This window comes from Chironomus tepperi, unplaced genomic scaffold, assembly GCF_022539635.2.
Source record: "Chironomus tepperi strain 1889 unplaced genomic scaffold, CSIRO-AGI_Ctep_v1 contig_161, whole genome shotgun sequence".
Classification (NCBI taxonomy): domain Eukaryota; kingdom Metazoa; phylum Arthropoda; class Insecta; order Diptera; family Chironomidae; genus Chironomus; species Chironomus tepperi.
In genome coordinates, this window is record NW_027226283.1 from 212,315 (window position 1) to 497,015 (window position 284,701).

Consider the following 284,701-nt stretch of genomic DNA (forward strand, 5'->3'; position numbering starts at 1 on the left):
AGATCCACTCCTCCCCTAAAAGTTGGACGTCATAATATAAACAGCCCCAATGATATTTTCAAGATATGTGCGTACAATTCCGCTTTCTTACTGGATTATGTCTTCGTTATATTGTTGGAATGGCAATCAAATTAATCGATTTTTTCTTTCTTTCCTACAAACAACGTCTGTTGCTACTCTTTATATCCTTGACGTACAAATATTTCTATCAGCTCCAACATGCTGGGATTTATTTCTGATTATTCGTGAATAATTTGAATGAATTTATTTAGCTGATCTCCTAAATATTGATTTTTCTTCATCCAAAAATCTAAGACTGAATCAATTGAATGGAATCTTTAATTAATTATTACATAAAATGCTAATAGCATGCTTAAAAAAATTAGAAAGAAATTCATAAATATTTAATAAATATTTCTTACAAGACAACCCTATATTTATTTGAAAATAAGCCAAAAGGAAGAGAAGAGTTTGACTGTTCTATTGACTTTTATAGACAAGCAGATTTAATATTCTCTTTTTATTCCTTCCCCAAAAGTTTTTGCTAAAAAGAAGCAGATAATTTTCCTCAATTTCTAATTTTAAGGTTTTCTGTCTTTTGAAGGAATTTAATCAAAAAGAAAAACTAAACGTGAACTAAATTAAAATTATATCTTTTGATTTAAGAAGGTATCCTCACAATAGCATTCATGCACCTTTTTAAGGTACACACAGGTATACAAGGAACATAATCTCAGAAGTTTTAAATTAAAAAGGGCAAAATGCTTTGAATTGAAATTTGCATTCATAAATTTTTCACTTTTTCGCCGAAGATATTAAATGAATGCCAAATTTTGGATCTTCTTTGACAATATTTTATAGAATTTAAATTTTTGGAATTAATTTTTCACAGTTCCTGCATATTTCAATTTTGCTTAAATACAACAAAAGAATGCAAAAAAGCTTGAAGGATTCTACGTAGCAGCAATTGCTTTAAAAGTTCAAATTTAATAATTTTAAACGTTTCTGTTGCTTTGTCATTAACATTAGGGGTAAAACAAGTGTGTGTAAAATATATTACAAAATGATCTTACAGTGGGGTTGTCAAGAATGGTTTAATAATGCATTGTGCATCAAAGAAAATTTTTTTTATTGTAAATTGTACCAGAAAATAGTGAAAAATGCATCAGTATTTAATATTATGCAACTCCTTGCTATCCCCCTGCATGAAATGATTTAATTTCAACACAGTTTTTTTGCTCATTATGGAACTGGTTTGTTTACTGGAAGAAGAACAAACGATTCTAACGTTTGTCACTTTTATTAAATTTTAATTAGTCATCAAAATCAACAAATATTAATCATAATTAAAATTGTAAGTTTAGTAAAGTAAGAATGATAAATTAGTGGAATTGTGCCAACATAGCAAATTTATATTAAAAAATTACAAAAGTCCTCGTGCTATTGATCGAGGGACTTAAGCGCATTTTTGTCCCAGCGATCAGTAATTGACTAATAAATCAGTTCTCGATCTACAAAACTAGATCCAGTTCACTTCTAGACCCACAAAACAAGATCCAGTAGGATCCAGGTCACTTCCAGATCCAGTAGGATACATATAACTTCCAGACTCACAAAAACAAGATCCAGTAGGATCGAGGTCACTTCCAGACCCACAAAACAAGATCTAGTTAATTACAGGTCACCATACTAGAAATTTAAGAATTTCATAATTTAACGGATTTTGATAATTTAAACCATATAACGGTCAAAAAAAATTTAAAAATTGATCAGTAAACATTGTTAAAACATCGAAGAACATTGAAAAACATTCAAAAGCAATGAAAAAACGTGTTGATGTTTTTGTTGTTGTTGTATATGAAAATGAAAAATTGTTAATTATAGTATTTATGCTTTGATTTGGAAGTTTTAAATGGCCGGCGCCGCAATAACTTTATGGAACTGATCTTTTAAAACCATTCCGAGCTCTCTACGATGTCTAGTTAAAAAGTTTTTAGCGTCAGCCGAACGCCCGAACAGCCGAACGACAGAACGAACAAAGTGATTTAATAAGCTACCTTTTTGAAAAAAAATTCAAAAATGCGCTAAAAACCGTTCATACTAACAGGCAAAGAGATCGTTCTTAGTTATCGTAGTGGACTTTCGATAATATCAAAGCATTCAATTGTCAGTTAGGGTCATTAAATATGTTACGCAAAAAACGAATTATTATTATTACCTATCTTATTCTTCCCTACTCTGGTTACAAATAGGTGACTGACTCTAATTTCATTTACCCCCGAGAGGAACAGGCTTTACCCGGCTAATCAATACAAAACCTAGCAACAGGCCAGCATTTAACATCAAGCAAAATCCGAGTTGCCTTCAAGCTCTGCTTTTTTAACAAAAAATTATGGAAAATGAGATAAAAATTTAATTTTTTCCAGCACATAAAAATTATTACCAATTTTATTCAAAAAGCACAGCTAGGATCTAAAACAAGACACAACAATAAAGACAAACATCGCAACTGTCTCATCAAAAAGGGAATAGATTGACATCCTACACTTTAACGTAAAATTTTATTTTATTTCAAATATTTGAGCAACAGGAAAAAGTTTTTACATTTAATGCCTCTTTGACTTTGTCACCGAATACCGGCATTTCATACATGTTGTCCATCAATGATAAATTTGTGTATTCATATTTAAAAAGAGCTTAAAATTCATCGTAGCTCATAAAAATTTCAATTTATCGGTTACTAATTTTCAATTGATGAGTATTAAAATCAATGCTGAAACCAAGCTGAAACCCGAAAAAAGCTTTTAGAAAAAAGAATATAAAATCCATTTATTTAATGTTAATTTGATTTTAAAACTAATTCTGTATGAAATCCACTTTAACACTTCATCCTCTCATATGTTATTGCAACGACTCTGAAAATGTTTATCATTCGACCACATGACATAAAAACTATTCTAAAGTTATGTATATCAGTTTGAAAAAAATTCAAATAAACTTCCAATATCCGGATACGTTCTAGCATATCTGATTTGATTGAAGAAAATAGTAGAAGGAATTTCCATTTACGCTTAAGGACGTTCAATAAATCTTTCATTTCCTTTTCTCGTTTGGTAGATAACGTACCGAACTTACCGATTGCAAATATGTCTTCACTTCATAAAACTAATCTTAATAATGTTTGATGAAAGAAAAGGATTTAGGGGCTGATTCTAAATTTTGAATAAAAGCTAGACTGCTTCCGTCTATTAGATGCTGCGATTCATTTTGAACAAGCTCAATGTCAATTCAGTAATGCCTTGATATCCATCTTCTTTACCACCTACCCTTATTTGGTCCCATAAATAGGTCAATTTGATGTATGTACAAATAAAATTGAAAGATTAATTTAGAGTCTTTCAAACCAATAAAAGATTGACGCTTGAATTTTGTCATATCACAAGGAAATACTGTGCAGCAGTAAGTCGGCTTAATGTGAACAATTTTTCTTTTTTCATCTCAAAATTAGAGTCGTAAATTTGAGAAGAGAAGAGCCTATTAAATTAGATTTTTCTATGGAACCCCATATAATGATTCCACAGAAATTTACCCATTAATAATTATTATGTTAATCTTATCCTATTTACAGTGAGCACGTTTAATGACAAAAGCTTGACTAACCACTTCTGTCTACTTTTTGATTAATGAAGACACAGGGGAAAATTATTTGTATCTTTGTTTAAGGATGTTGTATAAAGTAAATGACCAAAACAGAAAGCACATCGGAAAGTTTCTTATTTCTTATTGTTAGGAACAAAAAAAAATACTTTTAGTTACAAAACTTATGACTCAAATGATATAATCGAAAAACTTTTATCCCTGAAAATGAGTTTACCATGGTGACTGAATGATCCGTAAAAAGTTCGTTTAATTTTAAGACCATTCAAAAGGAAAATTTGATGAATCTGAATGGAAAAGAAAAATCTCATCACATTTATTGAATGGTTCTCGGAATGTAACAGCTGAAATGAATTTTTCAAAAGAAATTTGAAATATTTCATCAAAGTTGTTATATTATCAAAATTCTTTCAGAGATGATATGATGACGTCAATCATAATGTTTTATTGGAATTCTGGGAATTAATTTTTAAAAAAATATCATTAATATTTATTTATTTTGTGCCGATCAATAAAATTGGAATCAGAAATTTTTAAGAGGATTTCAATTATTCTGTGATTTATATAAATTTTGGGGAACCAATATTGCATAGAAACCGAAGAACAATCCCTCGGGAACTGTTCCCGAACAGCACAAATCGGTTAATTATCAAAAATCCGGCCCTAAGCTGACGTGATTATTAATTGGCGTCGGATTAGATTTAATTTTGGCTCCGAGCCAGATGCTGACATGACTCTTACTTAGTGCCGGATTCAATTTAACTTACTCCATTCCGCATCATTTTAGATAGGTTGACCAGCAAATTTTTGCAGAAAGTCTTGACTCTTTGAGGCTGTATCGAGCCAATCTGCTGTATCACAGCGGTAAAAGAGAAAATTATAGCAGCATCCCGGCTAAAATACAGTAGAATCACGCCGGCCTTATGCTACACAGGACATAATGATTTCGAAATGAAAAGTGACTTTAGGAGATGATGACTTCAAGCTTCCTTGACGGCTGTAATTTATGAATTCACATATAGCAACAAAAAAATCCTATTATGATGTTCATCTCTCGATATTGTTCAAAACAGTTAAATAATAAAAATAAACATGTCCATGTTCAGTTGGAAGAATGGGAATCAATACTCTAAAGATTAAGGATTCTTTCTGGGAAGATTAATGTTATATGAAGTTGACAGTAGTGATAAATTGAGCTATGGTAAACGAGAAGAAATATAATCCACATCAAAGAGACTTTTTTTTCCTGTCAGATGCATGAAATTTTCATGTGTGAGTAACTTATCAAAGATTGAAGTAATACATACTTGATGTGCCATAACATGGTGTCTAGATCTTCATTTACAAATTGAGAGCTTTCGTGCGAAAGATATTATTCAAAGCTTTTAAAATTTTGTTGTACCTTTAGGCTTCCGCATACTCTCTTCTTGGAAGCACCTCCGGATATTTCCATAAGCACCTTAAAAAGTTGTTGTATGCAAACAATCTTAAATGCTAACCCCGTTGTATATAACATTGATTCATTATACAACACAAGTGTCAAAAACTGTCAGAAACATTTTGCTATAGGAATTAGCTTTGTACCATTGCAGACATTCTTATTTTATAATTATCAAAAAATATCTTAAAAGTTCTTGTTGATGCTATCAGGAAAATTGAGCGGAAAATAATTTATTTATGGATTTTTAAGGGTTGTATTATTTTATGATTATACTTTGTAACTACTTTATTATCATTACGGTACGGATTACATAGCAATATATTATATCCTAATAAACGGATGTTTCTCTTCCATTTACAGAATAAATTCTTCAATGTCATGCTTTGTCATCAAACTGTCCCGAGTATGATAAAGATTTTATATAAATTTTGTTGTTTTTGAAAGCAAAAGTAAGTAAATGGAATGGAATGGAGGCACACACGCAAGAGGACGACATATGAAATAAATCAGCAAAAAGATGATTTATGCTTATTTGAAAGCAAACACCTGTTTGACATAAGACTTTATATTGTGCAGAGTAATTCCTTTTCTCAATGACCTTTTTTCTTGAAAATTCCTTTTTTGATACAATGTATGAAGTATGGAATATTATATAAAAATATTTAGGTATAGATTATATGGGTCATTTATTTTTGATGTCTGATTTTAAATTGAAGAAAGTGTGTAAATTGTCACTTGTGGTATGTTTAGACACTTGTTTTTGATTCATCATATGTCATGCCACAAAGATTGTCCATTGCTTATCTAGAATTACGCAAATGACATGACACATTGTGTTAAACGTTATTTTTGAACTATCCTACACAAATATCAAACCAAATACTCGGTATTCCAAAATTAAACTTATATATATCATTGCTTTCTTCTTATTTATATCGACCATAACTCAGCAGTGAATTTAGATATTGGATATCAAACCATAATTAGCCATTAGCAAATTCTAGATACCTATAATCCAAATCAAAGGTTAATAATTCAATTATGCAACCCGCAACACTTGATTGTACACACATTTGTGTAGGTGAGCACTGCTCATCACTTAAATATTCTATGAAGAGAAGACTGGAATTCATATGTTTGTCATGCATCGTTGAGCACTGAGCAGGGAAACGTCGGAATAGAATTAATGTAAATTATCATATGATGAAAATGAACCACAAACATGAACTCATGCAAAATTTACGTAGAAGTGTATTAAGCGTGATGATTTGTGTGAGGGTTATGAAGAGAGAGATTTAAGGTTCAGTGCTTGTAACTTCCGCCGCTGAATATAACATAGAAATGCAATTAAACTTCATTTATTTACTTATTTACTTTCAAAAACCCCGATTTCACTAATTGCATCTACAATTTTTGAATGCTGAATACCGCAATTCAAAAGTTTGTTTCGCTTAATTCTTTATGAAATTAAACAAACGAATGGTTTATGGAAATATTCAACTTGACAATTGCAACCGACACTTGTTACTATGAGATTTTATACTTTAGACAAATTATAAAGTTTCAAGGCAAGTGCTATCACATTTATAAAAGAACAATGGACGACCCATATAAACAATAAAATGTATTATGTACCACTATACAGAGGCACTGCGAATATCTTGAATACTTAACAAACTTTTCTTACATGTGATGCTAATCCAGCAGAAACCCTGTTTTCTGATTTTTGTCGAGAAAAATTAAAATTAATTTATGAAATTCTCATCTTGTGTACAAAAAGACCATAAAATACAGCAAGTATGAAAGCTTCCCTTTGAGAATTTTCAAGCAAAAATTCTAAATCAATTAGTTACATTAGATTTTAGTTCTTTATTTTGTGGTAATTTGATAACCACACCACAGGCCATAACATCAAAAATAACACCTCATACTTCTCTTTTTACTGAAATATTTTGGAAGTAACTTTATTGATGTTTTCGGTATATTCAGCACGGTTTCAAATTCACAATAAATCACTGACGACTTTCTCATGCCTAAAAAAGTCAAGAATGATTCAGGTTTGTTTTCCATGAACATCATTTACTGTTGGAGTTTCCAAGTATTCCCGCATCAATGGGAAGGATCTAAACATTGTCATTCAGAGCATAATAATATTAGTAACCACGATAGCTTAGCGGTAAAAGTATTCGGCTGTGAATAATGGGACGTGGTTTCGGAATTAGGATTCGGATAAGAACCGCAGGCTTGCGTCTTAGATGCACAAACTTGCTGTTGCTCACTGTCTCTTGTAGACTAAGGCTCCAGGCCTTCATTTCTAGACTAACCCCGTTCGGAACAAGTTGTTGCCAAAAGAGTTCGTTCTCATTTGTGCTACATATACAGTCAAGTCCCAAGATATTAAGTATCAAAATGTTAATTCCAACATTTACTTTCTTAAATAATCCGAAAGTAAAACAAAAAATTCAAAATTCATAAGAATTAATTATGTCTTCAAAAAGTCTGACAAAATCTCACCAAAGTACTATAACTAATTAGTAATTTGAAGACATCCCATTTATCTTTTTTTTCTAAATTATTTTAACAATAAGAAATATTAAAAGCTATAATATTTTCACTCAGGTGGAAGCAAGTGGTATTAACTGAGTTTCAAATTTTTTGTATGAAATGTGACACTTTGTAAAAATCGTTTCATCGGAAGGTATTTTATTCAACAGCACATTAATTATTCTGAATAAATAAATTGGAATGAAGACGAGTCTTTTCTTCTTCCCTCTGGGGGATTAGTAAAAGACGGACAAAATGCCTAAAAATAAGACCTTTCATTCTTCATTGTCAAATACATTAAATATTCATTTATTGTTTACAATAAGACATTTCTTGGCCTCAAGTGTTCTGCTTTTCTTTTAGTTTTCATGCAGTCATTCGCACTTGATGTCTAACAATATAGAAGGAGTTCCAATTTTTTAAATTATATCCAAAATGACACGTTGTTGCAAATTTTAATCCTACCTTTAAAAAATGGATCAAAAACAGCAGCCACGATGCCCTCAGGGCAGGTATACGTTTTGTCATCATCGTGGAAACAAAGCAGTGTCCTAGCGACTAAAATGTGCTGCTAGGGAGTGGAGATAAACAATATATTGTTGTTATTTATGGAACTCCAAAACATTTACAAATTCACAAGCGCAACAGTTTGTCTCTCAGTCCAGCTGTTTGTTATTGTCGTCACAGAATCGAATGAATGAATTACATTATTTTAAGAATGAGAGCGATCTTTAACTTTTTTTTTCATAATTAAATGATCTTATAGTGAGATTAGAATAACAAGAAAGTATATGTATAGATACATACTTTTTTTCCATTATTATGGAGATGAATGATTAGCCTATTGAATAATATAATAAAAAATAATGTGACAGGATGAAGTGGAACAATAATTACATCATTATGTACACTGATCACGTGCATATCTTAAAAAGAATTAAAAAGACACAATCACAATACATGTAGACGTAACTTTTTATGTGTATTTTAATGTAAATTTATCAAAAAATCTAAAAAAAATATATAAAGTAAGAAAGCTCCACAAACTGTTTTCTAGAATTATTGTCTTTAGAAATAGAGACGTGTAATGAGTTTATGCAGTGGTGGGCAACCTTTTTTTCCTCTGGACACCTTGATGGCAAGCCTCAAAAACCGCATATATCATGACATTTCCAAACAGTTTTGGCGACGCACTAGTGTACCGTGGTATAAAGGTTACCCACCCCTGCATTAATGTATAAAATTCTGGGAGAGTCAATGTGTTGATGAGTCAACAGTTTGTGCCATTGAGCGGAGGTCCCTCAGTGCAACTTACTCTCTGCCTTCTCTTATTTGTTATGTTTTTACCATTTTTTTGTTATTTTTTTCTTGTGCTGCTTCAAAGACTCAACGCTTTAGTTTTTTTATTTTTGTTTCTTTTATTTTCAATTCAGTTTGTGTGTTGAATTCGTGTGCAGCTGACGGAATATTTTTTTTTAATTTTTTCTACCTTAGTAAAAAATTAGTGAACCGCGAAATTGTGCAGTACTTCACTTTTATGTTGATGTGTTAAACAATTGTTTCGCTTTAAAATTCAATAACTAAATGTTTGCAGTTTTCATTTTCATAAAAAAAAAGAATTTGAATGACACAGAATTTATGAGTGCTTATTTAAATACCACAGAATAGGAAAATAACACGAAGTTGATCCTATAATACTTGTTGAAGTGAATATATTGGAAATATGAATAATTGGGAGATTTCATGGCTGTATAAAATGTTTAATTAAAACCAAAAATGGTGTTTTATGATACTGAAATTAACAACGAGCAATTACCACCAATAGGTAAGGACATAAACAACAACAAAAAACGTACGAATAATGAATACTTCAATCAATCGAAATAAGAAGCCTTCCCGTCATTACCTCTAATATGCAGTTAATTAAGAAAGGGGAAAAAAATATTCATTCTAGTCATTGTGAGGTTTCATTCATTTTTACCATCTTCAGTACAATGGAAGCATGATAGGAAATAAATTACAAAACAAATAAGAGTAGCGCATATTTTTATGTAGAGCGTATCACTAATGATGTTTTGTACTCCATATGTTTTATCTCATTGTGTTTCGATCCACAAAAATAGAATTGAACAAAAAAGAATTAATGAGTGTGGTCAGGATCAATTGGATATGAATGAAAGTCATACAATTGTATGAGATCATGTAGAAAATTAAGTGCAAATTTGACTTTTGCTCATTCACGTGTAAGACAAATGATATTGTTCAACAAAAGAGCATTCTGTTTACATGAATTTCAAACTCTGCAGGTTGTGACTTAAAATGTCAATAAATGCTATGAACAAGCATTTAACGTGTAGCTACAAGAAGTGTGCAAATACCATCAATTTTCAAAAGAAATTTTTTTTCTAAAGAAAATAAAAGACTTCTTCATGTCACTGTCGACTGTAGAGCAGAAATTGTGATGAAAACTATTATAAACTTTTAAAAGAAAGGTTAATAATTTTTTAAAATACAAAAGAAGACACGTCGCTTTATCAATGAACACTTGATGAGCAACAATTTGTGTGGCAACTTCTTTTCGGAGCAATTTAGTTTGCTTTAAATAATTACCATCTTTTGTTTAGAGAGTTTCTTCTTCTTACATTGCAAAAGATCTATTTTTTACTTCTTCTTTGCCATCATTTTCTTCTTCATTTTAAAGAGCGTGAACACACTTGCCAGGAGTTTTTAATCTTTTTGTTACGACACATCATTTGAATATAATGTCTAATATACCCGAACAGCAAAGCGTGTTTGCTAAGGCATCGCTTTTTTGTCGCATCAACACGTAAGACATGAAATTGCACTCATGGCATCATGATTGCTGATTTTGGTCCATTATTCTGGCATGAAATGGTCTTGTCTATATTTTGCATCTTGAGATATCTTTTCACTCAAACAAGAAACTATTTACGAGTATCAAAAGTCAGGTTTCGATATAAAATCTGCCGTTTTTTAGCCAAATCTATGGTGCCGTATTAAAGCTGAATCCGGCACCAAATGAGAGTCTTACCAGTCTATGGCTAGATTTTAGATCTGACTTGTGCTATTTGAGTTGAATCTTCAAAATTCCTCAAACCTTCCTCATAACTTTACTAACTTACTTACTTACTGCTTTGGTCAGACAGATCAATGACTTTTCACAGATGCCGCCTGAAGCTGGCTCTATCGCTGGCTTCCGCATGCCAATTTCCGATACCAAGCGCAATTATCATTATAACATTATTATACCTAAATATTTCCACACCACACCAATAAATGACTCATATGAAAAACTTGCTTCCGAAATTTCCCAATCCCATAAATTTACTAGGCATTCCTATGACTAAGACTAAACTATAAGCCAAATAAAAAGTTTAAGAAGCTCTGCCAAACACAATGTGAATTTTCAATTGTTTGCCACGATTGTAAAATTTAAATTTTTCAAAAGAAGAATGAAATATAAAAAATAACGATGTATATGCTTATGCCTTCCTTGTCTTCTTCTAAGTCATAATAAAATGTAAGTCGGCAAACCTTGCTCAATGTCGTGTCTAATCGAATGGGTGTGAATATTAGAATGATCAAAACCATTGATATTTATCATTCTCTTAATCCTCATTCTCGATAAAGTTTGATGGATGAGACTTGATTGGAATATTAAGCAACACGAAGAGTTTTGTCAGTAATTCCGAGAAATTATGATAAATTGATAAAAAAATATCAGATTTTCATCGCAGAAAAAAATATACTTTAAATTTCATTGTATTCGCTTTAAAGCATCAAATTGATGTATCATGACTCATGACGATGACAATTTACGTATGTTTCAATGTTACGTACACGCTCAACGAAAATTGATCTATCATAGATAGTTAATTATTCAATTGATGATTGATGATCTGTTTATGCACATGACTCCAAAAAAAAAAAATTAACTAGTAGCAAGCGTAACGATAAATTATACCAAGTATGAATATAAAATTGTTCGCAATAATAAAACCTGTGAAGCAGCATTGGAATTTATTGGGCGTAAAAATATATTATAATCTTCTTCTATGTCACTTCTTCAAGTATCATCCAACACAATAAAGTTCCGTTCTATACCAAAATTGAAGAGAAATAACAGCACAGACATATATGTGTTTATAGATTGCCATCTCATTTGAATTGCAAAAAAGGTACGATTTGGGAAATTAGCCTTCGGAATGCGTACTAAACTGCAAAAAAATAATTTATATTCAATTGCTTATAAATTCATCGGTCTTAATGAAAAGAATTATGTAATGTATTAAGGAGTGCAGTAATAATGGAAAGTTATTTAAAAAACAGATGTTATTGCATCTAGCGGTAAACGCTTTTATTGATGTACATGATTTCGAGATATAAACCAACCGAGTCAGAGAGAAAGAGCTTATTATTCAATTTTTAATTATATCACAAATTTTTTGATATGATACATAGTTACTGCCAAAAACAAACCGAGTGGGAGTGCTAAAATATCTTGTACTGGAATTAAGATAAATTGTGAGCCGAGCGGTAAAATCATATTGATGCTAAAATCTCCCATAAATTCGCCATTGGGTGCTTTTTGATTAAGGCTTTACAAAACGTTTCATTTAGTCTATATATGTCTGTACGGGAAAAGAAGAGATTTACTTATTCATTTCGTTGCTTTACAATATTGATTCCAAAATTTAAGACACTTGACCAGAGTTGTCACAGCTGTATCATTGTAGCATTTGCCTTTGTCAAGGAATTTGTCTACCCTCATTGCCTTATTGCTCTTGACACAAAAATTCTATGAGAAGTCAAATTTGTTTGCCATTCTATGTGTAATTTCTTTGAGACAATATTGATAGGTTACAACTCTGCACTTGACAATACAAAAGTTCTTTTCATTCAACTTCCTTTTGTGCTCGAAAGGACAATTTCAATTAGAGTCAGATGGAACAAAATTGTATTCTATTGTGACATAATTTATGATAAAAGACAATTGAAAGGAAAATGTTAAAAGCAGCAAAACTAAAGAAAAAATACATAAAACTGTAGAGGAAAAGGAATGTCGCTGTTTCTTGTACGTTTCTTGTTGAATAAATTTTAAGTTAAGTCATTTACGATTCAAAGCATATCGCGGGAGTGATTTTTCCAAATCGCTGGTCACCGTACTCATTACTCATTGGCAAGAATAAAAAGAATTTTTAATTAAGCACTCTATGTCCATTTTCAGATACACCAACGTCGAGTTTATCGAGGAAATGGTGTAAATTACGTCAACGGTGTGCTTCATTTCATGCAATGAAAAGTTTTGATTGTACATCGGGAGAAGGCCCATCTTCACTTCCTTATCTACATTATGATAATGGACTGACTGAAGTTATGCCTAATGCACAGCAGATATTTTCACAACAACAACATCATCATCAACATCAGCAAAATTTTATTCTCGCACATGACCCACACATGATTACCATTATGAATGAAAAGAAACCAAAGATAGTTGCAGCAATCGATAATCATCATAATGCTTATTATGGAAATAATCATCAAATCGTGTACGAACCTATTATGGAACATCAAAGAATGAAGACATGCAAGTGCAAAAACAAGTATTCCGCATCAGCATCGTCATTAAATTATGATGTCAAGTCAGAACCAGCACAAATTATGCACGTATTGAATCAACAGCAGACACGTTTACAATATTTCGATGGACAAGACGTAAAGGCAAAGCCAAAGACACGAAGGCTAAGTCTCTTTGGTAGTGAACGTAAGCCAAAGAAGGAAGTCGAAAAGAGCTTCGACTTGAAACAATTCAAATCTGTATCGATGAGATGCAATCATCATCATCAACATTTGATGTATATTAAGGAGCAACAAATGCTTCAACAGCTCCAACAACAAAAGCAAGCCGAAGAATTAGAAAAGGATTCTCAATTAGTCAAAAATACAATGAAGATGAAGTTTAATACCGTGGGTCGTAAAAAAAGATCCATTTATGATATATTTTTTAATAACAATAAGTCTTCCCCAATCAACGAACCTAATATTAGACAGCCAACATTTTACGTACCGCTACCTGAAAAAATAATAGCTGAGAATTCAATTCAGCATCATCAACATCGTGCACATATTTGTAATAGCGCACATCAAATACGTTCCCTACGTTCACGTTCAGTATGTGCTGACAATAGCAGTCGATTACTCTTTCATAATATTGAAGAGTCTTCAGGTCATCAAAAGAATTACGAGAAAAAATCAAATAGCTTCAATCCCCGTGAATCCCTTGAAATTACATCCTTTCTATTTAGTAAATTAAGAATGAACTCTAATGATGGAGGGGAAAAAAGTGCCACATTCTCTGGACGACGGGAGGAGCATTCTGTTCAACAGAATGAAAAAATTTGCAAACGAGTAAGTTATGATTTATTTCAATATCATCAAGTGTTCTTCATTTATAATTTCAATATCCGGAACATAAAAAAACTTCACCGTTCAGGTAGAGTAATGAGCGCTTCATGTACAATATTAATATATTTTGATTATATGGTTCTTGTCGAATACTCTTAGGTTACATAAAATGAATCAGAGAAGCAATTTGGTTTCATTGTTTAAAGCTGTTCAAAATATTTCGCATCCATCGAGCAAGCTTTTTAACCTTTGTGTTATTATCTTACTTTAAATGCTTACTCGTCGTAAAATAAAAAGAAATAAAAGAATTACATCATATTTTATAAATAGCTTGAATAGATTTGAATGTTACGATAATAAATACCGGGTATGTTACATCCATAAGTCTCATATCTATCATCCACAAAACGTAAAAGGTGTCGATGCTTTTATATCACTTAAAAGCATATTCAAACTTTTGTTGACATGATATCACTTTCATAATGTACATGATAAATGCTTTAAGGGATGTCTACTTATTCTGTGACATTCTTAGGTGGGGATGGTCGAGATTTTCTTACGACTTAAGGCTTTTTCATGGAGACTTTGTTATGCAGGGAGTCTGAACACCCCAGACAGTCGATGTTTCACGTTACTTCATAAGTGAACGGCCCCTTATCTGTTTCACATAAATATAAATATAAATATATTGTAATGTCGCTGCATTATCTTTAAAATTATTTCAACATTCTCAAATATTTTCGTAGCATTTCATGTGGTTGTTTGAGCAAAGGCTTGAATAGTAATGAGAAAATTTTCGTACATACTTACATACTCATCATAAAGTTTCACGTTCTGCTTTAATCACTTTCATTAAAAAATGTAAATTTTGTTATGTCAGGGAGGAATTACTCGTTTTAATAGTAAATCTTTTATACATCTTCATATTTTTAGCAAATGAGAGTATGTTGAGCTAATTACATCAAGTTTTGATTGATGCACACGATAACTTTATTTACGGGGAAATCCCATTAGCTCAAGATATACCAGATATGTTTATAGCAAATTTAAACTTTTTTTTTTTTCATTGAAAACAAAGAATGAAAACTTTATTTACCAATACACGGGATGACCTTCTGCCTTACCTTCTACAAGGTATACGTGTGCTCTAGTAGACTAAATATATAAATTAAAACAAATAAACAGTAAAATGATTTTCGCAGTAAGCATGAAGAAATATCGTCTTTACGACCTGAATATTCTCTTTTTTTGCGAAAATGTATATCTGTGCATATAGAAATAATGAAATCTAGCAATTCATAAATATTAAAAATACATTGGGGTTCTAGAAATGTTATCATTTTCGATGTGCAGACATGAAAAAAGTGAATGAATTGAAAATTTCCGTTCATGCATAATTCTCCACGTTTTCACCTCATAATAAGCATCTTGGAAATGTTAGCATTTTCATTATTCACCATCACTTCACATCACTTTTAATCTGATTTTCATCGTTATCGTTATCGCTCCTTTGCCTTAAAGAAATTAGAATAGAACGAAAAATAGGAATTTGCATAATGATTAAAATTTTCACAAATTTTCTTTAAAATAATCATAATACCTCCAACGTATTTCCGGCCAACACGAAAATCAAATGTCATTGTCAGCACATAATACACATTTGAAATTTTAATACCATCAGGATCTACCCACAATGATTAACTGACAATTTCGATCAATTTTTAATACTGCATTACTGGCGATAAGAGTTAATATGACTGTATATTTGAATGTGAGATTCCAATGTCACGACGTATTTGTTATATGGATCCGGTATCAAGAAGCCTTAACATGGGCGTAGACGGGAATATTTACAGAAGAAATCCGAGCAGACAAGAAGTATGGTCATGAGTATACTAACAAAATTGAGCATGATCAATTATTTAGATTGAGTATATTCATCATGCTGATTTAGGGGCTCAAGTGGACAAAAATACGTTATAACTAGTTAATGTCCATTTGATATTTAGATCTAGATTATTTTTGTCCACTTGGATAAGTATTCTCTGTTCGGTCTATCCTCAATTTGACGTGCGTTTCTTAAAAGGCGCAGTGGATGTTTGAGCTTCACTGGATAAACCTCTGACTCTTACTAAATATTTCCGGTGCAGTAACTCAATGTCGACGTTTTTCCAAGGTTGTCTAGATTTCGATCCAATAAATATCTCAAAAAAGTATTTATTCACTGCAACTTAAGAGTTCACAAAGCCGAGACCATGACTTTGAAGAATTTCGGTCTCAGTGCCAGTCCCAGTCCCGGTCTCGATAACTCGTCGAACGAAACCGATACTTTAGCAAGCCCTACCGCCACTGATTACAGCAAATATTGTAAACAAAAACAAAATAATCGTCAGACAGGAGCGGCATGATTTACAAACATTAATTCCCATAGCTCGGGATTAAATGTCATGTTACATTCACGTGTAAATATCCTGAAATAAACAAATATTAAATTAAGTTTATAAATATTTTTACAGCATTCATTAGAATTTTATCGCCCTTTTCCACACAAAAATTTAAATGCTTTGAAATTCAGTCATGAGGATATAATCGGAATTATTTCTATGATGGAAATGTTGAACTTTCATGTGCTTTAATGAGAAAATTGAATTTGCGTATGATAGGATGCTCAAGTTGATGTTTAGATTAAAGGAAAAAAAGCATAAACCCATTACATATTTGCATGATTTTTCTTCGTCTTGTTCTTTAAGATGTTTCTTAGTAAAGCATTAATCAATGAATTGCGAATTTTCATAGGAATTAAATATAAAATTGGAAATTCCATTATGCAAAATTTCTTTTTGAACTAAATGTAATGTATTGTTAAAAATAAAGGCACAAAAGTTGTTAATCTTGGAGGTCGTGTTTTGATGGCTTCGTCGGTGTATTTTTTAAATAATCCTTCCAACAATTGCCAGCCGAAATTTGAATTTCTCATTCTTATGACTTCTTTACCTTTTTGGCTGCAAGAATTTTATTTTTTGCGTTTCAACAAGAAAGGCAAAAGAATCGACGGAACCACATCATAGGCATTGCCATTATCTACCTTTCTAAATGTATAAATTACCGTTAATATAAAGCTCATAAATTAAACTAAGTGTGCATGACCTGAATTACTAATTAATTATTCTCTGCAATATTTATACAATTTACCTGTTGTCATTGCCAATGAAATAATGTTGTATTATGAATTTTTCATTTTTTTAACAGAAAATCTCGGAAGAAGTGGTCGTCAACTCAAAAGATAATATTAATGTAAAGGATTCCAACGGTAATTCAACATCAAACAAAACGGACTCTACCGTTACCCTACCGGCAAAATCAAATATTATTCCTAAGAGTACTTTGATATTAATAAAAGTACAGTTCATCAAAAATCCTGGGTCAAAAGCACTCGGATTTTCGATAGTAGGTAAGACATTAATGTTGACATTCTCTCATTTTTCAATTTAATGATTTTTTTCAACTTCAATTGTATCCCTTACCCATTTTTTGAGTGCTTTTGAAATAAATTTGCATGCTCACTTAATGAGAATAAAAACTGCTCCAAGATATGTTGAAAATGCCATAAAATTTGGTCGTAACGTAATGTAAAGAACTGTTTTTCTTTCTACAGGCGGTATAGATTCTCCGAAAGGAAAAATGGGTATATTTGTAAAAACCATTTATCCATATGGGCAAGCAGCAGCAAGTGGACAACTGAAAGAGGGTATGTAAATATACTTCCGCTTAACATCAACCTCAATATCAATTTCATACATATATTTTTTTAGGAGATCTGATCCTATCTGTGAACACTCAACCGCTGCATGGTGTGACTCATCAAGAAGCTATTAATGTTTTTAAAAGTATAAAGAACGGTATGGTTGAGATGATTGTTGGCCGACAGCAGAGTATTAATCCACAATAGAAAAAGCTAACACATCATTTCCTTTACATCAGTGGTGTAGCAAGTTGGGCTGGGTCGGCGATTGTTTTATGGAAGTGCGGTTATGTGGTTATTTTACAATTTTTGCTGTCATGTTTTTGGATATAACACTTAAAAACTACAAAATTTTCTCAATTTTTCTCAATGAAAAATTCAATTAAAATTTTCAAACCCGCAACAACTCGGTTTATCAACATTGTAGTAAAGATTTTTATGTATTTTTTGGTAACTACGGATCTTTACTTACATACCAGACTTTAATATAGTTTTGAACTAAATGTTAAGGCAAATTAGAGCAAAAGTAGCTGTTGACTTATTACGTTTGGCAATTAAAATGATTTTTTGACCCTCATTCCCACCCCATCTCTAGTTTCAAATCTTCCATTCATGTTAAGGTGTCACATATCCGTAGACCCCCTTCCCTCCCTAAAAAGCGGATGTAATAAGTCAAAGATCCCTAACCGCACCTCAGAAACCCTATTTTATGGAGCAAAAATCACAAATGAGCGCAAGTTCAATTTTAAGGGATGCAAAATTACATGTAAGGAAGCAATAAAATTTAGAATATGTCTCAAACACCAAAAACGCACTTGCTAAACCACTTCTGTACATTAATAAGAGAAATTTTTAAAGTAAAAAAAATTTATTTAATTTTTCGCAATTTATTTAATCATATTTCAATTACCTACATATTACCAATTTAAATACTGTATACCATGACTTTTTTTTGCAATATTGTTAACACATTGGATTGAAAGAGAAAATATATTTGTACATAACGAAAAGTAAATTTTTATCTTATTTAATAAAGATATACTGTTATTGAATTTAAAAGACATTTTCATCATGCGTGTTCCAAACACAATTTCTTAATATGATTTCGTTCCTCCACTTTTTACAGCTGACGAATGCAAATTTATTATCCATAATTTGCGCAATCAAATCCTCGTCTATATCCAATAAAACCTTATTTAGTTCAATGTAATCGAGACTTTGAGCAACTTGCATTAAAATTTCCACATAATCTGCGTCAACTGTGATGTTAGTGCCTATATCATCGACATGGATATGAGATAATTTTGGCTTATTCTCAAAAATAATGTTTAGTGCTTCAATATCCAGTGAAATAATATTTTTTACCCTCAGTCTTTCCAGATTTGGCATAGCATTATTGATGAGCGATAATAGCGACGATGTTGATTGAAATTGCTCTCTGGCAGGATTATTGAATTGATTGTCATAGAGATATAACTCCTTCAAATTTTCATTAACAAAATTATTGACGGGGAAATTTACGACCTTGACAGAATCTGAATCGCATTCAAAAATTAAGCTTTGCAGATGTTTGAAATATTCAATTATTGTTCCAATCACTCCAATTGATTGACCGTTAATTATTAATTTATTTACGTTTTTGCAATTCATCGATATTGCTATAAAATTTTCTGCAAAAATCTTCAATTTGGGAAATTCTATTTTTAAAGTTTGAAGGCTATTGAGGCATAATTTACTGATGATTGCGATATATTCTACCTCCAATCTCTCATAATTCAATGCAAGCTCTTGTAGTTTTGTAAGTTTTTCAACATTTCCAATTAAATCCCATGAAATTCTATCAATCCACAGCTTCAAAACTTTCAAATTATTCATTTTACATATCTCTAAAAAGTCTGTATCGGTAATGTGAGCTTTTGATAGATCTAAGCTTGTTAAACAATGCTGATTTTTTATTATTGGAGCTACGTTCCTGTTGCTCATTAATTTCAATTTGATAAATTCAAGAGCACTCATCAATGCAGGATCTACGAAGTATGGATCGAATTCAAGCTCTTTAATATTCCTCTGGTTTTGTAATATTTTTCTTAATGTCTGTACATCTAAAACAAGGTTATTTATGGATAGATAATAAAGCGTATCATTTGGAATGCGTAGAATTGTTCTCGATATAATAATATTACACAGCTGAATATTTAATAATCTCAGGTTTGGCAAATATAATTCAACATTATCTTTTTCTGTTGAACTAAACGAAACATCGTAAAGAAGAAGCCTCTCCAAATTTAAATGCATGCCTAGTAACTTAATAAATTGGCTTTCAGGAAGTTTTGAATTGTATATGCTTATAGCTTTAATTCTTTGGTTGAATTTCTCAAGAATATTTCTTAGTCTCTCAGTCACGTGATCATCGTCTGACCTCAAATTCATCATCTTTATTTCATCGAATACTCTCCCTGTATTTATCACAGACTCATATTTTTCAAGATCATCATCAATCTTAAATGGATATAATCTATTTATGAAAACTTTCCAGAAGTAAATCCAATAATACTTACATCAATCAGTTTTAATCGATATTTGTTTGCCTCAAATTTACAGATTAATTCATAAAAACTCCAATTGACCAGTGATAGATTCCAACGATTTGGTAGAAACTTGATGATATGAATGAGAATTTCTTCTGGAAGAACCGTAAAATCACCGAAATCACTGTTAAAATCCATTTTGTATTGTGGACAGAACTATTTGGTAACAACGTAAACAAACGACTGACAAACAGCTGATTTTGTTTACATGAAAAATGAGAGTTTTTCTCTCTGGAACCTTGAACCTCGAATTGTCAATATTTTGTGAATTTACATTTTTTTTAGATTTTTTCATGATTATTTGCAGGCTTAAAACTATTTTTCGTTGCAATTTAATAATTAAACTGCTGAAATTAATCATAAAATTTTAGCAATTTCCGTAACGGAATTTAAAAATTCAAAAATAACACATGATTTCCAAAATGTTTGAGAATCACAGGAATTCTAAAGTACATAAATTTATGAATGAATGTAGTATTACCAAATTTAATTGAAATACCTTGAACTCTTAAACTCGTGATTTTATTGATATTATTCCATTTACGATATTCCATTCGAAATTATCAATAAATTCCTTCAATCCCTAAAAGCTCCTTATATACTTTCGCATATGTACGTTATTGACAATATTATGAGAGAAAACCTCTCTTACAAGCATAAGAAAGTATTTATTTCGATTCTCTCTCAGATTGATTCATTCAGTTTATCTTCTACATCCTTTAAATACACAAAAACGAAAATCCATTTAAATATCTATTTTTGCGGCTGAAGATTGTTAAAAATATTGACAGTATTAATATTTATAAAAATAGGATTGAGTACTAACAAAAGTGTAAAAATAAAGCAATGCAAGTAAGTTGTTTGACATTTTCAAAATATTGTGAAATTTTGCCGACACTTATTGATTCATAAATATATCTCTGATTAATATCAATAAAGCTAGTTTGATCAATTGACTAAGAATATATAAGGAAGTCATCTCAAGATGACATACCAATGAGACATTGTCATTAAGGAATAAAAAAGACGTGATGATGTTTATCTTAGGATATTTTTAAGACATTATCAAGTTATGTCTTTGAAAAAGAAAGAAGAAAGCTTACTTCCTGCGTATATAAATAATGAAATTATTCAGGAGAGATCATTTTTCTGAGAGAAAATGTGTGTGTATATAAATATTTTTCTCATATTTCACTCTCTTACGTCAATGAAACAGAACGAAGTAATAACAACAAAATCAGAACTTTGAAGGAAAAGTTCCTTCACGACGGTAAACATACAGACTTTGTTTGCGAATACAAATTGGTAAATTAAATGCTAATATATGCCACCAGTGTCATCGTCATTAATTTAAGAGTCCTGGAAATAACTTTTTAATATCAAAGCGTCGCGACTGACTCATGCTGTGATTCTAAAAATGACGTCATATAAATAACTTTCTGCATACACAAAAACAAACTTTATATATTTTTGTCGATTTTCGCTCTCTATGTAAGAGAAAAACTTGAATATGAAAATGTGTATGTATGTAGGTGTATGTACATACTCTCACAGGCAGAAAAGTAAAAACAAAAAAGATTTTTCATTCAGCTGTATGAAAAAAATTTTCCAAGCGGCAATATACACTTTAGTTGATATTTGCTGTTGCTCAACATCACACATTTTATTTTATTTTGTACAATCAAAAAGGGAATAAATCTCATTCATCATTTTCGTACTCTGTTCGGGCTAGTTTTGCATATTTCGTAAAGACAAATCATCCTTGTTATTTTAAGTAATTTAATTAAATAAGTTTACTAAATATGGCATCATGGAGATATTACTCGGTAAGAATTAATTAATTGATAAAAATGTGACTTTAATTATAAGTTCCGAGCACGTGCAAATCACAAAAATATTGTGAAAGAGTGAGAAAGCTTAATAGCCACTTAAGGAATGACTGTAATAAATTCAATAACAGTAGAGAATTAAGGAAGCAACTTGTAAACAGCTTATTCTGTTTCTTCAACATCGTATTCGAAAACTAAGTGGGTGTTTAAACAGCTTGTCGGTGCACAATCTTGTAGTGATTTCCAGCGAGAATTGAAGCAACATTCATGCATGTACAGAAAATCATATGCTTGAATATTAAATTTAGGAAGGAAGAAAATTAATTCAAAAAAATTTCTATAAAAAGAACAACTTTCCGTAACTTCGTTGAGGCACATTTCTCTTCTTAAAAGAAATGAATATGTATACACAGACGGACGACTACATCTATGTCAAGTGCAAAAACTGTGTGAAAAGCATTTCATATTGAAATCACACAGAAAATATGGGCTTATGACTCAACAAAAAAGCATTATCCTTAAATGATAAATGGAACTAGTTTTTGCCAATAATGGCAGTGAAATTTTTTGCCAGAATGAAAAATGACGAAACTTTTTAAAGATTTGAATTCTTGAGATAGATTGATATTTGTATAGGCATTTCAAGTTCCCTAGATTTTCTTTTGGGGAATCATTAAAAATGAAATATGTAGGTGGAATGCATAAAAATGCAACAATTTTTCCAAATCAATTCTTTAATAGATGTTTGACATGAATGCTTGTTCCGATTTAGGGGTCATCTATAAATGACGTCTAATATTTTGAAGAAGTTCTTTGACTTAATGGCACATACTTCAAATGTACAAATAGTTGAAGTGAAAATCAAAAAAATTATGAAACATCATTGATGAACGCCCCCATAGTAAAAATACAAGCTCAAGCTACTCAAAATGTAGTAATTTTTTATTTCCTTTTTCGGTGCTACTTGCTGTATAAATCAGAACTGTTATATCAATAATTGTACATTTATAGAATAAAGTTCGTTGATACTTTCATCGTATCCTCCCCAATAGATTTACTTCTGTGTATCATAAATAAATATTTCATCAATGTGTAAATCAGGCTCATAATATTGTATGAAGCTTAAAACAATTTCAATTACTTTCAACAAAGAAATTATAAAATTTTTTTTACGAATACCTACACGAAAAAATACATCAAGATTGAAACAAAAAATAATGATGAGGATATAAATAGAAAAAATCACGAAGAAAAATTAAAAAGTGAGAAGAGTAAATTCCATTCAGATGATTAATATAGAAAATTAAATTAAATGTGCGCAGGTAACATGTCACAAGAAAGTAAAGTGAAAAAAACAGCGCTCACATTTTCGTATCAAGGTTGAAAATTATTCTCAGAAAGTTGTCATTATGCCAAGAAGTCTACATACTTTATAATGAAATATAAAAAAATATGTGAAGACATATAAAGAAGTTTTTTTTAAATAAAAACTTTAATACCAAGAAGCTCCACAAACTCGCGAGTTTCACGCTTTAATGATTTATGGAATTGTTATAGGCATGTAAACCTTATGTAAATTGTGAATCATTCATGCTTGAAATTCTAAATCCCATTTATGCAGTATATATAATACAATAAATAAATAAATTTAATGCATTCATAATATATTTACACTAAATGATTCTATTGTGTACATAGTCGAGTATATAAGTGGGAAATAACAAAACGTACGAAATAAATTCAAGTTCAAAGTTAAGCAATGAGAATATTACAATTAAACCGTTATTGGCTGATCAATAGAATTAATTTTGTCTATTTTTGTACATACTTATGTACAGCATCCAAACCTTATTCCTACGATACATTTTATTCATTATACACGTGTGTTTGATGTCATTTTGATAGACATATGGACATCAATTAGAACTCGTGCAATGCACACGAGACTGCATACTTGTTAATTAAAAATTCTGATATACTTTGAAGTAATTGTCAGCTTAATATTAAAATTTAATTCTTATTATTGTAATGCAAATGTAATTATGGATATAACAAGCTTTTGTTCTAGACTTCCTATTATTATTCTTTGAGATTGACAAACATTGTTGTAATGATAATTATCATCTTAAAAACTTTATTACGACTTAAACATTTTGTCCAAAATTGTTCATAACCCCGAGCAGAACCAAAAATCGAATCACAAAGTCATGAACGACTTGCCGTAAATTTTATACCCAGTTCAATACAGTCACTTGAATGTGATTAAATTTGTGTGCGTTTATAAAAAGGGTGAATGATGCAATGATGATTTTATATCCAACACAAAGGACAATATCCAATAAATATCTGTTATTAGATTTTTATGTCGCAGCATCTTATTTCAAAAGCGCTCGAGTCATTTGATTGAACGTTCCCCAAACTTAATTACATATATATAAATTTATTTAATTCATCAATTTTAAATTCTTGTGTAGGACGATCTGGAATTATGATGCTGTATAAAGTAATAAAACTGCAACGATTATTACAAAAAGTTCTAGTTCTGCTTGTAATCTTAAACAATAAACACGTTCGAAGACGAAAAATAAATAAATAAAAATTTAAAGAAAGTGAAAGTTGTTGTTGAATACAGACACGATGGCTCTATACCGCTTGGTAAAACACTTCCTTCAATTGATATAAAAATTGAAAATCTTGTTCCGAGGAAGAAGAGCTTGACGTGAAAATTTATCGATATTTTTTTTAAGAACTGGAATAATTTATGGATATTCCATTTAAACTGAAAAAAGTCTCAAGTGAATTTGTTGTTTTGAAGAATTTATCGATGATGTGCAAAAAAAAATTGAGAATTCCTCGTTAAACTTGCTACATTCTTTTCAAATATTTCTAAAAATAAAAGGAGATGAAAAATCGATAGCATCCAGTATCTTGAATATCTAATACGGGCATTAATAGACAAACCTTTTACACAGAATCTCTTTGAATATGCAAACTTTTATACTTAAATATTTTCATGTCTCTGTCTCGATTCCTTCACATTCCTATGTACATTAAAAGCTTTGTTTTCTTGTAGTACAAAAGCTTTTTTCAATGCAAACATATCAAAACAAATTTACACTAAAAAATACCGCTTGAAATATTGTTTGTCTGTGACAAGTGCGCATTTTGGTGACTCGAATTTATTATCATTGGTGTCATTTGTCAAATGTCCAGGGGAAGAATACCTCACTTAAAAAGTTCTACAATATCGATCTTTTGATTTTAAACATCATGATTTGCAATTTAAGTTTCAATCACCCTCTTTCATTCATGACTGTCATTGTGATAAGATGTTCAAAATTGGAACTGTTAATTTGGTCATTCTTGCTTGCTCCAGGCTCAAATTTAAGAATAACTAAGAATTTTAATAAAATACTAATCTTCGCTTGAGAAAACACGATCCAAAAATGCGATATGGAGAAATTTTCAAAAAAATTAATTTTAGAATACAATTGCTCTAAGTTTTATCATATTTTGACCAAAGCATTTTCATTAATTTAATCAAGCCTGAATTAATCTTCATATTAAGCAACTTGAAGTGAAATTTTCTATTTTTGTCCCCTATTTGATTCCCAAAGCGCATCAAAATACCTATGTAGGACACTCAACTTACATATTCGGGCCAACACTATAGAAATATGAAAATTTCCAATAGACACAGATTTAATTATATCAACCTTCTATTCTAATCGAAAATGCCAATTTTTTTGTGAAGCGTATCGATCAAAAGAATAATTTTCATAACGAAAAATCATGTCTCAGTTTGTAGTTGAACATGATAGAGACAAGTTCGTAGTTAGAGAACATGGCATTAGTAAAATTAACACCAGTTTTTGACCCAATATATTGAATGATGTTAGATTAAAGTGTACTTTGACGCATTACAAGTTAATAGGAAAAGAAGATGGGAAATGAATCGTCAAGAAGCAAACGTGTAGTGTATCTAAAAGCAATGAAATATTTATATTTAGTCTAATGTAATTAGCATATTGCTTCAATTAGTCAGTGAATGATATTGTCACAAGCATGAATATTTTATGATAGTTACACAATATATCATACATTAAAAAAGAACTAGTTTGATGGAATGTAGTGCTACAATTATTTTCACATGCACGACAATCATGAAATTTTTATTGACAATTTCTTTTTTGTCTTTGGTCGAAATTTCTAGTCTAAATGTTGATGACCTGACTTAAATTTTGAAATGAATTCCGAGGATATCTTCTCATGACACCGAATTTCAATTAAGCTAAAATGTGACAAGATTTCGTGAAAATTTTAATTCCCGAGAAATCCTGTCTAGTCATAAAACAATGAATTTATATGGCAGAAGAACTAAAAACTTTTGAATATTCCTATAAGTTAAAAACGAACTTTTATTTAATTTTTATAAAATTAGAATTTCATTTGCGTGCTCATGCACTTGAATAGCATCAATCGAAATAAATTAGGATACCGGAAGGGGAAAATTTTAATGCAATTTATATAAATGGACATTATAAATTGAACATTAATTCTATAAATATATTCAATTTTTTTTATTGCAGTATTCTGGAAATTACAAAGACAAAACTGAGGTTACAACAGGTACATAAAATCATTCATTTCCCAATAAACAAAAAATTCATAAACAATTTTCTCTCAGGCAAACAACTTCAGCGAATAATCCATTATTCAGTAACACCGTGTCGTCCATTAACATCATGCATACGTCGTAATGATCCAAACATACTATATGATGTTGATTGCGATGAAGTATATCCAAGGGTTTACATCGGTGATGCGTAATGATATAAAAAAAATGTAATTTTATCACTGAATAATTGAGAAAAATTATTGTTATAGTGCTGCTGCTAGGAATAAGCAATATCTACGTATGATGGGCATTACACATGTTCTTAATACGGCAGAAGGTTCTCGTTTTGGACAAGTTGATACAGGTCATAGTTACTATAGAGATATGAGCAATTTAAGGTAAATGAACTGAATGTTCTTATTCATATAAAATACAATTTTTCCTGTTTTGTATACCAGATACATGGGTTTTCCATTGATTGATCAACCTGCTACAGATATATCAAGATACTTTTATATTGCATCAAAATTCATTGAGAATGCTCTCAATAGTGGTGGTAAGTAATTGAATATTTAATATATATGTGAGAAAATCAGCATTCTATTCATGAAATTCACAGGAAAAGTTCTTGTCCACTGTATGGTTGGCATGTCAAGATCTGCTACATGTGTGTTAGCATATCTAATGATATCACGAAAGATGTCTGCAGCTGAAGCAATAAGAACTGTCCGAATGCACAGAGATATACATCCAAATGAGGGATTTTTACAGCAACTTGCAGATCTCGATAATGAACTCAAACGTGATCGTTCTTACTATTGATTTGATAATACGAAAGACGACAATTTCATCATGTTCACTTCTGCATCACATTACGTAATATAAATAAACCAAATCACGTGCATTAAATACAACATACTTTAGTAACACAATTAATACTTCCATGAGAGACCATTGACAGATATAAATCATGAAATAACAAACAAAATACTGTTACGGAAATATAAATTAATTATTTATTTATTTACCACTACCCCAAATTTAATCACATTAACATATTAACTTCCACGCGTAAGAATGGAAGCAATCGTGGTTCCTTTCAATACTCGTGTCAGAGGTCGAAGTTGACTTCAATTTTGTATCGAGTCGAGTCGACTCAGGTTGAATTTTCCATATAAAATCCGAGTCAACTTCGAGGTCTGACTTTTCCCGTACAATCCCGAATAGACAAGGGGCAGGCATAGATGAGTATGTTGAGTGTCTATAAGGGAACTTGTTGATTTTTACTTGTTTTAGTCTTAAATTTTAATTTTTTTAAATACATTCTTTTGGGGCAATTATTAAATTAATATTTAGTCAATAACCTTGTATGACAAGCCCAAACCAAAGTAAACTTGATGCACTGCTCCATAAAGAATGTACTAAATATGCAGCACGAGCCAAAGGAGTTCGAAATTTATTAAAGTAGATACATTTGAAAGAGATTAGTCATTTATATCTGTATAAATATGTAAATTTTGGAATTAATAGAGGAATTTTACAAATTTTAATCATAAAACACAAATTGAGGATACAAAAATTTTATGGCAAGTCATTTGATACATATTCAAATCCAGAGATTACATGCAATGGGAACTGTTGCAAATGATTAAGCAAAAAATATTATGCCAAAGTATTTTTATTGTCACTTGGTTTCAAAATGATTGCCGTAAAATTTGAGTTTCGCTCAAAAATCTACGTAACCAAATGTGCTACATTCATATTTTAAATGAACAAATTTTTCGATAAATAATGAAGTTGATTAAACATTTTATAAGTTAAAACAATTTAGTTAAGTTTCTCTAATCATACATCAAATATTTAATTTTAATATCACTTCAGAACACAGTTTTCCATTAAGATTGTTTTACAAAAAATTGTTTTAGGAATTAAGCATTCACAGTTAAGAATTTGAAAAATAAATGACTTTTAAGTTTTGAGGCTATTTTAAGAAGAAATTATTTAGCGATGGATGAATTCATTGATCATTATACTTGAAAAAAAAAATGAATATTCATGCGTCATTCTATTAATGAACTGACGTAGTGGTCACGTTATGCAATTTGGGTGACGGCATATTATACTAATTTTGTGGATCATACTCTGATTGATCCAAGTTCCTGCACCAGGCCAGTGTTACTCTAATATGAAGCCAGATATTAACCAAATCCTTTATCAAGCAAGAGTCAACGCGGCTTGGGGTCAGTAATAGATTTATAAATATTCAACCCTGTGTATGTTATATCACAATATGAAATATATTTAGAAATGCAGACAAAGTTAGAATTATAGCATAAAGTTGAGTCTGATTTTGTTTAAAAAAGTATGACTTGAGTCCCCTCGATTTCATTTAAAATTTGAGTCGACTTCGAGCTCTGGTTAGGATATAGGATGAAATCATAATCTTTAATTGATGCCATTAATGACCGTCTCATAGGAATGTCCTAATCAAGTCCTCATTTATTCAAATAATAATGTCTGGCCGGTCTAATATTTATTCATCCTTGCAAATTAGGAATGTTTTACTAATTTCTCAAAGTGCGACGGTCTGATTCCATAATGAGTAAAAATTGGCCACAACAATACTCATTTTGAGTTATTAAAACTAGCACTAATGGGTCATTTGGGAAGTCAGAACATTTTGCAAATATCACAGCATAAATCATTCTGATTTTAAATGTTGCGAATTTTAATATGCAAAGGTGCGCCAACATAATCGATAATGATCAAAAGAGTTCCATCTCAACATTTATTTTATTTTATGAGCAATTTTATATTTTATGATTTTGAAATGTTTTAAAAAAGAATTTGAAATTAAGCTATATCAATTGTGACACTATGTATTGTAACGATTTTGTTTTTCATTTTAATCAACAAGTTAGAATGTATTCAGATGTAGAATGAAAAAAACAGATGTAGAAAAAATATCAAAAAATAATTTAAGAAGATTTTTTTTGTTTATTTGTGTTACCTTTTCGTCATTGCTTTATAAAAGGAGTAAACATTCGTTGAATTGAGTCATTGTATTCAGGGATAAATGAACTTTATCAGCCCGAATTTTTCTCTCAACTTTCTCAATGAGTAGAAGCTCTCTAGTAAGATTGTGGAATGCTTTATTTTTGTGTGCAAATAAGATGATAGGACAGCATGCCCTATATAGTTTTATATTCCAGATATAAAAATAATTAAGATTCCCAAGCAATATTTATGATTCCTCAAAACTCAAAGTAAAAAGCTTAATAAATTATTTTTTGGTATATGTTAATGAATTTTAGTGTAATTCATGCTTGACTGTGATGAATACAAAAACGGAATCGAAAATTGAAAGATGTTTGAATATTATTTATGGAATTGCACGAACAAAGCTTTTCCAAAAAGCATTAAAAACTAATTCATAATTTGTAACAAAATAGAAACAAATAAAAATGAAAAATTTTCACAGAACATAAATGATTGATGCATGGATTTATTATTTATTTTTCAGCATCTCCAAAAATCCTTATCAGCTATGTAAATTAAATATTGTATTGACATTTATGCTGTCTATTGATAAGCTATTGACATGATAGAAAGTTTATAATATCTTGACAAATCTAGATTAAGGCGCATTTCCTCTCTTGCCTTCTTTAATTCCTGTTCCTTGGAAAAATATTTTGCACCATGCTGCATTTCCTTGAAACTGATCTTGTATTAATTAAGCGATGATCAATTCGAACTCATTAATTCTAAACAGCACTGATCGAAAAACAAAACAAAACCTATTTGTTAGTCATTAATGATTGCTCTCTCTCATCTACAAAACATTCACTTGTCACATTAATAATTCTCACAGATACAGACTTGAATATGTAGAATATAAGTGATTAAGATGATAAGGAAGCAACTGGTCCTTCAAATACTTTTAATAAAATCAATTTTAATAATTCTCATTTAGTCTTTCTTTAATCGTGGATGCCATCACATCTAATTAAAGTCTCTTCCTTCGGTATCATTGTCAATAAATTGTAATATTATTATTTTTTTGCATCTATCACTTGGAATGTGCTAAATTTGGAATTTATAAGACTTGATTAAAATTTAAGAAAAATTGATTTAATAAATAAATTAAATATGATTGCCGAAGTAGATGAGCCTAAAAGTGAACCTGAAATAACGGTCACAGCTGCAGACGGAAATGTCAAAAGTAATAGTTTAATTGTTGTTTCAAATCGCTTGCCTTTTGTTCTCAAAAAGGGTGAGGATGGGAAAATGTACCGTCAAGCAAGGTAAGTTGACTATTTTATTTTCAATAATTAGTGTTAAATACATTGAGTGCTGATGTGTGAATTAATTATCCCGACATGAACAAGGATTGCAAAAATTCCAAAAAATTGGTTTTTCGTGGTGGACATACCCCATGCATGGATGAAAGATTCATTTGATTCAAATGATTTTCTAATTTTTTTTTTATTTTTTCGTAACAATGCCAATGGGGTATACCAAATAAAAATTAAAACAATTAGAAAGGTCTAAGCAGGGAAAAAATAATAATTAATCGGCGACCAAGAAAAACCCCAGTGATCAGAAATTTTGAAAGTATGCAAGCTTGAAGCTAGGATTAAATCATATGCACAGACTAGCATAAAAAATAAAGAAATAAACTTGAAAAAATAGAATAAAGGACATAAAAACATTTATTTCCTTGAGCCTTAAGGTGTGGACATAATTATACATTTTATAGCTAGTGTTTTCAATGAAATTTCACCTATTTTCTTACATCGCTGTCCGTTCAGATACATTGTGATCCAGCCTTCAGAAATCACCAAAAACTGACCCTATCGCTAGCTACCGCTTGCAAATTTCCAATACCAAATGCCATGAAACGTATGTCATGTGCGGTTTCGGTCACTACCAAGAAGATTTGGCATTCTAATGATGTCTAACAGCTTCAAAAAAATTTATGAAAAAATTGAATTTTTTTGGATTTTTTGAGTTAAAAAATCTGGGAGATTTTAAATTGAAAATTATTTTAGATAATCTGGAACTACATAAATCACTTAATAGATTTCAATAATTAATTAGCTATAATTCAATAAATTAATTAGCACTGCTGATTCCAATATTTTAGGGTTAATAATGATTGATTAATTTTAGCCCAATCAGCCGTAAATGAAAAACTTAAATTTTCAAGATTAGAAAGCCTATAATACATAAGTATGAAGCTTGATGCTGTAGTATTTAGTTCTCTGCTTTGTAGATGGACAGAGAAAGAAATGATAATCAAAAATTTAGTACTTATTCTTGAACTTTGAATTTATTTGTTTCGATGAAAAAATTTCTCATCAGATTAAAGTCACCAAGTAAGAACTAGTTCAAAGATTGACTTCCCAGTGCAGTGAAAAAAAAATATCTACCTCATCATCATACAACCTTAATGTAAGCATGCTGAACGTTATCAAAAAGTTATTGTAAATAGTGAGCTTAGCGTGTGATGTTCACGTGAAATAGTTTATAGGATTTCAGAGATTATCATTTCATTTATAATCAATGTCATAAAGTATTATAATCACAATTTACATCGATATTAAGTAGAATGTGCTGTAGCTTATTACAAAGATCTTACAGCTTATTTCAAAGCTAAGCTTAATCAAGTAAGACATAGTTTCAAGTTATCAATTAAAAACTTATTGGGTACGGTACCAAAGCTATAAAACAGTTTTTATGTCCAGATTATTCTGAATGGAAATCAACAATAATCTCATATACCAAAAACATTGACTTCATACTTAATAAGTCGGTAAACAAATATTTTGCACAAGGAATATTGTAAGACACGTTTGTTTAATACGTCTGTGTGACCTATAATCATCACAATTATTATGATAGGAGCTTTACATGGGAAAGAAGAAAGATGTTTTTTGAACATTACGACCTTCGTCAGCTACGTCATATTCAATGTTTTTAATGTACTTATTTATTATTTTTGTTTATAAATGATACGAAAGTAGCGTCTCGAAAATTAAATATTGAACTTTTTTTTCTCTCATTCTTTATTTCTTTTCATTGTTTTGTTATGGATCAGTGCTGGTGGATTAGTAAGTAGAAAGTTTTATCTCTTCCGGTTCAATAAATTCTCATGATTATTTACTATTCAGGTAACTGCAGTTGCACCAGTTGTGATAAAGGGAAAGGGGCAATGGGTCGGATGGCCTGGAATACATTTACCCGCTGATTACAATGATGAAACATTACCCGAATCTGACCCAGCTGATCAGACTCCTACAGCTGGCTTAAAATCCAAACAAGTACTGATAAAAATTATTTCCGCTTACAAATTTTCAATTCGTTCTGTTATTTTTCTATTGATAACCTCAGGTGGTTACAGTAAATATGGACCCTGACCTTTTTGAAGCATACTACAATGGATGCTGTAATGGAACGCATTGGCCTCTTTTCCATTCAATGCCGGGTAAGATAGATCAACTTTAAATTATAAGTCAACAAACCTTGAGCTCATTAATCAATTTCGAAAATAAATAAATTTTATTCAATAGGTCGTGCCATTTTCTCCGCTGATCACTGGCGCGCTTATGTCGCAGCAAACAAACTGTTTGCTGATAAGACAATTGAAGCTATCGAACGTTGCACCACTGATCCCCAAAATCCCGGAATTCCAATCGTATGGATTCATGATTATCATTTAATGCTTTGTGCCAATTATATTCGTGAGAAAGCGGAAGAGAAAAATCTTCAATTCCAATTGGCATTTTTCTTGCACATTCCATTCCCGCCATGGGACATTTTCCGTCTATTTCCTTGGTCTGATGAAATCTGTCAGGGAATGCTTGCTTGTGATATGGTCGGATTTCATATTCGAGATTACTGTATAAACTTTGTCGATTGTTGCCAAAGGAATCTAGGTTGTCGTGTTGATCGCAAGAACTTACTGGTTGAACATGGTGGTCGCTCTGTAAGTACATGATTAACTTGACATGAAGGATTTATTATTAATATTTAAAATGATCTACAGGTAAGAGTCCGTCCACTACCAATTGGAATACCCTACGATCGCTTCGTCGAATTAGCAAGATCTGCCAAGAAGGTCATTAAAACTAAACAGAAGGTCATTCTAGGTGTTGACAGATTAGATTATACAAAAGGATTAGTGAATCGCCTAAAAGCCTTCGAAATTTTACTCGAAAAACATCCAGAACATAGAGGAAATGTGAGTTTCTTACAAATTTCTGTACCTTCACGTACAGATGTACTTGAATATCAACAACTGAAGGAAGAAATGGATCAACTTGTTGGTATGTATTTAATTAAATTAATCTTACTGGAAGAGATTAATTTTTATTACTTTTTTGTATATCAGGTCGCATTAATGGTCGATTTTCAACTGCAGTTTGGGTAAAGTCTATTATTCCTATCTTATTCCTACTTTGGTGCTAATTTATTTTTCGTGTAGGCTCCAATCCGTTACATTTTCGGATGTGTTGGACAAAGTGAACTTGCTGCTTACTATCGTGATGCTGCTGTAGCTTTGGTTACACCTTTACGTGATGGCATGAACCTTGTAGCTAAAGAATTTGTAGCATGTCAAATAAATGAACCGCCAGGTACATGACTTATTAAATATATCCAAAATTGTATTGACCCTTAAACTCTATACATGCATACTTAGGTGTCTTAATTGTAAGTCCATTCGCCGGTGCTGGAGAAACGATGCACGAAGCTTTATTGTGCAATCCATATGAAATTGGTGCTGCTGCTGAAGTAATTCATCGTGCCTTAACAATGCCTGAAGATGAAAGATCATTGAGAATGAGTCGACTTAGACGAAGAGAAATGGAACATGATGTCAATCATTGGATGAGATCGTTCTTAAAAGCAATGGGATCTGGTTTAGAAGAAGATGATATTGGAACAACTCGATTGCAACCAGTAACAATCGATGATTTCGATGACTATTTGCTCAAGTATGTTGAACTTTAAATCTGTTTCTCTGAACTTCATTAACCAGTTTAATCTCCTTCCAGCTACATCGGATATTCACACAAACTTGCTTTATTGCTTGATTACGACGGTACATTGTCTCCAATTGCACCACATCCTGATTTGGCTACATTGCCACCAGAAACAAAGAATGTTTTACAAAGATTAAGCAACATTTCGGATGTCTATATAGCTGTCATTTCCGGTCGTGGTGTCGAGAATGTCAAAAATATGGTAGGAATTGAAGGCATTACATATGCAGGTAAACATGGTTTAGAAATCTTACATCCCGATGGCAGCAAATTCGTTCATCCTATGCCCGTTGAATATGAAGAGAAAGTTAGCAACTTGCTTAAAGCTTTACAAGATTCCGTAAGTATTGATTACGTTTTTTGTGAATCATGACTCAATATTTTAAATTTAGGTCTGTCGTGATGGAGCTTGGGTAGAAAACAAAGGTGCTCTTTTAACCTTCCATTATCGTGATACACCAAATGAACTTCGTCCAGCAATGCTTGAAAAAGCTCGTGGTTTGATGGAATTCTATGGATTCAAGTCAACAGATGCTCATTGTGCCTTAGAAGCTAAGCCTCCTGTACCTTGGAATAAGGGTCGTGCTTCAATTTATATTCTTAGAACAGCCTTCGGTGTTGATTGGAGTGAAAGAATTAAAATCATTTACGCTGGTGATGACGTCACTGATGAAGATGCTATGATGGTACATTTATAGTAATTTAGCTTAATCTTTGATATAATACTTATTCTCTTACAGGCTCTACGTGGTGTTGCTGCTACATTCCGTATCGCTAGCTCAAATATCATCAAGACTGCAGCCGAACGCCGTCTTCCATCTACAGATTCCGTTTTAACTATGCTTAAATGGGTTGAAAGACATTTTATGAACAAAAGACCCAGAAAGATCTCGAATAATTCTAGACCAAAAAAGCCCAATGCTACGTTCCCAAATAATGTTGGATTTCCATTACACATGTCATTCGATTTAACAAGAAGTCCGTCTAGAAGTCCACGATCAAGTCCATTGCCATCACCATGCTTGTCTGCTGATCAAAGTAGTGCTGATGAATCGATAGAATAAAAATTTCATATTTCTTAGTTCTAGTTACAAAAACCGCATAAACATTTTTAATGAAAATACTTCTTCCTTTCTTTATTTTTCAAATTCCATATAGCTAGGCGCAATTTACACTTGAATATAATTTAGCATAGATTTTTATAATATTCATATTAATTTGTATGAGAAGCAACTAACCAAGATATAACAAAATAAAATAAGAACATTGGATAAATAACTAATGCTTTTCTTTTTGGTGGCTGACTATCTCCCATAAACATTATTGAAGCATATGTTGCCCAACAGAATCCAAGCATTGAGATTACTATTCTCAAGAAGAAGAAGAAGCCGGTTTGCGTAAATAGTATGAGAATAACTTTACAGCATACAAGACTTAATGCAAGCGGAGTAAGACAATATCCCAATACACATACTGACTGGAAAAATGATATTTGACCTCCAAGTAATTTTGAATTTAATGTCACAATTCCAGCTCCAAACCAGACGATTAAAAAGACTTCCGCAAATTCAGGTCCGCCGCTATCTGGATTCACATCTCCTTCGTAGGAAGTTTGAAGTATTGTTGCCATTGTTGTACAAAGTAATAAAGGTCCCCATAGATCCCACTCTTTAAGCATATTATTTTTCTGTTTAGGATTGAGGACGTGTCTGAACTTGCTGATTACAGCGTTTAAATCCCGCATCTAATAAATGATAATTTTAAACTCATTTAATTGCTTTAAATTCAAATTTAAACTCACAATTGTATCTCTAATTGGCTCATCTAATGTATCAAAGTTAGATGTTTTGATAGTGCCCCTGGAACTCTTTGAAGGAACTGTTAAATTGCCACTTAAGTCGTCACCAATCTAAAAATTTCAAAATAATGTTAAATCCTTTAATATTTCAATTTCCTTTAATACGGAATTAAAGAACAGATAATTGTCAATGCAGACAGCCCTACCTCAAACCTTTCGTCTTCACTATTCATTTTTATTTAATTAATTTTCTATTTTTTCTCTGCAAAAAATATTATTCACACGAACAATAAGAAAAACGTAAACAAATCAATTTCGAATTTTCGATTTTATTTTTCGAACATAAAAAAAATTCGTTTATTTGCATGATCTACAAAACTTATTATCAAGCCATTGTAAAACCTTTGTAACAGCTTCAGTGGATGGAAGTTTATAAAGTGCTTTGGTCTCAATGTTTGGATCTTTTGTTACTCTAAAAGTAACACCCATACCTTTCAATAATTCAAAGATGTCTTCGTCTGTAAATTTAATAAACTTTATGCTAGATAAATTGGGATATTAAGGAAGTATATGATTTACCAGTAGTATCATCTCCAGCGAAAACAGCCTGTGATGAAAAAATAAATGAATTCATGGTCAAATCTGAAATATTTTGTTTAACCTTACATGAATTTCATTTCTCCAGTTTGGTCCATATTGGTAGTTTAAGATATAGTCAGCAGCTTTGCCTTTATGCCATACTACAGGTGGTTTAGCTTCAATTGCGCAATGTGCTTGATTTGCTGAGTATCCATGAGATTCAATGATTTTCTTAGCCTCATCTCTTATGATATCATGTTCATCATCAGGCACAGCTCGGTAATGGAATGTTAATGAAAACTTCTTATTTTCTACCCAAGCTCCTTTTCTGCATATCTGACATTATTCATTTAAATTAATAAACACATGTACATTTATTTATTTAAGACAAAAATCTCACATTCTCTAGCTGTGATACAATTTGCTTGAAATTTTCCTTTGCGTCAGCAGGAATCTCATGGTTGTATCTAATTAAAAAATATTAATATTATGACTTCATACTCATGCATGACTTCATACTTACCGAGTTCCATTGGGGTATAAAATTTCTAAGCCATGATTTCCGCCGTAAATGATATTCGGAATATTAACCTTCTTTTTTACGTCATCAACTCCTCGTCCCGAAATAATCGCGAGAAGTACGTTCGGATTTGATGAAATATTTACTAATGCTTCTGTTGTGTAATCAGTCATATAAGTTAAGTTCGGATTTGGAGCGATTGGAGCCAAAGTTCCGTCATAATCAAGTAACAGAGCAAACGGCTTATCTTCCGAAAAATAATTTTCTAAATAATGATCCAAATCTTCCATTTCAGTCTCTTTATTCAGATCTAACTGTTCAACTAACTTGAATGAACTAACAAAACAAAATGTGAGGATGGGAATTAATAGGAGACTTCGTACGATTGTCATATTTATTTATTTTTTCAGAAAAATGATCTGTAAATGTAAACAATCGAGTAATTAAATATTCGTTATCTTGCCCCGAGCTGTAATTCTTAATCAAAACTTATAAAACGAGCGCCATTGATTGTAGAATAATAGAGCAATAAGATACATCAGTGCAATGTTTCGTCTTATAAATTTTCATTAATTAAAATTATAATATTTGTAGATTAATTGAATGTGTAGATTAAATTATATTTTTAATTCATCAACCTTACCGCAGGTTTGCTCTGGTTTGAATCTGAACTTAGACTAATCCAAAAAAAGATTTTAAAAAGTTCAAATACATAGCAACAATTTGATAAGTGTCCGAAATTATTTTTTGAATTTTTTTACATATATTGTCACGAATTAAGTAATTCGTATGTGAGTATTAACCGGTCAATAATCTTCCATGTTGATGATGCCTCCGGCAATTTTCGATTTAACTGGTACTGACTAAATGTTTGCGATTTATATGAGACTCAATTTTCAAAAACAACATGTTGAATCATTTGCCACGAGGAATATTGAGAATGCATGTAAAAACAGTTACATTAATTGAAATTACGTCTAGAATCACTTTAGTTGGAGATGATATTCGATCAGAGTTGTCATCACAAGTTTTATTAACTGTCTTAAAAAGTTTTTAACTTGTTTTCCAATTACTTAAAAGCGTCTGGAAAAATGCCTAATTTCTTACAATGTTCCCGCTCCGCTTGTCATGATTCAATGGGATTTAATTTAAGAAAAAACTAAACTAGCATGACACTAAGTGTGTAAAGTTTTAATCTTATAAATTAGAATAATTTGAAATACTTTAACAATTTAGGAATTTAAAGGATCTAAATAATTCCAACTTGTCTTGAACAATAGAGTTTTAATACCGGTATTGAAATCCCTTCACTTGAACTTAGCAACTAGCGATTAACAAAAATACGATTTTTATTTGTTTATTTTTCTAACCCCGTGGAAATTTCCCCTTGACAAAAATTCAAATTTTTTGACAGTTAATTTTCATTTTCACATAAATATTGATCATCCCAAACAGATTGACTCGAATTTGAGACAGTCACACTCTGGTCCCTAACATATTAAGCTGTTACGGAGTTCTTAAAGTTCCGCTAAATCTCTTGTACTGGCACCAAATAAAAGCCGTCTGGCTGTCAAACAGGCGGCTTCCCTTTGATTATTAACACCAAATTAGTTTTACCTTTAAAGTTCCGTGACGGAGTCTTTTTCATTTGTGTTGCTCGGGACTGAATCTTGATAATGGATCTTCTTGCGGGGAAGTGAATGAATTCATCTAAATTTATAGAAATTTCCCAGATTTAATGCTGAAATTGTAAACTCTTCCCAAAATAAATTCTTAGAAAACCTTAACAACTCTGCAATTTAAAACCTAAATCATACAATGAAATGAAAGAATCTCACTTAGAAAGAAAGTATGTGTACACATGTAGGCTCATTTACAAAGACACATTGAGACAATAAAAATTCCAAAATTTTAATGCGAATTCTTATGTCGTTCTATATATGCCAATCTAATTCCTATAAAAAGCTCTCTAACCGCATCGCATATAGAATTGAAATAATACCAAAAAATAAACAAATCTACAGCCTACCATAACATTGATCATATGATTTCAAATAGTGAGCACGTTTTGAAACAAAAAAGTATCTTATCAGCTCAGCTCTCATTCTTATGTTTGTTGCTGTTGTTTTTGTTTGAAAATAAATGCGGAATGATTTACATACAAAAATTTCCATATATTGATGCGGTGTCAATAATAATTATCAGCATTAAACTCTCATAACATCACATGTCACTTCCATTTAATTTGTTTACAATACTAGCGCACAATAAATGTGAGAATGTTTAATTTATTAAAATGTTACTTACAAATTTCACACATTCTACTCGACTACTTCTCTCATATATGTAGCTAGACTCTCTTTTCTCTCTACGTCCTTTCAGCTCTTTTCTGTTGTTACATTGAAAAACTTTATAAAGCATGCATGCCGTAAACGTTGTCAACACATTTTCATTTATTAACCGTTGAATGTAAGTCGCGGATTTATTTCAGAGAATTATTGATGGATAAGATATACTTTTGACTAGTGGTTCTGGATTAAAAGTGAACATTAAGCATGGCTGGAATTAACTTAAAAATAAACAATCAAAAACCAAAGACACCAACAAAATTAAAAGTTGTTGTCTTGGGTCAATCATTTGTAGGAAAGAGTGGCAAGTTGATGAACAATATTATTGTATGAAATGGATGTGCTTGAGTTATTTTCGGTGATTTTTATGAGCTATTGGATATGAAAATAAACAGATATAAATGTTTGCAATCTGTCTAAATGTTGCCAAAAAGCTACAAATTATGGTGATGCGTCATACCTAGCATGTAACGCAGTGATGGGCAAACTGTGTGTCGCGGCACCTTACTGTTCTGCTAAAATTGAATATGTCTTGTGGAATTTCGGTCAGGCTTACGGCCAAGGTATGCCGCGAAAAATAAAAGGTTGTCCACACCTGATTATAAAGAATAACAAATTAAATATCTTCAGAAAATGATTCAAAGTATTAAAATAAATGTTGTAGTGCTCGTACTTACTTTGTTAATGAACTGTCCATGAAAATGAATTTTATGATTTAATTTTTATTGTTTATATTAGAAAATAGAAAAGTTATCATTAATGTAAAGCGCAACACATGTCAATTTACTTTACTTTTTGTTTCAACTTCCTCATATGCTGTGAAGGTTCGAATTGAAGTAAAATTCTTTTGGTCTAAATTCAGTGGCCCTCAGCATGAATGTTCAATTCTGCATAAATTACATGTTTAGCTATTTTTGGTGATTTAGTGATTCGTCCGCAAATGAAGTTGATCTGAGATGTTTCGATAATTTTATTTATAAGCCATATCTCTGATGTGCATCTCTTAAGAAGTTATTAGCTTCTGATTCTAAATAAATTATAACAAGCCAAACTTGTTACCAATGCTACAGGCTTGCCCAAATAGAACAAACCTATTTATCAAGCCAAAATGTTGGCACCAGGCCGGCGTGATTCTGGCATGATGCCGGATTTAATGCTGTTTGGGATGATAGTCGTGAATTCTCCACATAATGGATTGAAATGAGCCTTTATGGGCGCATTAGGACAACTTCGCGTCTTACCGTTGCACGGTGACGTAGTGATGCATAGTAAATTCGTAGTGCTTCTCGCGAAAATGATAATTGCTTGACTTCATTATTGGACGGTCTCAAAACTTCACCAAATTATTTAAAAAAATGTCATTAAAAAACACACAGCCCTGCTAAAAAGCACATTTTAATGTTTCTAGCGATGGTAGTGCGATTCATAACGAAAAGATTTATAGGCGAATATGACTCCCAAGAAAGAATATACAATTTCAACACCGTCATTGACAATGAAACTGTTAATTTTGAAATACTGGATTCTTGTGGTATAAACAACCAGGTTGGCTTCCTTACTATATCTTTATGCAATTGTCTAAGTTTCTTAATATTTTATTCAAAGGAAAGTGAAAGCTTAATTAATCAGTTTGAGACCAATATAAGATGGGGCGATGCATTTATCATAGTCTATAGTGTAACCGACAAATGTAGCTTCGAAGAAGTTAATAGACTAAAATTTCTCATAAATTACATTAAGCGGAGGCGAAAGATAAATAAGGTAATTGGTATGAGGATATAGCATATGTAACACAGAATCCTTCTAACTGACGCGACAGTAATGAACCAAATAAGACAAATTTATCCAAAGATAGAGATTTTGTGATCCAAATTTAATTAATTATGTTCGATTAGTTCTGTAGCTTAAAACTTTTATCTATTTTTATCAGGATGGATTCATTGATGCCCCAGTATTACTTGTTGCAAATAAAGTTGATCAAATTTATGACCGTATGGTAACAAAAGATGAAGGCAAAAGACGTTGTGAAGATATTGGATGTGTCTGCTTCCATGAGATTACAACAAGAGAGAGTATTGATGATGTTCAAGGAGTTTTTCGAGATATGTGTCGATTTTGGCGATTCTTCTCGAAATTTCCAAAATTGAAAAGATCAAAGAGCGACAACATAAGATTATCAATGACTATACATTCCGATGTTGAAATGGTATTAAGCCCCGATAAAATTTTATCCATTTATTGCGATCTACAAGATGATAGAAGAAGATCAGTATTGCTATTTGATAGAACTAGGTCAACATGGAATGAGGATGAAGAAGAAGTTGATGAGTTTGATGAACTTGAACCATCGTCCATGAACAATGCTGAACCATTCCGGTCGAGAGCCAAAACTGATGGAAATTTAATGATGTCAAAGACTAGGAAATGGAAAATTACATCTCCTTTAATGTCATCATCAACAAAGTCCTTTTCAATGTATCGTATGGTCAACAGGCGAAACTCAATGTCTATGCGTGGTCATGTAAGCTATTAAAATTTGTGTTTAAACTCTACTTTATTCACAACATTTTTCGAGTGGTCACAGATAATATATATTTTGGTATATTGGTAACATTTGAAGCCATTTTGGCATAATGGAATCTTCTAAGAAGTTGCTTAAATTTTTTTTAAATGTTTATAAAGGCCAAACATTATAAATACCTATTATTTTGCAAAATGTTCCAACTATAACTCAATTCATTATTCAATATATGAAACAAGCTGTAACGTATTTATTAAATTTAAACAATAAATGTGCTGAATATCTGAATCAAAAATTTGAATTCAATATAACCGTTTATGGCTGGAATGTAGCATATTCTTCAGCTCTTAATGCAAGTTCCCGAATATTCTTTAAACATCCAGCGGAAGCTTCTTGCAATTCTTTGTCTTCAGATCCAACAGTTTCTAACAAGAAAGGAACAACTCCACTCTGAAAAAATATCAAAATGAAGTCATCACGTACAAAAAAAATTAAATGGAATACATACAGCATGCATTGTAATACAGTTTTGTGGATCTGCTGAGAGTTTTTGTAGAGCCATTGCCGTTGTTCGATGAACTTTTGGATTATCACTAACCATATAGCCAACAATTGGCGTAACAGTTTTCAATCGACCCAACTCCTGAGTATTATTCCCATAAGGAGCACAAGATGCAATTGCTGCAGCTAAATGCTCTCTCAGCATATCATCTGTCGTATATACCAAGCTTGCTAACATCTGAATAACTTTATGATCTGTTAAAACTGCAAGATTTTCTTTATCTTTTGCAATTATTGATATTGCAGCACAAACGGAAGCAAGGACTAAATTATCACGGGACTTTAAAAGACCAACAACAAGTTCCAAAGCACCAACAAAACTTCTCACAAGTTCCCCAGAATTTTTTGCATTCTTTATGCACGGACATAAAGCAAGTGCTGCATATGCTTGCACACGTGAATGTGTATTCTTCAATAAAGACCAAATTAGTCTAATTGCATCAAGCTCTTCCATTGCTTGCATACTTTCAGAATCACTTGCACATTCCGTTAATGCTTTTGATATGTTCTCTAACATTGGTGGATGTGTGCCATTAAGTAGATTTACGAGAAGTGCTAACCCACCAATTGAACGTAACAAGTCGCGATTATTTTGGAATTTAACACATTCCGATATTGCACCAGCTGCATTAGTCAGTACATCATCATTCTCATCACTCAATAATTGTACAAGAATGTGCATGATTTTGAGTTGATCTAAACGTTTTACATTTGCTGGTGATGCAGTTGCACATTTCCATATTGCTCCAGTTGCAGCTGCAAGTAATGCTTTATTTTCACGTATGGATTTATCTTTAACAATGGCAACAAGTGATTCCAATCCACCAGCTTCTCGTACAATATCACGAGCTATTTTATCACTTGCAGTTTTAAATATTGCAGAACTGCATTGCATTTTTAGATCAAAATTATCTGATGACAAATGAACTACGATATTATGGATCATTCCTTCTGTGGCAATTGCTAATTGATAATCTCGCTTTAAAATTAAAAAGCTATTAGCATCTTAACTTATAATAAAAGAATATAAAAAAAGGAAGAAGAAAATAATAATGTAAAAGGAAATACCTGTGAAGCACATTGTTGTACACATCCCATAATTGGAACAACAGTTTCAATGTGTATACTTTGAAGTAGACGAGCCATAAGCGGTATCACTCCACTACGCCTCATAATCTCTTTATTGTGTCTCGACTCTGATAACGACCATAAAGCCCTTGCTCCAGCTGTTGCCATAGCAAGTTGTTCCTTTTGGCTTTGAGTGAGATTTTCTTGTGGAGTTGTAAGGCAACTCACAGGCACATCTAGTAAATCAACAACTTTTTTTGTATGAAATGAAATTGTAAATTGTTAACGTTGAACAATGAAAACTTTTCTATTTTATATGCTACTTACTGCCACTAATTCCCCCGAAACGTCGTACAAGCTTTCGTGCTAATCTCACTTTACCAACATTTGCAATTGTTTCAGCCGCAAGTACTTTTAAATCCTTTGATGGTTCAGAGAGAATATTAACAAGTAAAGGAATGCCACCAAGGTCTACAATACTTCTGCGAATATCCAAATTTAATGAAATTGCTGCCAGCACAGACAGTGCACCATAACGACACTTTAAGTCATTGCTTTCTAATAAATTGACCAATACTTCTAATCCGCCGACATCCTGAATGGCAATTTGATTTATTTGAGTCGTTAAGTCATGATCTTTTAAACAGCATAATGCAACTACTGTTGCTGTTTGATTTCCAGCTTTCATATATTTTACAAGTTTCTGGATGTGCCAATATTCAGATGGAAGATCTGACTGCTTTAAATTTCTCTCCTTCCAACGATCTTCCTCATCTGATGATGAAACTACATCAGTTGACTCTGAAGATTCACTATTATATCCCCCACGATGCTTTTCACTTGTCCGAGTGGAACTTCCAGTAATGCTTTTCCTACGAATTGACGAACTACATACAGAACTTTTCCGTCTAACTTGCAACAATGGTGGCATTAAATTATTATCAACGTTGCCTTTTTCTTTTGAGTCCTTTGTCTTGTCCTTTTCTTTGTCTTTATCTTTTGAATTATTCCTAGACTTCTTTCCCTTCGGTGGCATTGTGAAATATTTACTTGAAATTTTCTTTTTTTACAGAATCGTAAAGTTAAGCTGAATTGCGATGCACAAGCTCTTTTTTTATGTAAAAGAATTTTTATTGAAAAAGGAAAACAAATAAAAAAAAATTTTTAGCTTGCTATGACGACAATGGGCAACAAGTCTCATAAGCGGAAAAATTATTCTCTAGAAAGTTGTTATGTCGATTTTTTTTATTGCCGGCTGTCATAGTGAAGCAACAAAAAAAAACAAGTAGCAAGGCATTAAAGGGAGAGTTGGACTTTTGCAAGTAAAAGTGTTTGTAATGTTTCGTACTTTTTTTTTTCAATATAAATTAAACTGTTCGTGCTGAAAATAAATTATTTCATGAATCATAACAAACATTTTAGTGTAATTTTTGCTCGCAGACACAACCACATGAATGCCTTCTTGTGTGCATTAAGGTATTCTTCTTCTCACGTTATGTTTTTGTTTCTTATACTGTACATACATATTTCTCCTTCAATCTCTGCCTCTTAAACGTGATTCTTTTGATTATACTTTTAAGATTTGATTGAAAAATACAGATATTGCTATTTTGTGCAGACAAGTTTACTGCACTGGATGTAGCAAGCCTGAGTAGAAAAACGAAAAAGTGTAGAAGAATTCGATTAAATGTTCTTTTTTTAGAGCAAGTAAGAAATATTGTCAAAGACATTATAATATCAAGGCACAGATGACCGCAAAAGAAAAATATAAAATAAAATATATAAAAATGCATTTAAATTTTCAGGCTACATAAGAAAAAAAAGACAAAATAACATGAAATAATAAGAAAACAATCAGAAACAGGTTTCACGATGGTTCAAGAAAAAGAATTTGGAATAACATACAGTAAAAATACCCTTGCTGCACTATACATGCAATTAATGAGAATAAAACTGATAGAGATTGGTCTTATCATTTCACATGCTATTCTTGCTTACAGGAAAGTTTTTTTTTTAAAAAAACGTTTAACAGCAATAAGAATCTTACCCACTTAGACATGCAAAAAGAATTCGATGGTAATGAAATAATAGAAGATTTTTAAGAGTTATAGTAATGGATATTGACGGTTCAATTTGATTCTAATCAGGCTAATTTTGATATTTATAAAATTTCATTGGTAGACCTCAGCATTGAAGTTTAATCCTCCTCCCTTTTTTGAACTGAATTATTCAATTTTTTAAGGGGTTTTTGAGAAGATATTTCAAACCTTCTCATTCCTAATTATTAAGGTTTCAAACAGGGCTCGCTTAAATTAGATGTACAGGCCTGTTCCAATAATTGATGGTGTTTCAAACAATTAAAAAGTCACAATTACACCATCAAAGAAATTTGACTATCAATACTTTTAATAAGCGCCATATAATTTTGTCCATGTGCAAGCATCAAAGGAGGATTTGAGCCAATTTTAGCTGCAATTTAAGAGACAAGTTGTCTTACCGATTGTTGAAATTATAATCTATATGGAAGCGTCGAAAATATCTCACTTATATTCATGATCGTCTTTAGGGAGAAAATTTAACCGAACTTTCTACCAAAAGGTTTTGAAATATTTTAAGATACTAGAGTTAAATCCCACAAAGCATAGAGATATGATATTGATTCAATTACCATTTTTATTCCGCCTTCTCCTGAAATTCCTGTCAAACATGACCAGCAGAATTTTATTTACCCCGTCAAGTGGGGATTCTATGGTTCTTAAGATTTTAAGATTCCTTCAAAGCTCTTGTATTAACATCCAATGAAATCCTACATTTGGCAGTCATATGGATGCCACAGAAAGGCGTTTTTTGGTGGAAATAAGGAACTCATTTTATGTCGCTCGGGAAATGAGATTTTTAAAAACTTCCGCAGAAAACAGGTAGACGATAAGTCTCAATGAAATATAATCCAGTTCTTAAAATCCATAATGTCAAATTTAATAGGATCCAACAAGCAGAATTACATATGTTGGAGTATTAAATGCAAATCCAAGCAATTCAAAAGCTCACAAAATACTTCAGACAAAACCTATAAAAAAATCACAAAAGTAAAGGTAAAGGTAAAATTGCTATATCATTATGGAACAAGATCATTACGCCAGTGCTTCATAATGTAAGAAATTTATTGAAAATCGGTAAGCAAGAAGAAAAAAAAATCTTTTTTTAAAATCTTGCTGTGAAATTAATAATTTAAATTTTCTCCCAATACATATTAAGAGATCACCAAGTGATTGAAAACAAAGAAAAAATGTATTTTTAATTTAAAAACGCTGTAAGAAGTTTCTCAATCACTGTATTCGCCTCCCGTTTCATCTCTTTTTCTTTTCATAAAGTATGTAGCTATTTGATACAGATTTCCTGCTCTCTCTCTGTCAATTTTAAATTAATGAATACTGTATTTTGAGGACTGATCAGAATGTAGATGTAATTTCTTCAGATGCCTTCTACTACTTTTTTTTCTTCATACTCCTCTTTCACTTTATGCCGTATGCTGTAATTAAAAACTTTTTTTTATATTCTCTTTGATCGAAACTCATTTTAATAATGATTGATCAGTGAAGGATAAAAATTTGAAATAAAAATAAGAATCTTTTAATATATTTGATTTTTTTTCTGCTTCTCCTTCACTTGCGTGATATTTCATGTATCATCACCGACATCACATACTATACAACCGTTTTAAGCACATAATGGACTCTCCTGCTCTCTTAGTGTTGCTACAATTTATCAGCATAATTTCAAGCGTTTGCAAGAGAGAAGAACATACATAAAAAACAACAAAGGTATTTTTCGAGTCCACAGATATATCAAGTTCTTTTTTTTTCATTTTAGAATATAATCACTCTAAAACAATCTCAATCTCTGCCGTTCTGCAGAAATAAATATATATAGAGGAATAAAATATTAATGATCTTTCATGTAAGTATCATTAATTTAATTTTTTTTTTCTTGAGTATGTTAAAAAAAACAGCATACTCAAATCTATATTTAAATCAAGAAGTCTCTAGTCTGATGTTTGCTTTTTTTTGTAGAGTCAATATACAGGAAAGTTATCTTATCATACTGTGCTTTGAAACTTTGTTTGAATTAGAAATTTACAGTCAAGAAATGATTGAAATTTTGCAGATTTTTGACCTCTCAGAAGAACATGAAGTCCTTTGTTGTAGATAGATAGGTCTGAACATGATACTCTAGGTTGTATATGCGAATTGATGACTGACTGACAGAGGTAGCTGGCTGTCTTACTTAATGGTAGCGAGTGGATAAAAATATGTTATAACTAGTTGATGGCAAGTCAATGTCCAGTTCATGACCAGTTCTAAAGTATTTCTGCTAACTAGGGAGTTTTTGCAGCATTTTAAACTAATTCCCTAGTGAAACAGGTTGTGATTAGTTGGCTGTATGTCCAGTTGTTAAGTTAATGTGAGCACCCTTCATTGTCAGTAGTTACCGGATAATGGTTATAAGTAGTCAAAGATATAGCATACTATGAGCAAAGTTTAAGGATAACTGTGAACCATTAATGACATATAAGGTAACAAAGTAAGTTTACAGACCACATATATTCGTAAATTAATCCCTGAAAAGAAGAAATCGATTATTTAATCCAATAACTTGCACCAGACCGATGTGATTCTGCCATGATGCTGGTCTCGGTTTAATATCATATTCACGAAGACCTGAGTCGATCTTTGATTGTTTAACAAGTTAGTTATACTCGTGAATCATTCGTAAATAAGACTTCAACAAGACCGACATAAAAATGCGCCTCAATCATTCCTTATCCTGAAAAGTTATGAATATACAACTCATTTTTTCCATTACACTCTACACATGTTTCGCATTTAATATTTCAGAGGAAAGATACATATGTGTAAAATCAAGGCGAAAATGTATGTCAGAAAAATAATTAATGCTATTAAGGCTTATTAAGTATTTTTCTTTATTTAATTCATAATCACTTAAAGTCTGTATGCCAACAAGTTTTAAGGCGAGTGCAGAGAAGATAATTTTAAAAAAATTCAAAAGAAGTTTACGAGTTAATTAATAGTGCCAATTAAATTTAAGAACCGAAGTAATAATTAAGTATGCAAAAAATATACAGAACGGGGTATGGGAGAGTTGAAAAGAATTAAATCCTCAAAATAATGTCCTTCGCTTCTCATCTATAGATGAAGTTGGCTGGAAGCAGGTGGAATATATCATACTGGAATGGAACCAAGAAAGTTGCTTAGTGCACATAAATTGTTCAAAAGTCATTGTGATTATGATAATTAAGAGTCATGAATGATTAAAATTATGACCATGCTACTAAATTCAAAGAAAAAAAAAACGCTATCGAATATTCAGCAAAGAAGATTATACGAGCACAGCACAAGAGGGAGAAAGAAAAATCTTGAAAATCATCTGCTACAATCTTCAAATGCTTACCAAATCCGATTATAGTCATAAAATTTATCTTCATCCAACAATTTTTTTTTGTCTGTTGTTGATTTCACTACGGTTTATAAGGTAAATCCTTCTCACACAATTGAATATTTTCATGATTTACTCATTTACATTTTATATGTTCAATTTTATCAGTAAGATTATATCCCAATTATATTTCCAAAAATATACTTTTATTCATCATTTTCTTTTTATACATTTTTAAAATTTTCTAATACTTTGATCAGCTACCTAGAATTATCCTCTATTCACTATCAAAATATGAAATTCTATATAAACACAATGAAGAGATCTCTCATTGAATTTATAATTCTATCCCGAGCTACACAAATGATGAAGGCTCCGCCACGGATCTTTAAAGGCTCAACTTAAACTTTTTTATTGATACCAAATGGAAGTTGCCTCCGTTTGGCGTCCATAAGGCTGCCAAAAATAGACGGCTTTTAATTTGATGTTCATAAAAGAGACATAGCTGAGCTGTAACGTAGGCAGTCCCCAAAAGACGTAAGCAAGCATGGATCTCAAGTTTATGGTGTTATTAGGCACAATCATAATTGAAACATTGGCTTGATCTTGATACTTGCAAACATCTTAAGGGACCGTCTATGCTACAAAACCTTAAAAGCTGGCGGAGTCTTCTTCATATGTGTTGTTCGGTCTTACACAATTCAATGATAATTAAAAATGAAAAAGGCTTATTATCGTGTACAAAAAAAAGTAGACAAAAAAGTTTATGGCATATTCTAATTAGTCAGTAATTCTATTAACTTGCGGTAATTTACCTAACTTAATTAACTTACATTTAACAAATTATGATCACTTAGAAAAATTTTATAATCCTAATGATTATTCTGCTTCAATTTCTTTCTTTTTTTCTTAAATAAATGCTTTCGTATTTGTAATGAAACTTTGACCTGGGTTTCTCATCTATCCTATCATGACATTAATGTCTGATTGTATATAAAAAAATACTTTTGTGTTTAACACAAATTTCATTTAATGGAAGCTCAAAAACAGTTAAATATTTTCAATCATGTCTTTATAAAGGCTTATCACTTAATATCTATCATACTTAATCTATAAAAGATAGTTTATATGAAGGAATGCAATGATTTGTACTGACTTACATATTAAAAACAATTAACTAATTAAAAGTTACAATTATCGACGCATGATATCTTCTATACTAAAACCAGTGCGTTTTGGTGGTGCTGCAACAGCTGAAGGTTGCGGATTTGTTGGTGTTGTAGTTGTTTGTGATGTGCTACCGGTTGAAATTGAACTTGATGTTGATGATGCTTGAGATGGCGATAATATTGGCGGAGAGCCCATCATTGATGAAGAATGTCCAGCATCTTGATTTGAATTACTTGAGTCAGATGGAATACTAGGAGCTACTAAAAGTTCTTCTGTAGATTTCAACAATGAGTGATTTCGATTCAAGTTATAAAGTCCAATATTACGTGATAAGGATGGTAAGTATGGCTCGCCATCACTACCAATAGGTCGTTTACGAAGCGGAATAGAACTTAAGAAATTCGGTGTAGAATGATCGACTAAGCCACTTGTTATTGTAGATGATGAACGATTCAATTTGTGATGCAAATCACGACGAACATGTAGCATTGGCATGAAAATATCGCCTCGGCTATTTGAAGAATAAATGTGAGCTGAATTTAATGAATCTTGAGATTGCGATAAATATTGCGATGAAATGAGATTGCTTGATCCACCGGGTGTCGGTGTTGGAGACCTGTAGCGTATCTCACGGTCATAATAGTTTTGTGGACGCATTGTGTATGGCGATTGCGATCCACTTGATCTTTCATGATGGCAATGTGTTATTGCCATTATATCTTTTTCTGTCTTTTCTGGTGCTGGTGTAGGTGGTTGTTCGATTTCTATTTCTTCATTTTCGGGATCAATATTATCATGTTCATCATTTTCATCTTGAAGTTCAGCCGAAACTGGCATATTCATTGGAGATGGAGATCGAGCACCGCCTCGAGGTGAATTGAGTGGTGAATCTACTTCTAATACTGTATCTTCTTCTCCATCACTTATATTATGTATATCATCATTATTTGCGTCATTATGCTCTAAACCTGGTACATCACCTACGGCATGAGTTAGTGCATGGCGACGCAAGTCACAATTACGTCTAAAAACTTTACCACAACTACATTCATAGGGTTTATGGTCTGTATGAGTCAACAAATGTGTTTTCAGATTCGAACGTTGATTAAAACTGCGGTTACAAACTGGACACTTGTGTGGTGACTCTTCCATATGAAGAATTTTATGCACAGCCAATGTACGGCTTTGGCAAAATCCTTTGCCACATTCACTGCAATAAATTAAAAAAAATAAATCGTTAAATTTTTTGGCTCAAAGTCATAATAATTCGTCAATAAAAAGTTTTCAATATTCAGACGATATCTTACCTGCATTTAAATGGTTTTTCCTTAGAATGGATGTATCTAGAGAGGATTAAAAAAAAGCAAAAATTGTTCATCAAAATGGTTGCCAAAATTAACAATTAATTTATCAAGATATTTAGTAAGTTAATCTCTTTCACATGTGTGCATGTATTTTATTTTTAAATGTCATGTCATTATATTTAAGCACATCGGAACAACTTAAAAGCAGATCATGAAATGGAATGAAAAAATCTTTATTAGCAAAATTCAAACTTTTAATTGCTCTTGACAATCACTTAATTGTCTTCATTATGTCTTATTTGTTAACATTGATTCGATTGATTGATATTAAGTTGAAATGAGACAGATGGATCGATAATATAAGAATTCTAAGTGCAAATACATGCACAACTACATGCTTTATCAACTTTTCTCATAAAAAAAGACAATGAATGAATCCCTTTATGCTTCTGGAACAAAAAAAATTTTATGAAATAAAAAAATTCATTCAAAAGTTTTATGAGAGACATGCAATTGTTACTAAAATTGCAATATCAGCTGTATCATATCTAATTTCGTACTCATTCAAGAGGCCAAAGACCTTAAAATATTTTTTATAACATCTGTTTGTTGATGAAGATTCAAGTGAGTGTATTTTTCAAATTTTATTAATAATTAACCATTTAAAAGCTTTCAGGATATGAGGCTTAAATGTTATAGATAAAATCACGTCATTTAATTTTGGCTGTAGCCGTTTTCTTTGATCCAGGTTAGATTACCCGAAAAACTCATAAATATTCATTTAATGCAAGAAGATAAGAAGCTACAAATGTTTCCAATTATATCAATTTCTTGTGAATATTAAAAATACTGCCTTATTTTGTTCAGCAGCAAAACAATCGTATATAAAAAAACGGGTAGCATCTTCTGTTGCAGTAGCATTTTGTCTCCATACATTCAAATAAAATCGCCATAAAATTTCCATGAATTAAACAACAGTTGCGCTGACCACAAAAGACAAGTTATTGAAGTATATAAAAAAGGAGTGACTATAAAAAAAAGTTATTCCTTATTTATAATTATTGCATTTTAATATTTTAAAGTGATATTTAATTTAATATATCATCTTCACTAACCGTTCCATACACGAACTCAAAAATGAATGATATTTACGTTATAAAAAAGCAAACAAAATTCCAGAGCGAATTTGAAATGAAAACGGAGAAACAAACAGAGGACTATAAGCTTCAGAGGAGTGATTTGCATAATAAAACAATAAATTTCGTGCAAAATTGAATAAATGTGTTCTTTATTTGAGATTTTTTTTTTCTTTTTTGATGGCAGGAGAGTATGATGTAGCAGCCTCTTAAAAAATGAGAAATAAAATAAATTTCAGAGATGAGTATTTGTTGTAAACAGGTTTGTCATCTCATCTTCATGAATGAATCCGAAATAAGAATGAAGAATAAAATATTTGAGTACATTCTTTTTTTCCTGAATTGAGTGATTATAAATTTGAAGATTAGAATAAATTGATAAGAAATTAAACGTTTGGATTAAAAATATAATCCTTATTTATTGACGACAGAATGCAATGCTGAGATATGGTTATTATTACAAGATATTCGTGATATCGAAAGAAAATTTTCAGCACATAAACATAAACAACATTTCGAGTTTAATGCAAATAATGTTTCCAACAGAAACTTTCATAAGCTCTTAAGAGCAGATAAATTGCAATAGGACTTATCAGTAAAGATATTCTTTACATAAATTGTCATGGCAATGTAGATGAGAAATGAAGAACAAGGGAAATTTATAACATTATGATTTATACATAAACTCTTCAAGTAATCAGCTCATCTGACCAAGAAATTCATTCAAGTATCTTTGTAGAATTTTCTACCTAATTTTGATAATTTCCAGAATAAAATTATGGTTTATGGTTAACCAGTTCACTCGACTCCCAAGCGACTATATATGAGAACATGAAAGTAGCTTCCATATAATGGAAATGGAATCATGAGGGAATTATTTCATTAGTGTCGCTGGGAAAAAGTTGCTGTAAAATTCAACAATTTGTTCCAGACATTTTTAAAGAAACTAAATTAAATGCTTAATGAAATTCATAGCCACAATCCTTATTTATCACAAAATATGAAAGGGATCATTCACTTGTTAGGTAACGGTCTTGGATCAAGGGTGGGGGAAAGGGTGTACATTTTCTACATTTCAGACAATGGACGTTTTTAGCTACCAAGGGAGGGGGGCTCATAAAATCGGTTTCTATCGTCACCTAACAATCTAACAGTCCCAAACCAAATTATTCCAAAAAAAAGACCAGACTCTGATAATCTTTTCTATTAGCCACATGACAATCATTTAACTGTCACAAAATATTTCTGTTGTTAGGATTTTTTTTTGCAGCCAGGCAGGAAACTCTTCTTTTCTTAATTTTATGACATTCAGACCAATTTATGTCGACTCTACTCAACCCGTATGGACTTGAATGATTTCAAATTATGAATTAAAATTCATATCAAAAGCTTTATCTTAAAAGAATCGATAAATAAGTGAGTCATATCACTAATCTTGTTTAAAGACTCAAACTGGTAGTTTATATCGAATATACTCGAAACAAAAAAAGATAGTAGCTGTATTTACCGAATTTATTTTATGGATTTAATTTATAAATTTTTTTTTTATTGTGGAAAGAACAAAACAAAAGAAGAAAATAGGAGATAGAAGAAATTCCAAATTATATTTTTAACATCAATTCAAAGAAAAAAAAAACTATCCCACATTCCTTTTAATGTATGAAACAGCCAAGATATATACACAAAGAAATTTAGAGAAAATGCTGTATATATAGTATTAAAAAAAACTTCCATCCATCCAGAGACTATAAAAACCGGTCACGATTTACATAATTAAACGATCTTGATTGTTATTATAACTTCTCATTTTGATAATTTTCTTTCAGCGTCCATGCTTAGCTTAACGCATTATACGGTGAGTTAATTAAATTTTCACCTCACTTTGGCAGTTATTTCTATTTGGAAATATTTTAATTAATTATTTTTAATAACTTTTTTGTTTATTTATTCAAGTCCTTTATTGGAGGAAATGATGCAGAGGAATTTACTATATGACATTATTTCTGTTGCTTATGTATCACATATTCTCTCTCTCTCCTATCACTTATCATCAATCTATATCATTAATTCCATAGAAACCGAATCGACATTCCAAAATGTACTATTTTTATGTATGCCTACAAACTTTATACCTTTCTGATTCGTCTACGTTTTTCAAGCATGTCAAACAATTTTAATACAGCACAGTATATGAGCTGATGAAATATTAACAAAAAAAAAATGTCACAGTCTGATGCAGTTGAAATTTTATTTGAAACCTAATAGCGGTAAAAGATTAAAGGATATTCAAATTGTTTACTCTTCGACTGAATTTTAACAAGTTTAAAATTATTGGAAATTAATCGCATGTTAAAAAAAGGTTTTAGAGGAATTATTTCTGCTTAAAAAAATACAGCATACGAGCAGAAAAAATTGATTTAATTGTTTTTGCAGTTGCAGACATTCTTTCTTCTCTAAACTGTTGCTATAGACTGCAACATGTGTATATTTTTAGATTCATGAAGATTTATATGGAATCTCATAATAATGATAACGAGATTTTTATTTAACATGATTTACAAATATATTCACATATCTTTACATGTATTAAATGTTACCGTAGAGATAAAGCATACAACCCATTTAACTCATCAAAAATTCGTTTACCTTTAAATGAAAAGATTTCTAAACGTTTTTAAAATCAATATTCTATGCTTTGCTTTTTCTAAAAACTTTTCCTACAAACTTATTGGAAATTTTTCGAAACATCATAAGAAGTTAGTAGCCAAAAATCAAAATTCATTCTGGCCAAAAGTGTATAGAAAGGCTTTGCAAATTCTTTCGAGGATTAAATAATTTTAATGATTTATAGATGAGGCATTTGGGATATTAATTCTTTCTCTATGTATAAACCTGACCTGAATTATCATCTCATAGGATACTTTCAAGAGAAATTTATAACCTTTATAGCAACACGTGTACGTACACAAAATTATGTCAATATAAATCAATTTGGCTTAAGACTACAATTTGCTTCCGCGATAGGTTGGGGTAATTCTAGGATGGTGCCAGATTCAAATAAAAACCCGTACCAAGGCAGAGTTGCGGTTAGCTGAAAAACCAGGCAATAATCCCGCCAACTTTATTCAAATACCATGAAATACCGCGAAACACCGAAGCCAGTTTCTCAGCCTGGGAGCTACGTCGGTTTGGTCCGGATTTTTGATCGATGAACCGAATGGTTGACCGTATCTTTGTTTTGAAACAAATATTAGTTTTACAACAGTTTCTAGCAAAAACCACGAGTAGACGAAAGTCACTAGATGTTGGCATGTTAATATCAAGTTGCTAGCCATCAAGCTGGCTAGTTCTAACATTTTGTCCACCCGATGTCTAAAATTACTAATCTTTAATTTTTTCATGTATACAAAAGAATTAAAACTGGCCCATGAATTGGTCGGAACAAAATCGTCCAATTCCTTAGACAATAATGTACCATGAATATGTAATCTTCTCAAATGGAAGCGATACATGGAAATTATATACGGATGTTTTACACGAAATTGTCTAAGGTCCCATGTAGTCAGAATGAACATAATATGACATCTTTAAGATTAAAGATATTCAGAATTTGTAAGAAAAATTAATTTAGGATATCTACATACATACTTCTAATATTTAGTAGTCAAATGGATGTAAGTAAATATGTGCACGACTTCTATTTCAATTAACCCATATTTTTATTGTTAAATACATGACGTGCCAAATTTGTGACTATTAAAATTCCTAACTTGTATTTTGAAAACTATTAAAAAAGTTCAGGAACTGCAACAGTTACATCGATACAGTCATACGTGCTTATAACTCAAAATTGCATTATTTCCCGAGTAGCAAAAGTCGGTTATTCAATCTAAACTCTGGCACTAGGTCGGCGTTACTATGTTATTGTGTCAGATTTAAACCATTTCTAGCAACAAGACATAGTAACGCTGATCTGGAGTCGTTTTTTAGATCGACTAACCGATTTGTGCAATTCGGGTTGTGCTATTAGTTTTATTAAGATATTAAAATCCTAATTTTATAAAATAAAGACTAAATTGCCGTCATAGGAATAATTTGGATGCTATTTTAGCAATAGCTCTCTAGTGCTGTATAAACTACATGCTTATCAAATTAAATGTCTCAATTATAATAATTCGTTAGTTAAAACTTAAACAGCCATGAAAATCTACATCAGATTTCACAGAACATCGAGGAGCATTGTGAGCATAAATTAAAAGTCTAAGTCAACTCAGCTTTTTTAAGGTTCCACAAAAAACATAACTCAATTCAAATATTGTAAATTAAACAGCAACGTTAACCATTATATGATTTTAAAATCTTTTTTTTTTTTTATTTGAAAACTCTTTTAAAAAATATGAAGAAATAAAAAGATCTTCGGCAAACATTTATTTAGCTTTTTAGGTATGATTGTTTGGAAATTTACAGCGCTAAAGAGAGAAGAAAAAAAAAACCTAATTTTTTCTTTAGCTCTCATGATGAAAAGTCAACAAAACAATTACACAGAAATGATTTTAGTATTAATATAATTTCAGATATTTGAGCGTTAAGTGTTACTCTGGGATATGCGACTGTATTGATTCAATATCTACATAGTAATTTCTGAAGGCATCAATAGTATAATATTCGTTTGTAAGGCTCGATCCCCATTTTCTTTTCATAAACATTTATATCATGTCTAAGATGTAATTATCAAAAAAATTCAAAGTAATTACAATTTAACACAGTCATTGTATATTAAAAAGATATCTTATTTCACATACATTGCATGTTGATAGAATCACTGTTTCTTTCCATTACACCAGCTTCCATCTTCTTCTTTTTATTCATTTCAATTAAAATATACAAATATTTCGTACCAGCCTCAAATCGATCAAGAAAGAAGAAGTAAAATATAAAAAAAATCTAAAAAAAATGATTAAAGCGATTGAAACGGGTTTTTACAGCGATATACATTAAAGATTCCCTCCAATCATTCATTTTAAAAGGCAAAAAACGTAACGCGACGTGAAAGAAAAGCACCGTCCCGCGTGCGGTTCGTGGAATTTCCAGGGGCTCAAGCACTAACTTACTATCGATACATTATAATTGAATTTAAGTAAGCGAGTCTGTCGATGCGACTGACCCTTCGATGTATTTCAAAACCGATACCAAGACATTTACTTTTCTTCTCTTTTTTATCTCTTTTTTTCTTTCTGCTTTTATTTTTCTGGCTCACCTCACAACACTCTACGTCCACGAGAGATGCTATTCTGTGTTGTTTTTTAAAGCAGCACTTAAAGAAAAATGATTACCATTTTATATTTCATGTACTAAGTAAGCAGTAAATTTCATTCTGCTGTTCTTTCATTCTTTATCTCCTTCTTCTTATTCTCCTTGACTTTTTTTTTCTACCTTTTTCTTGCTTCTCAAAAAACAAAAAAAAAAATACATCATTTATTGTATGAAGGATTATTAATATGAGATGGATATAGAATAATGTTCCGTAATTAAAAATTTTCGTCATGTCTTTTTTTTTCTCTATTATTTATATCATCAGACCTAATGTAGAGAACAATAATTAAAATTCATTTTTTGTGTTCTCGCTTTCACAATGGCATTAATTAAAGGATTTCGGTATTATTGAAATACACCCCGAGCTACACAAGCTGCTCATGTTAAAAGATAGCATTTAGTCAGTCAGATAAGGAATATGTAAGTAAGTTTTAACCCTTCCTGTTGTTTAACATAAAACACTTTGCAACCCAGTGGCTAAAGAATAAGAAATTATGTGAATAATTTATGCTTATTTAACTTTTTGAATTAGTCTTTTGAGTTAGGGAGCATTCGGAAATTACGTAGCGATAGAAGTAGTGTCTTCACACTTGTACTGGAACACTTGCGTTAACAGGCAAAGAGCATGCTTTCATGGTATAGAATTACGACTATGATACCTTAGAGCGGTCTCTTTGGCTGTTCAGGTTGGTAATGAAAATTTGTATTCCACGAATGTGTAGCTCACCCCTATCCCCTTATTAGGGTGCCCAAAGCTTCGTTTTGATGAATTTTCGAGACCGAGGTTGAGACTGGGACCGAGAGCAAGTCTCCAACCCATGTAACCTAAATGTTCCATATGTATTACATTGATATTCCTTAGGAACGTAATTCAAATGGACCACTTTGGCTAGCTTGGAAAGTGAATCGGCATATCTTTAGACCGAGACTCAAAAGTCTTAGTCTTGGTATTGAAATTCCTTACCCTATATGCGTCATCTAATTTACGAACGATCTCATATTCAGTTTATGTACAAGGTAGCGTAAAATGGTCAACTTGCGGTAAGAGGGTCTGAACTTTACAAAAATCTGCTTCAATGTCTTTAATTCCAAATTAATAATTGATTTCAGAGTCTAAGCAATTTGCCTATCGGTTAAATACTTAAAAAGTCTCTTAATTTTTGTTCATTTAATTTAAACAAAAAGGATCTTGAAGAAATTAAACTTTTTTTGGCATGACAAAACAATCTCAAGATGTAATAGCGAAATGCATAGTAGGCACCCGAATGTCAAGGGTTCTTGTATAAAACTCTTTACCAACTTTTTTAAACAACTTTTTTTTGTTCTTATCAACAAGTTTAATTTTATAAATGTTCTTGTTAAAATTTAATTACATTAACAAGATTTTTTTTTTTAAAAAAAAAGTGTTGTTTTTGTGTCTGAGAATTTATCATGACGACAAATGACACGAAGAGCATAAGTTTGCATTAGTATAAATATTTAAGACATCTTAAATTTCAAGCAATTAAGAAACATGCGAAAATTCAACAAAAATAAAAATTTTCCATTCCTTTGTAAAAATGCGCTAACGCTTTTTGGGTATAAAGCATAGTCGTCTTCTTGATTTCTTCTCCTCTTAATAATAATTTCTTACTCAATATTTCAAACTACACGGTAATTGTAATACATAAAAGAATCTCAACCTCTCTATAAAATTATAAGTTATATCGGTTTACAGCATGTGTATTGTATATGTATCTTTTTGTATATGAAGCCTCCATCTCTGACTCATCGTTTTGGAATCTCTCGCGTAGTAGATTACTTATTTCTCTAATTTCGTTTTTATTGTTCGTTCACTTTTTGAAATAGTTTAGAATTAATTTCACGTTGATGTAAGCCATTATTGTACGAAATCTTATTGTTCGATTCTTTTTCAATATCTTGAAATTCTTTCGATCGCAATCATAAGTTTGATGCCCAAGTGTCCCTAATTTTCAATTTCTAGACCGAGATTCTTACGACAATAAATTAATGCTGCCGATATAAATTTATGTACGTAGTTTCTTATGATTATGTACTCAGCATAATTTACGCATCATTCTAATGTATTCAGAGGATAGGAAAGAAACGGATACTTTCCGTTCTATCCGAAATCTTTCTTTCAGAATGTAATTTATGAGGAAAAGTTAGGTTCTATATAACTTTAATAAAGGAGTGTAATAAAATATCTACATACGCGTGCATGTGAACACATGTGAAATTGATCGATATCTTTAGCTGATATTTTGAAAGTATTTCAACTTTCCATTCGAATGGTGTCGTGTATATTTGAACTTTTACTTACCGATGGTCTCTGTAAGATAAAAAATAAAATTATTAGATTTATTAATATTTTTTCAATTATTATTTTTCTCATACCTTAAATGATCCTGTCTACGGAATGATTTGCCACAGATGTCGCAGGAATAAGGACGTTCGTCGGTGTGAGTTCTCTCATGAATTAATAGATTATATGATTTTGTGAATTGTCGATTACAAAATTTGCAAATAAATTGCTTTTTTGGTCTTGAAGCACGTCCAGGTGCTCTTAGCAGTCGACGATCGAGATTAGCATGTAAACCTGGTGCAACACCAGGTGGATATAATCCAATATGTGTAGGTGGGAATGTAAAGGAACCTGGTGTTGTAGGAGAAGGACCTGATGATAAAAATGATGGCGGATACATACTTGGCGACGGTTGTGAGGAATTACCATTGTTTTGATTTCTTGGTAATAACATCACAGCTGCTGCTTCTCTAATGGCCAATTCTTTTCGTTTATCAGCCATCATTGCCATAATTTCAAAATTTGTACTACGTTTTGATCCACCATCTTTACTATCCATAGAGTCTAGCATAGATGGATATAATCCCGGTCGGAGATTTCGTGATGGCAACACAGGAACGAAAGCTGATTGCTGTTCTCTATTCGGGAGGCCACTTATATGTGGGTAATTTATTTGTCCATCAAAACTTGATGTTGATGATGCTCGACCACCAGATGAGGAAGATCTATGTGATGGTGAGGCTCCTTGCATAAATTGTTCTATTCGTGACGATCGAGATAAAGCTATCCCGCTATGATCGTCTATTGCACCCTCTGTAGGCATGTTTTAAAACTCTGTTATTCCCTGAAAGTAGTCAAAATAAGCGGAATTAAAATCATTATAGGAGAAAACTTTGTTTAAATAAAAAAAAGTTTATGGACACCATAAAATTCGCAAATCAAGTTTTTATCATCGGGAATGAGAGGAGATATGTATCATAAAGTTTAAACCACTTGATTGGTGCAATATTTCTGAATTATAAAAACGAAGTCAAGAATTTTTTATACCAAATTATAGTTGACAAATTTCACAAATGATTTAAAATGTAAAGCTTTTAAATTTAGATGAGTTGAGACCATAATAAATATAAAGTGATAAATCTTAACTGCTTTTGATTACTATCGTGCAGAAACCTTTCGATTTTTTGTTAGAAAGTTTTTCGAGTATTAAATTAATTCAATTAATGACAGAAAATATCACATTTTATAGCTTTTTAAATCATTCGATAGTGCCTTACGTCTTCATTTTGATAATTTTATCGCAGTAAAATTATCATTTACGTAACTATTGCTATGATTGTTAATTAGTATGAGCAAATCAGGATCAAAGAGTCTTACTGAAAATCTTCTTTAATGCGCTATTATATTAAAGCTTACTGTAACGATTTCTTGATTCTATGGAAGCTAATCTGCATATAAAATCCATTGCACCATGTAATTATTAATAACTATAATTAAAATTCTAGTAAAATTTTGCACCTCAAAGCATCTCCCTCATGAATTTATTCATGCTACGGACATGTCGAAATTAGCCGTTATTTTTCGTTTGAATTTCAAAATAACCGTCAAATTTTCACTAATTTTAGTTAATTTTCGCCGAATAACAAGGTTTAATTGAACAAATCTTGTTTGTAGATCAATCTTTAGTTAAAATAGATGATTAATAATGTTAAAATTAGACAAAAATATGCAAAAAATTCCAAATTCGACGCAAGGTCGACTTTTTTCAAAAATGTCGACTTTTTTCGACACTGACATGTCCGTAGCATGAATTTATTATTAGCCATAATTTACCATTAAGTTATACAAAGCATATGTGCATATATCCACACCGAATGCTTATAATAGGCATGCATAATTTTCATACATTGTGTACACAACGACTTTTATACACAATCAAGGTGTTTGAAAGAAAAATTTCTTAAATTGCTTCAAGCATCTAATTAAAATTTAAGAAGTTCTATTTAAAATTCCGATTAACAATACGATATACCGCATACATCGTAGATGTATAGCATATGTAAATATATGGTAGACGAAATGCATAAGAATCAAAAAGAGTAGGAACCAAAGATTCAATAGGTAAAAATGAAACAAGTCATCTATCTTTATTATTCTGTCTTACACGCACAGTCAAACTAAATAATGAAGTAAACTATTCTATACTTCTTCTGGAATTTCTTTTGTGATGGAATAATGTAGAGAACACAAAAAAAATTTACAACACACACTGACACAAGTCAGCATCCCATAGATTTAGAAGAAAGATAAACATTCTTTTTTTTTGCTTCTTTATCTTTCCACTTTTCTGTGTTTTTTTCTTCTCGTTTGCACGATAAAATGTAAAAGTGTTAATGGTTATTTCCAATCAACTCAATTTAATTAAATCTAATTAAGAGAGATGTGTTTCGTTAAGAACACGTAAGAAGAACTTATTATCCGAAAATAATAAAATCGTCTCTCTCATTTAAATTCGCACTCAGATTTTCTGGATTGATAAATCCTCCGTTACTTCTAAATTTGAATTTTTGACTGACATCTTTAATGTCTGAAATTTGGAAATGAAGATTTACAGATAATTTCGAACTTTTTAAGAGACATTAAGTCTTATCATTGGAAATAAAATGAAATTTTCTGTTTTATGCCAAAAATATTGAAATTTAAGTATGAAACTTAATGCTGCTTTAAGTGACTCACTGTTCACATTGTTGTCGAACGGTGGCAAATTTCTTGGGTTTCCTTAAGTCTCGGTTTCGTTGAATTTTCGAGATATAGACTGAGACTGGAAATCAAAGCTCAAAGTCGACTCTATTTTTGTATGAATCCGAACAGACAAAAAGCATACACATGAGTACGCTTAAAAAATTCAACATGCTTAATTATATTGATCGATTATGTTCATTTAAGTTGGTCCATTCTCATTTAGATGAGGTGAGTTGCACCCTAATTTAGGTGAATAAGCTCCTTTTCTGTTAGGAGGAGTCGCCTCGACTCTACATAAAATTCTAGAAATTCAGGAAATTCTTCGAAGTCTCGGTCTCTAGAATTATTGATCGGAGAGACTTATTCTCGATATCGAGAACCCTTATAAATTTACTGACTGAATATTTCAATAATTTCTAACTCATATGTCAGTTAGCACATATCTCTAGCAAGCATCGAGCATGCTCTCAAGACAGTAAGCTAAGAGCACACACGTGAAAATAACTTAACTAGTATATTCAAGTAGAATAAGCTCATGGCAACATGCTCTTTGCCTGTTAGGGATGTAAAGCCATGTGATTGTCAATATGATGATGTTGATCCACTCACATAGCTAATTAAATTAAGTATTAATAAGCAATTTCAAAAAATTATAATAAAAAAATGTAGATTAAAAATTTTTTAATACTGCCATAATTAGCACGTTACTCCAGATGAGTTGAATTCTTATATATTCATGAACAGCGAGTTCTCAAGCATTTAAGACTATAATTGTTCACAAAAACAACAAAGATTTAGTAATGTATTGTATTCAGTAGTAATTTTTTAGACAAAAACAATTTTGAAGCTTCCGTCACTCTTGCCATTGTGAAAGGCGAAGTGAAGTAGCTTTAATTATTATTAATGACTCAAGCAGGTGTAAATTATATCTTTTATCTATTCATTAAAGATGCGAATATTTTTTTTTTTTATTTTTCTTCAATTTTATTTTAAAAAAGGCAACAATGAACAAAAATGAATAGGCAATAAAAATTAAAAAAAAAGACTTCCAAATTGTCAATGAATATTTACTATTCACACTATAATATACTCAGCTTGTGGTAAGCTAATTTATTAAATTTATTAAAAGAAATACTCTTTCGTTTCACTTTATCCAGTTTGGGATATGTTTATTATTAAGGCAGAAATAAACTATACAAATCGATTTAAAGAAATCGTTTATCCCACACATTCATAGTGACTCAGATTATAGACGAAACGGCAGCACATTTTAATATAATATTATATTGCAAATCGTTACGATTTTATGTGCATCAATTACAAGAAGCCACATAAGATTTAAATGTGAAAAAGGAGAAAAAAAACTGTTGCAAGTTAAAAAAAAACAGGTTTTTTGTTAGGCATTGCAAATGGATGTGCAGATGGAGAAACGACTATACAGTAAGCTGCTCAATTTAATGTATTACAACTTTTTCCTTTCCGCCGTGTACATATATGTATATATGACATATTAGAACATTTACTGTATCGAAATGGTAACGCGAACGTAGGCGTATGAATGAAATTTCTTTAAGCAACTACTTTATTCCTAAAACAAACGTTGGTGTCAACTCGACAATCTCGATACTAAAAGAGATTATTAATAAATAATACAGTAAATCGGCAATAGAAAATTTATGAAATTCGCTTCTGTTTTTTTGTATCTCCTTCTTTCTCTCTTCCATTCCTTCGTACACAAGAGACCCGATCGGCACAAATTATTTTTGACATTCAACCGGTTGCCATATGGCATGCAAGTCGCAATTTACATGTTAATTGCCATAAAAATTGCAACGTAAGTGCCATGTAAATGACAAGAAAAAAACATGTACAGTTCGGGTAGACTTAGCGCGTAGCAGTCAGTTGCAGTATTTCTCAAAAGTGTCAATATCTTTTAAGATTATCTCATGATATATGAATCTTATTGGACAATTCCATTTATATGAATAATTTAAGATTTTTTTTAAAGAATACAAAATTTACCTTTTTTTCCTTTTTCAATATAAGCTTAGTTGTTTCTGGCACGAAAATAATCCAATAATCCACTTAGTCTATTGTTTAATATTGTAAAACTGCCTTTGACGTTTGGTATTGTATAGATTTGTTTGCAGTACATACAAGAAACACACAACTTCTCTTTCTTATTCTTTTAGATTTCTTTCCTTAAATTTCTTTCTCATCTTTCTTTCACTCTAATGCTCTCTTGCTGAAAAGCCATTTCAATTCTATTTTTTTATTTACATAACTCATAAGCAATTCACAATTAAATAATCCTTAAAGGCAAAGCCAGTATGATGTTTTAAATCCTATTTAATTTTTGACAGGAAAAAACACTAGGAAATATTTTTTTATGCTGTTTTTTTCATCATAGGATGTACTTTTTGCATCTATTTTATCAGCATGTTCATTTTTTATTCATATTCATTTAGTTTACAAATTACAATACACTTTTTTAAGGCACAAATTTTAGCACACAATTTTTTTACTTCATGTATACATTTTTTCTATGAATTTTTTATCAATTTGATACACAAATGCACAAATTTAGTGATATTATACATGAATATTAATACAAATAGAATTTATTAATGCACATTAATTAATTATGTCCAATTCTTTTAATGGAAACGTTTTTTAATCCAATATTTGCACTCTTAAAATTTAGTAAGAATTTCACATGATCCGAGCGTAAAAATGCGCAATTCACATTGACTCCTAAAACACGAATGAATGAGTTAAGTCAGATACAAGTAAAAAAATTTTAAGATGGCTTAAAAAATACACAAGTGTAATACACAAAACTAGTTTTTTACCGCATACCATTAAGGCATTTCTATACGTGTGAGCTTTAACAACTACAGTGTGTCTTGTAAGATTTTTTTTCTTATGTCTGTACATCCACACACATAAAGAAGAGCAACGACATTTGAGCATATTAAAGCCTTAAAGCTCGTACTTGAACAAAAACGAGTTTTTTTTTTTTGTATATTGGAAGGAGCTTTTGGATTTATGCGAAGACGGAATACATCAAGTATTAATTAGCATCATTATTAACATAATTAAAAACATTGCTGCTCATAAGAATTTTTTTTAGTCTTCAAATTAAAAGTTAAAAAAATTAATAAAAAAAAAAAAAATCTTATAAAGTATTTGGTATGGATTACTTGGAGCCCACACATACCGAGGCGATACTATGTATATCCATAATGTATATATGTGTTCAATTTGAAGACAAAAAAAATAAGCAAGAAAAAAAACTTGTCTGTTAAAGTAGTAAAAAAATCGAATATAAAAAGGTCTGCTACTTCAGATGAAGCTGAGCTGCCTTCTTTTTTTATATTGTTCTTTTTCTCTTTCTTTCTCCTTTGCCTCGCATTCTTTAGCATGTTTTCTTTTAACCTCGTATTTCTCTTTTTTTTACTCTTCTTTGTGAAACAAAAAAAAAAAATTGTATATCCACATGAAATGAAATGCATTTAACCTTTTCGGTACATTTCTTTTATTTTTTGATTTAAAATATATATATTCATAATGTTAATAAAAATATTAAATACGAAATTGCTTCCATTCGAGCCTTTCTTTGTAATTTTTATTGGTCAGATTATAGTTTATCTATATTTTTGCGCGCATTCATCTGGATATCCTCAGACAAAATGATAATGTTGGTGTTTTCGTATAGTAAATTGGCTTTACATAATGTACATCTTTAGTGTCAATTTTTTAAGACATGAGAGATGTAGATTGGCAATTTTGGATGTTGTACAATTAAGCAGTCTTAGGCCAAAGCACCGACAACTTGTTTACAACTTTCTGATGAGTGTTTAAGTTTTGTCATGAGTTGTTTTTGTATGGTCAGTCTTAAGAGTTCCTTAGAATTGAATATAATTTAGGGTATTAAATGTTTAACCTCACCTTGAGATATTGTAGTGGTGTAGTTCGATGTATTTCTACTTACTTACTTACTTACGCGCAGAATATTGATGAAATAATGCCTGAGAATGTCAGTTCAACGTGCGGATGATAATTAGTACAAATTAGGGGACAGACCGAGCAACAGAGTCAGATGGAAAGCATTTAGTTGTAACCTGAGTTCCACATAGTAGCTTAGTTACAGCAAGTAAATGCTTACTTCCTTCGCTGGCCGTACAGATCAATTTTTATCCATGGCCTTCCTCAGATGTCTCCTGAAACTGGCCCTACCAAATATGAATTCCATCCGTAAATTCTTTGGTCCTCTTGATTTATTTCGATACACAAATTCAGGCAACCCTAAGCCGAGTTAAATTAAAACAAGAATTATGTCAAAAACAAACTGATACGGAAACCAAGTCAGAGTTGTGCCGGTTTGGTGCTGGATTTCACTACGGTTAACTGACTTGTGTTTTCCGGGAGTTCTTAAGATTAGTAAATTAACCCAGCGATCTCTGTAAAAATTACCTACAAATTTAATTTGAAGCTAAACAGAAACAGTTATAATTTTTGAAATATTTCAGGACGTTGAACATTACTCCTTATTTTACAACAATGCTTGAACGAAGCTTTAGAATCGTTCTTTTCATTCTAAAAAATAAATTGACTCTTTTATAGAATCCATTTGTTTCTGAACAATGGAAAAGTTATATACATTTATAATTGACCATAAAACAGAAGCCATCATTTTCTATTAACACAATTTTTTTTTTCATCTTCTCCTTTTTTGTTCTTTCAAAAAAGGTAAAGCGTAAACCTCAACCAAAAAAAAAAAAAAGAGAGAGAAAAAATCTTTTGTCAGAAATAAATTAAAAGGTCAGAAGAAATGCAGTTAAAAGGAGAAAACAGAAATGTATATAATAAGTGGAACATTTCAAGAAACAAATTTATCTTTTATTATTCACTTCTCGCAATGTAATGCATCCAAAAGAAATTCAGAAGTCCTATAACTGTCAATAACTTTTTATTCTTTCACTTCTTGTAACTTTTTTTTTTTTTTTCATTTTTTATTTATTTATTTTCGTTCACTTAGGATGTGTTTATTCTTTTGTTTGGTTAAGCAACACACACAATCAAGTTCTCTGTCTTCTCTTTCTATCTGATGAAGATGCATACGATGTCTATATGATAAGGAAACGACAGTACTGTGTAAACAAAAAAACTTGTCCCCATTCATAAATGTCCTTAAAAATTTATAGTTTGATGTGAGAGATAAGTTGGAGTTATTCTATCTAAAATAAATATGTGGAGCTAGATTACATGAAAAAGGTTTTTTAATTAGGAAATGCTTCCGAATTGAAACATTATATGCCATTTCAAAGAAGGATATACTGTAAAAATAAAAGTTTGCTTGAGAGCGCAATTTTTGCAAGCATGAAAAGACCAAAGTTGGTCAATAAATCACCAGCTAGCTTGATAGGAATGTTCATCGGATCTAAAATATTAAAATTGTTTTAAATTCTTTGAAAAGTTATGACATACTTTTTTATATGCTGAATAGAATTAAGTTGTAAATTCTACTGCAGTAACGTGCAGGCAACGTCTAAATTCCGTAAGGAGATATAAAACGACATTGAAAAACATAAAGTTTCAGAAGTAGAAGAAAAGTAATTTCAAACAACGCAAAATTTTTACAGAGTTAGGTCAATTCTCAGGTATTTTAAAAATAAATTCTAGCATGTAATCAATCAATAATGTAAGGATGTAATTCACAATCCATTTGATGCAACTTGCACTGTATGCTGAGTCAACAATAATTATTGATTTTCACATAACATGGGAATTTACGTAATAAAATCTTTATTTATTATCTATGCACTCGATTATACGTCCGCATCGTTTGCCTTATCATAATGTAATATACATACAAGAAGTAAAACATTTGACAGATAAAAATATTATAACATAGAATTTCCAAGATATCAGATGATTTCATTGTTCCAATAAAGAGCACATTGTGTTGTCATAGAGACAGTTTCCCAACATGTAATGCGCATGATCTTGGTATTGCAACACTACAGCTTCCAAAGCTCAGTTTCAATTGAGCAAGGATCATAAGTAGGAGTGCTCATACTTTTTTCATTTTTGCGCATAATTTAATGAATTCTTTATAGTTCCTACATTATAAAACTTTAGTTAAACATTGAAAGTTTAAGGTTATGTTATTTAAATTTAATAAAAATCAAGTTTGGAGCAGCTTCTTTTAAATGTAAGAGGAATAAGCTTTTTTACTGATAACAGACGAATATTTTTATAGATATTCCAATATTAATGGAAAATTTCATTGGAAAAATTTCATCATCGGATACAGAAAAAATGCAAAATATCCTTTAGTCGAACGCTGATAATTGGGGCACACTGCCCTCGTTACTCACCTCTCTTTGGAAAAAATATATATTCCTCCCATTTAAAATACAGTGAAAACTTTTTTTTTCTTTTTTTTTGTGCAATCTTTACAAAGAAATAAAAAATAATAAATCTAATTTCTACTAAATATTAAATTACCAAGATGGATAAAATAGTGTAAAGTGTGTATCGTAGATACTGAAATGTTAAGGAATGTGAAAATATTGTTCTAAATTTGTTCCTTAAAAAATATCTTCATTAAAAGAAAATCTTTCACAATATAAAAATTTATATGGAAAAATGAAAAGTGTAAAGTCATAAAAAGACGACTAGTCTCAAATTATAGGAAAATATTCTATGAAAATGGAATCAATTGAAGATGAAATTTCAATTGCTGTGATTCCATTATATAATTTTTCAGATAATTTCAATGTTACATAATTTTTTTTTCTCTGTACAATATTCGATTTCGTTAAATAAGTGTTCAAATTTCCTTAGCACAAAAAAAAAAGTACGGAAAGGAATTAAAGTAATCCCACGGAAAATATATATATTTACAAATAAGTGCATTTATCAAATTACTTTTGGTCATGTGAATTATTAATATAAAGATTTGGAACTGAAATTTCTTTTATTTATAAATAAATGTAATTGCCATAAAGTTTTGGAGCATAAAAATGAGTGTATCCTATAAAGTGAAACTATAAAGGATAAACGTATCTCGGAATTAAAGCTTCTTTAAAGCTATTGAATCAATGGAAAATATTTGTTAATAGTACTAAAGGTATGTAAAGGCATTTATATAGTTATTACGATAAAGAGTTTTAACATTAGGATAAATTGACCTCAATTTTGAGAATGAAGCATAGAATTAAAGTTTTCTGCATGCCAAAAAAAAAGTGTAGACATAATCTGAGTATTTTTCTTAAATATTTAACCATTTCCTTTTAATTATGCAACCAGGAGTGAACCTCGCTTTATATTAATATTAAGGCAAAAGTTTTTCGACACAAAAATTTCCTTTCGTGTCGAGTATGAAGCACACTCAATATAGTGAAACATTTAGAGACAAGAGGATGAAAATTTTCACATTGAATTCGTTTACAATACTTACGTCAGTTTTACTACTTCCTTCCTCAGTTTCCTCTTCATGTTGAGTCCCATTTCAAGTTTTTTATTGCCATGAGATTTCACAATGTTTCTCCTTCATACCTAACCATCTACCTGTCTTCCTATGCAGCTGCGTGAACGTTATGATTACAATTATTTTATAATGAGCATTTATTGAAAAATTTCTGCGAGATTCTTTTTTTTTGCTGACGGGGAGAATGATATCATATCATATAAATAACAATAACAGTAATAATAATAATGAGAACACTTCTTTTTTACTCACAACTTTATTTTCCATGAAAATTTTCATAAAGATTTTTATCAGTACAAAAAAAAAAGCATGTAATGTAATAACTTATTCAGATAAAAATATACAGAATGTTTTAAAAAGTTTACTATCATCAATTTAATTATGCGTAAAAAATTAATTTGTTTTGTTGGCGTGTAGCAACGATCGAGAAGTTCAAGAAGACATTTAATTCTAATTTTGTCAGATGAAAATGAATAGAGGAAGAAGAGGATAGACATGCTTAAATTATCTGTGAATGTACATAAATATGAAAGATTTATGCAAAAGCACTTGATAACGAAAGATTAATCAAAGTATTATACAAAAAAAAAACTAGTTCGTCTATAGGATATAAATATTATTATCCCGTTCATTAATAATATCCTCAATAGAGATGAATACATTGCATCATATAACGTTCTACACTTGGCTCCGTTTCATCCGCTCTCTTACGCACTAAACTTTTATTTTCCTTTGACAAGTTAGAATGAATTAGAAATACGTATGAGAACATTTTCTCTAAGAAATTAAAGTCTAATGCCTTCTTCACAAGACATGATGTTTTCACATACTGCGCTGATGATGATGGTTCGAGAATTTCTTCTATATCTTTGTCCATTGTATTATAAAGGTCATCGACTACTTCTTTACAATCCAATTCATCTAAATCCTCTTGGTCAATGTTCTTTGGTTGTATATCCACTTTGTTTTCATCAATTTTCACTACCCCATTGTTAACAATGAATTTTTGAACACAATGTTTAATTTCATTAAATTCATAAATATCATTAATATCAACATTATTCATCGCAAGGTTATCAAATTTTTCATTTATATTCGGTGCAAAGATGTCTTGATGTTTACAAACAAGTTCTGCTGTTTCAAAAAATCTCTTTTTTATTGTTTTAAGATCTTTAAGCACCTGAAATTCCTTCCCACTTCTAACGTGAAACATAAGAATTTCTTTGAAGATTAAATTTGTCACATTATTACGCTCAAGTGTTCTTATAATACACGAATCCAATTTTTTGTCACCCGTACTCTTTTTGCTTAACTGACGGAAGAACTCTTTGTTTGCCAGGTTAATTTTCTCCACACAATTTTCAGATGAGTCATCAATTACAAAATTCTTTATATCTGATGCACTTATTACGTTGTTGTTTAGTAAATACCGTGCAATACAACCTGTATCGCTATTTTTCATCGCAATAGTCTTTGAATCAGCATAACTGATTAAATAAATAATAAATGTTAACACAACAAGTGACTTCATGTTGATATAGTCTCTCTGGATGAAATCTGATAATGCTACTTCTCACTTTGAATATTTCTGATCGTCTACTGATGGACTATTGATGAAATGGGTCACTCACTTTCAAATAACTCTTATATACTCTTCTGCCTATATTAAATTTCTTCTCTCTGGCACCAATGTTTTTTTAATTCTGTTTTTTTTTTATATTTTTATTCTCTGAGAATACATATAACGGAATATGGAGAAAAAATATACATTTCTTTCTTTTCTTGAGCATTCGTTCTGTCATCACAGTCTTTGTACATTTCATTCTTCATTACATTTATTGCTTGGTTTGCTTTGCATCCAAATCCAATGTTCAACTCATGATCTAAGCTTGAAAAAACCATTCTATAAATTAATGCTTTTTTATATGTTATGAGATTTGGCACTTTGTCAGTAGTGGACATGACTTGACACTTTTTATTTATCCATTTTTCAATTTAACCCCATTTGTCATGGCTTTTACCTCTACTTACTTCCATTAAGGTAGATGCTCAACTGGATAGTAAAATTGTTGCTATTTGAAGAATCTTTCCTCCTTAAAGTCTTAATGGCCATTTAAATAAATCAAGTGCTTGCATTTGCAGAAATTAAATTCATTAAAATAAAAATCACAAATTTAAATAGCAAAGTAGGTAGTCAATTAGCAAAAATGTGTGAGAATGCTTCAGGACAGTAAAAAGTTTAGGTCACATAAAGATATTGAGGGACATAAAGTAGTCCAAGTCTACCGTTAATTCCTCATTCTTCGCTCTTTTGTCACGGCTACCCTCAATAATTTATTTTTTTGTTTTTCAATTTATTTCAGAACTCAAAACTAAATCTTGAAAAATGGCAACAGCATTAAGAACAAGAACAGATGGTAAGTTGGAATCTTTTTTGTACATACATACATACCTACACAAGCATTTCATTTTTGTTTGCTTAGAAGATGAAATTAATTAAAGTTGAAGCTCAAATTATGTAGATTGAATAAAGTTGTTCATTGTTAAGGAGGGAAATAAAAAGGAAAAAGCATACAGAGTACATAAAAAATACTTAAAGCTTTTATATATATGGAAAGCCTGTTGTATTATACAATTCATTCATCATGAATTAGGACATTTGATAAATGTTCTGAGACGTTGCAGGATTAAGCTTTTTGCTTCCCCCATTAAATTCTTAGTACTTCTTTATGATTCATTAAATTTGTTTGTATATATGATGATGAAACAATTTAATTTTTGTCATTACTGATACGTTCATAAATTCTTTTCACGTCAAGTAAAAGAATTCAATTTATCTTCGCTGATTCAGGCGTAGGCTTACAGTAATTTTTCAATACGGAAACCATTTCGGATCATTAAAAAAAAATTTTTCTATTCTATTTGCCAACACAGCAAAAATATTTTATTCAAAGCCTTTGATGTTGTATCCATAGCTTTAGAGCGAGAAAAAAGAATTATAAAAATATTTAAATTCATTTTTCCTCAATTGTTAAAGGGAAAATCCGCGAAAAAAGGTGTAAATAATATATGTATAATGTTTCAAGGGTCTATCCTTATGAACTCGAGGCACTTAGATTAATATTCTGTTGAAACTCACCTTTTAGATACACGTTCAGATGGCAGATAATGCAGTTGACAAAATTTGTCATTTTTGCACTCTTTTATGTATTTTTGTCACCATTTTGATACATTTCATGTTCATTTGTCATCTAAGTTATCCGCTCCCGCACTCAGTTTCTATCGGGATCCGAATCAGTTGTAAACTCTGCACGCTGCAATGACACAAGTCCATCACAGAGTTCGAAGTCAGGCCGAGTCGAGTAGATTCCAAGTAGAGTAGACTCATGTCGACTTCGAGCTCTAATACGTTATCAGCCCTGATTTATGAATGTATCCAGTTACAACTCAAGAAATGTACAACATTCCGCCAACAAAGTCATTCAGCTACTGCCTAATGAATACACATAGCAATAGAGACACATTATGTGCCAAAGACCTCAAAAATTAACCCAAAACATAAACCGAGCTTCGTAACTAGAACGATGAAATGGAAAAAGATTATCAAATAAAATTCAAAGAAACTCAAATGAGATAAAATCTTGATAAAATCACACACATAAATATCTGCGAATAGTAACTTAAACGAATTTACATAAATAAGTCAAAAATTTGGGTTGTCATCTTTAATTTAGTATGTCACAGAAAATAAACAAATTTGAACGCATTTATTTGCTAAAATTCCGCGGAAGAACGACAAAATTGTGCCATATAATTTGCTCACATCTTATTACGACATCGCAAATTTATTTTCTTCTGTCTTTAACACGTTGTATATAAATCTTGAAAAATACGAAATTATTCAGAGTGAATAAAGCTCCACATAATTTGCAATTCAAGCAAAATCAGTTTGTGACGGCAAACACTTTACATATATTGCAACGTTATATGCTATTGTACAGCATTGAGTTGTATAGTATTGTCAATCCTATGTGACACAGATTCCTTTTATTCTTTCTTTGCTTTTCATACAAGATAAAAGCCTGTATTGAATAAGGAAACGCTGCAAGTACTTTCATAAATGTTTCAATTCAATCCTTTTTTTAGAGCAATTTACCAGAAAGAGTTAAGGGTTGTAAAGTTTTTGTTTTTTTATTATTTTTTTGTTAACGAACACTCAGACTTCACATCTAGCATTTTTCATATTTGACGTCCTTGATCTGTCTGTTCGTCTGTATTTCTGCATGATTTATAATTATTCAAACAAGCCATAGACTTAGACTTCAAAAGAAATATATTGTATTCCCATGACTGAATTCGTAATCCTTTCAATGATTTTCTTTCGCATCATGCTTAACGGAGGACATATCTAGTCATGTAAAATTACAAAAATTAAGCAAAAGTAAACAAATTAAAGCAAATATTTGATAGCCTTGATACTAAGTTGAAAGAATTTTCAACATTCATATCCTATACACCACAAAGACCAGTAATTCACTTGATAACTCCATCATTTATAAGCATGGGAAAACTTTCTGTACAAGAGTTTTTAGTTTATATAAAATCCCACATACTCGGAAAAATGTTTACTATAACATTTTTGCTTTCATACACCTTTTGGCTATTTGTGACACATGCAAATGTGATAAGGAGAATTTTTTTTTTGTCAACCCTTTAAAATAGACCAAATTCTTTAGAAAGGAAAAAAATATCCAATAATATATGTTTTGCATAAACAGGTTGCCCGAAAAGCATAAAAATAAAAACGACTCTTTTGAGACTTTCGCATAAATGTCTTGTCATATTTTTGTCATCGGCATCCGCTTAATGAAATGAGGTGGAAGATAAATGACTTCAAAGGAGTTGTCGCATTAACAGCTTCATAATCGAAAGGATATTTAAAACAGCAAATACCAGCATGCCTTCGCTGTCATCATATTCTATAAGCCAGCAAGTCATGTGTTCATTTTCTCTGTTGATACTTTCATTGTACTAAATTTAAAATGGCTTAATATAGATCACATCCTTTGTGGCAGCTTACAAACCACTAAAATTTATGTCTTTGCTATTCGGGATGGGTTTCATGTATTTTTTTACATGAACAAGCTTCCGGAAAATTTATTCAGTATATCTAATTTAATTAAAATTATTAGACACATTAGGTTACATGATACATCGAGAAAAAAATGACATTTTTGTTAGAAATTGTGATTTATTAAATTATGTCAGAAACAGAAACAGAAATATGGGAAATAAAATCATTTCTATGAACCAAAAAACAAGGAAATAAAACAAATTTTATGGCGCCTATCTTATCAAATATTAAAGTTATGGTTTTTGAGAAAAACAATAATGTTGTCGACCAGTGGTGGGCAACATGTGTGTCGCGGTACACTCGATTGGTGCCGAAAATATTCGGAAATGTCATGAATCTTATGTTGTGTATGGTTTCAATCGAGACTTACCATTAAGGTGTGTGCCGTGAGAAAAAGGTTGCCCACCACTGTTGTAGACGAAAAAAGAAATTTGCTAGAAAGTAAACAGCAAAAGTTACACATGGGTATTGTTATGTTAATAGATCAAAAACTTTATTCGAAAATCATTGAATTACATTGTGAAAATTTTGACTAAGAAAATTTAAATTAACTTCTTTTGTTAGGCTTACATCACGCAGTTTCTTTAGGAAATATAGACGTCACGTCACAGGTAGGATATATTAATTAATAAAATTTCTAATTATCTAAAGCCATACATTTTAATTGTGTTGTTATTAAGACGAGTTTTAATTACACACCAAGAAATTATGAATCGGAAGATGAGAGCTTTGGAAGGCTGAAAAATAGGCAGCAAAACTTTTACATTAAACCCCCAGTCTATTCTAAAGAAGATATCATAGATCAATATTGCCTGACAGATAAGCAACTTAATAATTCTATTGAGCCACCACGTCGAGACAGATTTTTTGGATGTTGGTCGACACGAAGTCAACAGTCATTCCTTGGAGTGTGTGTAGGTCGACGTGCCCCATCAGATGAAAATTTACAAGATTATGCTCCTATTAGTCGTTATCCAAGGTATTAAAAAGAAATCAAATTTTTATATGATGAAAAATTTTCACTTTTTTTTTTGTATTAATATTTCAATAGATTGCAAAGACCTATCAGCTATGATGATGATGACTTGGAAAATTCATATTTTCGAAGGAAGCCTACATCATTCCTGAGCAGTGACGCAAAACGTCATACTTGGGTAGCAATGAATAATAATGATGACTCAATGCGAATGGAGGAGTCTCGTGTAAATCGAAATTTAGTTGAGAATGGTGGGCCTTATGTGGTTGAATCTTATCCTCAAAAATCATCATTTCTTAGCCAAAGTACTGAACAAATTACTGGGTAAGTAAAAACTAATCCTGTTATGCAATTTAGATTAAAACTTTGTCGAGTATTAATTGATATAACCACATAATACTTCCCTGAGTTTAATATTAAGGCGGAAAAGGAAGGCAAGGAAAAAAATATGAAACTTTACCGCAAACCAAAAGATAAAGGAAAATGGACCGAAATAAAATGTTCTTTAAAACTTTTAAGGAGTGATATAATAAATCCTTCATGAAAATGAAATTTATTAGGTAAAATTTTACAGTCCATGATTTTTAGAATCTATGTAATAATAAAGAAATTTTATTCAATCTGATAAGCAAATCATCAAATTGGAAAAGCAACTCAATTTTCAACTTTATATTAGTCTAATGCAGTGGTAGACAACCTTTGTGCCGCGACACACTAATGTCCCGGATACAATATTTGGAAACTAGAGTATCGGGAGCGCCCGTGGCGCCCCATCTTCAGAATTTTCAGCTTCACATAGCTTCGTGTGGCATCACATTGCACCCACATTCCCCCTGATACCCCTCAATTTTCGGCTTCACATGGCTTCAAAAAATGGCTTCACATGGCTTCCGTTTTTGTATCAGCAAAGGAATTAAGTGTTTATAATATAGATTAAATGAACCATGTTCCGTATAATGCTTACCATTCGAGATGTGCCCCGAAAAATTAAAGGTTGTCCACTACTGGACTAATATATTGAAAGTAAATTCATCTCATTATGATGAATTGATTTTCATTCAACGTAAATTAACATTTTTCTTTTTTGTGAATTCTGACATTATATGAAAAATATTTTGATACGCCCCACGCCTGAAGTATAACATCTCATTGAATAATTTCATTATTTGAAAAATGAGTCGACTTCTTGCTCTTCTTAATAGCTCATGATATTAAATCAAGGTTTATTTAAATTGACATTTTTTCTGACATTTTTGGAAATTTCTTCTGACATTTATTAAAAAAATTTCTCTTACACTAGCTACCGATGTCCAGCACATATTAATTCACCAGCTAACGCATCATCAACTCCTATACAAAATCAACAAGATTTGCCACCAAGGTAATAAATATTGCATTTGGTTGTTACTTACGTTCACAGAATTGTTATTTTGATAAATGATACCTTTGAAATGGCAAATCCAACTTATTTATTACGCATGCAAAACATTTCAATGTACGAAAATTGAATACTTAAGAAAAAAATTCACAGTAGAACGCCTACAAACGGTGTTTCTTATTAAAAGGAATATACCCTCATTACTAGTGATATTGCTTTTTTTCAAAATATTTTTAAAGAGGCTTCTACTTATTATGCATCATCTCCTACAGCACCATGTTAAAGTATCTTGTAGGAGAAAATAAATATTATAGAATCTTCAACTGGCAATTACTTTGCAACTTCTTTTGCTCATGTTCTAGATTAATTTAAGCAAAAAAATTAAGGTTTTTTGAAAATATTCACAAAATTCTTATCCTTCATAATTTTTTATTGAGTCTAGTTCCTCAGAAAATGATGTCAATTTGAGTTTTCATTAGCTTCAAACCTTCCGACTCGAACAAACAAGGAGCATGCTACTGATCTCAAAACTGACTCATACTCATAAACACACTCATTTAGGTTGGTTCATTGTCTCTAACCCTAACAAGCAAAAAGCATGCTTTCAATAGCTTACTCTACTTAAAATATAATAGCTGATCATGCTCGCGAGCCTTAATTTCAGCTTGTTAAGTTCTTGAGAGAATGCTCTTTTCCTGCTAAGATTAGTGACATTTAATCACTTGCCTACCCCACACACTTTTAAATACAACGTAATTTAAGCAGAAAGCCTGAAAAGGAAATTATTATGAAAAATGCTGATATTGATTTTAATTCAAAAGTTTTAGGTCTTCATTCAATTGCTCAAGGAAATAAAATGTTTAGATAAAATTTCTCGGAACGACTATGAAAGCAATAAATTCCTATTAATATTACAATCAAAATTTTTAATGCGAAAAATAATTAAATGAAAAAAAAATAAGACATTTAAGTCCTTACACAATTTTCATCATTAATTATGTAAAAATTTCAACTTCCACAGAATTAGAATTAACGATTAATTTATTAAAAACATTCGCATTAAGCTCATTTATTTGAATAATTTAAGTTTGACTATGAAAAATCATGTTTATTACAACTTCTATCGCATCAAATTTTAATGCAATTCATAAAGGGGGTCGTTCACTTATTACGTAACGCTCCTAAGGAGAGGGAAGGTTGGAATGTTGAGATTTAAGTACGCCTAAGACTTGCCTTAGACAGATGATGTGAGTCACCAAAAGTTTTTGAATATGTCATGAACTTTAAGCCGTGTGCGGTTAGGGACATGGCTTATCCACCAAGGTGTGTCTTGAAAAACAGAAGGTTGCTTACCTCATACAATGAGATTTATATTCCACGATTTTCTTAGAAAGAAGAAGGAGGAAGCTCAAAAAGTCAATTTTCCTTTAACAGACAAAGAGACTTTTAGGTACCGTACTGGCTTCTCTATTCCACGAAAGCATTATTTTTGTCTCTTAGAGTACGTATGATGTAAACAGCCCCAAACAGCATATAAAATTTGTTTTGCAAAACATTTTTGCTCAATTGAGCAATTTCTTTATTCATTTTATGATAGTTCTTTTTCTTTGTGCATTATTAATTCATTTGGAAGTTGATGAACTTGCGAAAAAGGACAAAAAAGTAAGAAAACAAACAAGAATAATCTTCTTGATAATGTGGAAAATTTATCAAATATCTTCAAGAATGTTTCAAGTTTCTAATGAAAAGAAGATAGTCCTTAATAAAATCTTCATTCAATATTTTTAGCCTCTCAAGTGTTTGTTCTTCATAACTTTTTATCGGTGTGTTGTCAAAACAACCTCTCAGAATTGATAGTTTGGGAAGAAAAAAAATTTTTAAAGGTTCATTCATGCATGTCGAACAATATTTTCAGTGTTGATCATTTGAGTTGGGATTCACATTTTTTTGTTTGGGTACAGAAAAATTTGACAAAGGAATTGGGTACCCATAAACCCGCCCTGACTCAGCATGTTCAAGAACTGGGTCAACAGTCAAGAGACTTAAATGTAAGATTTTTCACGGCACCAGTTGACGCGGCACTAAGACTGCACGTCACTGTCTTATTCCCTTTCTGAATACGTCCCTGAACATGAACATGCTATTTGTATATTAGGCACAATACAGTGTATTGTTAGGTGAAAAAGCAGAATAATGCCATTTTTTGATAGAAGTCATTTATCAACGAACCCCAAACTCCTATAATTTTTTGTAATAATAGAAGAAACTCTTATTGACTGGATGTTCATTGAAATAAATTACATCTTCAATTTTCCATTTTCCTTAATCCAATAATAAATGACCTCAATAATAAAGGTAACATGAATGCTATACAAGTCTCTAAGGTATAGTTAGATAGAAATTAACAGATGCTTTCCATCAGTTTCAATCTACCTTTTTGATTCATCACACAATAAAAAACTACATTGAAATTTGCTACAAAGATCAATATTTTTAGAATTGAGTCTGTCTTATCTTTAATTATCGAATAATAGAGGATATTTCTGTACGAACGTATTTCTGTTATTGCAGCCATAAAATTAGAAATGTGAAATAATTTTCATTTATTTTCCAGAACAAAGCACGTAAGCTTTGCACGTTCCTTAACACTCGCATCATTTGATGATGCAATCGGAGTAAGACAGAATAGAATATTAAATGCACGCAGTCAGGAACGTTTAATTGGTGGGAAGAAGCCAACAATTACAATTTCGCACCAGCAACCACAAATCCCAGCGATGCACATACAAGCAATTCCAATGATGCCAAAGCCTCAGTTACAACAGACTCTATCGCAACCACAACTTGGTCAACTAACTAATCAACAAATCCCCGAGACAAATACAATTGAGAAGCATAAAAGAAATGTGATGAAAACTCAAGCGACACAAACGGAACTTTATGTTGGTAGAAAATTGCCTGCATCACAGACATTATCTTTAAGTCCACGTACAGTTCATAGGGTAAGAAAATTTAAATAACAATAAATATAAAGAAAATCATAAATGTACATATGGACATCATTGTTCATTCTGATAATAACATGCTTTATTTTTATTTGTCATCATAAAGGTAAGAATGGTCTCACAAGGAGCACAAACAAATGGAATGAATGGCAAAAAACTAAGTAAAAGCTTTTCTGAGATGGGAACAGCAGATGCAGGATGTCAATATGAGGAAGAATGGTAAGTATTGATTTTTCATTGAATTATTAAGGATAAACAATTAAAAAAGTTCTTTCTATCTTCCTTGACACAGCTATCTAAATGAGCATGAACTATTGTGTCGTACTCAATCCGAAGATTCACCAAAATCGCCGATAGACATGTCTTCGTATTTGAAGCCATCAAGTGGATATATGATGACAACAGCTGAGATTCATGCTGCTACTCAAGCATTATCACGTCAAAGTCAATTAGAGACATTAAAGAACAATAAACATGAAAACTTTCATTATCATCATACTTATGATAATAGTAATAAGTCAATGGAAACTAGTAATTTACCAGAAAATTTTTTAATAACTGCACGAAGAGGCAGCAATACGCTTTCTAATGAGCCAATTTTCATAGGACGTAATGAGTTAGAACAAATGCGAATGGGACGTCCTATTAATCCATACGAATATGAATCACATAGTTTACCAAGACGCACATGCATTCATCATAAGCCCGAAGAATATAGCACACATAGTTTACCAAGACGAGAACATCACCATCACTATTTGCATGATCATTCGGTAGACATGAAAGTGCCCAATAGTGTCCAATTGGAACAGATAGCTAAAGAAAGTGCATTACAACAGCATATGTCAGCATATCAGGATGCACAACCTTCATATGTTAATATGAATACAATATCCGAAACATATGCATTATCACGTCGTAGTTCCATGCAGCAACAGCAAGTACCATCAGTATCAATAAATTTAAATCAATTGCAACAACAACATATATTACCACAAAAACATTGCAATCAAGCATTACAGCAAGTTCCACCATCCGATGAAATGTGTTCAACCTGTTCATCAGAAACTCAATCTGAGACCGAAACTGAAAATGATGATGATGATGATGATGAGGAGGAAGTTGATGATGAGAGTGAAGGAGAACCTTGTGAGCACGACGAACCGACGGAAGAGGAAGAAAAGGAAATCTTTATTGATTTTAAACCACACTTTTCACCTACTTCTAATACGAGTACTTTGATAGCTGCTAAAAAGAAGAAAAAGTTAGTGAAAGCAATGTCACAAGGTGAGATATTGACAGAAAATAATGAAAGAAGTAAACAAAAGCCTATATCAATGAGTGAAGAAGATTTGAAACTTCCTAATGTTTATACTGAGAATCTACATTACACCGACACACCTATACGCGATGAAGACATATGTAGAGCAAATAGTATCTTTAGTGCTGCTTCAGCTAATTCTTCTTCTGGATTAAATAGATATGATAAAGAAACATTTAGAAAACGTTCCATAAGTCTCGAAGATCCATTAACTGATGATGTGGAAGCAACAAAGAAGACAAATAAGAATCTTAAAGCAAATTATTCGCCAAATGGGTCACCTGGTGATGGACGATCCTTTGCATCAAGCGATGATGTTACAAGAGATCATTCTGATGGAAATTGGAATGAATCACAAGTCACTATTCTTCCATGCCCACCAAGGTAAGCTCTTACTTTAAGCTTACTATGCATTTTAATTGAGAAGCCTTTCTATCCACAGCCCACCTGATGTTAGCGCCAACTCGCATTCAAAACGAAAATATTTACAGCATCAACAAAGAAGCTCACTCGACATTGAAGCTATTGATGATATTGCCGATCAGGTAGTTTTTCTATTTAATGAAATTTTCAATTAAATTTTTCAACAAATGAATCATTTATTATTAAAAGCCACTGCCACCACTTCCACCAATCGCACAACCTATACAAAAATCTCTCAATGCAAAAATTCATCAATGTTCTACAACGAGCACATTAACCGCACAAACCACATCCGTATCGTCTATAAAGCCTTCGATTCCTCCAGTAACATCGACAACCCCAACAGTAATAGTAAAACCAACTCCATCGATTGCTGTGACACATACACTAAGCATTGAACAGGAGGATAATAATAAACTTATTTTACCACAACACCCGAGATCCTCGTCACCAAATAAAAAGAGGGAAATGAAAAAATATATACAACATAAAAGTAAGCACTCAGCATTTGATAAATTTCATAGGTGAGTAGTAAGATATATGCTGAAAATCTTCAACACATTTATTAATATCAATCATTCTGATACAGATCCAATGAATCATTGGAATCAAATGTTAAGACATCAAGTGAATCAATCTTAAATCGCAATGATATATCTGAGGGAAGTACCACAGAAGATTATATGACGTGTACTGATAATTCGAAACGAACTCACGTACAGAGCATGAGATATGCAAAAGGCGTCACTTTTCCTGCCACACAAATGCCAGGTAACAACATTAATTAATCATGTTGATGGCATAAATGTACGAATTACTTCCATTTATCATTTATTAATAATTTAGGAAATGTCTCAAACTCACAAACAGTTACTATCGATGGATCATCATTTGAAAGTGCATCATCATTTCACAGTTTGGCACGAATCGATGCAATTTGTGAAGATACAGCCGTTGTTGTTGTTGATGATAAAGTTAGATCATCCCCTGTGGCACATTCTGATAGCAGCACATCATCCGGAAGTTATCGTATGCCGCCACCCTTGAAAAATTCATCGCCCTCACGTTCTACATTAACAAAACCACCACATGTAACCATTAAGAAAACTAAGAAAGAATCTGTATCAGATGACGAACGTAGTGAAAAATTCCTGTCTTCTTCTCATGACGAGAAAGATCATAAAACAGTTCGTATGAGAAAACCTAAGGAATGGAATGAAGAAGAACGACGTAGAAAAAAGAATACCTTCAAATTGGAGATTGAAAAAGACTCGTCATCGAAGATGACAATGCCTTCGAATTTAGCAAAACCAAGCGGAGTTTTGAAGAAAATTTCACCAGAAGACAAAGCAGCACTCAATATTTTAGACGGTGCTAGTCCAAGCAAACAAAAGCCTAGATTTAAAGGAAGGACAAGAAAGACACCGCGAAATCGAACCCCAGTAGCCAGTGAAGATAATATGTCACGACGCTCAAGTAAGACTTTAATCAGCAAGAGTCCTGAAAAGCCTACATTAATTGCACCGCTTCCGCAACCCCCACAACAACAGCATGTATCACCAGATAAATCAAAATTAAGTCCATCAAAATTTATGAAACCATGTCTCGGTTCATCACCGCCCAAACAACCAGCAAAGAAATTTTCAGCCATTCAGAGACTAAAAGCAATTTCAACAGAATCGCTTCGTTCAGTCTCTCCAGGGTCAGATTCAGTTTTCTATAATAGTGAAGCTGATATTCTCGATCATCAAATACATTGTCATCATTGCGGTAAAGAAGTAGAAGTTGTAACTGCTGTTGGTGGTGGCTCAGAGGAATCTGTTGTCATAGTCGATGATGGTCCGGACATTGTTCAACCTCCAGAAGGATTTGCAGATTCTCCAAATGGCATTAGCAAAGTCCCACCAGCATTAAAGTATTATAAGAGATTTCGTTCCGAAGATAGACGACATAAAAAAGGAAGAAATGGTCGAGCAAAGGTAATTATGATTTTATTTATAATTTAATATTTTTAAGCATGATTTAATTCCGATTAGAGCGAGGAAAGAAACTCAGAAGACATTACAAATGAGAAGCTTCGTGGATCTGGATCAAGTCCATGTGTTGGACCGATGGGTCCATATAGTCATGATCATCACGAGCTTGAGCAGGGTGTTTATCATGGTTCCTATGCACAAGGTTCATGGATATTCATTTCTGATAAAGACTTTTGGCGTAAAAATGATGTTATGGCAGACGTTAAATATTCCGATAATAGTGAGCGACGTGCCTCAACTGAATCGGAAAAAGAATTTCGTAAAAAGTATCAAGGTATTACTCATCGTTTGGTTCACAGAAAATCTTGTGTTGAAATGTATCGAAGGCAAAGTAGCAATTCATTTGGTAAGCATTTATTTTATAGACTGTAAGCCTTAATGCTAATTAATCTCATTTCTTGAACAGATGCTGATAAGTCTGTAATTGTACAACGAGTTTCTGGTGAATTTGGATTCAGAATTCATGGATCAAAGCCTGTTGTTGTATCAGCTATTGAAGAAGACACTCCGGCTCAAAAGTCTGGTCTGCAAGTTGGAGATATCGTATTGTCAGTAAATGGAATATCTGTAGTTGATAAAAGTCACTCTGAAGTTGTTAAAATTGCTCATGCCGGAAGCGATACATTGGAATTGGAAGTGGCAAGGACAATGACTACAATTGCTTATGCTACAGAATCATCCAGCATGAAGATAATTTTCACTGGATTTTTGTGGCGTAGAAGTCAGTTAAATTCACCAGAATCAAGCAAATGGGTTCGACGTTGGTTCTGTCTTCGAGCTGATCAGTGCTTATATCAGTATAAGCATGAAGCAGATATTCAACCCGTTGGAATCGTACTCCTTACAAATCTTTCTATATCAGCATCACCATCTGAGAAAACAAACCGTCCATTCACATTCTCCATTGAATCTGCTGATTCAAAACTTATTCTCATGTTGGCTGCTGACACTCAAGAAAGTGCCAACAGTTGGATAGCAATATTAAATCATGCTGCTGAACAAAGTGATCCATGGCTCGACATGAGTACACGAAACCTTAAAATTCCACCAACAGCAATTGTTCGTCCGGATTGTGTTGGATATTTAACGAAATTAGGAATACGTTGGCGTTCATGGACCAAGCGATATTGCGTTTTAAAAGATGCTTGCTTATATTTTTATGCCGATACCAACAGCAAAAATGCCATTGGTAAGAAATGCTTGATGGAGCTGTATACTTGAAACTTATCCTTGTCTCTTTTCAGGAATGGCATGTCTCCAAGGATATCGTGTTCAACCTTTTGCAACAGGTGGCAAAAAGTATGCTTTTGAGCTGGTTCCATCAGAACCTAAGTACAGAAGCTTTTACTTCCATACAGACACTGAAATGGACAAGAAACGGTATAGAATATGAATTTCATAGTCAATAGCATTTCTAATAATATTGTCATTATTTTCTCATATAACAGGTGGGTTGCAGCACTGGAATATTCAATTGATCGTTGGATGAAAGCGAATTAAATTCTTTTGCGCTAAATTTGAAGCACCATTAATGTCTTATATGACGATATATTTAATTTACAATAAGAAAATTTCGACAAAAATCGTGACGAAAAATACCTAAATACGCACACACTTTCGAAGCAAAATCGAATGAAAAATAAGAAGCATCACTATCTTTAATTTCAAAAAGACGAATGCTTTCTAGATAAAAAAAAATAAATCTGTTCTTTCGATTTAGTATGCCTTTCAAGCTTTCAATACTCTCCCGAGCAACACAAGTGAAAAAAGGCACTTCAGATAGCATCTGTTAAGGTATTGTGGTGGATATATTTATTAATTAAGCTATATGTCCGTGAAGCACGAATGATAGAAGCTCAGTCATGGTTGCAGATGAAGTCACATAGTCAACACAAGCCAGGATCGCAGAAATAATGGAATCTTGGGATTTTTTTCACGAGATATGTTTGGGTATTTGAAGAATTTTTCCAAAAAAGTATAGTTCGTCGCAAAGTAAGTTTTGTCCTAAACTGGATGTCAACATACAAAAAACGCAGACCTGTAGCTTTTGACGAACTATAATTAAAGCAGGCAAAGAGCTTACTCTCAAGAGCAGAGTAAACTCAGAGCAACGTTCACCCTTATCAAGTATATTTAGGTGAGCTAGCTATCGATAGCATACTCTTTGCCTGTTAAGGTCAAGGACGGTCGAAAACTGCGACCAGCATATCTAAAATGCAGGTTACAATTATAAACCTACACTAATAATTTGACCCCCAAAGGCCTGAATACGCCCCTGACAGTAACATATTTTTCAATTGGAGATTATCGTCAGTTGGTGTTAATAATAGCAACCATGACAGACCTGAGTGGACAAAAATACATTATTACTAGTTAAAGGCAATTTAAAGCCAAGTTTATGACTAGTTCTATCGGATTTTTGTCCACTCGGGAGAAGCCCTTTCATTTATGTCACTCAAGATGGAAGCAACAGGATAGCGCCCTTTTTTTGTGCCGTTCGGGACTATATTTACCTATCTATTTAATTCTCACTTAGATATATCTTTACTCACGAATTTCTTTCCTCTGTTTCACGTTTTTAAAAAATTTTAATCGAATTAACTTAGTTACGACACGTGAGTACTCTTAAGAAATCACATTAAAAGTTCTTATGGAAAAATAGTTTAGGAGAAACGACCATTAGATGAGTAAATAAAAAAATATTAATGAATATTATATATTAATGAAGTAATTTATAAAATCATATTTAATGTTAAATTGAAATGAATGGAAAATTATATAAACAATAATATACAAGACACTTATCGAAGACAGCATGAAAAATGTAAAACTCACACCTCTTCATTATAAATTAACGAGGCAATGAATGAAAGTTCTTCATATACATAGGTAGTAGAAAAGAAATAAGGTAATTAAATTTCAAAGACATCTTCTCATCGTAATGAAATTATCTTAATGAAAAAATAATAATTATTAAAATGGGTGTTTAGAGCTTTAAAAAAATTAATATGTAAGGTGTAACACTGCGGTCGTTTGATAAATTATTTTATGATGAATTAGAATAAAAATTTAAAGAAAAATAAAGAATGGATTCATTAACCAATTATCTTTATGCGATATACGATAGAACTCACTGTCATTATGTTGTCATATATACACTTAAATTATGCATAATTGGCAATCTATGATTTCTTACCCCCAATTGATGTTTTAGTCCAGTTTGAGTTTTATTTATACTGCATTTTTGTAAAGACGAATATTTCACATTATTTTAATGCATTGGCCACTTCTTCTTTCTAAATTTGGATTTTAACAGCAAAATTGCACTCTATGCTAGTTAACATTAAAACACAGCTAACTAATCAACAGCTGTAAATTGAAGTAATGTTTACGTAAGTAAATAGTTACGTAATTTATACGTAAGTAAATAGTTACGTAATTTATACGTAAGTAAATAGCTACGTATTTTATACGTGAGTAAATAGTTACGCAATTTTTATGTAAGAAAACAGTAACGTAAGAATTTTTACGTACGTCGTTACGTAAGTATTTTCACGTACGTCGTTACGCAAGAATTTTTACGTACGTCGTTACGTAAATATTTTCACGTACGTCGTTACGTAAGTATTTTCACGTACGTCGTTACGCAAGAATTTTTACGTACGTCGTTACGTAAGTATTTTTACGTACGTCGTTACGTAAGTATTTTCACGTACGTCGTTACGTAAGTATTTTCACGTACGTCGTTACGCAAGAATTTTTACGTACGTCGTTACGTAAGTATTTTCACGTACGTCGTTACGTAAGATTTTTTACGTACGTCGTTACGCAAGAATTTTTAAGTAAGAATTTTTACGTAAGTAGATACGTAAAAATTAATTTTATTTACAGCTGTTAATTAAAGTTAACTAGTATAGAGTCAAAAATACCACTTAATTTTCAAATATTTAAAGATCCTTAATTTCCTCCAAATTTACTTTAAACAAAAAAAAATAAATAAAAAACTTAAACAAACAAAAGAATAAAAGACATGACATAAAAAAATGACAAAATAAAATAAAGTGCTTTCAAATGAAATTAATTGAAAGGGATGATGCAGTTGTTCACATTTTTTATTTACTGATTCAATTGACACATATCAGTTTTAGAAAAATTTTCGAGGCATATTTAATTGCAGAATCACTTTCAATTACTTTTATTACATTAAAATAAAGAAAAAAAAAAAACGTTTAAAACAAGAAAAAGATAAATTAAAAAACTGTTAAATATAAGCAGAAAATCAAAGAAAAATTACTTATGTTAAAGAATCAAAATCTTATTAAAAATTAAAGTTAGACTTTTTGGAAGATTTATTTGATATTGTTTATCCATTCAATGCAAAATGCTTTTTACAAATGATCCTAAAATGTTAGTGACACTAGGTCAATTTGTCTAAATCTGATTATATAAATCTTCAGGATTGACTTTCCTGCCAAAGGTGAGTAATCGAATTTTTAAGATAATCTTACCGACCCGATTGGATTGTCAAAGAGATGAAATTACCCCAATCCTACGATTACTTTAAATCCATTTGGGAAGTCAATCCGAGGATTTAGATTAAATTGACCCAACATTTTTAGCAAGAATTAAGATTTTTCTGATTAAATGAGAATATCCTGCCCTTATCCTAAAGAGAAACAAGAAAATGATCAATTTCCGGAAGCTTGTAATGATTTCACCCTTATAATTTCTCTTGGAAAACAAATTGATGCTTGGGTCACGATGAAATAAATCGAAATTTTCATCAAAAACCGTTACAACTTTTTTTTGAAATTCTTAGATCGAAACACTTTTGAAATTAATGAAAATAATGGAAAATTATTTTCGTGAATTGTGGTGCAATAAGATGTGTTCAAGAAGCTTTTACCTTCATGACGAATAGAAAACTAATTAATCAAAAGATTGCTTCCAATCCAGATTAACGTTCTTACTTCTGGAAGTTCTAATTTCAAAATTTCAATTCAAATTAAATTCTTTGTTTACAAATTTATGTTCGAAAAATTTCGTGTACTAAAAATTCAAAATTTAACGGACAAAAATTACTTCATATTTAAAATGATTTCAAAGTGACCCATAGTTCAGCCATGATTTTTAAAACTTTTATAAGGCAGAGGACCATACAAATTTATTCTGAAAAAACAAAATATAGATAAAATTTTACGATAACTAAAACTCCTAGAAAAAAAAGTAATAATCAGGAAACAAGAAGACAAAAGTTTCATTAAAATTCACACAACTCTATAATAAGTGTTAGAAAGAAGAAATATCTAAGCTTTACATTCTCAGATGGTTTACGTTTGAAAAAAAGTTTTCAATCAGAAAATAGTAATTTCTGATTCCATTTTAACTTACTTTAAAATCATGAAATTTCTTTTTACAGTACGTGAGATGACTGAATGTGAGAATTCTTTTTATGGAAGGTTGGATATGAAGAAATTCTACAGATATTTTTCATTGATAATTCATTCATTCACTAATCATAATGATATTCATGTCGAATATATGTTTCCAATGAAAATGATAAACGAACGTCTAGATCAGAAATATGTAATTTAATGTGAAACTTTTTAAATGATAAATAGTCATTAATTCCTTTTTTATCTCTTCTTAAAACTTTAGTTCTTAATTGTAATCAAAAAAAGGCAAAAACGAATAAAAGATCTTTATTTAGTTTGATTCAAACTACTTGTTTGCACTGTAAATAACTTAATTTCAGCAATATTAACAACACAGGTTTGTTAGGTTTTCCTTAATTGCATGGAATTTTCATATTTTTCCGCTTTATTTGGATATGAATTGATGTTAATTTCATTATTTTGCAATAGTAACAGTAGTAAGGATATAGAATATTTTTTATAGTTTACTTCAACTTCTTCTTTGGACGCAAGTTATTTGTGTGTCCGCACTTTGTCTTACGACAATTTGTTGCGCGAGGATGTAAACGAGCATAGCACTTACGGCAAATCATTTTATCGCAATTGTATTTCTGAGCCAAGATACGTAAAGATGGTTCAATGATACCACCACGAAGACGGAGAACCAAATGCAATGTTGATTCCTTTTGGATATTGTAGTCACTCAATGTACGTCCATCTTCCAATTGTTTACCAGCGAAGATCAAACGTTGTTGATCTGGTGGGATACCTTCTTTGTCTTGGATCTTTGCCTTGACATTTTCAATAGTGTCAGAAGGCTCGACCTCCAAAGTAATGGTCTTTCCAGTTAATGTTTTAACGAAGATTTGCATCTTGATGTACCTAAAAAAAATGAGCAAAAAATTATTTGTAGGTTAAAACATTTGTACAACACTTAAATTAACAAAAATTAGTGTAAAACATCTTATTTCTATTGTATTTTACTTTGTTTCAATAAAACACTATCTTATCTATTAATTAAATTAACTAAATTTTATAAATAACTTAGAAAACTGGTGTAAATTAATTTAAAATTTAAACTTACAATATTCTTGGTACAATGCAAAAATCAAAAAGAACTCGTAAATGTCGTCAATTTGCTACGTTAAAATCGGCTAAGCAAATTTCTACAAAAACCCAGAGCTGCAAAACCTGTTATTTTTGTAGACATTTTCAAATCTTAGTGTACAGTGAAAAGAAAAAGTTTGACCAACACTGCATTAGACTTTTTATATCAGGCTCAGTGATTTTTTAAGAAGAATTAAATAGAACAATATATATTTAGTGAGATTTAATTAAAGTAATGCCTGAACCAAGTAATAATGAAGGAAATGCAGCAGTACAGAATGCTCCGGTAAGTACATAGCTAGTAATGATCTTTAAATACTAGGTTCATGTGATGAAAAAAATTAACAAGTAGAAAATTCTTTAGCCTCAAAGAGAAAAAAAAACTAATTATAATTATTCTAGAACTTAATATGCTAATATTTATATATTATTTTTAGAATGATCAACAACAGCAGCAACCGCCACAAAGCCGATTTGAATCATTTTTTGCATTAACTAAGACATTTATCGTCCGAGCATTAATTATTTATCTCATCACTTCATTCTTCCGACGTCCACAACCAACACCTCCTGCAAATAGTGGAGATGTATCAACTAGTCGTCAAGTTCCTGCATTTAATTACTTTGAAAATGGAACAATCTTTGATATGCATGTTTACGTCTCGGAAGATTATGATTTTAGTAAATTTAATGATCCTGAAGCACTAGTCTGGTTTAGTACCTTTACGTATGGAGATTGGAGCAGTGGAGTCAACAATGATGGAGCATATACAAAAAATATTAAAATTAAAGCATCTGAGAATCTAATGAACAATGGAAGTATATATTTACACACGTACGTAACGAAAACTGGAAAATCACCTAATCCAGACGCTCTACAAGATTTTGCTGGCTTTGAGATTGCTTACAATAGGAGAATGCTAAATAAATATAGAAAAATTAAATACCAAAAGACACAGAATCTATTGACAGGACAGACTGAAAAGAGTGCAGAGGAGATAGAAATAGCCGAGACAATGGTAAATAAAATTGTGAATCACTGGCACAATAATTTAACGATAAACTTAGTTGTGGACCAAACAACATGGGTAAAAGGATCATTACCTGCTCCATTAGATGAATACGTCACTTTCCTCCCTAGCGGACATACATACATGCCAATCATATTTATTAATGATTATTGGAATATGATGCGAGATTTCTTCCCTATTAATAAAACCACTCCAACATTAGATTTAACTTTAACTTATCAACCTTTATCACTCTTCAAATTCCAACTTTATGCTGCACAAAGCATGCGTAATAAATGGGCAAATTCCATATTTGGTGATCTCGGCAATGAAGAACAAACGGATGATGAACAAGATTCTCTCAAGGAAACACTCCTTGAAACAAATGCTTATCTTTTAGGCTTAACATTTTTCGTATCTGTTTTGCATACAATCTTTGAGCTCCTTGCATTTAAGAATGACATTCAATTCTGGCGTGAAAGAAAAAGTTTAGAAGGCTTAAGTGTACGATCTGTATTCTTTAATGTTTTCCAATCACTGATTGTACTTTTGTATGTGTTAGATAATGAAACCAACTTTATGATAAAGGTTTCATGCTTCATCGGACTTGGTATTGAAGTCTGGAAGATTCAAAAAGTTGTTGATGTTAAGCTCGATTTTGAAAATAAGTTATATGGAATTATTCCCGTGAAATTCGCAGACAAAGGATCTTATGTTGAATCAAGTACTAAGCAGTATGACAATCTTGCATTTAAATATCTAGGATGGTTATGCTTTCCATTATTAATGGGATATTGTGGATATTCCCTTTTGTATCATGAACATCGTGGATGGTATTCATTCGTTCTCAATATGCTGTATGGATTTTTGTTAACCTTTGGTGAGTATTGTATTACATTGTATGATTCTATGATAAGTCATTAAATGCGCTTTCTAAGATCATGCATGAATACTTACTAGTTTTAATAAGGTACTTTATCTTATCTTTATAACCCTCTTTATTTTATGTCTTTTAGGATTTATTATGATGACTCCACAACTGTTTATTAACTATAAATTACAAAGTGTAGCACATATGAATTATAGAATGATGACATACAAATTCCTCAATACATTTATTGATGATATCTTTGCATTTGTCATAAAAATGCCAACATTATACAGATTAGGAGTCTTTCGTGATGACATTGTCTTCTTTATCTTCCTCTATCAACGATGGATCTATAAGGTTGATAAGAAGCGTGTTAATGAATTTGGCGTAACTGGCGAAATGTTGGATGGTGTTGATAAAGATAAGATGATTGCAGCTCCCGAAAACGTTCCTGAAAAGTCTGAATCTGACAAAAAAGACGATTAGACTATTTGTAGTGTTATACTATACCAAATTTTGATTGAAATAAATCTAGTAATACATATATTAATGTATCTATAATGAAACAAAAAATAATTTTTATTAATCTTCAAGTAGATAGAACCGCATAGACATAAATAATAATAATAATAGTCCTCATTTGTTATGTTAATTAATTCTGCATTGGTTCATTATCATTGGACGCTGCAATATTATTAAGGCTTTGTTGAGCTATTTGCTTAATGTATTGACTTGAAAAGCTACTTTCAAGCCATTCACAGACTGAATTTACAAGTTCATCAAAATCACTCATTGGAAGCTTCTCAAATGACACAAACATTTCATTCATTATGGACTGAAAGACTTGAAATTTAATTTCATCACTTATTGTTTCCATTTGCTGATTTGAAGTTTGTTGGTTTTGAAGCATATGCTCGTAATTCTTCTGTAATATTCTCAATGCTTTTACTTCTTTCAGCATAGCAGCACGTTCCTCTTCTTGTTTAACTTTTTGTTGTTTCAGATAAGATACGTAATCTATTGATTTTTGAAGCACTAGAAAGATTAATGGTTTGATTAATAATTTTTAATTGTCTGTTTGAGATTTTGTCGATTAAAAGATTATGATAAGGACAGTGTTGCTACCAAGATTGTTATAACGTTCATTTCAGATTTGAATAATATTGATTGTACATAGTTGAAAACCCCTTCTTACATAAAATTTCAGTTTGTTTTTAAATTCTGATGAATAACATAATGGAGAATGTATAAAATCCAAAAGAAGCTCTTAATTACATTAACACCCAACCATATTTACAAAAACGATGTTTAAACTAAGCATAGCAAGTAAGTCGCTCAAGTTACCAACACTGATAGTACACATCTGCTTAAAAATAAACAAATTCGGTCATACCTGTTGCTTTACTCAATTTATAACCAGATGTGGTGTCATTTTGTGCACAAGTAGGAACTAATTCCTGAAGACTGTCATATCCTTTCTTTATATTATCTCTCCGTTTCTGTTCAGCCTAAAATATCCATACATTCAGATTTAATGTCTTAATATTAGATTTTACTGGATGTTTACCTGTGTATGTGCTTCTCGTCTCCTTTCCTTGTAGCTCAATGAGCTACTTTTGGTATTGTCATCAGAATCAGAAGAATCCCGTTCAATCTCACTGTTTTGTGCTGATGATGATCTAGATGAAATTTGAGGATGGTGTGGGGAATTTGGTTCGTTTTTAATAAAAGAATCACTCATTGTGCACGTGAACTCTGTAGATGAAGTAGTAACTTATTTTTCTAAAAAGATAACTGACTATACAAATACGTCATACATTAGTTTTATGGTTCGACTTAAACAGGATTAAAGATTTTGCTCTTAAACAACAAATAAATAAAAATTTAAAAACTTTTTGAAAATAATTGAAAACTTTATTGGCATGTTGATCTTGACACCAGGTGAAACTTGCCACTTTAAATTGTCGATATCAATGCATTTAAATAGTAATTATGATACTTACTGGAAATTCCAAAAATTTGCTATTTCTTTAGAGAAAAATTTCAAAACAATGTACTTGTAAGCAAACTTATCGATAATGAAGTTATACGTAACGATTTTACGAATGGGGTGAAACTGCATAAAATGGGCGAAAATCGTATGGGAATAAATTTTTTATAAATCAATCCATTTTCGCAGTATATGATCTAGATTAACCCTAGATCATTATTGGGGTGTAGCTAACAGAAGAAGGCATTTGGAATCAAGTACCCTTCACTCCTTCCAAACCACTCAAAAAATTCTTGCCTAGCTTAAGTAAATCTAGCTAAATCTCTATCCGCACCCTCCCCCCAAATCGTAATATAATAAACAAACAACTCCTAATTTAGATCCCAAGCTAATATCCTACTGGTTATATCCAAGGATTTTCATTCCATTATTCTCTTTTGGACTATAGTGATATACGTACAAAATACCACGTTATACGTAAGAATTTCAAATTTTTGAAGAACGTTACACTTAACTGTACTTTTATGGATGTCAAGCTGTTGTTGAATGAATGTCACATCGTGATCGCCGATCAAATACCAAACCAAATTATTGAAGAATCAATTCTGTTCTAATGCCCAATAAATATGAATAATTAATGAGATGTATGACAACATGACAGTAATCACTAATGACTATTCAAAGGCTTATGTAGAAAATCATATAGCAGATACAGAATGGATATATATGAGAACATGTGTGCAAAGAATCCACAAGAGAATTTTCTCTATTTTTTTCTCAAATTTTTTTGTTTACGCCGGCTTTTTAAAAAGATTTTTCTTTTGGTTGAAATCTTTATGGGATCATTTAAGTAAGTGAGTACATATGTCTTCCAATGTTTTCTCATATCCACGATTATTTAAAATCTTGCTCACACAAAAAATCCTCATCAGTTCTTCTCTGCTCTTTGACGTTTCAACATCAAAGAGGAACAAAAAAAAAGTGTAACATTAAGAGGAAACTTGTGAATGCAATTAAGTGATCTACATTGTATCAAGAAGGAATAAGAAAGTTTAATTGAGTGGATATAGGGATTGCAAAAATGGAACTTTTTAAATTTTTTATACTAATTTCGGTGATATATTATTCCAATGCATTAAGTGATCGTGATTTATTCAATATTAATGCACCTGGATCTACAACACTCGAAAACGGTAACGATAATTCTAAGCTAGTCAATTTGCAGCATCCAATCAATTTTTACACAGAGAAATACGATTCAATTTATGTAAGTTTGATAAAAAAAAAAATATTGCAATTTTCTTTAATATTTTTCATTCATTCATGTACGAGAACCACCCAAGAAGTTATATAAATGAACAGTATTTTTAGACATCCATAATCGTGGTGCTTCATATTTTATTTTTCACGTATCATCATATCTATCTTCTTATAAAGAAAAGAAGAAAAATTTAAAAATAGACAATTTTAAATTAAATAAAAATGTATGGATGGTGCTAGTCAGTCAGTATCAAAAAATGAAAAATTCTATTTTTTTTTTTTTTTTTATTTTAAAGAAAACAAGACACATGTGTTTGCCATGAATACTTATTACGGCTTTATATGGATATGATTTTTCAAAGAAAAAAGAAACACTTAAAACTAATTAAGGAAAAATAAACATGTTCAAGTGCCATAGATCATTCGCTTTAAGAACATCATTAACATGATTTTCTCAGACATAAATCACACCCTTTCAGGTGTAACCCTTTGCTCTGTTTTTCACTACACTTCATTTATAATCTTGTTGCTTGCCAGCTTCTCCATATCTTTCCATTAAGTACATAGGCATGCTGTGAATTTTATTATGTGCCGAGCAGCTTGAGCGCATTTACACAATATTCTGTATTAATTTCTCATCTTTTTGTGCAACCAAATGTTATGGTTCATCATAATTAATCTTGACAAGGAACGACTACTGTGTCACTGATGCAATCTATCTCAAGTGACAATTAATCTTGCAAATTTCACCCCAAACAGCACGCTGTGCCAAATTTCATTTTATGTTGCCAATATATGAATTCTTGGGGATATCAGATCGATTCCACATCGTTTTGATATTTTGGAGTCAACACAGCAACATAACGATTGCTTAGCAACTGTGTTGTGCCACTCATGTAGTATTCGTCTGCTGAAAACTTTAGATAACACTTGTATGTATAGTCGATGAGCAAACTTGATTCATCTCAAACAAGACCAATTATAAATCCATAATCATAGTCCTAAAGATACCTGAATTTCATCATCATGCAGAAGCAAAACCCGAACAAATTGGATAATTTTGTTCATGGAGGTCTGGTTACTCCTCGAGACACGCCTTTGGTAGGACATTTTTAAATCTGCAATTTCAAATAGGCATGACGATCTGAATGTCTTGGAAAATGAGTTTGGAATCCTTTTTGCCTTTCAACTACGCGGTGCTACTAAATGAATTTATGTCTTTCCAAAAAGTAGTTTTGTGTTCCTTGAAACTTTTCTTGACATGAAAACACGGAGATCAAATTCATATTACAATAGAAAAAGCAGTAAACCTTGAAATTAAACAATTTATCCACAATAATTAAACAAACTGGCAGACAAAATAAAGCATCAGACCACAATGACCCATAAAAAGCGCCAGAAATTCAATTTTAAAATTTTTTTCAAATAAATTTAAATCTAAGTCATGAGCACATAAATAATGTTAATCATGCCACTTTAGAATGTTTTAAAACACATGTTCTGAAAGGCTTCAAGTCTTCTCATACGCGCATCATACATACAGTTTACATTAAAATTAGCAAAGCAAACATTTTTAATAGATATTGGGTGAAGAAAAAAAGAATTAGTTTAAGACATCTGTTTTTTTGAACAAAAAACCCATGTTTTGTGATACAGCATGTGAACTCTCTTGACGAATTTATTTTTTAATCCAATAAGATTATATTCTTTAAAATATTTCTTAAATAGATTAACAGTAATGGAATCTTGACATTTGTGAATGAATTTCCCGAATTTTTGAATATACCATTTCCAATTGAATATCCTTCAATAAGTCCATTTTATTCAAATATCGACACAACATATGCCGATCAATCAAGTTCAATCTCATATTATGAGAGCACAGACGCTTCAGTATTAGCAACTGCCTCACATCTTATTCGTAATTCCTTTTCGGATGCATCAAGCTTTTATGCAAAATCTGTTTTTGTTGCGACGTGGTATCGAGTGCCTAAATGGAGAAGTGAAGAATCGGAACAAGAGCGAAGCAATGAATTCAATACTTTTCAAGTGGCCATCATTTCAAGTGATGATCAATCATATGCTGAATTTCTTTATCCACAAAATGGAATTCAATGGGTTCAAGCTGATACTGGAGAATCTGGTCTTCCTGATATTCGCGCACGTGCTGGTTTCGTTGCTGCCGACGGACGCTACACATTGTTGAAAGGTGCTGGAACTGACCGTATTCGCAACTTGAAAGAGACATCAAATTCTGGAGAAAATGGACGTTGGTTATATCGTGTTGGTAAACTTATGGAAGACGAAAGTGTCAAGGAACCAGATAATATTTTCAAAGACGAAGATATTATTAAGCCAACATCATGTTCAGATGGAGGTAGACTTCAATGCCACGTAGCAGCTGTTTGTGAAGATCAGCCAGAACGAAACTCATTCTGTTGCAAATGTAAAGAAGATTATTATGGAAATGGATTTAATTGTATCAAAAATACAGTTCCAATTCGTGTAATTGGTCAAATTACCGGACAAATTGGATCTAAGAGTATATCAGCACCACTTCAAGCATATGTTGTAATGCAAGATGGACGAATTTATGCTGCAATCAGTTCATTGAATGGCGAATTAGGTTCAAAAGTACAGCTTATTGAAGTAATTGGTGGCGTTGTCGGATGGCTCTTTGCCAAACCATTCAGTAACACACTTAATGGATATCAAATCACTGGAGGTGTTTTTAATCACACAAGCTCAATCAGGTTCAGAACTGGTGAAAATTTGTACGTTACACAACGTTTTGTTGGACTTAATCTTTGGGATCAATTGGCTGGTGAAATTGAAATCAATGGAGATGTACCTGAAGTAAAGGAAGGTGTAAAATTATACATGGACGATGCAATTGAAGAATATACAGTTTCTGGTGTAAATAAAATCCAATCAGTTTCTTCAAGAAAAGTTGAATTGTCATCAGGCGATCCAGACATTGAATATACAATCTATCAAGACGTAAGGAATTCCACTAAAAAATCTTAAGTTCCTACAAGTAGCTTTTATTTTTCATTACAGATTGTCTTTGACTCATGTAGTCAATTGCCAAATGTAAATACCAAATTAAAATCATCAAAAATTTCACTTGGATACTTCTCACAAGAAAATGCTGTTCGTATATCCAGCATTAATAAAATTGGACTTGACGAAAGATCAAATCCTTGCACTGAGGGAACAGCAAACTGTGGAGATAATACGATTTGTGTTCCTACTGAGGATTCATATGAGGTAAATTGTCTATGATATATTTATTCAGCACTTCTCAGGAACTATCCTTAATAAACAGTGTCAATGTAAAAATGGATTCATGATGGCTGCCAATGGACCAGACCGTGATGCACCAGAAATTTGCGTAGATATTGACGAATGTTCCGGAAATCATATTTGTTCTGAATATGCTGAGTGCATTAACAGAATTGGCGGTTATGACTGCGTCTGTCTTGCTGGTAGATATTACTTTGAAATTCTTAACTCAAATTATGATTAAAATTTTAAATTCAAAAGGATATTATGGAAACGGATATGATTGTCAGAGAAATGAAGTTGTTATAACGCCAACAACAACACGTACTCCACCACCAGTTGTACAATGTCGTGATTGTTCAGAAAATGCTCAATGTATAGAAGGTTAGTTAGACTACTCCTTAAATGATGTATTAACAATATTCATGTGGTTCTAATTACACATAATAGGTGTCTGTGTATGCAATCAAGGATTTATTGGGAATGGACAAGATTGCAGCATGATTTGCGCTATGAATGAAATGTTTGATGGCGAGAAGTGCATCAAGAATTCCGAACTTATTGAAGAAGGTATTTATTACTTTTTGGCAATTTCCATTGAATTTAATTTACTTATCTGTGCCTTTAACAGACGAAGTAAAACCATATTGTACTCAAACTCAATGTGTCTGTCCACGCGGCTATAAATTGTTTGAATATGCTTTTGGTGCTGTTTGTCGTTATGATGATACACCAGAAGAGACAGAATCACATCCAGGTAGTTACAAATGCGAACTGATTAATTTTTTATAAATGATTTACAATCTAAGTCCTTAAAATTATAGTATCATGTGATGTTGTCAATAATTGCCATCCTTATGCAAACTGTGAATTTGATCAAAATATGCAGCGCTATCAATGCGTTTGTGCTCCAGGTAAGTTAATGATTATTTATAACAAATTAAATAAATACTTACAAAAATTAAATAAAGGATACGACGGAAATGGTCTTGATTGCATCGAAGTTGAAGCTAATTGTGCTCAGGAAGACATTTGCGACATTCATGCTGATTGTACTTATAATGTAACATTAAGAAAAAGTACATGCGTTTGCCAGGTAAACTTATAGCTTAAGTACAGCGTTTTAATACAGTAAATAACTAATACTTTTGAGTAGGAAGGATATGAGGGAGACGGTAGAACATGTAATTTGGCAGCTGAATGTAGAACATCATCAGAGTGCGTCGATAGAAATTCATTCTGTAATCAAGGTGTATGTGAATGTTTAGCTGGATATGAACGTGATAATTCTGATTTGTATGTCATTTTTAAAAATAAATTTTGGACACAAAGGATTCATAGATTCTAATTTTTAAACAGGTGTGTACCAGCTGGCTCATGTAACGGTGCTTATTGTGCTGAAAATGCATACTGTCGTTTTGATGACCGTGCAAAGGTTCATTTCTGCTACTGTCCAGAAGGATTTGTTGGTGATGGGGTGACAGAATGTAAATCAGTTCCACCAGCATGTAATGTTCGAAATAATTGTGGATTATATGCTTCATGTGTCCCTAACTACAGGTATTTTGTGACTTGTATTTGAAAAGCTTTATACTGAACATTTTAAATTGAAACAATTTCGCAGAACATCAAGTTATCAATGCATGTGTAATGATGGATATAAAGGTGATGGATTTGTCTGTGTTGCTGAATATAATTGCAATAACATTCCTGAACTTTGTGATGTAAATGCACACTGTACACAAAACTTTGGAAAGTACCAATGTGTTTGCAATCAAGGTAAGCATAATCTTCTAATTTCAACGATCTTAAGCTTCATAAATTTAATTCCATAGGATTCATTGGAAATGGTTCGATCTGTACTCAGCCACCAAAACACGAAACTGGCTTCTTAATTGTCTCACAAGGTGTAGCAACTGTAAAAGTATCACTTAGTGCCAACAAACGCAGTGTTCCAGTTTCAACAGCAATGATGTAAATCTGATATATTTTTCTCACAGTTATACAGTAATAATCCTACAATGTATTATTAACAGGGCAATTGGTGTCGACAAAGATTGTGCTGAGGGACGTGTTTATTGGAGTGATATTTCAGCAAAAGCAATTTTCAGTGCAAAATATGATGGAACTGACAAGAAGCCATTCATTAATGAGAATATCATGTCACCCGAAGGTAAGTTATTACTCTCAACTGCTGAATTGAAGCTAATAAAATTTAATTAAAAATACAGGCGTAGCAGTCGATTGGATTGGACGCAAATTATACTGGACTGATTCTGCAAAGGATACAATTGAGGTTGCAAGTTTAGACAACTCTACTTTACGATCAGTTTTAATCAATCGTGATTTGGTCAATCCAAGAGGTATTGCAGTAGATCCAATGCAAAAGTATGTATTATTGACTTAAATTAGCACTTCAAACTTTAATTAAATTATTCTTTTTCAGTAAATTGTACTGGTCAGATTGGAATAGAAAAGCACCAAAAATTGAATGGTCTAATCTTGACGGAACAGACAGACAAACTTTGTTGAACTATCCAAATGTTAAACTTCCAAATTCTCTCGCTTTGTCATTATCGTCTGGGGAAATTTGCTATGCTGATGCTGGCAATCAAAAGATTGAATGTCTCGATACATACACTCAACAACCACGTCTTATTGCTGACAATTTGTCATATCCTTTCGGTCTTGCAATCACTGATGATCATTTCTACTGGTCAGATTGGACAACCAAGAAAATTGAAAGCATAGACTTCAATGGTGTTCGTCAAACACCAATTCAAGTTTTATTCTTTAGCAGTCATAAAACATACGGTGTAACAGCTGTTACAGATCGATGCCCCATTGACTATAATGCCTGCAGTATTAATAATGGAGATTGTCCTGCAGACAACATATGTCTTGTAAATCGTATGTCACCTTCAGGAAAATCCTGCAAGTGCATTACTAATGGAGCTTGCAACATTTTAAGCGATCAGGAGTAATCATCCCAAAAATGATTTTCATTTTCTTTCGATTGATACCTAAGATTTTAAAAAGTGCATTTCGATTAACAAAATGATTCTTTATTTTCTTACTTACTATTAACATTTTTGAACAAAATTAAAATAAAATTTAATTAATAAATTACCTCCTGTCTTGTCTCTTTATTGCCTTGTTATTTTGGTTTCAGTAACGGTTTTTTCAGATTTAAAGCCATGAAAAATTACACAGTTTTTGTTTACAAAATTATTTTTTAGATTTTTGAAAGAAATCTTGTGTGTTATGTTATTTATTGAATTAAACAGGATCTATTTAACATAATTGCACATAATTAAATAATTACTTTAAAGTAGTTTCATTCCAAAATGTCAAAAAATTTCATTCAAATAAATAACTGACACGGATTAAAAAATCAAGGGGGTCTTAAATTTTATAAAAATATTTTAAAATTTCATCGCAATAGAAGCAGTCAAAATTGATCAAAGCACGCATTTTTACAATCCTGAAACACCCTTGAAAAAAAACGAATTTTTATTTTATTAAAAGTATTATTTTTTTCTGATTTATTAAATGAAAAACATACTGTTAGTAATTTAGTATCATGAAAGTAACAGTCAAAAGTAAGTAAAAATTAAATAAAGTCACGAAAACAGTGATGGAATGAGAAAAATATCGATTTTGTGAAAAATTGCAAAATTTTCAAATTTTGTCATTGGAAAATCCAATTTAAATGTGAAAATTATACTAAAACAACTAATTATACTTAAAGGTTGGACTGGAGTTGCATTATGGAAATGGATAGCAAACGACGATAATTGCGGAATTTGTCGAATGGCATTTGAAGGTATAAATCATTTAAAATTAATTATTTCATTGTCTAATAGATTAATTTTCATTTATTTATAAAATCAAGCTTGCTGTCCTGATTGCTCTTTTGCTGGTGATGACTGTCCATTAGTTTGGGGACATTGTTCTCATGTATTTCATATGCACTGTATCTGCAAATGGTTAAACTCGCAATTAAATCAACAGTTATGTCCAATGTGCCGTCAAACTTGGCGATTTAATGATAGATAAAAAGTGATTAGATATCGTAATTCAAAATAATAATAATTAAAAAAAAAAGTTAAGGACAATAGAGTTTTCAAATTGATTTATTTAAAAAAAAGGAAAAAAGAAGAAGAAAAGAAAATTTAGAAAAATAAGTTTTGTGCTATTTGAATACTTACTCTAATAATAGAAAGAAAGAAAAATAACTAAAATGTCACTTTCTGGGTTACCACCTTTACCGAACGCACTAAGTGCTATCGAAATACTTCAGCAACAACTATTAGCGAAGCAGCAATCCCAAGAACATATGCAAATGTTTCAACAAAACAACCTTACATCATTTGATTCTCAGCGTAGCTTAACGTCTTCCTCATCATCATCAATGAGTAGAAAAACGACAACATTAGACACCAAACTTGCCATTCTTAAATCTGAAATGGTAACATAAACTTTATAATTATTTCTATTTTATCATTCTTGTAAAACTTGTATTCCTTCCTTCATTAAAAATTACAGTATAGCCTAAGACAGTTAGACTTATCATTACTTTCTCAATTGTGGGCACTAAATGAATCTATTCAGGAATTTCGGGCTGTAATGCAGGAACAAGAAACATTATCTCCACATTCTCCTTCGAACTCTGACAGTAACATAAATTCTGACGAGGAAACTAGTGAAGATAGGAATAATAATCTACTTGATAAGACATCTCCAGCTTCTAATGATAGGGACTTTGTATCACATGAAAACGATTTCATTGAAGACATGCATAAAAAGCTGGAGAAGCAAATTAAAAGAATGAACGTAGCACCACCACCAGTTCCCGACTCCCCTAGACCGGTTTGATATGATGAGAAAAATAATTCAGTTGCGCAAAGCTGCAATGTCGATATATTTTTCAATAAAATCAATCGCATGTTTTGTCGAAATTTGAAATTATCCTAATATTAAAATCAACAAAAGAAAAATGTAATCAACGAAAATGAATTTTTAAGCCTTTATATTAATCAAGTCAATAATTTATGTGTGTAATATATCTAATCGTCATCAATACAAAGGGATCATTCACATATGGCGTACAACATTTTGGAGGAAAATGAAGAGTCAAAATTAATTGATAAATGAATTGAATTGAATGATAGGATCTTAACTATGTGTTGTGAGTATTGATAAAATGGTATAGAAGTATGATCATTAGATGATTAGCATTGCTTAGAAAGTATTGTTATTGAGAAGATAATCAGTATATAAGTAACTTATTTTGTATGGAAAGGATCGTTATCTATGTCAACGGACTATGAAGCTATAAAAATGCTCATATTCTTAACATGCCCTATGTTAAGTCATTCGTATGACAGTCGATACTTGTGGTGTTGGACGACATTTGTGAACGACCCCTGAGTTACATCAATCAATTATTTGTTTGCAGACCTAATTAAAATTGGTAGAAAAATTGAATGAAACAAAAAATATCAATTTCTTAAATGGTAGTTACAACTTAATGTTATTTCATACATTGAAAAAAAATTAATTAAAGAATTCTCAACGAAATAGTGAAAAATCATTTGTTATCACAATTTCATTGCATTTTTCTATTAATTGTCAATCTAATTATTGTCTTAAAGTCCTAATAATAAACATATGAGTATTTAAAAATAAATTAAAAATCGTTGTCATTTTGCCAAGCTTTAAAAATAATTTAGCGTCGTTTGTAAACTTGAGACATGACCTACATCAAGACACAACAAATAGTCATGTTTTAATTTCGAATAACATAAACAAAAATACATTGGCAATGCACCCAGACTTTTGCAATTTCCGCACCAATATTTGTTCAAAAAATTTTTCGAAGACTTTTCTTTTTGATTGTATAGGAAAATCCCGACCTCATCGGAGAAATTAAAATTTTACTCTCCTGCATGATCGTGAGAGACAAGTGCCAAAATTTCTTAAATGTTAAGCTGTAAACGCTCTTTTCGAAATTTGATTTTGGACCAACTTAAAAAGTAGAATTTCGGGGACAAAAATTTAAAGTCCTAAATTGAAAGCTTCGTAATTTAAGCTTAGTTACCAACACTGAGATGACAGCAATGTCAAAATGACGAATTTCTATTAGATTCCTTGATTTGGAGAAGCTTACATGATTTTCATGTTTTTGGATTTTTGGGCAATTCTAATCTTGAAAATCTCGCCGGTTTTGGTGTTTATTGAATTAAGCCATTGTAATTGACTTTAAAAGCATGTTTGATCGCAAAATTTTTTGTCTGTTCAGTGCCAAAATTTTTGTCCGAATTTCAATCTAAAGCTTTTGAAATATTTCAATCGGAACGATTTTCCTTTGTGAAATGATAGAGGACATTCGGATAAAAGCTTTAAATATCATTTCTGTTCAAATATTTGGATTTGAACAACATTCTACTGAGGCACCAATATATTTCCTAGTTGAGCAACCTTGGACTGATAATCTATTGAAATTTCAAGGATTTCATATATGAAATCGCAGAAATAAATTTAGACATGTTCTTCCACAAACCTAAATTTTAGAAAATCGATTTTTAGAATATCAGAATCAATTGAGCCAAAATAATTTGCGGGAATAGAATCACGGCTAAAATCTTCTCATTCCACTTCACTCATTAAGATAAAGCTCAAAATTTAAATCCATGAATCTATTCCGAAATTGTCAGCAACCAAAACTGCCACCTTATTGCATGACCTTCTTAAAAAGTGGTTTGTGGTGAGTTTGGAAAATCGTCCAAAAGCTCCAGAATGGAGTAATACCACAAACACTTTAGGAGCTTAATAGATTAAGCATGCAAATATGATCATGTCATATCCTTAATATTTTCAAACAATTGCCCATTTTTGCCAATAAATAGAAAAACATGAAAATTGAGAGTAAAAAATTTTCTAATTTTTTAAAGGATTTTTGTTAAATTTAACTCAGTTGAGTACCGTATTTCAAATCGTTCACATCTTGCCACTTATTCGCTACTAATTTTAGGTGAAAAAAATTTCTAAAAATAAATCACAGTGAAAATTTTTTGAAAAATCGATTTTTATCGGAAGTTATCGCGAAAAATTTATTGGAAATGGCATAAAAGTGCTTAAGAGCCTTGAGACAACAAGAAATTTTAAGTTTTGATAAGAATTTAAAGGGATTTTCCAATTTTCCTCAATTTTTAGTCCCAGCAAATTCTAAAAATATCCTCTGATCAAGAAAAAAATTGATGATCGTTCCTGTGAAAAAAGTGATTTTCAAGGTTTAAAAGTGAATAAAAATCAATTTAATGATTTATTTTAATAATTTTTTATGTCCAAAATCAAAATAAAGCCATTTTTATGGATGAAAAATTATGCAAAAATGTGAAAATCTGAAAAGAAAAATGGACGATAAAGTGGAAGAAGAAAAAGGTTGAGAAATTTCACTGATCTATTAATATACACGGTGCTACACAGTAGTGATCTAGAAACTAAAGAAAATGTTTCAAGTAGACAAGCATTGAAATCATAGTGATTTTTTTATGACTAATTAATTCAATTTTGTTCACGCCAAATGGGATCATCAATCAATGACGTCTATTAAGCATTAGAATTTTGAAACTGTTTCTAATCTGCTTGTAAGAAAGATTGAAATAGTTTGAACTTAATTAGACCGTCTAGACCAGTGGTGTTCAACCTGGTCGTGTGTCACGGCAAAAAATTCCATGAACAGCATGCTGAATGCGGTTTCGATCGAGGCCTACTACAAGTAGTCTCACTATTGCTCTAGACTCTTAAATTGCTAGACGTCATTGACAAATGATCCCTTAAGCTCTTGTGAACATTCTGTGAAAATAAATATTTGATATCCATAAAATTGTTATTTTGACGTGCTTTTGAGGATATAAATAATAATATTTTTGACAACAGGAAGTTGATGTGCAAACTATAATTAAAACTATAACTATAAAAACTGTGAAATAATTACCACGAACTGCATTTTCAATTGGTTTGAATTCTTGACGGCTTGCATTTCGGAAGGAATTTTGAGTGATTAATGTCAAAACAGCTTGAGCTTCTTTTTGATTTTTTGGGGTTCCGTTTCTCTAAACCTCAAATTTTAACTAATTCTAATAATAAATTTAAAACAATGTAGTCACAGATTGTCTGCCATATTTTGATGACTACCAGACAGTAAACAGGAAATGATTTTAAATGTCAAATCTTTCGATGTAAAAAAGTTTTTAAAACCTTGCCTAAAGTTAATTTTTGGCACCTCTTCGAACTCATGATAGATGAGGTTTTCACCGCTAAACTTCATCAATTTCCATTTCTAAATCTATTTTCAAAAATCTGAAAAACTAATTTCATAACTTCCAACAAATTTTCATCATTTTGGTTTCGTACATTCTAATTCCGTCAAGTTTAAGTTCAATAAAGTTAAAAGAAATCAACCCAATTGATATTATCGCAGTGTCGTCATCAAATTATAACAAAAGTATCTATATCCCTTGATTTTAATTATAAAATGTGTAATAAAATAAGAACCAAGAAAATGAAGGAAATGTGAAGTGGAAAAGTGGAAATTTTATTTGAAAATATCTTTTATTCATACGTAAGATCGTCAAGTGTACATACACGAAAAACACGAAGAAAAGTGTGTAAATACACAAATCACGAACAAGTAAAATCGAAAATTTTCGTGATCAGTGTTCCTTTCGGTTTTGTGTAAAAATGACAACAATGATTTCACTTGTGTGAATTTCGAAAAACCGAAGAAAAACTTCTCATGAGAAAAATTCGAAATTGAAAGTTTGATCTCAAACAAATTTTGACTTGCTCTGAGCAAAAATCGAAAATTGCTCTGAGCGGATTGTTTTGAGAGATAAGAAGGATCAAGTGGTGAAAAGTTTCAAACATGTTTTTAATTGGAACCATCATTATTCTTGTTATTTAAGCTTTTAAATGAATTTAATTGATGGAAAATTTGAAATTATAAATCCTGGAATATCCTGATTTCTTATCAGCTCTTATCAGTTCTCATCAATCTTCATGCCATTTCTTAAAAAAATCAAATTGTCCAAACAATAACTAAATTTCTCAATATATCCATCCATTTTATAGTTAACACAAATATTGGTGAAATAATTCAAAATTGAAAGGATAGGCCAAACTTGAAAAAATGGCCGAAGCTGAAGGGGGGTCGGAACAGGATGATGTTTCATTTCTTCGTACCGTAAGATCCTTAAAGAATAAATCATCCATAACATTGAATTAAAGAAAATGTCAAAATATTTTAGGAAGATATGGTTTGCTTGTCCTGTACAGCAACCGGCGAAAGAGTATGTCTAGCGGCAGAAGGCTTCGGTAATCGACATTGTTTTCTGGAGAATATTGCGGATAAAAATATTCCTCCAGATCTATCACAATGTACGTAAGATTGAGTGCAAATAATAAGAATGCATGCATTTCAGTAATAGCTTAAATTCATTTATGTGATTCCCCAAATATGCTCATTATCCTGAAATGCATGCATTAAGCATGAATTTGAAAAAAATATTGATAGTGATTTATAACGACCAATAGGTGTGTTTGTTATTGAGCAAGCGTTGTCTGTGAGAGCTCTTCAAGAACTTGTAACAGCTACAGCATCAGAATCTGTAAGTATTTAATCAATGTAAATACATAATTTTTGAGAGTTGATAGATTTTACACTCGCACTTATCGTGGAACTTGAAAGCCACACATGTATATAGATATCCTTTTTAGACTTAACAAAATCATATAGAATACTCTTTTTCAATATATTTTTTTATAATACACGTAAAAATACAAGTTAATTAATGATTTAAAAGGAAAAATCTAAAACGTCGATGCCCAAACAGTTAAAATTTTGCAGTCTGTCTTACTCACGATTAGTACGAATTAGGTTCTGGATGAAATTTTGCTGAATTTCTCTGAATCCCATTAAAAATTGCTTCGCGTGATCCTCGTCTAGGTAAAAATATGAAAAAAATTATTTCCATAAATTACGTCTTCCATGTCAAGAAGATTTTGAGTTTGTCACGATGATGTATTTTATCTAGAGATTTGAAAGTTTTGGAATTGCTATTTGTTGGTTCTCTTCGTGCTTAATTTTTTTATAAAACAGTTGCAAAAAGCTTATTAAAGAACTATCGGGCTGAATTATGTATAGGATGAATGCAAGAAATCTTCTCTTTTGAATTTTATGCTTCTCCACAATTTTATGTAGTCATAGAAATTTTTCGAAATTATAATAATTTGAAAATTCCCACGAATTTTTTCAGGAAAACAGTTCAGTTGTAAGTAAAGAATACAATAAATTTGACTGTTTAATGAAATTAAGAATTTTAATAACATGCGAAAATTTTTGTTTTTTTCTAAATTTGTTTTGTCTTTTTTAATGCAACTGCTGTTTCATACTCTTGTTATGGGTATTAATCGAGCTCAATAGATTTTAGAATGCTTACAAAAAATTGTTTTGCCATTTTGATTAACTTTCCGTTCAAAGCATGACGTAATTTATGGATTATGTTCAACAAAATTATAAGTTCTAAAATCATGTTTGAATTTGGAAATTGATAACCATAATGTTTATGATTGTTCAAGATATGAACATTTACGAATATTCTAAAACTCTATGTTGTTCTTTGCTTAAAGTTGGAGATTTTGAAGAATCTGAATTATTCGATCAAACGAAATGAAGTGTATTGATGACAGCACCATGAATGTATACTCTTTGTCTTTTAGAACATATGTGCATTACGTCTCAGAACTTACAGCTTCACGAAGTTTGCTGCATGAATTTCGTACGTTAAAAATTAAATGCTTGATGGATTTAATTCAATGCCCGAGTGGTCAAAAATACGCTATAACTAGTTGGTTTCTGGTAAACGTCCAGTTGCTGTATAGTTCTAACGTTTTTCTGTGCACTGGGGATAGAAATACACAAAACTTGAATTTGATGAGATTGTAAAAATCTGAGATTTATTATTGTTTACCTGTTTCGTAAAATGTTTTAAAAATCTCATCTAGTAGGGGCTCCCTAAGGGGGGTTTTCTATTAGGACAAATGACCTTAATATTTTAGTTTTCTTCCTATTCTAGTTCAGTTTTGTAAAATGTATTTTACTTTTGTTAAGAGAATTTAGTTAAGTCAGGAGAATATCCAGAAAATTTTTGAGTGCAAACATTTAGGAGGATGTTATTAGATTTTTCTACGAAAAATGGAGAGAGGGCTTTGATCACAACTCCCAATTGAATATGCCCCTGACTCCAGTAACTTCAAAATGTTAAGCAAAGAATACCAAATTTTTGCGAGATTACCATAAGTGTTCATGCCTTGAATTATTTATAAAAAATAAATTAATAATTTGAATAAAAATTAAAGAACGTTAAATAACCTTATCGTATCAAATCATCATACATACATGTGTCCTTCCTGTTAAATCGAGAAACCCGAAAGCTCCGATACAATTTATTCAAAGCTTGTATGTATTCGTTATCATCAGCATCCATCATCATACTTGCAATTCATAATGATAATCAAATGTTACATATTTCTAAGAAATATTACAATTTGTGTGTAGTTTTATAGATTTTAGAGTAGAATAGAACAATGATTCTTAGCGATACAGTGCCATTTAATTATTCTATTGGTATCTTCTGATCCTTTAAAGCTACCATTGTCAATTAGATGATCATTTGCTACCAATAATGAAGTTTTATGGTAGTTGTCGCTTGGAATATGATGCTTGTAATTTTAAAATATTTAACTTACCCTTGAGCACAATGATGATAAATTGGCACCTATAAAGGTTGTTGCACATCACTTAATGTCATCATAACTGCTTGATATCGATTCCTAACATTCATGTTTTCCAATTTTACTTAAACTTGAATCTTAAATATTTTTACTGGAATTTTTTAGCAAAAAGGAACAGGTTCAGGTCATCGTACACTGCTTTACGGCAATGCCATTTTACTTCGTCACCAAAACAGTGACATGGTAATATTTTGGATTTAGATCTTCCTTGAATTGTCTTTAAAATAATTAATTTCTTTCATATGAAGTACTTGGCATGCTTGTCTACTTCATCTTCCAATGATAAATTGTCATTTGATGTGGGTTTGCAAGAACATAGTCATGGGGAAGCATGTTGGTGGACGTTAGTATTTTGTACAATTAAAGTTATTGATATTGATTAATTAATTTATTTAATTACATTAACAGAGTTCACCCAGCTAGTAAACAAAGGTATCAAGTTTAGTCTGTATGACAATTAGATGAAGAGTAACATAATGTTATATTTACTGCGTTTAGATCTGAGGGTGAAAAAGTACGTGTTGGTGATGACTTGATTTTAGTATCAGTGGCTACAGAACGTTATTTACATACAACAAAAGAAAATGATTTTTCAATTGTAAATGCAAGTTTCCATGTTACACATTGGTCAGTACAGCCTTATGGTACTGGTATATCAAGAATGAAATATGTAGGTTATGTTTTTGGAGGTGATGTATTGCGTTTCTTCCACGGAGGCGATGAGTGCCTTACTATACCTTCCACGTGGACTCGGCAGCCGGGTCAAAAGTAATTATCATTAAATGCACAAAAAAGAGGCTTAATTCATTAATTAAACTAAACTTTTCCAGTATTGTCGTATATGAAGGAGGATCTGTAATGTCACAAGCTAGATCCTTATGGAGATTAGAATTAGCAAGAACAAAATGGTCAGGTGGATTTATTAATTGGTATCATCCAATGAGAATTCGTCATTTGACTACTGGTAGATATTTAGGTGTTAATGAAGCTAATGAATTAATATTGGTAAGGATAAAGTCACTCAGATGCATATCTGATATTTAACAATCACGTCCATTTATAGATATGCAGAGAAGAAGCAACAACAGCACAAACAGCTTTTTGTTTGCGACATGAGAAGGATGACCAGAAAGTTGTCCTTGAAGATAAAGATTTAGAAGTCATTGGATCACCAATTATTAAATATGGTGATTCTACAGTTATTGTCCAACACGCAGAATCAGGATTATGGTTGTCATATAAAAGTTATGAGACCAAAAAGAAAGGTGTAGGAAAAGTAGAAGAGAAACAAGCTATTTTACACGAAGAAGGTAAAATGGATGACGGCTTGGACTTCTCACGTTCACAAGAAGAAGAGTCACGCACAGCTCGCGTAATTCGTAAATGTAGTAGTTTATTTCATAAGTTTATAACGTAAGTCATCACTTGTTTTGGTTCCTTATGACTATTTCAACTATTTTACTCTTAATTTCAATACAGCGGACTTGAGACATTGCAGCAAAACAGAAGACATTCACTATTCTTCCAAACTGTTAATTTAAGTGAAATGGTGATGTGCTTAGAAGATTTGATTAATTATTTTGCACAGCCAGAAGATGATATGGAGCATGAGGAGAAGCAAAACAAACTTCGGGCACTCAGAAATCGTCAAGATTTGTTCCAAGAAGAAGGAGTATTGAATTTAATCTTGGATGCTATCGATAAAATCAACATCATTACTTCACAAGGCTTTCTGTCATCATTTTTGGCAAGTGATGAGAGTGGCCAACATTGGGATATGATTTCAGCATATTTGTATCAGTTATTGGCTGCCATTATTAAAGGAAATCATACAAATTGTGCTCAATTTGCCAACTCGAATCGTTTAAATTGGCTCTTTTCTCGATTGGGATCACAAGCTTCAAGTGAAGGTTCTGGCATGTTGGATGTATTGCATTGTGTCTTGATTGACTCTCCAGAAGCTTTAAATATGATGAGAGATGAACATATTAAAGTTATTATTTCATTGCTTGAGAAACATGGACGTGATCCAAAAGTTTTAGATGTATTATGTTCACTCTGTGTTGGTAATGGATTCGCCGTCCGTAGTTCACAAAACAATATTTGTGACTATTTATTGCCAGGAAAAAATCTTCTCCTTCAAACACAACTTGTTGATCATGTTGCTAGTGTTAGACCAAATATATTCGTAGGAAGAGTAGAAGGATCAAGTTATTATCAAAAATGGTATTTTGAAGTTGTAACTGACCATATTGAACAAATTACACACATGATTCCACATTTAAGAATCGGCTGGGCAAATTCAATGGGATATGTCACTTATCCAGGAGGTGGTGAAAAATGGGGTGGCAATGGTGTTGGAGATGATTTATACAGTTATGGATTTGATGGTGTCAGTTTTTGGACAGCTGGAAGAAAAACACAAATTGTTGCTGAACAACCATCAGAATTCAATATCAAAAAGGGAGACGTTATTGGATGTTCTCTTGATTTAAGTGTCCCAATAATAACATTCACATATAATGGCCACAAAGTCGCTGGCTGCTTCCGTGATTTTAACTTGGATGGAATGTTTTTCCCAGTAATCAGTTGTTCATCAAAAGTAAGCTGTCGCTTCTTATTTGGTGGTGACCATGGAAAGTTGAAATATGCACCTCCAATGGGATACTCTCCCTTAGTGCAATGCTTGATGCCACACCAAATATTATCATTAGATCCATGCTTTTATTTTGGAAATTTGAGTAAAAGTGTATTAGCTGGTCCATGGCTAGTTGAAGATGATACTGCATTTGTTCCAAATCCAGTTGATACCACAGCTGTAACCCTGCCATCATTCGTAGAGAACATTAAAGATAAGTTAGCCGAAAACATTCACGAAATGTGGGCTTTGAATAAAATTGAAGCTGGATGGATTTGGGGTGAACGTCGTGATGATTTCATGAGAGTTCATCCATGCTTAACTCCATTTGACAAGCTTCCTGCACCAGAAAAGAGATACGATTGCCAGTTAGCTGTTCAAACTTTGAAAACCATTATTTCACTCGGTTACTACATTACACTTGATAAGCCACCAGCACGTATAAAACCAATCCGATTACCAAATGATCCTTACATGCAAGCGAATGGCTACAAACCATCACCATTGGATTTGAATGCTGTTACTCTAACTCCGAAACTCGAGGAACTTGTTGATCAATTAGCCGAAAACACACATAATTTATGGGCAAAAGAAAGAATTCAACAAGGATGGACATATGGATTGAATGAAGATTCTGAAAATTATAGAAGTCCTCACTTAGTTCCATACTCAAAAGTCGACGATGCAATTAAAAAGGCTAATCGTGACACAGCATCAGAAACTGTAAAAACATTATTAGTTTATGGATACATTTTGGATCCACCAACTGGAGAAGCAAATGAAGCTTTATTAGCTGAAGCAATGAAACAAAAGTATGCTGCATTTAGAACATATCGCGTTGAAAAAACTTATGCAGTAACGTCAGGAAAATGGTACTTTGAGTTCGAAGTATTAACTGCCGGTCCAATGAGAGTTGGTTGGGCAAGAGCTGATGCCGCTCCAGGATTAATGCTTGGTAGCGATGATAGTTCATGGGCATTTGATGGATATAATGTAAGTTGTAAATTCACAATCACTACTAGCTATTGATAAAATCAACCAAATTAAATTACAATAGATGAAGAAGAAACATGGTGATCATACTGAATGTTTCGGAGTAAAATATTGTGTTGGAGATATTGTAGGATGCTTCTTAGATGCAGATAGAAACTGCATAAGTAAGAATAATTGCTCAATGTTATCCGTATTTCTCTATTGTTCTTTAATTTATCAATTTCGCTATATTCATTAGTCACCTAATATATGTTATTAATGTTCATGAATTTGTTAGGAAGAGAAGATATACGCCGGAAGTGTAGAATCATTTGGCAAACAATGGGTTCCTGGTGATATCGTTGGAGTGTTCCTTGATCTTGTTGATCACACTATAAGTATGCATTATTAATTATCTTTTATTGATTCATTTGTGCTAACAAAATTATAAAATACTTAATTCCAAGCTACAAGTCGACTCGGATTTTGTATGGATCTATAATTATTAATGCATGATTTATGAACTTTATAATAACTACAATTTTATTCTTTTTATTCTCGAACCAAGGCTTCTCTTTGAATGGAGAACTTTTGATGGATGCTTTGGGTGGCGAAACCAGCTTTGCTGATGTCCATGCTGAAAATGTAGGCTTTGTTCCTGCATGCACTTTAGGCGTTGGTCAAAAAGCAAGATTAACATATGGTCAAAATGTCGATTCATTGAAATTCTTCACTACATGCGGTCTTCAGGAAGGTTATGAACCATTCTGCGTGTAAGTGTGAATGCGGACAATAACACTATTAGTCTAAAGCTTATTGTTAAGATGTAAAAATTGATTATCTCTTTATCCTTTACAGCAACATGAAACGTCCAGTTACACATTGGTATACAAAAGATCAACCAATCTTCGAAAATACTGAAGATATTGCAGATTGTAAGATTGATGTTACCAGAATTCCAGGAGGTGCTGATAGTCCACCATGTCTTAAAATCTCTCACAATACCTTTGAAACCATGGAAAAGGCAAATTGGGAATTCTTACGTCTATCTTTACCAGTTACATGTTTAAGTGGCTTCATCACGTATGTTTTAATGTTCATCCTCAGATTGATACCTTTTCTAACAAATTTTATTTAAATAGCGAACAAGAGAAGGTTCGTCGATGGGAAGAAATTCGATTACGACAACACAGAATATTAGCGGAAGTTGAAAACACAACTCCAGCTCATTATGAACACATAATGAGGTAATTAATTGACATCCTTTTACAATATTCATGTTCTTAACGACATTTAATCAACAGATCTGGTTTCACAATGAATGACATTAAAGGACTTCAAAGAAATTATACTGAAGATGCAGTTGAATCTGATGAAGTAATGCGTCCACCAAGACCGCCAAGGAAAGGATCATTGTCAGGAAGACCACCTGGTATGTTTGATGCCCCAACTTTAGAAATTAATGGTCAGATGCAAAGATCAACGAGTGAACTCGACATGAATCAATATAGTGAAGGTGAAATGGATAAGGATGACAAGAAGAAACGCGGTAGGTCACCATTTAGATTGTTTGGTAAGAAACGAGATCAATCGAAAGATAAATTGAAAGCAAAACACGACATGGATGACAAGCGTCTGTTACAAGGAAGAAATGTAATTCAGTCAAATGTCATGACACGTTCACCAACCGTAAGAGTTTCTAATGTAGGTTGCAATTTTCAGTAAAGTTTCCGTCTGTATTTATTTTTATTAATTCCAGGCTGATTTGAGAGTTCAAGCTCCATCTGTTCCAGATCGTCAAAAAATGTTGGGATCACAACATATTGAGTCTATTGGAAATGAAGTCTATGACAGTGAATGCTTGAAACTTATTAATGAATACTTTTATGGTGTTCGAATCTTCCCCGGTCAAGATCCAACTCATGGTAAATTCATAGCTTAAAGTAAGCTTAAAAATACTTTATAACTCTTAAAACATTTCTTCTAGTTTATATTGGATGGGTTACAACACAATATCATTTACATAGTCATGACTTTAAGCAAGCAAGTGTTCGTAGAGCAGCTGTTCTACTTGAAAATGAATATGAACAAACAATTCAAAGGTGAGAATAACGTAATTGATTTTATTACTTAATAATTTTCATTTTTATTGCAGTGTTACTCGTGAGGCTTGTTACGTTGTGCGAGCTGATGAATTATTCAATGAAGTTTCGCAAGATACATCTGGTATTAACGATACATAATCCATTATTGTTCTCTATGTAATACTAATCTCTTACTTTTATAACAGGTAAAGGTGCAAGTCAGGGTATGTTTGTAGGCTGTTTTGTTGACACAGCTACAGGAATAATTCGCTTCACATGTGAGGGAAAAGAAACAACTCATCGTTGGCAAATGGAACCAGAAACTAAATTATTCCCTGCAATCTTCGTTGAAGCCACAAGTAAAGAAATTCTTCAGATTGAATTAGGAAGAACTCCAACGACACTGCCATTGTCTGCTGCTGTTTTACCAACCAGCGATAAGCATGTTAATCCACAATTTCCACCTCGTTTGAAGGTTCAATGTTTGAAACCTCATCAATGGGCTCGTGTGCCTAATGTGGCTTTACAAATTCATGCCTTGAAATTGAGTGACTTGAGAGGCTGGTCAATGTTATGTGAAGATGCAGTATCAATGCTTGCTTTACATATACCCGAAGAAGACAGATGTATTGATATTTTAGAACTTATTGAAATGGAAAAGCTTTTGTCCTTCCATTCCCACACTTTGACTTTATATGCTGCACTTTGCTATCAAAGTAATTATAGAGCTGCACACTCCTTATGTCAACATGTCGATCAAAAGCAATTGCTTTATGCAATCAAGTCTGAATACATGAGCGGTCCATTGCGTTTAGGATTCTGCGATTTATTGATTGCATTACATTTGGAATCACATGCTGCTACAATGTTAGTCTACACATTTATTTATTAAGTCCTTTCCATGCATTACACATTAATGTACTTTCAGGGAAGCCTGTAAAAACGAGTTTATCATCCCACTTGGACCAGAATTAAAAGAACTCTACTCTGATCCTGAAATGTGTCATTCTTTGAGATCTTTACAAGTTCATTCAGTCAGACCATCATTAAAAATGACAGAAATTGCGTAAGTTATAAATAATATACTTCCTTCACTCCAAGCACTCAATACCTTACAATATTCAATTCATTTTAAGTTCGATTTTCTAACCAATTGTTGTATGGAAAAGCAGATCATGACTTTTTTCCGAAAGGTGCATGTTAATGCACAATTAATAACCAAAAATTAATGCGAATGTTCAAGTGTACAAAAGAATCAATTTTTGACATGTGACTGAAAGCATTTTTAATGAGAATTGTATTTAACATTGATGAAGAATTTTCTGAAAATTGTACTTAATTACTGTATATACCTAACTCACTATAAACCAGTCGCGGGCAACCTATGTGCCGCGGTTCAATAGTTTGCATGATCCAAAAATTCTTGGAAATGCCATGAACCGTGTGCGGTTTCGGTCTAGGCTTAACACCAAGGTGTGCCCCGAAAAATGAAAGGTTGGGCACCACTGGTATAAACAATTGCAAAGAAAAGTTTCAGAAGCTATTCGGAAAAGATTTATGAGGTTGTGTAAAATATAATTGAAAAAAGTTTAATTTATGTGCTACGCATTATTTAAATGTTTCAGCTCATTACCAAACATTTATCAAGTTATGACTCGTTATTAACATGATGAATGCTTTGTTTCACGATTGAATGTTTTTAATTTGATTTTAAATTTTCTTTTTCAAAACCTCAATGAATGATATGATTTAACACTTTGTGGGCATGAATCCTTATTTTTAATATCCAAAGTCCTCCTACACCCAATGTACAACCACAAGTAGTAGCACCTGCTATTTCTAGTGAGCCGATTCCAGTCATCGATCAATTGTATTCACCGAAATTCCCACTTGAAGTTGTGAGGGAATTTGTTATGGGAGCTATACAAGAAGCAGTAGATATAAATCAAGTTCATAATCGTGATCCTATTGGAGGCTCTAATGAGAACTTGTTCCTGTAAGTTAATTCAATTTAACTTCAAATTGTCACATTTCATTAATTTAATTTGTCTTCTTTTTAAAGACCATTGATCAAATTGACTGACAGATTATTGCTAGTCGGTACACTTACTGATGAGGATGTACAGAAATTGCTTGTTATGATTGATCCTGAAACTTGGGATGAATCCTTTAATAAAGGTAGGAAGAATATTGATTTTCATTAAAATGGAACTAGATTTTATGTTGATTCTTACAGATGGTAAAGATGAGCATCGTAAAGGCTTGTTGACAATGAAAATGGCAGAAGGAGCAAAACTTCAAATGTGTTACTTGCTTCATCATTTGTGCGATATTCAATTGCGTCATCGCACAGAAAGTATCATTGCCTTTTCACACGATTTTGTTGGTGATCTGCAAACTGATCAACTTAGACGTTATATTGAAATTAAGCAGTCTGATTTGCCAAGTGCAGTAGCTGCTAAGAAGACAAGGGAGTTCCGTTGTCCACCAAGAGAACAAATGAATGCAATTCTCAGTTTTAAAAATTTAGAAGAAGATGATGAAAATGCAACATGTGGTGGAGATTTACGCGAAAAATTGAACGAGTTCCATGACCAATTGATGCAAAAAGTATCTTTAAATGCATTGGTGGAACCTGAAGCACCAGAAACAGAAGCAATCGAAGATAAGAAAGGTGCAATGAAGAAATTGTACAATTTAATTAATGCCGTAAAAGAATTGGAAGATGAAGGTAAAGCAAGTGATGAGCCAGAAAAGAAAACACCTGAGGAAATCTTCCGTAAAGTTTTAATCAAGACCATTGTATCATGGGCAGAAGAATCACAAATCGAAACACCACGTCTAGTTCGTGAAATGTTTGGACTTCTTGTTCGTCAATACGATACAGTCGGCGAACTTATCAGAGCTCTCGAAAAAACATATGTTATTAATGCAAAGACAAAAGATGACGTTGCTAACATGTGGGTTGGATTGAGTCAAATTCGTGCCTTATTGCCTGTCCAAATGTGTCAAGAGGAAGAAGAATTGATGAGAAAGAGATTGTGGAAATTAGTCAACAATCATACTTTCTTCCAGCATCCTGATTTAATTAGAGTTTTGAGAGTCCACGAAAATGTTATGGCCGTAATGATGAACACATTGGGAAGAAGAGCTCAAGCTCAAAGTGATTCACCAGTGAATGCCGGTGAAGGTGCTGAAGCACCCGTAAAAGAGAAAGATACATCTCATGAAATGGTTGTCGCCTGTTGTAGATTCTTGTGTTATTTCTGTCGTACAGGAAGACAAAATCAAAAAGCTATGTTCGATCACTTTGATTTCTTATTGGAAAATTCAAATATTTTATTGTCAAGACCAAGTTTAAGAGGTTCAACTCCACTTGATGTTGCATACTCAAGTTTGATGGAAAATACAGAGTTAGCACTTGCTCTTCGTGAACATTATCTTGAAAAGATTGCAATTTATTTGTCAAGATGTGGTTTGCAAAGTAATTCTGAATTAGTTGAAAAAGGATATCCAGATTTAGGTTGGGATCCTGTTGAAGGTGAAAGATTCCTCGATTTCTTACGTTTCTGTGTATGGGTAAATGGTGAAAGTGTAGAAGAAAATGCCAATCTTGTAATTAGATTGTTGATTCGTCGACCTGAATGTCTTGGACCTGCTCTCCGTGGTGAAGGTGAAGGTCTGTTGAAGGCAATTATTGAAGCCAACAAGATGTCAGAAAGAATATCTGATAGACGTAAAATGCAAGATGAAGCTGAAGGTCAAATGAATATGGCATTTAACCATCCACTTCCTGAAAGTGACGATGATGAAGATTATATTGATACAGGAGCTGCAATTTTAGCTTTCTATTGTACATTAGTTGATTTACTTGGTAGATGTGCACCTGATGCTAGTGTTATTGAACTTGGAAAGAACGAATCTCTCCGTGCAAGAGCTATTTTACGTTCATTGGTTCCTCTCGAAGATTTACAAGGTGTATTGAGTTTGAAGTTTACACTCACTAATCCAGCTGCAGGTGAAGAACGACCAAAGTCTGACATACCATCAGGATTGATTCCCGGACATAAGCAAAGTATTGTCATGTTCTTGGAAAGAGTTTATGGCATTGAAACACAAGAATTATTCTACAAATTATTGGAAGATGCGTTCTTACCAGATCTTCGTGTTGCTACCATGCTTGATAGATGTGATGGATCTGAAAGTGACATGGCTCTATCAATGAATCGTTATATTGGAAATTCAATTTTACCTGTGCTTATTAAACACTCAAGATTCTACAATGAAGCTGAAAACTATGCTTCACTTTTAGATGCAACATTACACACTGTTTACCGTCTGTCCAAGAACAGAATGCTTACAAAAGGACAGCGTGAAGCTGTTTCAGACTTCTTGGTTGCTTTGACAACAGCAATGCAACCAGCTATGCTTCTCAAACTTTTAAGAAAGCTTACAGTTGATGTCTCAAAACTGTCAGAATACACGACTGTTGCATTGAGAGTAAGTATACGCATTATTAGTCATTTTTAGAGGAATTACTGATTGGTTTTTTTAATTTAGCTTTTGACTTTGCATTACGAACGTTGCGCCAAATACTACGGATCGACATCAGGTCAAGGATCTTATGGTACATCTTCAGATGAAGAAAAACGCTTGACTATGTTATTGTTCTCAAACATCTTCGATTCTTTAAGTAACATGGACTATGAACCAGAATTATTCGGAAAAGCTCTTCCATGCTTAATTGCTATTGGATGTGCTTTGCCACCAGATTACAGTTTGTCACAGAATTCGGACGACGATTTGTATGGTAAACCAACAGGAGGCGGACCTGATCAACCACAATATAATCCACAACCTATTTTGACTATCAGCATCAATCTTAATACTGATCTTAACACAATTATTCAAAAGTTCAGTGAGCATTACCATGATGCATGGGCATCAAGAAAATTAGAGAATGGCTGGGTCTATGGAGATCAATGGTCTGATTCACAAAAGAATCATCCACGTTTGAAGCCTTACAACATGTTAAGCGATTACGAAAAAGAAAGATACAAAGATCCAGTAAGAGAAAGTTTGAAGGCACTTTTAGCTCTTGGCTGGACAGTCGAACACTCAGAATCAGATTTGCCTGGTTCATCTAGAGGATCAATTCGAAGATCATCAAAACAGGAAGCACATTCAGATTCGTCATCTCCGTTCAACTATCATCCACATCCAGTTGATATGACAAACTTAACCTTGAGCAGAGAAATGCAAAACATGGCTGAAAGATTAGCTGAAAATGCACATGACATTTGGGCTAGAAAGAAGATGGAAGAATTGTCAACATGTGGAGGCAGCATTCATCCACAATTGGTTCCATATGATCTTCTTACTGATAAAGAAAAGAAGAAGGACAGAGAAAGATCACAAGAATTCCTTAAATATTTACAATATCAAGGATATAAACTTCACAAGTAAGGATATACTTTATCAATGAATAAACAGATTTTTAACATTTTTATAATTTCAGGCCCTCAAAGGGAACTGGAGACTCAGAATTGGCCAATATTCAAGCTGCAATTGAATCAAGATTTGCATACTCATTGTTGCTTAAACTCATCAATTATCTTGATAAGGCTACAGTCAACATGAAATTACTCAAGCCATCTTCAATATTCAGCAGAAGATCATCATTCAAGACAAGCTCTCGAGATATCAAGTTCTTCTCTAAAGTTGTCTTGCCATTGATGGAGAAGTACTTCTCAACACATCGTAATTACTTTATTGCAATTGCTACTGCCACTAACAACATTGGAGCAGCTTCTCTTAAGGAAAAGGAAATGGTTGCTGCTTTGTTCTGTAAATTAGCAAATCTTTTGCGTAACAGACTCACTGCTTTTGGAGCAGATATTCGCATAACTGTTCGTTGCTTGCAAGTACTTGTTAAAAGTATTGATGCAAAATCACTTGTCAGAAATTGTCCCGAATTTATTCGTACATCTATGCTGACGTTCTTTAATAATGCTGCTGATGACTTGGGTCATACAATTATGAACTTAGTGGATGGAAAATATAGCCATTTGAGAGGAACACATTTGAAAACATCTACATCTTTACAATATGTTCACCAAGTTATATTACCAGTTTTGACAGCAATGTTTGATCATTTAGCGTCATGCGAGTACGGAAATGAATTTTTGCGTAAGATTACTATAATACCATTCTTAAAGCTGCCTTACTAATCTTTGTCTTATATTTCAGTTGATGAAATTCAAGTCGCTTCATATAAAATTCTATTGGCACTGTACACATTGGGTACCGATAATACACTTAGTCATGATCGAAAATATCTTAAAACAGAATTCGAGAGACATAAGCCAGCTTTGGGTTCATGTTTGGGAGCTTTCAGTTCGACGTTCCCTGTAGCATTTTTGGAGCCTCATTCAAACAAGAACAATCCATTCTCACTGCTTAATCGAATTGCTGATCATTCTTTAGAAGCTCAAGATATTATGGCAAAGATGGATAGCTCAATGCCAACATTAGAAGCAGTTATGCACGAAGTAGAACAATATGTTGAATCAGAAAAGAGTTATCAAGAAGCTCAACATGTTATTGATGTAATTTTGCCATTATTGTGTTCATATCTTCCATTCTGGTGGAATCAAGGTCCTGACAATGTTAATCCAACATCAGGAAATCACGTCACAATGATCACTGCTGATCATATGAATCAGTTGCTTAAGCATGTCTTAAAACTTATTAAGAAAAATATTGGAAATGAGAATGCACCATGGATGACAAGAATTGCAGCCTATACTCAACAAATTATTATCAACAGTTCTGAAGAACTTCTTAAAGATCCATTCTTACCATTAGCTGAAAGAGTCAAGAAACGTGTTGAAAACATGTTCCACAAAGAAGAAAGTTTGCGAGGTTTCTTAAAATCATCTACAGATGATACATCTCAAATTGAGTCACAAATTCAAGAAGATTGGCAACTCCTTGTTCGAGACATTTACTCTTTCTATCCATTGCTTATCAAATACGTTGATTTGCAAAGGAATCATTGGTTAAAGAACAACGTAACTGAAGCAGAAGAACTTTACAATTCTGTAGCTGAAATATTCAATATTTGGTCAAAGAGTCAGTACTTCTTAAAGGAAGAACAGAACTTTATTAGTGCAAATGAAATTGATAATATGGCACTCATTATGCCAACTGCCTCAAGACGATCAGCAGCATCAGTTGAAGGACAACAACCACAAAGCGGTGGAAAGATTAAAAAGAAGAAGAAGAACAGAGATAAGAAGCGCGATAAGGATAAGGAAATTCAAGCTAGTTTAATGGTTGCCTGTTTGAAACGTCTACTGCCTGTTGGTTTGAATCTGTTTGCTGGTCGCGAACAAGAATTGGTTCAACACTGTAAAGATAGATACTTAAAGGTAATTTATTTGATATATCCAATTTAACGATATCATTCATATATTCATTAAACATTTTCCAGAAACTGCCTGAATATGAAGTAGTAGAATTTGCCCGTATTCAATTGACTTTACCAGATAAACTGGATCCAGCTGATGAAATGAGCTGGCAACACTACCTTTACTCAAAACTTGGAAAGAAACACGAACACCCTCTTGAAGAATCGAATGAAAAAGTCTCGACTGCAGATAAGAAAGGGGAAGAGAAAAAGATCGAGGAAACTGTAGAACGAATTGTAGCAATGGCGAAAGTGTTATTTGGATTGCATATGGTAAGTTAAGGTTCATCAGATTCTTAGTTAATTTGGTTAAAATTTTCAGTAGACTTTGATTTCTTTGAAGTATTTCCATATGTTATTTTTAATATAAATTTTACAGTATTCAGGATATTGAGTCTTTCAGTTATTTTTTATAATGAGCAGCAATTGCTTTAACAGTATTAAATCTAAACTTTTGATAATTCTCAAATTAATTCGACATAAATTTAATTTACCAAAATTTTACCACCATCGTATTTAGATTGACCATCCACAACAACAAAGTAAAAATGTTTACCATAGTGTCGTTAGCATTCAGAGGAAGCGAGTTGTAATCGCATGTTTCAGACAAACTTCTTTACACTCATTGCCAAGGTCGAGCACAGTAGAAATTAGTTTGATTGAGTTATTCCAAATTTTTTTGGGCCGATTTTTTTGACATTAATCCCTGCTTAATTCATAAGAAATAATTTTTGATTTGAGAATGTCTTACGATTGAAAATCACTAATCCAATAACATTGTATAGATATACTTAAAGTTATTTTTATTTCCATAAACCAGGCTACAACAAAGTCGACAGTTCAAACCATGAAAAAAAGAGTTTCAGCAGCAAGAAAAAAACTTGCTATAACTTGTCTCCGAGCTAAACCTTTATATCGACTTCAAAGGTAGAAGAAATGAAGCTTCTATTATTTTTCACTTGTTGTAGTAGAACATTGTTGTAATAACATTATATACTATGGTAAAGCACACGAAATGTTCAGTTTTGTAAAGTAAATCTCAAAGTATTCTATTCTAACTTTTGTTCTCATCTACTTTGTTTCAATACTTCATGTTGCCAATTGGAATTTAAGTCAAAAATTATTACATCGTGTTTCAAACACGTGTATGGATCATAAATGTTATTAAGTATGTGTAGATTTAAGCTCTAGACTCAACATACATTGATGTAAGCTGAAAACTAACTTTGTTGGATAAACTTGCAATTATGTTCAAGGCGTTTTCTTCAACTAATGATTTGTTTTATTGCGAAATGTCCTCACTAACTAAATAGTTACAATATTTTGTATAGTACCTTATTTTTTGCTAGATTCAGTTTGCTAAATCATGTAGATTTATCCTTAAACAGAATAATAATATCAATTCTAATTTAATAGACATCGGGCATGTAATATATTCGCAAAGACATATAAGGACATGTGGCTTCAAGAAGAGAATACAGGACAGGAAGTTATGATTGAAGATCTAACGGTAAGGACACAGTTTACCATTTAAGGAATCAAACTAATTATTCGAATTTTCACAGCAATCTTTTGAGGATTCGGAGAAGAAGAAGAAAGAAGACGAAGAAGATGAAGGAAAGCCTGATCCATTGACACAACTCATCACAACATTCTGTCGTGGTGCAATGACAGAACGGTCGGGTGCTCTACAAGAGGATCCTCTATATATGTCTTATGCTGAAATTATTGCAAAGTCTTGTGGTGAAGAGGAAGAGGAAGGTGGAGAGGAGGAAGAGAATGAGTATGAAAATATGCTGCATAATTAATTCACATGACTAACATTCATATATATCATTTATTACAGAGCTGAAGAAGAAGGTGGCGCAAGCATTCACGTAAGTTAAATCTTTTCTTTAGACTTAATTTCCACGACTTAATTAAATTTTCATGCAGGAACAAGAAATGGAAAAACAAAAGCTTTTGTTCCATCAAGCTCGCTTAGCCAATCGTGGTGTAGCAGAAATGGTGTTGCTTCATATTAGTGCATCTAAAGGTGTTCCATCTGATATGGTTATAAAAACATTGGAATTGGGTATTGCTGTCCTTAGAGGAGGTAACATCGACATTCAAATGAGAATGTTAAATCACCTCAAAGAGAAGAAAGATGTAGGATTCTTCACATCTATTGCTGGTTTGATGAATTCATGTAGTGTACTTGACTTGGATGCGTTTGAAAGAAACACTAAGGCTGAGGGTCTTGGAGTTGGATCAGAAGGTTTGATACTGTTATTTCTACGATTATTCTAGATGAATAATAATTGTTTATTTTAGGTGCCGCTGGTGAAAAGAATATGCATGATGCAGAGTTCACATGTGCATTATTCCGTTTCATTCAATTGACTTGTGAAGGTCACAACTTGGAATGGCAAAATTATTTGAGAACACAAGCTGGTAATACCACAACAGTAAACGTTGTCATCTGCACTGTCGATTACCTCTTACGTCTGCAAGAATCTATTATGGACTTCTATTGGCATTACTCTAGCAAAGAGTTAATTGACCCAGCTGGAAAAATCAACTTCTTCAAAGCTATTGGTGTTGCTAGTCAAGTCTTCAACACACTTACTGAAGTTATTCAAGGTCCATGTACACAGAATCAACAGGCTTTGGCACATTCAAGATTGTGGGATGCTGTTGGAGGTTTCTTATTCTTGTTCAGTCATATGCAAGAAAAACTTTCCAAGCACTCATCACAAGTTGATTTATTAAAAGAGCTTTTAAATTTACAAAAAGACATGATTACAATGATGCTTTCAATGTTGGAAGGAAATGTTGTTAATGGTACCATCGGTAAACAGATGGTTGACACATTAGTTGAATCTGCATCAAACGTAGAATTAATTTTGAAATACTTTGATATGTTCCTTAAAGTAAAAGATTTAATTTCATCGCCAAGTTTCATGGAAATAGATGCAAATGCTGATGGTTGGGTATTGCCGAAAGATTTCAGAGATAAAATGGAGCAACAGAAGAGTTACACCCCTGAGGAAATTGATTTTATGATTGGTAATGTTTATGACAAATTATTCTATTCAGTAACTTTAAAGTAACAACCTTATTTTAAAATTGTAGCTTGTTGTGAAGTTAACCATGATGGTAAGATCGATTATATCGGATTCTGTGATCGTTTCCACGAGCCAGCCAAGGAAATTGGTTTCAATTTAGCTGTCTTGCTTACAAACTTATCAGAACACATGCCAAATGAACCTAGACTTGCCAGATTCTTAGAAACTGCCAGTTCCGTTCTTAACTATTTTGAACCATTCTTGGGAAGAATTGAGATCTTGGGATCATCGAAGAAAATTGAACGTGTCTACTTTGAAATTAAGGAATCAAATATTGAACAATGGGAAAAGCCACAGATCAAGGAATCAAAACGTGCCTTCTTCTATTCAATTGTAACTGAAGGAGGTGACAAAGAAAAATTAGAGGCATTCGTTAATTTCTGCGAGGATGCAATCTTTGAAATGACACATGCTTCAGAAATCATGGCAACAGATGAGAAAGGTGGCAACACGAGAAGAGAAGCTTCATATAGTTCATACATAAGTGAAGAAGATGAAGAGAAGGCTAATAGAGATCCAATTAGAAAAACTATACAAGCAACAAAAGACGGATTAAAGCAACTTGCTTTTCTATTTAGTCCAACTAATATTAAGCATCAAATTGGTGTCATGCAAACTAAATCAATTCCTGAGTTGATTGTTGGATTCTTTAAATTAATATTCTATGCTTTCTATTATACTGGTTATGGATTTTATGCAATTTTACGCTATTTCTTTAATATTTTAATGAACTTAATGAGAGGGCCTGCAGTTGAGGAAGAAGAAATGCCACTTGTTGCCGAAATTGAAAGTCTACCAACATTAGCATTACCACCTTTGCCAGATGAACGGTCTAGTACGCCGCCTGCTGAAACAACAAAAGATGAAGGAGGAACAGAAGCAGCAAGTTCAAGTAAAAAGGAAGATGGCAGTGCTGAAGGATCTACTACTGAGGAACAAGGAGAATCAACTGATTCTGAATTACATGTTGAGCCACCAATGACACTTCAAGATCTTCTCGGTGGTGAAGCAGCTAAAGCAGCTGAAAAAGAACGATCAGAAGCTCAAAAAGTCCAAGAAGCTGCCATGGCTAGTATCGAATCAGAAAACAGAAAACAATCTCAAAATACAACTGAACCAGCTGCTGTTAATCAAATTGATTTCTCACAATATGCTCATAAGGCAGTCAGTTTCTTAGCACGAAACTTCTATACTCTTAAATATGTTGCCCTTGTACTTGCTTTCTGCATCAATTTCATGCTTTTGTTCTACAGAGTAACAACATTTGGAGAAGACACTGAAGGTTCTGGAGATAGTGATTTGGGTGGCATTGATGGTTCTGGTGGTTCCGGTTCAGGTGCTGGCATTGATCTTGGTAGTGCAGAAGGTTCAGGTGGTGAAGATGAAGAAGATTCGTTGGAATTGGTACAAGTAGATGAGGTTTATATCGAGCATGTTATGAGATGTGCGGCAGCTTTGCATAGTTTAGTCTCTTTATGTATGTTGATTGCTTACTATCACTTGAAAGTACCATTGGCTATTTTCAAACGTGAGAAGGAAATTGCACGTCGATTGGAATTTGATGGACTCTTTATTGCTGAACAACCAGAGGATGATGACATAAAATCACATTGGGACAAACTAGTTATTAGTTCGAAGAGCTTCCCTGTAAATTACTGGGATAAGTTTGTCAAAAAGAAGGTTCGACAAAAGTACAGTGAGACATACGATTTCGACTCAATCTCAAACTTGCTTGGAATGGAAAAGACCGCATTTGGAACACAGGAAGTCAATGAAAGTGGAGGACTTATCCACTTCATTTTGAATATTGATTGGAGATATCAAGTATGGAAGGCCGGTGTTACCATTACAGACAACTCATTCTTGTATTCACTTTGGTACTTTACCTTCTCAATTTTGGGAAATTTCAATAACTTCTTCTTTGCTGCTCACTTGTTGGATGTTGCTGTCGGTTTCAAGACATTGAGAACTATTTTGCAATCAGTAACACACAATGGAAAGCAACTGGTGTTGACTGTCATGCTGCTTACTATTATTGTATACATTTACACTGTCATCGCTTTCAACTTCTTCCGTAAATTCTATATCCAAGAAGAGGAGGATGAGGTTGATAAGAAATGTCATGACATGTTAACGTGCTTTGTGTTCCACTTGTATAAAGGTAACAAAGCATGAAAATTTAAAGACTGAATCAAATGCATAAAATTATAATTTTCTAGGTGTACGTGCGGGTGGTGGTATCGGTGATGAAATTGGTGACCCAGATGGAGATGACTATGAAGTTTATCGTATCATATTCGACATCACATTCTTCTTCTTCGTTATTGTCATCTTGTTGGCCATCATTCAGGGTTTGATTATTGACGCTTTTGGTGAGCTTCGTGATCAACTTGAATCGGTGAAAGAAGACATGGAGTCTAATTGCTTCATCTGTGGCATTGGAAAAGACTACTTTGATAAAGTACCGCACGGTTTCGATACAGTAAGTTCATTTGAATAGTATCTTAAAGGATTTATGTTAAATAATTTTAATCCATTTACAGCACGTAGCGCAAGAGCATAATCTAGCAAATTACATGTTCTTCCTTATGCACTTGATTAATAAACCGGACACGGAATATACTGGTCAGGAGACGTACGTTTGGAATATGTATCAGCAACGATGTTGGGACTTTTTCCCTGTGGGTGACTGCTTTAGAAAACAATATGAGGACGAACTGGGAGGCAGTCAGTAAACATTTTTTTTAAGTTTTTTAATGCACTTACGAATATTATAAACTTTTCAACGATAAATACTAAACGAGAATAGTAAAGAAAATATGAGAAAAAAATCATAGAAATTAAACGAATGTTATTTATAAAGTTATATCAAGTGTGGAACTTTTAGGAGTTTTTGTTTTAAATTTTGAATTTTTCAATAAATGTTTTAATATTTCTGTTTAAATATACATCAAACTTGTTCTTATGTATATCATGTATTCATATCAAAACACAGCTGTCTAGACAAACAATTACATTTTATAGCAAAAAAGAACACAAAATTGTACGGGTGGTGCCATCTTTTGAGGAATTTCAGCAGAAAACGGTTATTAAAACCGTACATCCATTTATGGCTTTATTAACGTTAAAACATATCATAAATTCTGTAACAGCTTACACGAATTCATTCTCTATTGGAAATCTAGAAATACGACAGTAAAGACCTAACTTTCAAATTTATTCTCAGCATCTATTTCATTTCAAATTGTTTGTTGTGCTTAAGCGCTTGTGAGGTGTTAAATATCAAGTGAAAATATTTAAATAATTTAATAAAGATATGTCGACCAACTTTCAAGTCGGATTTATCTCACAAAAGAATTCTTCAAAGTAAGTACAATAGAATAAGTCTATAATTATAAATCTGGAATTTTGAAGTAATTTCCTGAAAGTTAATAAATGTTACGGTTTACAATACCTAGTAAGTGTAATAGTATAATGAGCAAAAAATTAAAATTCATATAGTCCCACACGTACGAATTTATAGAGAATTTTTAGTAGGATATTCAAATATAATCTTACATTTTTTTTATTAATATATTCATTCAGAAAAATAAAAATTTAAGAAATTATATATAACATTCCGAACATATCTTTTACCGTTATTATCTAAAGAGAAGACATTTATGCACAATACATGTACAAATATACAAAAAAAAAAGAATGAATAATGGATTCTGTGTGTTATATGTGTAGTTTTTTTATTTTATTTTGACCATGTACTTTCTAACCATTTACTTTTTACCTGCATCTAAATGTACTTAAAACGTGCATTCAAATTCAAAACGAAAACATAGAGAAAAAGAGTTTTTTTTTTTGTCTGTATGCATGATCACTTCCTCCTTTAAAGAAAGAAAGAAAAGAAGAAATATAAATAACACACTAATGTTGTATACAAATAATAACAACAATGATGATATGAACCAGAAGGCGTTGATAAGAACATTACACAAGAAAGCGGTTGTAAAGAAATTGTAAGAAGATCATTAATCACACATTGAAGAGAGAAACAATTTAATGTGTTTTTTTTTTTGTAAACTTTCGATGGAGCTGTTGGAAATCAAAGAAGTATGATTGAGGAATAATTGAAAACTGAGACTTTCACACACAGTAAGCATTCTTTTTAATTGCATACAGTTTTTTTGAAGTTAACACAAAAAACAAAATATCCAGCGATAAGCGGAATAGCGTAAATTTTTCTATAAAAAGTTTATAATCTCTCACTAAATAAGAAGTGATTATTGAAATATGTTCTGCAGCTTGCATGGCTTGAAACAATTGGTAAAAAGAAAAATTTCTCTCGTATTTTTCACAATTTTTTTTTTCGTCTCTCAAATATTTTCCACGAGAAACTTTCTGAGCGTAAATGTCGGTTTTTCTCATAAAGCTTTCTGTATAAAATGTATCGGGAAGTAAAATGAATTTTAGTTTATATTAAGTTGTGCAAGCGTGTAGTGCCGGTGAGCATAAAACATAAAGTACTTCCATACTCTTTTGATTTTAAAGGTATAAGAATTTTTTTGAACAAAAATTGTCTCGTCTGAGGTTAATAGCACTAAGTATTTATTTGAAAGGGAGGAATTTCGATGCATAAATTTTAAACTCCTTAATCCAGTGAAAATCGATACACATTTTCCTCTTCCTTACCATATATCCATTCATTATATTTAATTCTAAAAAAACTCATTTGTATTATCGCTTAAAGTGAAGACAAATAAGTGACCCCATTGCACTACAGTGCATATTTATTTCGAAAAAATTCTCCCTGACTACATAGAAATTCTGCTATTGATTTATTAGTGCTCCCGAAAAAGAAATTCTTTCTCCATTTTAATCAATCAAATTTAGTGTAAAGTAATTCAAGTCTCGTGCATTTCTGCATAGATATTCGATCGTTACATTTATAATACATATTGATAATATTACGGAATGGCAACTTACGCTGCATTTAAACACGTTGAACTTTACAACATCGGAAGTGGAAAGAAAAGGTTTGTATCATCATTGTTAAAATCTCTAGAGTGTAATTTAATCAAAAAAAGAAAATGTTTAAATTTCTCCTTTATGATCAATTCCAATTGAATTTGCAATTCAAAGTATAAATTTTAATTACATTTTGCACATTTGCAAATTTTTGAGAAAGAAAAACAGTTTTAAAAAATTAATCTTTGTGAAAGAAAGTGCAAAAAAGCATAACGAAAAAGTCGAAAAACTGTAACATTCAACAGCTTTTCGGAGAAGCAGAGCGATTCATTTTTTGATACACAAACTTAACTTTATAACTGTTTTGTTAATCAAAAAGAAAGAAATAAAAAAATTTAGATAAAAAATGTTAATATCGATGGAACATTGAATTTATTTTTGTTGGTTTCATAAATTGGGCTCATACTTCATGACTTCAAATAAAAATAAATTCAAACTTTTTGTGTGTTTGCCGTACCATTCAAAGACATTTCACATGGAAGTCAAAAAGAAAAAGCTAGACTGAAAACATATTCTTTGTTGGCGTGAGCTATATGATAAAATAAATATCGTCTTGAAAAAAGGTTAAAAATCATTTTTCCAATTCCTTTTTATATTGTAACAAATTCCAACAGTTCCATAGCTACACACAATTCATGTATCACGTAAACAAAATCAAAGGCATTGAAATTATATCTGTCAAACGATAATAGATGAAAAATCAAGGTTCTCGCTTATGTTTTATTCTTTTTTTTTTTTTTTTTTGGCAAAAAGGAAAAGAAAAAGCGGATACTTTAAGTTCTAGACTATATTCCCTTATATTTATGTTAATGTATTAACCTTCATGAATGAATTAACCAAGAAACTTTTTTGATGATGGTTGACACGCAGTTTGATTTTTATTATTTCATTTCTTTTTTGCGGGAGAACCTTCTACTTACAACCGAATTTTAGTAATTTCTTCTTTAATTATTGATTTACCCAACTAAAATGTATATAATGCCATTATACAGAGAAAACTATTTATATTATTTGGGTCGAGAGAATGACTTTATCGCATTTATTAACAAACGATAATTTCAGATTTTTTTTACTTACTTTTCTCTTTTTTAATCGCATTGTTAATAGTTGTTAATTTTCCAATTTTTTTTTCTTCATTTTCTTCCTTTTCTTTTCTTTTTCGTCTCAACAATGTATAGAGTTTTGAAACCTCCAGGTAAATAATCATGTTGCTTTCATCATCGATACTATTTGATAATCATAATTGCAATCTTTCTTCTCTACTCACGAATTTAGGTGGTGGAAGTAGTGATATCTTCTCAGGAGATGTTCAAACTACTCCTCGTTCCATCAAAAATCACATGAAATCGAACATTTTTTCAGCACCATCACCAACAAGCAAGAACGGTAATTTATAGTGTAATATATTGTAGAATATTCCTTATAAGTTCAGGCCCCTATTTTAATGCTATGTTGTAATTTTTTATTAATGAATTTTTCTAGTTCTTCAAGGACTTCATCGTTATTTTTACATGGGTATAATATACAATATTATATCAAATTTCAAACACATTTAAATGAATATACTAATATTTACTAAGTATACGCAATAAACAACAAGAAATAAGCATTATATACTTCACATATCCTTTTTCATTCCTTAACATTATTATCGACTAGAACACCTTTTTTATTGTTTCAAATTCAAGTTCAAAAATTTTATTGCTTCCACGCCATTAATGCAAGGAGTTAATTTCCATATCTAGAACAATACATGTAATTAATTATAATGTCTACACAAAATACTCAAGAAAGTTAGGCTTATTAAGTACTTAATCGACAATTTTCACAAATTTGCACACATCAAGATTATATTTTTATTATTGTTTATTAATGACTCTAGGAGACGCACGTCGTCAGCACGTCGACTCTCATAATCGTTTGTTTGGTGATGTTGATCGTATGTCAACACCAGCTAAGAATCATTTTAAAAGCAGCATTCCAATTGGCGGCGAAGAGGGTGTAGATGGATCAACAAAGCATTCTAATGGTGGCCACTATGATCAAGAAAATGGAATGAATGGAAAACATGCAGGTAATGACCAAAAAAATAATTCACAATTTTAATGATATAGAGGAAAAACAAGTCTGTCGTCCATAATATATGTGTGTGTAGTTTTCAAATTTAAAATTATTGATGCGAGACTATTCTCTGATTTTTTAGCAATTTCCTTTTGCTCCCTAGCTCTATATATGAACGCGTTACACTTTATTAACTTCATTTCGAACTTGAAAATCGTGATTCTTTACAAAAATGTCTTTTTCTATATAGGTGGTGACTATAATGAATATCATAGTCATGCAACTGATAATTTCGAATCTTCCAACAAATTTTACGGTCATGAATCAAATTTATATAAATCTACACACTATTTAAATCCAACATACAATTCTAAAATTAATTTTTGTATAAATGACGATTACATTACAATTGTCGATGACGAAAACAACAGAAATCCATCTGATTTGAAAATAATAAATGAAAATGAAAGAGAAAGTAATGAGCTTGATGAAAATATGAACTATGTTACGCCTCTGATTAGTACAATCGATTTAAATAACCATAGCAAAGTACCGAAAAATCTCACAGGTAAATTACGAAACAGATTCAATATAAAGTCTCTTTCAAATCATGCATTCATTACTCTCTTGATTTGTTTTTCTTTCTTTTTTTATTTCTTTCCACTTTTTTTTTATATTTATTTCAATTCCGACTCATTTCCAAAATTTTTGTTTTCAATCAACAAGCATAAATTCTTTTCATGCATTATATGTTTAATGTTATGTTGCGTTGTATGGGTTATGTTGAATTTAAGGCACACATAAAACAAGAATGTTTTTCATTATCTATCATTTTGTTGGACTTCCAAAATTTTTTTTAACATTTATGTTGAGTTATGTAATAGTTATGCTGTACAGCTCAGGAAAAAATCATTTAATATTATTAGTTACTTATTCATCATTAATATTGCATTATTCAATCATTAATTAATCATGTTTCAATACTTACAGTCCAAATGTCTTCAAAATCTGATATTAGCAAATCATCAATCTCTGAAAATGGATCTACAAATCATCAAATATTGAAAAATCGCGTTCCACCAGGTAAATTCAATTGATTTTAATTGACTTGATTAATTCTGCATTTCTTGGGTGCGGTGAGTAAGTTACGTCAGTGATAATCCCTAGCAGGCAAAGGGCATGCTTTAAAGAGTAGAGTAAGTTGAGTAAGATGACGGCCGATATCATGTTTAACTAGTATGGACTAGTATATTTCAGTAATGCAAGTTCTTGAAAGAATGCCTATTAGGGAATGAGAGAAGAACCCTCGATCGGCACAAATTATACATGGTAGCCAAGTGACTGCTATATGGTGTCCAAATGGCAAGTTTCATGTTAACTGCCATAATAACTTCCAACTTAGAATGCATTGTGCCGCCATCTGACTACCTAACAAAAGCCGATCAGAACCCTGTCTTGTCATCTAAAAGAAATAGATAGACACTGCCATAAAATTTACATGTGGCCGCCAAGTGGCTACCATGAGAAACTTGTGTCGATCAGGACTATGTTTTATCAGCTAAATGCATTAGAATTCATTTTGTGGACATTTTTACTGTTTCATGTTAACTGCCATAAAATCATGCAGCTTTGATGATATTTGGCTGGCATGAAAAAATTGTACCGACTAGAACCCTATCTTGCCAGCTAAAGACACTAGAATTAATCTTGTGCAGTCAAGAACAGATCATTGCGGGTGACACCTCATCACTTAGGTCAAATGATGTCATACTGTTTCAAGACTATTTTCCATAAAAGCTAGACATGACTTGTGAATGACCTCCAATGAGAATCAAAGAATTTTTCGTGCTTCCATTCAAGCATGACGAAAAAGTCATTACTAGTAATTTTAGAATAAAAGATTTCTTCTCCATTATACGCATCAGAAATGCAGGATTTATCTCATTTATTTTAGTTATTTAAGGTAAAATTTTGCTGATTCTAATTTTCCATTGTTTCCGTTTGATTTAGGTGGATTTGCTTCTGCTTTGTGGTAATTATTTAAATGACTTAAGCATAAAATGATTTTAACATACAAAACTTAGATTCACGAAAAAAAAAATATAAATGAAGGCAGGCAGAAAAAAAATTTAATGCATTGATTACTAATTTTATGGAATCGTGAAAATTTCTTTTGAAACAACTTTCACATCAAGATGAATAATAGTTTAATACATAATTCTTTTTTTATTGTTTTACTAAATATTATTCCGTAATCATTATGGATTTTTCACATATTGAATTGTTTAATACTCATTTCTTTTTCGATGCATTTCAAATAAAGTTTAATTAATAAAAATAATACATTAGAAAACAATGGTGGGTCTTTTTACTCTTAATTCCTCTATACTTATTTATTATCTGCATGATTTAATATGATTTTTTGTGGATATTTTTCATGAAAGTAAACTTAAAGCTTTTACTTTTAATTACTCTACATACAGCTTTTCTCACTCAACCGATCAGCGTGGTAGAAATCACATGTGAATTTTTAAAAAACAGTTGATCCACACGAAAAGGAATATATCATTATTTTTCAGCTTAAAGTCAACAAGGCCAAGTAAAAAGAGTGAATGTACGTGCTATTGTACGTGCTGGTATTTACATTTTCATCGCAAATATCCTTACTTATTCGTTTACTCTTTCAGTGGATTGTTTTAATTTCATTGACTGCAAATACCTACTTAGAAATCTCATTAATAAATAATGAAATGCTTCTCTATAAACACGAGATGACTTTAGCGCATTTACCTTATAGACATGACCAGCATTAAACTTTGCTTTTTTTAATGCATTCATGATATAAACAAGTTCATTTCTATTTAAATGTCTATGGAAATCTAATTAAGGGTTGTGACTTTTATTATGTATTCTCCGAGAGATAGCATGGCCTTTATGAATATCTATATAGCTACACAATTATTCACAACATTTATTTCTTTAGTAGCCATAAAACCCCATTTATTTTTGAAATCCAATTCTTTAGAGCAAATCTAAACCATTTTTGACAAAAAGCGGAAGTGTATTTGTTTGAGACTCTAACTGATAGAGATAACAGCCCCGATAAGTATATCGTGTCCAATAAGAACTGCTTCGTCGCCATATTAATCTCGAATGAACATCTTTACATAATATCTGGTTATTGACTAAAGTCTAGGGTCAATCTAAGTCAGGGTCGACTAAGGACAAATTTTATGGAACGTTCCCGAGAAAATGTCGGCCTTAGGTGTAGTTAATAATTAGACATTGTGTCAAGTTGTCCACCATAGTGAACCCAAATGGTAAAATCCGAATATTCTTAACGGCACCGTGACGACTGATTTCGATTCATTTTTACGGCAAAAAATGTGATTTACCCAAAATTTACCCCAATAGCACAAATTGGTTAATCGAACAAAAGTCCTGCTTCTGGTCGGAGTAACTCATTTCGGCAAAATCATGGATACAAATCGAATCCACGGTCCGAATAATCTCATCAGCTTGTATTATTCGGGTTACCACATTGTGCCGCTCAGGCATAAGCCGATCATGCAATAGAGCCACAGGACACTGCTAACTATAAATTATACATATTGATTTAAAACTACCGAAATTTCACTTGCATTCCGATTATATTATTTTTGATATTGTTCACATATGATCGAATGTACAAAAACTTACATAAAAAGGTTTGAAAATCATAAAATGAACAATTATGTTGAGCTACGAAAAAAAGTTGAATGGAAATCCAATGAACTGAAACAAAAAACAACGGATGGACAAAAGTGCTATCAATAGCGCCCCTCATTCCGAAAATTATGCAGAATATTCCAATTCAAGTGGACCCTCGAGTTGTAGTACTTAAGAATATTCAATTAGCACGACACATTCTATTTACTACTTCATCCGCATTAGGTCTAGTCAATGAAGAATAATTTGGTCAATCTAAAGTGGCTTATTTACTTGTTTAATTTAAAATTTAGTCATGGTCGTGTATATCCAGTATTTACAAATCGTAAGAATTTGGTGTTGGAAACACGTAGATGTTCATTTTGACCATTGTAGATAATTGTTTTCTCGATATGCGCTAAATAATCGACAAATGATTGTTTGGTTTCATATATTAACAAAAACGTATTAATTAATTGTTGGAATTACTTAAATTACCACATTTTCCATTTCGTTTTTCTTTTCTTCTCAATTGAGATTAACTTTTTTGATCTTCTCTTAATTTTATAAAATTGATTTTCTATAGATCAAGTTCGAGATAGTAATTGAATAATTGCAAATAGAAATAGATAGTTGTATAATTTTGGAAAATCGTTTGATTGTTATTAGGCATTAAAGATTATAAAAATGTATTATTTTATGTGTTTTAAATGAAAATATGTGTTGGGACAGAATGGAGTTGTTCATCAATTAATTAGAACCAGACATGATATGACCTAGACTATATATGGATACATTCAATGCTGGAATAAGAAAGTTTGCTGAAATAATTCAAAGATTTTGTTTGAAATTTTAAATTTTTCTAGAAAACCTGAAACTCCAGTGTTACAATTCAGGGCCGATTTCTCGGGTACTGGTACAGTATAGGTACACCTAGTATGGCAAAGTGGTATGATGAAGATTGATGTACCTATACCGTACTATTAGTGTACCATTGGTGCACCATTAGTACGGTACTAACATTCCACTTTGTAATATCAGGTGTAGCACTGCACCATACCAATGGTGTGTCTATACCGTACCGAACCATGTTATACCGTACTATGCCAAACCATACCAGTACCGAAGAAATCGCCCCCTAATCAGGGCGATGAAAATGAAAAAGGCTCCGCCTCGGAACAAGAGCTCCGCTAAACTGCTTTTACTAAAACTAAATTTAAGCCACCAAATTTGACAACTGTATGGTCGGCTAATGGAGATGGCTTCCGATATGGTATTAATATAAGAAAATCTTAAAAGCTCGTGGCAGAGCCTTCTTCATTTATATCGCTCGGGTGATCATTAAAATTACAACTCTGGATGGTGAACAGGAACAAATAAAAGGCATAATTAACGTTTTTAAGTACTTGTGTATTTCTTTTCTAATAATATAATCTTTTTCTCTCTATTAATATTTTAATTCGAATTGTAATTTTAGCTTAAGGAATAAAATTTGATTCTCATTCATTTACAATTGCACTATTAAAAATTTCTTAAACCCAAACACCGTGAGCAGGTGCATTAACTAACTGTCTTGGAGATCCAATCATTCTTCTTTTGCCAGAACCTAGATAAATTATTATTATTATTTTCGCATGAAAAAATCGTATAATGAGCATAAATTATAAGAAATATAATAAATTTACCATCATAAAATAAATGATGATCCTCCGTGGTTACTGTAAGACTTTGAAGATTTACTTCTTTCATTTCGTGAACCAATTTTTCTAATTGCTTCTTCTTTTCTACTATTGACATCTCTAGCATTAAAACGTCTTTTTTCAACGAGTCTGTTGTCTTTTGTGTACTAAATAGTTTTTTTGATGGAATATATCCATTAGTCAATAATATAATAAACTATAATAAGAATCACGTTATCTACCTTTCATTGGAATGCATAACAAAATCAATATCTGATTGTATTCTATCAACTTCAGTCATTAACTTTTGTTCCAAAATGTGGTGATTTTCTTGTTGTTGCGAGAGACTCTTTTGTTCCAATTGTAAATCATTCATAAGTTTTTTGATCTTATTTTTGCATTGTAGCAATTCCGTTTCTAATATTCCCAATTTAGATCGTAATAATGTTATTTCTGCCTTCAATGATTTTTCCTGTTGGTGTACTAGTTCATTTTCCTCTTCAACGTATTGTAAAGTTTGAAGCTGAAATGATTTGATGTATGAGTTATTTTTTTGGCAATTCATTAAAAATCTGCTTGAAATTTTCGGTAATTGTGCTAGCTGTCTAAATTATATGTCCGAAAATTATGAGTATGAAATGGTGTTCATGTGAAAAAAGTATGGAGTATTAATTTGATTAATCCCTTGTTAGCAGATTATTTAAAATTTTGATACCATGTAGTTATTCACACATTACATAAAGTTATGAAATACTTCATGCTTTGTTCTAATTTTAATGGACGGTGTGTGTGTAATGCGGTTCTAAGGCATACACATTTGTCTGAAGAAATGACTCAGTAATGTCTTCTTTCGGACATCAAAAGAATCATTAACTAATTTGTATTATGAACAATTAAGTCTTAATTAATTTATGTCCGTCTGATAGCTGCTGAGAATCTCATGTTTTACTCTGCTTGTCGGTCTTGTAATAGCTTGATGACAATTTTCAAGTACTGTTGTGGGTTTTGACAAATGATCTTTATGAAGAATTTTAAATATTCACTCCCTGTTCTGTTTCATTTGCATAATATATAAATCAGCGGTTCTCAAACATCTAGCAGACAACACATTAATGTCCTTGCATTAGAAATGATGACCTTTTCTAGTACAAGGTTATTTGAAAAATCTTTAATTTTTTTGTTCAATGTGTCGTCAAAATTTTTACGATACAAATAAGATCGTATCAAGTAGGGTTTTCAATCCCGGGATTGGTTTATATGCAATCCCGGGATTGAATCCCGGGATTACATACATTTTGATCCCGGGATTGAAAACCCTAGTATCAAGGAACATACTTTGAGAAGAAATGACATAAATGAACAAATCAAGGTTTACGATGAGTTGTGGATCCAAATCAGAAAACCTGTCCATTAGTGATATGTATTAATCCGCATTGGAAAAAACCGTTAGAACTAGCCATTAACTAAACATTGACTTTAATTAGTTATAACAGGTTTAACAGTAATGGGCAACATACGTACCGCAAAAACTTTTTGGAAGTAACATGAATCATATACCATGTGAGGTTTCGGTAGAGGCTTACTCACAAGGTTTACCGAAAAAATAAAAGACTGTCCACTACATGGGTATATGGACAACATTCATTTAAAACTCAATAAACCAGATGACCGATAATTACCGGTTAGAAGTCAGAGGCCTCGATATACTTGGCCATAAAATTGCAGTACACCCTACCACCCTCTACGTGATGATCATCATTCATGAGCGACCTTTCAGTCCACATCAACTCAAATAATATGACTATATAACATGAAAATTTAGACACTACCGAAGACTACACAAGTCGAATTAAAATTTCCGTTAATATGCCACAGACAAGAAGAATCACAGACAGCACTCATTAAGATGGTGTAAAATCAACATCTTTAATAATTATATCGTTTATAAAATATCTGTGAATAACTTTTTCGTGTGTTGATTCCGATTTTCATTCATTATAATATAATTTACACATTTTTCTTACTTGGTCATTTCCTTGTCTATATGCTTGGTCCGTTTTTGTCAGTTCATTAGAAATTAATTCAAATTGCTGAAGCTGCTCTCTACTTTTGCTTTCCAGATAAACAATTTCAGCATCAAACTTGAATAAGGAAATGGAAATAAAAATTGAATAAAAATGTTAATCTCCAATAAAAAAGTGAATGCACAAACTACTTACTTTTGTTAAATCATTTTGTTGATTGATAATTTTATCTCTTTGAAGCTTAATAAGCTGTATCAAATCCTTATATTGAATAGTATGTAAAAGATCATCATTTGATTGTATTGCGGGATTAAGTACCTCAACATTATTGCTACCATTATTAGATTCAATAATTTTAGATGAATTAGGAAGTGGAAATTGTTTTGCCGGTGAAGGCGGATTACGATAAGGGGGAGGATTTAATGATCCAGAAATTCCAATTGGCGGAGTTACGGGAGATGGCGAATTCTTAACTTTAAATTTTTGATTAATAAAAGCATCTGTTGAATTTTCAGTAGTAAGTTGCAATTTCTCTGGCGAAGAAGATTCAATTTTATTTGTGCTATCGTTAATATCATTTGACTGCTGCTGCTGCTGCTGTTGATACTGTGGTTTTACTATACCAACATTTTCACTAAAATCAATAAAAAATCGTCAAAATTTTGCAACACATTAAAATAATCCCGATCAGCACAAATTATTCATGTCAACGAAGTGGCTGCCTAATGTCGTCCAAGTGGCTGTCACATAAAGTCCAAGTGACTGGAGCATGTCGTCCAAGTAGCAATTTTCAATTGTTCATTACCAAAATAAATTGCGACTTGGAAGTCATGTGACTGCCATGAAAAAATTGAGCAGATCGGGAATATAGAAGTATTTATATTACTTTATGGCCTTTTTTGTTTTATCTAGAGGAGATTTCTTTTCAGCATTTTCACCAACATTATTGTCGGCCGTCTGCTGCACTGACTTCTCTGACTTTTGAAGAATAAATTGTACTTCTCCCGAATATTCACCAAGTTTATTCAAAATCTACAAAAAAAATCAATAATGATGAGACATGATGAGCTTTCTCTAAATATTAGCATATGTTTATCACATACCTTTAATGGAGATTCAGTAGGTGCTAATAATCTGGAATTATTTCTCCATTTCTCTATCAATGTGAATCTTCCTGTTTTCCCAGTTGCTGTAAAGAAGGAAAAAAAATTTAAAATTGAACTTGAATATTTTTATCATAAATGTAGTCACATACCATGGGCAAGTGCAAACACCACATCCTGAAAATATGAAGAGAGAAAAAAAAATCAATACAAATATGCAGCAGTAATTAGCATTGAATAAAAAGAAAAATCTAAATTCAGTCTAGTTCACCTGACAAGTTGTTGATTCGGTTACACCACAAACAATTCTTTGAATTCCTTCAACCCAGACTTTCAATTCCATAATTTGTTTTCTTTATCGTATATATACAACAACTTATGTGACCTAATTATTTTTCATATTTTTATAAGAAAATGTTAATTCCTTCACGATAATAAACAGTCACAAAACAAAATCTCTTTATGTTGTATAAAATATTCCAGGAACTTGCTGATTTTCAATTTAAATTATTAAGTAAATGTTTAAGTTTTTAATGATATGGTAGAAGTCTAATTTTTTTGTAAAGAAAAAATAATATTCTGGTCCGTCTTCCTTATTACTAATACACTAATTCTAATTATGTCTTTATAAATGATTTTTGTAATTTTTTAATTTAAATAGAAATGAATTTTATTGAATGTATTAAAGATAAATATTTTCTTAAATTATTGTAGGTATTTTTGAAAGAAAAATGTAAATTGTACTATACTAAAAATGTTATGTTTTCGTACTCGACTTCAGCACACCCTCTATGTTGTTGATTTCAAGTATTTTTTAAGCTTTTTCTTTAAGCTTCTCATTCAAACGTTTCATGCTTCTCAATACAAATTAACGGTCTTGCATTGTATTCATTACTAACAGGTTTTCCTAACTTAAGAATTTATATGAATCATTTAATTAACATGGATACAACAAAATGTATTATGAATCATGCAATTCTACAGAGGGAAGGATAACATATAAGGAGTCATTCAATTATTATGAAACACTTTTAGGGGGGTTTCAAGATTTTGTTATATTTTATCATATGGGTCACTCATTAGGTTACTCAAAACGACTTACTCCCCCTCCCCCTCGTTACAATATGTCCATGCAATAGCTTGTTACAAAATCGTAAACTCCCAATCTCCCCTAAAAAGCGAACGTAATAAGCGAACTGTCCCATAGATATTATGCTACAGAAGGGGAAAAGGAGGTTCAAATTGTCGATTAGATACGTTACATAATTAGTGAATGATCCCTAACTCATAGAATTTAAAGTATATCATTTTTTGAATGAGTTGGATCATGGTCACATTTGACACTATAAAATTAAGAGTCTGACTGTTTTTGAAGGTAATTGATGTGAATTCAAAATTTTATTTCCAATTTCTGATACTCTATTAGTAAAAATGAATATGAGCGTTTTAAGTTTTTGCATGTTAACATCATGGATCTTGTGTATTTGTAGCTTAAATTGAACATACGCAATAATTTATGAAATATTTCATAATGTCAAGTAGATTTTTAAATACAATGTACATTTTTGTGTTGCTTGCTGAGCTGTCGTAAGTGATGTCAATTATAAAAAATGCTGGGATCGGCTAAGAATTTGCATTATGCCTTTATATTTTGCGTTTTGGATGCACAGATCTGAAGTTTTCGGTTGTGTCTTTTAATTCGTTTAAGGCTGAAGATCCTCGTTTTTTGTTAGCAGGCCTGCAATTTTAGACGAATTCTATATAATGCACAAAGTTTGCGAATATGTACGAGATCATGTCATGAATGTGCCTTTGGGCCATATTCGACTAAGAAACGGGTTAATAATGGGATGTTTAGCGGTAGAAATAGGGATGATATATACAAGATATTATGAGAAATATATCTAAAATTCTGCTTAAATGACAATAACTCCGGACAGTAAGTCGTCAATAAAATGCAGTTAAAATGCAATTCCAAATTATATACACATCAATTCTGAATGACTCCTAAGGTGCACCCTTCTGAAAATTAAAACAATTTTACGCCTCATCGCAAATTTTTGTTGCTTCAAAAAACAGCTCTGGAATTTATTTTTTTGTTTTACATATGTAAAAGTTTTAATCCCATCCACAAGAGTTTCTCGCATTAAAAATCAAGAGATTCATTCCATTGGCGGCATTAATGTCTTTTGTTTAAAAATGGAAATTTATGTGCTATTTTATCGAATTTCGCAATCCAAAAGCATTAACTAATCGCTAGCCGTTAGAATTTTATTTCCAATACCAAGAACATTTTTTATAAAACTGTCAGTTGAGATTGGCACGCCTGTAATAGATTTTTTAAAGTATTTCCAATTATTTTGTCGAGAAATATAAAAAAAAATTGAAACAGCGGCAAGGTCACAGTCAAATTACTGTGACGTCATTGTCAATATCTCGAGATCAATCAATATTTCGAGATTTTTGAACTTCATTGTACTGTAGAATGCACAAGTCATAATAAATCCATTCCTAAAATAAATTTAGCGATGAGTAAGATCCATTAAATTGATGATAAAATCTTGGATTTGTTTAAAAAATAACTTTATTAATATTTTCAATATTTTTTCGTACAAATTCTTCAATAACTAAATATAAGTAACATTATTTTAAAGCAGGTGCTGAACGGTCATTAATTAAATTTGTCTTTTTCAATTTTAACGTTGCTGAGTATAGATCAAATGGACTGTAATAATATCAAACGAGTATATGTAAAATAATATAATTAAAATTTTTTCTGATTTTATATATGCATGTATACATGTATAGGATGATTTGGCACATTATTAGAAATACATTATGTACTAATAAGGTTCAATAAGCCAGATCGGCACAAAGTTTTCATGGCAGTCTGATGACGGCGACATGGCATTCCAGTGACAATTTTTATGGCAGTTAGCATGAAAATTGCTACTTGAATTCCATATGACAGCCACTTGAATGTCATATGACAGTTACTTGAATGTCATATGACAGTTACTTGGATGCCATATAACATTCACTTAGATGTCATATTACACTCACTTGGATGGCACGTGACACTCACTTGGAAGCCATATGACATCAACTAGGATTTTGGATGTCATATGACAGCAAGTTAGATGTCACATGACATCAACTTGTTGCTATGACTAATTTGTACCGATCGGGAAAGAAGTAAATGAATTGATGAATAATGTGGTATAAAAACAACAAGAACAAGAACAAGAAATAAATTCAATTTACTACTTGACAATTTCCTTTCGCTCATCATCCCACATATTGTGCCATGGTTCAAAAGTTTTATTCTTTCGTACTGCAGAGTTTGACGAACTTTTTATCGTGTTATCGTTATCGTGCGAATGTTTACTTTTAGAAAGTTTTGTACGTGGAAGAAGAGTATTTTGTTTGCTCATGTTCATCTCTGATCGAGGCACTAAATGATCATTTACAAAAATACAGTCATAAGGATCTGAATTGACGGAGACTTCTTCAGTATCGGTTTCGCTCGAATGATATTGTTTTAAAATTTCTTTCCGTTTCACTGTTCTCATTAATATTTCATCGTCATCATCATAAAAATTTGTGTCTTGAATCTCTTTATAATAATGCTTTTCATTATGCATATTCATTGGATTTGGTTCAACGTGATTTCTTCTTTTGGGTGCTTCATCGTACAAGCTTTCGTTCATGTTCATTTCGTGGTCATCTTGAATTTTATCTCGTGGATTATTAATAATTTTGTTACTGTTGTCCATTTCTTTTGGCAAGGGCTTTTCACTGAGTCGTTTCTTACTACTTTTTGATGATTCTGCTGGTTGTTGCTTCTTTAAAGTTCTGTCATGATCCTCTCCATCGATTGGCAATAAATCTCTATGTTTCCATAATCCCATTCCTTCCAAAACATCTTCAGATTTACTAAATCGCCAAAATGCTTTATTTCTACCAACTGTTCTATCAATTGTTAAGTCACCATAACTATTTGACTGTCCTTTATTCATGACATTCTCATTTTTCACCACACTGGTTTGTTTTTGCACTGGTTTCTCGGCAGGTTTTCTTGTTTTCGAAATGACAGTGAAAATTATTAGCAATACTCATGAAATTAGCACTACTATGATGTAACTAGATGATAATTGACAAATAGCAAGTCTAATCTTACCTGATTGGAACTTTTTGCGGAATTTCATCATCTGAATAATCAACTTCTGGTGCAACAGGTGCCATTTCATTTGAAAAACCGCTATCATTACTGCTATACATTCCACGCATACTTTTCTGTACATCCTTTTCGTTAGAAATGGGAATAAAGATAAGAAAAAAATTTATGTAAGCTTTAAAGCAGGTAGAAATGGTAGAATGAACAAATTAATTTACCATTGTAACATTTTGCAATGGTGGTGATGGTGGTCGAGCCATAGGTGGATTTTGGAATTTTCTTTGTTTGCTCACCGATTGATATTTATTGTTATTATTAATTTCGCCATCTGTTTCACTTTCTTTTCCATTTCTTAACATTCAAAAAGAATTAAAAACAAAAACACAAAAAAAAAATTGGAAACAAAAGAGAAAGATAGGAAATAATGTAACACGTACGAAAAGAGCCATGGAAAATTAATTCACTAAATACCTTTGCAAATTAATGTCAACGTATGATGATGGAAACCATCCAAATAATTTTGTTGTAAGATTTTCACCAAATTGCCAACCTAGTTATTATAATTAATCATATTAGCATGTTATTAGCAATTAAAACATGTCTATTCTCACTATAGCTCGAAGTCGACTCTGATTTTGTATCGAACGGTCGATTCCCCGATCGGCACATATTGATATGCGGTTGAGGTAGCAGTGTACGTAGAACCATGTGGCAGCCACTTTAGAAAAACATATAAATTTGCACAATTAGCTGCAACATGATTCTAAGTATCCTGCCACCTCGTCACCATGGTGGCAACATTCCAATGTGTGCTGATCGGACTCGACTCCAAAATCAAATCAACTTCAAGTATTGATACTCACCATTCAAATGTTCTCCAATTAAGCATAACTTATCTCCTTCAGAGAAACCAAGTTGATTTTCACTAGTAGCTGTATGTCCATACAATGCATAAACTATATTGCGATTATTTTGACTTGTTGCCAACGAGTCCATAGAGAAACGTGATCGGACAGTTTCAATGTCATTTGCTTTATTAGCAATTGACAAATTTGATACACTTTCATCACTCACGCTTAAGCTCTCTCTTTCCATGCTTGTTCTTTGGTTCATGTCATTAAATATGCGATTATCATTGTTCTTGTCTGGCAGAATATTGCCACTATTAATAGGCGATGGCATAAAAATTTCGCGAGTTGAAGCAATATCGCTCCACCGTTGTATGTTATTGTCGATAGTTGCAAAGCTATTGTTGAAGAAATGGAGATAATGTTTTGCAACACTTTCTGTATAACGTTCCAATATGAATCCATATCTATTGAAAAAATATAGTATTTGTAATTGTGAGATTTAAGCCACTAAATACAGAAATAATTATGTTTAAACAACCTTCGACGTTCTTGTAGCACCGCATTTTTATAACTCTGATCACAAAAGTTATCCAAACTCTTCTTCTCATCTTCAAGTATCTGAATACACTGTTATTGATGGAAAATATGTGTCAATCGTTTATGGTAACAATGAGCAGCATAATAATAATATTATTTTTTTTTACTATCTACCTTCAATTCCCTTTCAGCGTTATTCTTTTTCTTTCTGTTTTTCTTTACAGCAGCAGTTGCTTTATAGAAGAAGTAGAGAAAAAAATATTGATGTTTACTGTTTTTGTAATGTCAAATAACTTTCATCACGTCTATTACCTTTTTCGAAACTTTCCATTTTCATTTTGAATTGTTGGGCAAATTTTTTCTGTTCTAATTGAATTACTTTAATGTCCTTATCCAAATTTGTTTCCAATGGGCATATAAAATCGACATAAAATGCCTTAAGCTATGGTTTCGTGTGGGGATACGTAAATAAACAAAAATATTTAATTATTGTTGTCAATTGAGTTGTGTTTCAAAAAGGTTTCTTACAATGCTCATATGCTGCTCCTCAATAAAGCTGAATATATCTATGATTTCCATTAACGCTGAACCTGTAACATTCAAAATGAGATATTTTAAATACGAGAATTTTTTTAAAATTCCGTTATTAATTCGTAGCTAATTTCTCTTATGTATGCACATATCTTTTTTTGTTTTTTTAATAAAATATAATATAGGTATATGAAACATTTACAGATTTCTTAAAACCAGTTTGCTTGCTTTCCTATGTATACATATGTACATACATTTTTTTTTCATACAAAAAAAAAAAAAATAAAAACATGCAAATATTAATATTCCGTGAGTGATCTAGTCACTTACCAATATCTGACGTTCCTTGCGTAGACTCTCTGGCATTTCTGGCGATCTTTGAAAGGGAATCAGCAAATATTTTTGAGGTTTGTGATGAGTTGTGAAGAGCTTTCAAATATGCCTTAGCATTAATCAACATTTTTTTAGATTCAGGGTTGAATTTTTCAAGGATGTTCTGTAAATCGTATAAGCAACAACATATTTTCAAGTCATCTAATAGTTATAATAAATAATAAAAGAAACTAGTACACAAGTCACTGAGATTTATAACTCAAGCGCATTTTTACCGGTGATCAACACAAAATAAAAATTAGTTCAAGTTTCACGGTCATAACGATTCTTCTTCATGAATACTTTATTTTATGGAAATCTATTGATTCGCATTTAGCTTAGCTTTGCGATTTACAAATAATTTGATCAAGTTCATTGCGAAAATATGAAAATTAAGAGCACTTATTTGTAATTCATTAGGATGATCATAGGAGAGGGAGGTCAACACCCCCTCGAAACGATTTCTTTGGTATTTCAGGCAATAATCGTCTCTGTCATTGTAAAAAGCTCTTATGGATCATTTACCAGCAGGTGCGCAGCCATAGAAGGACAAACTCCCTTGGACATCAGAGACAAAATTCCCTGAGTTAAAACACATCTTCTTGCAAAGAGCACGTTTGGGTCATTCACCAATTATAAAGCATTAGCCCAAGATATATAGATGTGTACATACAAATTATACTCGACCATACTCGACCATACGGAATTTCGTATACTAATGTAAACAATAACATTTGAAAAATATTGTAAAATTTCATTCAAAAATTTTCAAACAAATATAAAAAGATACATTATTTTTGAGCTTTAGTCAGTTAGATTAGCATATAATAAAGCATTTACAATGCTTCTGTACTAACTAAACTCATCTAAAAGTAGAAAATTTTGCAAATCAAATTTTTATAAATTTTAGCAATTTTCTTTCGTAGTGTTAGTGTTTACAAAAAATTCAAATTTTTAACCGTTAAAAACGACCGAATTTTTATATGAACACATCTATATATCTTGCATTAGCCATGAAGCTTACATGAATAACCTGTCATGAAGTCATGACGAAGCCTTATGTCACTCGGGATAGTATCCCAATATGAGACGACATTCAAGAATGACATGATAGACGCCTAAACAATAATAATTATTTCCTGATGCACATGCCATACATAAAATCAATTCTTGACTTTCTTGCCTTGACTCTTAAAGCTACTTAGTTTACAAATTAGTCAAACTTTCATGAAATTTACTGAAGGGAGGTTTTCCAATCTAAATATAATTAACAAATTAAACCGGAACCTCTTTAGAGAAACGTGTATACAATTAGACATAGATTTTTATAGCTTTGAATATATTATCCAGGCAGGCAGATAGGAGGCCAGCCATCAAAGCGTAAATATAAATCCAGTATTGGCAAAAATATGCTTAAAATAAATATTTTCTATAGGAGTATGAGTTTAGTAAAATACAGGAATGCTAGATCTTATGAAACCTTGCAGGTGCGGCAGCAAAGCATTCCTTTAATTTTCTTTTCTTTTCATTCATTGAATTATACTTTTAAAAATATATATATTTATTATATACATTTCACGTATCGAACAAGAATCAAGAAAATTACCTTGTATATCCCATCAATAGCTTTGACATTTTTTTCACCGTCCATTACTCTGATGTTTCTTTTTTATGAACAAAATAATACGAATTTTTTTTAGATTTGGAAATCGTCAATTAACTTGCAGTTAAGTGTGGTGGAATTTCTTTATGGAGTATATCTCAATGTCTGTAAATGTCGTGAATGTATTTAACTCTTTTTTCTCAAAAATATTCGAAACGAGAAATTGATTTTCTCCAATATTGGGTCACTAATGTTAAACTCTTTTGTTTCTTAATCTATTAAACTGTTCATGTCATTTTCATAATGAATTTTTAACAAATCTTCAACAATTCCTTTATACTAATATATATTTTTTTATTGGTAATTATTACGTCACGTTAACAAAAATAAGTCTTAGAAGATTTTTTGCACAGTTTCGATGTTTACAATGTGAATGAAGAAAACTTACTAAACCTAACTCAACAGCAAGACAACCTTTCCATAAACTCACTAACGAGAATGTTTAAGTAATGTTTTACACAAAACATTCAAGTCCAAAACATTCAAGAGGTGTAAAGCTTCACAAGAAAATGTTTATAGTAAAAACGTAAAACATGTACATAAAAAGGTAGATGCTAACTTGAACTTACAAGTTTTTAATAATCATTATCATGATAGTCTTTAATAAATTGCATAATATATTCATATGCTTTATATTTAATGTTGACAACATCATATCATTTCTTATTTTCTCTTCCGTTTCATTCCTCAAGTAAGTGTGAGCTCACATATGCAAGGTATGCAATGTCCATTAAATGCATTTCCTATTTTTTTCTAAAACTCGTTTTATCGGTATAAGCACATACGAAAGAAAATAGATTATATGTTTAGTAAAAAAAGAGAGAATTCCAATGTTTTTATTTCGTTCCTCTTAAAATTATGAATGAATTACAAATATTTTGCTAATTAAACACATTTTATTAGCTCGTTTAAAAATATATGGCAGTAGTAACTTTAAAAAATTAAGTTATCGTCAAGAAGAGTAAATGAAATTCTTACTGTTATGATTTTCATCAAGAAGACATGAGCAGTCATTAAATAAAACAAGTGGATTTGGTTTAAAGATTTTGTAGATTTTATTTTAATTTATTTTATTTTTTAACCACTACCCGAACAGACAAGGAGCATGAGTAGGCTCGTAGAATAATATTAATTAAGCATGCTCATGAGCAAGCTCATTTAGGTGAGTATAGTCATGTGCATGCTCATATAGGTGAATTTACTCATGACTACGCTCATTTATGTGAGTATAGTCATGACTACGCTCATTCAGCTGAGAATAGTCATGATCATGTACATTTAAGTGAGTATACTCATGAGTACGCTCATTCAGCTGAATATGGTCATGAGCAAGCTCGATTTGGTGAGTATACTCATGTCCACGCTCATTTAGGTGAGTATACTCATGTATACGCTCATTAAGGTGAGTATAGATCACGCTCATTAAGGTGAGTATACTCATGACTACGCTCATTGAGGTGAGTATAGTCATGATCACATTCATTTACGTGAGTATCATCATGAGTACCTTCATAAAAGTAAGTATGCTCATTGTCTGTTAGGGACACTGAGGTTTTCATGAGAAATTTATGGCAATAGGAACTTCATCGTCACTCCTTGATTATTCGTAAAATTATTATTTAAAAATATTTTGTCACACTTTATCAACATATTATATATATGGCAAAAATATCGGTGATTCTCATATGTATCTTGAGTTCAAGTATAAAAAAAATCCTTTAAACTAATTGTTGCATCAATGGTACTACATTTTATATCACTAATTAAGGCTATTTCAATTACAATGAAATTTTTTAAAAAATTTAGTTATGATTCCTTTACGATGATGTCTTATAATTTAAGAATTTGGCACTGGCAAGTCTATTGAACTTTCAAAAAATATGAACATAGGAAATTTATTCATAAATAATTGTCTCTGTGTTGTAATTTGAGCTAATCATTTGTTCAACAATTGATTAGCTTCTTTTTTAGGAAGTACATGTTCGGTAACGATCAGCATGATCTCTTATACGTTGAATATAAGCATCAATTTCTCCATTAAGTCTCAATATTTTTTGCTCCATTTCTGACAGTTCAGCATCATTTGACGATGTTATATTGACCATTTCTGTTACAAAAAGACATCATTAGTATTAAGGCATAAGTACAAATTGTCAAAAAATTTACCTTTGAGTTCTTTCAATTTGCCGTTTGTATCGACTGTGATTTTAAATGCTCGTTGAAGTAATTGTTGAGCCTTATCTCGAGCATATTTTGTAGACTGCGCCTTTGAATTCAATTTATCGTTGGCCTCTTTGTATTGATCTTTGAGCTTTATAAGGAATAAACAATTTATTTGGGAATTGATCTTACAGTGATCTAACTGATTTCCATACCTTATTGGCTTTTTCATTAGTTACAGTTGATAGTTCCTTAGCAACATCTGCCTGACTCTTAACTTCCTTAGCATCGTGTGTATTTTTGATGAATTTCTTTTGAAGCTTGCTTAATTTAGTCTGTAAGTTGTCAACGGCTGCTGCTGTCTCATCAACATTGCTCTTGGCATTTTCAGCATCATTGTTTATCTAATAATGTTCCAATAAATCAATCAAGTTTTGTTTATTAAACTCCAATTCAATACTCACATCTTCCAAATCACTCTTGGCTGAGGCAATATCATCATTAGCCTTTTTAATGGCATCTCTTGCTGCGTTCTGCGAAAAAAATCGTGATTTATGTGTGTTCAAATTCACGTCTTCATTTTATTAAAAATTACCTGTGCTGTTTCTGCTTCTTCAAGTGCTTTGTTGACTTCCATGGCACGTTTCAAAACATCACTTGCTCTCTTCCTGTTAACGATAAAAAATTGTTATTTTTGTAAAAATTATTGAAAAAATGTTAAGCCTTACTGTGCTTCAACAGCATCCATCTTAAGCTTCTCAACCATTTCCAAGTCATGTTGTGTATTTTCAATGATAGTCTCAACATTTTCTAGTTCTGCTACAGTCTTATCGATATCGTTTGCCAAATGTTTAATCTCTTCAGGATCCAAATGTAAATCGAGTTTCAAGACACCTTCAGCAATTTCTTTGATTTCTGCTGGTGATGCAGTATTATTCGATAGAATATTCGTTAATGTGGTAATTAATCCACGACCTTCGTCCAACATAGATTCTGTGTTATTGAATGTTTGTTCAACTTTATCAAACGTTTCCTTTGCTTTCTTGTAAGCCTCAACAGCTTCTGTTTTAGCATGTGAAACTGATCTAATAAGTTCATCGGCTTGTTGTTCTTTTTCCCTGATTATCTTCTCAGTGTCTTTGGCGTAGTTCAATGCAGTTTCTGCCTTTGTTAAAGCACCCTTTTCGCAAGAAATTCCACCACATTTATTGCATCCAGCACCACCGCACAATGAATCACAAGGATCACCTCGCTTGTCACAAATTTGCTCATTCAAATCAGGAATTTCAGCATTAAGTTCATCCAAACCCTTTTGAAGATCTTCAATTTGTTTCTCATTTGTAGCTAAAACTCCTTCCGTTTCCGTTTGACGGGTTATAAGACTCTCAATTCGCTTACATTGTCTGTCAGCTTCTGAATTTAAATCAGTAATTTCTCCATAAATTGATGACAATCCTTGAACACGAGAGTAAGCATCTCGAGTAAGGTTTAATGCTCCCTCAATGTTTGCCTCCTGGAGTGTTGTTGCATTTTCTTTCAATGCATTTGCAAGTGCTTTAATTTTATCGCTCTTCTCTTCAAGATTTGTGATTTCAGCTCCTGCTAAGTTCATTTCCTCATTCAATTTATCTAAAACTGTATCTGTTTCTTTGAGTTTCTGTTCAGAATCTTCTAGACGTTTACGTAATTTGTCAATCTTTTCATTTATCTTCTTGATGTCTCGTGTACTAACTACTGTGTTGCTCAATATACCTCGAATCTTTTCGATTTTCTTTTCAATATCTTCAAACTCTTTAGTATAAGCACCAGTCGCACCTTGTGTCTTGATTTTCTTTGCTTTCTCAATAATCTCATCAGTTTCATGTTTCAAGTTAGTAAGAATATCATCCCAATTATCGAAACATTCGCCGCAAGGTGCACAGTATGGAGCCTCGCCCAAATAACCTCTTGCACATTGATCACACTTGTAACCGCCAATACCTTTAATACATGAACATTGTCCGGTTTCACGGTCACATTGATATTTTGATGAACCGTAAGTGTTACAATCGCAAGCTACAGAAAATAATAAATAGAAATTTATTGATGCTTATTATTCATTTAACAATATTTTACCTTTGCATTCAACATTCGGATCTCCCCAGAAGTTTGCTTCACACTGATCGCAAGCTCTTCCACCAAAGCCAGGTCTACATTGACATTGACCATCAAACTATAAAAATATATTCATTAGTTTTTGAGTTCATTACTTTCTAAATTGTATCTCATACCGGATTACACTGTTCGCTATATGCACCAACTTCATCACAGTTACATGCCTCACATCCTTCACCACTGGCAATCTTCCAATGATTATCTAAACATTGATCACAACGCATACCAACTACATTTGGTAAACATGGGCACTGTCCTGTGAAACGATCACAATGTTGTCCTGGTTGAGTTCCTAATACATCACATTCACATGTTCTACAATCTTGTCTTGCAGCATCACCATAGAAACCATCACGACAATATTCACAATTATCACCATCTGTGTCATACAAACATTTCAAACATTTTCCTGATTTTGCATCACAATTTCCTGGTTGATGAAGATCAATGTTGCCTGTACAATTACATGAATTGCAAGAACCGCCAGGTTTTTCTGGATTTCCAAAGTAGTTATTGTCACAAACATCACACTTAGCTCCTGTATATCCTGGTTCACAATAACAAATTACATCATTTGTGCTTGGAATAAGAGCACATTGAGATGCATGTGTATGGCCTGATGCAATTGTATCTGGACATCTACATGGTCTGCAGCCAATTTCACTACCAAGTAATGGATCACCGTAATATCCTTCGATACAGCGATCACAATTTGGTCCAGTTGTATAGTCTTGACAGTTTATGCAAACACCTTCAGAATCACAAGCTTGTGCATGTCCATTACAAATACATTGTTGACAGTTAGGGAAACCGAAATATCCAATTTGACATTGATTACACTTTTGACCATAAGTATTTGCCTGACAATTACACTGTCCAGTTATTAAGTCGCATTCATTATCTTTAGCACCAGTACTGTCACAATCACAAGCTTGACATCCATTTGGTGAGAATCCATAATGTCCTGGTGCACAACGATCACACTGTCGTCCAATAACATCTTTCTTACAAGTACAATGTCCTCCATTCTTTTCGCACTGCTTACTGATTGAACCCGTTGGATTACAGTCACAAGCTAGAAAATAATTAAGTTTGTATGGATTAATATTGAGAATTTTTGGTTGTTCTTCTTATTATTCACTTTGATCATTAGGAAAGGAATAAACTACGAGATTAATATGATTAATATACACTATTAGCAAAAATATATAATAATATTTGAGATTTCTCATTTTCAGAAAAATGTTTATGTCTTCCTTTTGTGTGATTAATTAATAGAATTTTTTGGGAGAGATAAGATAAGAAGTTTCAAATCAAAATATCGACGTTAATTGATACTTACGAGTAGCACCATTAAATACGTAAGTTGCTGTCATGTCCCATAAATCTTTGCACTTGTCTAAAGCAGCTTCATATGTAATATCATAATAAGATTCATTACATCTGTAATATTGATAGTCATCTGCACGGGTATTGGCAATTTGTGACCCAGTGAAGACTGATGTCACATCAATTCGTGGTATCAATGTAAGCTATTTATAAAAAATTAAATCATGTAAAATTAATTGACTGCTTAATCTCAAAAAACATTTAGGTTGTTACCGAATCGATTAAAATCTGTGCCTTTGGATTTGGTTCATAGGCGCTTTGGCGATTAAATGTGAACAAAAATTTGTACGTTCTTCCTTCTTCTAGGCAAAGATCTGCTAATGCAATTGCTCTTGTATCATAATCATTCAATCGAAGTGACATTTCTTGTTCCTCTAATGGATTTACATTGTAGCATTCACTACCCTGACTCATTCCATCAGGTCGCACTAAGCTTACTCGAACATCTTCCCAGCTACCTCGTTGTTGAGGAGCATATCGGAGCAATACATCGTAATTCATTGTTTTTGGAATTCCATCAACAGTAAAACTAAGATCACCGCCTTCATATACTTTCAAAAATCCTGGTCCAGTCCATGATGGTCTGTCGGAATATTGTTCTCTAATGACAATTGAGCAGTTCTGCAGAATGAATATTTTTGAGTATTAAGTATAGGGAAATTAGAATAGTTAACTTACGTATGATGATCCACTTTCGCAAACCTGTAAGGATATAATTAAGTTAGTAAGGCACTTGATAGTTGAAATATATAGACCTTACCGTATTTGATCCTTCGGCTTCTGTGATAATATGGAGTTTTGGAATGAAGTGATTTTGTTTTGGTTCACTACAATCTCTTCCTTGCATGTATGGTCTGCATTTACATTGTCCAGTAATAACATCACAATTATTGTCTAATGAACCACCGGCATCGCAATTACATGGTGTACATCCATCATGACTCTCTGATAATCCGTAAGTTTCTGGCAAGCACTGGTTACAATCCTTACCCATTACTAAGCGTTTGCAGGTACATTCTCCAGTATAGAAGTTACATCCTAAGTTGTCAACTGTACCAAGAATATTACATGTGCATGATTCACAACCATCTGGATTTTCTGCTGTCAAATTCCAAAATCCTTCTTTGCAATAATCACAACGACGTCCTTTAACATTTGTTTTACAATGACAAGCTCCAGCTTCTGCATCCTCTTCTGATGTTGAGTCACAAATTCCTTCATCCAAACTACCTAATGGATCGCAATCACATGGCTTACAAGCGTAAGGACTTTGAATGTCTTCATTTGGATCACGATAGAAGAATGGTATGCACTGCTCGCAATGTTGACCTTGCGTATTGTGTTCACAGTTATCGCAAACACCACCACTTATTCTTCCTGAATGTTCATAAACAGCTTGATCAAAGTGACAACTTGTGGCATGGTTATTACAGTTACATTCTATTGGGAATAATGAAGGAATGAATAAAGTATACGATTGAATAATTGATATTTCATGACATACTTTTACAAGCGTTTGTCTGCTTTCCAAGAGCTGGCTTCCATGGTAAATCATTGAAGAAATCCTCACAAAATTCGCAATTCAAACCCTAATGTTAAATGAACAGATTAATACAGACGAATTGACTGTTTTGAAGATATAGCATACCTTAGTGTGATGTGTACATTCACATCTACCATGAACCATGTCATTTTGTGTTTCAAATCCATCCAAAGGCAAGCAACGAGATGCATGACCATAACATGAACAGGATCCACGAACAACCATATTGGATATACCGTAGTAATACTTTTCTTGAATTTCAGATCGATCATCTAAGAGAGTATCTCCAAGTGTATGCAGCTTAGTAAAGTTGATTCTCAAATTTGTCATTTTCAACATATTTTGTACGTGATCAGCATATGGATTAGCAATATTCATACTTGGCGGAAGTACACGGAAAATAACTTCACCATTTTTCGATGGTTCTACACTTGAATATCTATGATCGCACACAACATCCGTAATGTTCTTTGATTCACTTTCAACTAATGCATGTGGGAATGATTCTTCACAATTGGCTGCAAAATATCTGTATACATGCCATGTCTTGCCAAAATCATATGAACGTTCAATTAACATAGCAGCAGGACGAAATGTTGCAAATACAATAATCAAGTGAGTAAAGTGAAACTCAGCTTCAAGATCCAATTGAATTGAAACATTTTCCTTTCCATTTTCAGATTGCCACCATGTTGGGTCGAGTGTTCTGTAACGACAATGCATGACCGATAAAAAAAATTATTTTCAAAAAACTACTTATCATCCGCTTACATACCCGGGTTTATATTTGTAAATAATTTGTCCAACACGATGATTTAATTGTGGATCATTTTCTGTGTATTGATTCGTCTCGCAGAGGAAGCACTTTTTCTCTTCCAAATGCGACACAATACAAAATCTTTCTGGTTCAGATGTTCCACAAGAGGAAGAAGCAGTTAGTCTATTCTCTCTTCCAATGAGTAAATTTCCAGTTGCGGGATAACAACTACTTTGTTCACATGGATGTAATCTAACATTTGGTCTTTGTTGAACACGTGCTGAAAATAATTATGTTAAAGATCATTTGCATGCAGGTATGAAAATAATGTAATTCTTACTTCTTGATATTCCCGGTCTTTGATTCCTTATCCTAGGATTTTGTTGAGCACTTACAATAGTATCTAATGTGATAAAAATTGGATATGATGAGTATGCACAGTTTTTAAGGATTAAGGTGCGATGTCAAGCAGACTTACATATTAAAGATAGGAGCAAAAATATTAGAGAAGCATCTTTAGCTTTTAGAAAACTGGCCATTTTGACTTCTATGGCCCACTTATATTAAACAAGACAAATCTAAAAAAGAAATAATCAAATGTGTTGGTACATATAATAAGTATTTAAAATAACTGAATGAAATTTGTGTAAAAATGAAAAAAAGAAACATGAACTTCCGCTCCATTCCTACTAAACTGATAACAAAATAATTCTCTCTCATATATAGAGGGCCCCGAGAATGTCCATATCAAAAAAAGTCTTATTGAATGTAAAACTTTTACACTTTTGCCACATTCTAAAATAATGTATGTGATCTTCTAATTCTGTTTTTCATTTCTTACGTACACAGATTGATTCATTCAAATTTCATAAGCTTTTACAACTAGAAGATGACCAAAAAATAAATCATTGATAACCTTTCGTGCACTTATTTTAGATGTTTCCTTCTAAACTATTTTTTGGACTTCTAATGATCAAAGTCAAATTCCTAAGATCGTTTCTTATCCGAAATATTATAAAATGCAGTAGATGCAATTTTTTTATGTTTAAGCATCGGTTTACAGACAAGAAAACAAACGCCTGGCTAAAAATATACTTTCTACATTGATAAATTCATGAAGTTCTTTTCGTCTTATGTATATATTATTTTTTTTTTCTTTCTTCCTCTTTGAAAATTTTGAGCATAGCGCAGCAAGAATGTTTAACATGATATCCATTTTATTCATTTTACAACAAAATGTCGTAAAAATTACTAATTTTAATAATTTAGAAGCGATCATAGATTGCTATGATAATTTTAACGATCTTTTTTTCAATTTTTGATAACTTTAATCATTTTATGTGTAGTATTGATAATAATATGTACCAATATTTTCTTAATTTACAAGAAATGTCTTAGCCCCTCGTTTTTTTACGACTCATCACACTCACGAACAAAAACAAACTAAGAGATCTTCTGTGTCTTCTGTTTATTTCAGATTCTTTTCATTCTCTTCCTTTCGCTTCATGAGTGCTCTTTTTTCATGTTCGTTTCTATCCTCATATTCGCACCGCATCATGCTATGCTGCAAACATGTTAAGAACGATCAGATGATCATGTTTTGGGAGAGTTCTAACATTCTAGAAACATTCTTAATCTCTTTTGTCAACAAGATTATATCCTGATTGGCAGATATTGAAACGTTAATGTCATGAAGACGAGGTGGAGCGATATTTAGAATTAAGTTACAGCTAGTTGCAATTTCAGTATACTTAGAACTAAAGTTCCCATCTAGTTCTAACCAAGTTTTAACTCAATTCTAATCAAGTTCCCACTTAGTTCTAACCAATTTCCGAATTAGTTCTAACCAAGTTCCGAATTAGTTCTAACCAAGTTCCCACTTAATTTTTACCCAGTTCTCATCAAGTTCATATCCATTCGCATTTCAATGTGTGCCAATCGGGTACTACAATTATTATTATTGATATAGATCATCAAGTTGCTGTTCATACCCAAAAATATCAAATCATTTAAATTTTCCAAATCATTACGTTTTCTTTAGATTTATTAGACTGGAACTAAATTATACAAATTACTCAGTGTTACATCGTACTTTACGGAGCGACTAGTTACGATCACATTAAAATTCACTCTCATAATCTCTTTTTTTTTCTTTCTCGGCTGTTATTCTAATTTCTCTCGCTCACCATTCGCATACATTTAATTCTTAACTTTTGTTTAAACAATCGGAAAGAAAAGAAAAAAATCATTAAGAAAATTCAGAGTTTGGCGCTGAAATGATTTAAAGCTTTAATAATTTAGTAATAATCGGATGATGCAATCTTCAAAACAGCATAACAAATAAGTGGATGATGTATCTTTTTAAACAATAAATTGCTCCATGAAATGCTTTAAAAAGAAATTATGACATTAAGACCCAATTTTTTCCTTTCAATAAGTCAATTTACAATTTTATTATTTGAAATTCAATCACATAAATCTAAATGCATATCTTTTCTCAAAAATATATTTTTTTTTTCTTTTGTTTCTCTCCTTACATATCTCCATGAGTTTTTAATCGTTTAATGATTCTTCGTTTAAAATTACAACGTCATAAAATTGCATAAATTCGTTATGACACAATCTTCCTTTTTTTTACAATATGTAATATAGCAAGAACAAGTTTTTCTTTTATACAGGAATAAATCTAAGATAAGTTGCAAAGTCTTTAGGTGCACAGAAAAAAAAATGAGAAGCATTGGTAATTTTTTCTAAAAAAATATCAATCGAAAAATATGCAGATTCTTCTTTGTCTCCTTTAAAATGCATTACGCTTGTAATTTGTTACTAGCTCTTAACTTGGCTCGAGCTTTTAAATATTCTTCATTGAATTCGGAATTATTTTGTGAGCTGTCAATGTCTTTCGATGAGCTTTCGAGTTTTTGAGCACGTTCTGTAATTACTTTTCCCAGTTCCGTTTGTATGGTTGGGGTTGATTGTGTTTCAAAATGAGCAGCTATAAATTGACGTTCCTTTTGTCGTTGCAGAGCCTTTTCAAGTTCCGATTTTTGATTGAGCACAGATTTTCCACTTAAATAGATTGAAACAAACAAAATTTTTAATGTAGGAAGGTTAGTAGGTAAGGCAGTCAGTAAATAAACAAAAAAAATGTATTAAAATAACAACGCAAATAAACTTACACTTTCTGGTTGAACATTAATTCCCTATGTAAATTTTGACGATCTCTCGACTCCAAGCATGGATTTATCAACTTTTTTGGCAAGATAAGGCCTTCTTCATCACGATTCATGTTTTTGTTCTTTTGTTATTCTTCTTTCCCTCTATATAATAATAAACTAAATAATCGTGTAAATAAATAGAAAAGAATTTAATTTAATTAGATTATGACTCCCACAAATGCTGCTTGCGGACGAATAACACATATACATATAATTTATTATTTTTTACATATCGTATATCGTTAATTAAATTATAGGGTATGCAGTTTAAATTGTAAAAAAATAGAAGGCTCTGGCCGAAAATCTATTTTAAGTTAGCAACGCACAAAGACAAATATGATAAACAGCCACCGACTTGATTGATGACTATAAAAAACAATTAAAGGTAAGCGTAACTTACAGATAAAATTCACAAAATTTGTCAATTTGCACTTGTTCTTAAAACATTAATTACTAAAATAAAGCTTGCTAAAATCTCTAAAATAACAATTATTTAAAGCTTACAGGTGTTGGACAGCTGTTTTAAACAATAACAAGCACAATTGAGTGCATCTGGGGAAATGATTTAATAAATTTTTCATAAATTCCCCACTGCTATTCACGCATTCCTCTTTTTTGACCAGAGCCACAAATCAATTTTATGCTTACTTATTTAGAATGAACTCAAACAACTGGAAATGCAAAGTATGCATCAAGGTCATACTTCCAAAAGTGCAAAATATATGTATACTTGCTGCATAAATATTTTTTTTTGTGTTCGATTTTTTTTTTGTCTTCTTGCAGACAGCTCTTTAATGAAAATCAATATAATTTCCAATAATCTTTAATAGATCACAGACTATGAGGCTTAATAACCAGTTATATAAAAAAAATGCTCTTATAACACTTAATGTAACAATTTTCAATCCTAGTTTTTTTTTTCTTAAGTAATATTCAATTCATCTTATATCTTATCTCTTGAAACTAATAATCAATAAAACTTTTTTAAGAGTACCTTTTCACTGTGTTGTACTTAAGAGATATATTAATTATACTACATTTAGATTGACAAAAAGTCACTTTAAAATAAATTTCGTCGCTCTGTCGTTTCTTTTCTTCTATTTATTTATTTTCAATGCATCTAAATTTTTGGGGGTATGCAACTACAATCAAGTGTTTTTTGCGTTGTTTGTGTGTTTCATTTGTCTGACTGTCTTCCTAGTTACATCTATATGACATACACAATTTATCAGTATTTATTGATTTTACCTTAATTTTAAATATATTTCTTTATCTAGCAATACTAAAATGTTTAACTGACTAGAGTTATATCCAATGCGCTTATGAATTGTGAATAAAAATGTCATAAAATTACAACTTTCCCATTTTCGAACAAAATATCAGTTTCGAAATTCGAAATTTTTGAATTTTTTAGGTTCGTTATTTTTTATAGCAACAAAGTTGGCGCCATGTGCGCGGAAAATCTTTCTAAAGCACCTTGTGGGATTTACCTGCTGTGATTTATATTAATAAAAATAACACTTGTTTGCTATTTAAAGGTATTTCAAAAAAGAATCTTCTCAATTTGTATGAATTTATTTACGGAATTAATTCTAATTTAGACTGTCCTTAATAAAAATTTCCACGCCAAAATAGGAAAGGATATCCAATATCGATTACAATCAATGGAAAATGATACTGATATTCCTTTACAAGTCAGTCATGTCGATAGATGATGAAATTGGGTATAGAATGTTTTTCACAATTTCCATGATGAAAGTCGGATAGAAGGAAACATAAATTATCTTGGTAAAATCATTCTTATCATGACAATTTTGCTATATTAAATATAATCAAAGATACAAATTATTCACTCAAGTTCTATTGCTTTTGTCAATTGATATGACTTTTGAATTCTTGAATGAATTCTCAAAAAAATATGTATATGCAATAACATACGCTAATAAGAACAAATGATAAGTGAACGATCAGAGAAAATTCACACATTTGATGTAGGTATTAAGGTAGTTGAAAAACAAAAGTAGTTACGGATTTAGAAAATAATGTATCATCATCATCATTTCTATTCTCTCACATATTTTTACTAAATTTTGTCGCATTTTCTAAAAAAAATCAAGGTTGACTGCATACTAAATACACAATAATATTCATTTCCGATAACTTGAACTTGAGCTTCTGTACAGAAATATTTTTTTTTTTTCAACTGCATGTCTCTTCTCTTCGCTTATATTATGACCGGCAAAACTTTGTAGGAAAACAAGCTTTAAGTAGTTGACTAGTATGTGTTCACCTTCTGTAGTTTATTTATAAATCACGTGTGTGATCACCAATTTTTTTAAGCAACACATTATTTTATTAAAAGCATTCTCGGATTAAATTTTTAAGATTTTGCTAACAGTTTGTATTGTGCTGTTGAATGAGACGTATACGCTTGCTGAACTAAAATAAAAAGAGAACGGGACAGTGAATAAAGAGATAAATATTTTTAAAAAAGCATAGGATAGTGATACATAGAAAAAGCTTCAGGCATACATTACTGGTATAATTCTAATTATTACGTCTAAAATTGTGCAATTGGGACTGATTAATTCTGTGCATTTTGAAGGACATTGACAAATATTTACCTAGTTTTTGAAATTTGGCAAAGTACTGACTAGCCTGACTAATAGTTTCATGCAAAAAATAATAAGAGAGAAAACTGTACATGTAGAGTACATACCTTAGCTGAATCTAATATCGTGACATTGACAAGTATATATATGGAGTTATAATTTAATTTAGTGCAAAAATTTTAATGCCTCACATTAAAAAGCGTTTTTGTGTAAATATTTTTGTACAAACCAGTGTTAGATCAAGTTTTGCACGGATATTTGATTAATCTGATCATATGAGTGACTTGCTTTTAAATTAAAAAATCTACATTTGTGCATGTTAATTATTAAAAAATTAATTTTGTAATTATTCGTTAATTACAGTTATAAATAAGCAATAATACAAACTCCCATGAAAACACAAATGTCAACAGAAAAAGGAAACATCAATCCTGCATTTAATGAGTGTGATGAACCTAGCATAAAGTAAATCATTTTAAATTCCAAAATAAATTGTTCAACTTTCTAATTCCTGACGTTTTTTTCCAAAGATATACAGTCAAGAAAAAAGAACTTGGATTAGAACTCAAAGGAAAAGATGAATTCTCAAAAGGTCAGGATGACTACAATCCATATCTTAATAGACAGGTGGAACATCCGACGACAAACTTCGAAACATTCATCCATTTACTAAAAGGAAGTCTAGGAACAGGTAATTGACTCTTCCTAATTTTAAATTTAAATTTAATACTAATCATTTACTTCATTTACTTCCTATTTTTTATTGAGCTATAAATAATTAACAATTGCATTTTCGTCAATAAACTTTATTATTTATAAATTGTTACAATTACACTCATGGTATTGTAGTGGTATGGCTTGCAATAATCAATATTCTTAATATGCAAGTCGTGTAATAATGACGGTCATTAAATTATCGGAGAAACCCATGCTCTAAGCTGTAGTGCAGTGAATAAAATTTCGATATTGAACTGGAAATTAAAAGCTGCTTTGCTTTAGAGTCGTGATTAAATGACGTCCATAAAAATAATTAAAACTTTCTGTTTTTCTTGAATTTTTATTGAGAAAATTCCAAATTCCTTTGATGCATTTTTACTGGCTGTAAATAATGGAATGAGATTCTTGTAATGACTTTTCATTAAGGGTGCAGTAGTAAGGCGGTCCCTACATACTAGCATATGATCAATGAGCTTTTATGGTGCCTAGTGAGAATACTTATTGGTATCCTAATTGGATCAGTTAGCACGTATGTTAAAGGGGAATACAGAAGATGTATAATTGATCTAAGGCACTTTGCCATATTAACAAATAAACACCAATAACTTCAATGATAGAGGCATGCGACCGGAAGTCGTACGTACGACGTGGGTTCGATGCTTCAACAGTAGAAAATCGAAGAAAATCCTTCAAGCCTCAATAATTACCCAGAGAAACGCCGAAAAAAAACTTAAATTAAGCCAACATTAAGTTTCATTGCCAATAGAATCAACTAAAATACCAGTATTTTGTATATTCTTTAAATCAAGCTTCATGTTCCATATCTGTTTTGTTTATCCTTGAGATATTCTTTATGGATATGTGTCGAAACAGACTCATAAATTTAAATGCCTACGATCAGAAAATATTCAAATTTGGTTCCAATCATCATACATTGTATACCTTGCAGACTGCAAAACCATGAAGAATTTTACAAAAATGAAAGGATCTTATTTCCATTTTAAATTTCCAAAAATGCTTGAATTGACAATCTCTTTGTTTATATGAACTTTAAATAATCTCGCATATATCAAAATTGATGAGGCTGGATATACCCAAAATGGTATTGTTTACAATCAATTATCACTCATTTGGCTACAGCAAGTTTCAAGACATAATAAACGAAAACAAAAGTCGTTACGGCTATAAAATTCACTTAAAAGTTTACGATACTAGAGATTACGAAGCTGCTTCCATAATCCCATGGAGAATTTGTACGTAATGAAAAAAGCACTTACTACTTGCTAACTACTGAAATTGTTCATTTTATCACCAATCAAATTCAACAGCATTCCTAAACAGCACAAGTTGGTTAATTGAATCAAAGTCCGATATCAGGCAGACTTGATTCTGATATTATACCGGATTTATACTGTATACACCTCCAATTTAGAGTCACGCGCTATTCCTGATCGATTAATTCTTGCTATTCGGGCTCTAAATAATCAAGATTTATTATATTGCTCATTAAAAAATCTACAATGCCTTGTAAAATCAAGTCAAATTAATGCATTCATATGTCGGCATAGAGAGGCTCTCAGCTTTTCATTCGCTCATCATAATGATGATGATATTGAAGTACAGTTGAGATTGTTTTCCTTCATATTAAACCATGAAAAAACGAGTGAAATTTGTTGACAATATTCTTATTTATTTCAAGGAATCTTGGCCATGGCAAATGCATTCAACGATTCAGGATATGTAACAGGCATAATAGGAACAATAATCATTGGTGTCTTGTGTACATACTGCATTCATCAGCTGATTTCAGCAGAATATGAATTGTGCAAGAGAAAGAAAGTAGCAAGTCTGAATTATGTAGGCGTTACGGAAGCTGCTTTATTAGAAGGACCAAAATGTTTACGTAAATTTTCAAAGATGAGTGTGTACGTATGATTACTTTATTTATTCGATTGTTTTCCTCATCCATTATTCAATTTATAGATACGTTGTGAACTTGTTCTTGGTTGTATATCAACTCGGCACATGCTGTGTTTATGTTGTTTTTGTAGCATCTAATATTAAGCGAATAACTGACTTGTACACAGATGATGCCACTGATGTCAGGCTGATCATGGTGTTCCTTCTCGTTCCTCTGATATTCCTGAATTGGGTATTTGAATATATTTGAAACGGATATGAACTCTTAATTGACAAACTTAATGTTTTTACAGATAAAAAATCTAAAGTTCCTAGCACCATTTAGCACATTTGCTAATGCAATCACGCTTATTTCATTCGGATTTATTCTATACTTCATTTTTGAGAAGCCTTTTGTTGTTGAAGATAAACAAGCGTTTGGTAAAATTCAAAACTTTCCACTATTCTTTGGAACTGTGCTGTTTGCTTTAGGTGAGTTAGAGTCTATTGACATTCTGGTGGCCTTCGACTTGTATGAACCTCCTGTATGTTACAATTATATGATCAGCATATTGATATTTTCCTTTAATTCCTATAGAGGCAATTGGTGTCATTTTACCGTTAGAAAATGAGATGAAGACTCCAAAAGCTTTTGGTAAGAAAATCTTATTTTTTCCTCAAGACATTTTGACGTAACTGATTTATTTCCATAGCTTCAAAGTTCGGTGTCCTCAATAATGGTAAGATCCATTGATAAATTACAATAATGATCAGGAATATACAAAATTCTCTCATTTTAGCCATGGTGATCATCGTCGTCTTGTACGTTGGTATGGGTCTATTCGGATACTTGAGGTATGGAAGTGATGTATTGGGATCAATAACCTTAAACTTACCAACCAATGATATAAAAGCGCAAGCAGTTCAAGGCATGTTAGCCTTTGCAATTTTCATTTCTCATGGCTTAGCATGTTACGTAGCTATTGACATAATTTGGAATGAACACCTTAGTAAAAAAGTTACGAAATCAAAGCAATTTTGGGAATACGTCACTCGAACAATGTTGGTCTTTCTTACATGTAAGTTTAATTTTAATTGTCTGAAACTTAATTTTAAATTCTTATTTCTATTTACAGTTTTATTAGCTATTGCCATTCCTAATTTAGAATTGTTCATCTCATTATTCGGAGCACTTTGTCTGTCAGGTAAACTCGAGTTACATGATACATTCACAGAGCTGTTTCTCACTAATTCCTATTTATTCTTTTACAGCTTTGGGGCTAGCTTTTCCAGCCATCATCCAGACATGTGTCTATTGGAACACTACAGAAGGCTTTTCAAAAGCAATTATGGTGACCAAAAATACAATAATCATTATTCTTGCCACTGTAAGTATTTAAGACTGTCTGTTTAGTGACTACAGGAACTAACGACTCTAATTTTACTTCCAGGTGGGATTAGTTAGCGGAACTTATACTAGTATTAAAGAAATTATCCACACATTTTTCTAATCATCAAGTTTATCCAGAAGAGATGAATTTCCAATTTTAAGTCCCCAATAAGCTAAGACCAAATTGAAATTAAATTCACCAGTCCTTTGACCACTGGGGTAACCAAAATATTTGATGACATCACTATATGTCTTAAAAGTGACTGCAAACGAAGTATGTGAAATCAAATTAGGTGCCAAAATTTTTTTGCAAACCTTCGTCTAGAGTCTAGACTCTAAAAATGAATTCCTTATTATTATTATTTTATATCCGGAATTTTTCCCAGTGTTGAAGTATTTTTGTGATTATTCAAATACTCAATTAACTATCGAAAAAAGGTTAACTATTAATATGATACATACATCCTCACTAGACCAAATTTTAGATATCATTACGCTAAAGCAAAATTACTGATACAATTACTGATTATTTTATACTTTTAATAGGTTTTATGATAAGTTTTGGTATTTAGGTGTTATCAGTATAGATTATTCAGTTCTGATGCTGTATAACAGTGCTGTATCCTAATTATCACGACTGAACTCTATAAAAGCCACAACAATACATTTTTGTATTGAATTAGCCATGATTTAGTTATTAAGTAGCTTTTTTTAATGCACAAGGAAAGACAGATATCATATTAGGAAACAATTATAAGCTCCAGGTTACTAACGTAAATGCCTGATCAATTAATAAATTCAATGTTAATTAAATTAGGAAGAAACAAATCAATCCTGGTGAACAAATTTACATCATGTTCAGCATATAACCCTAACAGTCAAAAAGCCGGTCTCTGTACCATGAACGCATGATCTATGCCTGTTAGGGTATTATTCGTGATGAAAGGATTAAAATAATTTGCAATAAAATATTTCCAATTGAAAGTTCAATGAATTATATTAAGCTATAGTGACAATAATAGAATTAAGCTGAACAAGATAATATTAAATAAGTATTTTAAATTTAAAAAGAAATTCAATAAAAATTTATTCAATTTTACAATTGTACATGCTCGTTCTTATTATTATCTCATAAATTTCCTACGTATGACATAACTATAATTTATCGTCGTTACGTAATCACAATTTTATCATTATTCGCAGTACTTTATAAATAGCAATTTTCGCGAATAGAAATGTATGATCTAGTAGAATATCTAAAGTTGTCATTAAGTACGCGTGAACTTGAATGTTGCTTTGTTTTTCTGCCCCGAACAGTATACCGTATTCGCTGAAGCACTGCTGAGTTGTCGTAATAATGAAAAGATGCAAAGTGGACTTGACGACACCGTGACAGATGATTGGGACTCAAAAAATGTGGTGTCGCATTGTGCTCCTGGGGCGAATAACACAAGTCAGTTAGATAATTGATCCAAAATTCGGAATCAGATCTGCGTAACTCTGGCATGGAATCGATTTAACTTACTCTACTTACTTCGATGGCCGTATATATCAATTGTGATTCATGGCATTCTTCAGTCCGATTTAAATTGTCAGTGCCTGTTTGAATCGATTCCAGCACCAAGTATGAGTCACGTCAGCATAAAGCCAAATTTTTGATTCGTTGATAGATTTGTGTTGTTCGGGTTGAGTACATTGCATCTACTGAGAATAATCTTTAATTTATTAGAACATCACGTCCAATCCATAATTTTTCACAGTCTTGTGATGCCCAGTGATGGCATGCAAATTGAATGGATTAAATCTACGCTGACTAAAGATATACTTTATTAATAAATGCAGTTTTCTATCTGCTGTCCCACATTTTTCAATGGAATTTCCTTGCACACAAATTTAATTCTATTTTTATTTTAATAATACCTGCACTTTGCATTTGCCTAATAAAATATGAAAATTTAAGTGAAATCCATTTGTCAAATAAATGTCTGACGTCTTCTTTGCAATTTATAAAAAGAGATTTTGCATACCAATTTGTATACGTAACAATTATTGTTCATAACTATACAAACACATACATTACTGCATATTTCGCGATACAAACCACTCAAAAAAAGAATGAAATATGCCCTAAATATACCCTAATAAAGTTTTTTTACATTCTCATAGTCTGATAAGTGTTGAAACTATTTTAAATAATAATATTTAATATTTTACGGATAATTATCTTTAGTGACGGCCAATAAAAATGTTTTCGAGAATCCAGTCGAGTGGAAAAATTATTGATTCATCAATTATCTCCATACAGACTGAAATAAAGAAAAGTTTCAATGAAAGAAATTTTAATATGCTACCTTTTGACTCAAGCAGCTATGGACTGTTTAATGGGAATTTCGTTCCACCTCCACCACGAATGCCTATCGATGAAATTAAAGGTAATGAGAAGCCTTGTCTTGATAAATATTGGCAATAAAAATTGTAAACTTCCTTAGATGTCATTTCGGATGGTTTAACGACTTGTGACTTATGCGACTGGGCATCAATGAACAATGATAAGACATTTTTCTCACTGGAAGGTCATAGAGGTGCGTATAAGGCTATGAATATCATTATAATCTAGTAAATTTAGTTAACGTTCATTCAGAATCTTCAAAAAATGATATATCATGGGTGGTACTTCTCATCAGTGTCTCTGTATGCTCTGCATTGTTTGGTGCGATTGTAATGATACTGACATTGAGGTTGAAGCGAAATGCTTCAATTGGTGGTAAAGGATATTCTTTATTTTAGTGTTGATTGCTTAGATGTGGTCATATGTGATGCAATTAGGAATTAGCAAGATTATTTGATCCATTTCTGAAATTTGGAAGTCATGCGAATGACACAAATGGGTAAATCTATCAAAAATTCGGCTTGAAGTCGACGTGACCATGTCTTGGTGCTGGATTTGATTTAAATCCGGCATCATCATGCTAGTCTCATGTCGGCCTGGTATTGGATTGTTAGATCACTCTCTGTAAATTTAAGTCAGTAACTGAAAGTTTAAGGAAGTCATTTATGGACACATCCGAATACCTTAACTCATCCTCTCCCTTGTAACACCAACATAACTTTTTATAGCATTTTTATTTGAGAAACAAGGCATCTCGTCAACAACAAACTTGGACACCACACACAACAGCAAGCTTGAATTGAAGAAGATAGACGAATCATCCAATGTAGATTTAGCATTTTTTATGGAACAAGAAGAGAATTTGTATGCAACTCTTGATGATCATGATCACGACTCCATTTCTTCTGAAAATATCAACAATTCATTCAGCAAAACAACGTACATGCGAAACGATGAGGTAATTGACTGATTATAGATCAAAATGATATTTAAAGCATTTTATAATTTCAGACTGATATGCCATTATTTTCGTCAGCACCAAGCAGTGCTTATTATTCCGATTTATCCAATCATATTGAGAAACCTTACGAAAATATTGAATCGTTTAATTTGGAACGGACAGACATCATAACTATCAATCATAACCGATTATCAGCCATAAGTGAAAATAATTCGGGTTCACGCAACAACTGTAATTCTGAATATGTTTAATTTCTCTTGCAATCGGGAACTGGAATTGATGAGTAGAAGCTCATCATGAAAAATCACAACGAACAGTTGGTGACTGCAATTTGCAAAAAAATCAAAAACAGAGCATCGAAAATCAATACAAGATTTACACAATTTTTAAAACTTTGATTTAGAATAGAATTTTATGTCTATAGAATTAGTTTTTAACATTCATTTAGTTCACTACATACTTAATTAATTAATTATTCATATTTAAAAAGAATCGATCATTTTACTATAAGGAACTATCATTATCACAAGCACTTTAGAAGACATGAATCATAGTTTAGAACTTAAAGACACTATTTTTGTTAGGTATAAAAATGAATGGAATTAGTAAATGTTAAGGTATGGATATGAGCGGTCGTCTCAAGCAGCACAACGCATTCACTACGACACCGCTAAGGCAAGACGCGAAGTTGTCCTGACGTCACCATGAAGGATGATTTCATTCCATTTTTAAAGGCAGAAAATGTGGTTCGTCTCATTGTGCTGCTCGGATGTGCTTATAAGATAAATCAAAAATTTGGGATTAATCCAATAATAATGTCTTATAATTCCAACTCTAACGATTTTTATGAGGGTTATAGGCATTATCAATGGATAACTCCTTGATTACTTGACCGTACCTCAGTATCCATATCTTGATAGAAATAGTTATAAATTAGAGAAACTAGGTTCAGATGTGAAATACTTTTACATCGAATGTGTTATGGCAACATTGTAACCGGATTTTCCGCTTTCAACCTTAAATTCCTGACTTTCACCGTCATTAAATTTATGCTTTGATTCCTTCTTATATTTTTCTTCAGCAACATCATACTCCTTCTTGTCAGTTAGTGATTGCTTTTTGCTTGAATCTGACTCCTTGTCACTATTACTGTGTGAACCCTTTTTCAGCTCATAATCATCTTTATGGTACTTTGTGTGATCCGATCCATGCTTAGAGAAGTGTCCCCTCTCATCGGAATTATCTAAAGATAATCAAAAGCAGAATTTTGATAAAAAATTTAATAATGTTAACATAATAAAGGTTTTTATAGATTCATACCATAAATTATGTGATCTTTCTTATATTCATCCTTCATAAATACATTGTGATATCCTTTTGCTTTCGATCCTTTCTTGTGATGCTTCTTCAAATTATATTTTTCTCCATTCTCCTTATGTCCTTGATGATTGTCATCTTCTGACTGCTCATGATCTTCATAGTCTGATACTTTATTCTTCTTTTCAGAGTTTTCGTTGCCTGAGTCATGCTTCTTCTCATAAGAATCCTTTTTACCTTTGCTGAACTTTTGGGCAGTATTGTAATCTTCATTGGTCTTGTAGCCATGCTTCTTGTGGTATGAGTTCTCATACTTTTTACCTCCTTCAGACAATGTACTCACTTCCCCATTTTTTGATTTCACTACTGTATTGCTTGCCTTTGGATGACTTGATTCTTTTGATTCATACTTTTTATAAGATAATCCTTCGTTTGGACTCACAATGATCTTTTCAGACCTAACAGGTGGAGGTAAAACAGACTTTTGGGATTCAGCTTTCTTAAATGGAGTCGGTGAACTTAATTCATAATAAATTGGCGATAATATTTTGCTATTATATTTTGGTACACTGTGTTCTTGTGTCTTTAACTTTTTATTAGGCTCTGGATTTATATGATAATTTAAAACTTCATAATGACTGTCTGTTGGGAAGTAAATGTATGAATCTTGTTTACTGGGATAATCGTATATCCTTAAAGGACTATAAATATAATCACTTGGTGAAACAGATTGATCTTTTGTGGTTTTCACCTCTTCACTATCACAACAGCTGCAACTTATCACTAGAATCAGTGCTAATCTTTTTAAATTAAGCATTTTTCTCAATTTTTCATAAACAATGTTGTTGATTTAAGATTCAGATAACAAATGAACTCGATTTGATCATAAACATTGTCTTATATATAAATAAACAATCTGTTACAAATAAAACCACCATAATCTTGTTCCATAACTGTGGTAAATTGTAGTGTGTCATATTATCTGTGAATGAAAAGTATGCACTGAACATTGAAATTTGATATGCACTAACAATCAGTCAGGTGTGAAGAGAATTTATCTTTGCACTAATTCTGTCTATGTCTGATTTTGAAGGTTTTTGACCTGATGCATAATTTTATTCATGGCTCTTGCTATTTCATGCAATTTGTTCAAACACGTGGGAGAACACGTGAATAAATAATTTAACGGACTTTTTTTGAATCCACAATTCAGCAAGTTCAGCAGTTTATTTTGTTTTGTGAAAATCATAAATTTAGTATTTTTAAATTTTATAGGGCAATAGAGCTGTTCTTATCTTTTCTTTAGTTGGAAATTATTTAGTTGAATTAGATTTATAGTAGCTTTATCGATTTTCATCAGTTTACACAGTAAATTTAGTGAAATTTAAGAAAATATCTCGTGTCGACTTGATTCAATTATTCAATAATAATTCCTTCACATTATGATGTAAAAAGGTCGACTGAAAGATATATTGGATATTCTGTATTTTGTTTAATCATTTAAGTAGTAATAAACGCTAAGGTAAACAGATTTTTTCACACAAAAAATCTGAGAAATTTCATAATATTTATAAAATTTTGATTACTTCCAGATTCTGCATAATCATGTCTCAAAAGAAGAAAGTAGAGGATGTATTGCTTTTGGGTAATACTGATTATCAATTGTATCCTAGACAGCAGACTTATTTCTATCTATTTTTCAGTTCCTCAAGTAAAATACAAGAAAAGTGATGGAACTTTATACATCATGAAGGAACGGATTGTTTTTATGCTTGAAATCAAAGAGGAAATAGCAGTTTCACACAGCTTCTATGATATTAAAAGTAACTATTAGAATTACTACTCAGTTAATCTTGAAATAATGTCTGTTCTTTTTAGTGCAAAAGATTTCGCCGGAAGGCAAGCCTAAAATTCAACTCCAATTAGTCCTGCATGACGGGAACAACTCAACATTTCATTTTGTGAACAAAAATGGATTACAGAACCAAATTCAAGACAGAGAAAAAGTAAAAGAACTGATACAGTCAATATTACCAAACTTTAAGCGTAAAATAGATACAGAGCTGGAACAAAAGAATAAAGTGCTTACTGAAAATCCAAAACTATTGCAACTTTATAAGGATTTAGTAATATCAAAGGTACTTACGTCTGAAGAGTTCTGGGCAATACATGGAAAGGATTTAGACAAATTAAAAAATAGCTCGTCCAAACAAGAAATTGGAGTATCAGCAAATTTCCTGACTGAAATCAAACCAGTTAATGATGGCTGTAATGTTTTCAAATATAATTTGACGACAGAAGTAATAGAGTCGGTGTTCAAAGCATATCCAGCTGTAAAGAAGAAACATGCAGAATGTGTGCCAACTAAGTTAAGTGAATCAGAGTTTTGGACGAAATTTTTCCAGTCTCATTATTTCCATCGCGATCGTATCATAACTGGAATGAAGGATATATTCGCTGAATGTGGAAAAATTGATGATAGTTCCTTGAGAAAGGAAATCAAAAGGAATATGAATGATCCATTGTTGAACATTTCAAAGTTTGGTGATAATACAATTGAGGAAGGATTTTGTAGTTCCAGTACGTCCGATCAAAAACAAGATACAAATATAGTTCATCAGTCTATAATTAAGCGCTTTAATCAGCATTCGTTTATGATATTGAAGACATGTAATGAGGATAAAACTGTTCAGGAAGAGCCAGATAAGGATAAGGATAAAGAGAGTAAAAGTAAGGACAAGGACAAGGAAAAAGACAAGAATAATCCTGAAAAGGAAAGTAAGAAGCAGAAAATTACAGAAATAGAAGATATAGTTGTTGATGAGAAGGAGCAACAGGTTGTTAAGAAGCGACGAATTGCTGAAAAGATTAAGTATGATGATCTTGGTGAAGATATTTTAAATGCAAAAGACACTTCAAATGCTGCAGCAAATATAAATTTAGATAAGCTTGAACGATATTTATATGGACCTATGCCTTCAACTCATGAAAATGTCGTACATTATAATAAGAATAAGGAATTTTCACTAGATGTTGTCGATCATACAATAAGAAATAACTTTTCTGGATGGAGTCAACGAATTACTCATAAACAGCTTATTAATCCAAATTCAGCAGTAAATGTTTTAGGTGAATTAAGTCCCGGTGGTTTATTAATGAGTGGATATCAAGACCATAATTTATCGCAGTTTGTGCCAATCGATGTGGAGAAAGAAATGAGCAATCTATATTTATCTGCTAGTGAGCTACTGAAAGAATTTTGGCTCTGTTTTCCGCCAATAAATTCCGAATTGGAAGCGAAAGTCGTAAAGATGCATGACACAATACAGAGGTTTAACATGTCTAAAGTTAAGCCCTTTGAAGATCGAATAATTCGGGATTTAGCACCACTTGGCTCTCAATTGATGTCTCATCTTAATTTACTTATTGACACTGCTTTTAGAAAGTTTTCTAATTGGAAAGAGAAAAAAGGCAATAAATTGAAATAGTGAATGAGGAAATAATACAATTCCGATCAAGATATACGGATTCCTTTACTATAAATCATGTACAAAGTATCCATATATCTCGATTCCTTCAGCTATTCTTTTTTTTATAAAAATTAAATATGTAACAAATTTTTATTGCAGTTTGTGCTTTTAAATACAACTATTTCCCCAACAACCGCACTGTCAATATGAACAGAAAGAAAAAAAAGAGAAAGAATAAAGGAACGAAACGTTATGAAAATAAACAGCAATTAATGTAAAATACATTACCCTGAAAACAAAACATTTAAGAGAATAGTTAGAACAATAATTTGCAAATTTTTGGTATAAACACGTTACCAAGGAATTTTCTTAGATCCTCCGTACGATGTTATCGATAATCGACGTTTTCCAGACTTTAAACTCAAACTTGTTGATGACTCTCGAGACGATGCTATACTGTTGCTGTATCTTTCAGACATTGACGTACCACCTTCATTATCCGCATGACCAAATGCGCTGTCAGACCGAGATCGCTTCTTAAATGAATTTGTAGATCGATTGCTTTCCTTTCTGCTCACTTTTGAATCTTGACTAAGTTGTCGATGATTTTTGTGCTTATTCGATTGCTATAAAGATTTATTTTAATTACTTTTCTTGGGAAATTCGAATGTTGATGGCCATAATTATTATTCAGCATCAGTAACTCGCTATTGGATAATTATAGCTTTTACTGATGCTGAATGTCAAAATAGTATAGATTTAGAAAAAAAATTACTCCCAAATTTTATGGCCATCTGCAAATATTTACAGCTAAATTAATTACTGGAGTACTGTTGTCTAAACTCATTCGTCGTTTCGGATGTAAATGCGAATGACTATGATTTTTGTGAATGTGTGAATGATGTGAATTTCCTGTTGAATTTGATTCCGTTTTCTTTTCAGATTCTTTTGAGTCATCATCATCATTTGTTGTATTTTGACTAGGCTTCTCACTACTATCGGATACATTTACAATTGAGACACGTTTAGCCTTTTTCTTATCATCCTTAGTACTATTTGGTGTGATTTCTGTCGAACAGAACTTCTCTATACATTTCCTGTCAAATGCTGGTGTGGATGGTGCTGACACTGTACAAAATAATGAGCTGTTTGATGATGCTTGAAATGTTGGAATTGAGCTATTTAGAGGAGCAAAATTTAGGTGTGAAAAGTCTTGCATTCGTTCAGGAACATAATTAATTGGATTGACTTCACCGGTTTTAAAATTTACAGGAGGTGTCAATGGGGATGATGGATATGTAGGATATGGGGATGGAAGGTTTTGCATGTAAAAAAGATTCGGACTCTCTAGTTCTGATATTGGTAAAGTACTAGACGTTCCTGTATCTTTATATTCAGACTGTAATTCGGGAGGATATGATAGGACTAAAGATAATTCAGACCGGAAAGGCTTCGGTTTCGTAAAATTCGTATTATTATTGTTTGGTTCTGTTTTTTCTGATGGCATATCAGCACAATGTGTTTGCAGTTCCATAATATCTTTTGATAAATTCTCAATATCATACAGCAGTTCCTCAAGATTTCCACCAGTCTATGAAATGAAAATTTCAATTTTAGATTCTTGATTAGCTATTTATTGAAGGATGTAATACCTGAAATGATGACGATGATGAAGACACAACAGGATTCACGACTGGCATTTCAGTGCTTTCTTTTGGAGCAGCTATGTAGTTAGTATTGTTTGGAATATTTTCGATAGGGATAATTGATAAATTATTCGGAATCACGTTATTAATGAAGACATCAGGCTGACTAATTTGAGGAGGAACTTTTTTCCTTATTGGTGAGAAGAAGTGCTTTAATCGAGATTGCTTTTTAGGTGCTGGTGTATCTTGACTTTCAGCAATCGGATTAGGGATTGTAACTTCAGAGATTTCACGAATAGTAACAGATTTTGGCACGGCATTTTCTTCACGAATAGCTAAAATGTTGCCTTGTAGATCTGTTTTTAAAGATATTAAGGTCATTAAAATATGCAGATGGAAGTAAGTTTGGCTACTAACCAACAGATCCGCCAATTTTCTCATATGGAAGATTCTCAAAATGTGCAAGCGGTGGACTTAATTTTTGTAAGTAACTTAAAGGACTTAAAACATCTACTTTATGTAAAAATGCTGATAAATCATTAATTGGAATGGAAGTGTCTTCATTTTGTGTCAACGATGAATTTCCCTCAGAACTCTCTTCAGTTACGACAGAAAGATGTTCAAAATTAAGCTACGAGAATGTACACATTAAATGAAATAGGAAAGAGTATGCAATAAACAAAAGAGATTCGTACATTTAGTCTGTCCTTCCCTCCACGTTTTGGACTTATGTTTACATGTTCATCGTTTGAAGTATCTGATGATAGCTTCGATGATGATGCTCCTTCCCCGCGTTCTGTGTTAACGACATTTTCATTGTTTTTCAAGTTTTCTGTTGGTGCTGGCTCGGATTTTTCATTCTCACAACAATCATCATCACAGCAGCTTTCACATGAGCATTCGCTACATTCGGACTGATTATCTTCTTCTCCATTTTCATTCCGATCTGGGTTTGAATTAAGAAACTCATCTGGATCAATGCCTTTGATACGTAGCAAATTTTCCAATTTATCATATTCATCCCGCAACGTCCATATTTCTCTCCTCAACTGCTCCCTCTCACGCTTTAAGGTTTTAATTTCAGATTGACCTATCCGTTCATTATTCAAAATTTTATTATTATATCCACAAAGAGATATGTCGACAAAAGAGTAAAAGATTTAATATTATTAATCTCTTCCTGTAAAAAAGTACAAAGAAATCGTACCTTTTTCAACTTCTGCATTGATATTTATAGTTCTAATCCGTAGCTCCTCATTCTCATAGATCATTCCACGACTAGACTTTGCATCAAGCCTATATAATACATAGATATGTATAAATATATTTTTCTACTTCCAAATGGATCTTAGCATGATGATTTTTACGTAAATATATTACTCAACATATATCCCCTTCTCCCACCTCTAGAGCCGTAAAGTCATTAACTTTTAATTTTAATTATCTTAAAAATATAAAATCTTCATGCATGCTTTTCGATATTGTACTTGTATGATTATGTGCCATGAATGTTTTGCGATCGCTTGGCTCGTTAAGCATCACAAAATGTTTACATTGGAGCTTTCATGAGAATTATGATTAATTTTTCCCGAAAAGAAAACAAACTTCTGTAAGGTTGTTGTGTAAATAGCTGTTTAAAATACTGTAGGTGTATGACTAAGACGCACTTTTGCAATGACCTGTTTAAAATTCTTTAGAAATCAAAATATATAAAATAAACATTGCATTTCTATCGACACTATATCTCTCGAACACCTTAGGTGATTTTCTTAGAAATATGAGACTTTTAATGACTTTTTGACTATTTAAATTGAAGGAAATGGATTAATTTTATTCATTAGTTCTATCAGCATGAACAGTATTAAATTCTTGGCACTACTTGTTTAACAAGCTTGTTTACAAATTTTACGTCTTTCTTCCCGAGTGACTCAAATGAAAAGGAGCCGTAACGGAGCTTTCAAGGCCTTTGTATCGCTCGGACACTAAGTGACCTGGCCTGAATAATACCACAAATTGGCGACATCATAAATCTAAACTTGAAGAAGGATATTAAAATTTGAATTTTTATAGCTTTACTTTTGACGGAGATATAGCTTTTACTGACAGAGAGAGACAAGAAGAACTAGATGACTAGAGGTTATTAAAATATCATTCATTCATATACATCACTTAACAAGTCTCAATGACCGAAAGTTGAAGTGCTTTGGCAACGGAGTAGTTTCATTTTTCGGCCTTTAATTATTACACACCGAACCAGTGATCATCTACTCGATCCTGTGTTACTTTTCAAAGTTTATATACTGAAAATGTGACTCACAGCTTCCTTTTATAGGCTCAGACGGGGATTTGGGATCAAAAAATTCTTTTTCATTTTGCTAGGGTTTCTTGAGACAAAAGCCTAACCCACTCCTCTCATTTTGGTGTTCAGTACAAAAAGGACACTCTATCAAACAATGAGAATTCATTCAAGAGCTTGCTCTTCTGAAATAAACCAGGTAAGCTAGGTCACAAGCATACTTTCAGTTTACTCTTCTCAGATCAAAAAATTAACTAGCTTCGCCGATGTGTAAGCTAAATACAGTATGACTGATTAATCTAAACTGGCCGTTGACAACCTTTTATTTTCACGGCACACCTTGTTTGGAAGCCTCGACCGAAACCACACAAGACACACGGTTCATGGCATTTCAAAAAGACACACAGGCCCACGATTCATCTAAACGATAGGATACCATCTCTCTTCCCACCCAAATTCTGAACACCAGCTCCGAACAGCTCCCTTATTTCAAATATTTTGCAATCTTCACATTCAAATAAAGAAGTCAGGAATAAAAAATGATATTTTGACCGAAAACAGAAGATATTTAAAATATTATTTGGCTGGGGAGAAATTAAGGTCTATCCACACTTGAAACACATTATCATTAATCAGATGAACAGTTGCTTTGATATAAAATGTTATGATGACGTTCGATTATGATCTTTATGTGCGCTTATTATGCCATGCTTTAGAATTTATGAGTTTAAACTTGACTTTTATGTTTGAAAAGTAGTTTTTTGCGGCTGTAAACGGAGACATAAATTATAAATTTATAAAAAAATAAATATTTACCTCCTATTAGGCTTGTAATTAGCATGTTTCCTTTTTTCCCGCAGCATGTTGTTTCTTTTGTACATTTAATAATAACAATAATTAATAATAACTTCAGAGAGTGAAATAGAAGATAGGAGGAGCAGAATACAGCACAGCGATAGAGAACGATCAGCACTAGTTTTTTTTTATTAGGATATTAATTTTCCAACACTTAATTACTTTTAGTTTATTTATTTAATTTATTGTTGTCCTAAAGACTTAATTAAAATGCTTTAAAATAACAACCATATGACTAATTTGCATAGATATAATAACACATGCGTCTATGAGAAATCGGAATTCCACATCACACTTTCTTTTTTTTGTTTAAAAATGAATTCCATCTACACGCCTTTTAAATAAAAGGAAAATTTGTTTATACTGTAAAATACTTGTCATCTATTTTTAACGCATTCAATATGAAAATTAGTAAGTAGTCGTAGAAGAGAGAAACGAAAATGCTATAAGAAAAAAAAAATAAGCATAAGAAAAGATGTATTATGATAGAATTAAGAGCAAGTAGTAAAAATGAAGGAAAAACTACGTAATAAAAAAGAAAATGAAATGAAAATTCCTCTTGATTAAAAATTCACATCGTTATTTAGAATAGAAAGAAAGAAATACGATTCCAATTGATCAAGTTGAAATACTGGGATAAAATAAGTATGCTAAAAGCTTAAAATAGCTCTTTTTACTTCACTTTACTTTATTTTGTTTTGTTAATATTTCATATTTTGATTTCTTAATTGCATTCAATTGAATGTTGTCAAACTGTACAGTAATAATATACACTCGAATACGATTGGCACAATTTTTTCTTTTCTTTTACTTTTTTTCAATTTTTTTTAATTATATCAGTTCGATTTTAGAGATCCGACTCGATCACCAGATGATTTTCAACTGAGAACTTTTCCTCAATTTTTCTCAAAAAGATATTTTTAGAGAAAAACATACATGAGACTGGTTTGTTGTTGGTTTCATTCTCCGAGATGACGTCGCGTGTCCAGCTTCAAAACACTATTCTTAACTATTAATGCACGCTTGAATTAACATTGGTCTAACAAAGGAAGAGAGTTTGCAATTTTGAATGCGATTGAGAAACAATGGTTACTACGATGCACTTTGGTGCGATTTGTCTCGAAAAACTCTAAGTATTAACCTTTGGAAGGAATGTAGATGATTATCCTACCTTTTAAAGGTACATTTAAAGCAATTTAAGTAGAAGAAACGTGCCCTAACAATTATTCCAGTGCATTTTATACCTATTTTATGGCATGCTAATAATTTAAAACAATATCCCGAGCGGCACCAACCGTATGTGTGGTAGCCAAATGGCGGTCATGCGGCGCTGCCGGCTGCCGACTGCCTTGAGTCAAGGCAGAACGATATTCGCCATACGACTGCCTTTCTGCCTTGATGGCGCCCCCAGATGTCGATTTATCCGCTTGAGCGGCTGCCACACAACCGCCATTGCCGTTAGATTGCCTTGCCTTTTAATTGCCGTGGCGGTGACATAAAGGCGCTTATGCGGCGGTCATCAAGGTAATATAAAGGCACTGCCTTGAAATTGCCTTCTGCCTGCCTTCTTACTGCCTTCTGAAATCTGTAATAAAACTGTTATAATTAAACATAATTTAAATTTTATTTTTCAGTTAATAATAATAATTCTCTCTTTATTTTATCAATAATATAATTTTTACAATTTATTAAATTATTTTATTATTTTTGTCCTCATGCTGATTGCTGTGTGCATGCAATTGCTGGCGTCATCCAACTATTCGTATACTCCTTGAAATTGACAGCATCACTAAACAAACAAAAATTACCAGAATAATTTTTTTATAAGAATTCGACCTGAAATGAAAATGAGCATTAAGTTTAATATTTTTTATGCATAAAATGGTACAAAACCAGATACATACCTTGATAATCTATTACTTTATAGTACGAATGTTGCATTTTAATTCGAAAACCCACGTGGAAAAATTCTTTTGTTATTGACGGTGGTCACATGGCAATCACAAGGCGATAACAAGGAGATCATGGATTTGCCTAAATTAAAAGAAAAATCATTGAAAATTTGATTTTTACTTACTGTAAGTTCTTTCTTTGATGGGGTGGTTGGTCTTTGTATCATAAACTTTCCATTAATCGTCACAAATTGTCTTAAATTTCACTTTACCCTGTTAATCGAAAAATCACACATTTATTTTCTTATTTTTTACATTATCACATAATTTTATTTAAGTTATTTTACTTACATCAATTTCCTGCTACATTACAATTTTTTTTTGAGTCTTGTTTAGTCCAATTAACGCTCCAGATTTATTATTTTATCAATTTTTTTCATAAACGATGTTGACACTTGAAAAATTAAAACTCAAATGAAGAACACATGAAAAAAATTGTTGCACTCTTGTTATTGAAGGTGGTCATATGGCAGTCACAAGGCGGTCATATGGCAGTCACAAGGTGGTCATATGGCTACCACGAGGTGACCTTGAGGCGATCGTGCAAGGCAAACGGATGGCAAGCAAAAGGCAATCACAAGGCAATTATATGTCAGCCACAAGGTGAACATATACGGCAGTGCCTTATGGCAGCCTTATACATGGCAAGGCAGTGTGAAGGCTGCCACATAGCTGTCATTGCCAAAAAATGCCGCTCGGGTATAATTCAACATCTTAGCTCAATGAATATATGTGGAAAATTTATTCCTTCATGACGCTTTGATAATTTACTTCAAAAGAAAGATATTATGAGAAGTCGCATTTGTTTGGCACATTGTGTCATATGAATGTAATTTGTGCAACAGATTTGGATTTGTGGATGCTTTTGTATATAAAATTACTTTGAAAGCCAAACATTCATCATAAGCAAGTGTATTTACTTGACAACATAAAGAGAGAGGAGATTAAACATTTAAATATCTCCTGACTACATTCCCGCTGTGATACTTAATTTAATTAGAAACAAATGTTAACATATGCAAAATCAAATTATCTTTAAAGTTTCCAGCATAAAACAAATATCTCAAGATTAAAGCTTATACTTCCTTACACTAATTCGCATGAATGCACTTGTTAGAGTCCAATTACGAATATTCTGCTTCTCTATTCATTCTCATATGTCCGATTTTAAAATACAATTTACACTTACATTGTTGCATGTTTTGAAGATGGTTTATCAGAACAACATTATTTCGACTTTTTTTTTAATATTAAATAATATAAAATCAGTTGCTAAGTCTCTTTAATTAAGTGAAATCTTTAATAAAATTACATTTAATATAAATTTTTTTTTATTTGTTTACTTTTTTATCTTTTTTAATGTGTTTTTAATGTGTTAGTGAGATTATTTGTGTGAGTCCGTGTTTAAGGTGTTTTCCCGATTATTTGATTAAGATTTATCATTAGGTCATCCGTATGACTTAATATTTAAACAAAGAGTACAAAATCGCAATTAAAGCATTCAGATTTCTTGCCAGTCCCAACGGTTTTTTCTGTGTCGCAATAACATAACGGCCAAAAAAAATTCAAATATCTCGACGCGACGATTTAAAAGCGCTGAATAATCTTCCACGCGAAGCTGAATTCTTTCTTTTTGAACTTCTCTAGGGAAAATGTCTTACAAATTCTCTAATAAGGTATTGAAAATAATTAATTTAAGTGGTTTTTAAAAAGTTTTTAGCTGATATTTTTGAAGAACGAATTAGTTAAAGTGGATTGCTATTCGAGAATGCCTTAATTATAGTGAAATTAACACAAAATATGCATAATTTTGAAAAAATAAGTTGTGTGTTTTGTTATTCCCTCACAAAACGTGGATAATGATTTCATATTTTAAATTAAGAAGCATTTATCATGAGGCACAAATCAGCGTGGAAAAGTGTTGCACTTTTATAGCTTAAAGTTGTGCAATTAATGAGTTCTTCCTATAATATTAATTTTTATGAACCACATAACCTGAAAATTGTATCTGTAAATAAACTAATTTTTCTTCTCTTATTTTTAGGCTATTGTAATCGATGGCCGTGGTCATCTTTTAGGACGATTGGCATCAATCGTTTCTAAACAAATATTGAATGGCACAAAGGTTGTCATTGTCCGTTGTGAGGACTTACAATTGTCAGGACATTTCTTCCGGTGAGTTTTAGCATAAAATTGTGTGCATAATGCTACAAAGTCTTATAATGATGATATCTATTCTTACCTACATTGTTTGATTGAACGATGATATTAACACTGGATAAAATCCAACACTGATTAAAATTTATGCTCAAAAATATGATTTTTCATGTGAAAAAATGGAACTAACGATGATTTTCTTTTGTCTAATTTCAGCAACAAAATAAAGTTTCTTTCATTCTTGAGAAAGCGCTGTAATGTAAATCCAGCTCGTGGTCCATTCCATTTTAGAGCTCCCAGCCGTATGTTCTGGAAAGCAGTCAGAGGTATGGTTCCATACAAAACACGTCGCGGAAAGCTTGCTTTGAACCGCCTTAAGGTATTTGAAGGAATTCCACCACCTTATGACAAGCAAAAGAGAGTTTGTGTTCCACTTGCAATGAAAATCTTATGCTTAAGATCAGACCGTAAATATTGTCAAGTTGGACGCGTTGCACATGAAGTCGGCTGGCAATACAAAGACGTCGTCAACACTCTTGAAACCAAGAGAAAGATCAAAGCCCGTTTGCATTATGCTCACAAGCAGCGATTGGCTGTAAGATATTTTATTTCATTTGCAATTTTATTAAGTAACTACTACATGCTTATTTTCTATTTTCAGAAACTTCGCTTACGCGCCACACAAAAAGTTTCAAAGGGAATCAAGAAACAAAATACCATCCTTAAGAAATATGGATTTGTCACATCTGAAAATGAAGTTAAAGTTAATGCATAAATTATTTGCTGAAATATTGTAACTTGTACAATAAGATTCAAAATAAAAGCGGAGAATCTTTTATGAAAAAAATATATTATTAATTGATCATCATAGATGAATTATTTATTGTTCCTCAATATTTTATGTTTTTGGTATTTTGATTTCAGTGATGATAGTTGTGCTTGATAGCGTTATCGTTTATTTATTCTGCAGTAAAATTGAGTCATTTCAGTTGATTCAAATTCAAGATCAGTTAAAAATACATGTTGATAGACTGATCATTGATGATGATGATTGGGTCCTAGCGATCCACTGTGAATCGTAGGTTGATTAGGTTTCTGTTCCTTATCCTGGTTATTCCTGCTAGTTTGTTTTTTTGTTACTCTGCCTGCGATACGGTTGAACGGCAAGTAACTGATCTTTGGATAACCATTTAACCGTAGTAATTTATGATACTCAAATCATCTGTACTCAAAATATATTTCATACATGTGCAATGCATTACACTAACAGATATCCTTGAAGTTATTTCAAAGATCAAGAGCAATGTTACAAAATCTTAAATCCCTAAAAAACGAATGTAGCTAGTACTAATTTTGGAAGAGTGAACATTTACACTGTAGTTTGTAGCTTAATGAGCATGTTGTAGTTTCCGTGAAAAATGCCAGTAAAAAGCAAGAAGTACAGAAGAATAAAATGTCATTCACATATTTGAAACTAGCTATTAATTGTATTCTGACTAAAACGTCGGCATTGTTATATCAAAATATATATACACGATGTCATGTGTCGCGCCTCGTTTTTTTTATAACCGATAATAAAGAGAAGAGTATCGATTTTAATTGCAGCAGCAAAAGGGATTAGACACAAAAAAAAAACTTCCGCCTTGATACAATTAAATTAATTAGTTAAATTATAATTTCAAAGTAGATGCGAAAAATGCTCAAATATTCACATCAATCTATGGATCAAAGCATGCATTTAATATTAATGAGTTATTTTAAAAGCCACTCTTATTTCATTGTAATCGAATTTTTCATAATTATTATTCAAAGTTTAATTTACAGGTGAATTTCTTGTGGGTTCCTTGCTTGTTATTAACAAAAAAAATTGAGTCATGTTAGAACACAATTAAAACAACAAAAAAAGTCATCAAAATATTATGTGTAGTTCCACCTGCACGATATATGCAAAAAACAGAAAAATATGCAGTCGCACAATTTTCGGCTTTAATTGCAGCTGAATTTTATTAGGTCTTAAATTTTAACATAAAGTATAAGTAATTTTATTTTTGAAAATTTTAATAGCTTAAATGTGTTAATTACATTAAGAGTATCGTGAACAATTGTTTTAAGTGCATTTTTAAACAAAAGGAATAGCTTTATAATATATTTTGTTGCCTTTTATGATTATATGGCACAAAAACACATACGAATGATCTTTAAGAAGCATGAATGAAGAATTTTAATTTAAATTGTGGAAGCAAATGATTTTTATAGATTCATCGTGCCTGTGAAATTCTCAAAAAGAACTTCTTTTAAAATTACATTATGCAAATATAATTATTTCATTTATATTGTATTATTCCATTTCTTACTTTGTGTCTTGTGGAGTAATGAATATTTATGGATAAGTAATTACAAATAAGTAAATTGTAGTATGTAAATATCCCAGCTTAATAACACTCATCCACCTTTTCGAAGATCAACATTTAAAAGTTAATTTAAAAAACTTTATTGAGGCAAATCTTAAAAGATTAATTAGTGATGAGATTATGCTTCAAGGCGTACGAGATTGAATCAAGATGGAGTTGCAGCTTAAGGCAACTTTGGAATACTGTATGTAACAATACATGGAAGTATTAGAAAATGTTGTAGGATAAGCTTGATTGATCAATACTTAAGGTTGTCCACATGCACGATTATACGCGGAAGTCATATTTTACGTCGGCGGGCCTTACAACATGTATAAAAATAGATTAGAAATAGTTTTCTATTCGGTTGTTAAACTTTCATTTGTAAATCAATGCTAATTTCATTTTTTCTTTCGCTGCACTTCTGAGAGCAGAGTCGAAGATGGGAAAGAGTCTAAATTCATGGTTTTGATCTAAAGAAGTCAATGCAACGACATCGATATAATATAAGAATGATTAACACATTTTAAAATATTGTCAGTCATTAGTACTGACTTATGTCTGCCTATGCACAGCCTAGCCACTGTCTAACTAAGGAAACCTAACGATAGTTTCCAAAGGCAACCTAGACATGTATATTCAATTTATTCAAATTTTTCTTAATGACTCTCGAATAACTTTAGGCAAAAGAGAAGATATTTTGCTAGAATTCCATACATACGAATCATGGATCATATAGTGTCTAAACAAAGGCAATACCTAGCACTAGTCCAAGACATAGAGAAGGTTTGTTGCTGTTAGATTTTTGATCCAATGATTCTTATCAATTGTAAAACTCTGATAGATAGTTTATCCATAGTATTCTCTTTTAGTTGTATCCTTTCCAGATAAGAAATTCTATCGATTTAAAATTGATCTTTTTTGTTAGAGAAATGAGCATATTTTTATATAAGTTATATAATATTAAGTCAGGCCCCTTCAGCTGTGCAAAAAAGTATCTGTTTATCCTAGATCATTGCATGTTTGCTTTGATCAACTAAATACATCAGTCATGCTGTCAATATTTAGATCATGTATTACACAAATTGTGACACTCATGAATTTATGTAAAGTGTTGATTAAAATCGGTTTGCGAAAGTTTTATTAAGTCAATGTTTCGATAGCTTCAAAAATCTTTTAAATCCAATTTTGCAACACAGCAAATACCCAACTCATCTTTTAAATAGACTTGCAAAAAAGGCACCTTATGCTTAATACATGCAAACACTTTAAATAGCTATATCAAAAAGATCTTTAACGTGTATGCATTTGTTGAGAGTTTCATCATTTAAAGTGTAGTAAATAAGAAGCAAAAAAACATCAAAAGAGAAAACTTAGCACATATGTTGTGAGTGCATGTTCGTCAATGAATTTAAAACTGTGTTAAACTTGTCATTCAAAAACTGAAACCAATTAACATATTGTTGATTTTTGTAAACTTTATAGACATAATGTGTTGAAACTTCCGAGAAATTGTTGGAACTATCAGCCGAGCATTAAGCTTGCTATGTGAAGCTTTAAAGTGTTAAATTCGTATATAATGCTGCAAATGTGTATGATTAAAGAAGTTCCTTACGGATTTAAGCAAATATGATGTTTATTGTTTGAAGTTAGAAAACAATCTAAAATGTTTATATGAAGGGGTGAACAACTATAAAAGGGGAAAATCAACTTAATGTAGTTACAAATATAATTTGAATTTTAAACGACAGTTGACATGTTCTCAACGCATTTCGTTAGCTAAGCTACAATAATTGCAAGATCGAAACTAAAGTCTGAATTTTTAGCCGTAAAAATAGGTTCCGTCAAGACAAGTTTGCGTCTTACCGTTTATGCGACAACGTATATGTGCCCTAACAAACACAATGTCCTGCTCTAAGTCTAACAACAGCACATAATCCAAGTTAAAATGGTGGAAAAGTTCCTCGTATGCCTCCACATAATTATGACATTTTAATAAACTCTAAAGCTATGGAATAGCAATTAAAAAATGCCCTTCGAAGCTCCATAAATTTTTTATATCTTGTTTAACATCTTAATGCATAATGCACTTATTTCCAAAGATAAATTTTTATATTCATTATAAGGCGAATCCATTTTAATGGTATTCATTTAATTTCATTCATTTACACGTAGTTAATTCTTTAAAAGCATCAAAAAAGAGTTTATATCATAAATTATATTTCCTTTTTTATTGCTATTTTACTCAATGAAATTTATATAGATATACTCATGTATATTAATGAATGAATGGAAACAACAGAACAGAAACAAGATAGAGTTATGATGAATTTATACAACAGTATATTTTGTTATGAGCATGACGCATAAACATTATAAATAACGAATATACCTTTTCGTGGATTTTGATTGGCTGTGCTACGCCTTTTATGATTGTTCGTTTTCACTCCCCTTACATTATTGATGTTTTATATTTTCGACTTTATGCTTTACTAGCAATGGCTTCTAAATTATTCTAATTTCTCTATGAAATGTAGAAGCTATCCGAATATTTTTTGTTATTCCTTGAATATTTTCCTTGATCCTTAGTTAAATTAAAAATTTATAAATTAACTTTGAATGCTGCTGATTTTAAATAATAAAACATTGAATGGTTCAGAAAATCAGAAAATGTGCTTTTAATAATTGTTTAAAATTTATAAGCATGACTTTCACACAAAATGTGTTAAATATTTTAATTCCGTCATTATTTTATATTTTACATGAACAAGACAATGTGTCAGAATAGTTTTGGATCATAAATTATGATGAATTTATTTTAATTTCTTTAAAGTTTTGCAAAACTTAATAGTCCATTAATCTTTAATATCAGTTAATGATAGATTTGTAGTAAGAACTTAAGTTAATTAAAATTTATAAATTAATGCTCAAGTAACCAAAATTGAGTAATTTAAGTAATCCAAGTTATTCCCAAGTTAATTTCAAGTTACTTGAAATTTTTAGAGAAATTTATTCAATCCTAAAATTAAATTTGATTTCCAAAAACAACATCCTTAATGTATATTTTGAAAAATAATTGAAATCTGCGCTAATTTTAAATTTCAATTAATAATTGATGTATGTCATTTAAATTGGATATTGATTGTTGTTTCCTATGTTATTAAAACTTCAGACTGTCTCGGACTTATTGATTATTGATTTATTCTAAGGATTTTTGACCTAGAAAATCAAGTAATTAAATATAAATATTTAATGTGAGAGATTCTACCACTTTCTTTATTTTAATACATATTTTTCATGTTAATCTTATTATTATTTTAGAACTTAAAGAGCGTGAACATAATTAGAATGCTTTTGACACATTTTCTTGGAAATGTGCATTTAAAACAGAAATTAAGTGAATTAATAATTTAATATATTTGAATTCTTGTGGAATTTCTGATGATTTAACATCAAAAGGATTTTGAATAATTATTGTTTATTATAATTATTGTTGGTTTTATTAGTAATTTTTTGCAAGTGACGCCCAGTATTGGTAACTTCAATTACCGTCTAAGAGAAGTCATGGATTTCATACATTACAATTGATTTGCAAATCAAACGAAATATGTAAGTATTGTTGATTTTAATGTTTTATTTTAAACCTATCATTTCATACTAAATATTTAATAAAAAGTTTCGGAGGTCTATAGTTTTAGAACTTTTCAACAATTAATAAGAATTAATAAATTTATAAAAGTTTATGAATATATTGAAACTTGAAAATTACAAACTCAAATTTTTCTGAATAATTTCAAATTTTTTAAGATGCATTGAAACTTAACATTAAATTTAACTTTTTGATCTTAAAGATTTTTTAGGAGTAATGTTTTTTCAGAGGTTTTCTAATGTTTACAGCTTTTAACTTAGCTTTTAACTTGTGTGTCGCTACATACTGATGATCCGTTAAAAATCAAGAAACCCAAAAATTTAAGATTTTTCATAAGTTTTCATATAGGGTAAAGAATATAATTTTTGTGGTAATATAATTTTTGTGGTATTGACATTTTTTTGGAAATTCTATTTTAAACTGCTTTTCACTTCCAGAAAGTTAAATAAATTATGAAAGAATGCTATTAAAATGATATATGTTTAGTTTTATGGAGCTTTTACCTTACTATAACTAAGTTTTATCGATCCAAAAATTTACCCTAAAAATTCAAGTTTTTACTACAATTTTCAATTAAATATTTTCTTAAGGAATTATCACTGATTCATTTAGGTAGTGGACTAATATGATAAAACAAACCATATATTTTCACAATAATTAGTATTAAACAGTTAAAGTTAATTAGTTTAACTAAAAAAACACATTTAAAATATGTAAACATTGAATATAATTTTTGTGGTAAAAAAATATAATTTTTGTGGTATTTTTTCTAAGAGATTTTTTGGTTGATTTTTCCCTAAGGTTGATCTCCCTATCTTATTTAAAATTTAAAAATTCGTTAAATTTTTTTCAAATATTTTTTAGTTAATTTATCATTTTCCACGTACCTTCCAGACTTAAATTGAACTCAAATAAGTTGAATATAAGTCTGTTAATAAATTTAGGTAATCTCCTTGAAGAATTAAGCTAGAAATCCTCAATTTATTATTACCACAAAAATTATATTTTTTTACCACAAAAATTATATTTCATACCACAAAAATTATATTCACTAATAAAATCAGTTTTTCACGAAAACTGTTATTTTAGGATAAATTTTGCATAGCTTATAGTAAATTTCCTTGTTTCCTTAATATTTTGCCGAAGAAATTGTCCTAAAAGAATTAACACGTGAAAAGTTATGAACTTTTAAAATCTTGAAGATTGGAATTACCACAAAAATTATATTCTTTACCCTATTAACAGAACAATTTCAGAAAATATATAAATATCTTGAGTTTTAGTGACTAGAAACACTTACACAAAATTAAAAAAATTTTTAACTCAAAAATGAAAATATTTATCGCTTTTAAAACAAATCGATGATCGCATGATCAACATATTGCATAAAAAAATTCTTTATTTTAGTAATTTTGAAATTTCATAAAGAAATCTTTAAAAATTGGAAAATTTTTCAATTCTTTTTAACCAAGAAGAGTTATATCTTATGATAATTAGGAATCTGGTAGATTATCGGATCAAAAGATGAAAGTTTTTTGAATGACGTTTATCAAGAAAAAACTAGTGAATTCACATGTGCTTATTAGTTAAAGGCCGTTTAAGGTATAATCAAGCGAAACATACAGAAAATTAAAAGAGTCCCAAAAATGAAACAAAACTAAAAGCGATCGGAATATAATAAAGTAAAATTACGATATAGAAAAATAATAACTTTTACATATTTTCAAAATAAATTGACGTGTTCTTAATAAGAATGAATTAAATTTTATATTATTTCGAAACATCAAAAAATGAAGGAAAGAAGAAAAACTAGTAATAATAAGAAAAATGTAATCTATAATCTTCTTATCAAAGAGTGACAGGAAAATTGGTTGGGGTTTTTTGAATTTCCGAACCGTTCTTTTCATTTTGATTAAGAATTTTGGAAATATTATTGTGTTGAGATGAGAATGTAAGCTATTGTGTTGCTGAAGTCAGGTTCACAAAATAACAACATATGGACATTCACTTCAAGAGAGATTTTGTATATCCGTGTATGCTTATAAAGCGAACATAAGTATTTTTTCTCGATTCTTCCATTCTTTTCTTGTTTATTGAACTTCCTTTACTTAACATTTTCATGAATTGTCATATGCTTGTATGCATGCATGCAGTTTTGTAAATTTTAATCTACGAATTCCGAAAATTATTAATATTCAAAAGATAATTAAGCTGTTCATGGATTTTTGTTCGTAATTAGTCTTACAGATGTCTAGAAAAACTCTAAAAAAGGAGTCAACATCTCAATTTTTACTTAAATTTGACACAAATTTGCATCTTTCAATTATTTGAAATCATTAGATTTTCATTGATCATGTCTAAGTTTCCGAACTTACACTTATGATAATATCCTCAATTTCAAGTATTATTTATAAAAGATTGAGACTCAACAATGTAAAATAAATGCCCAAAGTCGGTTTAAAACATCAAAAACCTTTGTAGAATTAGATAAATAAAGTTTCAATAACGCCATTCGTAGCCTCAAGAAGCTAATACTGCAGTCAGTCGATCCTTTTCAAAATAAATTTTCTTGGAAGAATTGAAAGACCTTGCATGTGTAACCTTGATTCATTCTTTTTGTTCCTTCACATATTAAGTTTAAATTTTATACGATTAAAGAAAACTTAATAGTCAAAATAATTAGATTTAAATGGCTAAATTTTGTCATATTAATTTTTTAATCAACTTGACTAAAAAGTTATTACCAAAAAAATGCTTAAAATGCTTTAAATAAAACTCAATTCCTTGGAATTGACTATCGATTTTCAAATAGTATGTCTGAAAAGTTTGTAGTTATCGGGGTAGTTTGTAGTTGTATTGTTTTGGCTCTAATTCAATAATTTCGAATTACAAACAGTTACAAACTTTCCGGGAACTCAATGCCTACTAAATTATTATTTTGATTCTTTCAAAGAAATTCTGGTGAATTCAATTGAATACACTTATTTCATTCGATTGAATTGAATAATTGATATTAAAGTATGAGACTCGGTCAACTCTTTTCCTTTAAATCTAGCAAAGAGCTGTTTTGACAGATACAACGACAATTCACATTTCAAGCTCTAAATCTTTGATTTTTCGATTTTTCCATAATTGTTTATACATCAAAAGATTTGACTTCAAAATCAACTATCAATACATCTGCTTAAAATCCCACACCGAGTGTCATTTGTATGGCTGCCAAAAAAAGGCGGCTTTTTGATGCTATTATAAGAATCTCAAATAAGTCCTAAAAGTTTCATAGCGGAACCTTATTCATTTGTTCATTTGTACCACTCGGAATCATAAATATACAATTTCTTACAATTGCAAACATTTGAAAAAATTCAATCTAAATTTAAACTAAATTAATTTAAATTAGAATTGTCAAAAAGAAATTTAAAATCTTAAACTTATTTATTTGTAACTGATCTATAATGTCTAAAGATGATAATTAAGAAATTCATATGAACAGTCACCTCAGAGCATTACTTGAAGCTAACATAATAAATAACAACCAAATATTTTATATATTTAAAAAAGTCTTTCGGCTAAAAATTCAAACATTTTTTCCTTTTTAACATTAAAAATTTGAAATAATTTGTAACAAAAATATCTTTCAAATGATCAAAATAGTTGGTTATAAAATCTTCAAAGGTGAAATACATTATTCATAAACAGAACTTCCCTCAACTGCCAAACAACGCATAAATTACAGCAAGACACTTTCGTGACTACAACTTAACTTTTGCGCGATCCGTTTTAATAAAATTATTGAAAACGAAATTCTTTAAAACAAAAAAACATAAAAATATGTTTTAAGCTAAAAATATCTGGGTAATAATTTATGAAGCTTATATCAGCAACATCCATTCGATTTTGCAATGAGGAAAAAAGACTAGAACCAATTAAAATCTCAATAGAAGTCGGGTCTATTAGATAAATTAAGAATCATCATAAATTGCAGACTTCAATTAACTCTTTTAAGCATTAAAAATTGTTCATTTTTGTTCTTACATTTTCTCAGAAACTTATTCTTCAAACATGGCTGGTTTTTAATACTATCCATTCCCTTATTAATTTTTGAGAAGTAAATAACTTTTTGGGTTTTTTAATATGAATTGATGTTATGTATATTTTAATAGAAATTCCTTAGCCTTTTGTCTGTCTGTCAAACATTTACAGCATCAAAATGAACAACAAAAAAATAATGATAGATGATTACACAGACCTTTGAATAATATTATTAACTTTTCGATATTATGAACAATTTTCAAAATTATTATCACAGCAATTTTTAATTTTTTCCCATTGGCCAGTCCCAAGAAACAAAAAAATATAAAAATGTATACATAAAGATTATTTCCAAGTATTTTGAGCAATTTGTGGATATGCTGGTGATGGTTGCTTCGTTGCGTGTGACCCACAAAAAAATTAAACTTGATTGTTATCCAATTTAGTTAAAAATGATGCTGTATGATGCTGTTCTAATAAAGAACTAACGCTTTCAATGCCGCAATAGCCATTTGAGTTTTTATTTAAGAATTTTATATGTGATACTAATTATGAGAAATAATCTTCTGTTTAATCTTTTGTGTTCCTTTGAGAGATTCCAATAAGCCAAGACATAAAAAAAAATTGAATAATAGACACAAAATTTCCTTCATTATAATTTTCGTTTCGGATACGTTAAAAGGCAATGGCAATAAATATAATGTGGTTGGAACATACACAAATCATGATGAAAATACATAACATAAAGTATATTCTTTATCTTTTATCTAACAGTAAATTTCAATATAAAATGGACACCAATGATTATCAATGCAAATATCAGTGTTGTTTGGAAAAATTACAATAAAAAAACATTTTAAATATTTAGACCAACACGAAATTTCTTTTTATCAAATCAAACCGTCGCCATAAATTCATGTATGCGGCATTGTATGACTAGTAATTAAAGTAATATTTTTAGTTTTATTTTTCCACATATTTTCTCTTTTCCAGTTTTTATTATACGGCGACGAAAAAATTAGGATTTTTTCCTTAATCAACCAAATTTTCAGATTGCACAGAATTATAGAAAACCAATCAAATTTTGTGTAATTTAGATTTTAGAAATGCATCTTCTGAGTTTTCATTCGAAAATTATTCATTTTTGACCATTTTATCATCTAAAAGTCACCAATACTCAACGAAAAATTGAAATTTCAATATCATATCAAAACTATTCTTAGAGTCAGAGATCCTAGAGATGATCAAATTTTATAATTATATGAAATAATCTAGCTTTTCAGAAATTAAGACAAAATCCTTAAACAAACAAGGTCTATTCTCATGAGTTTGTTCACAAATTTGATACGCACGCTCATACAAGTGAGTATTACTCATTAGGGTTCATAGCTGAGCATTATATTCATCGCAATTGCACAATTCTAATGACAATTAAACTATTTAAGATTCGCCATGCCTCTTATTCCTATCTTGACCTTAAGATTATGGTGAGATTTGAGTAATTCAACTGAAAGAGTTTTAAACCTCCAAATTCATTGAATTTTATTTTTGACCGACGATTACAAAATATTGAATTGATATGAGGGTTACTACACTTCAAACAAATTTCAAATTTTTTATACACATTGTATTTCAAGATATAAAAGGACTTTACTAACCTATCAATTTTACTCGTCCTACATATCAATTGTGATCCATGACCTTCGTCAAGTGGTGTCTGAAGCTGTCAATATCTTTGAGCGCCACAGGTCAATTTCCAATTCCAAGTGCAATATTGTCTAAAGGACTATAAAATAATTATTTACGGATAACAGAGCATCTTACGAATCTTAAATTCGTTTCAAAATTTTTGATAGTTTTTATAGATCGTTGTTTATAAAATTTTGAGTCATGACTAATTTGTAAATTGACAAAATTATGAAAATGTTGTAAATTTTTAAAAGAGACTTGAATTTTGTATAAAAAATTTAACTCGACTTAACACAAAATTCGAGTTGATTTCGAACTCTGATTTTTAAAATTGATGAAGTTGGCATTTGAAATCATTCATAGAAATTTTGAAAGACTTAATTTTTTAGACATTTTCCGATCATACATCGAAGTCGACACGATTTTTATATGAACTCGAGTCGACTCAAGTCTACTTTTCCATAACAAATTTAAGTCAACTTCAATCTCTGGCTCAAACATGTTCATGGCAGTTCATGGATTTTATAATAAACTACATGAAGATCGTCATCAATGTCTATTCAAAATATTATATTTGATGATCTAGAACATTGAAACAATCTGTAATCTATTATTCATTATATATTATGTCTAGTATCAGTTGCACAATTTTTTTGTTGTAAGATAGAACCAAATAGATAAAATTTGATTGACAAACAAAACCATTTTGTCGGAGCCCTAATTCATATAGCGATCATTACAATATTTTGTCACTAGCCACAACAGTACACAAAGTGTTGGAATTATTTCGAATTATTAATAATAATAGAGATTTAGATGAAGGGTGAAAATCAATATGAGTGAGTTTATAATGTAAAAAAATAGAAATAATTTTTCCATAAAATAATGGAAATTATAATAAAAATAAAGTGAAAAAATAACGATATTTTTTTTGTTGTTTATTAGTTAGACTCAAAGAGTATAGACCTTCCTTAGACACCCATCAAAACACCCAATGAATTAGAAGAGACGACGTCGTCGACACGCAATCAAACGAACTCATTCATTTCTCTGTTCTGTATCAATAAACTTGATATGCACTAATAACAACGGCCGAAAACAATTGTAGCTCGACCCCATTTTGAATTTAATGATTTGATGCAAATAAAGGGTGTTTTATATACTTATTATTATTATGCTGTTACTATTCTCCAACTCGATTTCTACTCAATTCACTATTATTGTTCATTTCTTTGTTCTTTTACAAAACAAAAAGATAGGTACCTATAGTAAAAATTAAATGGGGTTCATTCGATTCAACAACAAAAATATAATAAAAAACAGTGAAATAATGTGGAAATTCAATTGATGTTTGAAATAATGAAACAATTTCGGATACATAAAATGTTAGCATATTTCTCGAGTTTGTTGAACATTAGAAACTTTAAGAGATATTCATGAGAAGCTTTTCGACTACACATCGTAAAAGTATATCTCTCTCATTCTATACGATACATGAAGAGTGCAGCTAGATTCTGACATTAGTATTGGCTCGCTCACTCCTATAGCATTGAATGTAAGCTTTATACAACAACAATAAAGGAAGAGAAGGTATAGCGAGAATATACACCTTTTATATTTTATTCAGAAAAACTTTTGTTTTTATTTCGGGTTGAAAATTAGTCGCGTTCGTTCGTAAAAGTGCTTGACGGAGAATAAAAAAGAATACATGTATATTATTCTGATTATTCATAGTCATTTTACGGACATTTGAACTTATTATTAAAAGTAGTTTATGTAGTGATGTTATAAATTTAAGTTTAGTTTTTAATAAATAACACAAATAATCACAATACTTACCAAACAATTCATAATACATCACAATTGTGCTAAAAAGGAATTAAAATATATTAAAATAAATAATAATAAAAAGTATCAAATGAGTAAATGAGATGAGAAATTGTGTGTAGCTACCGGCGGAGTGTCATGCTATGTTAATAATATGATGATCACGATGATGCAACTTATCATAATAAAAGAATAATGAATAAGCAAGAATGCATGAGTGAATGTATGACAAAATAGAATGTGAAAAATGATCAGTGCTCAAATGTTTTTACTTCCGATCGTAACAATTACAAAAAGAAAATTATTGAATTTGTGCGTGACTACATCAGTTAATAGGAAAAACAAAACGCATTTGTGAGTGATGAAACTTTCTTGTCACGAACCGCTAAAGCAGTCAAGGTCGCGTTTTGCTTTAATTTTACACAAAAGTGTATCGATTGAATATTTAAAGCTTTTGATACATTTTTAATATTGATTTAAAAAGGAATTCAAAAAAAATTGTCCAACAAGCTACACGACTATATATGAATGAGAAATGCCACACGCTATCGAGAGATATATTACTAAGAAAATTATGACAAATTGAATTTATTTTGAAGACTTTAATAATTGTGCATATCGATTCCAAATGATAATCAATTGCCTCTCTATATATCAAATGAGTAGTGGTGTGTTACAAAGTGAAAATGAATGTTTAATGAGAAATAAATAGTTACATTATAAATATAATGATGACAAATATTGGTGGCTATTAATATAGTAACAAAAAAAAAATTATTGAAACTAATTACATTTCACATCGGTATCAAGTCATAATTGTCAATAGATATGAAATACAATTGATTAAAAAATTTTTGTATATCAATCATGCAATTCAAACAATTAATTATATAAATATCATTTCATATTTTATTGTTTAATAATTATGTAATTAAAATAAAGGAAATTTTATTTTTGGAAGACGAATCGAACGAAAAAATTTAATTCGATAAAGAAATTCAAGAAGCCAGTAACAGAACAACAGGACAGAAAAAAATATTAACAAATTTTTTTGATATCAATTCTTATACAATGAGTCAATTGGGCACAGTTTATGCTACAAAGCGAAGAAGAAGGAATGGGAAAAGGTAAGCAAGCAATAATTTTCAGTCTGATATACCGGGAATTCGAAGAGACTTGTAAATATACACAAAAAAAGGTTAATCTTTTTATAATAAGTCTTGATCACTTTGTTCAAAAAAATAAAGAGAATAATGTTTGTGTGCTACAAAATGTCAATCAAATCAAGACAAGACTTGAAAATTATACTGTGCCATGGTGCGGTATGTTATTTGTTTCTTTTCTCTCTATCTTTCCTTCTCTCTTCCTCTTTCTTCCTTTATTAACTTGATTTTCAATTAATTTTTACATCAGCAAGATCAAAGTAATAGTAATAGTATAATAGCTATACATTTTTTTTTTCGGGAGAGAGAAGCATATGAAATCATGAGTAACACTTGTAGGAATAGAAATATGACAACCTGATGTCAGTTATAAGTCATTACTTTTGTTATATTTTTTGAAAAACGTCAATAAGATTGTAGGTAATATGTACCTCATTTTCTCATCATATACTTCTCAGCTTTCGATTCCCCACGATTATTAAATAAAAGAAAAATATAAAATAGTCAAAAAACGGACGCTACAATTTCTGCTATTTTCTATTTTTTAATTTTTTTGAATTTAATTTCATTTGGTCTGTCAGTTGTGGGATCAAAAATATCAAAAAAAGTAAAGAAGGACAATGAAGTTTATTTTCTTTTATATCATTTCATGTTCTATTTTGTTAGTTAATTAAAACTCGAGAATGTTTTTATATATTTTTAAATGATTCTTTAGAAGATTTGTTAGGAATTTACTATTAATTTTGAATTAGGTTGGTTTTAGCTTATATCAGGGATTATATACTTTTGAAGTGCGATTAACATGTTCGAAATAACAAAGTAATATTAATTATGAATGAAATTTAATTTTTCTGATTTTTGCTGTTGGGTCAAATTTTTATAAAAAGCTAAAATTGTTGTGAAAGCGGCACAGAAGATGGTTAAAATCTTGTGATGATTGACAAATAGTTTTAAAAAATTTCTGAAGTCAAGAGTTCCTGCAAAATTCTTTTGACTCATAAATCAGAGATTTATTCTAAATTTGTTAAAATTTATGCGAAAGAATTTTTGAACATAGTTACAAAATTAGCTATACCCGGTCACAATTATTTATATTATAGATTAATAAGTTGAACATCTTGAATATTTCAAAGTGTTCAAATTTGGGTTTTTACAACACTTAAACACTTTATTGTTTTATTTAAGATTCCTTTGAAAGGGTAAAACTTTAAACTTTAATTTAAAATTGAACAATTTTACCGTTTTAAAGCCTGTTCAAGCAAAACTTAAAAATGGATTTGCCCGGATTTGCATTACTAATTAAAAATTGGCAAATTACAATGCAAGTATTTTTGGTGCCATGATAAATCAATAATATCAACTTTATATCATCGACTCAGATTTTATTTGAAAAAGACGACTTGGATCTACTCAATTCCTATTGTATTCTTTTGTAAAAATTTATGAATTGATATTTTCAAGAACTCTAATACCATTTTGATAAAATAAACAAATCGTCATCATCATCATCAATTCCATTGAAATTCGAGTTAAACTTGAAATCTTGACAAAATCATGACGATTTTTGAAATAATCTTTTCTTATAATTTACAGTTAAAATTTTAACATAATTTAAAGTTTTTTAATAAATCAAAAAAATTATTCTAGGAAGAATCATTTTCCAATCTCCAAATTTCAAATTAGTTTTCTTAAAAATTTTGGGATATTTAAGAGTTTCATCGGCTTGAGAATTTTTTGAAAATTGATGAACTTTGTTCAACCGATTCATACTGATAAATTTTTTCACTTAATTGAGATCTTCAAAACTTGCAGAGTTAGGTAAACAAAAATCCACAGAAACAAATCTCAGATTAAGAGAATCTCTTAAAATACAAAAAGCGGTAAAATTCACATTTTTGAATCGATTTGTCTCTTGTAATATTTGTGTGGATAAGATATTTAAAAATTGTCAATTTTTTCAGATTTTTATTTATATTTGATTGAATTTAGAATTTTTTTATTGGCATAAAAAAGTCGAATATGCATTCTCTTGGATGTTCTAAATCTCCATTCAAGCTCTAATGATCAATGAATTAATAATAAACGTTTTTAAATAAATGCAAATGAACAGTAAAATATGAATAACAAATTAATTTTCAACTGGTTATTAATTATTCACATTTATTAAACAGTAGCTGAAAAAGGCGCGTCTGCAAGTCTAATTGAATTACTCGCATACTTGTTTCATAACAAGAAATAATAATCCTTCTATGGTGACATATTAAGTCCTTAGTTACTTAACAAGAACGAATGAATGAATGTAAGAGAGAAAGAAAGGTTGAACTATTCATTGACTGACTGATAATTGATAATATTTCATGAGTCATAATTAAAGCATGTAGATACTAAAAAGGTTAATTTATTCATTTAAATTTTTTTAATTCAAGAGATTTCGGAATTAACAGCGAAAATAATAAATAAATAAATAAAGTAATGTATTTGGTTACAAAGTTTTAAAAAATTTGATCATAAAAAACAAAAATGCCAACTAAACAAAAAATTTATAGTTATTTTTTTGCATGTACAATACACTCAGTATGAATATTCAAGAAATATTAATAAAATATACAAGAGAAAAACACATAAATAAATTAAAGGGAGAGACGTCTTGATATTTTACCAAAATCGGCATTTTTCTGCAAATTTTTTAGTTATGTCTTGTAGAGAATGCTACTATGCAGAGCAAAGAAAAACATATAAACGGTCAACAATAAAGATTTTAAAAATGTATATATATATACATATACTATATGCATACATGGTTAAAATATTATTAATATGTTTTCATTCCTCATATATTGTAATTCTTATTTCTTCATGCACCAGGTTTCGTTGCTGCTGCTGCTGCTAGGGTTCGTTTTCAGTTCTTCTTTATATTTTTTTTATCGTATGAAATGAAATATCACGAAAAAGGGCAATAACAAATTATCAAATACGAATCGAAATGAAATATGAAATGAACAAGAGTATAACACAAAAAATACATTCTTATAGTGTAATTCAGTAGCTCAGGGGGGTATGCATGGCTCTTAATATTTTTTTCTTCTTTCCTTTATTTCTTTTCTTTTCTGCATCATTGTTATTATTATTTCTTTTCTGCAATTTTCTAAATGTTTTCTGTGCAAAGTCTATATGAGACCCGACGAAATGCTCATTTTTCCCCAAATAGTTACAAATTCCACCTCATTAAAATGTTATTTAGCTCATTTTTCAGAGTATCATCAGCAAATAAACCTACTATAACTTTTTATGAATCCATGCCAAAAAAAAAAATATTGTCTGATTTGGGGAACAAGCGAGACATATTTTTGATTAGGAAGCACATTATTTTTCCTGCAAATAAAGCGTAGAAATACAAAGAAGAACGAAAAGAAATTTTAAGCTGCAGAAGAGATATTCAACAACACATGTGCATGCATTAACAATGCAGTAAAATAACCTAATTAAATTTTTTTTCATCATGTATAAGTACATAATAATTATTTTATAATTATTTTCCATAAAAAATGGTTCTGCTCTAGAGCATATAGAAATTAAGCACATATGCTTGATGAATTAAATTCAATGTTTACCCTTACAGGTAATGGCAAAGAACTGAAAGTTGCACAGCAACTTATTTTTCTCCCAATATACAATATTTATTCCTTTTCATTATTATTTATATATGTTATTGTACACATATTAAATATGAAAATTTCTGCTCATAAAATTTGTTCCTTAAAATAAAATTATACATGCATACCAGTGCGAATTCTTTCTCATTTTTTTTTTAATTTTTCGGACGAAAAGATAAGAAATTATTATTTTTTAATTCTCTCTTTTTTTAAAAAAAATAAATACCAATTTAATAGTGAGAAGTATAATATTTAACATTCATTATTATTTTGAAGCTTAAGGCGCCTTCCTGATTTATTGCTTTCATATCATTTTATATTAACTTAAGAATTATTTCAATTTAAATCAATTCATGCAAAATAATCATTTTTGTTTGTTACGATCTTCATTATTGACTTGTTATGGGTTGGAACATTTATTAATTTTGATATTCTCAGATTTTTCCGTATTGTTGAGAACATATCAACGGTTATTTGATATTCAAACTTTATTTCCAACTACATTAGTTTATTCCCCCCTTCGAACACCTTTTACGGTTGTTAGTCCCCTCAATAGAAACGTTCAGTTTGTTTAAAATCTTCAAACAATAAAGATCATTTACTTTCGTATAGTTCTTATTTTACATTAAGGACTTCTTAGTTCCTACATTTAACATTTACAAAAGTGATTCCAAGAAATTTTCTGCTTTATTGCTTTAATGAAAGTTCAATTTCCATTGAATTTTAAAAAATTCTCGTCTGAACGAGAACTTAAATTATTTCGGAATAATGAATCAATAAGCATCAATTAGCTGGTCATTGATATGATTCAATCATTTAAATGTTTATTACTGCCCAACATTGCATCAATCAAAAAGGGAAATTGAGCAAATAAAAAGGAGCATTTGTTTTTTAAAAAAGCGCTAAATTCAAGCGATAAATGCAATCAATATTCAGTGCGAAACTCATCATATTAATTATCAAACCAATGATTTTCAACTCTTACTGTATTCGTGGGTACGTTAAAAGAAGAGAAGAAATATTGATAATGCCTTAAAAATTATACCCTTTAAAATTAAATTACCTAAAAGTATCATAATTTTTTGTAATAAAATTTATCTAAATGACATTTTTCTGATTTCAAATTTACATAAAATATTATTGAGTCATTCGATAAAAAGAGCGCCGATCTGGTTTTTCGATATTTCTGCAACTGGATCGGAAGTTATGCATATAACAATGAAGAAGAGAAACTTCATTAAAAATGATTTTGATTAATTTACCTATAAACATTTCAAGAACTCCTAATTGCATTATCTATGATTAGTACAGAATAATTGCATTAAAAATGACTAATTTGAATTTTCATAATCATATTTTCATGCATTGATGATGATTACATGATTTATAAATTAGCTGCATTCACAGAATTTTTCTGTTCATTTCTAACGTACGTATATATACTGACGTATAAAGACAGTGTGCAGGTCGATGTTGGAAATAAAAAGTTCGTTTGTATGTCTTTTGGAAACATAGAAACAAATGGAAAAAAAGCAAGGGCAATAACGCATTATATACTATAGAGCTGCGCTAAAATTTTTGTTTAGATACCAAGCCAAGTAAAGTGACCTTGATTCAGTCTAAAATGATTTTTTTCAGATACTGTTATATGAGAGAACCACAAAGTATAATTTCAGTTAATTATATGAAATCAAATATCTTTTAATCATACATAGAATTTTGTTTTCTACTGTTGTGAATGCTAGAACTTAAATATGATTATGTTAAAAAAGATATACAGTTATCAGCAGTCAAAAATTTTGTTTTTTTGTCCAACGTTCTTGCAGAATTCACAGTAAATTGCAGTAAATTGGTTACAGTCACTTGATAGTTCTTTGCTGCTCTCGATATGCTCAATAATTATCACTTTTATTTGTGTCTGGACTTTTTTCTAAATTTTAAAATTACTACTGTGACGTAAATTTTAAGGCTTAATACAGTGGTAGCCAACCTTTTATTTTTCGCGGCACACCTTAATATATCCTTAACTATCCTTGATTGAAATAACGCATGGCACACGGTTCATGGCAATTTCATGAAATTTCAAAGTTTGGCATACAAAGTGGCGCGACACATAGGTTGCCCACCACTGGCATAATATGCAGAAATTTCAGACTAGAAATTTGTGTGGAATTCGATGCACACATTTACTGAATTGAATTTATCATGCTTCTGAAAATCTTTTAACTTGTTTAATCCGTTAAAACTCAAAGTCATCAACAGTTTGCAACAATGTAATAAAGAATAATACAACTGGAAATCCTTTAAATTTGTTAATGACTAACTTGAATTATCTAAATCAGTAGTGCTTTAAGTAAGTTTTGTAATTTACCAATGTACCATGATACATTTGAACATTAAGAGTTTTAAGGCGGAATTAGATTGTTTATATGCAATATTTTATAAATATTTAAAGTCTAAAATGTAGGCTCAACTAAAAGAATAAGTACAATAAATTGCTCAAAGTCAACTGGGATGTAGTGGGAATTTTTATCCAAAATTCTAATCGCAATTTGTGTCGACTTCGAACTCTACATATAAGTAACTTTACTGTCCCAAGTGGGCAATTTGACATAATATCTATTTGAAAAGAGATATTCACTTATTACTTTAAGGTGGATTAAAAATTCCGAGCATTCCATTGTTCATTTTTGAAACACGTTCGCAATACTATTGAGCCTAATAAGTGAACGGCAGACCAACGGTCGTTTAATGACATTTTTCCCGGAACGTTCCTTAAATGTTGATTTTAAGCTATCCTATATGAATCCAGCTTGTCAAAGTATGAGGTAGTTTTTAACTAAATTGTATCTTTCTGGCTATTTATACGCCATATGGCTATTAAAAACAGGCGACTTCCATTTAATTTTAATAAGAGAGGTTTAACTTGGTTTACTAGGGTTAAGCTATTTAATTCAAAATTGCAACCCAATATTACACACAAATACTATTTAAGGTTTTAATCCTCTTGCTACACCTCTGTTCCTTATTAATTCAAATTTAGCTACAAATATGGGTTTAAATAAGTTTGTTGATTCGACGCAAGTCACTATGTCAAGAACAAAAATTAGAAACAAGGAGAAGCATGAACATTCAAACGAGTTATCAAAATTTAAAGCGAGAATTTTCAAATTTCCTACCAGAAAAATCACAAAAACAAAAATAGCGCGCAACGCACGAATTTCATGAAAATATTTTTACTCTACTTTTGTTTTTATACGACAAATTTTTGTATTTTTATTGCCACATACTTATAACATACCCGAAAGTTTTTATTTAATAAATTTAAGGTTAGGATATGAACTAAAATGTGATCTAATCTATATTTTAGCTCAACTAATGTAGACACTATTGTATATAGTGCTATAAAATACAGCTCCAGATGATTTTAGTGAAGTTAATACCTAACATATTTCAATTTTTTATGATATTTTTAAAAATGTAACATCTACGTAAACACATTTCTTTCCTTTTAAAACCATATGTGCTTTTTTCTCACTTTTTTTTTGTGAAATACTGCTTATTATTGTGGTTGTATATGTAATCCACCCTAGACTTTTACAATTAGGATATATATTATAGCGGGTGAGTTGCTATATAATAAATAGCATATTCAGTTATGTATTTTAATTATTATTATATTAATAAGAAACTAGCATTAAGCATTAGGCATTGGAAGTAAATAATTATAAATTATAATAGCGAATGTTATTCAGTCTAACTAGAAAGATGGAATTGCTCGTCAGGAGCTATTCATAGATTTTCGGATAGAACATAGGATTACTACATGTAGTTTAAATATAATATTTTTTTATGTTATTGATTAAATGTGACGTCATTAATATAACAGAAAAAGAGGCCAAGATCGATTTTTGTATGCAAATTTATTTAAATACAACCTCCTACAAACCACTGTTTTTATTATATATAAAAATATAAATGTATAATCGTACATAAATGAATGTTAAAGTAACTATGTATAGATCCCAAAGTTCGTCGAAATGTACGAAATATTTAAAATTTAAAGGGTGTACAATTTGTTGAATTACCGAATAAAAAGGAAAAATCATTAATATAGTTCCTCTGCGTCGACTGTCTAGCCTAGCTTGATAGACTACACATTTGTCTAGATAGTGTTTGTTGAATGCAAAATTTCCCATATCCTTTTCCATTTAATTTCGTTCGTGGAATTTTCATTCTGTTTTTTACGTAGTCTTTACCTTTTGTTTTTGTTTCATACTCACAAATAAAAGGGAGAATGAAATTCGATTATTACTTGATAGTATGCTGCTTGTTTTCGCAATATTATATGACCTACATTTAACTGTCAAAAGTTTAATTATATTAAAGCAATTTCTTTTTTTTTTGTTGTGCTGTTTCAAAAATATGAAACAAAAGGAAAACTTTTTGTTTTATGGTTCAAGAAATAATAAGGGATTAATATCCAACAAAGTTATCATCAATAGAATTGCCAAATTCCATAAAATACAACTTAAATAGTTTTCGGATATATCTTAATATTTTAATGCCAAATATACAGCGACAGTCATAAAGAAACTACGCTATGAATTAACATTTAAGTCAGGGTTGGACAACCTGTGTGTCGCGGTTCACTAATATTATTTTCGAAAATACCATGAACCATATGTCATGTGTGGTTTTGATTCAGGCTTACCACTAAGGTGTGCCGCAAAATATAAAAGGTTGGCCAACCCTGATTTAAGTAATAGATTTTCCTGGACTTGTTGTTACTCATGATTTAATTCTGACATTTTTATATATTTTTTGTATAAAAAGCTATGAACGATATTGCTTGTTACGAAGTTGAACCAACTTATTTGAAGTAAACAAAATAGATAATACATAAATATTATCCAGGATGATAGCTTTACTTTAAAGCCACTGTATTCTTCCTTTGCTGTCAAATATAAATTCATTCCATTTCTATAATGTAAAACATTTAAATTTACTATATAAACTTCTTTATGATGTATCTAAGCATATATTTTAACTTCAATACCTTCATATATTCTCAGTAATGTTCCAGATTGAATTTAATTTTATAAGCTTACTTGGTGCAATTTGTCAGTCATTCATGACTTTGCTTTATGAAATATTGACAGGAGCAAACGATAAATATTATGATTATTGTGCTGCTTCTGTTTCTGATCTTTTTTATTGCAATTCAAGATACGCTTTTGCATACAATACAATTGCATATCCCTAGTAGCATATAATTTTACTGGATTAATATGGAAATCCTAAACTGTATTCCCGAGCGACACAAATTAGTAAGGCTGATGTGGAATTTTATAACCCTCTAAACCTCGTTTATCAACATCAAATTGAACCCGCCTCCATGTAATAAGGACTCTCTTACCTAACCTTGAAAATTCTTGGGTGTAGCCTTCCTCATTTGTGTCGCTCGGGATTAATATTATACAGAACTTATTCGAAGGTTTTAGGATTCCTTCAATAATATTTCCAACTTCTGTCTTTAAACTCTCAACATTAGAATTCTATATTCATTTATGGACGACAAAACCCGAGCAGCACGATTCAGCAAATTTTATCGCAGTTAAAAAAAAACCTCATAGCTCAGTTCCATTTCATGTTTTGCCATTAACTCCGCGACTTATCGATATCCTAGCTACTGCAGTGTGCTTCTCGGGATAGAAATTTCAGTCAGAACTTCATTTCTTTTTTAAAATTGAATCATTTTAAGCAAAATGTAGCAAAAAGGCGTTTAAAAATGATCAACTCATAAATAAGATGCAAAAGTAAAAGTTCAGCCAGAAACCTGATACTTTTGATGGCAAGTTAATTTACTTAGCACAAAATTTATCAGAAATAATTGTATTGCCGCTGAAAGACGCAGCTAAATATATTTATTATAAAAATCTATATGTATATCAATTTTGTTGTCCTTGGGCACGGTCATTGACATTTGATTATCTTAAATATGCATCGCTTTATCATTTTATGTTAATTATGTTGAATTAATTGAGTTGAATACTTCTTCATACATAATGTTTTAATTTTTTTATGATTTTAAAACCTTTTATACATATTCTTCCATATTTATGCCATGACAGGCTGAATAATTCTACGTAATCATAATTTTCTGATGATTTTTAATTACATTGTATTTTACTTTTCTTCTACTTGCAGTTTAAAGCCACCTCCAAAGGATGGAGTCACCAAAAGTAATCCCTCAAAACGTCATCGAGAAAGACTAAATGCAGAATTAGATTTATTAGCATCGCTCTTGCCATTTGAACAGAATATTCTTAGTAAACTTGATAGACTGAGCATTCTACGTCTCTCAGTTAGTTATTTAAGAACCAAAAGTTATTTCCAAGGTATGAAAATGTCAATTTGTTTGTCAAATTATATGAATTTTATTGTGTCTAACCCGATCAACACAAATGAAATGGACTTCGTTATGGAAGCCTGTATTTTCGTAATTGTTTTTAAGCAAAAACTGTCTAATATCGATGTTTAGTCTTTGAAATTCTGAAGCAGACTGAATCTCAATTTATGAAACGGGGTAAACAACTATGTAAATTTTAAATAAAATTTAAATTACAAATGACCGTTATAATATGTATTATTGACGGAGCATTTTTCATTTGTGTCGCTTGGGTATATAACACAACTTTAAGAGTTTTCCTCGAGTTTTCACATACATATTCGAAATAAGTATGTCCAGCTGAAGGACGAAAATCTCTTGTTTGAAATCAGAGTGAAATAAATGTCCAAAAAATCTAGTATTTTCGTATAAAATTTGTCAAAACTCTCGTAGCATTGGTATGCTTTGGGATTACTGGAAAGGATATTTTTGAGGGTTGACATTCAAAATTGTTTATTTTTCTTGATGTCGTTATGCTCAGTTATAATAATGCTATTCATTAAAATGAACAAAATATTATATGAAATAATAATATGTGGGTGTATGTGAGTATAAGCGTTAATAAATTTTTAGCGGATAAGAAAAAGAGAATTTATTAGTTGCTGATAACATCATTAACAAATCTAGAACATTTTTATGTTAATTGAAACGAAAAAAAAATGAAGGAGAATTTTCAGCTTTCACAGTCTAAATTATTTGAAATGTTTACATATCGCACAAACAATCTCCCTAGGCAAAGCCCATGCGAGGAGAACTCACGCAGAATAATTTTTTGGGTATGATAAAGCGCGGAAAATGATTTATTTAATGTAAATAGTACGAATTTTAATATACTAATTTACGTAATAAAAAAAGTACGTCAACTATATTACTGCCATAGTTTTATTAAAAGCTATGATAAAAGTACTCATTCAAAAAAATGTCAGCATAAAAAAATCCAGCTGCGAGTTTAAGCTTTAATATGGTCTTTTTTGTTTTGTTATATTTGAAATGAAATATTTCTTGAGGAGTCTGCGTATAAAAATAGTTTTTGGAATATGAAGAACAAGCAAAAATTCTTTAAACATTAGAAAAGGTCGAGGTATAAAATAGGCTTGAAAGCATAAACAAAACACCATAAATTTTAATAACAAGCGAACATTTTCGTCTTTGATTTGAGCAAAACATGCTATTACCGCACGCCGGTTTATTATTGTTTATCAGCTGATTTAGGTTGATTCGATCACGACTGACTGTAGAATTAACGTGTTATGAATGCTTACAATTGAATGTCTGGAAACACGCTTCTGTTTCTCTTTACATATCACAAAACAAAAATGCGACATTTAATTTCAAATTCATCATTAATCAAAAACTCTTTAAATAAATTGTACATGGAATTATTGCTTCAATGAATTGTGTAAATGATAGGAGGGCATGCGCAGCCAATTCCTTGCAGTCATTCTGATAAGAAATGAAAAGTTTTTTCAAGAGAAATTCTTTAGAAGAAAGAAAAGTAAACTTCAGGAAAACAAAATGGATGTTCCTGAATTTTCAATAATAGAATTTTCTAAGAAATTCAATACTGAGAATATTGGATATCCTTTCTGATATTTTTATTTTTACAATCTAAAAATCTAGAACCAATTTGCATATATATTTATAGCTATGCATAAAAAATAAATTGGAAGTTTCCTTTCCATTTCCTTATATAGTTGACTTATACAGTCATAATGCTCACCACATGTAAATCAGCTTCTTACACTAGATAGAAATTGATTTTCTTAGTCTTTTTGTTTCCCTTCAATTTTTTTTTACTGCATTCAAATAATTTTCCAATATAGTTCAATAGACAAATAGGAGGAACAGCAAATATTTTTTTTTACATTTTAGATCCTTTTTTCATTTCGTATTTCATTTTGGTATATCCATAAAAAAGAATGTTTTTACTGACTCATTTTGTTTTATCCAAGTGAAATTTAGCTTTCAACAGATTTGTCAAATTTTTCAACAAGTCAGTTAATCGATCCAAAATCAAAATCCAACACTAGGTTGGAGTGACTCTGCCATGGTGGACGATTTAAACCGAATCCGACACCAAGCCAGAGTCATACCGGCCTGGAACATTATTTTTTTATCAATTAACTACTTTGTGCTATTCGAGACGGTTTAATGTTGTCCACACAGACATGCAAACTTTGCAATTTGAACCTAATTAGAATCTACTGCCAAGTGGACGTTGCTTTGCTAATTACTACGTACTTACTAGGCAACTCAACAAATCAATTATGATCCATGCCCGATCGCCAGATACTGAAATTTTGTCACAACGGCGACAGAGCGTTGGAATACTTAGATTGCAGTCATTTAGCAAGACCAACCAAATTTATCAATTTACCAAGAGGCACCTGGTTCTAAGTATTTCAATATGTGTAAATCGGAATTGCATACGTCAGATAGCACCTTAAATTGACACCATCGTGGGCTTCCGTCTGACAATTTCCATGTTCTACGGTGCGAATACAAGAAATCACACGTTTCTTAAGAAGCAAATAAAAAGTATTTTTATCAGGAATTAGTCCTGATTACTAGAGCTTTGAATTTAAATTTAACAATCATTGTCTAATATTGCAATAAACTGTACAGCCTGTTCATAACAATAACTCTCCACAATTTGTATAAAAGGCAGTTTCAATTAATCAATCAAAAGATAAAGACATTTAAAATTTTACAAAAATTAATAATTCACAACACCCTCATAATGCGTAGTAAGGAAGTAAAATTAAATTAATTCGAAATCATCGATCAATTTTGATAAAACAAAATAATTAGGCACCAAGAGCTTCTCACAAAAAAAGGAAGAAAATAAAATTTTATTTCACCAGAAAGAAGGAATAACAAAAAAAAGTGCACTTTCCATAACACACATATTGTTTATTTGGGTTAACCCATAGCGTAATCTATACATAGAGTAATGTATAGTCTTTTAAAATTGATCAACGGACTGCAGAACTTACTTTTTATTTTCGGGGGAGTAGAATATAATGTATAGGTAAGGGTGAAAACGTCTGTTATAATCAACAACGAAAAAGAATAAAAACTTTTTATACATTACAGGTATACTGCGTTATGTAAAAATTTTTATATACCGAAACATATGTTGTTTTGGATTTTATAAATTACAGTTAAAACTTCAGCATGGGATATCCAATGTTAAATAAAAAAATACAGTATAATGTAGAACATAACAAAAAAGGTTAAAGAGATGGAATTATATCTTGAAAAATGAATTAATGATATTTTTCCGTCATATCTTTCAATAAGGGAAGTTAAAAGGATATTCTATTAATCATATTTAAGATTGCCTACTGCATAGTTTAATCACAATTTACTTGATGCTACATACACTTCAATATCATTATTCTTCCTTTATTGTGATGAAATGAACAAAGAAATGAAGCAAGCCGATGTCAATATTCAACTAAATAAATTTATTATGTTAGCACGTGATCAACATATGTTGACTGTTGGTATGGTTAATACAATAAATAAAATACCAAAATTGAGGAAAATCAAAAACCGATTAACATATTATTGTCAAAATATTTGTTGGTTTTATTGATAGACTATTGGCATTGCATTATCCTCAAACCTTAAAATAGATAGAAATTGATAGGAATGTTAAGCTATTGTAAGCAAAAACTGCAATGAGGGGTTAGAAAATGTTTATTGATTAATCAAACTAATTGATTTGCAATAGAAAATTTCAACATTAAGCATTGCACAATCATCATGACTTTCAAAAAAAAAAATTCCTTTTTGTTTATAAACGAGAGATAAATATTTTATTTAGCATGCATTTGTTGCTTTCTACTTAAAAACAATGAAGAAAGAGAGGAGAAAAGAAGGAAGAAGAGGAAAAATTCTACACCTAAATTTTCATATGCCACAAAAACCCTTGTTCAATTTTTATTCGGATTAAGCATGCATTGTTACAAGCATTAGTTTAACAACAATACAGCAAGCAACCTCAAGGGTCATTAAATTTTATTTTGAACATCGATTTCCTTTGAAACTTCGAAGTATATAAAGTTAAATTGAAGGAAAAAAAAACGATTATACATTTGAAATAAAATAATGCGCCGAAAAGGGAAATTTATTAGACTTTGTCGGGCAGGTTTTATTGTTGTTAGTTGTGTTTATATGGGAATATTGATTACAGATTGTGCGTTGAAAGATGGCAAAAGTTTTTTTTTCCTACCTTCTATTTCTACATAGTTACGCATTTTTCTTATATTTACGTTCCTTTCAATATGTATGTATAAAACTGAACAGTAAAGTACGGTACATAATCTATTAAAACAACATTTTTTTTTTGTAGGAAAAAGGAAAAAGGTATAGGAAGAAAATTAATTACTTTTTTTCTTTTATTTCTTGTTAATATCCATTACAGTAGTCATGCATAAGGAAAAGGAGGAAAATGGAATGATTCATATACATCATTCACATTCACATCCATCAGATACAGCATACAGGGCAAGAGAGCTTGGAATCTTTGAAAATGGATTACTAGATGCTGATGTTTTTCTCCAGGTAAATTATTTCCTTCTCTTATTTATGTCTGGTCAATTCTATCGACGAATGATTTTCTTACTGGACAAATTTTCAATGGAAGTGAATTTAAGTCTTATCTTAACATACGAGCATAGTATGGTGTAATCGAGCAAAGAGCATGTTAATTTGTACCGTAAGATGCTCATTGAGCTTATGCTCGTATGTTAGAGTTTCTGATTCTCCTTTGGATCTTCTTCAAAATTCAAATTTAATCACTTAAACATTTTCTGAGCAATGTTGAGAAGAAAATATATTTTAAGTGACAGGTAGGTAGCTCGCTGGTCATGCAGTGATCGACCACCCCCTTAAATGCTCCCTGAAACTGTCTCAATTGCTTGCAACAGTTTTTCAATTTTCAATACCAAGTGTAATTCTTCCAAATAGACAAAAATACATTAGAATTTTTGATCAACTTGCCAATAACTAGTCCTAACATTTTTTGTCCACTAAAATCTCTAAAGTCATATGCCTTAGATTACGTTGTTTGCAAAAAAATTTACTATGCATCAGCGATGATAATTACACCTACATTGCATTTTATAGCGTTACACTGATTGTTTCCAACGATTTTTAGAAAATCATCCATGAATAATCAGTTTAATTCTTCTTTAAACTTACTAACCCTTGAAGACATACTCACCTAATTAAACATACTCAATTTTGTGAGCAAACTCATGATCATGCTTCTTGCCTGCTCGGATAACTTACAAGTCGTAAGCCTCTCTTAATTGACGTTTGAAGCTGGTTATATCGCTGGCTGCCCTCTGCCAATTAATTGTACCAAATGCTACATTTCCTCCTTCAACCTTCCTTGAAAACTTTACAAAAAAGCTAAATTTGAAAAAGACATTAGTAAATCATTCTCAGAATTGACCATGTATGACATGAAAAATCTCTGAATTATGTGGCAGACGTATAGAAAATTATGAAGCATTTCTTGATACTAATAAATTAAATAACCATTTTCCTTTTTTTTGTTATATCAAAAAATCTTACATAAAGAATCTATTTTTTGATTAAAACATTTGTAACAGAAAAAAAGCTCATGGAAACCATTTAAAATTCTCATCAAAAACTCATTAGATTGCAAACGAAACTCATGCAATTTTTCCTCTTTTTTGTATAAAATTAATTTCTGAATGCATTCTGAATATTTCCCGTTATGTACTCTATATGTATGTGTTTCAAAATGATTTTTAAGCTAAGACTATATTCTTTTATCAGATTTCGAATTATAGTGTATAAAATAAAAATGATAATATTAAAATCATATTAAGGCTTGAATCAATTTCTTCTTTCAGGCACTGAATGGATTTTTAATGATACTAACATGTGAAGGAGAAGTATTTTTTGCAACACATAGCATTGAAAGCTATTTAGGATTTCATCAGGTACGTTTTTCATCTCTCGTCGTATATTTATTTAGAAATAATGAAAAGAGCTCATTTCTCATTATGTTCAGCTACAGAATTGTCCAAACTTTTTTTTATTGATGGTGTTTTATAAATCATTAGTGGCGAATTTCAATAGAATTTAGTTCAGAAGAATTTAATCCATGCAATTCTTGGAAAATATTCTGACAATTTTAATGATAGAGTTTAAATTGGAATTAAAAAGTTTCTATTAAGCAACTTTTAAATTATTGGATCATTTTCTGAAAATTATCTAGATTATATGATTCATGGTACTTGGACTTAGGGATATCAAACTCAATTTCTAAGTCCTTTTGTATGATAGATTAATTAGTTACTTAACTACTTCGCTGGCCGTTCAGATCAGCTGTGATCCATGGTTTCTCTCAGTTGGGGTCTAAAACTGGCTTTATAACTGACTACCCTTTGTCAATTGCCAATACCAAGTGCTACACTGGCTCTACCAACATCCTCCTTCCAAGAATTCAAATCTAGATCAAATAGTTCTGAAATCGGAATACGTTTCATGGATCAGGTTTAATACTCCTACTTTAATTTGGCATGAATCCGTCAACAATCTTAATTGATAGTCTATGGAACTGTCTATGGAAAAATATTTAAGAAGAATGGAATCCACTCGAATAGGACCGACGTGACACTGATAACAGATTTTGAACCGACTAGTCGTCACTTAATATTCCCAAACAGACACTGAGTATTCTCAATCAATATAATTGACTATGTCCAATTTTTATGAGCATACTCTTTGTCTGCTCGAGACACACCAGGAAATTTATCTCCATATGGTTTGATATACCAAATAAGACTCTGATCCGACAAGAATAAGTGGATAAAGAAACAATAAAGAAGCTTCATCTTAAAATGAAGACATAAAGAAGCTTTAATAGCTTGTCACTCTTTATGTTTTGGATTACAATCTGTATTGTAAGCTAATCTGTATTGTAATGAGAAATAAAGAAAGGAAATCTTAAGCGCATCACTTGAACCATGTCGCAAAGTTTGAACAATACTGCACCTGCAGCATGAATGTTAGGAATGAAAAATTTCAATTGCTTATGATTTTGATAAATAATGAGAAAGTAAATTTACCATTTTGCAAATTGTTATAGTAAGCAAGTTAGCAGTTATAAATTATTTTTCGAATGATTTTTAATTTGCCGTGCTTATAAAGTTCAAAAATCGAACGTGATTCATTTCCATTATTAAAACAAACATCTTTATATATATAAAAAATTTATAATATATTTCTCTATACATTCATTTTTTTATTTCATTCTTTTCTTGCAATTTTTCTTCTTAAAAACACATTTATGATTTATTTACGGTGTAGGGAACGGAACCTGAAATAATCCCGATTGAATTTTTTTTGTAATATTACTTTTATAAATATCTAGATGCAACTCTTCATGCGCTTTTTATGCTATAGGTTCTGTGAGATTTCAAAAATTTTAAAAGCATTCAGCCTTTGAATGGAATTATTTTATTAAATACTATAATATAGTATTTACTTTTTTTCATAACAGTTTGTATTGTTAATGCAAGAATGATTTTTGATAAGGCTCGATATTTTATATTTCATTTGTTTTTAATTTTTTGTTCCTCCTTTCTTCTTTTTTCACACAGTCAGATATTGTTCATCAGTCAGTATATGAACTTGTGCACTCAGAGGACCGAGAAGAACTTCAACGTCAGCTTTTATGGAATTCATTTTTACCTCCAGATTTATCCGGTATGTCGCTATCGGAAGCGTTTACATCGGATAGAATTCAACATTTAGAGAGGAGTTTTACGGTTCGGTTTCGTTGCTTACTAGACAATACTTCAGGGTTTTTGGTAAGACATAATAAAATCTTATTCATGCTTAAAAATGTTAATCCGTCTGACTGTTTTTAAAATAGCGTTTGGATATTCGAGGGAGAATCAAAATTTTACATGGGCAAAATAGAAAAACCGAGGAACCTCCGTTAGCACTCTTCGCTTATTGCACGCCATTTGGACCACCAAGTTTACTTGAAATACCTCAGAAAGAAAATATGTTTAAGTCAAAACATAAACTTGATTTATCTTTAGTATCAATGGACCAAAGGTATTTTGATTTATATTCATAGCACCAAGCTTATTTATTGTTCATATCATGTTAACTCGTGTATTCGCAGAGGAAAGATGTCGTTGGGTTATTCAGACTCGGAATTGGCAACTTTAGGAGGCTATGATTTAGTACATTATGATGATTTGTCATATATTGCATCTGCTCACCAAGAATGTAAGAAGAAGAATTAATTATTGTAGTTATGCATGACTTCATTTTTGCCATTCTTAATTAGTGCTTAAAACGGGAGCTTCAGGAATGATAGCTTATAGATTTCAAAAAAAAGATGGAGACTGGCAATGGCTTCAAACAAGCTCAAGATTAGTATATAAAAACTCTAAACCAGACTTTGTGATATGCACTCATCGGCAACTTATGGAAGAAGAGGGTAGAGATCTTCTCGGTAAACGAACTATGGATTTTAAAGTAAGTAAAAGTCATAATTTTAATCTCATTCTTTATAAATTGACAATTTCGTCCATAGGTTAGTTATTTAGATACGGGTTTTTCATCAAATTATTTTACTGATGCTGATCAACTTATCATACCTCCAAACAATTCACCCTCTTCAACATCAACTACATCAGTGGGAACGCAAAGAACAAATCGACGCTACAAGACACAGCTGAGAGATTTTTTATCAACTTGCAGATCAAAGCGTAAAGTGTCACAAGCAACGAATGCACAGCAGCCTATAACTGGTACGCAATTAGCAAGCCCACCCGCAGGATCAGCCGTTGTCGATTACATATCAGATCCAGTAGCAGTTGCTTATACCAATCTAAATCCAATGTATTCTTCATCGCCAGTTCCATATGGAGCATCAACGGAAAATCTTTACATGACACATTCTAGTTCGTTTTATCCCTCACCAGAAAATTTATTTCATCAATATAGAATTCAAAGTGGATATTATCATCCATCGGAATATCATCATCATCATCATCATCCTTCACCCTACGTATCGAATGGTTTTTTATCATATGATGGCTACGGACTGGCATCTGTGAATCCTAAAGAAGAAAAGTGGCACGACGAAAAATATTATAATAGTGACTTGGCACATGTTAATAATGGACGAAACATGTACGAATCAACCTCTCATCAGCCAGTATGTTAAGATTATTGAGTAATTAATTTTTTGATGCAAATTTTCTTCTTTTTTCTCTCTTCAATTTATTCCCTCAGGTAATACAACAACATAATAAGCATAAGACACCTAAAAGCTCTCCTGTAAACACAATCACAACATCACCATCGCCAAACGATAATTTAATTAATAATGTTAGATCGAATCCAACGACGCCGGAAATAATGCAACCAAAAATAGAAAATTCTCCATCACCAAGCCGACCATATGATCAAGTGCTACATCGACAGACAGTTCTAATGTGGGGAGCAAATCATCATAATGATGCTAATGCTTCACCATCAAATACTCGCTCACCCTGCCAAACACCTTCAAAATCTTTTGGAACATATAGTTCTAATGCAAGCATAAACACTCCTTTAACGCATCCTGACAAAAGTAATAAGAATCTAGAAACTCATCAAAACTCAAATCATTTAAAATGGAATGGTAATTCGTCGATTGGAAATGGTAAAGAAGTAATATCAATATTCCCATTACACCATGGGAATGATGGTACATCTGCATATTCACCATCGGCTTCTTCGAATTCTATACATTCTATAGACTCACGATATTCAAACCATAATAGACACGGCGAAATGACCAATTGCGAGGTATGGCCTTCATCTTCATACTCGCAATATCAATATTTTCCATATCACCATGTATCTAATGCACATCACCAGCACCCAACAAGCACCCAGTGAGTTTTAATTTTTTGATTTATGTATTCCTTATTTTTTTGTCTTTCCTTCTTATAATTTCTTAATTTTTTTACATAAATCTAATTCTTTATTATGTTAGGTTCTCGTTTATTTTCCATAAGATATATCTGACTTATTTATTATTCTTTGTATTATTATTAAAGCAATTCAATTTCATTTATATTTTCAATACACCTTCACAATTAGCTTTACTCAGTACAATAATGAAATAAAAAAGTAAATAAAAATGAGTTTGGATGGTGTATAAAGGAGCTCATTACGATATTTATTCTTTTCTTTAAACATATAGGTAGCGAATCGAAGAAGTACTGAAAATTTAAATGATTCGGCACCGATAGTAATTTATTCGCCTGTTAACAGACTTTCTGTTTTGCATCAACAAACATCTGCTCCAACAGCAGCGTGTGTAACATCAACAGTCTACTCTATTAGTAGTAATCCCATTACATCTTTAGCTGCGCAAAACATCAATAATAATCAAGAAGATAATAGTCCACTTTTATCATTTTGCTCGGTTACGAACACCTTATTAAATCAGTAATGATAATAACAATATGTATACGATATACTCGAAATAATCTGATATTTATAACATCTCTTTATCTTTCACACTCTCAATGCAATAACAAAAAATTTCTTTTCAATTTTTCTTTTTCTCCTTTTTCATTCATGTTCACATTGATTCACATAATACACGTATATGATTGTTTTGGGCTAAAACAGGGTATTTTTTTGTGAAATCAAATTTAAGAAACTTTTTTGAGAGTTTTTAACATTTTTTTTTCCTCATCAGCTCAATGAGTCGATAAATACATTTATTTTTGTAGAAAGTTGATTCCAAACATCATCATTCGCAGATATAATGACTTAATTTTCTATTATTGTGTTTAATTTCTTTCTCATAATGTGAAATCTTTTTTTTTTAATCAAATCTAATGTCAAAATGAAAATTATTAAAGTTTTTAAATTCACCATGATCTTTTAAATGTTTCGAGGGGATATGTTCATTTAACTCTTTTTTTTTTTGCAGCAACAGAAACTATTATTATAATTGTTAAGACATATTTTTTTGCTGCTCAAGTATGAGCATTTACAATTTAGAAATTGTTTCAATTTTCTTGAGACTCAAACATATTTTAAATTTTGATGGAATTACTATCGAATCTAAGACTTAAATTTTAATTTTAATTGGTGACTGAACGGACGTTAGAACTTTGTCAATGACTAGTACATTGGTGAGCAGCCTGAGTGTCATCTTGAAAATGTCTTGAACCGTATGTCTTATGCATTTTCGGTCTAGGCGTACTACTAAGGTGTCTAAACCTTTAGCTAGTTATAAAGTATTTTTGTCCACTTATGATGGAAAATCTGATGGAAACCAGCAAGTCTAGTTCAGTGTCTTCAAAGCAAATTTACCGTTTTGAATCACATTAATCCAAGTGGACCAAAATCATTAGGACTAGGCATCATCAGGGCATTAATTAGTATGTAACTAGTTATGTTATATTTTTATTCACTCGGGTAATCAGTCCTGGTTTTCATTTTGGACCACACTAGCTGATATTTAATTAAAAGACGACGTTTGGCCAACATGACATAATGTCTGATTAATAACTAGTTCTTCAATCGATATATACGAAACGTTCTGGAGAAAATTTCATTAATCGACCTTAGATCTAGTTAATAACTAAACTTTATATCAAGTAGGCCTCTTGGGATTCATTCCCAATCCATCACAAAATTAAGAAAATACATTTCAAAACTTCCATCTCAAAGTCTAATAATGGCGATGATGCTGCAAAATTAATCTTTATCGCGCATGACATTATTTTGTGCAATGAGCTGTCCCTTCTGTATACATTTAAAGAAGATGCCCTAAAAATGAGAGCATGTACATAAATAAAAGAGGGTTATTTCGACTCATTTGAGATTGTAGTTCGATACAGTGTGAATTAACTCCGACATTTTGTAGCTGAATTTTTTTATTATTAGTTTCTGTAAGAATCTGCAATATTGAAAAGATAAAGTACTTGTTTTACCATGAGTTTTGAGCAGTAAAAGTATCTACTCTATCAAGTTGTGATTTGTCCTTAGTTTAAATTCCTACTGATCTTAGTTTCATTTAAAGACTATCTAGAATTGTTTAAAAATCTAAATAGAAACAAAATATATAGAATGATGAATATGATTAATGAAAAATACATAGTGCAACAGACTATTATAATAATTATTATTATTTTTGATTTCTTATCTGAATGTGTACTTTTGATTTCAATATAAAGTGAATCTTTTGATTCTGTGATATTAAGAAATGCATTGCGTTAAATAAAAAAATATTATATAATGAAAAATAAATAAATAAATAAAAAGTCGAAGGAACTGCTTTATTTCCTCATGCAAAATCTCGTCTTTTCGAGCGATAAAACAATTGTCATCATATAAATTTAATTGAAACTATATAAAAGAATAAATAAAATATGAATAGAACCATGATGATGAAAATCGATCCGTGTTAAGCATCCACTATTTTGCGCAAAGTTTAACGATAGCTTCCAAAAATTTGTTCCGACTAATTCTGTAACAACTATTTAGCACAAAAGAACATGTTTGTAAAAAGCAATTAAGACATTCCTTTAATTCTAGTCTCTGAAATTTCTTAGAATTTATTAAATTATCAAAGTAATTTTTACCATCAATTTGTAAATTTTATTTATGAAAATGCTTGTAGAAAAAAAATTAATTTTTTTCAACTATTAAAATTTTGAAATAAAAATTTTTTCTTAAACATATTTTGTGTTCTTCTTATTTTGGCTTGCTTACTTGTTTTATGATTTTTTAAGGTATATAAACATTTTGCCAGTAATGATTATGGCATAATTGATTTAAAGGTATAATAAAAATTATTCATTTTTCATGAAATTTGGTAAACTATTCTACTAAACTTTATGGGACTATTCATTTCGTCTGGTTGTAAACAATGCTGTTTAGATCCTTTAACTGCTGAGATCTAAAAAGTCCACATTTGAATTAGGACGATTCATATATGACAATAATTTAAAGCTAAAGGATTCATCAAACCACATCACTTAAATCTAGACCAACAATTTATAGTGAAATCTAAAATACACTTTTGACGATGTTACAATCTGCAGCCTGCAAAAGAAGGATGTGAATCGCGATTGAGTTCTTCATGATTCCAAAAAAGACAAAAGAAAAAAATTCGCATGCCAGGTCTCGAGTCCATGATTACCGGGTAGGTGTGTGAAAATTTATTTTCCAACAAAAGCAATCATTACGCGACCGAGCCATTTCGACTCACGCCACTTTCTCGTCTCGGCAGGATTTTAGTGTGAATTCCAACCAAATCTTAAGAGCATGTATATTGACGAAAAATCATGGAAATCTTAATTTCTTCGATATTTGCAGATTTTTCTTCAATTTGAATAGGAAAGAAACTTATTCACAACTGCCAATTTATCTCTTGGTTTGGACATACTAAGACCATACCAGACCAGTGGTTTATTTTGTAATAAATTGTTAAATCAACAATATTTGGCATAGAATTAGCAGATTTGATAAGTTTGTATATTAAAGTTTTATTTATAGAGTTTCAGTCAGTGTGTTAGTTGAATCAGGATATTTTATCCAAGGATCTTTATTTCAGAGTTTCCAGAAAATTCACGATATTATCATACAACATTTTCAATGGTGTGATATTTTTACTATCGATTAAGTCATTAGTTTAAAGAAGGCAGTCAAGAGATTAAAAGGATACAATGAAGTTTCAGAGCATCCAAGATTTATTGATTTTTAAATAAAAATTCATCAGACCCTTCATTCCTACTATGGAGTGCTACTACAGAATGAGAATAATGTGCTTAAATGATCCTATGGAAACAGAACAGAACAGAAACTTCTTCAATTTTTATGAATTAATTAAATTCTCTTATTTTTATTCTCCATTTCAGAGTCAGTCCAATTTTCAGGCATATGTATATATTTTTTCATTAAATATAAGTTGTGTCACTTGTTCAGATATGAAGTGAACAAAGCCAGCAATACATTAAAAAGAGCATCCATTAAAATGCATATTTTTTTTGTCTTTAAGTCTTCAATGACTCCACATCTGAATAAAAGAGTAAAAGGAGAGAAAATATAAATATATATAACGCAAATGTGATTCACATTTGTCGCTTGATATGTTGGCCGATACTTTTTCACCTTTTTGTTAGCGCAAATTAACGTCTGTTTCTTTAAAGGAAAAAGAAACGAAGAATCTTTATCAATTCACAAATCCCACTCGTATTTTTCCTTTTTATTCATTCTTTATAAAGAATTACAGTAGCTGCATTTTAGAGCGACACCGAAATGTCTAATGTAAAATTCATTCGTTTTCACCATATTACGATAATACGAATTTCAACTTAAGGAGTATGTGTCTCTCTTATTCTATTAGGAATTTTAAATTCCAAAGCAAGATTAAGAAATCGAAAAAAGCAATTTAAAGAGTATGTCGAATTTTAAAAACCGAAAACCTTTTAATTGATTTTTTTCACGAGATTATGGTAGCTGCATTTTTTTAATTATTTTTCTCTTTATTTTTATTTGTTTCTTTTGCTCTTTGCTGAAACTCGTGTCAGGTGTGTGAATCTTTTCATTTTTTTTTTTTCTTATTTTAAATATTTAAATTGAATGAAGCTTGAAACAATATATTTAAATTAAGTAACTTAGGTGAATGAATAATAATGGAATGGAATGCATGAGATGAGGATTATCAGCATCATATGCACATATATGCAAAAGGTCAAATATTTTTTCATGTGTTAATCAAGTTTATTAAATGCATGACTTTGTGAATAACATTTTTTTATTCAACATCCAACTCTTATGTAGTGAATTAGAAGGTGTTTTCCTGATCTTGTTAATTGCATACCTCCTCTTGATATTCCTATTTAAAAATGAAAAAATTTCAACCAAATGGTAAGTTTTCAAAGGAATTTCTTGATTATGAATTAAGTTGATTTCGAGTCGATTTTTCCATATAAAATACAAATCTACTATGACCTCAGTACCCGAACTGACAATAAGAATACTCATGAGTATCCTAACAAAATCGATTATGTTCGATTGTATTGATTGAGTAAACTCATGAACACCCCCAAGTAGACAAATGTATGCTAGTCATCAACTGGATATTAACTTGCCATCAACTAGTTATAATGTATTCTTGCCTACTTGGGGTCTATAAGGGGAAATTAAGTTACCCATAAAAACTCTACCCTTATGAGCAAGATAAGCAATCAATCGTTTTCTATCAAGACTTTTTCAAATGAATATAAGAAATGCAATTTAAATATTTTAACCAAGAATTCACTCAATTTTTTAATTGTGTGAAATTTGAAGAATTTCTGAGGATTTTTTAAATTTTTAATTTCTTTCAGCAATCATTTCAGAAGTAGTTAAAAATCCAAAGTTTTTCGGATAGAAGTCATTTCCCTTTTTTCCATTGACTGCATTATAACATTTTTTTATGGTTTCCTTTTTCATAAATAAAGATAAATTAAAGTTTGAATATTTCTTGCAAAAATTGATGGATTGAATTTTTAATTTTGCCATTAAGAAAGTTATTGTATTTTTGGAATATAATTCTTGTGCAAGATATACAAAAATTGACAGATTATTCCTTAAAATACAAAAATATTCTAGCCAAGAATGTACATAAGAACCAATTCCGATCTGCAAATATTTAAATGTTGCTATCGCGGCGACGAGGCGTCAGTAGACTAAGAACCAATCGGCAGTCACTAGGCAAAAACAATCAAATTTGCAATCAATGGAAAATCCTTACTTTCGAATCATTCTTATTGAAATTTCACTTATCGATCAGTAAAAAATTTCTGAGTAAGATTGTTGATGTTCTTTTTGAAAACAAAATCAACACAAAATTGGAAGTGAGAAAATTGTGAATTTATTTTAAAATTTATGAAATCTAAAATTTATTTCATTAATTTGAATTTCAATCACTCAATGAAATATGGATATCTAGAATATTCCTTTTAAAAAATAAGCGAGGAGGGGGTAACTATCAATAAATTAATGGAATATCAAATACTAAGAAAAGAATTTTGTTTCAAAAGCGATTGCATATAAAAGCGATGTTTCATAGACATTTAAAGATTACACTAATGAAATTCATAGTAAAGTATTGTCGTAAATAGCTTTTTTATGAAAAAAGGGAAAAACAGTCAAGCGAGAACAAACAGAAATGTGAATAATTTTCAGTGAGCAATGTGAGAAAACTGAAAGCTCAATTTAGAAAGAGAAAGAGAGCGAGAATAAAAAATCAGACATATGTCTATCTCTTACTAAGTTGTAAAAATGAAATAGAAATGTTTGGAAAGAGATAGTGAATAAGAAGGAGGGACGTGAAAAGATTAATTTAGAAGAGAACAGACTTTGGCAATTTAGGATTTGTTTTGATTTTTACCCTAGAATTTGCTATTTTATTAATAATTTCAAATCAATTTCATGCTGTCTAGGGATGTTGATCGACACTAATAGAAATTCTGTCAATATAATTCCGAACAAATCAAGTGCTGAATGCAATTCCAACAAAAATTCCATTTCTCAATTTCCAAAGCCTGAGAATTAAATTTCTTTTTAAAAATGAATGCTTGCTTTCTGAACTATTGCATCTCATAGAATATTTTTGGTACAAGATGAAAATAAGCGGAAGTTTTAAATTTTTCTTTCCGACGTCTACTTCTACTTCCCTTTCAAGATTTAATTTTCTTGATTAGTTTTTGCAATTTTTTACATCAATTTCTTTGTTTTTGCATTAGATCTTCTTAAAATGCTTCCTAGAATTTAGGAAATTATTCAATTTACCTTTAAAAATATACTTCCTTTTCATTTGAATGCAGTCAATATTGAACAGAAAGAAGAGATGAGAATTGATTTTAAAATAATCTGAAGGTCGCCATTTTTAATCGATTATGTATTGAAAGATTTAAAGATTGTTTCTCTTCATGTCTGTCTCACCATCACAGCATTTTTTGTTCTTTAAAAGTTTCGGAAGAATCTTGCATTTTCAATAATTTAAAATATTTTTTTATAAACATTCTAATATCCGACATACATACATGTACATGCAAACGTTACTCTCTGTAAGTTTCGTGATTTAAATTTGCATGCATGTTATGATATGAATGAGGTATACGGCAAATATATCAAAAAAATATTTTCAGATAAAAATCCTATCGTTGAACGATTAATTTATCGATTTTTATAATAATAAAGAATTCATTGAAGATAAAACAAAGAATAAATAATAAAAATTAATGCACATTAGGGAATAAATATTTTTGGATATTCCGAAAAAAAATAAGGAATTTTTAAATTGTATAATTTATAACAATTATTGCAAGCAGGTTTTTTTCTTCTTCGGTTGCTTCCGTTTGATAGTTGAGCACTTTACGTATATGCAAAACTGTATTGATACTGTCAGAAATTTTTCAAAAATATGTAACAGCAACAACAACCACACAGTTCTCTTCTTCATTTATAATCATTAGCATTTAAGAATATTTTCGAAGGAATTGTTTCAAACACATCTTGCCGATCCAATTATAAAGAACGGAAGTGAATAATTCATTAAATTGCCACTGAATCGATCCGATAGCATAATTTAAATTTCAATTAAAATGCACATTGGCTCTGCATACTCGAGCAAGTCACTGAGTTTATCGTAATCAATCTATAATTATAAGATGTTTTTGGCATTTTTAAGAAGGTCTTTTTTGGGGTCTACTTCTCTTTACTCTTTGAAACATATTAGCACTTTTAATGGCAGTGCAATTTTGAATGGAAATTAGACATATCAAAAATATGTATGTTTTTCTCCTTCCTTCATAAGTAAGCAGATGTAACCTTTCAGTTGTCAAAAAAATTTAGCTTAAAACAGTTTAAACTTTCATAACAGATCATCATTTCCATCATACTTTTGCTTGCTTGCTTATTCAGTTCTTTAACTCTTGTTAAAATAATTTTTCTAATACGAGGCATATCTTCATCAAACATATGGAAATGATAATTGATGGATGATGTGCAATTTCATTTCTTGGATTGTCTGGCTCAAAAATTAATATTTTCAACTCAAATTGGTCATTCCGTAATGATATTTGTCAAATAAATGATGATTTTATTGGCATCATCTGTCACAATAAACGGACTCTTGATTTGCATAATTGTTTGGAGTCTGATAAATTTTATGCAAATTAAAGATCACCCGTAAGTTAAAGATGATACCCGAACAGCATAACGTATTTGCTAAGTCACTGTCGTGTAAGTTGTAGTGTAAACTCGTGTATTCAGCAAAACGCGAAATAATTTGATTACAATATGACATCAGATTTCGACGCATTTTTATGGCAAATTTTGTATTGCTCGGGATAAATGTCATAATTAAATGCCTCTTTCATCTGTCTCTACAAGGCACACGGTGTATGTAACAAAAGGTGCAATAACTGAGTTTTTAAAATTCTTGAGCATATTATTCTTACAAGACTTTGCACTGTATAGTTATGTTTATTTTCGGACCAATTTTTACAGTTTCACACCAGCCTCTTCTTTAAAATACTTATTGAATAGCAAAAGTAATTGACCTCACAAAACTTCTATTTTCAGCTAATTTTCTTAACAAGAATTGATTATTATTCTAAGTTTGTCGGTCTGTCATTTTTTGTCGCGTAGCTTCACTTAAATTTGCTTAAGTTTTACGTACGTAAAAAACCTTACAACAGTTGTAAAACTGACCTAAAAATGAAGTATAAGTGACAAAAGAATCGTATTAAAGCATTTAAAAAGTTTTAATGTGCGGATCTAATTATAAAACATACTTATTTGTATATTTGGGTTATTATCTAATTTAATTTCAGAATTGAGCAATACACAAGAACATTGGCAGGTATTTTAAAGATTTTTCAGATTTGAAAATAATTGCGATTCGCATTGCATACTTGGATCGAAGTAAAAAGTGCCCTGAAAGTCAGTTGCTTTTCAAATCGGTAACCGTCATATTTACAAAGAAAATCTTTTAAGAGAAATTTTAATTAAATTACGTACTAATTAATGTAAAAAAGTATCAGAACACAGTGGACAGAGTATAAACTTTCATTAATTATAAATTCAGCATAAATGGAGAACGTACTAAGGGATAAAAATGAAAATGTTAGTATTTGAAATTTGCGTTTGATTTTTCTCTTATTATGCATTAATATTACTATAAATAAAGCATCGTAGTGAGAAACGAGAGATGAAACTAGTAAAGTGAAAGATACACGCATAAATTATTTTCTTCTAAAACTTTAAATTAAAAATAAGTGAATTCATCTGTATGTAGTTTATTTTTAATCTCGTCGCGAATAAATAAGAAGAAAATCTTTAATGCTATAATTTACGTTTTATTAGGGTATACTTGATTGATAGGTACAGTAATTAGATGTGCAATCTACATTTTTCATCTCAATGAGATTTTCAATGAAAATATATTGGATCTGATGCAAATATTTAATAATTCACATAATTGTGTGAAGGGATCTTTTGTATAGTTCATGCCAAGATTTTTACACATTTTCGCGGATTCTATTTATACTTCCTTGCTATTCATTGACCATTTGTTTACTCACGATTTTCTCTCCTATAAACATCACTCATATTATCTTCCTTTATAATGCTGTATTTTGTCTTTCGTCAATATAATAGGTTTCAACTGGACAATTACTACTTCCTTCAAAAACCGACATGGAGAATTTATCAGCAGGAAATTTAAAAGGTAATTATTTTATTATAAGGCATTGTGTTTATTAATAACTTTAATTATTTTCTAGAAAATCATAATCCAAGATCATTATTGGAAATTGCAAGTGATACATCAACAAAATTCCAATTAGATGCTTCAACACCTAATAATAAAAATTCCAAGAAAAGTTCTTTTAAGGATGTATCTTTCAACATAACTACAGGAAATAACGAATCCATTTCATGTCAAGAAAATATTCCGTTTAATGAATCTTCTTCTGGTCTTAGCTTCCTAGCTAATGGATTTAATAATTTAAAAATTAAAACAGGTATGAATGTTTAATCCTATTCAATCCATAGATGATCCTTTTATTAATGATCTCCTTCTATCATCACTCGCTTTTATTAAATTCATACAATCATTTAATTCATTAGAAAATGCCATAACCAAATTCTTCCATATTTCTCCTAAAACAGACGAGACAACATCAGATGATGAAGAGCAGTTTCTATCGTTTAATGATATGAGCAATCGCATTGCTGATCAAACTAGATCAATGGAAAATCTCAATGAAAAGCATGACGAAACTCTTATTCTTGAAAATAATCAGTCTGACCTTAAAAGTCCTGAAGATAATGCCATTGCCATAACAAATAATACTGTAGAAGCTATTAAGGAAGATGAGATTATTGCTGTTAAGGAATTATCAGAACCTGTTGAAATTGTTAAGGAACAGACTGATTCTATTGAAATTATTAAGACACGAACTGATTCTGTTGAAATAATTAAGGAACAAGCTCAACCTGTTGAAATTATTGAGGAACAAACACATCCTGTTGAAATTATTAAGGAACAACCAGAACCTGTTGATATCGTTAATGAAAAAACAAATGTTGTTGAAAATATTAAGGAACAAGTAAAACCTGTTGAATTTGTTAAAGATCAAATAGAACCAGCAGAAATTATTAAGGAACAAATCGAATCCGTTGAACATAAAATTGTTATTCAAGAATCCGAGCCAATTGAGAAAAATGAAGAAATAATTGTAAATGATCATAAAATGCCAATTATGCAAGTAGAAAAGGAAGTTAATGTAATTAAGGATGAAAACGAAAGATCTGATGAAAAGGAACAAAATATGCCAATTGCTGAGAAAGAAGTATGTGAAGAAAAAATAAATGAGGATGTGATTTCTGAAGAAAATGCTGAATTTGAAGATGCAGAAGATATGCCTCAGTTAGATAGCACAAATGTTGTTTATGACTCTCCAAACAATGCATCTGGAAATATCACACAAGTTTTAAATGATTTTGAAATATCGCCTGATCAAGATCAAAATACCCAGAAAATAGCCACAGAAAACTCCAAAACAACTGAAAACACGAAGATTAATGATACTTTTGATGAAATGAAACTTAAAGAACTTCCAATGAATGCAACATTTGAAGAGACTGAGCATGCTGCTCAAAATACTTCTTATTCCATGCATACAACAATGCCTTTATATGATTTAGAGCAACACGAATCTCAATTTTCATCAACGTTTAATAAATCCAGTGATCATGTAGAATTTGCTGATGCAAGAAGTATTGGCATGGAAAATCCACAATTAACACAGATTATTGAAGAATCGCATATTAACAGTACATTTGATACATCGAGGCATTCCGATGCTAATATGATGCATTCAACATTCAATCAGACAAAACCTGTTGATTCACCAACATTTTCAAATATTGATGATTTAAGGGTTAATAGGACGCATAACATCAATGAATGCAAATCAAATATTAACGTTACACAGGATATGCTTAATTTTGATATGAGCTTAGCAAGACCAAACATCCAGAATGAAACTGTCACTTTGAATAACACATTTGAAGGAATTAAATGCACTAACGACAACAAAAATTTCACCGAGTCTCTTCGACCTAATTTAGATATTCAGTTTAAAATGCCAACCATGCCAGTATCAAGAAAATCCACAGAAAGAAACCAAAATCAAAATTTTGGCAACGAAGAATTTACGAGTGCTGTCTCATGTAAGTATTTTTGTGCTAAAAAATTCTAGCAATATTTAACGGATTTTTAAAATTCAAAAAAGTGCTATAAAATGAACCAAAACAATAGCACTAATACACTTATAAATTGTGTAATCATTGATATGACACCCACACAAATTTATAAATTGTACAATACAAATAAAGTGGGTGTTTCTTTAACAGACTTAGTACAAAATATATACAAAAATATGATAAGTACTAAGAATGTAAGAAAATAATTAGTACAAGAAATAAGAAAAATTGAAAAGTGACGTATTAAGCTAAGTGACGATCTGAAATTGACGAATTTGTACAAGTAAATATTAGTTTAAAGTTTTTGCATTATTTTAACAATGTTTAGGTATCAGAAAATTGATTTTTCTACCATATCTAATGAAAACATAATTTTTCCTATGTTTTCATTTTGATTTTCATTCATTTTCATCCCAAACATGACTCATGTGGTGCTTACTAATTCTATTTATTTATTTTACAGATAACTTTGGTGACTCCGATTTCGATTTTCTCCAGAAATTTGGATCAAATTCATCGGATCAAAATTTCGGGAGAGATTCTGTTTTATTAAAATTTGACCCATTATTGGCTAAGCCAATACCGCAAGCAACAACGAATTTTGAAAAGCTAGCAGAAGAGGACGAATTAGTTAGTGAGACTGTACCAAAAGATTCAACAACTGAGTTACAATTGCAAGAGACTAAAAGTGCTGAAAATTCATTTTCGTCTGTAGCCGATGAATTTCCACAATTAATTCCTTTAGATACTAAAGATATGAGTGTGGAAATTATGAAGGATATTGCTTCCGAAAACGAAAAACAGATTGATAATCTCGATTGTGAAGAAATTAAACATAGGTAACTTTGAAAATTTGTTTAATTTCTCAATTTGTGCATTAATGCTTGACGAATTTAAACCCTTTAGTTCTATTGATCATCACGAAAACCAGAATAATAAACTTATGGAATTGGAAAACAAAATGAGAATGGAGGCAGAACAAAGAGAAGAAGTATTACTTAAAAGGTAATTGCTTTCTCGTTTATTAAAATGTCAAACTATCATATTCATTATTATTTCCTTTTTAGGATCTCTGAAAAAGATAAACAGATATCCAAAATGAGGTAACGTCAATTGAATTTATGACGAATAATTCACACATGCTAACGACACTCTTAATTTATCACAATTTCAGCAATGTTGTAAAAGAGTATGAGAAGGCGATAGCAGAATTAATTGCAGAGAAAGAACAATTAGTACAAAGCTACGAGAAAAAGTGCGCCGACTTAAAGAACGATAGTGAGATGAATGCCCAACATTTAACGTCTTTGGAATCAACATTTTCAGACTTACACGCGTAAGTATAATTAAGTCCACTTATGCTCGTTTATGACTATTAATGTACTTATTTCATAATTAGGAAATATGAGAGAACTAAACAGCTAGCATTAGATCTCAAGGAACGAGAGGAGAGTACTTTACAAGACCGTAAATCACTTATGGATAACTTAAAAATGCAGGAGGCCAGATACGATAAAATGAAGACACACGCTATGGCACAATTGGAAATGTATGTATACATGACTTCTTGCACGACCATTGAATAGTAAAAAATTTAAATTATCAAGCATAAGCTCGTAAAACTTTTTATGGCAAATCGAAGGAATTTTTTTGTTGATTTTTGTGACGTAGAAAATTGATTTTTTTAAAAAGTAGTCTGTGGAAAAACACTACATTGTCGAGCCAATTTCTTACAACACACATTTATGTTTCTATTTTAGTGCAAACAACAAACTTGCGGAAATGCTTCGAAATCATCAGGCAGAAGTGACAAAATTAAAAGCACAGCTTAAGAAGGAAGAAATTTCTCGTGCATCAATAAACGAACAGCTTATTCAGAAATCAAAAGAGAATGAGGAACTGGTTAAAATATGTGATGAACTCATTGGAAATCATGGAAATTCTCACGCCGTTTAATTTTTTAATTAACTCAATTATGTATTCTTTAATTTAGTCGTTAACTATAAGTCCTTGCAATGTTACAACATTATTATATTAATTTTCCTTTTGCTTTTGGCATAAAGCTCTGATCTATACTGATTAATTAATAAAACTCTAATAGTAATACATAAAATCACCGCATACAAATGTTTCTTATTGGATTTTTTCTGCTCATCTAAATCGGCATACTTCGGTCAATACAAAAATTGTTGAATTGACAAATTTTGAATTTCAGAAATCGGTTATAAACGTTTTTTAAACTGAATACATTTGGGGCCGCTCACCCCTAATCATCGATCTTAATAAGTGAACGACCCCTTTCTGAAAAAGTCGCGCCTTTTACAACAAACCATTTTATCTTTCTATATTATTTTACAAGTTAATTAAAGCATTTTCTGTTGACTAAATTATTTAATTAAAAACTTTTCATTATAATTAACGGATTGCATTTGAAGAATATCGATCAACTTGCTACTTAAGAGGTAAATATTGAAAAATATTTTTGTGAGTAAAAAAACTTCTGAAATCAATTCAATTTTTCAGACCTAGTTCCGCTTACATACTATTCAATTGAATGCTGTTCCCCCTAATTGACTGTTTATCTATCTAAAATACCAAAATTTGTGAGCTATATTTTTGAGTGAAGACTTTAAAAGAAAGAATTATGTACGCGAAAATATCTAAATTTGTAAATATTGAAGAATATGCTGCCAATTTTGAATCTGACTTGAACAAAGGTAAAATAGAAGTCGTTAGAACATACTTTTAACCAATAGAAAGTTGATAATAATTGTTACGTCCAAATTTATGCGTCGTTAAAGATGAAAAAGCAAAAAGTTTTTGGAGTAAACAAATTCTGATCTTAATTGATAATTTTGTAAAGCAAATAAGAAGTAATGAGGATGACAATGACGACAATAAGGATAACAACCATCATGAGACGAAAGAAGATAAGATTGTCAAATATCAGACTGAATATCAAGTGAAAGTAAAAGTACTAATGGAAGAGTTAGGTGTCAAAGTATATCTTTTTAAGATAAATAGGAAGAAAAATAATGTTATCATTTTTTCCACTTTAGTCCGACTAAATTCCTTAGCATACGTCATCTTTTACAACTGAATGAAGAATTATTACAAAAGTATGAATTTGGAGACATTTGGCGATATCATAAGCTGGAAGAAAACACAAAAGCTTTATCATTGTTGGAAAACAGATTACAAGAGGTAGCGACGATAGACAATACTTATAGTAGATTCGAGACACTATTTTATGGATTGTTATCAGCCAACATATTTGATTCTGGTATTATCTCGTTTTTATAATCTTATTTAACCACATGACTATCATGAATAATAATGTTTACATTATCATACAATGTATAGGAGCAACGGCTGTGCAACAAATTCTTAAAGAGAACAAAAACTTCAATTTTGACGATGCTATGCTCAAAGTTCAGCAACGTCCATGGTTGGTGGATAATTTTGATAGTTTTATGGATGTCTTATTGCAGGTATTCGTACATTAATAACATCCAATAAAGAATTATTCATGATAAGATAAATTTTTTAGGGAAAGATAAAATGTATTACATTCTTTGCGGATAACTGTGGAATTGATTTATGTTTAGGAGTACTTCCTTTGATTGTTGAGTTTCTAAAGTTTGACATTAAAGTTTTGTTATGTGCAAATTCTGGGCCAAGTCTTAACGATATTACAATAAATGAGCTGATCAATGTAATTGAAACGGCTGGAAAATTTTGTGACCTTATTAAAAATAGCTACGAAAATAAAAACCTAATCCTATGTGAGAATGGACAAAAAGGCTGTTGTCTCAACTTTTTGGAGATTGATGAGTAATGAACACAATTAATTTTAGAAATAATAAGGATTAATAACTCATTTTGTTTACTCTAGGAAACTAGTTGATTTGATGATAAGCATGGAAGTCGATTTAATTGTGATTGAAGGAGTAGGACGAAGTATTCATTCAAATTTCAATGCAAAATTCAAATGTCAAAGCCTGAAATTAGCTGTAATCAAGGTGAGTTAAGAAAATAACGTCCATGTTCAAAAAATTTAGGATATTTTTAACGTTTTTGATATTTTTAAAAATTATTTTTGCAAATCATAAAATTTAAAATTTTGAAAACCGTTAAAAAAGCTCAAATTTTTTGACAATCATGTTCATTAAAAAGAAATGACCAAATACCAGGATTCTTTAGTAAAAAAGAAAATATATTTTATTATTGCAGAACAAATTCTTAGCTGAAGGCCTAGGTGGTAAAATTTTTGATGCAATATGTAAATTTGAATGTTATAAATAATTAATAATTTTTCTTAATTTGTTTCTTATATGATTTCTCATTGGAAGAAGTAAAATAATTTTAAATATTTGACTTTTATTTTCTTAAAATATGATTTTACTATTAAATACAATCAACAATTGCGAATTAAATTCTTAAATAATATATTTAAAAAAAATACATATCCAAAATTGCTTTCTATTTTTCCATTCTTTTGTTTTGTTTTATCTTTTTACCTTGATTCATTTTCCACTTAAAAATATTTTTTGTAAAAATATTTCAATCGCACAGATGAGTGTAGAAAAACAAGTTTTATGACGTCATCGCTCAATGTGAGAGAGGGATGTGAGTCATCGGGAAAAAAATTATGGCAACAAGCAGTTTTTGCGATTGAAGCTTCTCAATTTTTAATCGAAATGTGACATCCACTATCATGATGGTCAATTACTTGCTTTTTAAGGTCAAACACATGTTGCTTTAAATTTAATAACACTGATCCGAGTTCACCGTTCTCAACTTTTAAGATTTTAACACGATCCTCCAATTTGGATATTCTCTCTGTAAGAATTATAAGACAAAATGTTAAAATTGCAGTTCCGTAATTTAACACACATTAGCAAATTACCTAGTTTTCGTTTTCTGCATTTTGATGCTGCTACGCGATTTCTTTGTCTCTTACGCTCAAGCTTAATCTTTTCTTGTGATTCCATGTCTATTGGATTAATATTTTGATGTGCAGGACTTGCAGGCTCGGGCTCCTCTTTAATCTGTTGAAGGAGCATATTTGAATTATCTGATTCTGAGTAATTAATTCCACCACCGCTCATGCTTGGAGCGTTTTGTATTGCTGATTTTACTTGATTTCCTGTCTCGCGAGTTTTTAATTTATTAAGCGCGTCTTCAAATCCTTTTGCGTAGTCTTCTTGCTCAGTAGTAATCTACAAATGTAATATTATTTAATATTTTTTGGCTACTATTCCTATCTAAATTATTCAGAAGCATATCTATGTATTATAAAAACCACTTCCTTTCTATTATTATTTTTGTCTTTGTACTTACTTTTGAAGGCTGAAAGACGTCTTGAGAAGGAGTTTGCATCGATGATGGAGTTTGTAGAGTGTGTGTATCCAGAATGAAATTTTCAAGTTCGGGACTTTTTATGATCATTTTTTCCACATCGGGTGTTGACAAGAGGAGAGCATTAGAATTAATTTTTTTATTTAAATCGAGTGTCAATGGTCTCTTCATTATTGGTTCACTAGATTTCTGTTCGTTAGGCTTATTATCTTTATTGTTACTATTATTCGGATTATTATTATAACTCCTCATTTTTATTAATTTTATTTTATTATAATTTAAGCACTTTAAAATCCGTGTCTATCTGTAAAAATTTAAAAAAATACTATTTCTGAATTGATGATTCATCCGCAGATATATAAGACTGTAAGCTTTCTAAATATCATTCGAAATTGTTTTCGAACATCGAAAGCTTTTTTTGATTTAAAATTCAAATTCAAAAGATGTCGTTAAAATTAACGGCTAAATATGATAAAAGCTCTATTGAAAATATCTATAAAGGATTGAAAAAAGAAAATAAAAATATATTCTAAGATAAATTAAAAATGCTAGGATTCTTATCTATGTTGCAAACAAATTTAAACGAATTTTATTCTAATATTTCAACATTATACTACATAACATCATAAAGAAAAAACATATATTCCTCATTATTTAAAACGAAAAAAAAAAAACTTAAAAAATTTGCCAACAAGTATGTTATAGCCAGTTTTTTTTATTAACCAATGATATAACTATTTACGTTTCCTTTCTGTCTGTCAGAATTAATTTATAAAACTCAATTCAACTCGTCTTCGTTTTTTAAAAGTTTTTAACCCGGTAACGGACTATCATTTTTTCATTTTTTTTTCTTCTTGTATCATTATATATAATTCAAAAATTTCATCTAAAATAGTTGTATTTAGTACGTAATGCGTGAATTCTATTATTTACTTTTCACCAAAAACATTCTATCACTACAGTTGCTTAACTCTGCTATGTATTTTTTTTATTATATTGTATGAGTAATGTTCAATCAAAATAATCAGACTCTCTATGATAAAACAAAGACCCTATCAATTATAAAACTGATAAACTACAATATTCTTTCATTTTTCTTCTTTTTTTTCTTTAATCTGTGAAAGTTTTTCCATCCTTTTCTCCTTCTTTGGTATCAAATTTTATAAATTTGATGATCAAAAGCTCTAAAAAATGGGTAAACTTCAGGCTACTTTTTTTCTTCACACAAATTAAAATCATAATATGCAAAATGATTACTTGAAAATCTACTCTATCTTGAGTACGTTACTTTTAAATAGGTATAATGAAAAAAATGAGAGAATAGAAAGAAGTAAAATATTTTAATAGAATCAGAGTTGTTAGGGTGGTTTTATCCTTTGGAATTTGATGCATAATCCAAGTGATCAAAATATTGATGTGAGTTCCATTTTTTGATCACTCGGGTAACTGCTCAAAACATGATTCACAAAATACTTTTTAACAAGGTGTGGACACTTGCCTCGCATCTGAACCATAATGCAATTCAGGAAGAATTTGCTCTAAAACTCGAAATGATTTTCTAGAGGAAATTTAATCTAAATTAACATGTGACTTGAGCCTTAAATGTTTATGTATCACATTCTATTTGTACTAACCTTTAGTAACTAGAAGAGTGTTGCAGTTGATTGCACTAAATTAAGCCTATCTGTACATATTATTTCATATCAATAAACTTGACAATTTATTTCAATTTGTGGATCTAATCTCTAATTATTTATCATCATATTGTATAGTTTTGCAAAAGTTTTAATTAAATAAATATCAAAAATTTTAGAATATTTTGCAAAAATACTTCACTTATAGGACCCAATAAGTATCCATATGAAGGAATATGTACACAAGAGCTTTATATGCTCTGCATCATAAGGAAGATCATCGCATTTCCAAATTTCAGTCATCTAACAACTCTGATTAGATTTTTCATTATTAAAATATTCAGACATATTGCCACTAAATGATATGAGACTCTATTATAATCAAATTATAATAAAAAAATGAAGGAGGACAATTAACAATTTTTTTTTTATTTTTTTCGTGGCAGTAATGCAGAAACTAAATTTCAAACAATTAAACTTATTATTTTTAATTTTTTTCTTCTTTTCCATTTTTTCTTGCAATAAATTTAAAATATTTCCGCATTTGAAACAAATTTATACATTAATGCATAATAACTACAATATTATTTTTTGGATTTCACTGTATTTTTTTTTTAAATGACGTACAACTTAATTTCTCAAAAAGATAATAAAACCCTGAGTAGTATCAAAGAAAAAATTCCATTAAAGTCATGTGGTTGTCAGATCATAGACATCCAACTGACTTTCATGGAATTTTTGGACTCTACTCGGGAAATAAAATATTAGAAAATAAAAAAAAAGAAACATTTGGAAGATTTTTTTGTTTTTTTTCATAAAAAAAATTGCAAATTAAAAACAATTTTCTTTTGTCTATGCACCCTTATGAAAAAGATGTAAGCAAAACATATAGTGCTTCCAATATATATGTTGTCTACACCTACTTATTCAATAAATTTTTGCAAAAATCGATAGATGTATAATAATTACAATTTGTTTTTGTAAAAGTGTTTGTAAAAGAAATTCTATAGTAGTATTCAACTAAAGAAAAAAAAAACATAACTATAAATTTAAATGGTGGTTCTTTAGAAAGGTTTTAAGCTCCCGAAGCTTTACGTCTTCATCTCATTTTTTTTTTTTGATTTTAACTGAAAGCTTTGTAGCAAATTAAGTCTTATAACATTCGACATATAACATTAATATTGATGTTTTTAATTATATTATTTCCTCATAAAATAACGTTTAATTACACCTCCTGATATTTAGATAGACGTGATCTTAGCTCCATATTCTCCTGTTTAAGCTGTTCTACTTCACGGTGTAAATTCATATTCTAAAAGAGAGGGAAGAGAACAATTCATACTTTAAGCACCTTCATTTTTTTGATACTAGCGATTGATGTTACTAATATCAACATATTTGCTCATACAATTACACAATGCTTAATTAAATTTAATATTCTTGAATTTCAATAAAAGTATTGATTTACAAAATTTGCACTTGGATCATATGAACAAATGAGTTAAATCTTGGAAAACGTAACTACTACCTCTTTTTCTAAGAAACCGGCTCGAAGGGCAATTTGATTCTCTTTCATTCGGCGTGCATCTCGTGAACGTTTAGCGGCCATATTGTTCTTTCGTCGACGAGCCCAATATTTGTCGTCTTTCATCTCATCGGGCACAAACTGTTTGCGAGACTTTTTAATCATTGGTGACGGTTTTAATTCCTCATCGGAAAAAGCACGAGTACGAGGATCAAAGTCACGTGTTGAGGACATAGAAAATGCTGTAAAGTCATAAACTAACAGTTACTATTTAGAGGGACATGTCCTCAAATAATAAAAAAATTAATCGAGAAACGGAAAATTGACTCCGTTAATAGTCAATAGACAGTAACTTATACTTCTTTTATCATAATAAAAATGGGGACAGAATGGCTTTGAAGACATAAATTTTTTTCTATCAATACTTACTGGAGTCTGCAGGAGAAGGTGGATTGTTAATTGTATCGGGACTCATACAATCTGAAGGAGACGGAGATCTTTCTCGTTTTGTGACAGGCCCCAATCCCAACGAGAGGCCATGACCTAAATTGTCATTGCGATTATTTGTACCTCCACCACCGATATTTGTTGAATGACCTAAGTGACTGCTCGGTAAACCATCGACCGGTATTCCATTCTCTGATAAAAATTCATCCAAATCGGCATACTGGGATAAATTTTAATAAAATTTGTATTATTTTTGGATGTACAATAAGTTGATTTTAAATTTTAAAAAACAAAATTCGCATATGAAATATATGTAAGAGTTACAAGCGTTAATTTAAATTCACATTATTAAGGAACAACATAAATCAATTTGTCAAACATTACAAGGGAGCCTCGTTGATCATTCGAATAAAAATTTTTGGAACAATTTGGAAAGCTGCGTGTTGTCATTTTTTTTTTTTGGTTCCGTTTTTAGATATAATTTGTAACTTCAAAATTTACATGTCATTTACAAGTAGGATGTAAATAATTCATTGAAGTTGCCTTAATACTCAACTTAAGGAATAACTTTTAAAAGGACTTCAAAGAGAAATTAATTAACTCTTTTGAAGAATCTAACTTTAAATCAGGATTTTAGATGATAAAAGCATTTGTTTAGCTCTTGTTAGCTAGAGATTATTAATATGAAAGTAAGGATTAATTTTAATTTTTTGCTGTATAATTAAAAAGATCCAGTTAACATGGCAATGTTAATTTATTTTAGTTTTTTAAATTAATCCTATTTATATTCCTAGTTTACAAGTCAGTGATGTTGCCTGATTTTCAGATGACAATTATTAATTTCTAAATGAAATGCTGCAACAAACGTCAAAATTTCCGAACAGACAATAAACATGCTCATGAGTACACTCTATCAATATAGTTGAGCACGCTCAATTTCGTGAGCATACTTATAACCATACTCATTCAGATACTCATTGTCTGTTAGGGATGTATGGAAAACAGCTTTCACGGTATCGTCGAAGCAACTGTACCTCATTTTGACGTTTAGCAAGTTTTTGAATAAAGAACAGTTGCTTTGGCTTTGACAGCTTGAAATTAAGTAGAACGTGGTGCTTAGCATGTTGAAAATCATAGATGAGCTTATAAATTTAAATAAGTTAGATGGATCCTTCTTTTAAATACAATATAAATTCCAGAGTTCGAAGTCGAATTTAATCGACTCGACTCCAATCCTCTTCAATGATTTTCTAATATATTCCCATCCACACAATTTGGAATTGATATTTAAAGTCATAAATTAGGAAAGGACGCTGTCAACATTTTAGCATAACAGAAGTGAAAGCATCGATATGTTATAAGCAGCACCCAAAAATTCAATGCCATATCATTTTTCATATTTTATTGGATTTAGAAATTTTGAAGTTACATTTCTTGGACAACAGAAAAATTAATTTATGCTATGAAAAAGTTATTCATTAGGATTTTAGATAGGCTCGACTAAGAAAGTTTGAATTTTTGTGTTAAATTTAACAAAATTATTCAAAGATTAAAGTTAATCAAGGAACACGAATAAAAACAGCTACAATCTGTTAGTGTCTATTTATCTTATGTATGTTTAAACTGGAAATTCTTTTGCATACTTTAGCTTCATTATTAGTTTAATGCATTATTAATATTATAGCTATAAGGTCTTTAATGAGAAATAAAATAAAAATCTTAGATAATTAATTAATTAATTAATTTAAGCAGAGATGAGAGAAAGAGAGAGAAAAATCATAAATTATGAAATAAGAAAGTTTGGGGGTCATTCATATCTGACGTCCATCATATAGATGGAATGTCTATAATGAATGTCCAAGACGATGTCAGTCGAATTGATGTTATTTACAACAAAAAACACTCACTTGATGTACTTTTAAGTCTGTATCGTATGGTAATGTTTTATCCCATAAATTTGGTCCTAAAAATGCAGCTTGTGCCTCTACGTTCCAAGGGTCTCCATCCTCTTTGTGTTTATCATCACCACATATATCTTTATTATTTGTTTTGCCTGAAAATAGAAAGACTACTTTTAACTATAGATTTGTATGTTTATAATTTTTACATCAGATTGGTTCACAGATTTTTTGCAGGTACATGAATAAAGTTCATTTGTTAATTACAGCAAAATGATCATGATGTCGTTAATACCTTAAAGCTATCAAAACAGACAATACAATAGTTTCTAATCATTACATCATCAGAACTCTAATTTGTGTATCGAAGTTATGATTATTATTGCATAATTATTAATGGATTATTGCTTAACAAAAGCAGTGGAAGTAAAAAAAAAAAAGTAGAAAATTTTTTTTGGAAAATTTTTTCTTCATTTCTTTTTACAATTTATGCTTAATTAAACAACTGTCTTCCGCAAAACTTACAAATACATTCAAATTTCCAAGTCGAGTTTAAAAAATTAAATAGGAAGTAAAAAAAATATTATAACATCTTATTTCCCAAATGAAAGTAAAAACCGAAGAAAAAGAAATAAAGAAACACGAATAACTAAATCGATTATATGTAAAAGAAAGCGAGAGTTTTTTTTTCTCCGGTTTCACTACTATTAACACTACTACACTATGTATTAAGCTTTGCATAGAAAACACCAATAAATATATACTTTTTTTTGGAGCTTTTATACCAAATGAATGTGTTAAAAGTCGCTCTATAATTTTGCGGAAGAAGCAGTGCATTTACTATCATTATAAAGCAGCCATTCTTTATAGCTTACATAATTAAAAAATGTTAAGACATAACTTATTTATTAATTTTGTTCTTTCCTTGATTTTTAAGCTTTTCTTTACATAGAAAGTTTTAATTTTTAAGCCACAAAAATTTGATGAATTTCAGGTTTTAATGGATTTTTCCTTAATTTCTAATTAGCTCAATGTCATGACACTTGGTAATGGACATTGGGAAATAAAAAACAAAATTCAACCAGTATGATTATTAGTCTGTCATGTATACGTGCTTTTTTCGATAGCTATTGAGAGAGAGTAGCCAAATAGCTTGAATAAAGGAAAGAAATGAAAAGACAGACAATCTTACTTGAACTTGAAGAGGGCAAAAAATGGAATTTGTTGTTTCAATGAGTTGGTAAATGTCAGGCTGGTTAGTAGACGAAATTTTGGAGTTTTATTATTTTTGAGGTTGAGAAATCTTTTGATATGAAATTTGTTGGAAGGAATGCATGAATATGAAATATTGTAATTGCTGATATTGCGTTTTCTAAGGAAGCATTTACATTCCCTAGCAACAGCTTGAAGTAAAAGCATTACTCTAAAATCTATGTTATGGGCAACGCCAATAAGATTTAAAAATCCAGAGCTTGCCAGCCGACTCGAATTTAATTTGAAGTCAAGTCAACTTTTCCATACAAAATCCGAGTCTACTGAATTCCAAGCTATGGAAATGCTTTAAAAATTCGAGAAATTTCCATTTTCAATCAATAAATATCAAAATTAGACTTGGACATAAGTCTATACTCTTACAGACAATGAGCATAGTCACTCACGTCGTGTACCGATCACGGCACGACATGACAACACTCATAGTCTATTAGAATATAAAAACCAATAAAAGCCAAAATCCCAAATCCTGAATTTCTCCATAACTCAAATATTTCCTGCATATATTAAACATGAGAGCAAGAGAAACTATTTTTTATTTAACATATCCATATGCCATATGCCTCTAATATCTTTTTTTTTATTGATTTCTCTCAGTTTCACAAATGACTAAGGGATTGAAAGTAGATAATTGAAATCTTCGGCAGACTTAAAATCTCAAAAAAATTTCATTTTATTGCTAATTTATGGAACGATCTAGATTTTGCTAAATGTGTCTAAGGCACATAAATCCTACAATAAATAAATGTGGGATTGAAGTATCAGGAGTGTAAATATGGAGAAAAAAATTGCAGAACTATCTCTTTACGCACATTCATGAAATACATTCTTAAAAGTAAGTGGGTGTTGATTCATTGTTGAAGACTGAAATTAAGTCTTGAAAGGCACGAGACATGCGTAAATTGTTTTTACATTGGTCTTTTGTAGATTATCCTGTTGATGACATATGTGAAAATGGTTCGATCAAGCCTAACTTAATACAAATTGAGATTGAGCTTACTAGAGGGGTTGGTCTTTGACAAATTGGATATAAATGTCTGTCAGCGAAAAGTTTGCTTTGGATCAGCAATTTATTTCTGTGAGCTGCATTGAAGGTTAACTAAAAGCTAGTCATCGTCAATTGTAGCTAGCTTTCAGGAAATAGAAAGTGATGGGGGTGTATCATGACTTTAACCCTCTCATAGCAACAAGTACGATATGATGTCTAGCCTACATATTCCCATCAAACTAAACAAGAAGCAATGTAACAATTTCTCTAAATCAGGCTAACTCTCTATCAACAATCGAGTCGCAAATATCAAGTAAATTGTGCGTATTGTACTACAATTCCAAAGAAAGTGCCATTACATCTTCGCTTAGTAGATTACTCTAGTTAATGAATTTTAAAATGTGCGTGAAATTATTCGCAAAACAATTCCGAAAACAGAATTTAGCATAAACATAATTCCATCAAAATTGGTGTGGCGGCGGAACGAAATCTCACAAAAAAGTGAGAGTGTTAATATAAATTTACATCATTTCTCCATTTATCTCTTAGTACATAAAGATATAGTTTGTTTTTGTTGTTTGTATGGATATAGTAAAGCTTATCTTTTGACAATATATTGTTTAAAACAATCAGAGATTCTTAAGACATAACATTTCCTATTTATTTTCATTAACTTTAAATTGTCAAACATGTCCAAACTACTTTCAAGGTTTATTTATTGTCTTTATATATCTTAAGCTGTGATGTATATAAATATACATAGGTAGTATATACAGCCATTTCTTTTAACAAAGAGAAAGTTTTCTTAAATGTGTTTGGATTTCATCATTCGTATTGCAGCACATTCAAGATTGAGTAATATCATTTCCATTAATAGATAAAAGTCAATGCATAATGATACATTTTATCCCATAAATTCTTGCATATTTCCATCACTTTCATTTGATGGTCATCGTATGTATGAATGATAGAACCATAAAGTTGCAGACAATTCTGGTTTGTCTTCTTAATTTCTATGTAGCGAAACAAAAGATTTCATAATATTGAAATTGAAAGTAAAACTGTATAGCTTTCTCTGTGGAAGAAAGACTGGTTTTTTTACATTTACGAATTTCGGAAATAAATAAAACTATGAAGCTTGAAAATTTCGTCACGGAAGTATATTTTTTTTTCTTCTCTTGTGTACATACTGTAAAGTATATAAGCAATGAGAGGTAAGTAAGTAAGCGATTTTTTTATGTGTAAGTCCCTTATAATTTACTTTTTTTTTCTAATTTACGATTAACGTTACCATTCAAGTACGCATGATGCTGTCTCCATAATTGTTGCACTTGATACTGTGTCCAACGACTATTATCTTCATTAGATCCATTATTGTCATTTGAATTATTTGTTGTACCATTTGTGTTGTTGCCGATATTTTGTATATTCGTCTGGTGCTGAGTATTATTATTGTTATTATGGATTGCTTGTAAAAGTTGTGTCGTTGGTGGCAAAGATTGAGAACTTTGATTTGAACTTCCGATATGTATGCCGTTGTTTTGATTGTTGTTGTTATTATTATTATGGGAAGTCAATTGATGTAAATTGTGTGCAACTTGAAGTGGCAATAAAGGTGGTTGCATAGTCAAAAGTTGGTTATTTGTGCCATTATTATTATTATTATTATTCGAATGAATTAGGGATGTTGTATTTGGTGATCCAATAATCATCGACACCGGCGGAAGCTGCTGATATTCCATAATTTGTCGTTGGGAAATTTTAAATAATTTTTTTTTTCTATTCTTTTTTTTTTGATTTTGTCGTATCCAAAAATATTAAATTCACAAAAATTTATATTAAACCAAAAAGGTATCCAATTGTAGTATTAAGTCTTTCTCAGCTACCCTCATTAAACTTTAGCACAAACTTCATTTTTAATTTCTTTCTTTTATTCTTCATTTAAAAGCTTTTCATATTGTCTCTCTTATTTAATAAGATCTAAGTCTCTCAATTTCACAATATTATAACTCCTTCCTATCCAGTGGATCATTAGATATCTTTTTTTAAAGTAATAAAATTTAATTACATTTCTTTTCTCATTTGCATCATATTTGAGGTTTGAAATTGAGATGAGAAACTATTGCTATTGAATTTTATTCTATACACAGTACATATATACAAATAAGAATAATCTAAAGTAATAAAATTTGACCTTGTATATTTGTATATGCTATTCCATGCGTTTCAATATGAATATTTTTCTTTTTTTGTTTTGAATACATGTAAATGTATAGATTCTATCATTCATTCAGTTCTAATACTTTGCAAATCTCATGTGTTGAGTATACATTCAAAAACAATAGCTTCCAACATTCTCAATATGATCTCCTCTATGTATTTATTTTTTTTGAGCAATTAAAATTGTCATGTATATTTTTTTTTTGATTAAATCTTTTCACAGGTTGAAAATCGCACATTAATAATTCACTCTTATTTATCGCTGTCGTTGATTCCCAATTATATTTTTCACTTATCAATTAATTCTTATATTTTTTTTATATATATTCCGATCAAATATGATTAGATTCTATAGCTTAAAACAAAAATTAAGTCACTCAACGGCACCAACTGCAAAAATCACATCTAACTCGAACGCAAATTCTCCCGATAGTGAATGTTGCGTTTACATTCAACCGGAATCAAAAATGAAATGCAAAGCAGCACTAGGAAGAGAAGTTTTTGAAACTTTTTACTTCCCACCATTGCGACTTTTTTCTTTCTTTCATTTCTTTTTTTTTGTTGCTTGTTGAAAGAAATGGTTTGAAAATGAATCAAATTTTTCTTTCTTTTCCTTCTTGTACAAATGTATTTTTCAGTTTTGTAGTCACTGTATACGAAAATTTAATGATGATGGAAAAAAAAAAGTTTTGTATGGATCCTCTCTTTACACTCAACCAACTCGACTGTTTTACTGTTTTCAATACACCAAACTTTACATTAGTATGTGTGTGAGAGCAATTTTAAAAAGCTTCTCATGTATAATGCGAATGATTTTTTTCATTTCCATAGGTATATACATCACTAGGTATTTAAAAAATTATTTGATAACAAAAAACGGGATGAGAAATACTCAGATCAATTCTGACTGATGCAAAAAATATATGTAAAATTAGTCATGCAATTGCTGTTGCTAAAAGCTTCTCTCTCGTGCTATAGCAGCAGATCTCAATTCTATTTCTCAGCATATGAATCTCGAAAGTCCATTAGTCCATATATATACAATATATATTGTAGATACATTAGATGCTGAGACTATTCCTTTCAATATACGAAAGGTAGGTATTTGAAAAATATTCATCCAATAAAATTCACCAAATTATTCGTACAGAAACTGGTTTTTATTAAATTTCACTTTTTAATAAAAATGAAAACGAAAGTTTTTTTTATGTACCTACACCAATACCAAAAAGAAGTGAATTTTTGGAATTATGACACAATATGTTTTGTGAATCTTATACAAGAATTTGAATCAGTCTGATTGTTTATTATTAGAGGTAATAGCATTTATGCTCTCACTGATAATATGAAGCTACTCCTGGGAGATTTGCATGGAACTACGAAATCCATACATTTAATATATTTTTATTAAACTAATGTTTGTAATCCATTTCATATTCACGTGTAGTCGTATTCTCATTTGATTTATTTCAATTAATTTTTTTCTATGTCATTTCTTTTCTATTTTACGATTAAAATTTATTAAGTTCATTTGGACAATTCTTTCAATACATTTCATTAAGGTTTTAAAGGAAATCGATATATTTATTTGTAGAAAATTTCCATTCGTTAGGAATCGGTAAAATCGCGTAGGGAGCATAAATACCGAGCAGCACAAGGTATTTGCTAGACTACCGGTACGTCACCGTATCAAATGCAAGATGCTCTATCGGCACCTTGACGACTGATTTTGATCCATTTTTAAAGCGAAAAATGAGTTTAGCCGCATTGCGTCGCTCGGTAATGTGATTATGACGTCAATGTTTACTTTACACTATTTCATTCTATTTTAGGCTTGCAACTTGTTGAAGAACTTATTAAAAATCTTACAATTGTTCTGTCGCTTGTTTGAAAAACTTAAGGATTTCCAAGATATTTACGAATTTTCACAATGATCATCAAGAATGTACAATCAAGCTAATGATTCTTAACAATCTTTAGTTCTTCTTTTTAACTGAATAAATATGAGACTTTGTTCGACTTTGGGCGTTAATTAAGAAGTTTTCATATTCCTTTTGAATATCTTGCGGTGTGCTTTAAGTCCAAAACGATGTGAATCATTAGGTGATATAGAATATTATATACGTATGTAAATGATACACAAAATTGCTTTAGTTCTGTTAATTAAATTATTCAAAATGTGTTTACAATGTAATAAGTAGGAAGTACAACTAATAGTAAGTCTGACGTTGGTCTAAAGCATTCCCTTGCTTAAAACTAAAAGGGCATGGCCGTTTAGAAATTCACACTCAGTAAATTTTAGAAATTTTGAAAAAACATGGAACGTTATTTGCGTCCAAGCCCAAAAGCTTTCTTTTAATTTGGAGCTCAACCGAGCAAAACAAATGAAGAAGGCTTAGCCATGAAGCTTTTAAGGCTCCACTAAAGCTCTTTTGTCTACATCAAATAGAAGTCATCTTGTTCCCTTGTGGGATCCGTATGGCTGCCAAATTTAGGAAGCTTTCAATTATTGCTAATAAGAGCCTTTTTCACTTGAGCCGATCGGGAAATTAACAAACCAGATACCAAAATTTGCTATTTTTCTAAAGCTTAATATTTGCATGGTTAGCTGCAATTAACTTTTAACTAACATTTAATGGTTTCGGTTACTGGTCGTTATAGCAGAGCTAAAAGTCGACTCAAGTTGACTTTTTCATACAAAATTCCAGTCGACTTCTAGCTATGGCTTTAAGTAATTTCAAATTGCTTCCTTTTAAATTGATTAAAATTAAGAATATTGTTAGAGATTGGAAATTCCTAAATTTTTTATTTTGGCTTTACCCCTCATACATTCATTATTCATTCAAATATTCAATTTTAGATAGCATGCTCTTTCAAAAAGAGCCCCATGAATTCATGTATACAAAATCACGAAAGTATAATATTCCCTAGTGTCCACTTATGCTATAAAAGCAACGATATAAGGATAATACAACCGCATTAGGGTCTTTTAAACTCTTCTAAATGCTCATAAAGTTCCAAAAAACATTTATAGAATCAAAATTAAGATTCTTAATCGAGTGACTCGCATGAGGATATGAGTTTATCCAAGAAAACATATTCAGTAATCATTTTATGAATTAAATATGAACATCAATTTACATAGTATGGAATGTTTAAAAAAAAAATTCTTATCGCCAAACCTTGATAATAAGCTCTTTTGAAGTGTTGAGATTGCATCTGATGTGCTAATTGTGAATGATTTTCAATAATAGCCTGTGAAATGGACGAACTTGAAGATGGCATAAGAGATTCATTTTGTTGAGATGATGAGTTTGATGCCAATACAATTCCATATTGACTATCATTATAAAATCTCTGATAGGAGTTTCCTGTAAAATTCCACTGTGATGATTGTTGATTTGGAGGTTGATTAGAATTCTGTATGTAGGTTTTGTTTTTATTTTCACTATTATTCCTAATTATTTGCTCATGACTATTCATATCTTGATTTTGTCTCGATTGATTCATGCCTTGATTATGATCTGAATTCATCCAATGATTTATATTTTTAGTTGAATCATTTTCAGTTGTGTTATGATAATAGTGATTAGTTGATGAAGGTGATATATTTGTTGAAATGTCTTGACTAGCATAATAATCCCCACTATTACAGTTATTCGTTTCCGATCCCATTTTCATTATTTTTTAATTTGTTTATTTTTTTTTTTAAGTTTTTCCAAATTTATAACTTCGCATAGCTTATTTCTCTTAACTTTTAAAGAAACAAAAAAACAGCATTTGCATTAAAACTTGAACTTTTTGGATTAATATCTTTCAATTCTATCAATTAATTATGCTATAAAAATTTCTCCAATTTAGCTTCTTCACTATTTTATAGCATAAAATTGTTAGAATATTTCTTTTTTTATTCTTTAACAACACTTAGCTTTTGATATAATATGAATTTTATATATTAACCCATTAATTATATTCACACTCCATAAAACAATTTAATTCTGTTTTGTTTTGCTTTGTTACTTTATTTTATTTTATTTATTTTTTTAAACTATTATTCATTTATCCGAAAATGATGATTTGCAACTTAATCAACTCACGATCAACGTTTATAATATAATAAAAAGAGATATGAAAAATTCTTAACATTTCCTTTCTACTCGGTACGTGCTACCGTTGTATATCATTTTATGAAACTGACTGAGCATTCTGTAGGGAGGAGTTTTGTCACGCGGAATTCGTTGTGAATCGTCACACAGTCCTGGAGTAATCAGCAGTACTAATACTAATAGGAAGCTCAAGTAAATCTTAACAACAAATATTTTATTTCAATAGTCACGTGGCATACAATGAGTGCGAATCTCTCTTTATACTTTCATAGCAAAAGTATATTAATTCAATTAAATCATTTTTTTTTTTATATTCCTCTCCTCTACAACTTTAAATACAAAACTTGACAAAACAATTATTTTTTCGATACTATTAATTATAGAGTTTCAGTCTATTCATCCAGCATAATTAGAAAAAAATTTCTGTTTTCTCTTGTTTCGTTTCTGTGCGAAGCATCGCAAGGATAACGGAATGAAAATAAATGTAATCACGTGTATTCAACATGTGAGAATACAGTCGTATTGTTGCGTATGCTGTGCTGTGATACACATTATGGAAAACGTATGTATTCACTGTTTTTGTCCTTTTCTAAATATAAAATTTTCCATAGAAAATTCAGTATTTTTGTGTATTAATAATTTTATATCTATGCTGCTCTATAGGAAGGATAATAATTTTTAATGATTTGTCGTGGGTTTCCCAATATTTAATTCCAATATTTTTTCACGTTCTATTATTAAGCAAATGTTGTGGAACAGACTCAAATTTTGCATTGTTCTGAATTTTTTAAAAGAAAAATTCTCAACTGAACTCAACTTGTGTAAAGGTGCAGATCAACGTGACTTGATGCTGTGCCTCGTGATTATCAATGAATTTTCAGGATGGGTTCGTATCATATTTATAATAAAATAATATTGGTGCTTGAACATTTTTTTTGTTTTATATCCAACCAATAACATCCATTTTCATATTTGTTTTATACTTAAATAGGCAAATTTAATTAAAATTTTTCAATTTTCTTTGGAAAAACTCAAACAATGGCAGAAGAACTTTGACATTTATTGACGATTTCCTTTTTTAAAAAGGTATTTATTGGGTTGGTTGGAAACTGATATGAAACTTAATCCCCAGCACATTTTGAAAACACTTATCAGTTGTCATAGATACAAATGTGATAATCTTAAGTATTTGATTTGGTTTTTTTTTTTTTCACAAAAACGTGGTATTTATCACTATTTATAATAAGTGAAGGTAATGGATATGATGTTAGTTTTATGATAATTTTGAGACGCATGTGAAGCAATGTGTGACTTTGGATATTGAGAAATTTCAATAATCAAAAGTAATACTGAATACTAAAGGGATCATTCAATTATGACGTATAATATTCAATGGGGGTGGAAGCATTTTAAGCCATGTGACAAGATTTTTTAAAAAATCAATATGCAACTTTTTAAACTTTATCCACAAGACACACGACGTAGAAAAGTTAAAAAGCATGGCCTAAGGTCAGCATGAGTCTAGCCTGAAGACATGATTCACTGAATACAACATTAGGAAATAATCAAGCTTGCTTGACGCTGGATTGATTATCATTTCTACGTCTTGTGCCTTTCGGGTTAATTGATATAAATTGTATTAAGTATCCTAATAGTAGCGTTTAAGGGACGTATCCTCACCCTCCCCATTTTTGAAGCCTCCCACTGAGCTCTTCTTTACTTTTCCAGTTAACTCAAGAATAAATAAAAATTAACCTCAAAATTTTCTCCCCCAATTCTGGAGTAGAAGTAGATAAAACCCTGCTTGTAAAAGTTCGAACTAATTAATTATTCTAAAGCAGTGATGGACAACCTGTTATTTTTCACGGTACAATTTGAAGATTAGTTGAGGCTTATGATACACCGCACGTGGTAAAATGTTCATAGATTTTCCAAAAAAAATTTTAGGCACACTGATAGGCCGTGCCACAGAAGTTGCCTGCCACTGTTCTAAAGTGATAAATTGCCCCAAACTCATTTCGAAATTCTCTAGAACTCGTAAAACAACGATTGTGATTTTAACTGATAAAAGGCACAAAAAATTTATATTAAAAATTTTCACAGTTCAGCTTTTTTGCGAGCGCGAAAAATATTTCGACTCACAAGCGAGTCATGTGATTTCTTTCATTGAGTCATTCTAATCATGTACCTGGGACATACCGTGAAACCGGCATTTTACCGGCCATAATTAAGTGATTATACGAGTTTGTAGCGTTGTAAGAATATTGTAAACATGTTTTATGGAAATTATTGTTTATTAAGTTTTAATGTGATGCTTTTGATATTTGATTTCATGATTTTGAATCTAAATTAATAAGCGAATTTAAATCTATTACATTTGAAAATTTAAAACGTGCCTTTTATAATTTATTTATAGCTTTAATAATTTTATATTAAAAGATCATTTCTCAAACTATATGCTGCAAATCTACTGCAAAAATACCCTTTGATAATCCCTAATAAGCAATGAGCAAACTCATCTACATGATGGGCATGATAAGCAGGCTCAATTTTGTAAGCACACTCATGATTATGCTCTTTGTCTGCTCGGGTAATTATTGGAGAAATTTTAGATTTGAAAATGTTTGAAAATAAAATAAATTTTCTTCACATCATACTCAACGGTAATTCTAGTACGAACTATTTGTTTTCGACTCAGAGGGTTTAAATTCTGTTTGTTTACAATTTTTCTATTCTAAGCAATTAAGTGAAAAAGCAAATGTTTTCTAAAGTAAGATTACTGTTAAAGGCACTTTAAATGCAAAATTTAACATTACTATTTTACTAAGTTAAATATTTAAAAATTCCTTGATTATTTTCAAAAAAGTTGAATTTTTAATTCAACTTAATCAAAATAAAATCTTCAAAATTTCAGCAAATGCTAATTTCCATAATAACTTCAAATTTTGATTAATTCAGGCACAAGAAAGATCAATTTTTTCAAAAAGAAATTTAGCCTTGGACTTTAAATCTTCAGTCACAAATTGAAATCTTTGATTTCGAAGTGTGCTTTTGAGAAAGTGAAAAAAAAAACGTGCAGAGTCAAAGCCAATGCTTTTGTCAATAGAAATTCCCAATCAACACGGTAGAATGTAATCTAGAAGATTTTAAAAACAAAGGGTTTATGACATTCTCAAATGTTTTAAACCCACTGATAAAAAAGCGTTTTAAAAGGTTTAGGTACTAAGTTTGTTTGGGGATAAATATATACTAAGCTGCAGGAGCGTATCTAAGGGGTTCCTCCCTTTTTGGACAAAATTTTACAACTTATTTGGATTTTCGAGTTAAAGTTCCAACCGCACTCACCCATCCCCTCTTCAGATCCCCTACAAAAATAAATCAATATCCCTTGCTACACCCCTGATAAGCCATATTAAATTTCGTTTACAAATGACGTTTGATTTTATCAGACGAGTTCAAAGTCGATTTGAATTGTACTCAAATTCCTTCGAGCTCTGCATATTAGCTCTGTTTTGGATGAAAATTCGTGACACTACGACAGAGGTGTATCAAAAAACTTTCTCTGACGTCACTTGTAAATAGTCACTGAGATCTCCTTGATTGTATTTAAAATTAAAATGATTTTGACTTTTGATTCAAAAAAAAATATTTTTTGTTTATATACCTTTATAGATGTTTGTACTTTTAATTAATTTCACCACAACTTGCAAGTCTCTCAAGTAAGAAGTAAGTAGGGTTCAAAAGTTGAACATCCTTAACCCGGTATGACGATTTTAAATGACACTATAATTTATCACACATGCTATCTAAATTAGTTCTAATAGCCGCATCGAAAAGCTTCTCTTGCAGCAGAAAATTAAATAAATAAATACAAAAAAAAAGTCATAATAAAAAGTACAACGAGGAATAAAATTTTCATTCATTATTTAAAGGTATAGTCAGTCATTCTAATACAAATGCGAATGAAGTATAATAAAAACATACTTGGCGAAAAAAGAAAATATTCTCCGATGACGTATTCTAACCTTAGTAAAGTATATTTTGACGATTATAGTAAAGTATTTAAATGTATGCAGCAGTAGACACATTCTTCTAATATAAGTAACAAAAGCGATTAGATAAAAAAATTGCTTGCAAAAATTTCTATTTTAAAAATTAAAATTTAAAGAAACGAAGGTAGATAGAAGTCGAGTCAAGCTGTAAAGCCTGAGAGAGAGCACTTTTTTTTCGTACTATGTATATTTTTATTCGAGGAAAATCGATAAAATACAATAAAACAAATATTCTAGTACGTACTATGAAAGGGAGAATTTCATATTTTTTTTTCAGTCATCAGCACAAAACTATATATGTATAGACAGAAATATGTGTATATATATTTAAAACGCTAATTTTTCAATTGAACTTTTCTCTATACTAAACATTTTCTTTCATCGTATGACGTTAAAATTATTGTTACTGATCTATGTTTTCTATCTGCCTACATTGAAGATTTTTCAAAGTGTAAAAATATCTGATGTTCGTGTGTGCGTCAAAAGCAAGATCACATGAGTTAAAATGAAATGAAAAAAAAAAAATAAAAAAAAAAATCAAAGTATCGATTTTTGCTATAGAGTATTTGGCTTATATAGCTTTTGATTTTTATTTTAATTGTACATTTCATTTAGAATACTACACACTTAAATTAATGACAATTAATGATATAATGTAAACTATCTAATTATTAGTTATTTTTGAGTATGAATATGTAGCACATGGAAGTTTATCATCATAGAGTTGATGCTTACCATTCGTTCCACTGATCAATGGATAGTTATCCCGTGCTCCTCCAATTAATGATTTTAAACCTGATTCAATTAAATTCGGTGAAGACGTTCTGTCGCTCATGTTTTATGTTGTTTTTTTGTTATTCTTTTTATTCTCTTAGTTCTCTTAATTGTTTTGTATGTAAAACTTTATAATAATAATTAATATAACGTCGTTATCAACTAGTTAACAATACTTAGCATTTAGTCTTAATTGATTTCAAATTTCTAATAGCACTATACGGTGGAAAACTCTTCATAAAAGTAATTCCAATAATATTAATATTAATTATTTCACTATTAAGTTATTTATTATTTTGTGTTTGAGAATTTATAATCAATCTTATAAGGTATATTACTAACAATTTATTGCACTTTTGTTCTAAATGAGCTGTCAGGTCTTAACACAGTTTTCTTTGAATCATCAACAACAATTAGTATAGTTCAGTTAAAAGTTAGAGTCTGTCACAACCGAAATATTTTCCTTTTTTTAAAACGTTTTTCTCTTCTTTTTTTATGAAGAGAAGTTTTCCATCGAAAAAAAAAAAAATCTTTTTTTGTAGGAAAAAAATCACAATTAATTTTAATTGGACAATTTTAGATTGATTGATTCTGTATTATTGCTTCCAAGCAATCCGGAAAGTCAATGATTCTTAGTTTAGAAAGATATTAAAGTAAAACTATGTGCAATATATGAAATATTTACAATTATTTTTATGAAAATTATCGATGGAAAATTCTGAAAATTCACTCAGTATTGCACATAATGAAAAGCTAGTACTGCATTTTAATTTTTTTTCCTTCTAAACATTTTTCGTACAAAAATATCAATTGATTTGATGTTGATTTCACTTCACTAAGTTTAAAATAAGTTGTTCACTGCTTCTTGAATATTCAGTCAGGTTCTTTTACTCTAATTAACTATTCTTTAAATCAAAACTTCAAGGAATTATTTTAACAAGTCACATGAACAATTTTTTAATGGTTCGCGTTTGTGTTTTTCACGGCAGTTTCTAATCTGCCGATTTATTTTTTAATCTTTACTCATTTTTACCAGCTTTACTGGATCTTTGAATTGATTCCTGATTTTTATCATCCATTACTGTATTTTGAATTGTTTTGATGTCTAATAACCTCCTTTAAATTTGAAATTTTAGAATATTTTCAACATTTTCCTATTGGAACCGAATCTTATAAGATAAAGTCCACATGAATCCTGTCCTTAACTCTAATAAGAATATCCTTCAATCAAAATAAATTCCCTAAATCCTGCAAATCAGTAAAAAAATTAATAAATAATGAATATTATATGCCGACACAATTACCGCACTTTTAAGGTTTCATCCCACAATTCGTCGTTTGGCCGCTATCAATGTACTAGATTATTGGTTAAGTACGTGAATCAACATCAAACAAACAACTTTTCCTTGATAGCACTTTGTAAATATTTTTTTGATATGTTTATGATTAAGTTCTAGAGATTATGAAATTAAGTAACACAATAATGTTCATGCATGCTTATTCTGCCTTTTTGTTCTCCTCTACATGTCTATTTTGTTATGTCTGTTATTTTATTTCTTGGTGTCAAATAAGACTCTTATTGCTTCTCATGTGGTTTCAAGTTACCGACGATTATCAAGAAATATAATCAACTGGCTATATGTAAATATTATGAACTCGTGCGCATTGCTTCATTAAAAACAATGTGATTAAAAGATTAGTTCGTTTTTATTATAAATCAATGATTTAATGTCATGTACAAAAAATTATCAATAAAATGCACTTTTTTCATGAAAATGAAATTCTTGTCTCTTTGGTTTTTAACTTCCATCGCCTCCTTCATTTCTTCCTTCATACCCACAATACTCTAAATGTATTGTCATCATTTTCCACATGGTTGTCCTTTGAATTCTTTATTCGCTCTAAATCGTTCCTTTTCAATACTTGTAGTTCATTGCTTTTAGAAAATCGATTCTCTAATAAGGTATCTGAGGGCACAGGTAATCCAATTTCGTGAAATGAGCTCATTGACGAAAAACCGCTTTCGTCCTCCGTCGCAGACGATCTTTTAGACGATTTATGGAAATTTACATTTTTCTTAACTTCCGTTGAATTTGACAGTAAGGTAACATTTTCGAAATTTGATTTCGTTGAGTTGGACGAGTCGTCAGTACTTCCAAATGATATTTGTAATTCATTTTCAAAGGGCGATGAGGATGAGCAGTCAGACGTTTCATTACTGTTGATTTTATCATGCGAAGATTGTGACAATAATGGTTCGTGGGTACATAAAAAGTTCTGTACAGTTCTGTGTAATCGGAAAGCCTCTTTTGATAACTTTTGGATATCTATTTGATCGGTTGTTAAATCTAATGTTAATAAATTCTCTTCTATTTTATTATTTTCACTATTCTTTTTCGGTCTTCGCCTACAATAAAAAAAATTTTATGATCATTAATATCAGGTACGAGATTTTTAATATAATTAGGTAATTACCACGTGAAATCTTTAAAGCTACTATAAGATAAATCGCTGAGAAATGTTCCAGACTTCTGTTTAGCGCTGTAGGGCGTGCTACAATTTAGATTTGTACTACTTCGAGTTCTAATTCCATCCGCTTCATTAATTTTTAAAAATGCTTCATTATATGACAACTTGTCCTTCTTTATGAATGATATACTTTTGGATCGCTCTATTTTTCCTTGTTCCTGCTGTTGATGCCATATATCAAAACTTGTATGACACTTTTCAAGATATCTCGACACCTCTTCCAAAATAGCCCGGTACATATGTCGACTATTTTCCACCTACATATCCATAAAATTCAATAAAAAGAAGAAGACATTATTGATGACTGTCAATATTTTTACAAAATCAGCAATAAAAGTTATATTATACCTGCTTTAATTGCCATTCTAAAGTCTCTATTTTCGTTAAAAGTACCGTGTTTTGTACTGAACTCTTGTCATGCTTTGTATCCATTCCTGTATTAAGCCGTCTATTTTCTTCAATCAGATTTTGACATTCCTTATATAAAAAAAAATTAAACAAATAAATTAATATTCTAGTAAATTATAATGTAAGCAGCATGTGCATTATTGTTTAGGCTTTAAAATTCATCATTGTCATACTTTCTCTATTTGGTTTCTGCCTGCTTTATCTAATAAGCTCATGATTTCAAACAGACAAAAAAGTGTCAGAGTCCATAGCATAATCAAAAATTTGCATTATAATTATTTTAGAAACGCCTATGCTTCCATTATGAAGAAAAAAATCTCTTGCCTGACTTCTTCTTGTTACAAAAAAAGTATCAAAAATGTTTTAAGAATTTTTGTGTAAATTTTTTACATAGTTAAATAAAAACCAACAAAAATGATATTTTGAAATGTATAAATCTTTGCGACCGGATACACTACGACGACGACTTCAGACTTCATGCATCATAGCCCGTGCGGAAACATCCATTGTTGCCATTGTTTGAGTTAGTATGTAATATATATTTAGAGCAATAAATGAAGTAAAATATTTCTGTTGATTTTGTGTATTTTATCATGAAGGTATTAAATTTCCTACTGTCACTTGTTGATTGCGGTTGAATAATTATAATTGAATAGATCAATTAAAAATGCATGAAAGATATGTCTCAGTAAATTTAGAGTAGAGTATGGAATATGTTACATCAGCAAAGGGAATGAATTTTAGCTGGATGAATTTAGAATAGACAGAAAGTAGTTAATTAAATTACCACACATACAATGATTCACCACAAAAAGTATATGAGAGTATTTTATGTTCTACATACAAAAGAAAGTAACATTTTTTCCTCTATTTAAGAGAACAATCATCATTTAAGGTGAATCACAATGTTCACACCGTTTCTAACTGTATGAAAATTTATACAAAAAAAGAGACTCAAATACCAGCATGAAATGTAAAGTTGGTATTGTATGGAAATTTCAGAGACTATATTCTATAATATATCTAGTAATTTAATGTAAAACACCGACAGGAAAAATCGAAAAAAAATCTTAATGTATGTGAAATTTCGGTTCATTATTCTTGAAAGGAAATGGTAATTAATTGAATTATCAACGTGTTTTCCACAGAACTTTATACAAAATTACCTTCGACACGTTTTATTTTTCATTCAAAATTATTCACTATTTTCAATTCCTCCTGACAACAATTATGTTCTGTTGTAAGTCATTGGAATCATTAAACAGAACGTTGCCTTATTCTTGCCTTACTCATCATTATTCCAGAGTAGCATAAAGTAAGCAAACAAAGATATTAAGCTAGTTTTTGGCAGTCATATGGACGCATTCTTACGGTTTTCATTTGGTACTAATAAGAGGTTTGCTGGGCCTTCTTCATAAGTGTGTTTGTGAGACAGGCAATGTTTTGGAACATAAAAGCACAAGAAACTATTAGAAGTAGCCGTTTTTGCCAGGAACAGAAACCTGCTCAACTACTACATTAACACCTTACGATTCACTGCTTGGGTTATGAACTACATGAGGAACACAATTAATGGCAAACAGAGCAGCATGTCACCCGGATTAATGTTAAATTGTAATAAAAAATGGAAGGAAGCTGCTGACATTATTGCATTTCGTATTGGAAATTAACATACGGATGCCAGCTATAGGACCAGTTTTATACGCTCAGTGATGTAAGGAAGTAGTTCACGTGAACATCCCACACATGGAAGGAAGCTGCCGATCGAGACAATATTTCACTTGGAATCGAGAATTGGCAAGTCGTAGCCAGCCATATCCAGTAATAAAGCTACTTATAGGCGATATCTATAAAAGGCCATGGATTAAATTTGATCTGTACAGCCAGTGAAGAAATTAAGTAAGTCAATAAAAATGAGAAATCAAATAATCCGCAAAAAAGGAGCTTAAACTATCCACGATAAAGCTCAAAATGTTATGAGAGGATAACAACGTAAATGCTTTTACTAACAAAGAGATTAAAATCGATAATTAACATAAAATTACTGCCAAAAATTTCCAGTAATTAACGTCTTTTGTTTCAAAATAAGTCAATTTCGAAAAATATTTCAGCATGAATTTTAAATTTAAATCAACCGTTGAAATTTAATTCCAATTAATTCTGTCCAAGCCCTTCAAAATTAACAATTTGCACATTTTTTGTTTTTCATTCAGGCACAGCAAGAAAAAAAAATTGTCTTTCAATTAAATATTTTTTGTTAGTCATAAATGACAATGACCAACATTGGCTTAATTTTTTTACAAGTATTGATCATTTTATATTCCAACTTCAAAGTATCTATTATGAAAGCTCTTTTTGTTGCATAAAAATATACGGAAATTATATATCAATGTGAATATATGGTATTTAATCATTTTATGGTATTAGCAGTTATGAGAAGAAATAACAACGAGTTTTAATGACTTCATACAATTAAAGATCAATTCTTGTTGTGACTTTATAAGTCGTCCAATTCAATTAATAAATTGGCGAGAAGTAAATCTGTTCAGAAGAAATTAAAATTATTTTTTTGTTATTGCTTTGTATGCAGCCGAAGAAAATTTTAGAAAGCTGAATATCGTGATTACAAAAGTGAAAATGCATTTAAGAATTAAAAGCTTTCGATAAAAAAACGAGCAGCTCTATGATTTTTTTGTTTCTGTCTATCTTTACACATGCATTTAAATAAATTTGTATTTTATTGGCTTTAAGTATGTATCTCATTTCATTCTTATTCCTTTAAGAAGAGGAAGAATTTCTTAAAATATCACCGTAAATATAAAATATTTTTCTAAAATATGAATAGATATGGAACTTTCTTTCTTCTTTTTCATCTATTTTTAACATCATCATCATCATCATCAAGCAGCAGCAGCACCGAGCGAGACAATAAAAAGCAATTTTTTACCTTTCTTAACCGTAGAATTTCTGCATCATTTGAAGAGTCAATAGCACAATTTCCATTTAAAACCTTTTTGGAAGAGAAAATAAAATAATCAATAGAAGTTTATGAAGTAATTATAGCAAATGAAATTATAAATGCAAGATATAGTCACAGTCACAGTCAATTCATTGTTTTGCTTGATCTTTATTTATTGATTAAGGTCGTGGAATGAGAAGATGATAAAGAGAAAAGAAATTGGGTCAAATTTGACTTCTTACCTGATGTTTCTTTTTCGTTATACTCCACAATTGCTTCTCTTTATCTTCATCTGACTTATTGAATCCATTGTCACTTAAAAATTTATTGGTAAAATACTTTTCATTCACTTCAACATCATTTTTAACAACACTATGTTCACTACAATCAATTGCCAATTGCTTTGACTTATCAAATTCTATTATTTCTGTATTATCAGATAGGGAACGGGCAAAGGAACTTTTAAAATCAATCTCAATTTGGTCACCGTTTATTTCACTATTTTCAAAATCTTCACATGATTCCATTTTGATTTAGAAATTTTTTTTTCTTAAATTCTCTATGTTTTTTGCATATTTTTAAAATAACATCTAACACATCCGAACGATCAAATTCAACTCATTCAAGAAGTTCAGTAAATAATATAGAAGAGCATAAACTCTCGTAGCTTTTTATTGCTCACTTTTTTGATTTTCTCATGTCCGTTATGGAATGTAAATGTCTACTAATTAAGCTGACATTTCATAATTGAATATGAGTATTGAGTTATGCTTGGATATACTATGCTGATTTGATGAAATATGCAAATATTTTGCTAATTTAATTAAAATCAATTCATATTTCGCTGATTCACAAAATTATTTCCGCTTATTCCGATAAAAACATTTTAACGACTAGTCGTCACTTCCAGTAACTAGCATAACAAATTAATAAGTCAACAGTTCCCATATAAATATTTTAGCTTTATGAATTTCAAATATAGATTTTAACCACACAAGTATTTCATCTTAACTTAATGTAGAGATAAAGTATGAAAAATACAAGTAATGCAAACAATAACATATAACAAGTATAGCCTCTTCCTCGTTTACTTAGTCTTAATACTTTGCCAATGGTATTTCCCATAAAAGATCCAGTTCTACTCATATCATCATCCATGTCATTTAAGATTTTATCCTGATATCGTACTTCATTTCCTGAAAAAAATAATTAAGGCAAGAATCTTATTAGTCAACAGCTATAGCTATGATTTGTAAATATTTACCTATATCGATAGTCAAACTTTTAAGATTTGAAATTTTTCCCTTTAATTCCTCAGCTAATCGATCATTTTCAGATTCTAAATCACCAGGGTTTTGAGCCAACGGCTCATATCCATAATTTTGTGGCCTACGCATCATTCTATTTATTAGTTATCTTAACAAAATCACAAAACAATCTCAATCACTTTTTCGAAATGACATGTCGACAAAAATATTGGAGCTTTTCGAACTGAGCAATTTTGAATTTTTCCGTTAAATTTTTGCAGAGCTTTTTCGAACTTACAAAATGTTGAATTTCAATTTAATTCTATAAATTAAAGCTAAATAAAGTTGAAAATAGTATTTTAAATCAATAAATCTTCAACTTTAATCATGTGCCAGAAGATGTTATTGACATGAAAAATGTAATTGTAAAAAATTTAACAGTCAGCAGAGGCTTGAATGCCCTGCGTACATCCTATGCTTAGTGATAAAGAAAATTTCAGTCTTATTAGAAAATCTTGATTATTTCTTTTTCGATTATTTCGGGAAAAATGTTAAAAAACGAAAAAGGTATGTCAAATTTCTACCGAAATTGTGTCTTATTATTTGAATATCATTTGGATTATTTAATTAAATTTCTTTCAATTATATTAAAAATTAAAATTGAAATGTGCGAAAAGCTGAGAATTTTTTTTTTCGTTTGTATGTATTTCAATTTGCATATTTTTGTCCGTATTATATATCTATATATGTGACTTGTTGCTTCTCAAGGCCAAATTTGTGTTTTTAGTGTCTTCAAGTTTTCAAATTTTTTAATGTGATAACATGATAATAATAAAATGTCTACAACAAATAGAATCCTTAATAATCAGATATGAGAAATAATAATATGCGAAATTATAATCAGACTGCTCGGTATATACATTTAAACATTTTCTTAACAAAAAAAAAAATTTATATAAATATATGTATTTGTAAATTAAAGAAAAAAAACACTGTGTCCCATATTATGACATCATCATATATTTCGACTACTGCCTCAAACAAGTACATTTTATTGAAAAAGATGATAAATATTAAAACAAGTGCTTTACATGAAGAAATAAGAATTTTTTGCATTTCGTTCATTTTGGTGATAACAAATTAAATAAAGTTCATGATAAAAAAGACTTTTTTCAAGTTCGGTAAAAAAAAGGAATGCTTGTTGTTCATTAGGAATTGAAAAGAGAATCAAATAAGCTGAGAGAGTGAGAGGGAGAGAGAAAATCGATCTAATAAGATTTGTTAGTGTAAATTGATTCGATTATACAATTGGATAAACTTGCTTTATGACGTTCTTTAAATACCAAAGTTGTTGCTGCAAAATCATAACTTCTTTTATTAACTTGACTCAAAAAACCAGTAAAATGTAACATGACATGATAACAACAAATAATAATAATAATAGCCATTCATGGGTCATTAATTAAGCAATTATTTATTCAGTGAGAGACGGAGGTAAATGCTAAAATACATACTTATAACCAGTTGATATGTCTAAAATAAACAAACCATGATGATTATTATAAATCCTTTCACATCTTATAATCATTTCCGTATTCTTAACAATATTTCCGCTTGTGTTATTCAGTTTTTTTCATATATATTTTGCGCAATTTTATATCCAGGCAACATATCTTTCAAAAAATAAGTGTTGTGTGTGTGTTAACAGCAGTCATCTCAAGATGCATGTACACATGACAAACTTTTTTTTTTTTGACTGTGTCTTGATTAAAGATGAGCTTTGACAAGAAGTTTTTGCTCCTCAATAGCATCAACTTTTTGTATAAATGAATTTTTTTTATTTGAAAATCATAAAAATGTCCATCAACAGTTGAGTCTTCATGTCTGTATTTTCTTAACTGATCTGAACTTCATTCAGGATAATTATAAAAATTGAATTCACAGTCTCAGAATGCAGACAGGAATTCGATAATAAAATATTTTGATCCAACTGCATACCGTAGATTCAGGTGTTGTGCAATATGGTTTAAATGCAGACACATGCATACAGTGGGCTTGTTTTGCTGGATACAGTACACGAGTTTTAAGCATTCTTCTTTTTTCTTTCTGAATTTATATTGAATTTAAAGCATCTCAGTCATTCAAATTTGGCTCCTCCTCTTTTTCAAAATTTTCATTTTTTTCTCAAAACTCCGCCCATTTCCTTAAGAATGAATTTGTACTAGAATTTTGAAACTTTCTTGAGATTTATTTTTGTGTATTTTCAAAGAGTTTTGAGAATCTCACTCTAACATACAAAGAGCATGCTTTCGTGAGCTTGCTCACCTTAAATACACTTCATGATTATACTCGTTAGCGTTGCTTACACTTTACTCTGCTCTTGAGAGCATGCTCTATGCATGTTATGACTAGAAGTTTTCTTACTTTTATTTTTTAAATTCTGAAATTTATAATTGGAATACCTAATATAATTTAGTTCTTCTTGTCTTTCTGTCATTCCGTGCATTTTAAATCCCGCCTCTTTTCAATATTGAAAATATGAACCTAAAATTTATAATTTGATCCTCATTCCACTCGACGAAGTATACAAATTTCTACCACCATGCTTGTCGGGATTATACTCTAGCTGGTATATAAAAGCTTTATAGCCGCATAAAAGTCTGAAATAGCGAATAAATTACTAATTTCCCATCATCATGTTTTATAAGATCTTAGTCTTAGTTATCATATAACATTGAACTTTCTTATAAGCTGGGGCATTCTAATTAGATGATAGTGAAGTTTCAATACACATTCGATGTATGGGGTTATATATAGGGTTAGTGGGCGATGGGTTAAGTAAGTGCGTTTCTATGGTTTTCTAATATTTTAAACAAAATTGTTTAATTTGCATGAGAATTTTTAACAAGAAAGATTTAAAAAGAAATTTTATCACGTTACTTAGTAAGTAAACAGCCTCCGACTGAATAGCCCTAAAATTCAACTCAGTAATTCTATACTAGTTAACATTAGATTATAGCTGTAAATAAATTAATTTTAATTTTTACGTAAGTGCCTAATGCAAGAAGACAGTATTTAATCGTAAATATAAACGATTGCAATTCCAATGGATGACTAATTCGAACGTATTTTTGTCCACTCGGGATTAGTTAAATTAACAGCTGTAATTTAATCACAGCTGTAAATTATAGCTGCAAACGTAATGTGTTTACGTAAATAAATCAATTTGCAGCTGTAATTAAATTAAAATTGTAATATAGTGCTAACTAGTTTATAGTCACAAAGTAAACATATTAGGATCGTGTAAAACTGGATTTTACATAACATAAAGCATACAATGTAGAGTTTATGCTGTAAACAAAATAAAGCTTAGAGTCATCATCAACCTTGAAATTTGAAAGAATTAAAAATATTTCCGAAAAAATTGCTCCAAAAAGTCTCCAGCATAGAAATATAATAAGTTGACTAGAATCCCCGATTTTTGTAACCAGTTCCTCCCAAATCATTAATGAACTGAACTAGAAATTAAAGTTTATCTGTAAACAAACACATAATACAGTCAAAATAATAATTATGAATTTTAGTGAATGTTGATGATGTGACGAAAATAAATCAAAACTTTTTCGTATTTTCTCTAATAATTTGAGTGTTAAAACTTAATTATAAATATAATCTGTCAACATTTATCAGGAGCAGCAGGTTGGAAAGAAAGAAAAGTATTTGATCGGTAATTGATTTTTATCGATGTGAATAAGCTTACATGCTGTTTTGAGGCAAAGAATCAAAAGATGTTAATACACTAATTTTTCGTTATATAAATAGCAAAATTGTACAGCAATATTGAGTGAATATCTTTTTATAAACTTTTCTTCTGCTTTATTTTTCTTGAAGATTCAAACTGAAAAAACCGATTCAAAAATAAAAAAGATGAGAAATTATTTTTAAACGAACACTAAATTTGTAAAAATTTTATAAATATTCTTTTGTAAGGCTAAGAGTTAAGCAGGAAAGTCTATAGACTACTTCTCAGTTACAGTTTAAATGTTTCAAGCGAAACACGGATTTCTCGATAAAATAATCGCAATTAATATATATAATATCTATACGCAGAATAATAAAAAGATAAGAAAAGTGTTGAGGCATATATGCTGTAATAGGGCATTGTGATATATACAAGAAGAAGTGAATTTTATTTTTCAAAAAATTAATTAAGTTCTTATCAAGTTAAGCATTAAAAAATTATCATAGTGAAAAAATTGATAAGACTTCAAAAAAATGATAAAAATGAATAAAAAATCATCAAAAGAATTTAAAATCCTTAACAAAACAGTGACATCACATTTCACCAATCGATCTGAGCTACTCACCAAAAACTGGTAATTTCTTTTGCCAAAAGATGTCTCCACATATATTTCATCATTTTATGTTGTTTTTTGATCGTTCTTAATTTCCGCTCTAAAATGTATCAAGGCATTGTTATGCTATAGAATGAGATCATTATTGAGTCTTACTTTTTGAATGATGAAAAGTCCTTTTGAAAAATTGACCAAGTGCCAGACAAAAGAAATTTATATTTAGATTCTAGAAAAAAATGATTAATCACATTTTCAATTAGTGACTTGCAATCATCCAATCAGTTCCTAATTCCCACCAAAAAAAGTTTTCTCTCTTTTGTAAATTTAAAATTTGTAAGTAGCACCTGCAATAACTATATATCCCTCTCATTTCTCCTTATATACTCAAATTCACAATTCGTTATTTATGTCTGGTTTTATAAAGCCACATGGCACGCGTCTGTATCCATAAAAGAATTTTCGTTTTGACTCAATCTTGCACAAAAAATTGTTATGAAAAATGAGCAGCCTCTGCTGTCTCTAAGACGAAGAAATTATAAATGTTGATGATGAATGCATGTTTGTGCTGTAAAAAATTTAATTCCTTTACAAAAAAAAAACACAGTTTGTATCTTACAAATAATACAAGATCAATATTCTTCTAAAATTAGAAAACACACGTGCTATATCATGATAACCCCTACATTATTCTCAGCTACGGCATCTTCGTCATCGTTTACAACAATATATAGCATATAATGACAACAAAATAAAATAAAGTAAAAAAGTATTCGGAGATTTAAAATCAGTTTGTGACAAGAAAAAGTAAAGCAACAAATAATAATAAAAAGAATGACATTTTCATTGCTATACTGTGCTGTAGATTGACAATAAAATATCTTAAAACGTAGTTTTTTTGGAAAAATTGTTACAAACCTTTTTCAAGCAGAGACAACGATCGTGATTCGAGAAAAAGAAATGGCGTTTTTTAATTGCTTAAAATTGAATCGTTGCCAAAAAAAAAAATAAGAAATCTTTTAAAGAAAATATGTGTATATATACACATGCATTGAATTGCTTATATATCTCAGCTAGTATAAATCGACACATACACAAAATGGTAGTTTTTCATAACAAAAAAAAAATATTAATAATGAATGGAAAATTGGCAAAAAAAATGTCTCATGAGTCCATCTCTCGGCATGAATCATTTTCGGTAAAGATTTGATTCACATTCTTTTCCTTTCTGATCTAATACACGCACACAGCAGATCATCATCATCATGACTTTCTAACATAAGTTTGAGATTGATTTTCCATGTAATCAGTTTTTATACACAAGCTAAGAGATTCTATCTCTATGAATGCGTATGAGTGCGTAAGGTATGTGATTAATTAAATGCGATGACTGTATGGAACAGGAAAAAGATGACATTATGTAAATCTTCCGAGAAAATATAAGAATTTACTTCAGAATATATTCAGAATGTAAAAATGAGTTTTCATAAATTTCACACTTTTCTTCTACTGCTACGGCTGTTTCGGTGTTTTTTCTATAAATAAATTGGAAGATTCAGATTCAGTCAGTCGGGCTTGGTACACACACAAGCATTTTTTTTTTTGTCGGGGGATATAGAAGTAAATAAAGAAAATTATATAAGAAAAATTTTCTTTCTCTGAAAAATGTAAGTGCGATTGTTTAAATAAACTTTAAAATATAACATTCATCGTTAGACGTTGAGCGGTTCCTGTGTCCCATCGTAAAAATGTATTTAGTGTATTAAAAAAAAGAGATGGTTCAAATTGAAAGAAAAGTAAAAGCAACTCTTAAGTGAAAATAGATTTTTATAAATAATCAAAAAAAAAAAAAGAAATTTATTTTTGGTCCAAACTGATTTAATAAAGTAAAGTATATTTTTTTCGTGGATATTTTTATATATGTAGTACGTTAATTGTGCTTTTGTGTAATTTTTAAATTCGGAAAAAAATATTATAAATATCTCAGAAAGGAGTAGTGTAAATGTTCGAAGCATATAGTGCTAGACTTTCGATAGACAATTCTCTAATTATAATGAACAAACATTCAGATATATATGCATATAGGCGGTAATAATAGACATGATTTTATTTGCGTATCAAAGGTACTTTCTCATTTCTTTTTCTATTTAATAAATTATGTACACACACAGAAAAAAAAAAAAGTTTAAAGAACAGCTCATCGTATCCTAGACATGACAACATCTGTTAGGAAAGTTGACACTCCTTTTTCAAAGTGTTTATGGATTTAAATTACCGGAAATATTTTAAATGAAATCGCATCTTTGGGTGATCGTCGGCTACGAAAAAAAAAAATTTAAAATTTGTTCACAATTCTCAAGAATTAGTTACTGTCTTGGTGATCTTTCACGTTATTCACATATTACTAATGAAATTTTTTCCTCACTCTTTACGTTGATCCGAATCAGCAGCAATGAATTTTGCTTATTTCTTCTAGAACTTTACTAGATTCTTACTAGATTTTCTTTTAATACTTTAAATGTTTTTTGAGTAAAATCTTTTGAATTTCATAAAACTGTGAAAAATGTTATCCTTAATTTAATGGAATATTGACAGCACAGGCATCTGGATATACCCGAGCGACACAAAGGCTACATTTGAATTCCGGATATATTGTTTACTTTCTGTAGCTTTAACAGTCTATCTTACTGTTTAAATTATTGTTTTGACCATATTTTATCTAAACTAGACATTACTTCTGCCAGGCATTGACTGGACTAACAGACATTGACTGAACTCCCAGACAGAGCTAACTCATCTGAGAATTTTATTGGTCTAGTCTAGGTAGTGAGTAATACTTGATATTAACAAGCTTAAAGTGAATTAGAGGTAATTGGGATTGTATCGAGCAGGGACGTAGTCAGATATTCTTGAAAGGAAGGTTCTTTAAGGTTCTCCAGGATTTTAATGAATATAGGAAACTAAAATAAATTTAGAACAAATTTCCTAGTCGGAAAATTCTGTTCTGAGTTTAAAAAGATTTAGAGAGCTCGAACCCCTCCCTGACTACGCCCCTGTTATCTCGAACAGCACAACGTGTTCACTAGGACATTCCAAGGTCGTCGTATTAACGTTATCACGTGAAGTTGTCCTTATTGCACCATTATGGCTAATTTTGATTCATTACACTAAAGAATGCGGTTCGCTGCATTGTGCCGCTCAGGAAAAGTACACAAGCAATACAAAATAAGTGAAAGAAGCCATGACGAATCCACATGGATTCACAATGACTTTAAAAGATTTCCTGTGCAGATTTTAAATGACATTTTGTATTCGTATTATCCGGCTATTGAGAATTTGTTATACATCGGCATTTTGCTAAAGTCAAATCTCATGTTAAGGTTTATTTATTCAAGATAAACTTAACAGCCTTTATATCATCAGATTAGAACCTTTTCTAGGTATGTACTAGAAATTAGTGCTGGCAACTGCGGATAACATAATTACAAACAGCTTAAAACATTCAAACTTCATTATTTATTCATTTGAGTTATAGACATCAGTAGCAACAGTACGAAGCTGATTTTTAAAAATCTAGGGGAACTATTTATTTTACTTATTTTGTTTTTGAACATGTGTACGGGGAGAAAGAGAACATGAAATCCTACACATTAATGTTTATACTGAAATGGTTAAAGTAAAGTAAAGGAAAGAAAAAAAGAATCTTGAAATTTATGACGAATGTATGGATTATATTTTCTTATGTTCATGATACGAACATAAAAATTAAAGCGTGAGTTCATCTCAATCTCATAATGAAAAGCAGAAAGAGTCGTCTACATCTGTTTAAAAGAAGAAGGGCCACGCGTATCTTGCAATTCATAATTCTTGCTTCCGCTATTCGTTATTCCCTCATTTCTTAAGACACTAAGTGTCTTCCTTAATTTGAACACACGAAAATCAGAGGAAAAAAGAGGGAAATAAATGCTGTACATGCGGCACCGATATATTATACATCTGAATAAATTCCATAAAACTTCCACTCATCTTTCAAGTACTTTAAATTATTTCCACAAAATACATTTGACTATATTTTATTTTATATAAAAGAAAGGCAAAGAATCAAGCTTAAATGAAATTGTCACTCCGCATAAAGCTTTTTTGCTTTAGGTATTGACGCCAGGTGAAGAAAGGTACAAAAAAATCGAATTGAAATAAATATAACAATTTTTTTATTATATACTAAGTATATAGCATGTAGTTTATGAAGGAATATATCTTCAATTAGGTCATTTTGATGAAATAAAAAAGTCAGTAATGTAGGAGATCATGACTTAAAAATGCATCCATGGAGCTGAGAAAATATTCGAGTCCCATGGATGGATCATAAAGGCATAGAAAGAAATAATGACGATAAAGAGAAAAATCACTGTATCTCCCATACAGAGAAAAGATTCAAGGAGGACAAACGTTGTTGTTGTTAATTCTATGCTTTGATTTACTATACTTTCGCATTATTATGAGTCTATGCAAAGGAATTCATCTCATTTTGATTCTCATTTCTCAATAGTTTTTCCTTTTTGTTTTGAACATTATGACACTAATATATAATGGTAGACGTAGCATGAATAGGAAAAAAAAGTAAAATCTCACTTGATGTGCAAAGAGAGTTGCGCCTTTTAGAAGAAAAAAAAAGTCTCTCTGAGCATATAAAAGTTTTATAAGGGTAGAATATATAGTCATCTCTTTTCTTATATTGAATTTTTCCTATACAAAAATGTTCTCTATACACTGAATTGACGTAAAAGCAGAAACTGTAAAGAAGAAAAATGTGTTCTTTCTTTTTTTTTTTTTTTTTGATAACCACAATTCTCATATGTTCATTCAGTCGTTATTTGTTTGCTGTGACTGATGTACTTCTGTCTTGACGCAATTTTTTTTTGTAAGCAGAAGTGAATAAGTGAAAAAATATAAATCCAAATGTTATTTAAATCACGTTACAAAAGAATATAATGAATAATATTTTTATAATGATATATATTTAAAAGAAAATTTTATTATCGACTATAGCTGCACACAGAGAGAAATTTATTTTAAAATTCTTAAAGAACAAATGACAAAAAAGATGAAATGATTAGTTAAATACTGCTTCATAGCTGTGATCTAAAATAGAATTAATATACAAAATTGATTAAGAATGAAATGGATAAATAAATAAGTCTATATATATATATAGTGAATATATCAAAATATAAAAGGATTACTCTTTAAATAATTAAAACTCTATACTCAACGTATAGACGGGGAAGAGCGAGAGAAAAATCAAGGAAAATATAGATTTTTCAAAACAAAAAAAAATCAATACTAATTGAGAAGAAAATAAAATAAAAAAACTGAATGTTAGTGAATGAAACTACTGCTACGGAGCATATATGCTGCTTGTTGTTGTCACATGAAATGATACACGTTTTATTTTAATTTTTACCATTAAGACAATTTAAAATAAAAGAGTTAAACGTGACTTTTGTGGAACGTGTACATACTTTTATGCTGATACATGACGGATCTCCTTCATACATACTACATACTCATATATCACATAAACAGTGAAGGTATTTTATTAATTTTCTCTATCGATAATTCAAATTCACAATTTCTTATCAAAAAAAAATAAAAAGTAACAACTTATCATTTTTGGCAACGTCACTGATATTGGTACATACTCATAACTTAAATTTTTGTTTTCATTCTTAATGTACATACACATGTGCACCACACTCAAAGAGACTTAAAAGCTATCAAAGCTTAAAAAGTATTTTATTTTGACTCCATTTTTTTTCAATTTTTTGTTTGTTAAGGTAGCTAAGTTTCAGTATGACCTCTACGTCATTGTATCATTGTATACATACAAAAAATTATTATCTGATGGAAATGGAATTTTGACAATTTTTTTGAAATTACGCGCCTAATTACATACTTTTTTTTATTATAAATTTCTGATGATTCTTTATTTGAACATTTTTCCGTATTTTAGATTAAGAAAGGATAATTTAAGATTTCTTGGAATTTATTAATGAAAATAAGCCAATTAGGCGAATTATTCCTGTACTGCTTTCTATTAATAATTATCTGTTGGAATTAGATTCCAATAATGACCTTTCAATATGGGTATATCATTAGGAATGTAATAGTAAAACCTAACAGGTAAAGAGATAGCTTTTAAGTACCGTAGAGCATAAAATCATGCTCTTTGCCTGTTAGGGTTAACTACTACATTCCCAATGATAGATTTCAAGCACCGTAGAGCATATGCTCTTTGCCTGTTAGGGAATGGAGAAACAGATATCGTCTAATTTATGTATTGCACTTTGCCAAATAGTCGAATAGCCCCCGATAGCTCAGTGGTAAGAGCATTTGACCAGAATTTGTAGAGCATGAGTTCGAGTCTCACTCAAGATTTCGTTATTCGAAATTTATACGTTTTCTATCAGATCAACAATTATCTACTATCGCAAAAAAATGTATACTTTAAAGATTCTTTAAGTTCATAATCATTTATCGTAAGGCACTTGATAATTCCAATCGTAAAAAATGATTTTGGAAAGCATATACACACTTTGACAAATAAGTAGCTGGGAGAGAATAATATTCGATAAATTAACATTTTTAACATTTCCGTGTCAAAGAGTCACAGAAAATCTCGAAATTTGCCGAGTAAAATTCAATAATTTGCCTGACTTGCTGTTTACAAGCGTATTTAATTCCAATAATTTGTGTTTGACAACTTTATTGTAGAGGAAGTCATCAAATGTTTAAAATTTAAGAACTTTATGGTTTAAAATTCAACATTTTCTCCTAATTAAATTTTCCATATAAAAAAATTAGTGGAAATACCCATTTTTATTGATTTTTCACATATTTTCAATGCCGCACGCAGTTTGTTATTTTTTCTCTCTTTCTTATGTACAGTTGTATGTACATTAAATACATGTATAAATAGCCCTTATTCGCCTACTCTTCTACCCTCATAAATATAGAGAAAGTAGAAAGAAACATTCATACATATATACAAAATAAGATATAAAAAGCTCTGTGCACGTTTTCAATATCTATTTTTATACAGATGAACTTTTGAAGTTTTATTTTTTTCAAACAATCACAAATCTCTAAAAGTACTGCATTTTTTATTGAAAGCTTCTAAAATATCGCAAAAAAAATGTATATTATATATATCACATCAACTTAATCTTTTATTACCGAGACTAACTTTCTTTTTTCAATAATGAATATTTTATTACTTGAATAAGATGAAAATGACGCAAGTACTTCCTTTAGGAGACAGATGGATGACGTAGATGAACGGAATTATAAATTATATCCTTCATTATACATTTATGATTGTTCCTATAGCTTCTCTCATTTTTTTTCTCATATTTTCCTTTCTTTTCCTTCATTCCTTGCCTTTTTCTAAGCATTCTCAAGTATATAATCATGTATATATATTCAAACTCGTGTGTACGTGAATTTTAAGCATTAAATTCATTTATTTTCATGCGAAAGCTTTTACTAAAAGTCATTGCACAAGTTTTTCTTTTTAAACGTAGTGAAAATAATGTTTAGAAAAGGAATGGCATTGAGTAGACCTTGAAATTAATGCAGTGGATATTAGTAAAACTAAAGCACAAGGATATGAACTTTGTAAGGTTTTCATGACTTTATTATATATTCCTACTATTGTATTACATAATAATTCGTAAATATTGTGCTATATGCTGATGACTTTAAAACAATTTTGGGAAAGCGCTGAAAACAGCGGAAAGTGTTCTTGATATTTGGAATAATTTCATTGAAAGTATTGATTCATAATACAACTGTATGCATACATTCAAAAATACATCCTTGATACTTAAGTATTCATATTAAGTACTGCAAGTTCATACAAATTCGACAATAACCTTTAGAAAAATAGATTAAAATGTCACAATGTTTATTAATGATTCTTAATTTTTCTTTTACTCTTTTTTAATTTTAGGATTTACATAAAGTAATCAAATTGAATTTTGTTTACGAAAGAGCATTTGTGTTTTTTGAGAAGGAAGACCAACACTGAACAAGAATTCTATTTTATAAAACAACCGGCTTGTACGTAATCATTTTGATGATATAGAAAGCAAGGAACAACGCACTTTTTTTTCGGGGAGAGAACGCGTTACGAAATCTTGGATAGAAAGTAACGCAGCAAGGTTTTTTTTTGTGTTTAAAAAAAAGGACAAATATTGGATTTGGAAACAGAGTTTTTTTAAGTGACAGACAGCATAAATTTGTGAATATTTAAAAAAATTGAACATTTAATTGTGCCATTATGGGTAGGAAAAAAATTCAAATTTCCCGCATCACAGATGAAAGAAATAGACAAGTAAGAGTGTGCAACTATTGAGTCATACCGAAAATGTTTCAATGACACTTATTTTTTTAAAACCATTTTGCAGGTCACATTTAATAAGAGAAAATTTGGTGTCATGAAAAAAGCATACGAGCTATCAGTTTTGTGTGATTGTGAAATAGCGTTAATAATATTCTCCAGCAGTAACAAATTATATCAATATGCAAGTACAGATATGGATAAAGTTTTACTTAAGTATACAGAATACAATGAACCACATGAATCGCTAACTAATAAGAATATAATTGAGGTACATTTAACATCATTAATAAATCCATTCAAAATAATGATGGAACAACTGTGCATTTATTTTGTTTCTAGAAGGAAAACAAGAATGGAACAATGTCACCGGATTCACCCGAACCTGAGGAAAGCTATACATTAACACCTCGGACAGAAGCAAAATATAATAAAATTGATGAAGATTTTCAAATGATGATGCAAAGGAATCAACTGGCATCTAATCGCACAATGGGCTCAGCAAATAGTTATTCTCTACCAGTTTCAGTTCCTGTCTCCTATAATGATGGAAATTTACTTCAAGCGAGTCCACAAATGGCACATCAAAATATCAGTCCACGTCCTTCAAGTTCTGAAACTGACTCAGGTAATTTTCCCATTAATTTTAAGACAGCTCTTCTTTTTTAATTATTAAGTACTTTCCCATGAAATTTCAGCTTTTCCAAATACAATGCTTGAAATGTCAAATGGATATCCGTCATCACCACTCGGTCCATCACCTAGTCCTAGTCCTGGGCTTGTTGGTCACCATAATAATAAATGTAAGCATTATTTATTCAGCCTTTGCAGTCACTCAATTAATTTGTCAATTTATCAATTTACAGCACATCACCTATTACATAGTAAACAACATTCGCCATCTAATCGAAGTACAAATCTTAGAGTTGTTATACCTTCAACTCCAACATCGTCATCTAATCTGACATCAGATGATTTAAATTATTCAGAGGTAAGAGTTTCCTGTCTCCGTTCATTAAAAATGCATTGCATAAAATTTTTTATGTAAAATATAATGTGTATACAGTATGCTCGACTAGCCACTACAATAAATACTCCTGTTGTTGCTCTACAGACTCCCATTGTACCGAGTTTGAATTCGTATCCTGTAAGTTCATTTGGTGCTCAAGATTTTTCTATGACGTCATCCGACCTAAACATGATAACTTCGTGGAACTCATCGCACCAAAATTTAAGTGCATCATTACACAACAGGTATGTACTTCAAAATAATCTTTTAAAAGCTTTCGACTGTTATTGATCAGCCATCTCCTGTTTCAATTGGACGTTTTTAGTGGAATACCTCATTTGGCTGTCTCAAATAGTACGCCACCGCCTTCCTCTACATCACCTATACCAGTAAAAATAAAAGCCGAACCGATATCACCTCCCCGTGATCAAATGCTTAGTCACCAGCAACAGTCATTAAGTGCATCATCGATAATTGGTGGAAATCATGCAGGTTCTTTAGGTAGCACTTTAAATCATTCTCATTTAATGAATTCACGGCCATCCTCAACCGGTCATTTAACACCTACTACAATCGGTTAGTAATAATATTTGCTGTGCTAATTCAAAACTTTTTAATATTAGTATATCCTACGGATATTCTAGGTTCATCAACAACGCCACATTCACCAATCAGTCACAGTCACAATCAGTCAATTGGTGGTTTATCGTCACATTTACCAGACTACGAAAATGCATCACATGCAAAGCGACCGCGGATTTCAGAGGGATGGGCCACATAGCCAAACAACATAGGTGCTGTTAATAATAATTATTTGAATGTCAATCAATTTCAACAAAATTGTATGAACAATGGTAAGACTTTACTCAACAACAGCAACAACAACAATAATAATAATAACAACATCAATTCAATAAATCTATCATCAGTATCATCATCTGATGTTAACAATATCTATTATCATCGACATAATATTTCAAATAGTGTCATAAAGATGAGTGAACAATACAATAATTGCATGTGTTAAGTTCATTTCATGAAATGAATATGAAACGATTACATCACAAGGATATAAGAAAAGAAATAATGAAAAAATTCAATGCAAGTGAAAGAGAATAGGAAAAGAACGTAACGTTTATATGTTGGAATAAGGTGCAATTGATTAAAATATTGATTCATTCAAATGAAGAGAAATAGTCATTTTCACATTTATTATTTTACATTACTTTAAATTTCCATATAAATGGATTATATAGTAACTATGTGCAAATATAAAATTTAAGTTTAATTGTCTAAAAAACATGGATTTTTAAATGAAAAGAATATAGTGCCATTCAGATGGTATTCGAAAAAAAAATGAAATATATCACCGTAGATAATTGATTCAGTTATGCGAATACGTACATTTGAATTATTGCATAAAATGCAACTTCTTTTGTGTATAAGAATGATACCATAAAACTTATGGGTTTTCATCAAATTCCTTAATTTGATTTAAACTTGTTAAAAAACGTAGATTTGAGTTCAAAAACATATTTTTGATCATTTAAATTTGAGTTTGCAACGTAGTCTAGAATAATATATAGATTTACTACAAATCAGAGCTCCAAGTCGACTTGCCCCAACAGACAATGAGCATGCTAATGAGTATACTCATGAGCACCCTCATTTGTCTGTTAGGGTCGACATTCGAGCTCTGCTACAAAAAAATAAAGGGCGATAACATCTTGAATGTGAAAAGCTTAAAAAGATAATTAATTAGACAAAAAACAAGCACGATTAAAAAAAAGAGCATAAACATGATCGATATTAAAATTAAAAAAAAATGTAGGTGTAATAAAAAAATATTGAAAAATATAAAGGAACTTCCGCCCCTAGCCAAAGTATAAATCTTAAACAATTTAGGATGTTATTGGATAGTGCACACACAAAACCATACTAATGCTCTAAATTTTCCGAGCCGCCATACTTCATGATTTCACATAACATAAAAAAAAAATGATGAAATTTGTAATATTAAAAAAGAGAATACATGTCTAAATTGAAAATGTATGAAAAATCGAGGATATGTGCAATGTGTACTTACTTGAAAAAAATATATATATATAAAAAAGAAGAAAAAATTGTGAAAATGATTATATATATATATATCTATATATTTAATGTTATTTACGGAAAAATTGGGTACAAATGTATTAGAAATATAAAAAAAATGAAAAAAAAAATGATTTTTGATAAATGATGAATTATAATCACAAAATGTGAACCTTGAGTGCAGAAAACAAAACAAAAAAAAATTTAAAAATAATGTTATAATCATTAGAAAAATTTAAAAAAGAATTGACAGCGCATTTTCTCCGTCAAATGATCACAAAAATATTAAAATACAATTCTTATTTTGTAAATCTGCAAAGTATATCCAAAAAGGACTCAAATTTCATGGTAAGCAGGGAATTTATTTACTTTTTGGGGATGAGTTTACATCACTTTTGCTGCCAATAAATTTTGTGAAATATATTTGTTAGAAATCAGGATAAAATATCTCTGGGAGTAGATGCTGTGACAGACGGATATAATGTGTAAAAGACACTAACTTGAAAATGCGCTTACAATTACAATTGAAGGATGATTGGAGTTGAAAAATTGTAATTTTAATATCTCAATATACATAATGAAAGCACATTGCATATGTGAGTCGAAAGAAAAATCAATATGTACTACGTTTTTACTGTCATATGTTCGATTTTATTCTTTCATCAATTACCATATTGTGTTAGTGTGTACAAAATGTATGAATTTCGACAGGAGTGCTTGACATATTGTCAGAATCTTAACTAACAGACCATAACAGGCAGAGAGAGAGAGCTTGTTTTTCTTCAATATTCTAGTTTAGCATGCTCTGCTCTTGAGAGCAACTCGTAATAACCAAAGTGTTGTATTCTCAATTTCGAATTTTTCGAAATTCGATTTTCGAAATTTGATTTTCGAAAAATTCGAACATTTTTAAAGAAATTGAACTAAGAGGTCACACTTTGCTTTGTTAATTGATGCATTCTCTGTGTCTGTTGGGATGAATGGTGCACGTGAAAAGTACAGTAGAGTGAAGAAAAAAACAAGAAAAAAAAATTCCACTAACACTATGAAAGAAATTCAAATTTAAAATGCTCGTTACACTATTTTTTCGTTAGCTTCAATTTGTTTGTATCTTTTAGAATTTCAATTCAGTCTTTTTTTTTCTTCTTTAATGATAAATACAATTTAATTAAGTTTTATTTTATAATTATTAGTAATTTGTAGATACTCAATTGAAAGCATTGAATGTGAAGATGCTTGTTAAGGTAGATGTGAAAAAAACATTTTTTGTCGATATAGGTGGAATTGTGTGCCATTGTGTTTTGTTTTATCTTTACTTCATTTTTGATAATATTAAAAAAAAAAAAAATATCAATAATTTTATTTCTTTGATAATGATTGAAATTAAATTCATATTGAGTTAAAATTTCGTCATAATTAAGGTGTACATACTTAGAAGAATTTGATAGATTTTTCTCAAGAAAATACTCTAGAATCTGAGAAATATGTTGAGATATGAACTGATCCACAATCAAATTAATCCCCCCAAAATCTGTCAAATTTTTTTAATACTGACGCACCTTCCACATAATGATAATGAGTTTTTCTTTTTCGTTTTTATTGCAATGTGTGTGTTTTCTTCTTCATTTTTCTTCTTTCTTTAATTTATAGATGATCATTATTACTACCTATTATAAATAATTTCATAGTTATTATTTGCTTTAATATTAAAACAACACCTCAGACTCAATTGTAATGTTAAAAAAATATAGAGAATAAAATATCATCATATATACATGCATATATAATGATTTCACTTATATGTAATAATAAAAAAAATAGTCAATAGATAAGGATCAATTCATTAAAAATTAAAAAAAAAGAAAGAAAAAAAAATTATGAGAAGAAAAGAAATCAATGTTCTCTAAGTCTTTACTGGATACTGTACTCTATTCATAAAAGAAATTAGAAAATATGTATGAAAAAGAAGAAAAGGATGTGGCTTAGTAAACACTAAGTTAGTATTCTCTATAATGTTCTGGTAGCTTTTATTTCCTTTTTATTTTAAATACAATTCTTTTAAAAGAAAACAAAAATTTTACCTTAAAAGTTAAATTTCTTTTTTTTTCTAATTGTCTAGAGATTATACATATTTAGTTATTATAATTTTAATATTGTTTAATAAAAAGTTTTGATTGAAAACTTATTTTTTATTTTATTTTTTTACTATTTTTCTTTATTTATCTTTTCTGTTCTACTTTTCCTTTATTTTCCTTTTATTTATATTTTGAACTCCTGAGTGGTATTTTTCTGATCCAGACATGATCAATTTTTATATAAAATAATCCACGGAGTGAATCAAATTCAAGAACTCGAAGTCAACTTGAATTTTATATGAAGTCTAATCAGGGCCGATTCAGAAAGAGGTATTGAGATAGGAAAATTGAAAACCTACTCGAAAAGCACAAGATAGTTTATCGACTCAAAATTCTGCATTAGATCGGCGTGACAATTGTATGGTCCCGGATTTCAACCAAATCCGAAATCTACACATAATCACTCTGATCTGAAGTTTAATTTTTGATCGATTAACCGATTGGGCCGTTTGAGTGTTATTCGGGCATGGAATTTGAAGAAAATTCCAAAAAGCGAGAGGAGGCGGTTTGATCATCAAACTAACTCTTTTCCCTTCTTGACACGTCTCTTTGTCTAATAGGCTAAAGTCGATTATTCATATAAAATCTAAGATATTTCGAATTCGATTAAAAAATTTATTTTTTGTCTCCAGACAGATTGGTTCCATTCTGAAGCCATGATGAGTTTCAAGTTAATAAGGATTCTGTGAGGCTGCCTTTGACTACTTTGAGTTGCTCAAGTTCATAAATTCAATCCAGATACAAAAAATCAGTTAATAGATCAAAAATTCGTGTCCCAATAGTTGTGACGCTGGCTTGGTGGCGAATTCACATTGCATTCAGCACTATTCTAGAGTCACTTTAGCTTAGTGCCAAATTTTTGATCGATCAACAGACTTGTGCTATTTAGGTAATTTTTGAACTGGAATAACTTTGAAGTAGTCCAGTCTTACTTTTTTTAAATTTGAATCAGAGCTCGAAGTCGACTCAAATTTTATATGAATTAGTGTCGATTTGAATCGATTCTTTCATACAAAATTCAAGTCGACTTTGAGTTCTGATCGAAACTACATTTAATGCCAGATACAAAATTTGCTAGCTTTTGATAAAATAGAAAATATTATCAGATAGCTGCTAAAAGGATAATCTAAAGAGAATGTCTATAATAATGATAGTACAATAACATTTCATTGCTATGACATCAGAGCAAATTAAGAGATGAGACTATAGATTTTCCTTTATATACAACTAGGGGTCCGAATGACGGATATCCGTACCGTCCGTTACCGGTAATTACCGGTAATATCCATTACCGTTACCGTTAATTTATATGGATTATCCAGCGGTAACAGATTTTTAACGAATTTTTAAAAAATTCAAATACGCAGTTTATTTTTTTGCTTAGGGTAAAAACGTTATTTTTAGACATTTTTCATTTTTGAAAATTTTTAATGTGGATATTTCCAAAAGAATT

General features: G+C 30.8%; 36 protein-coding genes and 2 long non-coding RNA genes across 66 annotated transcripts; 20 read left to right on the forward strand and 18 right to left on the reverse strand.

The window, feature by feature from the left end:
• Window positions 1-9,089: 9,089 nt before the first annotated feature.
• LOC139088252 (uncharacterized) lies at window positions 9,090-18,058 on the forward strand. Its single transcript, XM_070637381.1, has 5 exons — window positions 9,090-9,467; window positions 12,891-14,074; window positions 17,321-17,522; window positions 17,727-17,819; window positions 17,884-18,058. Exons 1-5 carry the CDS (start codon window positions 9,419-9,421, stop codon window positions 18,018-18,020), a joined length of 1,665 nt encoding a protein of 554 aa, XP_070493482.1. The 5' UTR covers window positions 9,090-9,418; the 3' UTR covers window positions 18,021-18,058.
• A 657-nt stretch (window positions 18,059-18,715) lies between these two features.
• Window positions 18,716-20,569, reverse strand: LOC139088253 (uncharacterized). Its single transcript, XM_070637382.1, has 2 exons — window positions 20,372-20,569; window positions 18,716-20,312 (listed from the first exon to the last, which is right to left on the reverse strand). The coding sequence occupies exons 1-2, from the start codon at window positions 20,537-20,539 to the stop codon at window positions 18,867-18,869; spliced, it is 1,614 nt and encodes a 537-aa protein (XP_070493483.1). The 5' UTR covers window positions 20,540-20,569; the 3' UTR covers window positions 18,716-18,866.
• Window positions 20,570-22,007: 1,438 nt separating this feature from the next.
• On the forward strand, window positions 22,008-27,973 carry LOC139088187 (dual specificity protein phosphatase 3). The gene is made up of 6 exons (XM_070637272.1): window positions 22,008-22,227; window positions 26,820-26,859; window positions 26,918-27,056; window positions 27,118-27,246; window positions 27,307-27,404; window positions 27,468-27,973. The coding sequence occupies exons 1-6, from the start codon at window positions 22,204-22,206 to the stop codon at window positions 27,668-27,670; spliced, it is 633 nt and encodes a 210-aa protein (XP_070493373.1). The 5' UTR covers window positions 22,008-22,203; the 3' UTR covers window positions 27,671-27,973.
• A 2,866-nt stretch (window positions 27,974-30,839) lies between these two features.
• Window positions 30,840-36,165, forward strand: Tps1 (Trehalose-6-phosphate synthase 1). The gene is given in 11 exon segments (XM_070637224.1): window positions 30,840-31,152; window positions 32,949-32,961; window positions 33,022-33,171; window positions 33,242-33,335; window positions 33,421-33,836; window positions 33,897-34,176; window positions 34,242-34,276; window positions 34,335-34,485; window positions 34,551-35,233; window positions 35,286-35,579; window positions 35,634-36,165. Coding segments are annotated over 11 exon segments (2,595 nt in total). The 5' UTR covers window positions 30,840-30,997; the 3' UTR covers window positions 35,958-36,165.
• On the reverse strand, window positions 36,008-36,924 carry LOC139088123 (protein YIPF6-like). The gene is made up of 3 exons (XM_070637180.1): window positions 36,898-36,924; window positions 36,695-36,802; window positions 36,008-36,637 (listed from the first exon to the last, which is right to left on the reverse strand). Exons 1-3 carry the CDS (start codon window positions 36,922-36,924, stop codon window positions 36,107-36,109), a joined length of 666 nt encoding a protein of 221 aa, XP_070493281.1. The 3' UTR covers window positions 36,008-36,106.
• A 76-nt stretch (window positions 36,925-37,000) lies between these two features.
• On the reverse strand, window positions 37,001-38,469 carry LOC139088072 (uncharacterized). The gene is made up of 6 exons (XM_070637096.1): window positions 38,434-38,469; window positions 37,794-38,209; window positions 37,671-37,737; window positions 37,358-37,606; window positions 37,271-37,298; window positions 37,001-37,209 (listed from the first exon to the last, which is right to left on the reverse strand). Exons 2-6 carry the CDS (start codon window positions 38,180-38,182, stop codon window positions 37,049-37,051), a joined length of 894 nt encoding a protein of 297 aa, XP_070493197.1. The 5' UTR covers window positions 38,183-38,209; window positions 38,434-38,469; the 3' UTR covers window positions 37,001-37,048.
• A 13-nt stretch (window positions 38,470-38,482) lies between these two features.
• LOC139088073 (ras-related and estrogen-regulated growth inhibitor-like protein) lies at window positions 38,483-42,893 on the forward strand. 2 transcript variants are annotated; one of them, XM_070637097.1, is made up of 4 exons: window positions 38,483-38,581; window positions 41,547-41,683; window positions 41,744-41,899; window positions 42,069-42,893. In XM_070637097.1, the coding sequence occupies exons 2-4, from the start codon at window positions 41,549-41,551 to the stop codon at window positions 42,669-42,671; spliced, it is 894 nt and encodes a 297-aa protein (XP_070493198.1). In that variant the 5' UTR covers window positions 38,483-38,581; window positions 41,547-41,548; the 3' UTR covers window positions 42,672-42,893. The 2 variants fall into 2 exon arrangements, with proteins under 2 accessions (XP_070493198.1, XP_070493199.1); XM_070637098.1 differs by lacking the exon at window positions 38,483-38,581 and adding an exon at window positions 40,489-40,584.
• Window positions 42,894-42,974: 81 nt separating this feature from the next.
• gudu (Armadillo repeat-containing protein gudu) lies at window positions 42,975-45,324 on the reverse strand. The gene is made up of 4 exons (XM_070637181.1): window positions 44,616-45,324; window positions 44,289-44,539; window positions 43,168-44,199; window positions 42,975-43,109 (listed from the first exon to the last, which is right to left on the reverse strand). Exons 1-4 carry the CDS (start codon window positions 45,322-45,324, stop codon window positions 42,975-42,977), a joined length of 2,127 nt encoding a protein of 708 aa, XP_070493282.1.
• A 4,811-nt stretch (window positions 45,325-50,135) lies between these two features.
• On the reverse strand, window positions 50,136-66,461 carry bowl (brother of odd with entrails limited). The gene is made up of 5 exons (XM_070637315.1): window positions 65,735-66,461; window positions 61,063-61,814; window positions 60,989-60,997; window positions 52,220-52,255; window positions 50,136-52,122 (listed from the first exon to the last, which is right to left on the reverse strand). Exons 2-5 carry the CDS (start codon window positions 61,791-61,793, stop codon window positions 50,937-50,939), a joined length of 1,962 nt encoding a protein of 653 aa, XP_070493416.1. The 5' UTR covers window positions 61,794-61,814; window positions 65,735-66,461; the 3' UTR covers window positions 50,136-50,936.
• Window positions 66,462-70,582: 4,121 nt separating this feature from the next.
• On the forward strand, window positions 70,583-91,080 carry LOC139088351 (uncharacterized). Its single transcript, XM_070637542.1, has 17 exons — window positions 70,583-70,850; window positions 73,574-73,627; window positions 76,909-76,955; window positions 77,025-77,323; window positions 77,396-77,644; window positions 78,621-78,701; window positions 81,313-81,700; window positions 81,810-81,922; window positions 81,996-83,408; window positions 83,467-83,569; window positions 83,637-83,971; window positions 84,037-84,218; window positions 84,294-85,426; window positions 85,484-85,829; window positions 85,890-86,672; window positions 86,728-86,863; window positions 86,932-91,080. Exons 2-17 carry the CDS (start codon window positions 73,597-73,599, stop codon window positions 86,981-86,983), a joined length of 5,691 nt encoding a protein of 1,896 aa, XP_070493643.1. The 5' UTR covers window positions 70,583-70,850; window positions 73,574-73,596; the 3' UTR covers window positions 86,984-91,080.
• Window positions 91,081-91,256: 176 nt separating this feature from the next.
• On the reverse strand, window positions 91,257-92,076 carry RpL40 (ribosomal protein L40). Its single transcript, XM_070637547.1, has 2 exons — window positions 91,982-92,076; window positions 91,257-91,779 (listed from the first exon to the last, which is right to left on the reverse strand). Exon 2 carries the CDS (start codon window positions 91,767-91,769, stop codon window positions 91,383-91,385), a length of 387 nt encoding a protein of 128 aa, XP_070493648.1. The 5' UTR covers window positions 91,770-91,779; window positions 91,982-92,076; the 3' UTR covers window positions 91,257-91,382.
• Window positions 92,077-92,132: 56 nt separating this feature from the next.
• Window positions 92,133-94,461, forward strand: LOC139088353 (putative lipid scramblase CLPTM1). The gene is made up of 3 exons (XM_070637543.1): window positions 92,133-92,290; window positions 92,442-93,894; window positions 94,031-94,461. The coding sequence occupies exons 1-3, from the start codon at window positions 92,240-92,242 to the stop codon at window positions 94,369-94,371; spliced, it is 1,845 nt and encodes a 614-aa protein (XP_070493644.1). The 5' UTR covers window positions 92,133-92,239; the 3' UTR covers window positions 94,372-94,461.
• On the reverse strand, window positions 94,428-95,993 carry bigmax (helix-loop-helix-leucine zipper transcription factor bigmax). 2 transcript variants are annotated; one of them, XM_070637545.1, is made up of 4 exons: window positions 95,889-95,993; window positions 95,453-95,667; window positions 95,279-95,393; window positions 94,428-94,920 (listed from the first exon to the last, which is right to left on the reverse strand). In XM_070637545.1, exons 2-4 carry the CDS (start codon window positions 95,624-95,626, stop codon window positions 94,538-94,540), a joined length of 672 nt encoding a protein of 223 aa, XP_070493646.1. In that variant the 5' UTR covers window positions 95,627-95,667; window positions 95,889-95,993; the 3' UTR covers window positions 94,428-94,537. The 2 variants fall into 2 exon arrangements, with proteins under 2 accessions (XP_070493646.1, XP_070493645.1); XM_070637544.1 differs by having other exon boundaries at window positions 95,453-95,683; window positions 95,889-95,980.
• An 804-nt stretch (window positions 95,994-96,797) lies between these two features.
• On the forward strand, window positions 96,798-103,549 carry Ndg (Nidogen). Of its 2 annotated transcripts, none has more exons than XM_070637126.1 (16): window positions 96,798-97,142; window positions 98,864-100,135; window positions 100,196-100,405; window positions 100,464-100,623; window positions 100,682-100,804; window positions 100,871-100,990; window positions 101,052-101,177; window positions 101,230-101,334; window positions 101,392-101,516; window positions 101,577-101,716; window positions 101,780-101,980; window positions 102,045-102,199; window positions 102,256-102,394; window positions 102,457-102,593; window positions 102,652-102,808; window positions 102,867-103,549. In XM_070637126.1, the coding sequence occupies exons 1-16, from the start codon at window positions 96,957-96,959 to the stop codon at window positions 103,402-103,404; spliced, it is 3,894 nt and encodes a 1,297-aa protein (XP_070493227.1). In that variant the 5' UTR covers window positions 96,798-96,956; the 3' UTR covers window positions 103,405-103,549. The 2 variants fall into 2 exon arrangements, with proteins under 2 accessions (XP_070493227.1, XP_070493228.1); XM_070637127.1 differs by having other exon boundaries at window positions 101,245-101,334.
• A 329-nt stretch (window positions 103,550-103,878) lies between these two features.
• lmgA (lemming A) lies at window positions 103,879-104,663 on the forward strand. The gene is made up of 3 exons (XM_070637243.1): window positions 103,879-104,022; window positions 104,172-104,246; window positions 104,316-104,663. The coding sequence occupies exons 1-3, from the start codon at window positions 104,004-104,006 to the stop codon at window positions 104,477-104,479; spliced, it is 258 nt and encodes an 85-aa protein (XP_070493344.1). The 5' UTR covers window positions 103,879-104,003; the 3' UTR covers window positions 104,480-104,663.
• Window positions 104,643-106,091, forward strand: lmgB (lemming B; the record flags this gene model as incomplete). Its single annotated transcript, XM_070637182.1, has 2 exons — window positions 104,643-104,891; window positions 104,969-106,091. Coding segments are annotated over 2 exons (579 nt in total), but the record flags the coding sequence as incomplete, so codon positions are not given.
• A 1,314-nt stretch (window positions 106,092-107,405) lies between these two features.
• RyR (Ryanodine receptor) lies at window positions 107,406-131,506 on the forward strand. 4 transcript variants are annotated; one of them, XM_070637495.1, is made up of 38 exons: window positions 107,406-107,456; window positions 109,559-109,670; window positions 109,735-109,864; window positions 110,021-110,094; window positions 110,743-110,757; window positions 112,385-112,462; window positions 112,528-112,622; window positions 112,688-112,711; window positions 112,778-113,047; window positions 113,110-113,284; window positions 113,343-113,692; window positions 113,759-115,910; window positions 116,188-116,287; window positions 116,458-116,662; window positions 116,748-116,972; window positions 117,032-117,136; window positions 117,194-117,593; window positions 117,649-117,814; window positions 117,877-117,991; window positions 118,045-118,115; window positions 118,180-118,840; window positions 118,902-119,039; window positions 119,766-119,969; window positions 120,036-120,151; window positions 120,210-122,473; window positions 122,534-123,435; window positions 123,492-124,162; window positions 124,223-125,406; window positions 125,469-125,717; window positions 125,965-126,077; window positions 126,861-126,954; window positions 127,010-127,227; window positions 127,291-127,321; window positions 127,380-127,701; window positions 127,758-128,492; window positions 128,559-130,712; window positions 130,771-131,033; window positions 131,095-131,506. In XM_070637495.1, exons 2-38 carry the CDS (start codon window positions 109,617-109,619, stop codon window positions 131,284-131,286), a joined length of 15,315 nt encoding a protein of 5,104 aa, XP_070493596.1. In that variant the 5' UTR covers window positions 107,406-107,456; window positions 109,559-109,616; the 3' UTR covers window positions 131,287-131,506. The 4 variants fall into 4 exon arrangements, with proteins under 4 accessions (XP_070493596.1, XP_070493599.1, XP_070493597.1 ...); XM_070637498.1 differs by having other exon boundaries at window positions 119,817-119,969; XM_070637496.1 differs by lacking the exon at window positions 110,743-110,757.
• Window positions 131,507-131,768: 262 nt separating this feature from the next.
• Jupiter (microtubule-associated protein Jupiter) lies at window positions 131,769-137,876 on the forward strand. 2 transcript variants are annotated; one of them, XM_070637500.1, is made up of 7 exons: window positions 132,989-133,093; window positions 133,472-133,578; window positions 134,749-134,765; window positions 134,846-134,956; window positions 135,453-135,644; window positions 136,622-136,714; window positions 137,642-137,866. In XM_070637500.1, exons 2-7 carry the CDS (start codon window positions 133,517-133,519, stop codon window positions 137,665-137,667), a joined length of 501 nt encoding a protein of 166 aa, XP_070493601.1. In that variant the 5' UTR covers window positions 132,989-133,093; window positions 133,472-133,516; the 3' UTR covers window positions 137,668-137,866. The 2 variants fall into 2 exon arrangements, with proteins under 2 accessions (XP_070493602.1, XP_070493601.1); XM_070637501.1 differs by lacking the exons at window positions 132,989-133,093; window positions 133,472-133,578 and adding an exon at window positions 131,769-131,917 and having other exon boundaries at window positions 137,642-137,876.
• A 2,831-nt stretch (window positions 137,877-140,707) lies between these two features.
• On the reverse strand, window positions 140,708-144,776 carry RASSF8 (ras association domain-containing protein 8). The gene is made up of 9 exons (XM_070637249.1): window positions 144,396-144,776; window positions 144,277-144,301; window positions 144,125-144,210; window positions 143,908-144,053; window positions 143,217-143,655; window positions 143,022-143,138; window positions 141,240-141,520; window positions 141,004-141,164; window positions 140,708-140,924 (listed from the first exon to the last, which is right to left on the reverse strand). Exons 1-9 carry the CDS (start codon window positions 144,465-144,467, stop codon window positions 140,851-140,853), a joined length of 1,401 nt encoding a protein of 466 aa, XP_070493350.1. The 5' UTR covers window positions 144,468-144,776; the 3' UTR covers window positions 140,708-140,850.
• A 1,914-nt stretch (window positions 144,777-146,690) lies between these two features.
• Window positions 146,691-152,638, reverse strand: IRSp53 (Insulin receptor substrate 53 kDa). Its single transcript, XM_070637389.1, has 11 exons — window positions 152,199-152,638; window positions 150,551-150,716; window positions 150,218-150,279; window positions 150,002-150,131; window positions 149,864-149,922; window positions 149,691-149,779; window positions 149,165-149,616; window positions 148,773-148,851; window positions 148,520-148,652; window positions 148,305-148,429; window positions 146,691-148,201 (listed from the first exon to the last, which is right to left on the reverse strand). The coding sequence occupies exons 1-11, from the start codon at window positions 152,241-152,243 to the stop codon at window positions 147,388-147,390; spliced, it is 2,154 nt and encodes a 717-aa protein (XP_070493490.1). The 5' UTR covers window positions 152,244-152,638; the 3' UTR covers window positions 146,691-147,387.
• A 648-nt stretch (window positions 152,639-153,286) lies between these two features.
• On the reverse strand, window positions 153,287-161,702 carry LanB1 (laminin subunit beta-1). The gene is made up of 18 exons (XM_070637032.1): window positions 161,624-161,702; window positions 160,737-160,836; window positions 160,599-160,661; window positions 160,277-160,538; window positions 159,607-160,207; window positions 159,463-159,547; window positions 158,719-159,398; window positions 158,637-158,660; window positions 158,172-158,579; window positions 157,912-158,101; window positions 156,686-157,644; window positions 156,531-156,627; window positions 155,144-156,470; window positions 155,011-155,083; window positions 154,880-154,948; window positions 154,631-154,819; window positions 154,422-154,566; window positions 153,287-154,362 (listed from the first exon to the last, which is right to left on the reverse strand). The coding sequence occupies exons 2-18, from the start codon at window positions 160,795-160,797 to the stop codon at window positions 154,223-154,225; spliced, it is 5,373 nt and encodes a 1,790-aa protein (XP_070493133.1). The 5' UTR covers window positions 160,798-160,836; window positions 161,624-161,702; the 3' UTR covers window positions 153,287-154,222.
• LOC139088031 (uncharacterized) lies at window positions 158,170-161,383 on the forward strand. Its single transcript, XR_011544185.1, has 3 exons — window positions 158,170-158,913; window positions 158,969-160,116; window positions 160,182-161,383. It is a non-coding gene; the product is annotated as an uncharacterized lncRNA (long non-coding RNA).
• Window positions 161,703-163,065: 1,363 nt separating the features above from the next.
• LOC139088126 (protein FAM107B) lies at window positions 163,066-163,547 on the reverse strand. Its single transcript, XM_070637183.1, has 2 exons — window positions 163,438-163,547; window positions 163,066-163,327 (listed from the first exon to the last, which is right to left on the reverse strand). The coding sequence occupies exons 1-2, from the start codon at window positions 163,545-163,547 to the stop codon at window positions 163,066-163,068; spliced, it is 372 nt and encodes a 123-aa protein (XP_070493284.1).
• Window positions 163,548-165,856: 2,309 nt separating this feature from the next.
• Window positions 165,857-171,201, forward strand: LOC139088284 (proton-coupled amino acid transporter-like protein CG1139). The gene is made up of 12 exons (XM_070637441.1): window positions 165,857-166,015; window positions 166,452-166,553; window positions 166,619-166,779; window positions 168,505-168,730; window positions 168,789-168,957; window positions 169,019-169,196; window positions 169,303-169,359; window positions 169,418-169,444; window positions 169,505-169,783; window positions 169,841-169,909; window positions 169,977-170,092; window positions 170,156-171,201. The coding sequence occupies exons 2-12, from the start codon at window positions 166,480-166,482 to the stop codon at window positions 170,213-170,215; spliced, it is 1,416 nt and encodes a 471-aa protein (XP_070493542.1). The 5' UTR covers window positions 165,857-166,015; window positions 166,452-166,479; the 3' UTR covers window positions 170,216-171,201.
• A 1,059-nt stretch (window positions 171,202-172,260) lies between these two features.
• Window positions 172,261-174,770, forward strand: LOC139088209 (uncharacterized). Of its 3 annotated transcripts, none has more exons than XM_070637316.1 (5): window positions 172,261-172,526; window positions 172,584-172,676; window positions 172,721-172,858; window positions 173,212-173,441; window positions 173,495-174,770. In XM_070637316.1, the coding sequence occupies exons 1-5, from the start codon at window positions 172,340-172,342 to the stop codon at window positions 173,693-173,695; spliced, it is 849 nt and encodes a 282-aa protein (XP_070493417.1). In that variant the 5' UTR covers window positions 172,261-172,339; the 3' UTR covers window positions 173,696-174,770. The 3 variants fall into 3 exon arrangements, with proteins under 3 accessions (XP_070493417.1, XP_070493419.1, XP_070493418.1); XM_070637318.1 differs by having other exon boundaries at window positions 173,233-173,441; XM_070637317.1 differs by having other exon boundaries at window positions 172,736-172,858.
• Window positions 174,410-175,578, reverse strand: LOC139088128 (protein FAM133A-like). Its single transcript, XM_070637186.1, has 2 exons — window positions 174,765-175,578; window positions 174,410-174,687 (listed from the first exon to the last, which is right to left on the reverse strand). Exons 1-2 carry the CDS (start codon window positions 175,576-175,578, stop codon window positions 174,410-174,412), a joined length of 1,092 nt encoding a protein of 363 aa, XP_070493287.1.
• Window positions 175,579-176,018: 440 nt separating this feature from the next.
• On the forward strand, window positions 176,019-178,269 carry Tfb1 (transcription factor B1). The gene is made up of 4 exons (XM_070637145.1): window positions 176,019-176,283; window positions 176,354-176,406; window positions 176,465-176,584; window positions 176,640-178,269. The coding sequence occupies exons 2-4, from the start codon at window positions 176,367-176,369 to the stop codon at window positions 178,247-178,249; spliced, it is 1,770 nt and encodes a 589-aa protein (XP_070493246.1). The 5' UTR covers window positions 176,019-176,283; window positions 176,354-176,366; the 3' UTR covers window positions 178,250-178,269.
• Window positions 178,270-178,362: 93 nt separating this feature from the next.
• LOC139088129 (MATH and LRR domain-containing protein PFE0570w) lies at window positions 178,363-183,895 on the reverse strand. Its single transcript, XM_070637188.1, has 9 exons — window positions 183,716-183,895; window positions 182,990-183,471; window positions 181,085-181,173; window positions 180,573-180,967; window positions 180,295-180,508; window positions 179,884-180,233; window positions 179,040-179,822; window positions 178,589-178,857; window positions 178,363-178,429 (listed from the first exon to the last, which is right to left on the reverse strand). The coding sequence occupies exons 2-9, from the start codon at window positions 183,052-183,054 to the stop codon at window positions 178,363-178,365; spliced, it is 2,232 nt and encodes a 743-aa protein (XP_070493289.1). The 5' UTR covers window positions 183,055-183,471; window positions 183,716-183,895.
• A 2,686-nt stretch (window positions 183,896-186,581) lies between these two features.
• Window positions 186,582-187,986, forward strand: RpL13A (ribosomal protein L13A). The gene is made up of 4 exons (XM_070637125.1): window positions 186,582-186,656; window positions 187,025-187,155; window positions 187,354-187,732; window positions 187,799-187,986. Exons 1-4 carry the CDS (start codon window positions 186,633-186,635, stop codon window positions 187,910-187,912), a joined length of 648 nt encoding a protein of 215 aa, XP_070493226.1. The 5' UTR covers window positions 186,582-186,632; the 3' UTR covers window positions 187,913-187,986.
• Window positions 187,987-201,636: 13,650 nt separating this feature from the next.
• Window positions 201,637-222,681, forward strand: ss (spineless). 2 transcript variants are annotated; one of them, XM_070637298.1, is made up of 11 exons: window positions 201,637-201,851; window positions 211,751-211,941; window positions 216,424-216,563; window positions 217,886-217,975; window positions 219,641-219,850; window positions 219,916-220,103; window positions 220,174-220,280; window positions 220,342-220,532; window positions 220,591-221,217; window positions 221,295-221,852; window positions 222,253-222,681. In XM_070637298.1, the coding sequence occupies exons 1-11, from the start codon at window positions 201,796-201,798 to the stop codon at window positions 222,502-222,504; spliced, it is 2,610 nt and encodes an 869-aa protein (XP_070493399.1). In that variant the 5' UTR covers window positions 201,637-201,795; the 3' UTR covers window positions 222,505-222,681. The 2 variants fall into 2 exon arrangements, with proteins under 2 accessions (XP_070493399.1, XP_070493400.1); XM_070637299.1 differs by having other exon boundaries at window positions 216,427-216,563.
• An 8,338-nt stretch (window positions 222,682-231,019) lies between these two features.
• On the forward strand, window positions 231,020-235,953 carry tacc (transforming acidic coiled-coil protein). Of its 3 annotated transcripts, none has more exons than XM_070637327.1 (10): window positions 231,020-231,191; window positions 231,726-231,795; window positions 231,851-232,090; window positions 232,197-233,804; window positions 234,301-234,676; window positions 234,744-234,842; window positions 234,905-234,940; window positions 235,012-235,173; window positions 235,237-235,386; window positions 235,598-235,953. In XM_070637327.1, exons 1-10 carry the CDS (start codon window positions 231,159-231,161, stop codon window positions 235,791-235,793), a joined length of 2,970 nt encoding a protein of 989 aa, XP_070493428.1. In that variant the 5' UTR covers window positions 231,020-231,158; the 3' UTR covers window positions 235,794-235,953. The 3 variants fall into 3 exon arrangements, with proteins under 3 accessions (XP_070493428.1, XP_070493429.1, XP_070493430.1); XM_070637328.1 differs by having other exon boundaries at window positions 232,239-233,804; XM_070637329.1 differs by lacking the exon at window positions 231,020-231,191 and adding an exon at window positions 231,313-231,449.
• Window positions 235,954-236,160: 207 nt separating this feature from the next.
• LOC139088279 (4'-phosphopantetheine phosphatase) lies at window positions 236,161-238,231 on the forward strand. The gene is made up of 8 exons (XM_070637435.1): window positions 236,161-236,299; window positions 236,361-236,554; window positions 236,639-236,825; window positions 236,897-237,120; window positions 237,201-237,328; window positions 237,388-237,671; window positions 237,733-237,859; window positions 238,071-238,231. The coding sequence occupies exons 2-8, from the start codon at window positions 236,482-236,484 to the stop codon at window positions 238,140-238,142; spliced, it is 1,095 nt and encodes a 364-aa protein (XP_070493536.1). The 5' UTR covers window positions 236,161-236,299; window positions 236,361-236,481; the 3' UTR covers window positions 238,143-238,231.
• Jra (Jun-related antigen) lies at window positions 238,198-239,530 on the reverse strand. The gene is made up of 3 exons (XM_070637436.1): window positions 239,181-239,530; window positions 238,747-239,059; window positions 238,198-238,679 (listed from the first exon to the last, which is right to left on the reverse strand). The coding sequence occupies exons 1-3, from the start codon at window positions 239,448-239,450 to the stop codon at window positions 238,522-238,524; spliced, it is 741 nt and encodes a 246-aa protein (XP_070493537.1). The 5' UTR covers window positions 239,451-239,530; the 3' UTR covers window positions 238,198-238,521.
• A 222-nt stretch (window positions 239,531-239,752) lies between these two features.
• Window positions 239,753-259,061, reverse strand: Pdp1 (PAR-domain protein 1). Of its 10 annotated transcripts, none has more exons than XM_070637105.1 (6): window positions 258,457-259,061; window positions 248,254-249,001; window positions 244,712-244,857; window positions 242,787-243,024; window positions 242,358-242,614; window positions 239,753-242,144 (listed from the first exon to the last, which is right to left on the reverse strand). In XM_070637105.1, exons 2-6 carry the CDS (start codon window positions 248,702-248,704, stop codon window positions 242,058-242,060), a joined length of 1,179 nt encoding a protein of 392 aa, XP_070493206.1. In that variant the 5' UTR covers window positions 248,705-249,001; window positions 258,457-259,061; the 3' UTR covers window positions 239,753-242,057. The 10 variants fall into 10 exon arrangements, with proteins under 10 accessions (XP_070493206.1, XP_070493205.1, XP_070493204.1 ...); XM_070637104.1 differs by lacking the exon at window positions 258,457-259,061 and adding an exon at window positions 249,420-250,236; XM_070637103.1 differs by lacking the exon at window positions 258,457-259,061 and adding an exon at window positions 249,266-250,236.
• A 741-nt stretch (window positions 259,062-259,802) lies between these two features.
• LOC139088178 (uncharacterized) lies at window positions 259,803-264,812 on the reverse strand. Its single transcript, XM_070637260.1, has 5 exons — window positions 264,253-264,812; window positions 263,999-264,061; window positions 260,992-261,120; window positions 260,590-260,900; window positions 259,803-260,521 (listed from the first exon to the last, which is right to left on the reverse strand). Exons 1-5 carry the CDS (start codon window positions 264,535-264,537, stop codon window positions 259,945-259,947), a joined length of 1,365 nt encoding a protein of 454 aa, XP_070493361.1. The 5' UTR covers window positions 264,538-264,812; the 3' UTR covers window positions 259,803-259,944.
• Window positions 264,813-264,951: 139 nt separating this feature from the next.
• Window positions 264,952-265,486, reverse strand: Bet1 (blocked early in transport 1). Its single transcript, XM_070637388.1, has 2 exons — window positions 265,275-265,486; window positions 264,952-265,206 (listed from the first exon to the last, which is right to left on the reverse strand). Exons 1-2 carry the CDS (start codon window positions 265,408-265,410, stop codon window positions 265,013-265,015), a joined length of 330 nt encoding a protein of 109 aa, XP_070493489.1. The 5' UTR covers window positions 265,411-265,486; the 3' UTR covers window positions 264,952-265,012.
• Window positions 265,487-265,715: 229 nt separating this feature from the next.
• On the forward strand, window positions 265,716-283,298 carry Mef2 (myocyte enhancer factor 2). Of its 8 annotated transcripts, none has more exons than XM_070637526.1 (9): window positions 271,351-271,495; window positions 277,621-278,004; window positions 278,078-278,281; window positions 278,353-278,638; window positions 278,709-278,813; window positions 278,877-279,001; window positions 279,077-279,264; window positions 279,345-279,595; window positions 279,664-283,298. In XM_070637526.1, exons 2-9 carry the CDS (start codon window positions 277,951-277,953, stop codon window positions 279,798-279,800), a joined length of 1,350 nt encoding a protein of 449 aa, XP_070493627.1. In that variant the 5' UTR covers window positions 271,351-271,495; window positions 277,621-277,950; the 3' UTR covers window positions 279,801-283,298. The 8 variants fall into 8 exon arrangements, with proteins under 8 accessions (XP_070493621.1, XP_070493625.1, XP_070493626.1 ...); XM_070637527.1 differs by having other exon boundaries at window positions 271,352-271,495; window positions 279,125-279,264; XM_070637520.1 differs by lacking the exon at window positions 271,351-271,495 and adding an exon at window positions 265,716-265,824 and having other exon boundaries at window positions 278,709-279,001.
• On the reverse strand, window positions 269,513-270,142 carry LOC139088337 (uncharacterized). Its single transcript, XR_011544209.1, has 3 exons — window positions 269,909-270,142; window positions 269,769-269,838; window positions 269,513-269,712 (listed from the first exon to the last, which is right to left on the reverse strand). It is a non-coding gene; the product is annotated as an uncharacterized lncRNA (long non-coding RNA).
• Window positions 283,299-284,701: the final 1,403 nt, after the last annotated feature.

Coding starts and splice junctions, on each gene's coding strand:
- Pdp1 (XM_070637099.1), bottom strand. CDS start 252,863: ATGAAAATGGGATCGGAAACGAATAACTGTAATAGTGGGGATTATTAT. Junction 243,025..244,711: donor CAGACTTAAAAGTACATCAA/GTGAGTGTTTTT, acceptor AATTTATCCCAG/TATGCCGATTTGGATGAATT. Junction 242,145..242,357: donor GTTTCTTAGAAAAAGAGGTA/GTAGTTACGTTT, acceptor CCTCTCTTTTAG/AATATGAATTTACACCGTGA.
- LOC139088187 (XM_070637272.1), top strand. CDS start 22,204: ATGGCATCATGGAGATATTACTCG. Junction 27,247..27,306: donor AGAGATATGAGCAATTTAAG/GTAAATGAACTG, acceptor TTTGTATACCAG/ATACATGGGTTTTCCATTGA. Junction 27,405..27,467: donor GAATGCTCTCAATAGTGGTG/GTAAGTAATTGA, acceptor TGAAATTCACAG/GAAAAGTTCTTGTCCACTGT.
- LOC139088279 (XM_070637435.1), top strand. CDS start 236,482: ATGTACGCGAAAATATCTAAATTTGTAAATATTGAAGAATATGCTGCC. Junction 237,329..237,387: donor TTATGGATGTCTTATTGCAG/GTATTCGTACAT, acceptor TAAATTTTTTAG/GGAAAGATAAAATGTATTAC. Junction 237,672..237,732: donor AACTTTTTGGAGATTGATGA/GTAATGAACACA, acceptor TGTTTACTCTAG/GAAACTAGTTGATTTGATGA.
- RpL40 (XM_070637547.1), bottom strand. CDS start 91,769: ATGCAAATCTTCGTTAAAACATTAACTGGAAAGACCATTACTTTGGAG.
- LOC139088351 (XM_070637542.1), top strand. CDS start 73,597: ATGGCAACAGCATTAAGAACAAGAACAGATG. Junction 73,628..76,908: donor ATTAAGAACAAGAACAGATG/GTAAGTTGGAAT, acceptor TTCTTTTGTTAG/GCTTACATCACGCAGTTTCT. Junction 84,219..84,293: donor TCCTGCCACACAAATGCCAG/GTAACAACATTA, acceptor TTAATAATTTAG/GAAATGTCTCAAACTCACAA.
- gudu (XM_070637181.1), bottom strand. CDS start 45,324: ATGCCACCGAAGGGAAAGAAGTCTAGGAATAATTCAAAAGATAAAGAC. Junction 44,540..44,615: donor TTTCGGGGGAATTAGTGGCA/GTAAGTAGCATA, acceptor ATACAAAAAAAG/TTGTTGATTTACTAGATGTG. Junction 43,110..43,167: donor ACTGTATTACAATGCATGCT/GTATGTATTCCA, acceptor ATATTTTTTCAG/AGTGGAGTTGTTCCTTTCTT.
- ss (XM_070637298.1), top strand. CDS start 201,796: ATGAGTCAATTGGGCACAGTTTATGCTACAAAGCGAAGAAGAAGGAAT. Junction 211,942..216,423: donor AACCAAAAGTTATTTCCAAG/GTATGAAAATGT, acceptor TATCCATTACAG/TAGTCATGCATAAGGAAAAG. Junction 221,853..222,252: donor GCGAAATGACCAATTGCGAG/GTATGGCCTTCA, acceptor TTAAACATATAG/GTAGCGAATCGAAGAAGTAC.
- LOC139088178 (XM_070637260.1), bottom strand. CDS start 264,537: ATGGAATCATGTGAAGATTTTGAAAATAGTGAAATAAACGGTGACCAA. Junction 264,062..264,252: donor TAACGAAAAAGAAACATCAG/GTAAGAAGTCAA, acceptor TCTTCCAAAAAG/GTTTTAAATGGAAATTGTGC. Junction 261,121..263,998: donor AAATTCTACGGTTAAGAAAG/GTAAAAAATTGC, acceptor TTTTTATATAAG/GAATGTCAAAATCTGATTGA.
- Mef2 (XM_070637520.1), top strand. CDS start 277,951: ATGGGTAGGAAAAAAATTCAAATTTCCCGCATCACAGATGAAAGAAAT. Junction 279,002..279,076: donor ATGATTTAAATTATTCAGAG/GTAAGAGTTTCC, acceptor ATGTGTATACAG/TATGCTCGACTAGCCACTAC. Junction 279,596..279,663: donor TTTAACACCTACTACAATCG/GTTAGTAATAAT, acceptor CGGATATTCTAG/GTTCATCAACAACGCCACAT.
- LOC139088129 (XM_070637188.1), bottom strand. CDS start 183,054: ATGTACAAAAGAAACAACATGCTGCGGGAAAAAAGGAAACATGCTAAT. Junction 180,968..181,084: donor CAATGCAGAAGTTGAAAAAG/GTACGATTTCTT, acceptor ATGAACGGATAG/GTCAATCTGAAATTAAAACC. Junction 180,509..180,572: donor GAGGGAAGGACAGACTAAAT/GTACGAATCTCT, acceptor ACATTCTCGTAG/CTTAATTTTGAACATCTTTC.
- LOC139088126 (XM_070637183.1), bottom strand. CDS start 163,547: ATGAATCGTGATGAAGAAGGCCTTATCTTGCCAAAAAAGTTGATAAAT. Junction 163,328..163,437: donor TTAATGTTCAACCAGAAAGT/GTAAGTTTATTT, acceptor AATCTATTTAAG/TGGAAAATCTGTGCTCAATC.
- RyR (XM_070637495.1), top strand. CDS start 109,617: ATGGCCGAAGCTGAAGGGGGGTCGGAACAGGATGATGTTTCATTTCTT. Junction 118,841..118,901: donor GAATCACATGCTGCTACAAT/GTTAGTCTACAC, acceptor ATGTACTTTCAG/GGAAGCCTGTAAAAACGAGT. Junction 125,718..125,964: donor TGTTATTTGGATTGCATATG/GTAAGTTAAGGT, acceptor CATCGTATTTAG/ATTGACCATCCACAACAACA.
- LOC139088209 (XM_070637316.1), top strand. CDS start 172,340: ATGTTTTCGAGAATCCAGTCGAGTGGAAAAATTATTGATTCATCAATT. Junction 172,677..172,720: donor CTCACTGGAAGGTCATAGAG/GTGCGTATAAGG, acceptor TAGTAAATTTAG/TTAACGTTCATTCAGAATCT. Junction 172,859..173,211: donor GCGAAATGCTTCAATTGGTG/GTAAAGGATATT, acceptor AACTTTTTATAG/CATTTTTATTTGAGAAACAA.
- Ndg (XM_070637126.1), top strand. CDS start 96,957: ATGGAACTTTTTAAATTTTTTATACTAATTTCGGTGATATATTATTCC. Junction 97,143..98,863: donor AGAAATACGATTCAATTTAT/GTAAGTTTGATA, acceptor TTTCTTAAATAG/ATTAACAGTAATGGAATCTT. Junction 102,200..102,255: donor CCAATGTGTTTGCAATCAAG/GTAAGCATAATC, acceptor TTAATTCCATAG/GATTCATTGGAAATGGTTCG.
- RASSF8 (XM_070637249.1), bottom strand. CDS start 144,467: ATGGAATTGAAAGTCTGGGTTGAAGGAATTCAAAGAATTGTTTGTGGT. Junction 141,521..143,021: donor ATAGACAAGGAAATGACCAA/GTAAGAAAAATG, acceptor AAATCATTTCAG/CTTCAAACTTTACAATACGT. Junction 141,165..141,239: donor GTTATGCATTCCAATGAAAG/GTAGATAACGTG, acceptor AAAACTATTTAG/TACACAAAAGACAACAGACT.
- LOC139088128 (XM_070637186.1), bottom strand. CDS start 175,578: ATGCTTAATTTAAAAAGATTAGCACTGATTCTAGTGATAAGTTGCAGC. Junction 174,688..174,764: donor GAAAGATCACATAATTTATG/GTATGAATCTAT, acceptor GATTATCTTTAG/ATAATTCCGATGAGAGGGGA.
- LOC139088353 (XM_070637543.1), top strand. CDS start 92,240: ATGCCTGAACCAAGTAATAATGAAGGAAATGCAGCAGTACAGAATGCT. Junction 92,291..92,441: donor CAGCAGTACAGAATGCTCCG/GTAAGTACATAG, acceptor TATTATTTTTAG/AATGATCAACAACAGCAGCA. Junction 93,895..94,030: donor TGGATTTTTGTTAACCTTTG/GTGAGTATTGTA, acceptor TATGTCTTTTAG/GATTTATTATGATGACTCCA.
- Bet1 (XM_070637388.1), bottom strand. CDS start 265,410: ATGATGCGTAGGCCACAAAATTATGGATATGAGCCGTTGGCTCAAAAC. Junction 265,207..265,274: donor AAGTTTGACTATCGATATAG/GTAAATATTTAC, acceptor TATTTTTTTCAG/GAAATGAAGTACGATATCAG.
- LanB1 (XM_070637032.1), bottom strand. CDS start 160,797: ATGGCCAGTTTTCTAAAAGCTAAAGATGCTTCTCTAATATTTTTGCTC. Junction 160,208..160,276: donor ATTTACAAATATAAACCCGG/GTATGTAAGCGG, acceptor TTGTCGTTACAG/AACACTCGACCCAACATGGT. Junction 156,471..156,530: donor TCCGAATGTTGAATGCAAAG/GTAAAATATTGT, acceptor TATTTTCTGTAG/CTTGCGATTGTAACACTTAC.
- LOC139088284 (XM_070637441.1), top strand. CDS start 166,480: ATGAAAACACAAATGTCAACAGAAAAAGGAAACATCAATCCTGCATTT. Junction 169,360..169,417: donor GAAGACTCCAAAAGCTTTTG/GTAAGAAAATCT, acceptor TTATTTCCATAG/CTTCAAAGTTCGGTGTCCTC. Junction 169,445..169,504: donor GTTCGGTGTCCTCAATAATG/GTAAGATCCATT, acceptor CTCTCATTTTAG/CCATGGTGATCATCGTCGTC.
- Jupiter (XM_070637500.1), top strand. CDS start 133,517: ATGGCAACTTACGCTGCATTTAAACACGTTGAACTTTACAACATCGGA. Junction 135,645..136,621: donor AATGAATGGAAAACATGCAG/GTAATGACCAAA, acceptor CAATACTTACAG/TCCAAATGTCTTCAAAATCT. Junction 136,715..137,641: donor GAAAAATCGCGTTCCACCAG/GTAAATTCAATT, acceptor CGTTTGATTTAG/GTGGATTTGCTTCTGCTTTG.
- tacc (XM_070637327.1), top strand. CDS start 231,159: ATGGAGAACGTACTAAGGGATAAAAATGAAAAT. Junction 234,941..235,011: donor AAACAGATATCCAAAATGAG/GTAACGTCAATT, acceptor TCACAATTTCAG/CAATGTTGTAAAAGAGTATG. Junction 235,387..235,597: donor GCTATGGCACAATTGGAAAT/GTATGTATACAT, acceptor TTTCTATTTTAG/TGCAAACAACAAACTTGCGG.
- LOC139088252 (XM_070637381.1), top strand. CDS start 9,419: ATGGTGTTTTATGATACTGAAATTAACAACGAGCAATTACCACCAATA. Junction 14,075..17,320: donor ATGAAAAAATTTGCAAACGA/GTAAGTTATGAT, acceptor TTTTTTTAACAG/AAAATCTCGGAAGAAGTGGT. Junction 17,820..17,883: donor AAGTGGACAACTGAAAGAGG/GTATGTAAATAT, acceptor ATATTTTTTTAG/GAGATCTGATCCTATCTGTG.
- LOC139088253 (XM_070637382.1), bottom strand. CDS start 20,539: ATGGATTTTAACAGTGATTTCGGTGATTTTACGGTTCTTCCAGAAGAA. Junction 20,313..20,371: donor ATCGATTAAAACTGATTGAT/GTAAGTATTATT, acceptor TATCCATTTAAG/ATTGATGATGATCTTGAAAA.
- LOC139088073 (XM_070637097.1), top strand. CDS start 41,549: ATGGTAGTGCGATTCATAACGAAAAGATTTATAGGCGAATATGACTCC. Junction 41,684..41,743: donor CTTGTGGTATAAACAACCAG/GTTGGCTTCCTT, acceptor TTTTATTCAAAG/GAAAGTGAAAGCTTAATTAA. Junction 41,900..42,068: donor GGAGGCGAAAGATAAATAAG/GTAATTGGTATG, acceptor TATTTTTATCAG/GATGGATTCATTGATGCCCC.
- RpL13A (XM_070637125.1), top strand. CDS start 186,633: ATGTCTTACAAATTCTCTAATAAG. Junction 187,156..187,353: donor TTGTCAGGACATTTCTTCCG/GTGAGTTTTAGC, acceptor GTCTAATTTCAG/CAACAAAATAAAGTTTCTTT. Junction 187,733..187,798: donor CTCACAAGCAGCGATTGGCT/GTAAGATATTTT, acceptor TTCTATTTTCAG/AAACTTCGCTTACGCGCCAC.
- bowl (XM_070637315.1), bottom strand. CDS start 61,793: ATGCCTACAGAGGGTGCAATAGACGATCATAGCGGGATAGCTTTATCT. Junction 52,123..52,219: donor GAAAAACCATTTAAATGCAG/GTAAGATATCGT, acceptor AATTTATTGCAG/TGAATGTGGCAAAGGATTTT.
- Jra (XM_070637436.1), bottom strand. CDS start 239,450: ATGAGGAGTTATAATAATAATCCGAATAATAGTAACAATAAAGATAAT. Junction 239,060..239,180: donor ACGTCTTTCAGCCTTCAAAA/GTAAGTACAAAG, acceptor TTACATTTGTAG/ATTACTACTGAGCAAGAAGA. Junction 238,680..238,746: donor ATGCAGAAAACGAAAACTAG/GTAATTTGCTAA, acceptor TAATTCTTACAG/AGAGAATATCCAAATTGGAG.
- LOC139088123 (XM_070637180.1), bottom strand. CDS start 36,924: ATGAATAGTGAAGACGAAAGGTTTGAG. Junction 36,803..36,897: donor GTGAAGACGAAAGGTTTGAG/GTAGGGCTGTCT, acceptor TGAAATTTTTAG/ATTGGTGACGACTTAAGTGG. Junction 36,638..36,694: donor AGCCAATTAGAGATACAATT/GTGAGTTTAAAT, acceptor ATCATTTATTAG/ATGCGGGATTTAAACGCTGT.
- Tfb1 (XM_070637145.1), top strand. CDS start 176,367: ATGTCTCAAAAGAAGAAAGTAGAGGATGTATTGCTTTTGG. Junction 176,407..176,464: donor AGAGGATGTATTGCTTTTGG/GTAATACTGATT, acceptor TCTATTTTTCAG/TTCCTCAAGTAAAATACAAG. Junction 176,585..176,639: donor CAGCTTCTATGATATTAAAA/GTAACTATTAGA, acceptor TGTTCTTTTTAG/TGCAAAAGATTTCGCCGGAA.
- lmgA (XM_070637243.1), top strand. Junction 104,247..104,315: donor TTGTCGAATGGCATTTGAAG/GTATAAATCATT, acceptor TATAAAATCAAG/CTTGCTGTCCTGATTGCTCT.
- bigmax (XM_070637545.1), bottom strand. CDS start 95,626: ATGAGTGATTCTTTTATTAAAAACGAACCAAATTCCCCACACCATCCT. Junction 95,394..95,452: donor GACGAGAAGCACATACACAG/GTAAACATCCAG, acceptor TGGATATTTTAG/GCTGAACAGAAACGGAGAGA. Junction 94,921..95,278: donor TAAATTGAGTAAAGCAACAG/GTATGACCGAAT, acceptor TAATCTTTCTAG/TGCTTCAAAAATCAATAGAT.
- IRSp53 (XM_070637389.1), bottom strand. CDS start 152,243: ATGGACGGTGAAAAAAATGTCAAAGCTATTGATGGGATATACAAG. Junction 149,617..149,690: donor GTGCTACAAGAACGTCGAAG/GTTGTTTAAACA, acceptor TTTTTTCAATAG/ATATGGATTCATATTGGAAC. Junction 148,430..148,519: donor CATTGCAAAATGTTACAATG/GTAAATTAATTT, acceptor TCTAACGAAAAG/GATGTACAGAAAAGTATGCG.
- LOC139088072 (XM_070637096.1), bottom strand. CDS start 38,182: ATGACAATCGTACGAAGTCTCCTATTAATTCCCATCCTCACATTTTGT. Junction 37,607..37,670: donor TTGTATCACAGCTAGAGAAT/GTGAGATTTTTG, acceptor GAATAATGTCAG/ATATGCAGAAAAGGAGCTTG. Junction 37,299..37,357: donor ACTGGAGAAATGAAATTCAT/GTAAGGTTAAAC, acceptor TTTTCATCACAG/GCTGTTTTCGCTGGAGATGA.